Below are 279,347 nucleotides of genomic sequence, written 5' to 3'. Positions count from 1 at the left end.
TCCCCGTTCTCCCATGGCTTCTCAATCTTCCTCTCCCATTCCCTTTCCTAATGTCTCCAATTTTCTCACGATCAAACTTGATCGTACCAACTACCCTCTCTGGCAAGCCCAAATGCTACCTCTCCTCCGCAGTCGAAATCTGGTTTCCTTTGTTGATGGAACTAGTAAGTGTCCCCCAGCATTGCTGACAGATGAGGATGGAAACATCACTGACAAAGTCAACCCTGATTTCGACACTTGGATACAACAGGATGCAACTGTTATGTCATGGATCAACTCCTCCGTCCATCCTACCGTGCTTGCTGCTTTAATTGGGAAAACCAGCTCCCACTCTGCCTGGACAACACTACGTGATCGTTATGCTTCTCAGTCCACCGGTCGCCTTCTCCAGCTTCGTAGTGAGTTGATGAATACTCACCGAGGTGATTCTTCCATTTCTGAATTTTTGGATAAAATTAATTGTCTCGCAGATACCCTCTCTCTCTCTGGTGCTCCCGTTTCCGACTCCGACATCGTTGCCATCATCCTCAACAACGTTGGTCCGGCCTATGAAAGTACCGTTGCTTCCGCTCAAGCCCGTGATGAGGCTATTACCTACAGTGCTTTGGAAGCCCTCCTCCTTGGCGCTGAAAGACGACAGCAAATACATTCCGCGTTTGGTACTGACAGTGGGCTCACTGTCCTTGCCGCCGCTCGCAATGGCAACCGCGCACCTGCATCTTCTCGAGGACGAGGATCCTCTACTGGCTTCCGTGGTCGTAGTAACTTCAATACTGGTCGCGGCTCTACCACTCGCCACTACAGCTCCTCACCCTCTCACCAAGGTTCCTACTATCACCAAGGGTCCAACTCTCACCAAGTATCCCACTCCCGCCCACATGATGGGATTCTTGGCACCTCTCCTTCCCAAGGTACTTTTACTACAAGCCGGATTCAATGCCAAATATGTAATCGTTATGGTCATTCTGCGATTGACTGCTTCAACCGCCTAAATATGTCTTATGAGGGACGTGTCCCTGCACCACGTCTTCAAGCCTTTGCTGCTCGTGCTCCTCCTGCTTCTGCAACAGCACCTGCCATACAGGAATGGCTGTTTGACTCCGGGGCCAATGCTCACATCACCAATAATCTAGCTACTGTTGCGCATCCTCATCCTTATACTGGCATGGACCAAGTCAATGGAGTTGTTGGTGGCACAGGTTTGCAAATTTCACACATAGGCAACACTTCCATTCGTACACCTACCTCTACTTTCACATTACCTAATACACTACTATGCCCTAATGCATCAACCAATATTATTTCTATCCATCGTTTTACTACCGATAATAACTGTTCTCTAACCTTATATCCCAACTCATACTGTGTTCAGGAACTCCACACGGGGAGGATGCTTTTACAAGGCCCGAGTAGAAATGGATTCTACCCTTTTTCTGGTGTTTCATCTTCCATTAAAGGCGTGTCTGCATTTTTAGGAACTAGAGTGTCCAATTCAATTTGGCACTCTAGGTTAGGTCATCCATCTTCTCATATTTTGCAAAATTTGGTTTCTAGGAACAAATTGCCTATTAAGGGCGTTGTAACTAGTGAGTTATGTCACTCATGTCCCATGGGCAAGAGTCACAAGTTACCTTTTCCATTGTCTGTCTCTAGGTCTTCATCTCCTTTACAATTGGTTCATTCCGATGTATGGACTTCACCTTCTTTTTCTATCAATGGTTTTAAATATTATGTCGTGTTTATTGATGATTTTTCTCGCTACTCTTGGCTATATCCCTTAAAATTAAAATCTGATGTTTTTCTCACTTTTGTGTCCTTTAAGAAATTGGTTGAAAACATGTTCCACACTACAATTAAATCCTTTCAAACTGATGGAGGAGGGGAGTACGTAAACAACAAATTCAAAATTTTTTTGACTCAACATGGCATTCTACATCGTTTTACATGTCCACATCATCCTGAACAAAATGGAATTTCCGAACGTAAACACCGTCATATCGTTGAAACTGGTCTCACTCTTCTTGCTCATTCCTCCTTACCAACTTCTTTTTGGGATGATGCTTTCCATACAGCAAACTATTTGATCAATCGTTTACCCACTAAAGTTCTCCATGATGAGTCTCCCTTTCAAAAACTGTTTCAAAAATCTCCTCAATATGATTTTCTTAAAGTTTTTGGGTGTGCATGTTTTCCATTTCTTCGTCCTTATAATACTAACAAGCTGCAATTTCGCTCCAAACGTTGCATTTTCTTAGGTTATTCATTAAATCAACAAGGTTATAGGTGTTTAGATACGTCCACAGGTCGCATTTTTTTGTCACGCCATGTCCTATTTGATGAAACCAATTTTCCATACAAAGAATCCATTTCTACAACGTCCTCATCCTCCCAATCGTCTATGGTACTGAACATTGACCCCTCTTCTTTCCATTATCCCTCTAGGAACCCCATTTTCCCAACTGTACCACCAAACCCGCATCCGTCCAACTTATTCCCCATATTATCTCACCCACCTAACCCTAGTCCTATTCCCTGCCCTTTACCACCACATCCGCACCATCACATGCATCCCACTATACCATCCCCCCAACCTAACCCTATTTCCTCTAATTTCCCACCAAATCCGCACCTCCCTGCCCCTTCTTCCATTCCATCCCCTACGACTGCAATGGGTGTTGCTCCTGTCTCACCTTCCTCTCAGAGACAAATTCAACCTGTTCACTCCATGGTTACACGCTCAAAGGATGGCATTCAGAAGCCAAACCCCAAGTATGCTCTTGTTTCTGATGTGACTAATGAACTTGTTGAGCCCTCTTGTTTTACACAGGCAAATAAGTCTCCCGAATGGCGTATGGCAATGGCAGAAGAGTTCAATGCTCTACAAAGCACAGGAACGTGGTCCCTAGTTCCTTCTCATCCCTCCATGAATGTCCTACCAAATAAATGGGTCTACCGTATTAAACGGAAATCTGACGGTTCCATTGAAAGATTTAAAGCACGTCTTGTTGCCAATGGTTTCCATCAACAAGAAGGGCTTGATTACAGTGAGACGTTTAGTCCCGTCGTCACTCATGCTACCATCAGGATCATTCTCTCCGTGGCTCTTCATTTTAACTGGCCAATTCGCCAACTTGACGTCAAAAATGCGTTCCTTCATGGCTCTTTAAATGAAGAAGTCTACATGCGCCAACCTTCTGGTTTTGTCGATCCGCAGTTTCCGTCACATGTATGCCGTCTTCGCCGGTCCTTATACGGCTTAAAACAGGCTCCACGTGCCTGGTTTCAGTGCTTCTCTCACCATCTGGAGGAGCTCGGCTTTCAAGCCTCCATGGCAGATTCTTCGCTGTTCATTTTCTGCAATGGAACTAATGTCATTTACTTGCTCATTTACGTTGATGACATCCTCGTCACCGGTAATAATCCAGCTCACATCTCCACCTTGATTCATCAATTGGGTCGAAAATTCTCCATGAAGGACCTTGGTCCCTTGCATTATTTTTTGGGAATGGAAATTACGAGAACGCCAACGGCCATGTACTTAACACAGTCAAAATATATCCTGGACCTCCTCAAACGAACTCAGATGGCTGAAGCCAAACCCTTGTCTACTCCAGCCCTCCCTGGCCGCAAGCTTAGTTTGTATGAGGGCGAGCCCTTGGCGGATGGAACAACCTTTCGAAGTATTGTTGGGGCTCTCCAATATCTCTTATTCACACGTCCGGACATTGCTTTCGCTGTGAATCAAGTCTGCCAGTATATGCATTCGCCCACCACTACACATTGGGTTGCCGTCAAACGCATTCTTCGCTATTTGAAAGCCACTCATGATCGCGGTCTCGTTTATAAACCCAGTTTTTTGTCCCTCACAGCATTTGCCGATGCTGACTACGCTGGTGACCCTGATGATCGTCGCTCCACTGGTGGTCATTGCATATTTCTAGGGGATAACTTGGTCTCCTGGAGTTCTAAAAAGCAGCGCGGCGTGTCTCGCTCAAGTACGGAGGCCGAGTATCGCCAAATGGCCTACACAGCTGCCACCTTATCTTGGTTCAGACACATTTTTTGTGATCTTCGTCTTCCTCTCACTCCACCAAAATTGTGGTGTGACAATATCAGTGCACTGGCAGTGGCTTCCAATCCCGTTTATCAGGCTCGTATGCGTCATGTGGAAGTTGATTATCATTATGTTCGAGAGAAAGTCACTAGAAATGAACTTGTTGTGGGATATGTTTCATCTACTGACCAACTTGCCGATCTCTTAACAAAGGGCTTGTCCACCGCACGGTTCAGTTATCTTCTTTCCAAGCTTCCTGTTCGTCCGCGCCCACTCAGCTTGCGGGGGCGTGATAAACCAAATATTCAGTTCAAACTACCTGAGTATAAGCCATGTGCTGCTGACATATAATCCATGTGCTGCTGACATGGTGAAAGGACTATTCTAAATGAAACCCATGAAGTCCTGTCGAAGATGGGCAGAAGAATATTGCATGATCTCACATTATTTATTGCATGCGTGTACTATTGTTTATGGCATGCGGGTGTATGTAAAACTGTATAAAAACCATACTGCAATGATGCAGATGGTAAGAAAGCCAAACCATACTCCTTGATGAGTTTATGCAGTTCACAGTTTTCGAACCCTAGCTTAAACTCTTTCACTCTCAACTCCCACCTTCCTGGCGGAGGTCCTCCTCTGCATCTTCGGCACCCAATCCGGTGGCGCCTCCGAGGTGGAAAACCGAGTGAGGCCGTTTCCCGGTGAGTTAGTCGGGGATGACGGGCGGCTCCCGGGAGTGGAGGAGCCGGACCGGTAATGCAGCAAAGCGGGGTTGGGATAGGCGGAGGAGGAGGTGGTGGGGTCGAGGGGCTGAGCTGAGGTGTGTCCATCTTCTTCTGGTGGGACTGGTTCAATTTGAACTATGTTTACGGACATCGATTTGTGTGCTGTCGGGTCGTCTGGATTTGGACCCTCCTCAACAGAACAGCTGAGACCTGAGGGAGAAACGCGGCGATTTCGGGTCGGAAGCTGCTAAAAATAGATGTCGGAATCTGGCAAAAAGGGAAGGGCGGAGATTGGACTGGAATTTGCGGGACTTGTCCGGGTTACAACGAGGACTTCCCTTTTTTTTATTTTTTTTATTTTGTCTGTATAAAGAAGGATTCTCTGCCGTGGGATTTGGGACGACCGATTGCAATTGGCCAATCAAATCCGTCCATTTTAAAGTTAATTTTGCATCAAAAATTAAAATTACTTATCCAACACGCAACCATTCCTGCCTAATAACAATAACATGTCAACCATAATTTGACAGTGGTTCCGCAATTGATTTGGACCTAAAAAGATCATGCTTTTGCGACCAACAATTTCGCATTTCGCAGACAATTTGACTCTGGAACTTATATGACCGATCCAAAATCAACAAAGCTTCCTGCTCAACGAGAATCCATAAATAAATGTTTACTGTACGCAATCTAACTTTTACTTTACAAAGAAACAGTTTCTACGACTTGAAATTGTAACCATTCGGTTACAAAAAAGCAACATTTCCGTGAGTTTAGAATTTAAATGGCTTCGGAAGCTAAACCAAGGTAAAAATTTAGCTGCCAATTACCAGAATACTTGCATTGCATTTAATTGTTTGACAGTGATCGTAAGGTTTATTATTATGTGCAAATAAAACTTTATGAATCATAATTATATATCTTTTTAATCTAATTTCAGCACAAATCGTTTGTTCGTCTCCGCTTCTATGTGTTCCATCCGAACCTCGCCTCCCCATTTGTATAAGAAAAACTGCAAATATCTTCAACATATGTGCTTCAACAGGAAAAAAGGTACTTGTCTGCGTCGTCTCCTTCCCGAGGCTTGGGTTTGAATCTATCAACTCACACACCATGGAATCTCTCCTAGCAAGAAAAAGAAAAGTGAGAAAAAAGGATGCCGGGGACACTTAAAATGGCATGTCAATTGCTTCGTGATCGGGGGTCCTGTATGCGAAACCAGATTCGTCACTTGAACGTCTGACCACGCTTGCTCTTTGCACTAAGCGGACCAGCGCTTGCACAACTTCGGACATGGGAGGCCGGAATTCAGGCTCCGGCTATGCATAAAAGACAATGTGAATGGTTAGTTTCTAAAAGATGAGAAACGAGATAAAGGTAAAAAAATTAAAGAACTTTGAACTGAACGTTCCCCCCCTCCCTTTACAAGAACCTATTTTATCTTTCCTCGCGGAGATGTGACAAGAAGAAAGAAAAACACGATTATCTTCAATTGTGCGAGCAGCTCGATCTTGTATTTAACCGTTAGTGATGCTCTTAAAGGCCATAAGTGGGCAACTAATTGCTTCTTCTTTATCTAACTACAGTAAAAAAAATCCTGCTAGCATTAGTAAAGAAGTTACCTGAACACAAAGCGCAATGACGTCAGCGAAACGTGAAAGAGACTTCGCAGGATACATGCCATTTAAGGCCGGATCAACCATTTTTGCTAGGGCGTCTATATCATGTAGTTGGGGAGTAGCCCATCTCACAAGTGACTGTTCTGACCTCGACCTTGAACTAAACATTAGACGAATTCGAGGGAAATGGGAATTATTAATCAACACTTAAAGAATCAAGCAATTTTGAGGAAAAGAAAACATAAACCTGACAATTCAATAACGTGGGCCAGACATACCTGTCTAGTGGCTTCCGACCAGTCAACAGCTCGAGCATCACCACCCCAAAGCTGTAGACGTCACTTTTTACAGTGTATACTCCTGACAAGGCGAATTCAGGAGCACTATAACCAAATGAACCCACCATCTGAGGTGAAACCTGTGAATCATGAAGTTAAATTAATCACTCGAGTACACAACAAAAGCATGACGACTGAATACTGACTCGCAATCCATAAGAACAATTTAACTTCATTGGTTTTACCTGTCGCTCTGTGTTTGGCGTTAGAGCAGCTAATCCACAGTCAGATAAGTGGGGATTGAGCTCTTCATCAAGTAAAATATTTGCTGACTTGAAGTTTCTATGTACAACAGAAGGTAAGCAAACTTCATGCAAGTACCTGGCAGGAGAATCTTTAACTTAGGAAGTGTTTTTGAGCAATCATTACGCATGTCCCGCACACACCACACACACACACACACTCACACAAGCAGACTTAAATTTCGAAACATGTAACATACTCTAAAGCTCGAGCTGTGCCAAGTGCTACCCTAACACGGGCATTCCAATTCAGAGTCTTACTGCCATCTTCAGCAAAATGAAGAATGTCATGCAAGCTCCCGTTTCCTATATGCTCATAGACTAGAAGACACTGCCCATGCTCTGCGCAATATCCAGCCAGTGTAACAATGTTTTGATGCCTCAAGCGCGACATATTTGAAATAGCTTCAAGGAAATTATCTTCCTCTTGCAATGATAGTGCTGCATTGTCAATTTTCTTAATTGCCATTATCTACATTACGAAAAAAAGACAGAAAAAATTAGTCAATGTGCCACTAGTATAACAGGTGGTATTACAGGAGAATTCAACCTCAGTAAACCTAGGAGCTCGGGTGCGAGAATATATGTAATCATTAGTCAACAGTACTATGCAAGTGAAGCTAAGTACTACCCAATAGATAAGGCAAGAAGCAGATGGTGGAGATAACTCCATCTAATACTATCAAAGGCCAAAGTCTATATTGCAGGTAACAAACTAAATTTCATCCTAAATTTAGCTTTTTACTTCAGCTGAGATTACATATCTCACTCGCTAAATCGGCAAAAGGTGTGTGTCTATTAAGATTAGTTACACTCCCCACAGCAAGGAAAAATAAAATAAAGATACATCCATCAATATTTGTGCCTGCGTTTGTGTCGTGTATGGAGAGAACTAGCTCAGGATCCCAGCAGTTCAGTTCCCACCACAGAAGCTATAACGATGGCAGCACCATCAACAGCTTATAATGTACATCTTTGTTACAGTATCTAATACAGCTTTCACTTTATACATGTGCATATATTATGTAACAATAAACAAATTTACCTTTCCATTAGGGAACTCTGCTCTGTAAACACGTCCAAGAGAACCTTCACCAATAAGAAATTCTTGACTGAAGCTATTAGTTGCTGATTGGAGAGAGGCTACAGTATAAGGAGTAGCAGTGATAGGTGATTTTATCCTTTTTATCGATCCATTTTTACTATGTAACCTATCAACCACCAAAATTTCTGCGGGTGGAGGCATGAGATCAGTTACAGCAGCCGCACTTTTTACCCTCTGCTCTTGCATCTCAGTATTTACTGCAAAATAGAGCAGGGTGCAGCATGTAAATGGTTACAATACTCAAGAGTACCGTCCAATATTTGTAAGAAATAGCGTTAACCTTTCTGCGTCTATTTGGAAAGGGGAAAATGCTTGTATTTACGCTACTAAAAAACAAATCTTGTTTCAAAGAAACCACGTGCCTCTCAAATCATATTGCCAACATATTAAAAAGCCAAGCTTCAAAAGGAAAAGGGAAAGGAAACGAAGAGGAAAGCGATTCTACCATTATTTGTGCGAGCAGAGACATTTCCCCCAGAAGCTCTTGGAATCCTGTCCTCCCTTTTATTTTTGCGTATGCAAAAGGCAAGAGCAAGTAAGACAATGAGAGCAACAAAAACAGAACCCAGAATTATCCCTACCAAAGCCCCAACGGCCAGCCCATTTTTTGAATCATGTGATTGGCCATCAGATCCCTGTGGGGGTGTTCCAGATCCGGAACGACTGCGATTCTTAGTAGATCTTCCCGGGGGAGGTGGGTTATATGGTGGTGGTGGAGGAGCAGGACCATTATCAAAACCATTTCCATCATAACTATTTCAATTTTAAGAACCAAATCAGACACACTGAAAAAGTTGAGCACTAAATTCAGATATGCATTAAGTAAAGAAGGCACTCACATAAAAGTACGAATTGAACTAAGCTCTTGGGGTATCCATCCACTGAAATGGTTGTTGGCAACATTTCTGCTCAAAAAAATGTGCACAACAACAGTATAAAGGTAGGTAGTCGAATGTTAAACTAAACAAGGAGGGAAAACACCCTTACAAAGTAGTCAAAGGCAAACCCGTCAGAACATTGAGAGTACCAGTCAGTTGATTGTTCTGCATATAGCTGGCACAAATCAAGATGTAATTACAAGTGACTGCAAATAAACAGTAGAATATTCACAAACAGAAATTTCAATAGAAATCAGCACTTTGATAACAAAAACTCACAGGGAAGAAAGATTGGACAATGAACTTAAGGAATTAGGAATATCACTGGTAAAGTTGTTAAGAGATAGATCCCTGCAAGGAAAAGCATTAACGACGTCAAGATGGTAGAATGATTATGCAAAAGAAATGCTAGAGTAAGGTATCTTACAAGGTAGAAAGGCCAGCAAGATGAGCAAAAATGTCACCAATTGACTGGGATAGTGAGTTACGGCTAACATTCCTAAAACCATGGATTTCACAAATACATCAGAACATCCTCATCGTGTGTAACGGAACTGCATGAGAATGTTAATGAAACTTCGTAAAATTCAATACCGGCAACTTACAAATAACTGAGAGAAACCATGTTGGCAATAGAATAAGGTAAATTTCCAGTGAAGTTGTTCCTTGCAAGATTTCTGTACATACATGCACAAAACAAGAAGGAAAAAGAATAACAATTGAGCATCATAGTAGCAAGGAAAACAACTTCTAAGAACAAAAGAATGAATAAATAAATGATTGAGCATTACAGGCTTGTAAGATTTGGCGGTAGCTGATACGGGATTGTATCATGAAAATTGTTGTCGCTCAAATCACCGATGAACACGAAAAACTTAATATTAGTAACTCAGCAAATCAATTGAAACATATAGAATTTATTGCAAAACCCCAAAAACAAATCATAAGAAAAACAGAGCGATAGAATTCTCACAGTTTTAACAATGATAGCAGGTCGGAAAGCAAGTATCCAATAGTTCCACTGAGACCTAACCCGGAAACCTCTCTGGTATAACAACAATATGACACATTAACAAAGTCAATGAACCAACTCAATTAATCGAATAAACTTCAAAACCAGCCACATTTTCGAAACATAGAATCGTACACTGAAACAACAGCTGAGCCCTCACAAGTTACCCCTTTCCATGACTCTCCACACGGATCACCGCCACTACTTTTCCAACCGGTTAGCTGAGAAGGACTGTTTACTGAGGTGTACAGTACCTGAAGTGCTCGAACTGCAAGGCAAAGAACATCACTTTTGAAAAAAGCACACCAATTTCTCACAAAAGCCTAGCTACTTATTTCCTGCCTTCATTTGCTATCTGGTAAGATAAATCCAAAACTTCAAAAATGGGGTAAAGTTTCAAGCCTTGATTCCTCTATTGAATTTGGTGAACTCCTCTAAGCTGAATTTAGCCAAGTTAATGATGAAATTTCTCATTTTCCACTAACCTAATCAACATTATATGGAACAAAAAAAGCAAAAAACAACTGCAGTTTTTTTAATTTCCCTCATTTTTGTTCCTTCTCAGCAGCCAAACAAGGGCTAAGGGGTTCATCTTTGAAGGGAAAAAAAATACATCAACAGATCACAAAATCACAAAACCCCAAAGTCAAAGACTCGAAAGTCCATTTTCCCTCAAAAAATCAATATTTCCACTCAAAACCATAAAACAAAACCAACCCAGAATCGAAGCTCAAAACTTTTATTTAATAAAAAGAATTTTACTGAGAAAATTATTGAAAATAGATAAATAATGAGAAAATACCATCAGAAGCATCGGTGGTGCCACTAACGAGAGGCAGAGCAGCCAAAGTCGAGGCGATTAGCACGAACTCAGTGAGCCAGCGAGTCACAGAGAGCGAGTCAGCAGAAGGGTGATCAGCCATTGCAGTGTTGGAAGCACAGAGAGAGGGGGAGTAGTGTGTTCAGGTGAGGTGGGGCGCATGCAGGAGGACAATGGAGGCGCAGGGGAAGAAGAAGAAGAAGAAGCAGCAGAGAGAAGTATCTGGTAGCAATATTAGTTGGAGTAGCAGATCGCCACCAGCAATGAGCGTCATTGCCATTTAAACAAAAGAGTCAGAGTCTCTCTGGGAGATTCGAAGCTTGAGTAATTAACCCAAAATTATAAATAAATAAATAAAATGTTACTGTGCATGCATTGTGTCGGCGAAAAAAAAAGAAAATATTAAAAAATATGGGAAATGAAGAAAAAAAGATGGAAACAGAGAGGTTTGGTATTTTGGAGTGGGCGAGTAACGTTTGACTCTTTTGTGGGAGGTCTCTTTCTTACTACTTTTATTATTCATTTGGAGTTTCTTCGTTGCTCAGTTGTCACTGGTTTTTTATCATCTGCTTTTTTGCATATCTTTTTGGTCAACTCTGCTTGGCTTTTTCCACGTGTGCAGTGGCGGATGCATTGAATGGCAAAGGGGTCACCCTCTGAACTTCGGTGAACATCTATAGATACCTTGAGTGCGAATTTTTTTAACTTTGGTGAATGTTCATTGATACCCTGGGTGCTGCCCTTTTGAAGATTAGAGTTAATTTCATACATGCCCTTCCACTGACTTCATGCCTACTAATACTCGGTAAATGTCCATAGATACCTTGGATGCTACCCCTTACATTAACAGGTGTGCAATATGTCTTTTCAAATGACTTTAGGCCTACCAAGACTCGATGAAATGGCGATATGCATGCTATTTCTGGTAAAAAAAAAATTATTATTACTGACCCCCCTAATATTATTTCCTAAATCTGCTCATGTGTGATTAATTTGAAGGATAGAAAATGACTTATTTTGACAGTATTGTAAACTAATCACGTAATTGTTATATGCCTAACTTATTTATAGATAATACGTTATTAACTTAACTTACTTTTCTAGTGGCGTTCTATTGCAAGTTTTTTCTGTATTAAGAAAAAGTTTTGATGGGATCATTACGCTCATGTAAAAAGATAAACTTGCATTAGGATAGGATTACCGTGCGGGCTGATGGATTTGAATGAGGAGACAATCATAAATGCATAACAGTATCTTGTGTGTACAGCCATAATATGTAGCCTCGTTCTCAATCAGGTGGGGTTCATGGGTATGGATGAAAGAAAAGATCATTTACATGCTCTCTTTTTGTGTATATAATCACATAACCACGTAATGTAATAGGTGGAGGACATGAATTTACTTCAATATAAGTAAGTCATCTAATAGAAAAAAAAATATCGCATCATGTGTGATTACTCTCACAATAAAAAACACCTGGGTGATGCCAACAACTGCTGCATAAATAACATGATCAAACCATCCCACTTAAAATATGCTTATGAAATTGACTTACATAATACGAGAATATTGTATCGCAACGCCATGCTAATCTTTGATCTTTATAGAATTGGTCTTCGAGGCATTATTTATTATGCGAATCACAAAAAAAGTTAACATTATTTGAAAATAAAGTGGACTTGCTAATCATGAAAGTCCTACTTCAAATGGTATGGGTTTTTTACGTTTTAAAAAGTCCAATTTCTACTGTAGTTTTACTACCCTTTGAAGTGACCCTAAGAAAACGATGCAGCCATAAATTATCATCGAAATTGTTATCGGTATTTTGAAAATTTTCATTTTACAATTCAAACATTTTTATATTTAAAAAATATACTTATAAGAAGTACAAAATAAGATTTTTAAAGTACCAATAATAACAGTTTCTAAAAAATATGTAAAAAAGGATAATGGACCGTTAAAGTCGTTTCTCAATCATAAAAGAAAAGTGAAATTGAATGTTGTGTTGTGAGCCTTGAAGAACTAAAGGGGACTTGTATAGTATAGACCTTCCAAGTTTTATTCCATGAACGGGAAGGCAATGAACTGCCCGTGATCTACCTTTAGATTCCTTCAACAGTTCATGTTAACGGTTCATAACATGGACATGATAATTTGCTGAGTGCGAGAATCATACTCCAATGTAATGCTCTTAGTTTATATGTTATATATAACAGTGAACAACGTTGGTAATATATCAATACTTGTAGTATAATATTGACACATCTGTATATACGTAGATTCAACAACATGTAACGGTGTGATAATTAATTCGAACAAAGGGAAGGAAGAGACAGAGGGAGCAGATTTCCTTGTTGACTGCCTAAAAGTTATGACTTATTTTCATGATTGGTAGGTTAACAGAATAAAGAACTTTTTCTTACTCCTTCCAAATGGAGTAGTGTTATCTCTCCTTCTATTTTCATCATCTTCCCTCCTATGCTCTCACTTATTGTTTTTTATCTTATTGTCTTTATAAAAAAATCAATATAAAATGTTAACGTGGGTAAACCATAAGAGTTCAAATATGAGAAAATGGAAGGGGAGAGAATCCTCCTTCCTGGACGATCCCATTATCTAATTTTCATAATATTTATTCTAAATCAACCACTTTCTGTTAACTAGATTAATATTAATTTCCAACAATTCGTTAACAGTGCTCAATCTTCTACAAAGAAAAGAGAATCACCACAGTGTATTCCATTAATTCCAACATGTCTGATCTGCATTGTTAGTCACGTTGCAGATGTTCCCCACTTAATAATAAAAAGAAAATTAAATTAAGATTATGAGTTCGTTCGGAAGTTTGTTTAAAATGATTAAAAACGTTTTTTTGATAAAATTGATTTTGGATTTCAAAATCATTAAGTATTTTTTTGGTGTTTTTTGTAGAAAACATTTGAAGTACTTTTCCAAGATTCACTTAGATTTTTACCAATAATTACTTTAAAAAACATCTTCATCAACAGAGCGTTCAATCATTTTAAAAGCGCTTACAAGCCCTATAATGTAACACTAATAAGAAATAGGTTGCAACAGCAATTAGTCGAGAAAGCAAGAATAACTTACATGTCACACATTGTTACTTAGCATACGAAAGTGACAATACATGGACCCGGATCTTCTTCGGATCCAAAGAATCTGACCCTATGGATCAAATGATCCGGATCGTTGAAATTGATCCAACGGTTACAAATAGGAGAGCTCTCTAAAAGTTCTAATAATTGTAGCCGTTTGATCAAATTTCAACGGTACAGATCATTTGATTCTTAGATTCATATTTTTTTGAGTTCGAAGAGGATCCGGGTTCCTGCATGACATGAAAGTATTTCCCTGTCCACATCCCATCAACCAAACAAGGCCATTTATGGTACAGAAACTTGCCGCTATATCTGTTCCCAATCAGTATGGCCCGCACTGCATGTGAATTTCATGTAATTTTCTACGTACTATTAAATTATGCACTTGTGTGTACTGATGACGACTAAGAATAAACACAATTTTGAGTTTGGACGATTGTATTTATAGCGTATTTACTAATTCGTAATTAAATTGTGAGGAATTGATTTGAGGAGGAATTTGATTGAGGATGAATTGAAATGAGGTGGAATCAAAATCAGATTCATGTTGAAGTTGTTTACTAAATTTGTCCGGAATCGGAATAGAATTCCATAAAACTGTTTACTAATTTAGCAGAATCGGAATATAAACCAGTATGATTACTAAAATGCCCTTGTCTCAAATCAAATATTATATATATATATATATTTTAATAAAATGTGATATAGTATATAATAGTAAGAAAAAAATTAAATTTCTTTTTTATTTCATAGACATACTAAAATGATTTTGTTTATTTTTTTTATAAATTTAAGTATTGATTTTAATGTCTAAATTTTCTCGCTCAAGTTGTAGTTTTTTCTCTTCGGCATATGTATAGAGTTGTGCATAATGTAAATGAGCATATAATTATGCTTAATGAGTTAGAAGGACATGGGTTGGGTGAAAAGAAATGAGCTGGGTGAAAATAGAAAATAAGCTGGGTCAAAAGAAAAATAAGTCTAGGGTTAAAAGGATAATCTTGGAAATAATGAAAGTAAGTGAGGGCATAAAAGGAAAAAAATTATCATTCCGATTGCTTGGGCAATCTGGAATCCAAATACCTTGTATATAATCCAAATCCTCCAATTTAAGGAATTGGATTCCATTTTTTGTGTGGGCTCACACACTTTTAATTCCTCCCAATTTTAGTAAACACATGTATAATCCGTAATCGAAATCGGATTTCTTATTCTCATTCCGATTACGAGTTAGTAAACGAGCTATTAGTGTTACTTCAAGGACAATCAGGTGAGAATAATCGTTCGAGCGTAAAGTTACTGTTAATTGTTGATGCAAATGATTTTTTTTTTTTGGTACTCGCTTGTGCCGTATGTGTTATTACTGTTAGTCGTGACGCAAGTGAGTTTCCGGTGACAACCTATACAAAGTTGAGAAAAAGCCATAAATAATATTCAACTTATATTCACAATTTAGAAATCGAAGTAAGCAAAGAATAATCCGGCACCAGTTGTCATTGCATCCACTTTGTTTGTCATTTTATTAAGTTCTAAGTAAGATATGCCTTAGATACTAGTCCACTGTCCACGTGACCACCATCATCCACCATTATTCCAAGTTCTGTATACTACACCTGGCTTTATAAATATGTGTGTATATAAGTATGTATGTATGTATGTATGTATGTATGTATATATATGTATATATATACACACACATTTGTGATTTTAAAGTTTTGTCAAGTAAATATAAGACTGCTTATGATAGATGTTTTTTCGACTTTCGTAATGCGGGAAGTCTTATTGGTTTGGAGTCGCCCTTTTGTATGTGCGTGTGATAGACTTTTTTTCGACTTTCGTAATGCAGGAAGTTTTATTGGTCTGGAATTGCCTTTGTGTGTGTGTGTGAGTGTTGCCGACTATACAATAAAGGCACAAATCAAATACTGTGGACTTCCAACTTCATGAGCATTGCATTGTATTGAATACTCAATAAACATGTGTTTATTTTCATACCAAATCGTCAATAAAGTTGTCCTCATTTGCTACAACTAATATGACAGAGATCTACTTTGGATCTCATCATCTAGAGCATAAGGACCAATCAATCCAGACCATTCAAATTGAATATGATGGTCTCCATTAACTAATTCTGCTAGCCCACCTCACACAAAATAAGGACTCCAATTTACAAACCAAGAGCTCATATTTCTTGGTCATTAGGCCCCAGACACTAAGGTTCATAAAGGATCCAAATTCCAACTAATAAACTACAATAATTTTTTTTTTTTTTTGTTGGAGGTAATAAACTACAAGTTAGACAATTGAAACTATAAAAACCAAAGCCATTGGGCTTTATTTTTATAGGGTTGAAGCCCAATTAAGCTTTGGTCCAGTCCAGTGTTATAATCAAGGAGGCCTCTAATTTTCGGTGACCCGGATCCAAAGGACGAGAATTAGCCCAATCCAACGTAAGAGAAGTCTGGCAACTTTTAAGGCCGCGTTTGGATTGCGAAGAAAACTTAAGGGACTTTTACTGGTGATTTTACAACAGAGCGTGGTTAACCAAACGCCGTCTAATTCTGATGGAAGCAATCGAGCGGACGACTGGTTCAGCATGGAAGCGAAAAGCTCAATGCCTCGAGCAATAAGAGGTTTATTATTATTATTATTATTATTTGAATTTATACGGTTTTTTTGTTACTCTAAAAGCTTGAATTTTTATATTTTGAATGCGCTTGTGAAATTCCAAATTTTTTTCTAATGCGACTGTGTGCCAGGTATATTAATACATTGTTGTTAAGTGAAATTAGTGAAATTGGAGTAGCATGTAATTGGCAATGACATAACTTTTTTTTAATTAAAACAATAATGTCACATCTATTTCAGCATTGCGTGTAATTGGCAATGACATAACTAGTTATACAGTCCCTTATGAAACGCTATTAACAACTTTTTGTTTCTTTGACTATAGATTTAATTTTCCTCGCAGGAGGCATTATATTTGTTGTATAATATGATGGATAAAGTGAATCAAATTCACCCGAATGCATGGACATGCAAAGTCTGAGTTTTCTTACTGTGGATTAGATAGTCGAAAGAATCAGCTGGATGGGCGGACAGGTCAGAGAAGGGCCTCCATCAAAGTGGAGGCATTATGGTGAACTATGTTTACAGGCAATGACGGATTCAGGAAATAATATTAGTGGAATTAGTAAGAATAGTGTGCGCAACGCGCAATTTTTTTTAATAAAAATAGCATGCATATTGTCATTTTATCGAGTCTTGGTAGGCATGAAATCATTTGGAAATACATATTGCACACATGTTAATGCCTCATTTGCGTGGGTAATTAACATGTTCCAAGGCTGTTCTCATATGAATGCTTAACAAAGAAACACACTTATCTTGAACACATTAACATTGTTTGATATCATTGCATCTCATTAATATGTTTGTCCAAGAATGATGATGTTTTGTTATTATTTGAGATCACCATTTCATTTACTTTGCATTTTTTGATAATTTTTTACTTGGTTCTTTTTTTCTATGTAATCACAACTAACAAACAAGGCAGAGGTGAATAGTATTAGGACTAGACTGTAAAGGGGCAACATCTCTCTAATGCATTTTATCAAGCAATTGAAGGGCATATATGAAGGGCAACTTCAACCTTTAAAAGGGCAGTACCCAAATCATTCATGGACATTCATCAAAATTCGGAGGGTCAGCACTTAAATTATCCCTAGACATTTACTGAGTTCGAGAGATTAGCTGACCCCCTGCCCCTCAATGAATCCGACCCTGTTTACAGGTAACCAAAACCAACCTTTTCTTTTTTGCTCATAGATTTCAATCTGAGTAGAACATCTCAAATGTTAACATTAAGCAATGATATTACTGATACATGGTTGTAGATTGGGCCAAATTGAAGACTATGCTCAGTCGTATTTTAGTACAGGGCTCATCCGTACTTCTAGTGATCTTGGGGGCTACGTTTAAGCAAAAGTCGTGTACAGAAGTGACACCTTAATAATTTAGTTACCGTAAGAAATGTCTCACATGTTCATGCGAGTGTGAGAAAAGATGCTTTAGACCCAATGCCGTAGTCAGAAATTATTCGGTGGACAGGCTACGTTAAAATTATTACTACGAAATCAAATTTTTAATTCTATGTTGCCTACATAAAGTTATATAATAGTAAAAACTTGAATGTAGTAATTTAAAGCAAGAATTTTATGCTATGTTTTCTAGGTTTCTAGCCTTCAAAACTTTCAACTAAATAAAATAAGGAACAATTTGTGATATGGAAGTTTTAATTTATTACTATTAAATATAATATTGATTAAAGTGATGAATTTATTTAGGGGTGTGCTATCCACACACCCCATTTTACTTTTCACACACCCTTTAATAATTTATGTCCATTGATATTCTTCAATTCATTTGATCCGACGGTTGAAAATTAAAAAAGTGTGTGAGAAGTAAAATGGGGTGTGTGGATATCACACCCCTTTATTTAACTTTTATTATTCTTAAAAACAGTCTTACTAATAAAAAAATTCATTTATTAAGTGAAATATGACAATTAAAAATCATAAACTAACCAAAAAATTAATATTTTTAAGCTTGAAGAACCAAACTCTCCCTATGCTATAGCCTAGGAGAGCCTTGTACTTGGCTCCGTGCTCTTGCTTAGACCCTACATTTCCATGGAAAAATGCTTGTATAATCCATTTTGGTGAAGATTGTAAGACTTGAAGCCCTTTAAATAGGAGTAAGATTCTCTTCCCTCTTTTTTTCCCTCTCATTCCCTCTCATTCCCTCCCCTCCTATTTAAACGGTCATGGTTAAATCACGTCAACATCTTATATTAATTTTTTTATAAAAAGAGAGACAAAATAGAGAATGTGAAATGATAGGATGAAAAGAGGAAATGAGAGAATCCTAGTTCCTCTAAACAAGAGGTCAAAATTACATATTCTGTATATTGTTGCAAGGCTCGAACATCACGTCATATTGTAGATTGTAGTTCAAGATTGCTGGCAGTTAAATATAATACAGAAGTAAATAAGGTACTCCCTGATTTGCATCTGGTAATTTGAAAGCAACTGTAATCGCATACATTTTTTATCGAACGTTAGTAGTAACAAATTAAATACGGCGTTGCTGTAACTGTTGAAACATATACAGAATAGAGTCCCACGTCGGAAACCTGCTTCATCTTTATGTACTGATTCGATCGGGTCAATTCTCACTTCCCCTGTTCACCTTCCACATGACTTATTTCTAGGACATAATCTCTCATGAGCCTCGTATTCGATTCATCCACCATCTACAAAAACAAAAGATTGAGAAATGATCGAGAATCATAAAAAGGGTAACTTTTCTCTTTATCCCTATAGGTTGGATAATTTTTTGCACGGTTCGTTAATCGGACACAAAACGACTCGAAAATAAACAGGTTCGAGTCAACTTATTAACGATATAGGTCGTTCTCGGGTCACCTATTAAGAACCTATTAACGAGTTAGATCGTTTTCAGGTAACTCGTTAAGAATCCGATAATATATTGTTTTCCAGACCTAGGCATTAGACATGACAATTTCTTATCTGACATGTTAATCCAACATTAAAAGACACAACTCGTCAACGAATCAGGTCATTATTGAGATATCAAATAAGAACTTGTTAAGATAACGGTTTTGATATGACATAACTCATTAAAATAATGAATAAAAATGAAAACGACATGAACACGACAACATGATCTTTTTGCTAGACTTACTTTCCCATGACATGGGGGATAAAATAAAATGAAAGGTGATAATTCCTGACCTTGAAGGCTAATCGCTGCAGGTTGTCCCACTCGAAATCATTTTTGCAGTATGCAGATCGAACCTGGACACAAAATATAGCCCCCCATATTCAAATTTGTCATTGTCAACAAGTTGTGGATTATAAAACAAATAAAATAAGCATCCAAATTGACTTAATTCACAAGTCATGGACTGACCTCTAGGATGCGCAAAGCTGCCATGTCGATGCCACATAAATAAAAAATAAACCCACATGGTCAAAAGTCAGATCAGGTTAGTAATCTGCCCATGAAACGAACGTCTGTTTTTCTTATCGTTGTTAACAAAATTCCTCAACCTATTGATAATATTTTCAAAAATATCAATGTGTCTATTTTTAAGAGAATTTTTTTAGTGTGATTGGAACACTAAGTGGTACATCACGTGTTAGTATATAAATGATGAGATATATGTGTTAAAAAGTTAATAATTTAAAAAATAAAATTTCTCACCACTTACATAAAAACACTTGGTGTACCATACCATTGCACTTAAAAATTTATCCATCTCTAACAAAAAGCAGACGTTCTGCATATAATTTACGTAGCAGGAGTTTAGCAGCTGTTGGATATGGACATACCTAGACCCTTATGCCTGGAAGATTCTCTCATCAGATTGGCACAGAATTGGTCTCCATCATTCAACGAGTTCCTACTCAGAAATTCCATCAGCTCTTCGTATGCCTCCGTGTTGTAACTCTGCTCTGAGAAATTTACTGTTAACAAATATATACTACCGAAAATACATATAAAATCGATGAAGAAATTAAGAACAAGGGAAAGGAGGAGGAAAGAACCTCAAGCTGAGCACAGACAATGCTAACTGCAACATAAGTGAAGAAACTGTGGAGGTTGTTGGCCGCCTTTGCTTCCGGCGACGCTTCTCCAAATCCTGCATATGACATGTCGAAAAATTAAAACGCATAACAATATCCAAGTGAATAACGCACTGTCACGTGAAACGACATCGGATACTAAAAGGAATGCCAGCATCCACGTTGCAGGTAACTTCTTGTCAACAAATATAGGTGTGGAGCAAACGTAAATTTACTGAAGTACCCACCAGGGACATACATCTTGTGGCAGTGCATGCGAGGGGGACGAGAGGCTCTTGGTTTGGAATTGGATAGCCAAGAAGGATTGTAAGGTAAATTGCTTCTGTTGGGTTTTTGTGGGAAAACAGAAGGGAGCTGAGAGAGTGGGAGTATTGCCGCAGAGGATTCCATGGATAACTAGGAGCAGAACAGAGCAGAGCAGACAGAACTGGGATTTCTGAATGATCAGATATTTGGGAAAAAAAAAATATCTTCAAGTTCAAGCTACCACAAGTCCAGCTCCACGGTCCAAAATATCTATGAGAGCCTACCTGGCACGCAAGTAGGAGTTTTGATATCCATTTGTGGAGCCCACCTGTTCAAGTTTTTCTATCCTATTTAGCGAATAATTCTGTGATACTGGCATTCCGTATCAATAATTCTATGTTATATAGGTTGTTTGTACCATACTTGATCAATCCCGAAATTACTGAGCACTGATCAACGTTATACCGTCAAGGACCCATAAGAGTTTCCTTCCAACCAGGAGGCCAATCATAGCGTGACACCTGTCGACATCAGAAACCAATCATAGCGTGACACATGTTAACATCAGAAGCCAATCACAACACGACACGTGTCACTGTCAAAATAAAACTAGAAACTCTCTTCTATAAATAAAGATCATTCTCTCACAATATTTCCTAATGTTATTTGTACTAAATCATTCACTAGTACTCACTAAAGGAGTGCTTGAACCTATGTACTTGTGTAAACCCTTCACAATTAATGAGAACTTCTCTACTCCGTGGACGTAGCCAATCTGGGCGAACCACGTACATCTTGTGTTTACTTCCATGTCCCTATCCATTTACTTACTTATCCACACTAATGACTAGAGCAATCTAACGAAGGTCACAAACTTAACACTTTCTGTTATACCAAAATCCTCGCTAATTTTGTGCATCAACATATGTATTTCTCTTTATATAACATTATCTAATTAGCAAGGTACACTATGATGACAGTGTATGCGTGTCATGAAAGTGAAAATTTCTGGTTAATGCTTTTTCTGACTTAAACATACTCGGCAAGAGGTTAACTTGCATTATAATTATTTTATTCATTACTATACTCCTTAGAAACCATAAAAAGTCAACTGAGGGGCGCCCAACCACACCATTTACAGAGAGCCTCACACAAACACACATGATTTTTGTATTTGAGGTCCATTCAATTCTACTCTAGTCCATGCGATGTGAGAACTATCATAATTAGACAGTCTTGTCGAAATTTCTGTCATAGGTTAAAATAGTTTTTAGTATCATAAGCTAAATATAGTTTTTGGTACACTTGCAAGAGATTAGAACTCAGATGAGCCATGATGTATTTAATTCTCCTAATTGTCATTAATAAATCGTATGCATGACAATTGCAGTGACTGGCAATATATTAGACAAATATACCGGATTTGGTTTTATTCCGTCTTTCGCTAGGTCTTTTACTTTCGTTCATAGAAAACAAATGGACGATTTTCAGACGTGCTCAAACAATAATTAGAGAATAATTGAAGAGATTATCTGATAATTTCTGGGAATTAAAAGACAAATAACACAGTTGCATCTGTGGATGCATGTTTTGTCGAAGATACTAGACAAGAGTCTACGTGAATGGAATAGGACAACTGCTAATCAATCATATGGGGGGCTTGATTTAGCTTCCTGGTGAGTAATCCCAGGTCCAAAGATGCTCATTTACACATTATCTTATTTTTGAGGCCATAACGTTGTGTATATTCATTCATTAATCGGGCTATTGAACGGATGTTCGTTCAATATAGCATCAATTTCAATGTCATTGATTTTAACAAAAATTTCAAAGACTGGACGCATTGAGATAATCTCACGTATACTCAATTTTCTTCAACTTTTACTCTATTTATTGACATTATTGATTATTTAGGTATGCTCGATCAATATGGCAATATTTCTACAAATTGTTTACGCCTTTGGTGTCGTTCTTTGTGAACTAATATCTGCCATGGAAGCTGTTGTCAGGACAAATGAATATGTTGCTGAATCAAAGGGGCTTGTTGATTTGGTAGTTTTTCCTCCCCTACTTTCCAATAAGTAAAACCCCAGAAAAAGGTTTTCCATAACCTAAATGACAAGAAAACGTACACTTAATGTGATGCAGTTTGAAAATGTTCTTGATCGGCAGTGAAGGTCTTGGTAAACTTGTTGACCCCAGACTCGGGGATTATTGTCCCCTTGAGCTCAATCTGCAAGGTAAATTTCATGTCGGAATGCAGATTTTATTATGTCTAGACTTAAGCTATAGTAATCTTTTTTCTTATTAGCAATGCAACGCTGGCTTTTCGGGTGCAAAAGGCACAACTTGCGAAAGCTTGCACACAAGAAAACCCTCAACTGAGACCGAGCATGAGATCGATTGTGGTTGCTTTGATGACATTTACATCGTCCAAGGATGATTGGGATGTCCGTTCGTTTTACGAAAGTGAAGCTGATCTAGTTAATCTAATGTCAGGGAGGTAGTACGTAGAACATCAAGCTTATTAGACATGCCTAGACAAAGTGACCTCAGAAGAACAAAAGTCCTAATCCTTCTTCTTTCGGAATGCCGATCCTCCGCAGTATCTTAAGCCGATCATGTCCATAGTGTTAATTATGTTTCCATTTGATGAAAATTTCATGCTCAGCTATACTAATGTACTATTGTGCTTCTTGAACTCATTCTCTTCCTCTCTCGTATGATAGTAAAATTGGAAGGAAAATTCTAAAAATAGGAGACCCTACGAGGGTCTCAATACAATTAGTAGCAGACCACCTACTTTTGGACGGTAGAATATTATTGTACTCATTTGATGTGAGAGTCACGCATCATTATTTTGGCTTGCATATTAAGCCAAACAACATCAAATTATCTAACGATTAATCTCAGTTTGGGAGAAGCCCACCTGCAAATACTGGTGCAGAAACTGCAAACTTCCATATACTCAAAGCATGGCATGCCTGTTACGAGTGAAACATTTTAGACTTCATATGAGCAAACCAAGTTTCTACTTTATTTGTATATTACTGTACGTTGTGTGCACGTTCATGTTACATGCTTCCTACATTTTCAAATGACTCGATTAATATCGTTTTAACGAATTATTTCTGTACACGCGTTATATTATGATATGATTTACAAATCAAACAAATGACGCCACGAAATCAAAGCTTGAAAGCTTGATAATATTCTAAGCTTACTTTCTTGAACTGACCAAAAGAAAAGCACTACTTTCTTGTCAAAAAAGACTCAATCAATGCATTACAATGCTCTCCATTTGTCTAATTATGCTTTGTATAAATTGTCAAGTGGATTACCAAATTAAGCAAAGCAAAGCATATATTCTATTAATATATAAAGGGGATGAATGCATGACATTATTTTTTTTCTTACATAAATTGTGATACAAGTTTTGTGGATTCATTTTTAATGTATTCCAACGATCCGAACCGTTTATTTTTTAAATATTCTTTTAAAGATTATGTTTACCAAAAATACCAAAATCTCAAATTATATGACCGTTGGTTAAGGGTTTAGGGTTTTTTTGTAGAACCGAATTCGTCCGTTTTATTCACTACAAATAAATGTCTTAATAGTTTTGGAATTGTCCAATTTTTTGCAAAAGATAATTTATGAATGATATTCTGAAAGATAGATGATTGTGATCGTTAAGTTACATTATGTGTAATATATGCTGTTACATTTAAATCCAATGCTGTTGCCGACCATTCAGTCCAAAACTTGGAACTACGGAATCAAGGGAAGTAATTATATAGTGCCAAATTAGTGCCGTATCTCCCTTGCTTTGACATGTTAATCTTCGAATGTCACTTTGAATATGACGTGGTCATCAATCTAATTGGCTCATAATAACAAAATAAGGTGCACAAGTCCAAAGGTGTGTGAAAAGTATTCCAATATTTTTACTCTTTCAACGTGACTTGTTTAGTGATTATAAATAAATAAAGTTAAAGTGGATTAAAATTTAAAAAACAATATTTGCTGCATTAGATAAAAGAATTAATTGAAAAATAATTTCTAACTAAAGCTTTGGTCTCTGAATTTAAAATTTGTGATTTTTGGTATTGAGAAGCACGCAAACACTTTCTAAAATGAGGATGTGTTTCCTAACATATGACCACATATTTTCACAGTCCTGTTAATTTTTGTTATTTGATTTGATTTAATTAATTCGATCTGATATTAAAAACGAAATGAAATGTGTGTGTCAGCAAAAGAGTGTGGAAAAGTCTAAAATATCGATATTATCCCGATATTTCCGATATCATCTATATTTTAGACCTTGATAGGAACCCTATGTGGTACTAAGTCACTCATGTATCTTACCATGCAATATTTAAAGTGTAAAATATTGTACTAATTCATTATATATAAATGATTATGGTGTGTTTAAACTTTTTTCATTAATTACTACATATTTTCTACATTCACAATGTTTGCCAGCTCGCTATATAATCAACTTAAATCAATTAAATCCATCATGCAATGCATTTTCTTCCAATTTTTTGTGATAAACTAATAGATAATTAACTAAATAAACATCCTGAAAAGTTTCAGTAAAAATTTCCAAGTTTTTCTTACGATTTCCGTGGTGATTATTCAATTTTTATCGATATCAAGAATATCCCGATATTTCCATCGAAATTTCTGTGTTTTTGGACTACCGATATTTCCGATATCATCTATATTTTATACCTTGGTGGAGAGCACAACTCCTATTCTAAAGATATTACTTGATGTCATTTTAGATTAAGCTCCAAAATCAAATGTCATATTATTGATATTTTAATATACCAACAATTGTTAGTACTACAGTTTAATAATATTTTTCTTCACTTATAAATAAGAAATCTTAGGTTCTGGTTAAAGACGAATTTAAACTATAGTATTACTAGTCCATTACTTGGATAAACATATCCTCCTCCTCTTAATATAGAATATTATTTGTTAAAAAAAAATTATATATATACCAACAACTATGAGCGTGCGTAACCACAACTATCTTTTCTTTCAGGGATTTGGTGTGATTGTGACATTTATTGGGCCCTTGTTGAGAGAATTCATAATCCATTCGTCCATTTCTTGGAATCCTGTCACACTCCAAAAGTCACAACTGCGTAATAGTATCCGATCCGTTGCAGCCGGTCTTAATCCAACGGTGTCCGAGCTGTCTTCAGTACACTTGTCCACACGGCGCAGCAAACGCTCAATTCACGGAGTCGCGACACATCATAACAAATCAATCAAAAACAAAAGTTTACCTTTTCTAAAAACAAAAAGAAATGAATAAAAAATAAAAACAAATCAATAAAAAAACAAAAGGGCCCAAAACAACCGAGGACGCTTTTATCTTGGTGGCAAAATATCATTGTCCTTACGCATGCAGAATTAATTTCTTCTATTTTTTTATAACTATCTATTTGTCATCAAAAAATGAATTTAAACTACATTACTGTTATTTTATTGTGAGATTAAACTCATTCTTTCATTCTTAGTATGAATAATAATATTTGTTAAAAAAATAGTATTTGACACCGATGCTATTAATTTATTAAAAAAATAATAAATAATTAATCATCGTTCATCCCCAAATCCTTTTCTTTTTTTGAATAGAAACATTTATTATTTTCAATGGAAAATAAATTTTTATTAGGTGAACTTTAATATTATTACACAACAAATTTACTCACAATGTCCACTTTTACTCGTATCTAAGTTTTCAACAAAAATAGCTTCCAAAAAAAAAAAGTTTTCAACAAAAATAACCAACAAAACTAACGAAATTCTAACATAGAAAATCCGCTCAAACAACTATAAAGCCTGAACCACGACAATTAAGCAAGATCTTATGCAAAGGTTGTAAAACCCCAAACAATCAAAACAATAAATTAACATGTAACACTAGCTAAATTAGTAACACCCTACCCTAATCTTTCTCCCCCGTAACGATCATTAATCTGCAACCTACTCATTTTTGGTGGGAGTCCAACAGCCCCCAACAAGTTTCCAATCCTATTGGCCCGTGCTTCCACCCTCACCAAACCGCGCGTGAGCACCGCCTTTCGCCATCTACAATCCAGATACACACAAAAAAGTAGCCGTTGGACATCATACTGTGACACACACCCCCTTGCCGACACCGAAAGGCAAGTAAAGCGACGTTATAAGGACAAGTCTCTGACTAAATCCAGAAATCCATACAACAAAAGTAAAACCGAAGCCGACCAAAAACCTTCAAAAACCCACCACCCTCCTCCTCTTCCTCTCTCTCTCTCTCTCTGGATTTTTTCTGTCCACGAATGAAAGCGATTGCTGCAGTTTGATGTCCCACTTATGTGTTAACTTTCTCAGCGGCTGTGATTCAAAGGTGGAGACTTTGCGGTGGAAGCACGTTCAGAGTAGCGTGAGTTCTTTGGGTTTATTGGAAGGAGAGAGAAAAGAAAGAATTATGCTTTCTTTAGTTGAAATTTGAAGCAATTCGATCACGTCCTGATTCGACTTCCCCGATCCATAAAAACCCTGGTTTTTTTTCTTTCCTTCTTATTTCTTCAGATTTAGGGGGTTTTAGCAGCCAAATTGTGAAGTTAAATCTCGAGGTTATTAGCCTTAAGCATGCTTAATTGTTTGTCTGCCTTACTGTATCTGTTGGTAATTGTATGGAATTTTTTTGCAGCTATCGTGTAATTTCACCGTGCTCATCGAATAATTATTTTATTTATTTATTTCGTACTTGTTTGTAGTTGTTTTAAGGCCCACTTTCATGGAAAATATGGGATTGGGGACTGTTTTCCAATTTATGGTGTTTGATACAGAGGCTATATAACGCGAAAGAAAGACGGAAATATTTTGATATAGTAGCCTTTTGTTCGTAGATGCGTTCTTGTTGCATATGCATAGTTGTCTGATTAGAATAAAAGGAAACTACCGAAAAGTCTAAAAAAAGTTTGGTTTTAATGAAAAATGACAAATAAAGGCATAGTGAATAATATAAAAGGTAAAAATGTGGTTTTTCGTTAAAAATGAACAGTATTAAGAGTGTTTCGTTAAAACTTCCTAGAAAAATTGTTATCTTGTTGGCTGGATTGGATTGCTTTGCAATTTCGTAAAGTCCAGTGGTTCCAAGGTTGTGAGAAATTGTGTTCATGGTTTCTTTTTCTCTGTGCCTTTGTGCTTTCATATTGGGTGTGGCATATGATATTCATTTGTGTGGATATGGTTTCGTTAATGTTAATGGTCGTACTCGTTTTACAGGTTATTGCATTGTTGTTTGTGGGAGATATAAATGGCTACACTTGGAGATTTAGGGGTTGGAGCGGGTATCAATATTCTCAGCGCGCTCATTTTCTTTCTAGTGTTTGCCTTTCTTAGGCTTCAACCCCTCAACGACAGGGTCTACTTTCCCAAATGGTATTTTAAGGGATTGAGGGAGAGTCCCACTCCTTCTGGCGCGTTTGTGCGCAAGTTTGTCAATCTGGACTTCAGGTCATACTTAAGGTTCTTGGATTGGATGCCAGCTGCGCTGAGGATGCCGGAACCAGAGCTTATTGATCATGCAGGGTTGGATTCTGCAGTTTACTTGCGGATATACTTGATAGGGTATGCTGCATTAATTCTCCTATTTTATTTTTCGTATTATTTTCTTGTTTTTCGTCGTGTGCTCACTTTCTTCTTATGCTTGCTACTCATAGTCTTTGCTGTGATAGTATGTTAATATTATGTTCCTCTTGTCTTTCTTATATGATTCCTCGCTTCCCAATCACAGAAACTTGTTCTGCTTTAACTAAACACTACCCAAATTTTCCCTTGTAAATATAATTTGTTAGCTGATGTTTGTTGCTCTATTCCCTTTTTTTCTTGCAGGCTTAAAATCTTTGTTCCTATAGCATTCCTTGCATGGGCTGTTTTGGTACCAGTCAACTATACAAATATCACTTTGGATCTAGAAAAGATAAAGAATGTTACTTCAAGTGACATTGATAAGCTCTCAATTTCGAACATCCCAGATAAATCGCCCAGGTTAGAAACCCTCTTTCTTGCTTATCCTTCTTAAATTGTCATTTTTAGATGTGTATGATAATTTTTCCTGCCTTTAGAAGTATGCCATTTCTGTACAACGCATGGTCGTTTTATATATTTGGACAACATAATAAATAATAATGTGATTTGTATTTCACAGATTATTTAGTCATATAGTGATGGCCTATGTCTTTACTGTTTGGACATGCTACGTGCTGCTGAAGGAGTATGAGATAGTTGCCAATATGAGGCTGCATTTTCTTGCAACAGAAGAACGCCGACCAGATCAGTATACGGTGAGATTGACTATGTGCTCGGTTTACTTGTTCAGATTATCGTATTAGACTTTAAAACATATAACTATGAAAATAAAACATACGATGACTTAAACATTGTTGGGAGTTAGTACTGTGGTACCTTCGTGTTTCAAACATTGGAGGTTATGTGGCTGCTTTGATTCCCTTTTTTGGAATATTTTCTGTGATGCAATTGCTTTGTAGTGATGTCAAAAAGAGAGGATAAAACAACTCTGTAAGCCTGTGTTCAGGTACCAAACTTATGGCTTTGTTTTTCCACAGGTCCTTGTTCGAAATGTTCCACCAGATTCCGATGAATCTACAAGTGAGCTTGTGGAGCACTTTTTTCTTGTCAACCATCCAGATCACTATCTTACACATCAGGTTTGTTTCTGAAATAAGAGAACATTATCATGCATTTTAAATTTAGCTTAGTGTTAATGATAGACTTCAACTCCGCCGTGTAAGTTTATCTTACATTGCCGGTCCCAAGCCCGGATAAAGGAGGAGGGGGAGGGCGTCAGGTAGTCGACAGCCGGCACTCCATGATCACGTCGAATCCTTATGAAAATTAGCCGACCCCACTTAGTGGGAAAAGACTTTGTTGTTGTTGTTTGTTAATGATAGACTTCGGAGAGATTTTTACATAAGGAGAGAAAATATTTTCCTTTTATTTTTCTCGTGTTTCTGTGTGGTTTAAATAGTTAGGCCGTGCTTATTTTAATAAAAACTTCATTATCTCTACTTGCCTAGATAGTATAATTTTGTGAAACATCTCCACCTAATTAACCCCATTCTGAATATTACATGCAGGTGGTATATAATGCCAACTCACTTGCGAAATTGGTAAAGAAGAAGAAAAAGATGTTGAACTGGCTTGTCTACTATCAAAATAAGCTTTCTAGAAGTAAAACCGCAACAAGACCCTTAAGGAAGGTACGTCAAATGCGCTCATGTGTTAGAAACTAATATGTTTCCGGTGCTTAGAGCTACTTATTAATTTCTGATTTAACCTGTATATTGTGCATATGTTAATATCAGACTGGTTTTCTTGGGCTCTGGGGAAAAAAAGTTGACGCAATCGAACATTATAAAACTGAGATTGAGAAATTGACAGATCAAGTAAGTACAATTCCTTGAGTTCCTAGTCAAATCTCTACTTCCCCAGGAGGTTGATTCAAATGCATTTTTCTTCTTTTTTCTCAGATAGCTAAAGAAAAAGAGAGGGTTGCTCATGATCCGAAGTCTATCATGCCAGCCGCCTTTGTTTCCTTTAAAACTCAATGGGGTGCCGCTGTTTGTGCACAAACTCAGCAATCCAGAAACCCAACTATTTGGTTAACCGAGTGGGCTCCAGAGCCACGTGATGTATATTGGCCAAACATGGCAGTTCCATATGTACAACTCACAGTCAAGAGGCTTATTATGGGTGTTGCATTCTTTTTTCTCACCTTCTTTTTCATGATCCCCATTGCAATCGTACAGTCTTTTGCAAGCCTCGAGGGAATTGAGAAAGCTGCTCCATTCCTAAAGCCCGTTGTAGAAGCGTGAGTTGTTTCATCCTCGAAGTTTTTAGCCTAGTATCCAGTTTTTGTTATTACGATTACTAATATCACCTTGATTGATATGCAGGAAATTCATTAAGTCAGTCATTGCAGGTTTCCTACCCGGAATTGCGCTGAAGTTATTTCTAATTTTTCTACCAACCATATTGATGATCATGGCAAAATTTGAGGGCTATCCATCTAAGTCTTCTCTTGAAAGGAGAGCAGCATCTAGATACTATCTCTTCTGTCTGGTGAATGTATTCCTTGGGAGCATTATTACTGGAACTGCATTTGAACAGCTAGAATCTTTCATTCACCAATCAGCAACCGAGTACGTAATCCTTGAAGATAATTTTTTTTAATGTGTTGTTCACCGTCTCTTATTTTGGTTCAGATCATGAAAATGAAGTATTTATCGTATTTTTGCAGTATTCCAAAAACAATTGGTGTTGCTATCCCAATGAAAGCAACTTTCTTTATCACGTATATAATGGTTGATGGATGGGCCGGTATTGCTGCAGAGATTTTGATGTTGAAACCGCTGATAATATACCACTTGAAGAACTCCTTCCTGGTGAAGACTGACAAGGATAGGGAGGAGGCCATGGATCCAGGAAGTATTGGTTTCAACACTGGAGAGCCTCGTATTCAGTTATATGTCTTACTCGGCCTTGTGTATGCTACAGTTACACCAACCTTACTTCCGTTCATAATAATTTTCTTTGGCCTGGCTTATGTGGTTTTCCGTCATCAGGTAAAAAGTTGGCTTCAAATTATACTTCCGCTCTAATAGTTATATCTTTTGTTGTAGGATATTTTTAACCTCTATCTTTTTTATGCTCCACATGCAGATCATAAATGTCTACAAGCAGGAGTATGAGAGCGCCGCGGCATTCTGGCCTGATGTCCATGGTCGTATCATCACTGCATTGATCATCTCACAACTCCTCTTGTTTGGGCTGTTGAGTACAAAAAAAGCTGCTCAGTCAACGCCGTTTCTCATTGCGCTTCCAGTACTGACCTTATGGTTCCATAGGTATTGCAAAGGTCGTTTCGAACCTGCATTCAAGACCTTCCCATTACAGGTATGTAGAGATTTCACTTGTTGCCTCTTTCTAATCTGCTCATCAAAATTATCATGGTCATTTAATTCTTTGTTTTTTGGTGTTTAGGAAGCAATGATGAAAGATACACTGGAACAAGCAAGAGACCCGAACTTGAATTTGAAAGGCTATCTTCAGAGCGCGTATATCCATCCGGTTTTCAAGGAGTGTGGCGACGAAGAAGACAATGAATCGTTAGAAAAGAGTGAAACTGAGAGCGTGATTGTGGCCACAAAACGGCAATCCCGGAGGAACACCCCAGCGCCTAGCAGAATGACAGGTGGATCCTCGCCGTCAATGCCTGATGTTGAACTTGCACAGCCGTAAATTCCAAGTTGGAAACGTAGATGTTAGCTGTAAATTTGACCGGTACAGTGTCTGTACGAGTGGAGGATAATGGCGTTGTAAATCAAGAGAGCTGATAACGATGATGCACGGGGAGGGCGGAGAGAGAGAGTCCCGAGTTTTTGTTGCTCGTTGTGCAAACGAAGAAGACGAACGGGAAGACGGTTGGACAATGTAGTTTGGTTTTTGCAGTGTCTTTTTTGTGTTGACAAATTGTGTAGTTTGTGAAATTATGCTTTTTGAAATGGTTTGTACATTGACATATGTTAGTTGAAATATCATGGAAGTGAAAGGAAGCGTTTTCTTTATGTAACAGTGCAGTAAACATGTAAATTATGATTCACCCCTTCTATTTGAACAGTTACGTTAATATTTGGTGTTAATTTTTTAGTAGCAAGAAGAAAATAAAAAACAATATGTGAAAGGAGGGGAGGAAAGGAGATGATAATAGGATGAGAGAAAATTCTACTTATTTTGTAAATGCACCCATGTGTAAGTGATGCAATATGCGAGAATTCTTGTATATTCTAGTTTTTAACTGGTAGAATTAGATTATTGTATTTTTTGTGCAAAGATTTAATGATTAAAAGCGTCAAAGTAAACAATAATAGAAAAATTATAACAGTTTTATGTGATTGGATGTGGAACATACACATCGGTCTGTCATAGAGCTTGTTTGGAAAAGTTCTTAAAATGATTGAAATTGTTTTTGATGAAAATATTTTTGGAATCAATTTTTAGTAAAAAAACAAGTTAATCCTGGAGAAGCACTTCTTAAAAGTAGTGTTTTTTGCACAAAGCATTTTAAGTGCTTTTAGAACCCACAAACATTTTCTCTATAAACATTTTCTAAACAAGCTCATTTTTTATGGTAAGCATAGTATCAAAATGCTATATATGTTAATTAATGTTTTTTTTTTATATATTTCTTTTACAGTTTGTATCTATCCACATCTTAATGCTGTATTGCCTTAACGGTCAAGGTACTTGAAACTTTTTATTTATTTTTTGGTAATCAAGGTACTTGAAAATTTAACAATAAAAAACTTATATGCCTTCTACACAATAACGTATCAATTTTCCTTTTTTTAGATCAGACTAAAATGTCGTTTTCAATAAAAATAAACATTAATTCATACTAGTGTGAATCTCTCATGATTTATACCTTTTATACGAAAAAGTTTTCAGTGTATCGAGAACACGGGTACATTTTTTTTAAGTGTCCAACTAACTATATTATTATATTTAATGTACCGAGCCGTGTTTCCGGCATATTAAAAATTTCTTCAATTAAATGAGAAATTTTTCAATTTACTTGAAAAATGAGTCGGTATACCTAACGTCGTAATATAAAATATGAACATTAAGAAAAAAAATGTGGCGTACGAGTTCGTGTTCCAGCCACATAAAAATCTGTCCAATAGAACAACACATCACAATCACGGAAAGTGGGCCAGAGATATGTACTAAATAAGGCCCAAACCACGCACACAGAGACGAATTAGATACTGTTGGCCGAACGACTTTCCAAATCCAAAGGGACAAATTCTGCTGCCTAGTCGTCCTCGGAAAAAAACGCTCCGTATATATATATACCCTTCGTCCAAATTAACCAGCTTCCGCACCTCTCTGCGACGCTCCCTCCATCTCTTTCTTCACACTTTTCGTTCCTCTGATATCTTCGCTCGCACTCGCGATTCCTTTCGCCCCCAAGATTCCCAGAAACCGTTTCGAACCCAGAATTCAGAAAATTCGATAGCTTCAAGAAATCAATCAACATGCAAGTGCAACAACGCCTCTGAAAAACCAAATTCCCAGCTGGTTATTCGGCTCTCTGGAGTTTTCAATCATTTTTAGGTCAGTCCCATTTGAATTCTCTCGTTTCTATCTGCCATTTTATTCGAATTCTTGTTCTTTTCTGAAAATTTGGTTCTGTTTTATGAATTTTGGCGCTTAAAGCAGAAAAAAAAAGGAAAAAATTGCTCGTTTGGGTGGGACTGGATTATATGGTTGTATGGGAATGGGATTGGATTAAGGGGTTTGTCCATGAAACCGGATTGTGGGTCGGTTGACTGAAGTCAACCGAGCTGCATTGACTCAGAACAGTTTTGGAATGTCAAAACAAATTGGAATTTAATTCAAATACATTGTTGTATTCTTGGTATTAAATATCAATCTGTTTGTTTTCATGGAAAATAAAAATTTTCTAGGAATGATCACAGTCAACAGTGGCGTTTGTTCTGCACTGACTCAGAACAGATTGGAATTGTATTCAAATACAATTTGCAAGGATGATTATTATTTAAATTCAATCTGCTTGTTTTCGCCAAAGAAAATTTCCGGGGAGGATCACTGTTGTATGATGTGTGCAATTGGCATTGTTTATCCATAAAAACAATTCAATTTTTATGATGCACAATTGCACATATTGGTTTTTTTCATCCTAAAAGAAAACAAATGGATTATGTGAACCTGTAACATTGTTGGTTTTGAATGCTACTACGATTCCGATGATTCTGTCCTGTTCTATAGGAATTGAGAATGGAAGTTTTGATAGTAGAACAAGGGCGGCTGGAGCGGTATAACGATAAAGATATTAGGGTGCCTAAGAGAAGACGTTCCGAGTTCCTGCATCATGGAAAGGGCGGCGACAAATCAGAAGAGGATGAAAAGCACAAGGACTTCTCATCATTGACTGGAACAGAGTCTAAAAAGAGACGGCTTGCTCCAGAGAATGGAAAAAGGATTTCAAAAAAGCGACGCTCCTCAAAAGTGGTAGAAAGTTCTGAAGATGAGTTTGATGGGGAAATTCTGTTTCTTAAGGCACAAGCGCGCAAAAGGGGAGGAGTTGACTGTGAAGTGATAGGAAGAAGTTCCTTAAAGGATGAAACAGTAAGATATGAGTCAAAGAATGGAGCTTGCAATACCTCGTCTTCTTCACCACCGACTTCCCCTGGATCATCTTCAAGATATATGAAGGTATTATTCATCTCCCATACAGTTGCCTTTTAATTTTATCTAAGTAAATAAGGGCAGTCTGACTGAAAGTTTTCTGTTTCTTTCTTAAAGCAGGATAATGAAGAAGTTAATTTAAAGTGTCATCAGTGTATGAAAGAGGAGAAGAAGACTATTGTTTCCTGTTCCAAGTGTAAAAAGAACTCCTATTGCATCCGCTGTATCAAGCAATGGTATATATTTAATACAGATGCGGTTTCTTTTTGAATTTGAAACTTTTTTTATTTTATTTTATCATGATTTCCTTCTGTTGTTCATATAGGTATCCTCACATGAAAGTAAAGGAAGTCAAGGAACTTTGCCCATTTTGCCGTAAGAATTGCAACTGTAATGTATGCCTGCACTCAACTGGTGTGATTAAGGTTTGTTTCCCTATTATTACTTTCTAAGTATTGCTCCCTCTAAAGAAAATTGTACTAATATGGGATCCTTTCTTTTTTGGGAACTGCAGATACCAGAGATGGATTTAGATGACTGCAAAAAGGCTCAGCATCTGGAGCATTTACTTTCCAACTTGCTTCCATTTCTAAAGAAAATTTCCCAAGAACAAAATCAGGAGATAGAGATTGAAGCTAATCTTCGAGGTACAATATTATTGGCTTTAGCTTGAGTTTGTTTTTAACTTTACGACACTTCTAACAACAAGTGTCCTTCAGGGCTTTCACCTTCTGCAGTTGAAATACCACAGACTCTCTGTTTTAACGATGAGCGTGTCTATTGGTAAGCATCTCTACTTTACTACAAGGGAATATTATGTGATTTGTTTTGTCGTTGTCTAAATATTACTTTATATGCTTGGAACAGCAACCACTGTGCAACTTCGATCATTGATCTACACCGAAGCTGCTCAAAATGTTCGTATGAACTTTGTCTAAATTGCTGCCGAGAAATTCGCCAGGGATGTCTTTTTGACCGTGGAGACGTGAAATTTCTGTATAGGAGTAGGGGTTATGATTACATCCATGGTGGAGATCCGGCACCTGATTGTTGTCCCTTGAAAGATTCAGAGGACCATATTGAGCCTTTGACTGAGTGGAAGGCAAACGGTGATGCTACTGTTAGTTGTGCTCCGAAAGAAATGGGTGGCTGTGGTGACTGCGTGTTGGATCTCAAGCGCATCCTTCCGGCTGACTGGATCTCAAATTTAGTGGTGAAAGCAAAATATTTATTAGAGACTTTCCAAAAAGAGCGTTCTACATTCAAGCATAATTGTGAAACAAGAAGAGATATGTTACGAAAAGCAGCTTCCAGAGAAGGTTCTTGTGACAACTTCTTGTTTTGCCCTGATTCAAAGGACACTCTGAAAGAAGAAGAGCTTTTGCACTTTAAAGAACATTGGGTGAATGGCGAACCAGTTATTGTTAAAAATGTGCTCGAACAGGCAAATGGTCTGAGCTGGGAACCAATGGTAATGTGGCGTGCTTTAAGTGAAAATATGGATGCAGCTAGTACACAATATTCAGAAGTAAAGACCATCGATTGCCTGGCTGGTTGTGAGGTGTGGTTCTTTTAGCAGCTGTTACTCTATTTGCTCTTTTAACTTCTGGCAAATGATAATTTTTCTTTAATGCATTCATTTGAACAGATCTATAAATATCGTTTCAAATCCCCTTGTTTGGTGTGCTTGACAATCTAATGTCTTATGTCGTTCAATATTTTTTTCCTATACTTCTACAATAATTAATTTAGCACAACAATTTTCCTGCCTGGAACTATGGCTGCTTTAGTAGTATATCACCAATTTTATCTAAAGATCCTCTCTCTCCCCTCTCACGCAGACTTTTTTCTGAAGTTTTTCATTCCTCTTTTCACTTTGTATTTTTCCGCCCATATTGTGCATCTAATGCTGTTTTGTGAACTTCTGCAGGTGGAAATCAACACTCGTCAGTTTTTTCAAGGATACACCGAAGGGAGAATGTACAAAAACTTGTGGCCAGAGATGCTTAAGCTGAAGGATTGGCCCCCTTCTGATAAGTTTGAGGATCTTTTACCGCGTCATTGTGATGAATTTATCAGTGCCTTGCCATTTCTAGAGTACACAGATCCTAGAGCTGGTTTCCTTAACCTTGCTGTTAAGTTGCCGCCAGGTGTCTTGAAACCAGACTTGGGTCCAAAAACATATATTGCTTATGGTTTTATGGAAGAGCTTGGAAGAGGAGACTCCGTAACTAAGCTCCATTGTGACATGTCTGATGCGGTATGACTTAAAACTTGGAACCTGCACAATTTTCACATAGTTGATTGAACATATATTATGCATCCTAATTTTTTATAGCAGGACCTGAAAAACAAGGTTTATGTCAGTATCTTGACATGTTCTTTCAACTTCTGTAGGTGAATATTTTGACACATACCGCTGAAGTGCAGTCAAGTAATGAGCAGCAGTCTGCAATTTCTAGGTTGAAAAAGTTACATAGGGTGCAAGATGAAAGAGAACTTATGGATTGGGAGAATTCTCACAAGGATCGTGCTGGACAGTCTGGTGGACAGACAGAGGACAGAGAAACCCTAGAAAGCAATCGCCCATCTGAAATTAATGGAGAATTGAAAGTTCGGAAAGATGAACTAGATGATCCGTCTTGTTCTTCCTCCAATGAAGCAACCGAGGAAACGGGTGGTGCTTTGTGGGACATCTTCCGCAGGGAGGATGTCCCTAAGTTAGAGGCTTATCTGATGAAGCATTATAAAGAATTTAGGCACACCTATTGCTCACTAGTTGAAAAGGTACTTAATATTTTCTTCAGTTTTTCTTTAGCCAAATTGTGCTCCAAGGGCGCTGATGTTTCCTTTTTCTCTCGTGTTTCTTGGGTTAGGTCATTCATCCAATTCATGACCAATCTTTTTATTTAACGTTGGAGCACAAACGGAGGCTGAAGGAGGAATTTGGTATGTAAGAAGTCAAGAATCTGTTGATGGTTTTCCCTTGGATGTTAACGTTATACCACTTGAATGTTAACTGGCATGATTTTCCCTTTAAGGTGTCGAACCATGGACTTTTGTACAAAGACTCGGAGAGGCGGTATTTATTCCAGCCGGATGCCCACACCAAGTCAGGAATCTCAAGGTCCTATATCATTAGTTGTCAATACACTTCCTCCTTTCAAATATTTTCACTTGGATGACTCTGAAATATTATGTTTTCCAACCTGCAGTCCTGCACGAAAGTAGCAGCGGACTTCGTATCTCCTGAAAATGTCCATGAGTGCCTCCGTTTAACCGAGGAGTTTAGACAACTTCCGAAGAACCATAGAGCCAGAGAAGACAAACTTGAGGTAAACCACTTTGTTTACTCTTTAATCGATTTTCCGCCAACTTATTTCGCTTAATTTCCTCTCCTAAAGTTACTTCGGCCTTGTCTCTTTGGCGCAACAGATAAAGAAAATGATACTCTACGCTGCTGATCAAGCTGTTAAAGATTTTGAATCCTTGGCATCGACTCAAGAGTTGGAAGCCTTGGTATCAACTCGAGGTTTGAAGGCCTTGGAATCAACTGAAGTTTGAGCATTTTGGAGCTACCCGAACCTGTCAACTGTGTGGTTGAATTTTTGTTATAATAATGCTGATATTGGCTTCTGTTAACCATCTGCCGAGCACCATTTTTGTAAGTAGAAACAATTTTTTGGAACGGAGTTCTCTTCGCACTCCAAATAAATTGAAGCCAATGATCCTTTTGTTACAAGCGATATTACTACTCTTTGTATTTAAGACCAAAATGTTTACCTTTGATGAACCCGTGTCATTGCTTCGATATAAAGGTTTCTGATAGATGCTTGAGCTTAAAGACAAAGTACTGGAGCAAGAGCCAGAAAGTAGTGTTAGATATAAGGCTCGTTTGAAAGTGCCTATAAAATGATTGAAAGCACTTAAAAAAAAAAAGAATTATTTTTGGTTTCTAAAGCACTTGAAGTGGTTTTTAGGATCACTTACTTTTTTAGTTTTTACTAATGATTGGTTTCACAAATGTTTTCATCAAAAATGCTTTCTGTCATTTTAAAAACAGTTATAAACAATCCCGTTAATTCTTGGCAAGTATATTGGAATAAATTAAAACCAAGATTAGAATGAAATAAAACTAATCTAAGAAGAAAACGAAATTCTGTTAGTGTTTCATTAGAATCTACCACTCTTTATTTATGACCATTATATTGAATAAAAGAGAATCAACGGTTAGTGTTAAACAGAGTATAAAAAGCTAAAAAAAATGTGTAAAAATCACTTCCCTTTGATCAAAATCACGAGAAAAACTTGGGTCATGAGGTCGAATTCTGTCACTCGTCTGGCCTTTCTGAAGAACCAAAACTCCTTGTAAAAGTTCAGTTGGTCCGGCCCCACCTCAAAAGAAGCGGTTCTCACTCTTTTGTGATATTGGGACGAGTGATGTAATCCAACCCAGGTCCTTCTCCAAAATCACTCTTGAATGTAAGCAACATCTAAGTTAATGGAAATGTTAAATGCATACTAAGTAAACCATTATACATGTTATGAAATGACGACACTTGAGTGTCAAAGTGTTTTCTTGTACTGACATATTATTGGCAAGTGAAAATATGTTAAGCTTATTAGTTTCAAAATATTGAATCTAGAAAGCGCAAAAGCACGAATAAGACAAAATCTGTGACATATTGACCTAGATCTTTAATCAACTAGTAGATCATCAACACAGGGTCCCAATTCATTTGGCGACCACGAAGTCACCGAAAGAATTGCCGATCACTAACGGTACTGGGCAATGTTCACATGCACTTTATACTTAAAGTGACTTACCTGCAAAGTAAAGTTAAAACTCATAACATTATATAACTTTGCATTATTGGTCCGAATCTCTAGGTCTGCTTGCTATGGACTTCAAGATCTAGAGATGTCCTCGATCCATATTTACACTATGGTGGCGGATTTGAGTTAAGCCACACAATTAATCAACCATAATATATTTGTATCTAATTCGTCATCCATAAAAGTAAAAAAGAAAAAGAAAAAAGAGGAATACAACTAAACCGTATACTAATTGGTCTATCACACTTTTAATGGTGTAATAAAATAGGAAATTGTTATTAGCACTCCAAAAATCTCATTCTACAATTCTCACAAGTGTATTTTTCTTTCTAATTATAGAAAGTTTAGTGTGTCAAATGAGATATTTAAAATGCTAATAACAATTCCCATAAAATATTATCGAGTAATAGAGTGAAGAATTTAGTGAAATGCTGAAAAAACTAAAACAAACCCTAAAATACTAGATTGGAAAAGGATAGAAATTCAAGATTTATGAAAAGACAATCATAAGCAATAAAAATAAATTAAAAAAAAAGGACAAAAACAAATCATAAACAAAAAAGACTTATGGAAAGAAAACTATGAATAAAGATTAAACGATTGTGTATTTGCTTCCTTCCTTACCCATAATTACTTGCGATCCATGATCAAGTAGAAACCATGAAACCATCTTTCTAGGCTTTTGAAGATCTCATGCGCTCCATTACAAATTGATCATGTTTCAAGACAGTCCTTGGGCAAACTCTTTTCTTCACCATCTACCGCGAATCAATCGGATCTCAAAATTAATTGCATAACTAAAATTATCCTCCATGAAAACACCAATTATTGAAACCGATTCATATAACTATGAATAAATGATCTTTTAAGGATTCAACATAAAAATGAAGTGCCGACTACCTGAAGTCCTCCCCTTCTTCTCCTCCTCTTGAATCCGACAACATAAGATAAACTTACATACACATAGTTTATGAATAATCTAAAAATACAAATTCTTGAAGCCTTGAAATCCCTATAGCCCAGAATACCCATCTTCCAAGAGAAACCTCACTTCAAAGATTGACCAAAAGAAAAGTTTGGTTAGAAGTTCTTTTTTTATAGTGAGATTTGTGTGGTGTTAGGGTATCTTAACCCTAATGAAATAACCAAATTGCCCTTGCTTAGATTTTAGTATAGGAAGTTGCATGAATCATGGCTATTTAATAGGATTGATCGTTACGTATCAAATTCAGGATTCAAAAAGTCCATGCAATTCTTAAAATTCTAGTAAAACCTTGACTTCTCAATTTTTTTGTTTACTTTTTAACCGTTCGATTTTATTTTTATTTTTTTTAAAACAAAAATCTAATAGTTAAAACGTATAAAATCTTTTGTATTTGAAGACACCATAAAAAGTCTCGAGTTTATATTACATGATACGAATGGACTAAAAGATATGCATATATTTCCTCCTTCCGAAAGAGTCTTATAAGCACTTAAATAAGAATTCAATCATCAACAACCACGTCATATGATTTATACAATTTAGTTTAAATAGAGGGTGATGCTAGAGAGATCAAATTTTTAGAAGATCTTTAATAGTTAGTGAAATTTTTAATAATTTAAAGAAGGAGTTCAACCATCAATCGCTATATCATGTAATTTACAAAATATGGTTTAAAAGTTGATCTCTCTAATATTACCTAGTAAGTGGACAAAAAAAAAAAAGCATTTCCTAATAAGTAATAATTTTGTAATTTCAATAGAAGAGCCTTAATTTAAAGATTGTCAAAGTCTGCGACGTAAGCCGTTTGGCTAGTCCAAAAGTAATTTCAATCAAGGGAGTGAATATATTTGTTCTTGCTGTGTGCATGCATGCATGCATTTCCCAGCAAAACAAGTTAAAATTCTCGAAGCCATCTGAGAAGAAAGAGCTCATTTCCCTTGAGCCTCCTTTTGGTTTTGAGCTCCTCGTGCTTGATCACTGTTTCTCCGGCGAGGGTCTCTCCGAAGAAACAGATCCAATTGCGACAGTTGGATTCGTCGACATGATTCTTAACACTGGTAATGCGATTGAGGAGTCAGTAGTAGAATTTGAGGAACATGCAGGATTAAGGAGAATTGGAGATGAAGGGGTTGTGTAGAAATGAGAATCCTGGAAATTGGGATTGTAGAATAAATGAAAATTTAATTGGGGGTGGGGGCACATACTCATCCATCTAAGGAACGATTTTTCAGTGTGTCGAAACACGGTCTAGTATACTAAGTGTAATAATAAAATTAGTTAGATTTTTTTTTCAAGTTTCCAACAAATTTTATCATTACATTTGATGTAACTAGCCGTGTTCTCAGCACACTGAAAAATTTCTCTCATCTAAGAGAATTGCTACTTAAGAGGTCGCATTTGGTGCGATGACAAGTGCCTTCGCCCATGAGCGGTAGGTCTCGGGTTCGAGACTTGGGAGCAGCCTCTCCATAAATGGGGGTAAGGCTAGCCGACATTCACCTCTCCCAGACCCTGCGTAAAGCGGGAGCCTTGTGCACTGGGTACGACCTAAGAGAATTGCTACTTAACAAAAATAAGAAAAGAAAGGAACCGAAGTTGGGAAAAGGATCGTCAACTAAATCCCCTTGTTAATCTGATTTCTAATCTTTAAATACTTGAATATGAACTTGAGGAGAGAACTTACACTTTTCTCATGCATAAGTAAACGTAAGAGAAAGTTAGTTAATTAATTCTCATATTTTAGTAAACACAAGTAACTCAATAACTCAAGTGATTTTAAGAATAATGCTACACTTATCACATATTTGTATTACTATTTGTATCATTTTTTTAACAGAGGTAGGACCCACCAACGTATTTGACTCTCATCTTTATTATTTTCCAACAAGCCCACACGTAGAAACCCAGCTGGGCCCAAACTTGGGCTAACTTTAAGCCCAAAACCCCAGACCCAACAAACCAAAACGAGCGCCAAACAACGGTCTCACAGCACGTTATCTCATCCACTCTTCCCAGCCACTCTCATTCTTCTTCTTCTTCTTCTTCTTCTTCTTCAGCTCAATGCGAAATGAGTTCGTCTCCTCACGCGCTACTCCATCTCCAACCCCGACCTCCTCCGCAGCCCCCCTTATGCTTCGGCTCGATTCCATTTCCTTCGCAATCACTCACCCAATTCAAGAAATTCAGAAAAAGCAACTTTTCTCTGAAGTTGTACAATAACGGCTCCAAAAGCGGCGTTTTCGGTAGAACTAGCGGCGTAATCAGAAGCTCGGTGGCCGAGGAATCGAATGGTGCGGCGGAGCAGAAGCCGAAGCAGCAAGCCGTGGTGAAGAGGCCCTACCCCTTCCACGAAATCGAGCTCAAATGGCAGTGTTATTGGGAGGAAAACCGGACGTTTCGAACCCCCGATGAAATTGATACCTCCAAGCCCAAATACTATGTTCTTGACATGTTCCCGTATCCCAGGTCTCTCTAACTTTCATAAAAATCTGTTCTTTTTTGTTATATATTTATTTTTAAATTTCAATTGCAAGTGATTGTGAATGTAGAAAATGTGAAGACCCAATTTTAGTAACATGATTTTGTGCTGTTTGATTCATGAAAGTTTAAATTTTTGCAGGTAAAAAGTGATTGCTTGAGCAATTGGGTTAAATGAAAAACTTAAACTTTCAAAATTCATATGCCTTCTGGAAATTGCAGTAATTTGGACGTTTGGATTAATATGCTTTTTCCTGTATGTAGGATTGGATAATTTTTTGTAACTGTAAAATTTTCAGGTTGTTCGGTTTATGTTAACTAAAATCTAAAACTGGTATGCTCATTTGGATGGTTTATTGCAGCGGTGCTGGGTTACATGTTGGCCATCCACTTGGATATACTGCCACAGACATTCTTGCTAGGTTCAAACGTATGCAGGGTTACAATGTGTTACACCCAATGGGATGGGATGCATTCGGATTGCCGGCGGAGCAATATGCAATAGAGGTTCGCCTTTCAGCCCTTTTGTATGGCTTGGAACTGTTTGAATATTGCGGCGGGTTTGAAGGATTAGTTATTAATTTGGTTATGTTGTATGTGTCTGACAGACAGGAACCCACCCGAAGATCACAACCTTGAAGAACATTGATCGCTTTCGCTCCCAGGTCATGTAATATTCGTTTTATTGCTGGATGTGTAACAAGTCAGTAAATGAAGAAACTTGGCAAACTACGACTTGAGATCAACTACAGAATATTGTATACCTGTATTGGGAATGACAGTACAGGTCCTTTAGAAGTTAAATTTGAAAATGAATTTGTTACTTCAATCTAATGGCTCGTAAGCCAGTAAGTCAAGTTATTATTTAGTATTTAGTTGATGATTGAAGGGGTGTTTTGGGACCCATAAATGTTTGCCAATGTTAGGGATGGTAGGCTTGCATTAAAAGTGAAACCCGCTACCCACGTTTGATAATAGATTGTTGAGCTCTTGGTTTGGTGGATTGCATTATTTGTTCCCTATGTATTGACATTTTGTATTTGCTTGCAGCTTAAATCGTTAGGATTCTCATATGACTGGGATCGCGAAATTTCTACAACAGAACCAGAATATTATAGATGGACCCAATGGATCTTTCTTCAGCTATTAAAGAGAGGATTGGCGTATCAGGTATAAATGAGATACTGGCTGTAGATAATTTCTAACGTTTCACCATTACACAGATCTGACAATCTCTACTTTGTTACATTCAGGCTGAAGTGCCAGTCAATTGGTGCCCTGCTCTTGGTACTGTCTTGGCAAATGAAGAGGTGATAGATGGTTTGAGTGAGCGTGGGGGTCATCCAGTTATAAGAAAGGTATATACTGGTTTGATGCATTTTCATTTTACAAACCATCTAAGATAATAAACTTATTGGCTTAATTCCAAGTTCCGGATGGTTTTATAATTTTACAGTGTCATTGTTTATTACCGAGCAGCCAATGAAGCAATGGATGCTCAAGATCACTGCATATGCTGATCGTCTTCTAGACGATTTAGATGACCTTGACTGGCCTGAAAGCATAAAAGAAATGCAAAGAAACTGGATAGGGAGGTCAGAAGGTGCTGAGATGGAATTTCCTATTCTTAGCACCGATGGACTGGAAAGAGGCACAAAGATTACAATCTATACTACCAGGCCTGACACCATATTTGGAGCAACGTAATAATAATCATACACCAAATTCCTATCTTGATAAAAGTTTTACATTTGAGGCACTTGTACAGAAAGCATTTTACATAGTGTCCCTAAATCTATATTTGTTTTTTTTTTTGGCTCCAGCTATTTAGTCGTGGCACCCGAGCATCCCTTGTTGTCAACGTTTGTATCAACAGCTCAGAGAGAAACTGTACGTTCAATTGTTTCTTGCCCAGTTTTCTCAAAGGTTTCTTATGATGGGTAATTAGAGGGCCAACAATATTGAGCACAGGTGGAGGAGTACATAGATCTTGCCTCAAGAAAGAGTGACCTTGAGAGGACTGAGCTTCAGAAGGAGAAAACCGGGGTCTTCAGTGGTTGCTACGCTAAAAATCCAGTTAATGGGGAAGCTGTTCCTATATGGGTTGCGGACTATGTCTTGGGGAGGTCTGTTTGGCTTTATGCTCATTTCCTTCATTCATTACAACTGTTCTTCCCATTAGAAAGATCCAATATTACTGACGTTTTGACAGCTACCTTTGTATGGTGTGTAAAAGGGGAATTTTATCTGTTGATTATTTCTCCTCATGCAAATATGTTTCATCAAGTTGCTATAAAACTTTTACACGGGACTTTGTTACTTTGCAGTTATGGAACAGGGGCCATTATGGCTGTTCCTGCACATGACACTCGTGATTTTGAGTTTGCATCAAAATTTGACATCCCAATTCGTTGGGTTGTGATGCCGGATGATAAAAATATCAGTGGTTCCAAAAAGGCCTATTCAGGTGAAGGTACTGTTATAAATTCTTCAAATTCAACACTGGGGCTGGACATTAATGACTTATCTAGCAAAGAAGCTGCTTCCAAAGTCATTGACTGGGCTGAGAAAACTACACATGGGAAGAAAAAGGTGAGTTTTCAGAGCACGGAAGCTTATGTACTTAGACATTTGGAGTATGCCTACTTGCTCTATGCATATGATATATGATTTGTTCTTTTTGCTCAAACTTGTCTTTCTTCAGGTGAACTTTAAGTTAAGGGATTGGCTTTTTGCTCGGCAACGTTATTGGGGTGAACCTATTCCAGTAGTTTTTTTGGATGATACTGGTGAGACTGTTCCCATACTTGAAACTGAACTGCCCCTTACCCTACCAGAACTGGATGATTTTTCTCCCACTGGGACAGGAGAACCACCACTATCAAAAGCAGTTTCTTGGGTACGGTTTCCCTCTTTTCTTCTGTCTATGTCTTGTTACTGTTTAGTCTGTTTATGGATGTGTTCATGCTGTTCAAGATTTGTAGTTTTGATAGTCTTGGGTAAAATGCAAAACTTTTTCTTGCCAGTGTTCCAGATGATTTTGCTGCCATCTATACTTATATATGTATACTTTGTAACTTATTCTCAGGTTAAAACTAAGGACCCTTTATCTGGAAAACCAGCTAGACGAGAGACAAGCACGATGCCTCAATGGGCTGGTTCTTGCTGGTAAGCTAATTAACTTCAATAGTTGAATTGTGTTAGTTAATGCAAATATGAAATGTTGAAATTCATTTTAGGTTTTGAGATGTTATATATATTTTTTACCGTATCCAGGTACTATTTGAGATTTATGGACCCAAAAAATTCAGAAGAATTGGTGGAAAAGAGGAAAGAAATGTAAGTGAAATATTTCTCTGGGAATTCTTCATATAAAATTCTACTTTCCTTTCAAATAAAAACTGAAAATGGTAATGATTAAATTTGTAATATTATGTGAATTCCTCCTTTTCTTTTTGTCTTTTTTGAAATCCTCTTGATCTGCAGGTACTGGAACCAAGTTGATGTGTATGTTGGGGGTGCAGAACATGCTGTTCTTCATTTACTTTATTCAAGGTTCTGGCACAAGGTGTGTAACTTAAATCTGTCTTGTTCTTCATTTTGGAACATAAATGTGCATAAGATTGACCAATCTGAAATTGCATGACTTTGTACAATAGTTGTATCTATAATTACAGCTGTCGTGGTCATTAATCCTTGATGCTGTTGTATTCAAGTCTTGTGTCATATTTCGTATGAATTGTTTATGCCGCATAATATTATTTCAGGTTCTCTATGACATTGGCGCTGTATCCACCAAAGAACCATTCAAGTGTGTCATAAACCAGGGCATTATTCTTGGCGAAGTAAGTACAGTTGTTTTTGCTCTTTGAAGTAATTGGAAAAGTAATTTTTTTTCCAATACATGTTTCTAATGCTTAGCTTTGCAGGTTCAATATATCGCTTACAAGGACTCTGATGGGAATTTTATCTCTGCCGACTCTGGGACAGCAGTGGAACATCAGCAAGAAATAATACCAGAGGAAAAGGTACTTTTCTTGGATGCCTCAGTATAGTTTGATCCCGTACACAGTCTGTTTTGAAAGGTGCCAAGGGAAGAGTGAGAACCATTTGTTTGGCATTTCATATTCCTTTTTCTCATTTTATTATCTCTGACAATATTATTACTTCTGTAGGTCATGAAATCGGGGGATTCTTTTGTACTGAAAGACAATCCTGACATTTGTCTGATTGCACGCTCTCATAAAATGAGTAAAAGCAGGGGAAATGTAGTCAATCCCGATGATGTTGTCTCTGAGTACGGGGCGGATTCACTTCGCTTATATGAAATGTTCATGGGGCCACTTAGGTAATTTTCTTTTCATTGAATTTTTATCTTATTAGGTACTTGGTTTGGCCTATGTTTTCGCTTATGTGCCTAGGAAATTAGGAATGTCTATGCCTATCTCAAGTACAAGATAATATCGACAAAGATAAACTTTGCTCTTGATTAATCTTTCTTGTCACTGAATCTTGCTTCTAGAGATTCAAAGACCTGGAATACGAGTGGAATTGAAGGTGTCCATCGATTTTTGGGAAGAACATGGAGGCTAGTCGTTGGTTCACCATTGTCTGATGATACATTCAAGGATGGGACAGTAGTGACTGATGGGGAACCTATGTTGGAGCAACTTCGTTCTCTCCATAAGTGCATTGCAAAGGTCAGATCTTAATTTCTGTACTCAATCTTCTAGTTCTTTTTATATCATATTCAAATTTCTCCGTGGTCATTTACTATGAGTTGTGCTCTTAGAAGGTAAATCATGAAAATTACGATAGAATGGCACGTCCAAAAATCAGAAGTATGCACCTTTTAACCAATAAATTTTCCAAATTGCAGGTAACCGAGGAAATAGAAGCAACAAGATTCAACACTGGAATATCTGCGATGATGGAATTCCTCAATGCGGCTTATAAGGTCCTTGAATCCATTTAAAACATACATGGACCATCTTTTTGCGATGGTTAAACATGACAGATTACTGACTTTAACTGTTTCATATCCCTTTTCAGTGGCAAAACCATCCAAGATTGGTTATTGAAGCATTTGTTTTGTTGCTCTCACCGTATGCACCTCATATGGCCGAGGAGCTTTGGTTTCGCTTGGGACACTCCAAATCTCTGGCATATGAGCCTTTTCCGAAGGTGAGATTACAATATCATGTAGGATGTAAAACCACGCAGAGAATGTCGAATGAGAAATGCAGATCACTTGTTGATTTCTTCCTATGTTCTAATAAATGCAGGCGGATCCTGCTTACTTGAAGGAATCTACTATTGTCCTCCCAGTTCAGATCAACGGCAAGACCAGGGGTACGATCCAGGTTGAAGAGACCTGTTCGGAGGAGGATGCTTTCCAACTAGCAACACAAGATGAAAAACTCTCCAAATATCTGGATGGAAAGTCGATTAAAAAGAGAATTTTTGTCCCCGGCAAGATTCTGAATGTTATCCTGGACCGTGAAAACGTCAAGGCAGCTGCCCGATAATCCCTTCAGTCCCATGCCGGCACTGGTGATTGAGTCAGACAACTGCATGAAGAAACAGCTCCCCAAGTTTTCTGCTTTGCAATTGATTGCATGTACCTTCCCGTTTCGGACGCCTTGAAATCTAGGATTCGGTCTAGGACTTTTGGGAAGAAGGAAAGCACAGCTAATCATGCACAATCCATAATATATTCTATTTGCAGTGCGGACCCTGGCTTGTCCTCACAGGACAAGGCCCCATGTTCGAGGGGCCCTAAAATAAACGAAATTTATGTAAATAGGTGGAGTCATTAATTTTTCTCTATTTACATAATAATAAAAAAGAACAACAATTCATAAAAGTAAGATTTTCTTCCTCTTTTCCGCCCTCCGCTTTTCTCCTTGACATACACCATGAAAACCGCCTCTTTCTTTTTTTATGATTGAATTATTACTTAAACGTTGATAAATGTGCTCATTCCTATGGGGTGACACATTACTTAGTGAATGCAGGCCGACTTGAAATGAAATAGGAATTGGATAGCTCCAATTGTATCGGGTTAAATTTTCATTTTGTAAGCTCCAGCGGAGTTGAAGGTCATGCATTTATATTGGTGATCCGTAAAGAATGTGGTTAACAAGTTCAGAAATTTATCATTCAACTCTCGTTGTTAGTGCTCGGTTTCTTCATTCCCTCGCTTAACATTTTCAACATCGACGCGATATCATCAAATTGAGGATTTGTATTGTGATCTGTGTAGAATGTAGTGATCGTCCCGTGCAACTCAATACAACTCCAGCCTGGGAGTTTCTTCAAGCCAAGATACCTCATTTGGCTCCATGCCTCGCCAACGCCATCCCATCTGTTCATCGAAGCGTAGCTATGTGCCAATTGCACGTAGTTTCCAGCATCCCCAGGTCGCAACATCAGAATTTCTCCGGCAATAATATTCCCCAGTTCCTCATTACCCTTCGTTCGACAAGCATCAAGAAGTATGCCCAAGACATCGACTGCCGGCTCTTGAAAAACCCTCTTGTAGAAGTCATATGCCTCTTCCACCCGTCCAGCTCGACTGAGAAGATCAACAATGCAAGCGCGGTGTTCAAGGCTTGGGGCAATGCCAAAGTCTGCAATCATTGACTGGTATATGCTCAAGCCTGTGTCAACAAGCCCATTGTGACTACAAGCAGAAAGAATTGACAGGAAGACGACATGGTTTGGTTTAATTCCAGTGAGCAGAAACTCTGAATACATCCTCAGCGCGGTCTCTGCTTTTCCATGGCAACCATAACCGGAAATAATCGTGCTCCATGAGACCAAATCTGGGTCTGACATCTCAACGAAGCACCTGTGAGCTCTATCTAAGTCACCACATTTTGAGTACATGTCAACCAGAGCTGTGTCTATCAAAATGCATGGTCTAAGGCAACTTCTAATTGTAAAGTTGTGAATCCACTTTCCTTGATGGAGTGCCCCAATGGAAGCACAAGCTTGCAGAAGTGAGACCACAGTTAAAGAATCGGGCTTCTGAAGGGTTGCCCTCATCTCGGAGAAGAGAAGCAGAGCCTCGCGTAAATGGCCGTTTTGAGCATATCCAGCAATCATGGCATTCCAAGAAACCAAATCTCTTTTGCCCATTCTTTCGAAAACAGCACGACTCTGCTCCAAACGAGCGCACTTTGCATACATTGTTACAAGGGAGTTCTGGGCAGGGATATCGAGCCTCATTCCTTGCCTCAGCACATAACCATGAACCGAGGTTCCCATATCAAAAGAACCCAGTTGCGCACAAGCTGCAAGAGCACTAGCTACTGTCGCACTAGACGGCACTGTTTTTGATTCTAACATTTGAGAGAAAACGATTAGTGCGCTGTCTGCAGAATCATTTTGCACAAGCCCTGACATCATGGCCGTCCACAGAACCACATCCTTATTCCTCGTCCCTTCGAAGATATGAAATGCAGTGTCGATGTTCCTGCATTTCAAGTACATAACTACGAGCGCTGTTTCGACATGGGAATCCAATTCATATCCAGTTCTTAAAATCTGTCCGTGCACTGACTTTCCCAATTTCAAACTACTCTGCATGGCAGCCACGGACACAGCGGATGCATACGTCTGTTTATCAGGCTCCATTCCTTCAACCCTCATCGTATACAAAAGCCGGAATACTTCTCCGATATTTCCAGCCTGGGAATAGCTTGAAATCAAGGAATTCCATGAAACTATGTCTCTTGCATTCATATACTCAAACAAGTGCCTAGCATCTTCAACTCTTCCACATTTACCATACACATTCAACATTGAATTCACCAAAGTAATGTCAGACTCAAAACCATATAATACTGCACAACCATGCAAACACTGCAAATAAGGCAGCTCCGAAACTCCGGAGGTCAAGCTTAACAGAGTAACCGAACTGGGCTGAACTCCTTCGCGCCGCATCTCCCTAAACATCTCAAACGCAACTCCAACATTTCCGGCAAGCGAATAACATCCGATAATGGAAGTCCAAGGAACAACATTTCTGTGGGGCATTACGTCGAAAACCTTGCGGGCATTTTGGACGTGTCCAAATTTGGCGTAAAAGTTGATCAGAGAAGATGCAATGTAGGCATCCAAAGATAACCCATTAACGACAATGCATTGGTGGAGCGAGAGGCCACACAGAAAGAGGTTTAAGGAGGTGCAAGCTTTGAGAAGATTAGGCAAGGTGTAGGAGTCTGGAGGTGTGTTGGTTTTGAGCATGGAGGAGTACGTGGCAAGGACTTCTTGGTGAGAGCCTTGGGACGAGAGGCGGTTGATGACGGCGTTGAAAGTTTTGGTGGTGGCAGTCGCGGTGGCTTGCTGTGGTGGTATTAGGGGGTTTAAGAAAGAGCTGTTCAGCTTGTTCATAACTCATGCTAGTGATTACTGAGGAGTCACAGAGGGTGGGTAGGCAATAAGAAAATTACATAATATGTAATGTAACTGTGTATTAGTACAAACAAACACGACAAATATATATATAGATCAAGGAACTTTAACGAAAAATTTTCGGTACAGTTCACTTTAATGAAAAACTACATTTTTACACTAAGAAATCAATCATAATACTATTCACTTTACCATTTATTTTGTTTTTATTGTTAAAACTTAAAGATTTCATGCTATTTTTATTAGTTTTCCTGTATATCAGCGCAACAAGTTCCATTGCCATTTTCCACCAAATTCTGAAAAGACTTTGGTCTGCAAGAGACGAGGATGCAGTTTGCTTGCCGCTTTGGTTAAAATGTGCCCACCTTCTTGCACTCAAAGTTCCAACCTCCATTTTCGTAGATTAGCGTAGTTTACAGTACATAGCGTCTTGTTAAAAGGTCGTACCCAGTGCACAAGGCTCCCGCTTTACGCAGGGTCTGGGAGAGGTGAATGTCAGCTAGCCTTACCCCCATTTATGGAGAGGCTGCTCCCAAGTCTCGAACCCGAGACCTACCGCTCATGGGCGAAGGCACTTGCCATCGCACCAAGTGCGACCTCTTTTACATAGCGTCTTGTTAAAAAAAAAAAAAAAACTATAATGACAAGATACAGTTTGATTTGTATATCCAGCCTTCAAATGGCATAGAACTCTTACTACAACCTGCCAAAATCATGGCACTTACAAGAAAATAAATCAAGTTTGCCCAGCTAATTTGATTGTTTCTTTGGATATTCTCTCGCCCCGAATATTGTAGATCCAATTCTCACGTTTGTACTGCCCATTTCGATCTGCAAAACCAAGTTTTTCCATTAGTGAAGAAACTTCACTGGTGAGTGGTGAAAACATGCTAGGATAGCTAAAGATTAGTCCTTACAGCTAGCTCAAAATCTGAAGACATGCCCATTGAAAGCTCACATTGCTCCTCCGGTATACCAAGTTCCTTGCAAACCTCAGTTCTGCAGTTCGCCAACGTCTGACAACAAAAGAAACTTATTCAATGGTCACCGCTAACCGTCTTTTGTCCCAAATTACAGTTTGATTTGAGAATTGCCAATAAACCTGAGAAACTGAAACTTTGGAGAAAGATTTACATGTGTGTTGGAGCATCACCTTAAAGTTTTCCGGTGTAGAAGTATAATCCAGCATCCCAATCGTCATTAGACCACAAAACTCAAGGTTTGGACAACCCGAAGTTACATGCTTTGCAAGTTCCACACATCCAGAGGGCTCAACGCCAGATTTTGCTACCATTGTATTATACAGAGATCAGATGTTATCTCAAAACTACAGAGAAAAACAACAAATTGACTAAAATACAGAAAGCCATGGATTCTTGACAGCGGATAACAATGCAAGCATAAACTATCCTCGAGCATGCATTTCCTGCAGTATCTATGAAAACGGAGGCTCATATTTAGGAACTTACATTCCTCTCCGCTCGTATTCACTTGGAGCAACACCTTCAGAGGCTTTCTCCCAATGCTACCAACCACGTGATTAAGACGATTTGCAATCTGCAAAACATACGAGCTGAAGTTAACTAAAAACCAACTAAGCAGCTTCGGAACGGCTAAACAGAATTATCCATAAGAAAACACGAGCTTCCCCAATTACAGATAATTAACAATGGTTGCTGCTGCTCTTGAACTGCTCCAATCATAATATACTAGAGCAATATAACATACAGTGCAGAACCCGTAAGGCCATAAATTCAATTTCCATTGGAATCCAAATGGGGCACCACGGATTTAAGTAAGCTTGACAAATTTTTACAAAGAACAACAACACAAAAGGTACAATCTTTACTAGAATTACAAAACTAATACCAAATCCCATTAATTTTTCGAGACCCATCACCCGAAACATAAGAGTAACTCTGCATACAAAGTACAGAAAATGGTGTTACCAGAAAAAGTGTCTACCTTCTCATCATCCACACTCTCTACCATTGAAAGGTTTGGTACACCACCTGCATAATTTCCAAAAAAAACAAAACAAAACATATATGCTTATTGCTTTTGGAGACCAAATGGGTTACTTAGCAAAGGCTTTAAAGTATAATTAGAGAGGAAACTAATGAAAAGAGTTTGAAAACTTTGAGTTTTAAAACAAAATAAAGGGTAAAGTAAATAATATCATGATATTTTGGTGTAAAAATTTGATTTTCCGTTAAAATAAATAGTACGGGCGAGGTTTTGTTAAAGTTCCCTAATTTGAGAGAGAGAATAGTCATACTTAGAAGGGGTTTCACTTTGTTGCTCTGCAAATTTCCAATGAAATGCCACTCAATGTCCTCCGGAAGCTGCAACAATCACTAAATATTCAATTTCTTTCAATATAGAGAGAGAGAGGGAGAGTGAGGCAGGAGTGTACGCCTGTACGGTGTACCTGAGGAGTTTTCTCGACGATTTCTTGGACGTAGTTTTCGCCGAAACAGCGATGGCCGGCGTCGTACACTTGGCGGAGCACGGAGACTGGCTTCGTCTTGCTCACCGCCACCACTCGGATCTCCTGGGATTTACGCGCTGATTTTTCGGCCGCCAGCTGGACACGCTGCAGCACCGAGCGGAGCGCCGTCGCTGCGACACCGTCCACTGCGGCAGAGCTAGCCATGGCCGGTTGCTCCCCTCCTCTGGTTTCGTTCTCTCTCTCCGCCTTCTCCAGATTGTTGGGTTGCGAATCGCGATTACACGGCCATTGCATCTGCTGGCGTGGAGCTTAAAGACTCGCGGTTGCCATTGCTGCCTGGAGCGCCAGAAGGTGCGGATTGAAAACGACGACGTAGGTAGTTTGGACCATCCCATGTTTCAATGAGTTCGGCCCAAGTACACAAGCTAGGTGTGTAGACCCTGGGCTAGAATTTGAGGCTTAGGCCTGCAGTTTATGGCCCAGATTTAATTTGTTGGATTTCTCTTCTCAATAATAGAAGATATTTTAAGTTTAATTCTCGAGGCGAATGTTTTCAAGGTATTGTACGATGAAGATAAAAAAACTCTTATATTAGAATTTGACTATAATACTTATATGTACGTAATATAATTATTTTACGACTATCAGGTGGTGATTGTATATTTAAAATTGTATTCGATTGTTAAATTTGTGAAATAAATATTTCATTGAAAATACTCAAAATGATCAAGGAGAAGTAGTGTACACATTTCTTTTTATTTCCACAGCATCATGCATTATTTTACATTTAATCCATTAGAGCAATTGGAGCGTAGCCTAGAAGATGATGGCATATCTTTACATACTTAATGGACAAACCATCTTGTTCCTTCCTTAGGTCGCCAAAAGATGGCAAGCATCTGAAAAACCATACAAAATTTATCATTAATTCTCATAATTAATTACTACGTACCGGAAAAACCATCTTGTTTCTCCCGTCACCGACACAATTATTAATCATCATATGTAAACTTGAGATATAGGTAACGATACATATTTATTTGGTACAAGCGACCGACCAAAATACTAACTTGATAAATGTTATCTAGTCATCTGTTAATTACACGTGTCTATCTTTTCAATCACATATTTAGTAAAGCAACGTGATATATAATTATATAAAACTATTGACACTTTATCGTTTTGCTTCAGCCTTTTAATCAACTACAAAGAGTTTGAGACTTAGTTGTATGGTGGTATACATCCCAATTGTGCGATGTGTATTTTAACTGTGTCCCTTTGAAGAATGTCCAAGCAACATACCAATAAATCATCCAACTGTGCCTACAACGTATCCACGGGTTTGACACGTTATGTCAACTGAATACCCTTCGTTGCACTTTACTGGATATTTTCTGAAGTACCTTGCAGCCATTGCTCCCATTGGCAGCAACAAAGTCCCCATCCTATCATATTTAGAACCCCATGCGTCTGTCAATAACTTCATCATTAAAATGGGCATCGAAAAATGCCGGCGTGATTAAAAAAATGCGCAAGCAGAGAGGCTAGCTAGTTATAAAAATGAATGACTCCGATGTAAATGAGAATCTTACGTTTCTTAGGTAACGGTGTGTTGTGACTTCAATGTCTGCAGGGCTCTAAGTGCTCCCTTGGTGATTGCATGATGAAGGGAGAGGAAAAATTAAAAAAAACTGAGGATAATCAGGCTTTGATAACTAATCATCGTCACTCTGTCAAGCAATGTTGTTTTGAGGGGTGGTGAATCTGTCAATTTTCTGAAGTGATAACAAAGTCAATGAGAAAAATCCCAAAAAATAAAAAGGAAAATAGCAATTTCATATGCTGGAATTGTAGGAGAATCGTATAGGGCTTCAGATACAAAATTGTTGATCACTAATTTCTCATCCTTTTAAAGTTTCTCTAGCAGTATTTGGCTGTTGAATATATGTGCTTTTCTTTCCAGATTAGGGAATCATATCTGGCTTGTTTTAATGGAAGTAGGAAAAATCAGATTTTATTCCCTTCTTTATTTTCCTTGCTCTCTTTAAGTTTCATCAATAACAACAAAACCTAATCCCACTAAGTGGAGATTGTAAGACATATTCTGAAATCACAACAACAAGACATTAGGATCACGAATAAATCAAAATCAATATGAAATAGAGATCGACTAATTATATTGAACTTATCTGTAGAATTCGGAAGACATGGTTATGAAGGTGAAGCCTTTGATCCTTGCGAAGAAAGTAGAAGTAGTCTTCTACTTCCAGTACCTCTGAATGAACTCTACTATCGAAATAGGCTTATAGTTTTCGTGAGTTTCTATCGGTATGGAAGCAGGGACGGCTCATAGGTTATATAGCTAGGGTTTCAATCAATTCCTCCCTATTATCGGAAAGGATATCAACCCAAATCATATCTCATCAATTATAGTCACATCATGACTCTTATTCCTTGTATTTACTTAATAAAGGCCCTTAATTGATTGCATGTAATTAGGACTCCAATATGTTTATTTCCTTAAGGCACCGAGAGTCCTAGAGATTTTATTAACTTGATTGCCAAGTCAATATTCCCTCAATTATTCTCGGCATAATTCATTGTCATTCACAAAATGATTTTACAGAGATGGCTATATGAATCTTAAAACGCTAATACGCTTCCCCTTAAGTTTCATTATGGGGTGAAATTATCATGGCTGTGAAAGTGAGGAAAAGGATAATTTTTGCATTTTTCTTTATTTGAACTTTTTTATCTTAAACTTTATGATGGGATACAGAATCAGATCGAATCACAGGGAGGACAACTTTTCTTTCTTTGTCAATCAAATGATTTCTGTACATATAAGATATTTAGTAATTTATAAAATACAAGTAGCCTATTGAATTTAGACCATCATCATTTTAAGCCACACAAATAAAGCAAGACTTGTACATGCAGTTTCCAATTGTCAACTCTGTCCTCCCCAGTGTTTCTATAAAACCCACACATTCCATTGACACTCTACAATAAGTCTACACTCTTCTTCTTCAAAAACATCTTTCCTTATAAATATTTCATAACTTTCAGATATTATTTAGTCATGGCCATGAAGTTGATTAACATCTTCTTTACTCTCCTAGCAGCAGTGGCCATTGTTGGAGCTGCAAATTTCCACGACGATCATATCGAAGACGTGGAAATGCAGACTAGTACTGTAGCAGAAGCAACTACATTGCCTGAAACACCAGATGAAGCAGAAGCAACTACTTCTTTAAGAGGAGCGAGCCGTTTTCTTTATAATCGGCATAAAACTATCCCACTGCCCAGTTATACTTGCGACAACTTTCCTAGGATTTGTCGTGCGAAGAACAGCCTGGGGCCAGACTGCTGCAAGAAGAAATGTGTTGACGTGAAGACTGATCGGTACAACTGTGGGATTTGCGGCTACAGATGCAAGTACACTGAGATTTGTTGCAGGGGTAAGTGCGTCAATGCATCGTTTGACAAGAGGCATTGTGGTGGGTGCAATCAGAAGTGCAAGAAGGGAGACTTCTGTGTTTATGGGATGTGCCATTATGCATGATTAGTTCACAGTATACTACTGCTATACATTTATCCTGTCACATTATGACAGCTTACATAACAATCTTATGTAACCAACAAAGAGAAGGGGTTTTATAGTATATGTTAAATATCTACTCTGAAATTTTTAAGCATTAAATAGTTGATAAAAAATGCAATGAACTTGAAGAGTTGTATTATTCTAAGACCATTACCAATTATCTATGTATTTTTCTGCCAAAATTCTGATGTGTGTGTGTCCATGTAATGTTCACTGTCCCATATATATAGATTGGGAATTGTGTTTTACTAGTACTGTTCCGAATTAACGCCAAACAAAATTAATCTGACACGTTTCGTTTCATCATTTGCTAGTCCTCGATCCTTTGGGATTTAGAAATCACTCACCCATAGTACTTTGGAATTTTATCATGTAAGATTTAGTTCAAATTAATCACATATAGGCAAAACTCTAAAAGTGGATTAAGGGAGCAAATTTTTGCAAGTTACATATATTGTAATTTTAGGAAAATAATTAAGGACAACTGCACAAAACAAAGTAAACATTACCCTATCATATAATGAAGACACACACACGTGTATATATATAACTTACCTATGCATTTTAAAGTATTGAACTTAAGAATCTTTTCTGTTACATCGCAGAATCAACTCAAAAGTCACAACATACTTAATTTGCACTTTGTAATTATGTGAACCAATATAGCAAAACCAAACCAATTTGCTCCCACTTAACTGGGCTATACTTAACACAAACAAGTTAAGTATAAGTTAATATCAACTGTATTAACTAATGGTCATTGCAATACACTGAATGTCTTATCAATGTGATCAATTGCCGCAACAAATATGCAAACAAATTCCATGATCACATTCATCCAATTTGTATTTACAACAATGTGATTTTACTTGACTAGAACAAACACACAAATTGATTTGCTCCCACTATATCAAGTTAAGTTTAGTTCCAGCAAATAGCACTAAACTTCTCATTACTTAAACAAATTAAGTAACATAAATAATTACCAATTGCTTCAATAAAACCATAATCTGGTTTTCAAGCATCCAAATGGATTATAATGGCCGGCCTAATTAACCTTATGCTTACATTCTTCTCCCACTTAAGCATAAGCAGAATGTACTGCACAGCCAATAAAGAAACCGGAGATATGAACCAATTGATTCCCGATTCCTTACCAATTGCATAATCTCAGTTTAGTCAAATACACCTAAACCATTATGCAAACAGTCTATGTATCAAAAGATAGTCACAATCCATTCGGAAAAACTTATCTCACATAAACCCAAAATCACTAGTTTCAACAATGATCAAAATCAGAATAGCAAGCACAATATTTTTGCATTCAATTTGATCCTAACTAGTTCAATATCCATCGAGCAAGATCGACCCAATTTTGATAATGTCTGGATATATATCACAACAACATGTCTTGATTAAAACGAGATAATCAAGACCACTATTTCTTCTGGAGAACTCGAAGTTCATCTTCCTCCCTATTTGTGATTTCAACCAAAATATAATAGCGGAAGCATGCATCATGAAATCACAAATATACATATACAATAAGCATGCATCGATATATACATGATAAGATTAGTCGACAATAATCCAAAAAAAAAAAATATTCATGCCTTTAATTCATTGTCAACACCATCATCAATTATATACAGATTCGTAAGCAAGTCCTTGGAGAAAATAACGATAGCCACATATCATTAATCTTATGAATTTCCAATAAGATGACAAAATAATTATTTGCTTTCCGATTCATAATAGAATATATATATATATATATATATATTGTAAATGGCTAAAAGTTTATTGTCACAAGACTCATTATAGGCAGTCAATAAAACATCTACCTTATATATTCATCTGTTCATATATATATATATATATATATATATATATATTTTTTTTTTTTTGGTATGCATGCATGCATCAATATGCAGAGAAACTTATGCAAGTTCCATTTGATATATATAAAAACGCATGCCCATAATTACAACGTCTATGCACGAATGCTATCTCCATATATATACAGATTTCATTCAAATATGCTATTATGTATAAATCACAAAGCAATTTGCATCCACTTTATATATGCATTTATTTTTGTCGCTTTATAATACCTCCTGACTTGCATATGATATGCAGTCAAATCCATTCCAACCCAAACTTGATATAAATCAAACCAATTGAAAATCAAGAATTGACACTAAGATGTGCATGTGTAGCTCCCCGCAATTTAAATGTATCGAGATTCATACATGAAAAAATGCATACACATTGACTCTTTAATGAAAAATAGAAGAGTATATCTAGACATACACTAATTTATTTATGCAGCAAAGGATGATTCCAGACATCTCACATAAATCACAAGTTGGCATCTATAGGGATTTCGAGTTTAATCATGCCTTCACAATATATATAAATAAACAAGCATACTCGAAATAGCAAAAGCCCTAATTCATTATGCTCCAACTCATCGAACTATAATCACGCATATAGGAGAACAATTAATCATGCATGAAACAATGAAGTGAGTTACCTGAATGCATCATTGGACCCGTATTCGTCAACCCGATTGCAATTCCTTGGCTCCAAATCAACGAAATAAATTATCCATCAATGCTTGAGACCCATCCATATGGATTGCCATCACTCCAAATTCCTATGGACCTCGTACCATTGCAGATTATCGAAGTGCATTGCCATTGTTACAGTCGCGATTTCAATTGAAACATCAAAAACCAAAAGAAACAGCATGCGGGTCAATAAAATGCAAATAAAGTCTGTAAATATTTCATAAGCATTGTACGACATCATGGTTTGAAAACCCAGAACATCTCTCTATATTTATGACCATTATTAATACAAGAGAGATCAGAAAAACAGAAAATACCATAAGTTGCAGACATCATTAACAACGCAACGGAAGCAATAGTTACCAGAAATATATAATTATATTTTGGTGAGATTTGATGTTAACAGATCACTTACATGGATCTTCTAGAGACAAACAAGATGAAGATGTCTGCAGACATGATCAAAAGATCGCTGGTTGTTTTCTTCTTTTGAATCGATAATGGTCATAAAACTTTTAAAAATAGTTTAAAGAACCCAGTTTTCTTTTGGGCAGCCAAGAGTCATTTAATAAAAAATTATTCGCACAAAACGACGTCGCATTCCTTGTTCTTCAGAAAACCAAATAGACAGACTTTATATGTTGCAGATTTTAGGAAACGATTTTTGATCGAATTTAGTTGTTAAATTCAATGGCTCTGATACCACATGTAAGAATAAGCATAGCCTTTATAATATACTTAGCCAAGAACACAAGAATTTAGCAACTAAATCACAACCAACGCATCAAATATGTTCTACATATGCAAATACTGAAGTAATATCTGCAACACGTACCTGCAGACTGTTTGACGAAGTTTTTCCCATGTGTGCTGTCAGAAGACAACAGATGGTGCAGCTCTGGATGTCATTGGAAGGCAGTCACATGATAGTTGTATGCGTGTACTGTGGACACATAGACCTTATCATCTTCATCAGTACAAGTTGTCAAGATCTTAAAGAAACTCGACAGATTCTCGTTCTCCATAAGCCTCTCTGGTGAGATTCCATATTTATGGTTTTGCATTACAAGATAATCTGTACTCAACTTCTTAAGCAAGTCCGGAGGAAATCTTTGAAAAACAGTTCCTTCAATAACGGCGTTCTCGGTAAATTGTAAAGTTTGTATGTTGTAGTGTATGTAACAAAGCCTTCCCGTAAGGCCTGAGATATGAAATTGATTTGAAAAGCTGTCGTGTTTCTAAGTTTAACATAGACATGTTCATGGACGAAGAAGCCATGGACGAATCTACACACAAGCTTCTCCTCTCTTGCAAAATCAAAAGTACTCAAACTAACAATAGGTCTTAGTTCAATATTGAGCGTATATTTTGTGAGAGCAGTGGCTTATGTTTTTATACTAAACATAGATTGCCCTATTACAATCCTACAAGGAATACAAGACCAAATCCTTGTATAAGTATGAGTTCTATTCTCGAGCCAACAGTAGAGTTTCAATCCAAACCAAAGTTGAATTAACTCTTATAAACACATTAAGACATCTTTATACCAATCTGAAATAACAATGATTATTACTAAACTGTGAGAATCACACTCATACTCTAACAAGATTTAGTTCAAATTAATCACATATAGGCAAAACTCTAAAAGTGGATTAAGGGAGCAAATTTTTGCAAGTTACATATATTGTAATTTTAGGAAAATAATTAAGGACAACTGCACAAAACAAAGTAAACATTGCCCTATCATATAATGAAGACACACACACACGTGTATATATATAGTCATTAAAAATTTGCATATACTTATATTTTTTGCGAGAGCCAAATCTATGGAAATGAATTGGTTGGTGACTTCTTATTTTGATTGATGCATAATAGTACAATATATACATATATTTATATATATAGTCTATAACAATTTTTTATTTATTGAATCTTATACTAATTACAATTGGTTACTACTTGCTATATACAAGAAGTAGTAACTACAAAAAAAAATTCCAGAGTTAAGAATTCTAATATAACAGGGCCCGATGGTCACCTTCCTTGAAGCTTCTTATGATTTAACCACTAACAACCATGTCATACAATTTACAAGATATAATATAAATAGATGATTTCCCTAACATTACCCGTTACTTATATGATTCCAGAAGTATCAATGGAAAAAAAATATAATAAAAATTAAAAAATTAAAAAAAGTCAATATATAAGGCTCCACAAGTGGAAGTGCTTCTGTAACGGTTTCCCCGTTTGAAGAATGGACTGATTTTGGTTTCTTGGACCCTTGAGAAACCATAAGGCGGGCGCTTTAGCTCGCATGTAATTGCCAACATATTTACATGCATCAATGCATGCATGAGTCTGATGAATTAACCCAAGCAAATTATAAGTCTAATGATTCATCATGAGTGTTATGAATTAACCGTCAGCCTATGAGCAAACTCAGCGACTTAGTTTCCTTCTTCGTTCATGTATAATTTCATACTGACCTAATTTCGAGTATAATGTTTCTTTGGAAGCCTAACTTTGTTTACTTAAAACGTTTTGTTTGTAGCCATTTGAATTAGACCAACGCATTAAGGACGTCATGAATACTCTCAAATTATATAAGTTAATTAACTAATACATGCAACCCTGGTTTTCAAATGCTATCGAACTCGTTGAACTCTATCAACTAGCCCCCCACTGATCAATTTTTCTCTATAAATACTTCTGCAAACCCATATGCTTATATCCATCTAAACAAACATCATATACGTTCCTTCATCAACTTTTCCTTTTGAGATCTCTCCGCTTCACCAACAAATTAAACTTGCATCATGAAAGCCTTCAAGGTTTTGCTTGTTCTTGCCATGCTACTGACTTTAACCATTAGCACTCTATCTGCAATCCCAGGCCAAGAAGAATCATTCTTCGAAGAGGAAAACAATGATCCAAATGATGAAACCAAAAGCCAATTAGAAAAAAGCACTTCTCTGAGGGGAACAGGCCGCTTCCTTGCTTCTCGGGCGGCAGTGATGACATGCGACAAAAAACCTAGTGTTTGTCGGGTCTCGGGCAGCGGAGGCCCAGACTGTTGCAAGAAGAAATGTGTGAACACGAACACAGACAGAGTAAACTGTGGCAAGTGTGGGAAAAAATGCAAGTACGCAGAGATATGCTGCAAAGGCAAGTGTGTGAATCCAAGGTCTGACAGGAAAAACTGTGGCGGCTGCAACAATAAGTGCAAGAAAGGCAGTTCATGTGCGTATGGGATGTGCAGTTATGCGTGATCGAATTAATTACTGATCAGCAGATAATGAACTCATATTCGGTCGACATTGCGAAGATAAAATAAGGCTATATGAATGTATGTATGTGTGCAAGGATAATAAGGGCTAGCTAGTCATCACCTTTTGGTGTGCTAGCTTGGCCAGTTACTTGTTGATTATTTCTTTTATTATTAATGTAAAAATTCTTAAGAATAATGAATAAAATATTATCTTTTATTTTATTTATGTTAAGCTTGCAATTAGATATATTCCGGTTAATCGTATAACGATTACTCAGTCTCTGCCTTTTAAGTCATGTGTGCATTACCGTGCTTGTATACATGATCTAGATCTTTAACATTCAATTAGAAATCTGTTTCCCTCTCCCTGCACACAAATATGTGCATTACCACTCAGACTTTATTGTAATGCTAAAGCACCACCTTTGTTAACTTCCATTCAAACTTCCCTTAAGTACCTATTGTTTTATCTTTTAATTTTAAGCGTACATATTTTATTTAATACCTGCAAAGCTTTTTTTATTAATTGATGAAAAGATCATATTTGTTTTAGTTAAGATTAACCTTCAGTTTGATATATACTGTATGTATAGGGAATTTAGTTTGCAAGAAAAGGCTAATGCTAGAGAGACTAAATTTGGAGATTAAAGGATATGAAATGTTATGATTGGTTTTTTATTACTTAACCGTTGATAAACGTGCTCATTCCTATTGGTGACACATTATTTAGTTTTTAAATTTAATCTCCAAATTTAATCTTTCTAGCATTACCCTTGCAAGAAAACACCATTTGGGCATCTTAAAAATTGAATCATATCATGTCCATATTCGTGCCCCAGATATGGATACGATTAAAAAAAAATTGAAGTTCCAGTTAAATTAATTGGGAGTAGGGTGATTAAAAGAGTTTGCTGAATATAAGTCTCATATTGGGAAACTAAGAAAGTAAAATAACATATAAGTGTATGGTTTCACTTATAACAACATCGAAGTTTTTTGTCATAAAATTCAACACCTAGTAATAATTGGTTAAGTTAGAACAGTATTAATGTGGCAGGAGTGGGTCAGTGACCCGTCTCTCTGTCTGGCATGGTATCATAGCGAGTTTGATTGTAGGTCATGTGGGTTCGTGTTGTGGCCGAGTTAATTATTAATGTAACACTATGTTTCTGCGCTCATGTCTGACGTGGAATTGGTTGCACGTGTGGCCTACTATGTGGTGGTCCCACGTGAGGGGCATGTTGAATATAAGTTTCACATTGTAAAATTGTAAGTGTATGGTTCTACTTCTAATAACACCATAGGATTTTGTGATAAAATCCAACACCTAACAATAGGTGGGTAAGTTAAGACAATATCAGTGTGGTTAGAAGTGGACCAGTGGTCTGCCTCTTTAAATATTTGACGTAGTTGAATTTCACCTATATTAAGTGGCAATAGAGTGGATCCCCAACTCGTTATGGATACATGCATGCAAAATTTCTTAACTAATTTATCGATATTGGATTTACACTTTTAACAGATAGTGCGACGAGTTCATCTATAGTTGCACGGGAACTTTTCTTTGCAAGGAAATGGGCAAAAGGAGCATAGTTCTTCGCAAGGACCAAAGATTTCTTTTTTAAAATGTGTAAGCCATTAACCAGCCTTACATTTCTTAATTAACCTTTTACCGATGTTGAAGCCATGTTCGTAGGTGCACTGTTCTGACTTCAGTGTCTGCTGTGCTTCAATGTATTGAAGTAAGGTTGGGATATTCACACATCCAATTTTACCTCACACGCATTCTAAAAATCCATTAAACAATTGAAATTTGAAGGAGTGAGAAGGAAAATGGGATGTGTAAGAATATATATCCCCTTTTTTTCTCCGGTTGAGCTATTGCAGTGTTTTCAAATAAAACTTGTAGTTATCATGTGTTAAAAAGGTTATTCCCAGAACCAAATCTATGCTAACGAAATCGAATTGGATGCTATTGAAGTCATCGGGTAGTCACCCTCCTCGAAGTTTCTTCACTAATATTTATTGGTCAATGGTCAATTATGTGATTCCAAAAGTATACTAAAGAAGGAAAAAGGTTAACATAAATAGAGGCTCAACAAGTGCTTCTGTAATGGTTTCCCCCTTCGGAAAATGGACTAACTTTGGTTTCTTGGACCCTTGAAATAACAAGAAGGCGGGCTAGAGCTACCGTAAGTACCAACATATATGCAATATTATGCATGCATGAGTATGATTAACCCAAGAAAAAAAGGAGAACACCACAGCCTAATCACAGCCTAACCTGCCTACTTTATCATCAAGTAAATTTGTATCTTCTTATTCATAAGTTCATGTCCACCTAACTAATTTGGAGTACAATATTTCTTTCGAAACCTAACTTTGTTTACTTAAACGCTTCGTAGCCCTTTGATTTAGACAACCCATTAAGTAGATGAATACTCTACAAATTAATACCACACATAACCCCTCTCATTCTTCTCTATAAATATTTCTCCAACCCTATATGCTTCTCCATCCAAAACATTCATACATCTATACTTTGTTTCACCATCTTCTCTCCCTTCAAAAATCTCTCCTTTTATATTTACAATACACCCAACTACGCAACTAAAACATCATGAAAGCCTTCAAGGTTTTGCTTGTTCTTTCCATGGTAATGGCTTTAGCCATTACTCTCTCTGCAACTAAGGACCAAGAAGAATCATTCTTGGATGAGGAAAACAAAGATACAGATGATGCAACCAAAAGCATGCAATCAGATAAAACCACTTCTCTTAGGGGAAGAAGCCGCTTGCTTGCCTCTCGGGCCACTGTGACTACATGCGACAAACACCCTAGGGTTTGTCGGGCATCGGGCAGTGCAGGGCCAGATTGCTGCAAGAAGAAATGTGTGGATACGAACACAGACAGAGTAAACTGTGGCACGTGTGGGAAGAAATGCAAGTACGGGGAGACATGCTGCAAAGGCAAGTGTGTGAACCCTAGGTCTGACAAGAAAAACTGTGGGAGCTGCAACAACAAATGCAAGAAAGGCAGTTCATGTGTCTATGGGATGTGCAGCTATGCATGAAATTCTTTCAGTTACCATTTGAGGGACTTAACCAATTAATTATTGTTTATAATTTGATTTTTCTTTTATTATAATGTACTTAAGGAATAAATCATTTGTAAGAGAAGGAGGATCCATCCTGGATTCTATATTTCCTCTTAGGGTTAGGATTGTTTCCTTGTTCTTGTGTGCAATATAATTCTTATATGTTAAGAAATATTCTAGCTTGTACTCCAAGTTATTGTTTTAAATAAATGGGTTTTTCAAATTTAATCCTTACAGAATATTGAAATTTAATGAAAAACATGGTGTAAGATTACATATTGACTATAGTCCCTTGATGTGTCCTTAATTCAAATTAATTAATATGTATTTTATTTAATGTTTCCCATTAAATATTTAAAATTTTTTTTTTACCCAAAAAAAGTTTTTTAAATTTATTAATTTTATTTAACATTCTTCAAACTTGAAAACTCAATTAATGTACCTAAAATGTATGTACCGAAATGTATTATAATAAATTAATGTACCTAAATGTGTGTACCAAAATGTATGCACTAAAATGTATGTACCGAAATGTATGCACTGAAATGTATGTACCGAAATGTATTATATTGAATTAATGTATGTACCGAAATGTGTGTATCTAAATGTATGCACCTAAAATGTATTATAATGAATTTAATATACCTAAATGAAGAAGACAAAGTATATCGAAATATATTGTATAACAAAAATTAGTTAACTAAATATTTACAACAAAATATATTACGATGAATGAAATGAAAATTATAATTATGATGAAATATAATTAATACATTAAAATGAGGTGATTAATGTTCAAATGGACTAAAATTAGATTTTGATCTTACTCATGGTTTTAATCTAAAAGTCATCTTTACCAAGAATTAGAATGAAGTTTCCTTTAAATAAGTACCTGGTATTAGAGGTTATTATGAAGTGGGTCTCTTTCTCTCTCAATTATGAGGGGAAATATTATCTTCTATTTAATTAGTTAAGTTCTTATGTGGAGATGATCTTCACCGTTCAATTTAATTAGTTTGGTACTGTAAGTATGCTAGAAGGAAATTTTTTTTTTTAACAAATAATATTATCTATACTAAATAGGAGGGGGTGTGTAACATCCCACATCGCCCAAGGGAGTGATCCTTAAATGTATATTCCCACCACGCCCTCACAGTTATGCTAGAAGGAAATTTATTTTTTATTTTTTGAACAAATAATATTATCTATACTAAATAGGAGGGGGTGTGTAACATCCCACATCGCCCAAGGAAGTGATCCTTAGATGTATATTCCCACCACGCCCTCACGGTTTTGTTTCTGGGAACTCACGAGCAACTTCCCAGTGGGTCACCTATCATGGGAGTGCTCTGGCCCCCTTCTCGCTTAACTTCGGAGTTCCTATGGAACCCGAAGCCAGTGAGCTCCCAAAATGCCTTGTGCTAGGTAGGGATGGGAATATACATTTAAGGATCACTCCCCTGGGCGATGTGGGATGTTACAATCCACCCCCCTTAGGGGCCCGACGTCCTCGTCGGCACACTTCCGGCCAGGGATTGGCTCTGATACCATTTGTCACATCTCGGCCCGGGGCGGATCACTTCCCGAGCTCGCTCCACCACCGTAGCACGATATTGTCCGCTTTGGGCCCTGACCACACCCTCACGGAGGGATTGGCTCTGATACCATTTGTCACATCCTGGCCCGGGGCATATCACTTCCCGAGTCTGCTCCACCACCGTAGCATGATATTGTCCGCTTTGGGCCCTGACCACGCCCTCACGGTTTTGTTTCTGGGAACTCACGAGCAACTTCCCAGTGGGTCACCCATCCTGGGAGTGCTCGGCCCCCTTCTCGCTTAACTTTGGAGTTCCTACGAAACCCGAAGCCAGTGAGCTCCCAAAAGGCTTCGTGCTAGGTAGGGATGAGAATATACATTTAAGGATCACTCCCCTACGCGATGTGGGATGTTACAGGGTGGGTTTAGCCTTGAACAAACAATATTTAGTTCAAATTCGCCTTTGGCGAGAATCAAATCTAAGACCTCTCACTTACAAGTGAAGAGGAATATCACTAGACCAATGGTGGAGTCAAAATTTGAAGCTAGGAGGGGCCTCTAAGCCCTACGAAAGAAATTGAAAATAATAATAATATAAATAATGGGAGAAAAAGGCTCATTTTTATAGTGGAAGGAAAAATTTTAATCAAAAGAGAGTATGAAATCACGAATTTTGTTTTTTGAGATAATTGTTTCGTAAGCACCGAATTTGTTTATAAGTTCCTATAATGAAGTTGAACAAAAATTAATAATCATGGCTTAAAACTGCTGCTATGAAAATTATTTTTCAAGATAAATTCTTCCTCTATTCTATTTATGCATAGTTTTATTGTAAATCAACACTCTACCATGCAAAATAGCGAACTAAGGAATGCTAGTTGATTTATGTCTTTAGTTTCATAACAATACTTGTAAAACATATTTTCTTTTGTCAATTAGCGAAATACAATAAGGCTAGTTGGGAGCAAATGCACATAAGTCGAAGAATGCAGAGTATCCAACTAAAAGTATACAAACAAAAACTACAAAATGAAAAATTTTAGGGTAGGCCAGGACCTTGATCTTCAAGTGGCTCCGCTACTGCACTAGACCATAGTACTAAGTGACCTAGAAGGAATTTAATTTGTAAAGAAAAGCCAGCCGGGCATCTAATTGGATGAGATCATGTCTATATCGGCGCCCAAGATACGATCGAACAATAAGACAGTAGCCAGTTGGTGGGACAACTTTTTCTTTGCAAGAAAATTGGAAACCCGAATAAAACTAATTGAAACAGCATATGCCCAAAAAATTAAATTAAAATTAATTAGTTTGGTCAAAATGATATTTAATTGCTAACAACATTCTCTATAGCTATCTAGTTGTTATCGAATATGTATAATGCACTATAACTAAGTGTGGGGTAGAAAATACCATTTGAAGTGTTACAGAATTTTATTTATTTAATTCTTTTTTTTGAAATATACTCAATTAAACAATAATGTCACATTTTTTTTAAATGCTTTATTAAATAATTTCTTAGTCAATATACTAGCGAGATATATCAAGGGTGTTTTGTTTAGATGCACAATCTTGAAGCTTCTCTAATACTGGTATGACTATTATTAAAGAATGTTAATTAGAGTATTAATTGTGTGTGTTTAAATAGTTTATTGATAGAAATTAGATGCATCTCATGGAGCAGCATGGAAGTGACCCCTTCCTTCCAATAAAATCTCGAGATGCTCATAATTGTGTGCACAAGTTTCGTGTTCATATTGACCTAATTAACTTAATTGGAAGCCCATGTCTATTTACTGATCAATTAATTAACGTTTAATTTGGCCTTTGGAATTCGACCAGTCCTGCGATATTCCCAACACATTGACCTTGCCCTTATTTACCCTCATGCGTCAAACTTCATATATATACATACACTTGTTCAATCCTTGCATGATTCTCCATCCACACCATTATATTCATACTAGTTCCACCAATCATATATATACCAAGATCTAAAAGATGCTAGACACTAATCGAATGGTAGACAAAGATTCAGGCCTAGGTGTCTAGGCAAGAGCTTAGGTGGAAATGCAAAAGAGAATAACATATTATAAAGTACTAGAAGATTTTGAAAACATAGGGAACCAAAAATATAAGTAGTATTCATCCAAATATTTAACAACTCTCTTACAATTTATTGAAAAATAAAATACAAAATAAAAGTTATCTATTTTCTGTCTAAGTAAGATTGTGATCTATTAACGGTTTAGGCATAATTTACTCATCCTTTATTATTTTTCACTAAACATGTGTGCAAGATGACTTTTACTAATTGGCGTTGCTAACAACGTTTAAGCCTTTGAGGGTTGGTACAATGTTTCCCTAATTACTCACCATTCTTTACGAAGTAATCATTGAATTGTCACCGTTTTTTTTTAACAAATGACATTATGTAGTATCTATACTAAGGATGGGGAAGTAGGCTAAGAAATAATGTGGTTCAAATTCGCCTTGGTGAGAATCGAACCTAAGACCTCTCACTTGCAAGTAAAAAAAAATATCATTAGATCGTAGTAATTGAATTGTCATGTTTTATAAGTACTTAAACTGTCATGTATTTTCATAAAACTCTTAATCAAAGGATGAAAATCAACATACCCCTAGAGCATGCTGCATAAACCAAACTAGAAATTATACGGCCAATGAAATGAATTAGGAGCTTCGGCAATCTGCCTATATATTATCTGTTTAGTATGCATGTTTCTTGTTCCTATTCACCTAATTAATTTTGAGATAATATATACAAGTTACAATTTATTCTGGAAGCCTACATTTGTTTACTGAATTATGACATTTTGCTAATGGCCTTTTTGAATATTAGACCAACCATGCAATATTCCCCACGTTGATGACTTTTGTATATCAACCCTCATGCACCATCCGATCCCCTACATATATATACATGTTCAAGCCCTGCATGCTTATCCAGCCAAACTATATATCAAATACTCTATATTCTTCTTTTCCAATCACAACTAGATCACATGAAATCCCTCAAGGTTTTGTTTCAGCTAGCGATGCTGATGGCTTTAGTGGCCATTACTCTCTCGGCAACACCAGACCAAGAATTCGAAGAATCATTCTTCGGCGAGGAAGACAACAGTATTAATGTTTCAAACAGTGAAACCTTTAAACAAGAAAAGACTTCTCTAAGAGGCATAAGCCGATTCCTTGCTTCTCGGGGTCGGGCAGTGACTTGCGACAGTAACCCTAAGGTTTGTCGAGGAGGGACTCATTGTTGCCACAAGAAATGTGTGGATTTGAAGACGGACAATCTCCACTGTGGCCAGTGTGGGGTGAAAAGCCATCACTCACAGATATGCTGCCACGGTCATCTTGTGAACCCAATTTCTGATAAGAAACACTGTGGCAGCTGTGACAACCATTGCAAAAAAGGCAGTTCATGTGCGCTTGGGATGTGCAGCTATGCTTAGATATCAGTGAATATACTTCTACTCTCAATCAATAAGGATGATCACAAGTTAATATATATGTGTTAAGCTATTAATTGTTACTTTAACGACGATTTATGTATTTGTGTTGTTACAAGTAATAGAATAGTTTGTGATCATCATTAATTTAAGTTAATATGTGAAATATACTTGAGATAGGTGAAGGTTAAGGATATGGATTTGTGTATTTGTGCAACCAAAATGGTCTACCTACCAAGTCCCCTCTCTTTATCTAACACATAAACCTACGTTGCAAAACCTTAAAAGGTCTCGTTCACATCAATGTTAATAACTAGTACAGAACATGGTTGTTAGACCCGGACAAATGATTAATTAGTTGACGTCGAACTTGTACGATTAGCAGATTTTTGTCACTTCTAGTACAGATAAAGTATGCATGTAGCTATATATATATATATATGCTTTCAACCCTTCTTCCGTTCTTTAAGTCTTTCCTACAGAGACTCTAGATGTCATAATATATGGAAAAGGATCCTCGCTGGATTCTCTTTTTAAGGATCCTGTGATTGTAATCATTCATCGTACATCGTACGGTCAGTTTTTGTTAGGTACTATTTATATTTAATTTTAAATTTTAAATTTTGAAATGATTTCTGACTGCATAATGTACGATAAACAATCACGATTACAGAATCCTTAGGATAAAAAAAAAAAATTCCGATGAGGATCCTTTTCCATAATATATATATAAGCAAAGTACCAAGATACAGAATCACAATAATTCATGCAAAACAAAGAGAAAGTAAAGAATTTGTAAAGCTAGCTTTATATGTAGATTCTGTTTTCCAAGATGGAAATGTGTTTCTGAGTGGTGCCTTCTACCTACAAATGATGACCTAAGATTTGTACTAATACAAATAGAATTCTATTAAAAAGAACATTCATTAATTGAACTGAAGAGGAAATCAATAAGTTTTGGTGATTATAATGTAATTTTACGTTTCTTACAATGGAAAATACAAGTTTGACCTAAAACCCAACATAGTTTAAACTTTGAACTTAACGTAATTAATGTTGTAACAACCTTAACATAAAAGTTGGAGGCACAAAACTGAATAATGATGATTTAGTAATTTAACGATGTGGGACTAAACTTAATGTCATTATTTCATAATGTCCTTATATCAAAATGCCTTTATTTATTATAACAAACAAATTCAGCGGTAAAAGTTAATGTTATTAATGGAGTAACAATTTTATTGTGCAACCTCATCATTATTATATAACGTTGGACGATAAAATTTGATGATTATATGGTATAAAGGGTATCAATACCATTCAAAGAAAAAGAGTCTTATTTATACACCTCTGGCGGAAGGCCTTAAGAAAGAGCTTCTTGATTAGAAATCTAAGTAATCATAGACAAGGAAATCGATCGAAGCCATATGAAATAAGGAATCCATATTATCTAATCATCTAATCTATTACTTCTATCCGCTCAAAATGAAGCAGCCACTACTGTACTACGATAAGGCTAAGCACATAGCTATAGGGATGGCACTGAGATGGTTTTGCAAAATTTGGAGCAGGATTTTCTCTCCTTCAATTTTTATTCTCTTCCCTTTCTTTCTTTGTAATTGACGATTCATTCTCTGCAATACAAAAGTTCATTTAGTCTCTTTCTCTCTCTAAATTCTTCTGCGATAGTTCTTTATTTCATTCTTTCTTAGTTCATAGCTTAGTGTTAATATAAAGAAGTTAATATAAGATGTTGAAATTATGTGGCTTAATCGACCTCTGCATTATGAACGTTTTCGATCTTGGTTCGAGGAACCGCCAGACCTGTTGTCTGACCTTTTTGTGCTAGAATGTAATGGTTGATTGTCTTTGTGAGGGGATGGCCTGTTGTCCCCTATTTGTGTTGAGTTATAATCAGCCACTTTTGGATTAATGAAATTTCTATCGTTACTCCTAAAAAAAAAAAAAAAAAAGAAAAAAAAAAGAGGGGATGGAAGGATTTTTTTTTTTTTTTTTTTATGTACATGGAAGTACACACACATCATATGTTTTTATACAAATGGAGGGACACTTGGGGAAAAAAAAAATTATCTCCACTCATATAATAACATATGATGTATTGTCCCGTATTTCGAATACATTGAAAAATCTATCCCTAGACATAAGGGGCAATTAATGGAACAAGTGCCGCCTGGTGCGGGGAGAACTTTCTTTGCAAAGAAATGAAAATATAACTGTTAGAAAATGAATTAATATATTCGACCAAAAAAAAAGGAGGAATATATATATATATATATATATTAAAAGTCGGTCCAAATAATGCTTCTTCTCTATTAGCTAACAACATTCCTAAGGTAGTCTTTTTAATAATGAATCATTATTATAATCAAGTGTGGAGTGGAAATCGTAATTAGAAGTACATAGCACCAGAATGTATTTTTTTTCAAAAATTGCTCTAAAATAGCACTGTCCAACCATGTTTCTTATGTATATTGTATATTTGTTTACATAAAAAATGTATATTGTATTTTGGTGCATGAAAAAATTTACATAGCCAAATTAGTGTGAATTGATAAAAATTAAGATACATTTCCACAGATGCCACCGCCAAAAAAAACAAAAAGAGAGATTACGAAATTAGTTACAATAGCTTAGAAAAGTTGAAGCCTTAGATATAACCTTATTATAATGCGAACATCAAACGTAAAATTAATTTACAAATGAAGTATAAATCATATCGGAGTAGGATTATTTCCCCTCTTTTTTTCCCTCCCCTTTCCTCTCCTCCTATTTGAACGGTCACGATTAAGTCACGTCAACATCTTATATTAATTTTTTATAGAAAGAGAAAGACAAAATAAAAAATGTAAGAGAAGGGGATGGAAGATGATGAAAAGAGGAGGGAAGAGAATCCTAGTCCAATCACATCACCCATTTTTCATTGCTAGGCATTTGAGTTGTAGACTTTTGTTCTGCAGCCTTGGTAATCACCACAATTATTCTATTCTATTAAGAGAAGAGGGCTTGTCAACTTTTTGCCCCCCTTTCTTCCAACTTTGCCCTCACTTTTGAATACACAATGTTGACATGAGGAGAGCAAAATAGTAATTTTGTATCTTTTGAACTTTCCCCCCATTTTTTTCTTATTTTGCCCTCACTTTTGATACACATATTTACATAAGGAAGGCAAACTAGTAATTTTATATCGAAATATTTACATAAGATAAAAAATATGCATTTATTAAGAGAAATTATATCATCATCATTTTTTCATACATGTAAGTGAAATCATGATTTTTTTTGGATAATTTGAATGAACTGAAGCGGTTGCGCTTGAAGAGAACGTGGAAGGAGGTGGGCGGTTGAAGAGGCTTTAATTTTGTACCTTTTGACAAAATGACAATCATATACCTATTTTATTAACACACGTGTGTGCTCTCTGCTAATATATATTATATAAAAGCATGAGCTTGCCCAAGAAAATTAATAAGCGGCTTGCCCAACCTGCCTACCAATAATGATAAATATGTAATTATATATGTTTTTGCATGCATGTATTTTGTTCATATTCACCTATATGCATTACAACATATTCTCTGGAAGCCTAACTTTGTATGCTGAATTGTCGTATTGTGGCCCCCAAATAAGTAGACCAACCAATCAAAATGGCACAGAACCAATATACACACTCATGCAATATTGTAGACAGCAACAGAAAGAAAAAAAAAACAACTGTAATAAGATTCCCCACGTTGATCAATATCATGAAACCCTAGGGCAGCAGGTTTTCTATATATACTTCCTCTGCCCTGCATGCTTCTCCACATCCACACTAAGTCTTCATATATACTTTGATATATATTCTTTTCAATTTATAAACACACAACACACCAATTCTGATATTACTGAAATGATGAAACATTCTCTCAATGTTTTGTTTATGCTAGCCATGCTGATTATGGCTTTAGCCATTTCTCTCTCTGCAACACCAAATAACCACGAAGAAGCAGCATTCATCAGGAGATCATCAAGAAGCCGGTTCCTTGCCTCGAATACTCCAGCGGGTCGGGGAGGATGTGGCCAAAACCCTCTTGCTTGCAGTGCCACTAAAGGTAGCCGAGGGCCAGATTGTTGCAACAATGTTTGTGCCGATTTGAGGACAGACGCATTCAACTGCGGGGTTTGTGGGAAGAGATGCACCAGTTCAGAGATGTGCTGCAACTCTAATTGTGTCAAACCAATGTCCGACCATCAAAACTGTGGCAAGTGCTCCAACCGTTGCAAGATAGGCACTTCTTGCCACAAAGGGTTTTGCGACTATGCTTAGAAATCACACCACAATATGTATGAATATGTGTCTGTGTGTTCTTCCCTATATGTTACTAATTGAGTTAATGATTTATGTATGTTTTTCTCAAAGTACAACTGTCTGTACTTGGAAAGGGTTAAGATATGGTTATGAGTTTTTGTGTGTTTGCTTGAGCGCGCGGACTCGAATAATGGCTGGCTTGCTAGTGATCATCGACATGAGCTTTTGTCTGTACTTGGAAAGATAACAAACCTAACACTTAAATGTCATATTTTATAATGTTTCTTAGCCCTAGACTTTTAAGAGTCCAAATAGTAAAAGGATCAAACAAATAAAAATACCTAAAGCTTCCCGAAAACTTAAAGCCCTAAATTAAAAAATTTTAAAAATGGATAATTTGGTCGGAAAATCCCATTATTGATCATGGCACTTTTGTGACTTTGATGTGCGAAGTCATTTTTATAGAAACGACGAACTCATGGGCGCAAATCAGATACTGGAGTTCAAATTTGCAAATCTTTATTTGTGTTGCTCTTATTTGTGCATTTCAACAAGATCTTTCATTCACTCTACCATCTGATATACATCACATATCATTCATTCTTATTAAAACATGCAAAATAATACATCACACTAATACCTATAACAAAAATCTCCAACGTAGCCCACTCCAAATGCTAATTAGTTAGGTTCAATTATTCTCTCCTTCAATATAGTATCTATCCGTAGGGAAAGAAAGAATATAGTATCTATCCCCACAATATCCATTCTATATATGTATCCAACTCTTCAATACTACTATCAAATTTTACTTTCCTTGACAGTTTAAGAGATTATTATCCATTTGTTTGGATGTGCTTTTAAAATGACTGAAAGCGCTTTTAGAGAAAATATTTTTGAGTTCCAAAAGCATTTACTTGCATTTTGCCTAAGGATTGTTTTCAAAAATATTTTTACCAAAAGCGCTTTCAGTCATTTTAAAAACACATTCAAACGAGCTCTATATTTCTAATCTTAATAGGCCTCTCTGGTTATTTAATAAATTAATATTACATTTAGTGATAGTCCTCTCACTCGTAAATGGAAGTCTTATGACTTCTGTGAATGACAAATTCAAACTGACCAATTATATTAGTCCAATTTAATTCCCCACTTTTTTTGTATAAATATATCATTCTATCAAGAAATTAAAAAAAAAAAAAAAGGTAGACCTCGCCGAAATTTTTACGTGCCCCTCACCTTTCACTGAAATATAAATCCCTAGCTAAGAGATTTATTTCTTTACATAAACATACGTAGGATATATAAAAGAGAAAGTGAACCAGCGTTAATTAGCGATCGTGCAACCACGTTTTGTGTAGACCCAAAAATCTTACGTACCAAAACATAAGCGAAAGCACTCATAAACTAATCGTGTGCACCATCTTCTCATTCATCATCACTCTATCTAATTATTTCTATATATCCTCCTAATTCAGTTCCTTTTCTTATTCAACTCATAACTAAGCCATGGCCTCCCTAGCCCGTCTCGTATTATTGCTCTTATGTTTCTTAACTTGTATTGCTCCAACATTTCAAGCCTATTCCCCAGACTACTACACCACCGCCAAAATCATTCCCAAAAACATCATGAACGTGGTAGACTCGTGTTGGTGCACAAAGTCCGATTGGGCCACCAACCGCCGCGCGTTGGCCAACTGCGCAGTAGGCTTCGGCAAAGATGCGTTGGGAGGAAAATATGGGGCTACTTATGTAGTCACGACCTCAGATGATGACCCAGTAAACCCTGCACCCGGCTCACTCCGTTACGGGGTGATCCAAACGCAGCCATTATGGATCGTTTTTGCTAAGGACATGGTCATCACGCTCAAAAATGAACTCATTATGAATAGTTTCAAGACCATAGACGGTAGAGGGGCTAAAGTTGAAATTGCGTACGGACCATGCATAACGGTGCAGGGTGTTAGCCACGTTATTATACATGGATTAAGCATTCATGATTGTAAGCCTGGGAAGGGTGGGAATGTTAGGAGCACTCCTACACATGTAGGGCAACGTTTAGGGAGCGACGGAGACGCCATATCTGTCTTTGCTTCTTCGCATGTTTGGATTGACCATTGCTTCCTAGCTCGTAGCACAGATGGCCTCCTTGATGTCACCCATGCTTCCACTGCCGTCACCATCACAAACAACTATTTCTCTCAGCATGACAAAGTAAGCATAAAAGTTAATTATGATGTTATGAATTAATTTTTCATTATTGAGCCTTTTTTTTTCTTTGCTTGAGTTGATTGCATTTGGGTTTGGGTTAATTAATTGCACAATTTATCTAGTGGGTTCATATTTTGTGTACATGAGACCTCGTCCAACGTTCAATGGAGGATATCACTAAATTGAGGCTAGTTATTATGTTTCGAATGTAACCTAACCAGGTTGTGCTTTAATTTCAGGTGATGCTGCTTGGTCACAATGACAATTTTAGGGAAGATAAAAATATGAGAGTCACAATAGCCTTCAACCGTTTTGGGGCTGGCCTTATTGAAAGGATGCCAAGGTGAGCGCAATAACTTACCTGCAATGAGTTGCATACACTCCTCTCCTTGAACAGCGAGAAGTACAGGAGAGTACATTGTTTAATTATCCCTAACAATTGAATGAAGTCTGTATTAATGCAGATTATCTTATGTCATTGTTTTTTTGTGAAAACAATAGGGTTAGGTTTGGGTATGTGGCCAACAATATATATGAGGAGTGGAAGATGTATGCCGTAGGAGGCAGCGCCAATCCAACAATTTTCAGTGAAGGGAACTACTTCATAGCTCCTGAGACTCCTTTTGCCAAACAGGTTACAAAGAGAGAGGCTGGAGGCAGTTGGAATAATTGGAAATGGAGATCTTCAGGGGATGTGTTCAAAAATGGTGCTTTTTTTGTTCAATCTGGATATGGAAGCTGCTATCCACTTTACTTTCCAACGCAATCGTTTAAGGTCTCTCCAGGAGCCATGGTTCCTGCTTTAACCTCAAATGCGGGTCCTCTGGACTGCATTGTTGGCAAAGCATGTTAATTTACTTTGCTATATAGACCCTTTTCCGACCTTTTTTTTTTCCTTTTTTGGTCCTACCCTTTAAGTTTTCTGTAATTGAAGCTCTGTGTGTATATTGGCTTCTTGGATCTCTATTATCAATCTTGACAGACTATTTGTTGTCTGTGTTGGGGGTCTATCCAATTGGTGTTCCTACACAATGTTAGAGATGGCAGTACATCGAGTGAGGAATTAGCGAACTTTTTTATTATTAGGTTGCATGATATGTCTCTGATGCAAGAATTTTTTTTGTAAGACGACTACTAACATTGCTTCAAGAAAATGTGACAATAGCGTTGAAAAGCATTAAGCAGCTATTGTCAATTTTCTTGCAGTGTATAAGGTTTTCTTATCAAGAATTTGAGAGTTATAATGTTAGTGTACGGCATTGTTGATATTTCAATAGTAATACAGATGATACAACACCACTACATTGTTCACACAGAAAAATTACTCACACGGTATCATTGAATGTCTCAATGTTGTATAAACAAGAAAAGAATCAAGAGACAATAGAAAGCATGTCGATGTGCAAAAAGCGATTAAAAAATTAGAGAAAGTAAAGAAAGAAGGTGGATGGTTTTACTTTGGTTAGTGTCTTTAGAAAAGCCTATTCTCATTGCTCTGAACCCCACATGTTACTGGTGCTTTAGCTCTCACTTTCTTCATGTACCAAATTCCAGCTCCAACTCCAAAGGCTCCTGCAACTGTCACTCCACTAATCGTCCCTGCAACATTAACAAAATACAAACCCAACTTATAGTTAAGCAGACAACATCCAAGCTATACTTGAATTTATGAAATCTTATTTGTGCAAAATCTCAGAAGTGAATCACCTGCAAGTACTCCATTCCTCCTATGCTGAGAAAAGCTATGATCTGCATCATTGTAATTAAAAAAAATTTGAGAAGGAAATTAATGTTTGATACAAACTAATGACTCAAAAACTTTTTTAGTTACATAGGAGGGTTTTGAACCTGAACTTAGCCTACTCCTTCCCATCACCCTATTCACTCTAACCACAAGGCTAAATAGATCAAAGACTTACCTTTACAATAAGTAGTGACATTTCCTCTGTCACACAAGCACATGAAGTTATGTGTTTTTGTGTCGAATCCACATGTCCCGCCTCCTTTAGATGTATCCTGACACTGAAGGCAACGGGTGGTCACCGGAATATCGAAATCGACGCGAATTCCATATTCGGGGACTTGATCATCCGGTTCGTTTTCACCAGTGTTTCTCCAATACACACTAGTATAAGTAGGACAATACTTCAACATTAACCTCAGAGACTCAGTGGCTTTGGGATAGTAAGAGCAGCAAGAACTTGTCCTTAACGCCGAGGCACACTCAGGCAAGTGCCTGCAAAGATAACTAGAACTGTCACACGACGAGTCACACCGCTCAGGAAACCTCTCACAAAACACAGGCTTTGGCTCAATGATCACATTTTGTTCACTACAATTAAAGAAAAGGTAGTCGTTTTGAGGGGAGAGAGATAAATGTGTGCTGGTGTCGAGGCTAAAAGGCCTTGTCACTCGGAATGCGTCACCGTCAAGGCAATTCCACATGAAAGGATCGGTGAGAAGAATGTGAGGGTCGGAGTAGCTTATGGATTTAACGGGATATCTTCCTGAAGGTGTTCGGAGTTCGAGTTTAGAGGATTCGGAGCATACGAGGATGTTTTTGTAGTAAGGGCTCCCACAGCCTTCATCGATTCCAAAAGGGTAGTTGATGGGAATGTTGCCGCAAGAAGTTCTGCAGATGCTGGCTTGAGGTGCTGTGTGGCTGAGAAACGGAAGGGTGAGGAAAATGAGCAGGACAAACGGCATAGGAGTTGTTACAGGAGACATGAGAGATGCTAGCTAGCTAGGTTTAGCTTGAGTGATGGTATACATCCCAACAAAAATTTGGCAGTTCAAGCAAAGTAGCAAGGATGAGTAAAGTGAAGTGTGATTACATAGGTAAAAGGAAGAAGGATCTACTGATTATTGGTGTTCACTTTAATGTCTTTTTCTCTTTCCCTTTTACTTTATCTGCTTTTATTTATACTTTGTGACTGGTTTTGCTTACTTGGTGCTTTTGCTTTATGGGAGTTTATTAAGAGAGAATGTACATTTTGGCCAAGCAATTATGATAGAATTAGAATGTAATCTAGGTTTTCTTTTTCTATGGGTATTGTATTTACTTGCGAATTAGAATTTTTTCATCTTACCGGGAATCATATATAATTCTTGAAGCGCAAGACTTGTGATGTATATAGAGTTTTTTGTTTTTATTATTTTTAATATATAGCTTACATACGGATGATCATTTTTTTTTTTTCTGTGCGGTTTGCCCTACCAAAGTTCCCTAACCCTAATGTTTCTAGTCAGCATGCATGCCAGGGAAGACGAATTCTAATAAGTGATCATGTTTCATGGAAGTATTGCAGTAGAAACGAGAGTAGAGTAGCACTACGAGACTTCCCTCCAGCAGCATCTTTGATTCTTAACGAAAGTAAACAGCTTGGGCTTATCCTGTAATTTGATATGGTTAGGGTTTGGGTAGATCATGTTTGAGTTTGGATAAGATCATATCAGGATTCATTATAGAGGCTTATACATACGGTTTAACTCCGGGAAGAGGCCCAAGTCAACTAAAGACCATTACTCTTTTTCTCCTTAACTTATTTTTTGCTATACCCATGAAACTTGATTTTGGTTCACTTTGATGGTATTTCGTCTATTCTGTCAAATAAGTGTCAACTTTGCAGATGTGGCATGGTGAGACCCAATAAATTGCTGATGTGGTATGGGGATATTTTTGTTTCAAGAAGAATTAAAAGTGAGATTAAGTTCAAGTTTGAAAAGGCATAGCAAAATGTAAAGACTTTTTTTTTGTCAGAAAATTACTATTGCCCACTTGAGGACTCCAGAATGTGGTCCTTCATGCATCTTACGAAAATAGTAGTAGCCGACGTAGCTTTTAACATCAACTTAGGTTTCTTATGATAAGATGTTAGGGTTCCTGGCTGGCTACGGAAACTGACATCAAGAGGTAGTGAAATTGAAATAGAAGTATAACCATACACATATATATACGTAAATGAAACGCAGTCCTCATGAATTATATTCCATGAACAAGTGGATCATATTCATTTGTGGCAGCCAGCATTTTTATATGGAATATGATTCTCTTCCCTCTTTTTTTTCTCTCTCCTTTCATCCCCTTTTATTTGAACAGGCACGGTTAAGCCACGTTAACATCTTATATTAATTTTTTATAGCAAGAGAAAGACAAAATAAGAGAATGTGAGAGGAGATGATGAAAAGAGATGAGAAGAGAAGAGAGAATCCTATTCCTTTTTATATATAGCCAAACTGTATATCTTGAGGTTGTTTTATAATATTCACTATTCACAAAACTGGCAAGAAATAAGGCAGTCGGTTATATAGCTGGAGCAAAAGTTGGGTAGGCTTGGGTGCTCGATCACCGTTACTCGTAGGAAAATTTTGACAAATATGAGATATTTTATATTTTTATTTATTCAAATTTGAGAAATACCTTTATCAAACTGTCATACCGAAAATTTTCTCACTTCGTACTTCTATTTCCCGTCACAGCTAAAAATTTCTCTCATGGCCTATCGCTATTTGTTGCGACAGCCATAGTTATTTAATTTCAACGTGAAAAGGTTGGAATGATGGAAACAGAGTGGACTAACTCAAGATGTTAGGCAGACAAGTGGTAATGGCATTGAAAAGTAGTAGTGGTAGTAAAGATATATATAATAAAATATATTATACGTATGGCGTAACCATGCATGCATCCAATCAAGTCTCTAGATTTATAGCGATGGTTGTTTGATTGCTTCTTCTCAAAAAAAAATTGGAATTAAATATTGAGATGAAGTAATCAAACAAGAGTCCTGAAATATTAGGACCAGTGCCAGAAAATTGGCGTGAAAGGCATATATCTTAATTCGTATAGCAAATTGGCACCTCCTTCTCTTGTGATCATGAGAATGTCTGCAAGTAAAGGATTCCACCGTCGTCTGCCCAATTGTCTACCCAAAGTCTACGTGCGGCTGATCCTTTCATTTGAGAGGTCCAAACCTAAGCAAGACCCTTCAATTCTACTAATCTCCGATAGTACTATTCACATATAACGTAAGTTCTCATAGAGACTTGTGGTAGGGTAGCCTCCCCTCCCTTTAAACTTTTCTTAACCGTAAAAAAAGAATAACATATCATCACCGTATAAATTTAATAATAAAAACCGTTCAATTTCTTATCTTCATTTAAAGATCATTCTTACAAAAATCAGTTAAATCAAAGATTGTTTATGAATTCAAATGTATAAAACAAATTGACGGTGTGAGAACTAAATAACATATTCATAAATGAACCATCTATTTATTTAATACTTTTTATTTTCAAACGATACAAAATTTCATTAAATTCGAATGAAAATGATATATGAAAACATTTACATCAAAAGCCAAAATATTTAATAACCAACTTGGCTCAAAACGATTTCATCTTTCCTAAAGCCTAAGAAACACTATAAAATCCATCTAAATCCTTCACTTTTTAAAATAGTTTAAAATTAAAGCCTAATTAAATCTATCAAATTTTACGGAGTTTTATAAAAAATTTAAAAATCTTAATTGAATACACATAGTCTTTCTTTAATTCATTTAAAATCTTGATTGAATATCTCAAAAATTATAAAACTCTTTTAAAAGCCTATAAATTTCTAATTAAATACACCCGTAAACATTGCATAATATAACTCATCCCTCTAATTATAGCCGTCAAATCAGATTAGAGAAATAAAATATTTTTTCTCTCTATTAGGTTTATCATGATAATGCAAAGTCATTTTCGTATTACTGATAATATCATTTGGACCTGAATCCCACCAATCGCAGCCCCGAGCGTTTTATCACTCCATGCAAACCCCGGGCCAAGGGAGCTGAGTTGTTCGAACTACATCTCTATCAAGCGTCTCTCTTTCAAAGTTAAATTTCATGATCAACTTGACCTCTAACTCATTTTAAGTCTAAAATAAAGATGACGGTATATGTATCTTTATTATAGACAGACACATCAAATATAACAAAGAATACTCAACACACAAAAGAGGATGGATAAAAGAAAAAAAAAATGTTAGGGAAATCAAATTTTTATACCATTTTGTATAGATTACATGGTATGACAATTGATGGTTGTACTTCTGTTTTATGATTTAAATGAGGAATCCAATCATCAGCTATCACATTATGTGGTTTACAATAATTTAAAAAAAAATTAACGTCTCTAACATCATCTTAAAAAAATTGTGCGAAAATTATTATTTTTTATTATAGTTTAGTTGGAAAAATAAATCCCAACAACTATCCTTCAAGTTGGACAAGGTCACTTGCATCATCAATTTAATCCAAAGGCATTGCAACATCAAATCAGGAAGCTTTTCCAAATTATTTTCCTTTCGGTGAAATTTCAATTTCTTGCACATGTGACGCTGACAAGTGACGATTAAAATCAGGAGCTGTGGTGCTGCTTAAGTTGACAATGAATGATGGGTTTTCTTCTCATATCACCCTATAAATTAAAAAATTATACAAATTTGATTGTTTCATCACAAATTATTAATAGATGTAGTTGTCACAGATTGTCGGCCAAAAATGGGTTTGAAATTTGAGAGAAATTTGTTTGAACAGCGTTAATAAACAAAGAAAATTAAAACCAAATGAAGGCCACGTTGTTGAAGAAGCCGACTCAAATTACTTGTCAAAACAAAGAAATATCAAGGTAACTGTTGCACAAGAAGCCCATTGGAAAATAAAAAACAACGACAAGCCATATTCTACTAAATAGAGTCTGTATGAATTTTAGAACCTCATTACGCTTTATTTGTACTAAATTTTCTGTTGGCTCCAAGTACACATGTCTTTTCTTAGAGTATCTTTCCAAGTATTCCTATGTCTTCTTTACCCTTTTGCATTGAGCCTCTGTCTCATAATCGAATTTTCTAATCTCAGTATCTGTAGGTGTTTGGTTTACATGTCCATATCACCTTAACTGTCTTTCTCTCTCATCTTATCTTCAATTGGCCACTCCTTTACGTTTGATATCCTCATTGATATCCTCAGTCTTAATCATACCCTTTATCGTGTTCCAACACATATAATGAAGCATTCTCATATCTCCTATAGTCATTCTCATCTAACGAAACATTCCGCCCTATAAAAATTTCTTTCAATTTTATTAGCATACGTCGGTCATACATTACTTCCATTACACTCTTTCTAGCCCGTGAAAAAAAATTAAAAGGAAATCAGATATTTTGTACTTCAACATTGTGTGAAGAGCATCATTGAACGATAGGTGTACATAAGCAAATTTTATTGTTTAAATTGGTGCCGTTTACAGCATCATTCTCTAATAGCCTGCTTTCTTTTCTCTTTTCCCGAAAATCCCTAGCTGTCAAACCTAACCATACAACAAATTCTACTTCATGCAAGTAAGCCACGTGGGAAGAACCGCAAGGATGAAAATCCCATCCGGATTCTAAGGATCATCATATTTTAATCATTTATTGTATATTGTGTGGTTAAAAATTATTTGAATTTTATTATTTAAAATTAATCATAAATGGTATTTGACGAAAACTGACCACACGATATACAATGAACGGTTAAAATGTGAGGATCCCTAAGATCTCTGCCATTTGGATCCGGATAGGATACTCATCCGAACCGCATGGTCAACGCAAATCTTAGTCAACAATGTCTTTTCCTTCTATGTTGATTTCGTTTATTGATCGGCGTGATCATAAACTTCAATTAGTAGTAGGTTTATACTAGTTTAATGTAATCGTAGAGAGCTATTGACATTTGGAATTGCCAGCTATTTTATGAACGTTTTTCATACGATGCAATTGTTTTTCTTTAATATAAGCAATAATACATACGTGATCCTGTAATATCCGATCTTGTGGCTGAAACAGGATGGAGCGGGGTAATAATATCTTTAATGGGTTTTCTTAAATGAACTCGTGATTAGAATTTAGAGAGGATTTTAAAAAAATCAACTTGAATTATGTTTCCCATGTAAGATTATGAGTACGAAACATATGTTAGAACAGTTATAGTGTTTGAGATTGATATGAAAAAGTCTTAATTAAAAGCTATTAGTTATCCCAAGTGTTTTGGGAAAACATAATTAAGAGTGGTTCAATCATTTTGGGATTGAAACTAAGTGCTGGAACTCTACTAAACCCATAATTCATTATGGTTTGTATAGTTTAAATCCTAAACTAATTATGATAGGGAATAGTTAAACAAATACTATATAAAGCTTAAACCACTGCTCTTGCAATCTCTCTGACTTATTATTGTTCCAAGTCCTATTGATTGGAAGAGCTATTGTTTTTGTTAAAGAGAAGAAGGCCTTGAGCACAAGGAACTGCAATGGCTTCATCATCAGAATCGAAAAGAGTTTAAGGTTTTCATTCTTAGGCTTTCTTGTTAATTGTTTGTATGAGTTGTGATTTGATTGGTTGAATCTACATTCTTCGATTAAGAGGCTATAAACTTGTTCTTACATCTGATCCATCTCTTAACATAGAAATTCATCTAGGAGCTCCTAAATATAAGAAGGGAGAAGGGAGCTCTTAAAATAACTTTTAAATAATTTTAGCTAAATTTTTTTTATAAAATAGAGATCATGATTGGAGATGCTCTAAATCTGAAATTTAATTGGTTCATGACTACACCTCATGTTGTTACAATCTTACAAGTTAAACAAGTTAAGCTATGAGTGCGCATACCTGTAATATACATATATCGAAGATAATGTAGCTCTATTTGTAACAAACTTACGTGCTGCGGTCACACCAAAAAATTCATTCACTAACTTATCATCTAATTTTCTTTTTAACGAAAAGAAAGATATCACTACTTCGTATACTTCAAACTTACAAGTTAAATATAGTAGCCTCGCTAAAACTTTACCATCCTAACAAATTTTTTTATTATAAATACTTTCAATCAAAATTACTTTTTTTTTCTTTATAGTTTTCCGAAACTTAATGAGCTTATTTTTTTAACCAGCAGCCCTACTTTTATTTTTAGCCTACAAAATCACATGAGCTAGCTAGCTATTTTCTCAAAGGAAGTTGGATGAAGGAACATTACACATGTTTAATATAAAAGAAAACTAATGAAAATGGTTTGAAAACTTCAAGTTCTAACGATAAGGATAAAATAAATAGTAAAATGAATAGTACCATGATTGCCTTTTTAGTATAAAAATGTGATTTTTTTTGTTAAAGTGAGCAGTATCGAGAGTTTTTCGTTAAAGTTTCATAATTAAACTAGTTTCACAAAAATATCGAATGAAGATGTCAACTTTTAAATTGGAACTAATTAAACACCAAATTTTGCTTGTTAAGACATTGTATTTTGCGCACAGATCCAGAAATTCAGAGAATTAGTATGCAATATTCTTTATTTCTTTCTTTGGGCGCCGTTAGTCTGAACTTGTGTGTACACATCAACCTATTTATTAACCTTTTCTCCGTCTTTCTCTGTGGTCAATCCCTCCAGTTTCTCAATAAGACAAACCTAGCTGCCCATGCATGCAAACCAATTAAAGAGCAATTCTCCACGACTCCATATGGATTCTTAATTTGTCCACCCATGAGTTAGGCAGACTCAAAGAAAAAATGAGACAAATTTTTTTTGCAAAAGATATTTTAAGTACTCTGTTCTACGAAGGATTTTAAGATTTGGTGCATCTTATTCTAGCCGACTAATTTAATCTACGTCTAGAATTTAAACTGAAAAATGTTACAACTAGTAATTAAATATAAATAAAATAAGGTAGTGTTACGAGTTATTTACACACATATTTTTACTTTTACACATTCATTTTTATCTATCATGCATATCTTTTAATTTTTCAATCGTCAAATTAAATGAATTAAAATATCACATGATAAAAATTAATAAATAATATGTCAGAAATAAAAAAAAGTATGTGAATAACATTATTATTAAAATAATCAAACGGTAATATCCATTAATGCAGGGTAACAGTGAAAGTGCATGGAAAGTCTTTGGATGATCAAATGTGCGAAGAAAAAATATTTTAGCGAAGACCACCAACACTTTTCTGCATGCTAAAGCCAAAAAGGAGGTTCAAAAAGTTCGGATGTTGAAGTTTCTTTTTCAAAAGAAAACTCAATTGATAACAGAGTCAAGGTAAACGAAAGGAAGCTGGTCGAGCGTTGGTTTTTCTTTGTTGGGTACACGGTCGATGCAGAAACCTTAGCCATCCTTTCAAAGGAAGCATTTATTAGAATTAAAGCAACAGAACAAGAACGTCACAAGAATTTGAAAATTGGTACACCAAAGACAAAGTAAAGGGATTCGGTGCACGCAAAATAATCAACAGTATGTTTTTTCGACTCAAAAAAATATATATAATAATAGATCACTGTTTTAAAAAGTCATGCTTAGACGTTTGGCGGTTGGTTACGGTCACGATTAATATTTAGACGTTTAAAAAATAAGAAACCACGTTTAGACTTACTTATGCGCCCGCCTAGGTTGCCTAACTCGGTCGCGATTCTCACATTGACAGAAAATAGATAACTTTTATTTTGTATTTTGTTAATAAATTGAAAGAGACTTGTTGGATACTCTTTTTTTTTTGATGAAAAAAAATGCATTAAAAAGAGAAACTTCGCGAACATCCTAAATCGTTACAATGACATAAGTGAGCCGTAATGATCTTAGCAGGGAGTTTCAATCCCAAATAAACATATTAGGAGGATTAAGACCAAAGTTAGTCGTATGCTTCCAAGTTAAGCACTAAAAAGAAGAAGCCGCCAACCATTTAATATTTGCAATTGTATCACGAATTCTCCAAGAGACATTACATTCATTCTCCAGTAAATGTAGTTAGCTTATACAAGCTTTTGATTTTTAATAAGTCTTGATCTAAGTGACAATAAGATATGAATTAGGTACTAATCTTCAAGTCTTATTCAATCACTTGATAATTTTAATAATCGCCGTATGCTAAGATCCATCCATTAATTTATCGAAATTTCAAATGAAAATCAAATGTGTGGACTTTGAATAAAAGGTCATGTACTGCCAAGTAAAACTCTGATTTTTACAGTAAAAAATTCAGGTATTATCTGCGTAAGCCAGAGAAGAATCCAAGGGAGGAAGACAAAATATATGGAATTATCAGACAACCAATGGGAAATTCAAGATTTATTCAACTTAATTAATATGGAGCAGATCCGTGACATACATTTTTCTACACACTTCGTAATGCATTTTAATGATTTGAACCGTCTACATTTAGAACATTATTCATAGAGCATCCTTATAAAAAATTAGATGAATTTAAAACTATCAAGACTTTCAATTGCAATGAAGACAATGAACGAATACGGTTTTATAAATAAACCTAAATTCTTAATCTATTGATCCTATGACTTTATATTTGAATTTTTTTTTTTGGGTAGATATGATGATATTTGAAGGAAGAACTAAAACATAAACGATTCGACTTGTTAAACTACATTACGAAATGAATTTGACAAAATATGTGTCAAAAATTGTATAAATAAAATAGTGCCACTAATCTGGCCCCTAAATATATTAATGTAGTAGTAATTACAATCGATAATAATCGAAAGTAAAAAACAAAATAAAGTCTAAGCAAGTGACCCGGTCCCACAGGTAAACAGTCAACATAGTTCCCGGACAGATCTGATACGTGGAGGAAAATGTCATGGTAGGTGGGGGGAGGTGAGGGGAGACTAAGCCACTGCTTCTCCCGGTCATCAGTCACAGCAAGAAAGAGAGAGAGGCGGGCCGTCAAACTCATTGACTTGGTTTGGGCTAGATGGGCCCCATTTGGCCTTTTTTCTTATTTCGTCACGTGGAAGGCGCCGCACAGCTCGGGGCGGTGCGATTCATCTCTTTTTTCCTCCCTTCCGTTGTGTTTTTACTTTTTCTTTTGATTTATGGGAATGAGTCGAACTCTTTCCTTACGAAATGTGGACGAAACCTCGTCCAATTAAAACACCATTTTGCCTTTCTACACACGTCCACATATAGCAATGTTTCGGTATATTAGTTACGTGATGTTATTAATAAACGTATTTTTATAAATAAATTTGATATAATTCTCGTATTGGCAGACATTATTTTAATTCACTCATACTGCTTCAAGTGATATATCTAACATGTCGTTCAGATAAAATTTGTGTTCAACTAACTATACACATTTCTAAATAGAATCGATTGAGATCTCAAATATGAACTAAAGAAAAGACATACAAGAGGCTTTATTTTTGTATTTATTACCACAACACAAAGTAAATTAGTAACACAAGATACAAGTATAAATTTTAGTATGATTTTATCCCCACACCCTTTTACACCTTTCACATAGCTCTCAACTTCGACCTTCAAATTTAAACAAATTAAAAGTAAATAATTAACATAAATACATAAAATGTAAAAATTAATTTAAGAATAACACCACCTAAACATTAACATAATAACAATACTTACAATATGACCGTCGTACTAAAACCTTTCTCCATCGCACTGTGACTCTTTGTTTATTTGGGTTGCGTCAAAAATTAAAACGAGGTGGCTTGGCGTTGACAGATGGCAGACTGACGCACCATCTGACGCAAGCGATGAAAATTAAAGTAATAAAAAAATGAATAATCCCATGAATTTCTCACAAATCCAATCTAGTTGTTCTAAGTTTGGTCTACGTCCATACCCTTTTTATAGGCGATCACATTGCACCGGTAAAAGACTTCAGAGACTGCACCACCCACACACACCCCTCATCTCTCTCTCTCTTTCTCTCTCTCTCTCTCAAAACCCTCCTCCTTCATTTTCTTAATCTCTCTCTTAATTACCACTTGTTCATATCGGCAAAACATTAATTTATGGACAAAGGATGGGGGCTCACCCTTGATTCTGACTCCTGCGGCTTCCTCCTCAACAAGCCGCCCACCGCGGCGGTTAAGCTGGACCACAACCACAATAACAACAAGAGAAGCAGTTTTTTTAGTGGGGAAAGGATGTTTTCGGGAATGGAATTCCCTGTCAAACTTGGCAGCCGGGAAGAGCAGACTGCATCACAGCCGTCCAATGACAACGATCGGATGGTTGTGGATGAGGTGGACTTCTTTTCTGATCGTAAGAACAAGCTCAAAAGCAATAGTACTGATGATCATCATCAGGATTCGAGATCCAATGATGCAATGAGTGTCAAGAAGGAGAATTGGACTGGTTTGGATGTTAATGTAAGCACCCCTTTTTATTTCTTTATTTTATTCTTTATTTTTTGGTGATTGATTTTTAGTGGTACTTATTTTTCTTTCTTGGATCTAAATAATATGTAGACTGGATTGCACCTTGTTACTGCGAACACCGGAAGTGATCAGTCGATGGTTGATGATGGGACTTCTTCTGATCGTGCGGATGACAAAAGAGCAAAGAATCATGAGGTAAGACTTTAGAATTATATGAACACCTGATGTGATCAATCGCTGTGACGGTATTTTAAGTTATTTACGCATTATCATAAAAAAGTGTAACATATACGTAATTGACTTGAAATATGATGATCAGCTGGCACAGTTGCAAGTGGAGCTCCAACGTATGAATGCTGAAAACCAGAGGCTGAAAGAGATGCTAGGTCAAGTGACCAACAACTACAGTGCATTACAGATGCATCTTGCTGCAGTTGTACAACAACAACATAATCACACTACTGCAGCTCCAGCTGATCAGAGCTCACAATTACACCATGATCAGGTAATTCGTTCATATCCGTAATCATTGCAATCATATTTATAAGATGACAAGAATTTAAACAACCCTAATTTACAGAAAGATAAACTGCCTAGCCAACTAGTTTAATTCACGGCTTTAGTATTATCTAATATATTGACTCTTTTTTGGTAAATTCTTATCAGAATGCTGAGGCAAAGGCTGATCAAGGTAAGAAACAAGGGTTGGTGCCAAGACAATTTCTAAATTTGGGTCCGAGAGCCACAGCCGAGGCGACTGATGACCAAGTTTCCAATAGTTCATCGGAAGCGAGAACCGGATCAGCTTCACCACCTCAAAACATCAGTGAAGTTGCATCACCGAAAAACGGTCAGATTGGTCCGTTGGATCCGGAAAACTCTAATACTTTCCGTGACGGGAAAAGAGTTGGCAGGGATGAGAGTCCTGAATCTGAATCAGAAGGATGGGTGCCCGACAAGGTCCCCAAGCTCAACAATTCTGCGGCTCCTAAGCCAATTGATCAATCAACCGAGGCTACCATGAGGAAAGCCCGCGTCTCCGTTCGAGCCAGATCAGAAGCCTCCATGGTAATTAATCTAATTGATTTTAACTTTCATTAGTAACACTTCAAAACAGTCATCCTTCGCTCATGCTGAATAAATAAATAATAAACTTAGTAGTTTAATAACTCAATTATCAATCTCAAGTTTCATGAAACTAATTAAATTTTGATTAATCACAGATTACTGATGGGTGTCAATGGAGAAAGTATGGACAGAAGATGGCAAAAGGGAACCCATGTCCTCGTGCATATTATAGGTGCACCATGGCTGTAGGCTGTCCTGTTCGCAAACAAGTACGTATACATTTGCAGAAATTTTCTGTGCAAAACGTTCATTGTCTATTGGTTTAGTATGTTAAAAATATATCGATAACATATCACTTATGAATGTACTAATATGTATGTGTTACTATTTTGATAGGTACAACGTTGTGCGGAGGACAGAACCATACTGATCACAACATATGAAGGCAATCACAATCACCCACTGCCCCCCGCTGCAATGGCCATGGCATCAACCACCACGGCAGCTGCCAGCATGTTGCTTTCGGGGTCCATGTCAAGTGCGGACGGGATGAATATGAACCCTAATAATTTGCTAGCCAGAGCAATTCTTCCATGCTCATCAAGTGTTGCCACAATCTCAGCCTCAGCTCCATTTCCAACTGTTACATTGGACCTTACCACATCGCCATCACATGTCCAAAGACCAAACACCCCATTTCAAGTCCCTAATTTCCCAGGGCAACCCCCGAGTTTTGGGGCAGCTTCACATCAACTGCCTCAAGTTTTTGGGCAAGCCCTTTACAACCAGTCTAAGTTTTCAGGACTTCAGCTGTCCCAGGATACAATGGGGTCTACTAGTTCACAACAACAAATGCAGCAAACGCAATCTTCCTCCTTTGCTGACACAGTGAGTGCCATCACGGCTGATCCGAGCTTCACTGCTGCTCTCGCGGCCGCTATAACCTCGATCATTGGCGGAGGAGCTCATCCGAGCAACACCACCACCAACAGCGCCTCCCCCATGTCCAACAACAGCAGCGGTGCCAACAACAACAACAAGATTAGTGGTTTCCCGGGAAATTAATTAGAAATGTGGCATCTATTGTTTTTGTTAATTTATTTTTTGGCTTTAAAGAAAGTTGGTAACCTGTCGATACATTTTGTTTTTTTTTTTTTGTTTTTTTTTGTTTTTGTTTTTTTTGGGGAGGGTTTAGATCGAACCCAACTTCATTCTTTCTTTCTTTTTCATTTGTGTTTTGTTTTGAATAATTTGATTCAAAATTTTCAGTAAATATACACATACAAAAAGGAAAAAGGTTTGGTTTAATGTATTTACTATTCCAATCAGTGCACTACTACATGTTTAATATTTCATATATTATTAGTTGATTTCCTTCTAATCTAATACATGATGATTATGTTCAATTAAAACAACATTGACGATACAGACAGAAATCGTTGTTTAGAAGAAAACCCTAAGTAAAAACCAGAAGATAATAGAGAGAGAGAAAGAATAAAGCGGAATATTCTGATACTATGTGTGAGGGTGAGGCCGCAGTCAACCAAATCGGCCATTTTATTTGACACGTAAGAAAAAACCATGGACTTGGAAGAGACTGCCAGGCAACTACGTTGTGTGTTAAATTAAATGAGTCCTGAATAATTTAGAAAAAATGAGGTCAAATTCATAAAAAATTATAAAGAAAAAAAGAAGACAACGTTCGATGTATGTTGGTTGAAGTTGAGTAGTTTCGTGGCTTGTGGGCTGCTAATTTTCAATTGGATACGTTGTTGACTTTCTGTGCAAGTTGTTTGACATCACGTCATTGCCATTGAATTTTGAATCCAGATCCCAATCAATCATGTGAATTTCTAATTTGGTTATTTATAAATAGTAAAAGAAAAGTTGAAAAATTTATAGTAAAATAGCAAACGTGGAGCATCGTGGCCCGCATCCGTACCTCATCCACCGTACGAAGGGATCTTTTAGTTTTTATGGATATGGACTCTCTGGATCGATGGCTTTCGTCTTCATGCCATGTTCATGGCGGTGGATAGGAAGTGCTGTCTTTTATGATATTCACGTGCATGCATATGGCCAAAAACACCTTGCCTCAACTTATTGAAAAATAGTTCGATGTTATTTATATTAGGAGAAATATTCTCATTAATTAAAATAATAACTTTTACAATATGAGTATTTATACACAACTATCACAACCATCACAGTTGTCATTACAACTAACAGAAAGTGTAACTAAACTAACAGACTAAACATTCCTTAGCCTCTAAGTATTATCCCTTGAAGGTGTAATTACATTTTTATCCTTAATATCCCCCCGCAAACGAAACTGGGGTAATCGCAGTTGGAGTTTGTCACGAAGAAGGATGAACCGAGGTTGTGACAGAGATTTGGTGCAAATATTTGCCACCTGATCCTGGGTACAAATAAACTGCACAGAAATTTGATTGGCTAGAACCTTTTCACGAATATAATGGTAATCAAGCTCGACATGCTTTGTTCGAGCATGAAAAATAGGATTTTTCGCTAAGGAAATGGCAGAGAGATTGTCACACCAGATCGTGGGAGAATGAGGCAGAGAATAAGAGAGGTCCGCAAGAAGTTTACATATCCATGTGATTTCTGCAGCCGTATTTGCAAGAGAGCGATATTCCGCTTCAGTGGAGGAACGAGCAACAGTAGGTTGCTTCTTGGCACTCCAACTAATGAGAGAGTTGCCAAAATAGACACAGTATCCACCTGTAGATCTTCTGTCCAAGGAACAGCCCGCCCAATCGGCATCAGAAAAGGCTTGAATAGATGGAACTTGAGAGGACTTGGAGAACCATAATCCAAGATCAAGAGAACCTTTAAGATAGCGGAGAATACGTTTTACTGCTTGCAGATGGGAAAGGCGGGGACTATGCATAAACTGACATACCAAATTCACAGCAAAACTAAGATCAGGTCGAGTCCAAGTCAAGTACTGAAGAGCTCCAACAAGAGATCGATATTCAGAAGCATTATCGAGCAGTGGAGACAAGTGATCCAGCTTAGTGGTACTGAGAGGGGTGCTGCAGGGCTTGGCACCTTCCATTTTTGCTTTTGCCAATAGATCCAAAATATACTTGGTTTGAGAGATGAAAAGACCAAAAGATGATCGTTTAACTTCAATACCAAGAAAGTAATGAAGAGCACCAAGATCCTTGATGGGAAACAGATCACTGAGTTGAGTTATGACTTGTTGACAAGCTGCAGAAGAGGGCCCGGTGACTAAGATGTCATCGACATAGACGAGGATGAATACCGGAGTAGGAGAACTCTTTATAAACAGAGAATGATCACTTTGGGAGCCTTTAAAACCAAGAGAGTGCAGAGCAGGATGAAGCTTGTCATACCAGGCTCGAGGAGCCTGTTTCAAACCATAAAGGGATCTGTGAAGATGACAAACATTATGCGGGTTGGTTGGATCTTCAAAGCCAGGAGGCTGTTGCATAAACACTGATTCAGTAAGGGTGCCATGGAGAAAGGCATTGCTGACATCTAATTGATTGAGGAACCAATCAAACTGAGCAGCAAGAGTGAGCAGGAGACGAATAGTCACTGGTTTGGCCACGGGACTGAATGTTTAAGTGTAGTCAAGACCCTCTTGTTGCTGAAAACCCTTAGCAACCAAACGGGCTTTGTACCTGTCAATAGAACCATCGGGTTTCCGTTTGATCCGAAACACCCACTTACATCCCACAAGATTATGAGAGGAAGAAGGAGGTACAAGTGACCATGTACCAGTAGAGGCAAGGGCATTGAACTCCTCTTGCATTGCCTTGCACCAATGAGAGTGTTTAGAAGCTTGTAGGTAGGTTGAAGGAACATAATCAACTACAAGATGGGAATGAATAGGGTGTTTGGTTGCAGCTAGGGCTTTGGGTTTGAATATGCCAGATTTTGATCGAGTTTGCATTTGGTGGGTGTTGATAGGTAATATAGGCTGGGAGCAGGGATTGGGGGAAGCTGCAGATGGTTGGAGCAGATTTGAAGATTCTGCAAAGGTGGGAACCGGGGTTGGAGAAGGGACAGAGGGTGTAGGTGGGGTAGAGATAGAATGAAATGTGAGTGATGAGGGAATAGAGGATGGGTATAAGGGAGAGGAGGAGACAGGTTAGGATGAAGAAGAATGTAAGGTATGAAAGGGAAAAGTGGACTCATCAAATATAACATGCCTTGAAATATACAACTGGTTAGTAGATGGATGTAGACATAGATAGCCCTTGTGATTTAAGCTATAACCCAGGAAGACACAGGGTGTGCTTCTAGGATCTAGTTTGGAGGATGTGTATGGTTTCAACCAAGGGAAACAGCGACAACCAAAAACCTTGAGAGATTTATAGTCAGGTTCTTTCTGGAAAAGAGACTGCCAAGGAAAGGATCGAGATATTGTGGGTAGCCGATTGATGAGATAAACAAAGGTAGCAAAAGCCTCAACCCAATAAGCATGAGGCACTTTAGATGCTGCCAAGAGAGTTCGAGAGGTCTCAACAATATGCCGATGCTTACGTTCGGCACACCCATTTTGCTTGGGGGTATGAGGACAAGTGAGCTGATGATGAATGTCATGGCGAGCTAAGAACTGAGAGAATGCAGTGCTAACAAATTCACCACCAGAATCTGAACGTAATGTAATAACTTTTGTACACAGAGAATTCTCAACAAGTGATTTCCATTGCATAAAGGTGGAGAGTACATCAGATTTACACCTTAAAGGATAGAACCAACAATATTTGGTATAGTCATCTATGAAAATGACATAATACCGAAAACCATGATGAGACAGTATGGGTGAGGGTCCCCAAACATCCGTATGGATAAGCTCTAAAGGCTTTCGGGTCGTACAAGTAGTACTAGAAAAATGAAGTTTAGAACATTTTCCTAGTGCACAATCGGAGCAAAAAGCTTTATTTGAAGCATCAAGAACATAAATACAGGATTGAGAAACCAACTTATTCATGATCTTTACAGAAGGATGGCCCAGTCTTTGATGCCAAAGATGCTTTGGAGCTTTGACAGAGGCAGCTAAAGCTTGATGAGAATTCGCAGGAGAGAAGGATGAGTGAAAAGGATAGAAGCCATGTTGAACTGGTCCTTTAAAAAGCATTCTCCCCGAAGAAAGATCATTCACAGTGAAGTGAAAAGGATAAAGATGCATAGAACAAGAATTGTCAAGAAGAAATTGATTAGCAGATAGAAGATTGTGCTTTAAAGCAGGAACATGTAAGACATGATTTAAAGCAAAAGAATCAGTAGAAGTATGCAAAGAGGATGAGCCAGAATGGAGAATAGGCAAACCTTTGCCATCTCCAATATACACTTGCTCAGGACCAGTGTAGGCTTCTGGATTCTGAAGGTTGGCATACGAGTTTGTCATATGAGAACTAGCACCAGAGTCAACAATCCAGGTTGGAGGAGAATGAGAGGTACCAATAACCATTGCAGAATGAGAAGATTTGCCATTGTAGTTTTGATCCATGCGATGAGGACAATCACAAGCCTCATGGTCTGGTTGTCGACAAATCTGACAGAAAAGTTTTCGAGTGGAAGAGTAGTTATTGCGAGCTCCACGATTGAATCGCTGATTAAGACGAGAGTAGGTATTTCTGCCATTGTTGAATCTGGAATTTCCACGATTCTGAAAATTGCCCCGATTTGGACCCGAATAATTGCGATCCACATTGCGACCTTGATTGGAGAACTGAGAAGGATGCTGAGCAGTAAATGCTTGAGAGATAGAGGGAGCAGGAAAGGGAAGAATACCAGCCGAGGAATTATATGCCTGAAATGGTGCAGTTGAGACAGATTTCTTCCGATTGTTGAGTTGAATCTCCTTACTGAGAAGTAATCCGTGTAATTCATCAATAGTCGTGGAACCAAGACGAAACTGAATAGCATCCACAAAGGAGTCAAATTCAGGAGGTAAGCCATGAAGTGTGACTGAGATGAGATCAGAATCTTCAACAGGAGCACCAGCACTTGCTAGGGCATCGGCAATTTCTTCAATTTGCTGGAGATATCGAGCAGCAGTCAAATCACCTTTAACAAGACTGCGAAGACGAGAACGAAGCTCATGGATGTGAGACTGAGATGCAGTGGCGAGACGCGATTCCAATTTCGCCCAAAGTTCGCGAGCAGAAGTGACGCCAACTGTGTAAGGAATCAAAGATTCAGACAGAGTGGAATTGATCCAGATGAGAATGTTCTGATCATTCTCAAACCAAGTAACGTAAGCAGGATTGAGAGTCGCGGTGCGATTGCCAGAAGAATCAAGGAGATATTTGGGCGGCGCCGCCATGGATCCATCAATAAGACCGGTAAGATTGTAGCGACGAAGAATTGGAGCAAATAAGGCACTCCAGGTCAGGTAATTTGTGGTGGTAAGCTTGATCGGAACCATAGATCCAATATTTTGGATTGTAATGGAGGAAGAAATCGCAGAATTAGGGTTAGGATGTGGATCGGTGAACTCGAAGGAAGAAGATGTAGCAGTCACCATAGCTGGATTGAGAGAGAAATCATGACCGAGAAGAACAAAGCACGATCAAGAACAACAAGACACGATCAAGATCAAGAACACGATCAATGGATCGAAGAAGATGAAGCGGTGCAGAGAGAAGCAGGAAAAGAGGATCGAAGAGGAGACGTCGTGAGACTGAGGGCGAGTGATACCATATTAGGAGAAATATTCTCATTAATTAAAATAATAACTTTTACAATATGAGTATTTATACACAACTATCACAACCATCACAGTTGTCATTACAACTAACAGAAAGTGTAACTAAACTAACAGACTAAACATTCCTTAGCCTCTAAGTATTATCCCTTGAAGGTGTAATTACATTTTTATCCTTAATAATTTATCACATTTACACATGATATTGTTAATTTATTCGCAGTTATTGCATTACAAATTTATTTTTTAAATGAAAAATGCTAATGGTTCTCTTTTAAAGTATGACTCACCTCATAATTTAGTGTTAATTTGCGTACTTAATATTATAAACATTATGCTAAAAATGTGAGCACATAGAATCTCTATAAAAATGACATTTTTAAAAGTGTCACATTAGCATTTCTCTTTGTTGATACATAAGTCTTAAGTCATACACATGTGTACGTGATCGCATTGATCAAAAGTTAGAACTGATCTGTTTTCTTCATGTACACGAATTTCAATTCTCCTCTTTATATTTAATGGGGAAAAAAATCATCGTTTTATAAGAAACTCTAGCCAATTCGTGAAATATCAACCATGAATTTCTTCATCTTATCAGATTTTTGAACTCCTTTTTCTTGTAACTCGTGGAGTCTTCTTGTGTATATATATTTAGAATTTACACCCTTCAGCTGAAGACATGCTGCCGAATGCCGATCCATATCGAAAGGGATATCTGAGAAATATTGATTTTTATAATGGATATCGACATGCGAACGTGCAGTTTTGATCTGTACTACAGTTTGACTGATTAGGGTTTTCAAATTAACGACGTACGAGTACTACAGCCCCCGTTCTTTGCATTCTTCAAAGATGTACTCTCATCAACAAACATTAGTAAGATAGATTTTTTTTTAATTTTATTTTTAGATTTTAGATTTTACATTTTCCCATATATATCCATTGAAAGGTAAACGTGCTTGCTCCATATTTGGGATCTTTTGGAACTTGTGGTTTCACACTTTATATTATTTGAGAAGTGACCGTTATGCAAGTTAAGAGGAAATTGTAGTAATGGTACATGAATTTTAACCCAATTGGAGTAATGGTCTCTTAACTAAAAATTTGTGACAATTGGTCCCTTAACTCATCAAAACGTGCAGCTATGGTCATTTTCGTCAACTTCGTTAGAACTTCTATCAAAATGAGTCACGTGTCATGCATGTGAGGCTGAATCAAAGGACAAATATGGAAAACTAAATGAGAAAAAAATGTAGGAAGGGTCCCTAAATTTCCGCCCAATTTGAGAAATTGTCTCTCAACTTAACCCAATTGGAGCAATGGTCTCTCAACTTTAACTCAATTGTAGAAATAGTCCTTCAATTTAAACCTAATTGGAGCAATGGTCTCTTACCTTTAACCTAACTGTAGCAACGGTCATTCCAACATGACTTATTTTGACAAAATTCTGACGGAGTTGACAGAAAGGACCATAGTTGGATATTTGGATGATTTAAGGGACCAATGGTCATGGATTTTTTTGTTGAGGGACTATCGCTCCAATTGGGTTAAAGTTAAGTTGAAGGACCATTGCTACAATTTTCTCACAAATTAATTAGCCATAGTTCTCCTTCCGATGGTGAATCACACAATGATAATCAGGGGAAGACTGAATGTTTTTGTGAGGCTTCTCAACTCTGAAAGGATAAAAAAAATGAAGATAAAGTAAAAAGAAATCCCATGCATGAAAGGTGCCTATTTGGAAAATTTTGTTTCTTCTATTGTGAAGCAAAGGTGAGACAGAGTCTCTAGGTATTGGGCAATGTTGAATTTACATTGTTATTTGTTAATTATATTTGTAAGAAAATTAATAAGCTATAGAAGTATTATAACACGCATAATTGTAATACACGGTCACATGTTCGTTGTATTCAAAATTTTCCGAGAGTGCACTTAAGTATTGTTTTAAATAGTTAAGTCGAGTATTAATAAACTTCATTTATTGATAAATATCGTAAATGCAACTGTACTCATAAATCATAACTATTCTACAAAAAGTATCATAGTTGGTCAAAGTTTTAGAGTTTATTTGTACCATACTTGATCAATCCTAAAACTATCAAATACCAGTCAACGTCATACCTTCAATCATTTGAAACTGATTTAATACGAAACAATTTCAAGGAAATTTCCCTATATATAGTTTTATTAGAAACATGTGGAAAGTTCGAATAAAATCAAGTGCCGCTAAGAAACAGCTAACATGCTTCCCCAGCCAAAACGCTTCCAGTTGAGTTGACACGGATAGCATTTAATTGTTTGTAACAATGTCCATGGAATTGTTGATCATGGATATCGTCCTCCAAGCCCATTTTCTAGTGTTGGGTCATTGATTTCTGCATTTGAAGCCCATTCTATTTCGAATGATGTGAATGGGTAAATTTGTTGAGCCCATCTAGGGTGGGCTTCAAGCCTCTTTGGATCAGAAAAGGAGCAATTATCAACTTTCCACCTTTCCACTTTTAACGTCCTCAAGCTTTTGCATATTGTGAGAGTGAGGGGCAATTAGCAATATTTGCTTGCATATCTTGAGAGTGACGGGCAATTAGAGAAGAGATTACCATTTTCTTTCTTGCACTCAGCAGCAATAGAGTTCTTGACGAGTTACCCGATAATAATCTGATTTGTTAGCAAGTTAATCCGAAACTTGTTATTTTTGTATTATTCTTACAAGAATTTGTTATACCTAACCAGACGTCAATGTATTTTATTAGATACAATGATATATCTACACATTATCTATTTTGTTTTCCACAATTCGTTCCATATCCAAACAAAACACTCGCAACTGCATTTAATTGTAAAACTTCAGTTGATATGGTGTAAGGGGAACGTGAACTAAGTCACACCAAATTCATGTGAAGACCAAAAACAAACAGAAAATCTCATGTGTACACTCCACAATGGAAATTGATCATCTTTGGATTCCTTCTTCTTAATCTACTAAGTTTGGAGATCTGGGTCTTTGAAATTTGATTTAACAATTAAAAATAAGAACTCACTTTAAAAGTTATAATAACTTTAACCGTTGGATCAAATTTCAACGGTCCGGATACCCGGACTTGATGGATTAGGAGGAAGGAATCCGGAGATCCATTTCCCTCCACAATAAGCGCGGTGGGCCCCCAAGAGAGAGGTGTCGCGTGCCAAGGCAACCAGGTGGTTTCTGTGACACGTGAGCGTTCCGTTGCAACTCCCAATTTCTATATTCCCGCGTCGTTTTCCTCGCACCATCCAAAACCCGTCGTTCTCAACCCACGTCACTCGCACCGCCTGATCTTTTTCTTAACCCCTTAATCACCGTCCATTTTTGTAAAGCGTCTCCGGAAAGGAGACCATCCTGCCTTGACACAATATCGACCGTTCAAAGGCTGTAGATGGGACGGCTTAGCTTAAAAGTCTTGTTGAGGCCAACTCAGCTGAGCTGGGGCCCACTGGTAAACGCAAAGAGTGACGGGCAGAAGAAGGTCCTCTGTTTTTCTATATTTTTAAACACTTTCTTCCTTCGAGTTTCTTCACACCAACTTTTCTCTGGCTCTCTTTCTGCTGCAAACAATTCAATCGGTGAGTTTTTCTTATTATTTCTTTAATTTAGTTTTTTTTAACATTATTTGGATAATTTCTTATATATTCTGTACGTTATAGTGAGAAATGGTGGTATGTTTGCATTTGAGTGTTATTTTTTCTGCAGATGTTGCTTTTTTGGTTGCCTGTCTGCATATTTGTGTGTTTTATTTTATTTTTTAGATTTATTGTTTTAATTTTGTTCATTGTTTCACTAATTCTGGGACCAAAATGCATGTTTGAAGGTTTTTGTTAAGAAAAATGAAATTTTATGGTAAAGAAAAGAAATTGAAAGTGAAACTTGAAACTTCTGGGGATTAAAAAATCAAATTAAAAAATTGAAAAAAAAAAGAGAGTTAGTAATCTTTATACAAAATGGTGAGTTTTAGCGCAACGGAAAAGTTGCTCCATTGTGAACGAAGGTCATGAGTTTGATAGACGATAATTGGTTTTATAGTGGAACCTCAATTTCATCATAGTATGGTTATCCTTATGTGAAGCCAAACGGCCACACATGCTCCACGTCACCTAGTTGTTGTCCACGTGTAGGCTTGAAAATCGGCCACACGTGCGGGGTTGTGTTGAGACAACTCTCAACATGCCCCCGCACAAGGTTTGCTATTTGCTTATATGATCTTGAGCTACTCCCTATATTACTAATTGGTTTTATGGTGGAACCTCAATTTCATCGATACAAAACCCAGATGAATTTCTGCTAATTAAGCTAAACTTTTCATTTAAAATGTGGTATTATTCAAGTCATGCATTTGTGATGCCTAATGGTTGTGAACAATTTCAGAGTTAATCTTTTAATTTGTTGTTTTTTGGGTGAAGTTATAGACAATATGGGAACCAGCTTCAGGGCAATTCTGTTCCTTTCAAGCTTGTTGTTTTCTCTTGTATCCTCTGCACCCAATGATGGGTTGTCTAGGATTGGACTCAAAAGGGTGAAATTGGATTCAAATGACCGGGTTGCTGCACAGCTCGAATCCAAGAATAGATTGAGAAAGTACCGTCTCCCTTCGAATCTCGGCGAATCTGAGTCAGGGGATGTCGATATTGTCTCATTAAAGAACTACTTGGATGCTCAGTACTATGGTGAGATTGCTATTGGCACTCCCCCTCAGCCCTTCACTGTGATTTTTGACACTGGTAGCACGAACTTGTGGGTTCCATCATCCAAGTGCTATTTCTCGGTGAGCTTTAACGTTTGTACTATTCTGTAATTTGAAAATTTGAAACTTTTGTATGCGTACAAAGATTGGCTTGAAACATTAGGACCATGGTTTTTTTGCATTTTGGTGCAGTTTGCATGCTACTTCCATGCCAGGTACAAGTCGGGCCAATCAAAAACATACAAGAAGAATGGTTCGTATTCTGCGCTCCATGATAATTTGTTTCTAAATCAATCATGTCTTATCATGTGAATTCTGGAATATGGTTGTGTTCACTGTTTGATGTAATATTTGTTTGCTGCCGTGCAGGGACTTCTGCTTCTATCCAGTATGGTACCGGAGCTATTTCAGGTTTCTTTAGCGAAGACAATGTTAAAGTTGGGGACATCGTTGTTAAAAACCAGGTAATCATAATTCTGAACTCTCCTCCTTTTCCGTCTCGCAGTCTAGTGTTTCAATTTAACTATACTTGTTATTGGTTGTCAACTATCAGGATTTTATCGAAGCAACTAGTGAGCCTGGTCTCACATTCTTGGCTGCCAAGTTTGATGGCTTATTCGGACTTGGATTTCAAGAGATTTCGGTTGGAGGTGCTGTCCCAGTGTGGTATGCATTGATTTTCACTGATCAATTTTTTTTCCTTTTCCGGAAATAAACAAATGAATAATTCAGCATTCGGTGGTTGATATGAGACATCTGAATGTCTTTCAGGTACAACATGATTAAGCAAGGTCTTATCAAGGAACCAGTGTTTTCCTTTTGGCTCAATCGTAATGCACAAGAAGAAGCAGGTGGTGAAATTGTATTTGGCGGAGTTGATCCAAATCACTATAAGGGCAAACACACGTATGTTCCAGTAACGAAGAAAGGCTATTGGCAGGTTGATAGTGAAACATTTATATCCAGTGTAGAACTGTCTGATAACTTTCTTTTTTCTTTTAATATGTTACCTCTTATTTTTCCAATATGATTACTCGTGTCTCTCTTTGGCAGTTTGAGATGGGCGATGTTCTTATTGGTGGTAAACCAAGTGGTATGTACCATCTTGATGCATAAAGTGTGTGCAGTGGACCAGTGGCACTTCTAGTTTTCCCTTGTGTGTGTTTGTGTGCGTGTGTGTGTGCGGGAGGGGCACATATATGAACGTCAAGTGTATTACTCCCATTGTTCTGACTTTACCATATTGCTGTTCAGGATATTGTGCTGGTGGCTGTTACGCAATTGCAGACTCTGGAACTTCTCTTGTGGCAGGTCCAACAGTAAGTAATCCAAATTTTAGTTGTTACTTCAATTTCTCGTTGATTAATTCTTTGGTGGGTGCATGTTCAGTGTATATAATTGTATCCAGCTTGGTTGATTAGCTAGATCCAGTTCACTTCTTAACTTCTCAGGCTGAATACTCTGATTCAACCAGAAAGGGAGAAGTACAAGCATGTTCATGACTGTTTTTGTGTTTATAGATCGCGTGAAGTACTTTTGCCTATTATATTCTTCCAGCTTCTGTTTGTGTTGCAACTGTCTGTTAGTTTGTTGCATAGTTTTGCAACTGCATTAGTAATGATGATTTCCCTATTGATTAATCTCTCGGTGTTTATATGTATATATGCAGACTGTGGTTGCCCTGATAAATCAAGCCATTGGAGCCAGTGGTGTTGTTAGCCAGGAATGCAAGGCAGTTGTTAACCAGTATGGACAAACCATTCTTGATTTGCTCTTAGCTGAGGTAAAATACAAGACTTACGTTATTCTAGTTTACATTTTTTTTCCTTGTTCATGCAACTGGAAGACGATCATAATTCGTTTGGTTTGCATACTTTCTCCAACAGGCCCAACCAAAGCAGGTTTGTTCGCAAATTGGATTGTGCACCTTTGACGGGACTCGTAGTGTAAGGTCAGCATAAAAAGTTGCTATTATTATTCTTGGGCTTGTCTTCATTAGGTAATAAACTTATTGGATTACTGTTGTATTTTTTCAGTATGGGCATTGAAAGCGTGGTGGATGAGAACGGCGGCAAGTCTTCTGGCATTACTCATGATGCTTCATGCTCTGCTTGTGAGATGGCAGTCGTCTGGATGCAAACCCAGCTTAAGCAGAATTTGACTCAAGATCGTATTTTGAACTACGTCAATGAGGTATAGAAATTTCAAGGAACTTGATTCAAATTTCTTACTGGCATCGCTTCTCTTTCTGACTCCACGATATTATACCTCCGCAGCTTTGTGAAAAAATGCCTAACCCATTGGGACAATCAGCTGTGGACTGTGGAAAGCTTTCTTCTATGCCTTCCGTTTCCTTCACCATTGGCGGTAAAGTTTTTGAGCTCACTCCAGAGGAGGTATGGCAACATCCCAATTTATCCTTTAGCTATATGCTTACATATATCCCTTCTGATTGCCTATGTAATGCTCTCTGGTATACTCTCCCTGTGGGTTTACGGGCGAGTTTTGGTGTGAATTTGCGTGATTAAAGTTGCAGTGCAAGCTACCTTTGCGCTTATGATAATTTATCCGTTTGTTTGCGCAGTACATCCTTAAGGTCGGCGAGGGCTCTCAAGCTCAGTGCATAAGCGGGTTCACTAACATGGATATCCCTCCTCCCCGTGGACCTCTCTGGTATGATCACATTATTCGACACTTGAGCTCATCATTTGTCGTGCTTTACAGGGGGTGAAACTTTTGTTTTGATTTCTTACTTTGCGGCTGTGCACTGCAGGATCTTGGGAGATATCTTCATGGGTCGTTACCACACCGTGTTCGATGCTGGCAAAATGAGAGTCGGATTTGCAGAGGCAGCATAAAGAACGGCTCTGGGATTGACCCTTCGTCTCGAAATTAGTTGATGCGCATGCTCATCTTTGTTTACTTAAATTTACCTAATATATATGTGTAACTCTTATGTATGTAAAGGGAAGCCAGTGGTTAAAACTTGAAATAAGTTGTGGTGTCCGTTGGCGTCGGCGTAAGCGTAGTGTTTGTAAGAACAACCGTTTGTAAGCTTCTATATATCATCTGTTACAAGTTTGAGAGCAGTAGTAAATTGTGCAATGTTTTCTAGTAATATATGAAAGTCAAGGGCTTTAGCTGTTAAATTCATGATATGGCAAATCATTCATTTGTTGAATTTAAACGAGCCCCTTGATAAAATTTTCGGTTCTTCAAGATAGCCTCACCTTGAAAGACCTATTGAGACTGACTGCAATACAGACATGTACTCAATACAAAATGTTTGAAAAAAGCTCTTTGAGTGAGATGTTTATCTCATCAAGTACAATACGGACACTTGAATATACTATTATTATGGGACTTGGATTGTCTGCCCTCCCATTTCAGTGCCCTCCTGTTTTGTGTGGTCACGATTAAGCCACGTTAATATTTTATATTATTTTTTTATAAAAATAATAAAACAAAAAGAAATAGTAATATAAAATGTTGACGTGGCTTAACCGTGACCACAAAAACAGGAGGGCACAGAGAGGGCACCACAATTAGAGGGCAGACAATCCAAGTCCATTATTATGGCTCATCGAAAGACATGTACTCAATACAAAATGTTTGAAAAAAGCTCTTTGAGTGAGATGTTTATCCCATCAAGTACAAAAAGGACACTTGAATATACTATTATTATGGATCATCGAAAGATACATCTAGCTGTAAAGAGTGGTATAGCTTCACTTCAAGTGTCTATTATACCGTCTAATGCGTGGTAACATCACTTTAAGTGTTTACTAAACCGTCTAATACATGTGTCAATTTAAGTGTTCGTACTTAATATGTGCAGGGTGTAGCATCACTTCAAGTATCTACTATACCGTCTAATCCATGTATCATTTAAAAGTGTTCGTACTTAAAGGCGTGTTTGTATCTTAGAAAGGCATAACTACTCAGCCATATTAAAAGAGAACAAACCAAGGATGGAGGAATATTCTTAGACTTGGGCATGCCACACAAGTTTAGGAAACGATTTGTTGTTAGCATGCATGATTCACGAAGCACAAAGGTGGGGCTAAAAAGCTTTGCCGAAAGCTGACAAATAAGAGGAGGGCAAAGAAAATAAAGAAGGGTAGCTGGCATGCAGGCATGTGAACAAAATGATAGGGTTGCTTGGAAGCGACGTAAATTACAAGGTATGGTACATACACACACAACAAAAAATTCTTGGATGTTTCGAAATATCAGATACTCTAGATGTTTTAACCGTTAAATTTTAAATTTTTATATTTTTAAATAAAGGTCTAACGGTTGAAATACTTGAGATGGTACGGTAGTACCTAACAACGTCCCCACACAGAGTGATCAAACACACTCGTGATATTTCATGCATGCACATTGACATTGACAGCATATATTTTGCACACGCAAAGCAAAGCAAAGGACAAAGGTTACGTGACAACGTCAACTGCAACTCACTTGTTAGGTGGATTCTAAGTTTCCAACGGACCGACCAGATTGGTTGGTGAAATGGTTTGGTGTTTGGTGTTTGGTGTTTGGTGTGTGAGGAGATGAAGAAATTGAGAGGATGCATGTAAGAAGGTGAGTTGGGGTTTTGGTTTGGCGGCTTTTACAACTAAACTATTATTCATTCCAACCGTCCACCTCCTTTCCTATGCTCTTATGCGTAATCCACTCACCATTCCAAGTCAAACAAAAGCCTCTGCCTTTTACTTTTTATCTTATTCACTTGCATCATTCCATTTTCGTTTGTTTATATGGGTTTTTTTTATTTTTTTTATTTTTTAATTTAAGGATAAAAAACATCATGTTTACTTAGCCATGAACCAATCATTCCAACCAAGTGAATATGCCACTATTAATTGTTCTAGCAATTTTTATTCATGAGATTTGAACTCTAAACGAGGGCGAGTCTTAGCGTAATGGAAATGATGATCCTTTGTGATAAAAAGGGCACGAGTTTGAGTCGTTAAAACAGCATCTTTGCAAAGCAAGAATAAGGTTGTGTATTGTAAACATTTCTCATACTTGGGTGTTTGAAAGTTGTCCAAAAAGTACTCATCTTTTTATCATAATTTGGATTGGGTAGATCGTGCCCAATTTAATTAAAAAAAGTTGTACCATTTAATTAAAGGAGTTTTAATGAAACACTTAAGGTACTGTTCACTTTTAACGAAAAATCACATTTTTATCTTTTCCTGGTACTATTCACTACACCTTTAATTTATTTATCATTTTTCATTAAAACTAAAGTTTTTTTTGAATTTTTCGTTAGTTTTTCTTTTAATTAATTAATCAAGGCTTACCAAACATACCCTAACTCGCCAAATTTATTAATAAATGGGCACAAATTATGCACCCAACTTATGAGAAAAAGAGTTAACTATTGTTAGTGGGCATTGTATTTGAGACTTTTGAAAGACCAAAGTGAGTCGTTAATTAAAGTCAATCCATATTTACTACATAATTAAGCCTTATTACATCCCACCAAACACAAGAATATACCATACATATTCTATTCGTACCCAATGAGCAAGGACTGAGTCAGCACGGTGCTGCCACTTCAATTGCTCGAGACATTTTTAGTGTGCAAGAAATACAATCCGGTATATCAAGTTTTATAATACAAATAATTGGATACGTACCGTGCCGTGTTCTCTACATACCTTCTATCCGTACCCAATGAGTAAGGACTACGTCAGCACGTGCCACTCCACTTAGCTCACCCAAATGCATGTAATTTACTTTAACCGTATTCTATTCGTACCCAAAGCCAAGCTCAAGTAACCGCCGGCCAAAAAGCGCCCCCTTTTGCCACGTGGAGGACTCGGATGAAAGTAGAGATGACGGCAGCCGCCCATTGGTCCGAAAAGCCGAAAGAGTGAGAAAGGTTGTTGAAAATGAGAGATTTTTCAGTATAACTGGTACACGGGATGACACATTTTGTTTTACTATACAAATGATGAGATATATGTGCTAAAAAGTTAATAACTTAAAAAATAAAATTTTTCTCCATTTCTATTAAAACATGTAATGTACCACTTATGTTCCCGTTACAATTAAAAAATTCTCGTTGAGAAGGCATGAGCTTCTCTCACTTGGCCTCAAGCTAAAGCCACCCCCCATAGCAAACCACACCCACAAGACTACTACTCACACTTTTACTCACCACACCCACCACCTTGATCACTCTTATATATCCACCTTGATCAAACATAACACATGCCAAACTTATAACCTCTAAATGTTTGTGTAGTTATGCCCGTCTAATCCTCTATTATCTTCAATGGATTGGACAAGAGGCCGAACCATCGGCCTTGGCTCCTCTGCCACAGTCTCCATCGCCAAGTCACACCGCTCCGGTGAGGTTTTCGCAGTCAAGTCGGCCGAGCTCTCACAATCCCAATTCCTCCAAAAGGAGCAAACAATTTTATCCACGTTGAGCTCTCCCTATATAGTACAGTACAAGGGTCGCAACATCTCAAATGAAAACGGTGCCGTTTTGTACAATCTATTTTTAGAATACGCGCCCGGAGGCATTGTCTCCGACGCAATCCGACGGCAAGGCGGTTGCCTGAACGAGGCGGCGACAAGGTGCTACGCGAGGCAGATTCTACTCGGGCTGCAGCACCTCCATTCCAATCAAATCGCTCACTGCGACGTCAAGTGTCAGAACATTTTGGTCGCGGAAAATGGCGCGAAAGTGAAGCTCGCCGATTTGGGTTGCGCTCGCCGCGTAAATTCTGATCGTGGGTCGCCCATTGGCGGGACCCCTCTGTACATGGCGCCGGAGGTGGCGCGCGGGGAGGAACAGGGGATTGCCGCCGACGTGTGGGCTCTGGGATGCACAATAATCGAAATGGCCACCGGGCGGGCTCCGTGGCCCGACGTTTGCGACCCCGTATCGGCGTTGTACCGAATCGGGTTTTCCGGCGATGCGCCGGGGATACCGAGCTCTCTGTCGAAGCAAGGCAGGGACTTTGTCGCCAAGTGTTTGATCAGGGACCCACTGGAGAGGTGGTCGGCAGTTGAGCTTCTGGAGCATGGATTTTTACTCGAGGCACCCAATGATTTGCTAAGTCCCACCACCGTACTGGATCGTGGTTTGTTGGAGGAGGAATTTGATTTGGACCAGATTCGGGATCCGACATGTGAAAGCGGTTGTTCGGATTATTCAGCTAAGGAGAGGATCCGACACTTGAGCGAAGGCAATACGTCGTCGTTAGAGGTACCTAATTGGGCTTGTGATGAACATAATTGGGTCAATGTGAGGAGCAACAACATTGAAAATCAAGATTTAGCTCAAAAACACACCGCTTTTTCACCTCTTAACCGGCAATTCAAACTCGCGCTACTTTGCCCCCATAATTTTTACTTCGAGCCAACGTATACGTATTCAAATACGAATCCGAATACGAATACGAATCCGAATAAGGATACTAGTAGTGATGCTACTAGCTTTAGCAGTAAACATAGGAAGAGCAAGGCTTGGATGGCCTCTAAATGTAACAAATATGTATCTTTTGCAAATCCAAATTTTGTAAATAAAAATTTTTGGTTGTTTGTGAATGTATTTAAAGATGAAAGAAAAAAGGAAGACTTGACAACATAGATTAACCAATTAGAATGTGAATAATGACATAATTCTTAAATACCATGAAATTAACAACTAAAATGTTAAAAATGAAACTAGCTCTTAACAGCAATGACCAAGCCTTACGCCATTAAGTAGGGTCGGCTGTATGAATCTTAAAACGCCAATTTTTGCGCCAAAACTAGCTCTCAAAACAGAAAGGAAAAAAAAAAAAAAAACTCAATAGGTCTGCAATCCTTCTGAGTGCTTGGCAGTCTCCCACTTCGCTTTGCTTTCTAAGATCTTGTTCTCCTCGAGTAATCGAACGTACTCTTGAAAATAATAATCTGAATCGTTGTTCACAGCCATAATTTTATCGTGTGCAGAGCGAAGATCCTCTGTCTTTGTTGCGATTTCGTATTCAAGTTTTTTTACTGCTGTGAATGATGCCTGCAACCAGCTCTTTAAAGTTCGATTTTTCTCGTGTACCTCATCTTGATCATCAAGTAATCGTCTAAATAGATTCCTCATAAAAGTAACATCATCTTCTGCACCATTAAGCTCAAATTGCAGTTGGTCGAGTTTTGTTTTCAACGATTCCAGTTCTTCCTCTTTATCCGCAAGCATACGGCCGTACTCAGTGAAAGCCTCTTCGGATTGTTTCTCTTGCACCATCGCGCGGTCCTTTGCAGCGCAAATCTCCTTCGTCTTTGTCTCAAGCTCATGTTGTAGATGTTTGAGCTTTGTGTCCGAAGATTGTAGCTCCTTTTGTAAACTTTGGTTTGCCTCGACTGCAACACCTTGCGAGTCAAGTAACTCTCCGAATGCGTTGCTTAAATTCATTAAATCGGCTTCTGCATCATTCAGGTTTTTGGTTGTGGTCTCGAGTTCAGATTCTACTTGGCTGAGGCTAATGAGCTTTGTTTTCAAAATCTTGTTTTCGTCAACCAATTGATCATGTTTCAGTTTGGCGTCTGATGACGACTGCAGCTGCTGCTTTAAACTCTCATTCTCCTCAAGGACAAGACTGTGCTCGTTAAATAGCTGTCCGAACAACTTCTTTAGAACAAGAACATGGGCTTCTGCAACATTAGCATCCTTCGCCTTGGCGTCGCGCTCCAATTCTGCGTTGTTGATCGTTGTTCTCAAGGATCGCAATTGGTCCTCTTTCTCCCCAAGCAAGCGATCAAACTCGACAAACATATCTTCCGATTCCAACCACTCGTGTAGACGTTTGTTTTCTGCAACCACCACACCTTGCTCAACAAGCAATTCCCCAAATGCGTTTCTTAGATCAGAAACATCTCTTCTTTTGGTCTCTAGCTCGGATTCAGCTAGGTCGAGCTTTGCGCTCAACGATTGCAGTTGGTTTTCTTTCTCCTCAAGCAAGCGATTATTGTTTTCTTCAAGTCTGTTGCGCAGTTCCCCCATCAATTTCGTTTGTCTGTGAAGTTTTTTGACATCCTCGCATACTCGGTGTAGAACGAAATCAAGGACTAGGAAGAACCCTGTACACGAGGAACTTAAACGTATTAATATCTAATAAAAACAAATTAAATAGTGCAAAATAACTTGAAAGAAGAGAAAATCGATCCAGTCTAAAAATTTAAATTATGTCAGTTTATACGTATAAAAAACAAAACGAACATTACCGATGAGAGTGAAGTCGAGGAGCAGGCTGTAGTAACTGATGACGCGCTCGAAAGGTGTCTGGATCATCGTGACGTAGTGCACGAAGAAGAGAAACTGGAGCACGCCCAAGTTCAGGCCGAACATGCTAGTGAACGTTAAAAGCTCCATGGGTGATATCCCCAGAAAGCTTCAGCAAAGAGAGAACCCTTAGGATGGATGGGTTTCTCATACAAATAGAGTGGGTATGTAGTGTATATATACACATAGGTTATCATCAACTTAGGCTTTTGGGTAAGTTGGTTTGGAAGTAAGGGATTTTTCATTCCTTTTCCTTTAACTTCCAAGCAGAATCCGAAATATATGTCAAGAATCGAGCTATTGACTGCTTTAATTTGTTTCCTTTTTTTTTCTTCTTAGGTAAAACCCTGGTTTTGCATTTTTCATTCCTTTTCTTTTTTCCTAGCGGAAGCCGGATATTTTTTTTTAAATTTTCTCTCTTATTTCCCCTTGTTAATGAAAGGCTTGGCGGAAAAAACAAAACGCAGTGACGTTCTAGGATTTATATAGCCACACCATTTAGTGAGATAAAAGTTTGGTTGTTATTGTTGTATTTCCCCTTCTCTCGTGGAAGAGAGGTGAGCCGCACAGAGGAGAGGGAGAGAACTAAAGTTGATATTTTAGTTTTTTCCTAGGCAATTTAGTATCCACACTACATAGTTAACGAACTAGTTTTTTTTTTTTTTTTTTTTCAAGAAAAGTAGTGCAAAAATACACTATTTCTAGAACCGAACTATGCTTCAAGGGTAAAAGGTGAATTCATACGACAAGGTGCCCTTGAGTCATGTTGCAAATTTAAACCATTTCGTATAGCTTGCTTTTCTTAAATAAAATAAGTCATTTCGCAATGATCTAGTGGTAGTTTTCTTTTCACTTGTAATGAAAGGTCTTAAAATTGAATTTCATGAATATCGAGTTTGAAAATTACCGCTCAATCTTGGATTCTATTAATATTGGGGACAATTGTTCAAATATGAGGTTGGATTGTCTGGCGAACTTATTTGTTGGGTAGAAGATTTGAAACCTCAAATATGTGTTGGGGCTGGGCAAATTCTAGAAAAAAGGGCCCAATAAGCCCAGCCCAAAGCAGTCAGAAGCAGCTCTTGCCTACCTCTATATGGGTAGAGACAATAAATACTTGATAGAAAACACCCAAAAGAAAGAGAAGCGGAAGAGAGAGGCGGAGAATGGCGAAGAGGAATTTAGGGTTTTTGATGCGGCCGTGCTGGTGTTGGTGTTCTCCTCCACCGTCGTATGCACACTGTTTCCAAGGAAAACTAATAAAAATAATTTGAAAACTTCGAGTTTTGACTATAATGACAAAATAAAAAGTAAAGTAAATAGTATCAGAATTGATTTTTTATTGTAAAAATGTGGTTTTTCGTTAAAATAAACCGTACCGGAGTTTTTCGTTAAAGTTCATTTGTTTCTAATCCTACCCAAACCCTACCCTGTTCATCGATTATTCCATCCTATTCTCTTCATTCTCTCCAACACCGACGATCCCTCCGACGAAAAACAAATATATTCGATTCAAACTGGGGAATCGGATTTGGAATCGTTGCCCAAAAATGAGGAACCAAAAAAAAAAAAGGAAAAAATGATTTGGATTCAGGTCCTCTAGCTGATACAGTACCTCCACGTCCATATCCACCAAACACTGTCCTCTTTAATACTGCATTTGGTTATGAACTTATGACAGGGCACTGTAAAGGTATTAATTTTTTGTTGTAAATATTGGATGTATTTAGTGAGAGTAGGAGGTTTGGTTAGGTAAAGGATTAATAGGTGTAGTAAGTGTGGGAGTAGTAGGTTTGGTTAGGTAAAAGATTAATAAATGTAGTAGGTAAAAACATTAAGTGTGATAGATTTTGATTTAACATCTTATCCATTCATTTGCCTATATATGGAAGATCATAGTGTAAAAGGAAGAACACACATCAAGAAGAGAGGGAATTATGAAACAACATCAAAGAGAGGAAGAAGAGGGAATTATGAAACAACATCAAAGAAAGGAAGAAGAGAGAAAGAAGAGATGAGGAAATAGGAGAGGAAGAAGAGATGAGAGAATGGAGAGAGTTATATTTGTACTCTCATTATTTCAGATTATAAATGAAAACACCACTGATGTTCTGAAAACTTACTCCAGTCACATTGACTATAGAGATAATTCGTAAATATTGTGTCTTATTTCATTTATTCCACTGCACATATCGCCGATTTTACAACATTTTTAAGATTCTCTCTGCACCAAACCTCGTTGAATAATTTGTGGTTTTATTCTATATATATTTTTCTAATTCAATCATTTTTATTATTGAGATAGATGAACGCCTTCCATCGGTTCTCTACTTCACGGCTTGTGGTTGCAAGAAAAGTAAGTCTAAGTCGTGATCCATGAATTTACTTTCATTTTTGTTGTTGCATTTGATCATCATTATATGAATGGTCATTTTTGTTTCTTTTATTTTCCAAGTAATGAATTTACTTACTTGTTGGTCAATGGGCAATGGGCAGTGCAGCCTCTAAATGGATACATCCATTCTTTCCTGAATTGTGTGAGCGGTTTAAACATATAACAATATATGTTTTTCCCCTGCCACCCAAGGTATATATGGTCTTGTGTTAAATTTGATCTTCCTAAGTATTTTCTTTTATTTGAGATTAAGGTTAAACACTGAAGAATGATGCTATTATTTATGTTATGCCTCAAAATCAGTAGATCCGACCGCTAACAGTTATTTTGTCTTTACAAGGCAGAGGGCACCCTTGTCTCAATGCACTTGTTGGGTCTTAAGTCGGTACATGACTCAATCCTTTGTATTTTGTTTGATTGCAAATGTCTACTTGTTACTTCATTTATCACTCAACCCTGATCGTAAGATGTATAGTACCTAAACAAGATAAGACAGTAGCAAGACTGATCGTAAAAACAATAATGCGAAGTACCTAAACAAGATAAGATAGCAACATGGATGCATGCCTATACAGTTAACGGTCTTGGATATTAATTCATACCAGAAAGAAATTTATTTTATCATAATTCAAGAACTTGAGCTAGGATACTTGGCTGACAACAAACTGCTCTTGGATATTAATCCATTTTCAGTTACCAATTGGAATGTATCGTCCATTTTCATGTAGACATGCAAGGCTGATAATAAAATGCATAGTACCTAAACAAGATAAGACAGTAGCAAGATTGATTGTAAAAACAATAATGCAAAGTATCTAAACAAGTATCTAAACAAGATAAGATAGCAACATGGATGCATGCCTATACCTTCACTCTTCCTCACCATACATCAAATCTGGCTTGTATTGGTGCAGTGCCATAAGCATGATATTTTCATGAGCTTCAAAAGCGCATGTCAAATCCCTGTCAATTACGTGTGCCTCAACATCCTGTAAAAACAAACAATTTTCTGAATTGATTACATAAAAATACCGAAAGTAACTTCGCAGTTAAAAAAAAGCATACTAACATGAGTGAAGTGATCTGCTATGTTGCGTGCAGTAATCAAATATTGTACTGCGCATTCAGATTGACGATTCCACATATATGTATCCTTTCTACTTGAACCCATGTAGGCATTCCTTAGCAAGACATTCCACGGCGGAATAGAAGCATTAATTCCATGAGATAGAAAGACTCTATATCCATGAGCAGGTACAACATAGTTAGCAAAAAAAAAGTGATTCCCTAAAATCCTTTTCTCTAGGAGATGCCTAACAAAAAATACCCTTCGTGATATTCTGACATCTGAAGTCATCAGAGAATGGTGGTTTCGCAGCAAATTCTTTATAGATCTATGAAATAAATAAACAATTATGCAAGTATAATTATAAAAAGCAATAAATATCTACTCAAAAGTTAACGCAATAAACAATTCAATTCCCAACTTGCATGTTTGACTCCAAACAAATAAACAAATCATTAAGTATCTGAGAAAATGTTCCTCCAAACAGGGGCTGTAGCGCCTTACGTAAATCATTTATATCATCAGCATCATCATTCGCTATATGAGCATCCTTACGGTGTAAGGTTACCATTCTCCTACTATTCCAGTGGATCATCATTTGAACATTCGCTTAGAAAACTTATTTTGGAATGGTAGGAGAGTTGTAACCTTACACCGTAAGGATGCTCATATAACAGATGATGATGCTAATGATATAAATGATTTACGTAAGGCGTTGAAGCCCCTGTTTAGAGGAACACTTCTTCAGATACTTAATGATTTGTTTATTTGTTTGGAGTCAAACTATAAGTTGGGTTTTGAATTGTTTATGCGTTACCTTTTGAGTCGATATTTATTGCTTCTTAATAATTATACTTGCATACTTGTTTATTTATTTCATAGATTTGCAAAGTATTTGCTGCGAAACCACCATTCTATGATGACTTCAGAAACCATAATATCACGGAAGACATTTTTTGTTAGGCATCTTCTAGAGAAAATGATTCGAGGGAATCACTTTTTTTTGCTCATGGATCTAGAGTCTTTTTATCTCATGGAATTGATGCTTCTATCCCGCCGTGGAAGGCCTTGCTGGGGAATGCCTACATGGGTTCAAGTAAGAAGGATATATATATATGTGGAATTGTCAATCTGAATGGGTAGTGTAGTATCTGATTACTGTGCGGAACATAGCAAAACACTTCACTCATGTTACTATGTTTTTTTATTTACTACAAAGTTACTTTATGTAATCAATTCAGAAAGTTGTTTGTTTTTGCAAGACGTTGGGCACATGTAATTGACTAGGATTTGATGTGCGCTTTTGAAGCTCATGAAAATATAATGCTTATGGCACTGCACCAATACAAGCCGGATTTGATGTATGGAGAGGAAGACTGAAGGCATAGGCATGCATCCTTGCTGCTGTCTTATCTTGTTTAGGTATCAGTCTTGCTTCTGTATTATCTTGTTTAGGTACTATGCATTTTATTATCAGCCTTGCATGTCTATACTGTTAAAGGAACGATGTGGCTCTTCTACATGAAAATGGACGATACATTCCAATTGGTAACTGAAAATGGATTAATATCCAAGAGCAGTTTGTTGTCAGCCAAGTATCCTACCTCAAGTTCTTGAATTATGATAAAATAAATTTCTTTCTGGTATGAAATCCTTTCTACGCTTCCTCTCAAGTCTGCAAACAAGTTATCCCCACGAAGGTAAAAATATCAATAGCCTTAGGCAATTCACAGGATATTTTCAAATCCAATGAAAGTGACTAAATCGGCACCGTGAGTTTATCTAATTAAGTTTGCTTGTTTCTCGTGATTCCTTCATTTGGTAAAATGTCCCCTGAATATTTTAACATAAATAATTGTTTAATCCAATGGATATTTGGAGATACTTCCATGAATTACAGTAGTACAAAAAGAATCAAGTTGCAATGTGAAGTTCAGCGGTTATTTATGAAGTATTCAGAAACCTGTGATCATGAAGCCATGCAAACATGAACAGACAAAGAACGTATATTACTTGTAGTGTTTGTGTATTGCCCAGTTCTGGTTTTTAATGCTCTCTAATATAACAAGAAATGTATCATTCAGATGAAATGTATGGGTGTTATTGTTAATTGTATGAGAATCAGTGTGGCTTAACATGAGGGAATGGGTAATACATACGTTTGTATGCACTCTTAGCCAAAGGTAAATAAGTACTACAGCATGAGAAAGTCTCAATGCACCTTTGTGGCGTGTCGGATATGTGTAAGTCTCTCCAACTGAGTAACATATATTATATGGGATCGGATTCGATATTTACTATAACGTTAAGGCAGGAAATGGATGTTAACTTGCAAATGAATTAGACACAAAGATAACTTATCCCTTCCACCTTGGAAGGTTTAAGGAATTGGGAATAGAAAAATTAGAGAAAAAAAAAAACCATATCATTAATCGATGGCATGAAAATATATCACAGTTTATCAAGACAAAACTGAATAATTTTATCGATTATACTTCAACACTCAACTTTTAGTTACATTAGCCGTACAAAGTGGTGAGCCTCTCTCTCTCACCCCTCAGAATTAGCATATATGACAAATTAAATGTAATTAATAAACCCATCTTAAAACACTCACGAACAACTTCTGTGAAATTAAATAACAAATTAAAAATCTCAAAATGTGGTTAAAATCCTTTATGAATCTTTCTTGCTACCTGAACGTGATATTTTCCAGTCAACTGACTGCAACTGATGCTTTAAGTTTTGGTTTTCTTCAAGTAAACGATCATACTCGAGAAGAAACCCTTCCGATTGTTTCCTTAGAGCAAGGATGCTGGACTCTGCAGTATGGACATCTTTCGTCTTTGTCTCGATTTCAGATTCTAGTTGTTTGAGTCTCGTATGCAATGTAGCCATCTCATTCTCCAAGACTTTCATCTTATCCAAACTGCTAGATTTTCCATCCTCAGATCCTCTGTTCTGTTTCTTAAGGGCTTCCATGCCCTTTCTTCGTATACGAAGTTCTCTAATGTAGTGGTGTAGTCTGTCTATCATAAGAGCAAGAAATAGGGAGCATCCTGCAAGTGGGAGATGCAAATGAGTCAACGACTGACAAGATTATCACTCTCAGTAAGCAATAGGAATTCATGAAACATGAAACTCCCCACCGAAATGAACATCTCGTATACAGAAATTGTAGCAACATAACCACAATGCAATTCACAACATGGGTTATTAAGGACGGTTCAGCTAGGTAATTATCTTTTACTGTCAGCAAGTGAAAGCTACTATAAATATCGGGGAAAAGGGGTAAGGAGCGTGCGAATCCACTTAAAAGTTAATTAAACATGTAGGACATGATTAGATTGATTCTCATTTCATCCTCATCATACCGACGAGGCAGGGGAACAATGGAGTGAACAAAAATCAATTCAAAACTCAATTAACATTAGCTACTCTTTAAGAGTACAAATAAAGGACATCATATCTGTTTTTCACGGGTGTCATTTAATATCTAACCATACACTGATGACTTAATGAAAACTGAAACTTGCATTTAACAAAGAAAAGGAGCAGCAAATAAAATACTGTGCTGATACAACCGATACAAACAAAGTGCAGCTGATATGATCACATTGCTGTCTACAATATCAATGCTATTTCCAGATAGAAGGACCTATTGGTTTCCTCTACAAACTACTTTAGCATTTAACCTGCCAACTTAACTAAACGAAAAAAGAGCTCAGTTTCTTGCTCAAAAGGGCTGTATGGTGGTAAGTAGGCCCATTTCAGACATTAATCATAGACGGCAGCAAGGTGAACAAGACACAGAATTCACCATTACCTCTGAGAATTACATCTCAAGTTACAAAATGTTCCAGGAAAACTAATGGAAAGAGTTTGAAAACTTTGAGTTTTAACAATCAGAACAAAATAAAGGGTAAAGTATCAGGTTTGACTTTTTAGTGTAAAAATGTGATTTTTCGTTAAAATGAACAGTACCGGGAGCTTTTCGTTAAAGTTCCCAAATGTTCCTCACCAACAGTAATAAGTGAAATATTTCTATCAGATCATGGGTAATATCGGGGAATATGAAACTCTTTGTGAGCAATTTGCGCACACAATTTTCGACAGCCTGTGTACATAATTAATCTGAAAGCCACAGAACTCAGAACCAGGCCACTATAACACCATAATGCCTCGAATTTGATTTCTCGAAAACAGGTTCTCAGAACAACTAATTAAGATCTAGAAAACCTAGCTATTTACTTTCCCTTACAAGTTAGTGCCATCAATGAAACAGTGATTTGAATATAGGAAGGCAAAAAGTTGCAATCTTTCATCATCCATCTCATTCCCAAATCCATCAAAGCAACCACATTCCAACCACAATTCACAAAAACCAAAAGTTAAACAATAACAAAAAGAAAATGCACATTCAAGAATTCCACACCAGAATCAAAATTATCAGAGATTATGTCACTAAACCCAAAAAATCAAGAAGTAACCAGATAGCAATTAAGTTCTAGCAATTAACCCACCACAAAAACTGAAAAAAAAAATTTCATAAGATTGAAAATTACCCATGAGAGTGGCGTCGAGAAGGTGCTTGATCATGAGGACCTGGTCAGTGGGACTAAGAACAGCAGCTTTGTCGATCCGGCTCCCTCTGATCTTAACTATGCTGTAAACGTTGGTCATCAGCACCACAAACACCGTCGCCGCCACCGTCTTCACCACGACGGGGCCGCGGCCGCGCTTGATCTGATCCAGCCCCAAAATCACCAGCTTCCTGAAGGGGGTCCTGAACAAAAACGCCAGTATCAGAACCATTTCTGATAAAATCACTACGAACAGCAGCTGAATCATCTTTCTGGAGTTTTTGTTTTGGTGGGTAAGCACAGTGTGGTTAAAGTCGAAAGCTTTGGGAAGAACGTGTCAGTTTGGTTATTGAAGAAGGACGAAAGAGGAGAAATGGTCCTCCTTCGTTACGTGATAATGTTTTGGGTCCAAAATTAAAAATTAAAAAACTACACAGTCCTTCATTTGTAATTCCAACCACATATAGGATGAAATAGTAAATTTGTAAACTATACTATTTACATTGGTTCTCCAATTCGACTGTTTGGAGTCATCATGCAGATCACGTTAGGTTAACAATCGAATCATAGATGCATCGTGCATGTCTCTTTCATTCTCGTAACATTTTTTCAATTTGTCTTTTTGACTTTTAATTTAGTGATGTGTCTTTTGATTATCTTTAAAACGTTACTCTTAAATAATCAAAAGTAATTCTCAGTTTGCTGAAAAGTTGGTACATTTGATCGGAGTGGCTAACTTGGCAAGTTTTATAAGATTATAAGGACATAAACCTAAATTGAAAGTCAAAAGGGCAATTCTAGGGATGCAAAGTTTCAGGCTTTGATGAAATTCTTCCCTCTTGCCAACCACTACATTTTTTTTCAAGCCAAGCAAAGCAACCATAGTTGAAAAGGGAGAACCAAACTCGTAAATATGTTGTAAAAATGAATATTTTTAACCAACCAAGCTACAAACGCTTTGTTATTATATATTTTACACATTATTTGGCTGGTGTGGATATACCAGATTCATCATTAACGGCAGTCGGCCACCAAATAGCTTATTATTGGCTAGCCTTTTACTGATTACCAGTAGCGTGTTTAATTGTTTATAAAGGAATTCATGGTGACAGATTTAAAAATGAGTTGCCACTTGGGGCAAATAAATAAGCGTGGTGTGGTGAGTGGGGAAGCCAACATGGCTACTGCAGCTAGCAGATTTCAAATTAATCATGAGCTGCAATTCCCCTTGCATGCCTTCCCTCTTTTCTCCAACAAAGATATTCACTACCAAGTAACAAGTATGGATTTGAGCCTAAAAGTTTGGAAATTTTGATTTTGGGCTTTGAGGCTAGCTCCATCACTCTCAGTTAGATTTTAGTGAACTACGTTACTCGATTGATTGTTGTATACTTTTTGTTTAATTTAACTATCTTAAAAGCACTAATTCATGCAATTTTTCATTCAAAGACCGTCCTTATAAAAAATTAGAGGAATAAAAAACTCGCTAATACATTTAGTTGTAGCCAAAAGTATAGACAAGTACATTAAGTCAAGAAAACACTAAAATGACCATTATTTAATTGAGTGGGTTTTTATAACAATAATGTTTGAAGAAAAACCTAAAAACTCAAAAGTTCGAATCATTGAAAAGCAATTTGACACTTGATTAATCTTATTCGAGACATGGTGATTATTTGTATGAACAAATTAAAATTAGGCAATAATGTACAAATTACAACACAAAAGTGACAAAAACTAACCGAATTGGTAAAGCCAAAACCAACATATATACAACAACCCTAGAATAGCTTGCTTGCAAACTTTTCAGGGAAAACAGCAAGATTGAGTTCTGATAAGCTCCTTCCAAGCTGCAAAGCCACCTTCAATTCAAACACTCCCCCATTCTCTCTCCTCTCAACTTGTTTCTCTCTCAAATTTGATTCAATACTCTCTTGCATCAGCCTAAAAAAACCAGCATTGCTCCTGTACATTTCAACCACCATCCCAACTTGCCCACCATGCTGCAATGTATTCACAACACTAGCCAAAGCTCCACATATGACCCCTACCATTACTCCCCACACCCCAAGATTGCTACTTGAACCCACAAAATTAGACCCCAAAGCTGCAAGGGCAGTTAAAATAGGACCAGAAATAGCCAAAACTCTGTTGACTTTCAAGGCTATTTCAGTCAATCTCAAGTACTCAGGCACATCCTTGCTCTTCAAAACCCTAGCAACCTCTCTCATCTCCTCTTCCAACTTCTCATTCCACCCATTATTCCCATGTACTAAATCACCTTCAACCCCCCGAACCCTATTTTGATGATTCTGTACTCTTGGCCACCACACTGTGGGCTCCACAGTTTTGGGAAACTTGTCGAGCATTTCACCTAACAAAGGAAGAGGGTAAGCCCTGTCCAATGCCAACACTTTATCTATAGCTTCATTCACATCCACATTATTAATATTATTACTTACACTGTTGTTGTTGAGAGATAGGGTTGTTTGAATCTGTGCATGGAGCTGCTTGAACAGCCTCGCCGCGTTCTGCTGCTCCTCGGCGAGCTGGGACGGTTGGATTTTGTTTGTCACCGCCAGCATGGCGGTGGCGGATACGTAGAGAAAAGTGGAAGAGAGCTTGAGAGCCATAAAGGGTGCTTTTGCAGTAGAAATAGTACTAGCAGCAGCTGCAAGTCCTGCCATGGTTGCAGCAGTGAGAGTTATTGCATTGATGGAGATTAAAAGGAGATGGTTCCAATTGTCACGCTGAGCTCCGATGTTCTTATGCATCTCCACTCTGTCTGCAATGGCTTCCATGATTGCATACAGCTTAGGAATCACCGTTGGATCATCTGACATATTGCCAGTGGTGTTGATTTTGATGGAAGAGTGGAAATAATCGTTTTCCAAGTTCTGGATAAAACTTTTGGTTGGGAGCTTGGGAGGAGGAGAAGTTGGAGGACTCACCTGGAATTTTGGAGTATTATTGGTAGTAGCTTTGATTACTCGTTTTTGAAAACGCATTTGATTAGGTGATCCCATCAAGCAAAAGATGCTTGAAGCTTGAAAAGCTGCCATACTTTCTTTGGCTTGATCGAATTATTATTATATATTTGTATATGAGTTGTATATTGGTTGTGGGTCTGGTGGTTGGAGTTGTGGATTGCCTAGGCATAGAGGATGAAGTAGTGAAATATTTGTACTCGGTATGGTATTTATACAACAACACTGCCTTGCTTAATGCATATAGAATGACTTATCTACACTGGAGAAGTCGTGGTAGAATCTTAAACTAACAATGTATTATAATATGTTTAATTTAAAGAGGCATTTGTTGATTCGTCCCCTGAACTTGTATGCAGCTGTCAATTTCCTTCATGAACTTTAATTTAGCCAATTATGTGTTGTTTCCGTGATCAAGATAGATTAAAATTCTTAATATCTAACGTTGGGGGGAAGGAATTGGCTATTTATAAAAGTTTAGGGGAGCGCTAAAGTTAAAGTTTAAGAAGAAAATTGGCTAATTAGAAAAGTTTAAGGGGGCAATCGGCTAAAATTAAAGTTCAAGGAAGAGATTGACAGCTCCATACAGTCAATTATTTTTCTGATATTGATTAGTTTCTATTCCTTACATATAACATTCATGCAAAACTAATTAAAATGGTATTGTAGGAGAGGCAAATGGTAGACACAAAACAAAGTTTGAATATACTCCTTCATCTCCATGAACACGAGTCATCTAATCTCATGGCTTATTATCTCTTGGGGTTTGAGCATGTGACACAATGGGATACAGATATTGACTTATAAACAGCCCTAGCGAGTAGATCATTGGTACGTCCAATGGCATATCGAGACAAATGTGACTTCTCATGGCTCTTATTTAATTGAATTCAAAGACCAAACCAGTACCATATATAAGTTAATATCACCTCTTTAATAGAGATGAGATCCGTATGTGTTAGTCGGTTCTATAACTTTATTAGAAATGTGATAAGTGTGGTTTTCCTCAATTCAAAATTATCATAAATTATTGGTCTACATTTTCTTAGTTTATCTCTCAATTTTGGTAATGGCCTAGTAGCCTGCTAGTGGCACTGCTTCTCCTCATCCTCTAAAACGAAGGGATCTTTGTAGTGGTTCATTCAACTCCTAATTATTGTGTAGTGGTTTTCTTCATTATTTGGAATAGTGCAAAGATGATGTGTTGTTCACAATAGTGGTGGTTTTCTTCTTTATTTGCAACTCAATATAACCTAGCTCGAATCAGTCAAATTAACCTACATAACCTAAGTTCATGACCTATCTTTGTTAAAGTGTTTAATCTTTGAAAATCCTTCCTAGCTAGCTACTAATTAATTAGTATAAGTCTTAATTGAATTATTTCACAATCTTGTATTACAAGCATCTGACTTGGGGGATGCACAACATGTGTGATTAGTAAGCCATCCCAAAGTTAATTTTATACGTGTTTTTCAATAACAAAAACCAATTTTTTAATATTCCAAGTCGAACAATAACAAAGTTTTATCCCACTAAATGGATCAGTTGTATAAATTATGGAACATCATTGCGCTCAATTTTGCTCCTAGTTCCGTTAGCTTCAAGTACTCCACGTCTTTTCTAAAATATAGGAGAATAAATTGATATCGAATTTGCTATTTACGATATTCAAACCTAACACTTATCATAATATAATGGAAACCCGATTTGACCACGAGCATCACGGTCAGTGACTCGGTGCAACATTCAACCCTTAATTGAAGGTGAGATCGCCAATATGTTAGATTAATATTATTTAAAGAACATTAGAGACTGAGTCATTTGCCCTCCAATCTCCAAGCTTGTTTTATATATTTCTTGTCCCCTCGCTCCGAGAGCTTTGCGCTATCTCATTCACATGCAATGCAATGATGCAAAGTGTGGTCTCCAACACCAACACGGTAAGCAAAATAATGCTTAGATTTGGAATCGTAGGCAGTTTATATGAAACGTGCATCCACTGTGTCACTATCTCAAGCCAATCACAATTTCATGAACGTTTTTATATAACATTGAGTAATTAACTTGAGATATTGTCACAGTTAGAGGTGACAAATCAACCAATTTAATTGTTAATGGGTACCTATTAAAACTCATTTAGTTTGATTTCACCTTACACTCTTCACCACTACCAATCTCACTTCTATATTATGGTGACGTCAAATTAACTGGGTCTTGATGGGTACCTATTAGCAACTCAATGAGTTGATTTGCCACCTCTAATCACACTGTCATTCCAGTTAGACTGTACGACAAACCTCTTTGATTTGTAACATGCCAATTTACACTCGTTTGGCAAAAAATAATGAAAACAGATCACTCGTTTTATTCATTGAGAATATTTTCTACAACATCCAGCATACAAGAAAAAGGGAATCCATGACTTACATCTAGTATTTGGAGTTCATAATTGTTCAAGAGAGATCATCTGTGAGCTAACTAGAATAACTCAATGGGGGCAACAAATCATCTGAGGCCAATCGAAAAATTTCATCGGTTTCACTAGGCTTTTGGTAAGGCCACAGATCTTGCCTGCAAGTTTAGGAAAATTCCCCTGAAAAAAAAAAAAAGGAAAGTACAAGGCAGTTTGTTAACGAATCAAGAAGAATGAATTAAATGTATATCATAGAGCAAAAAGGAGGTTTAAGTTTATAGTATGTACCAGCCAAAAGCGACCAAGCTGTGGAAGATGACACGGAGGTGCAGTGGCACATACTGGTGATTTATCCACCCCAGAACAGGCCAGAACTGCATTTCCAACCATGTAAGGTTTTACGATTATGAATGGTTTTACATTGTCGTATGTCATAGTAATAGTATAAATCATAACAGGAAGAGAACTATACCGTCCACGATGTGTATTGAACCTTTGGGTAGTCCGTCTTGATTTTACTTTTCACTTGCATCCAAGGTCGTCCTGTTTTTAACTTCTCCATTAGACAATTAAGCAACAACGTTCACACCATCTGTCACACTAACTTACGCTAAACACTCGTATCTGCTAGTGTGCCTCTTACAGGCTGCTTTCTTTGAAAATTTAAGAGCTGTTTGATTGACTAATATTTAAATACTACAACTTTAGATCTTAAACAAACAAATCTTAAGGGGCACATAGGTACTGCTGCATTCCAACTGTATTTTTCACATGGCAACATTTAAAACATAAACAAAATGTTGAGATCGAAGGTTTTCACATATACTTACCCTCCACAACCAACCCATAGTAAAGCATGAAAACCAAGTTATTCCAGGGAGAAGCCGTCAGCTGTTCCACCAGCACCTGAAATAATAATTTCATCAGGAATATTAGAATGACCAAAACGTTCTTCCACTTTTTTCGTGGAGGCGGGGGAATGGAAAATGGGAGCATGAAGGAAAGTATAGCCTACCTTCTTTGCTACTGTTTTTGAATCCTTCTTCCCCTTGAAAATCTTATCTAGTATGGTATGCAGGAAATGCCCAAATGGTCCAAGATAAACAGCTCCTAGAAGCTGCATTTAGAAATGTTATACATGTAAAATATATGCCACAGTAGTTATACACATTAAAACATCTTAGCAGATTTACAATTTCATCGAACCAAACTTCTTACAGACAACAACAAACTATATTATCACCTGGAAATAATTGTAATTACGGCTGCAAAATAGATTTTAACCATCATCTCCGACAGTAATGCTGCATATTTTGCATTTTCTCATGTTAAGAGGCTTTAACCATCATGCCCTACTCAAACATTAAATGAGAGGGGAACAAAAATTCCAAACTTTCATCTAAATTTCGGTACCAAACAATATTGTAGTGCTTATGAAATTAGTTTGACAAGGTATCTCAAATAGAATGTATGATCGAACGTCTGTGAGAAAGTGAATCTACAAAACACTTCAATATCATAGCAAATGCTAGAAGACATATTTTTCGACAAAAGCATAAAATTAGGTTCAAATGATCGAACAACGAGTTTAAACCAACTTTGCTACTTTTGAAAATCCCTTTTTCTTTCATATACAGTATGCACAAATACCCAGATCAAAGATACAAACTTTCATAAAATCGGCGATATGGAATCCTAATGGACCTTACCACTTTGAGAAGGAGCCGTCTTATCTGAAGTTTCTGAATGCCGGTGAGCTTCTGCGACACTATGTCACTGATCGCTGACAAAACCCCCGCAGTAATTGCCTGTTCAGATAACAAACAATATGAAGATCACCAAAAATTCCCAATTAACAACTTGTTACACTCATATTATTCAGCTCGAAAAACCAATTAACTACTAATCACAATTAAGGGATATGAGCTGAAAATACAGCATCTTTGATAAAACCCAAATGAGAAAGCAATCTAAACGTACAAAAAAAATTCAGTCTTTGGGGGCTTCCTCAACTTTCTCGGGAGCCAAACAGGGGTTTAAGATAGAAAACAGAGGAAATCAAGATATCCCAGAAAAAAAGTGAGACTGATAATTTGATAAAAGGCATAGAATTTGACCTTGGTTCTGAGCGGATGATGCTGAAGTTGAAGCAAGTACTGCTGCAACCCCTTCTTTGCAATCGACCCCATCAGAATTTCTTCGTTACAAATTTCCAATTTTGAGAGGAATGATTGGGTTTAGTCAATTTTCTGTTGGGTTAGGTCCGTTGATTATTCATATCAATATTTTTTTATTATCTTTTGTTAAATTATAATAAATATAATTCTTTATTTATATATATATGTTACTCAATTTCAAGGTGAAATATTATAATAATTTTTTTTGTTTACTTCGTATTTCAATTTTTTTTAAACTTCTATCATGCGGAAAATTTGTGTGAGACCAGTTGTGTTTGTGTAAAATTATCTTAATGTTTCTTTTTTGATATTTTTATTCATTATGTACATGGGATTAAGTTATGTTTTTTTTTTTTAAAAAAAAAATTTAGTTGGTGGCTTCATCACAGCAGTTTCCCTTTCAGAGACCGAAAAAACTCACAAAGACATTTCAGCCTCTTCTGTTCACCATCGTGCGATTCACCAGTGTCACAGAAATTGAGCCCGAAACGAGATTAAATTATGTTTTCATTCTCTTTTAATTGATAAAAAAAGAGTTCTCTAAATATAATATATAAATTTTAGTAAATTACTTTTGTATATATAGGAGACCGTAATTTGTAGATAAAAACATTCATGAGTTAATAAACTCAAAGCATGAAATGGTAAGTTAAGCCACAGCTCCACTACCGATTCAATTCAAGTGAAGGAAATGAGATTAGCGCAAGTTTTGACCAAAAAATAATAATAATTAAGGAAAAACAGAAGAAGAAAGATTGCGTTTAAAAAATTAGAATCCAATCCGTTGAGGTTTGAAAACTAGTGACTGGGAGACCTCTTCAAATTGCAAGTTTATTAATATTGACCGAGAAAAATCAAGTAACGAAGAGAGATCTCTTCAAATTGCATGTAAAATTCTGAAATTGACCAAAACAAAGGGTAGATAATTATTCAAATATTGCATGAGTGAGAGTGAATCAATTGCAACGGTGGACGGAATGTGAACCAAAAATAAAATAAACAAACATTTTACATTTGAGCTATTAAACTTCTTCATCGCGTAATATTGACGATATTTTGTTTCGTTGAATTTGACATTTTTTTTTGTCAAATATTAATGTAATATTACCTACAAGATGACGGTCATTAACTGTCTTGAAAATGATAGCAAAACGGGTCTAAAAAAGCACAATAATTATCCAAGAAATATGTGCATGAAGTATTAATGAGCTAATATAATAGGGACGTAAATCCAGTTTTCTCTGGAGCATCCAGAGCAAAAGAAACATGCCAAACTCCCACAACAACTACTCTCTCCCTCCGTCGCTATCTCCTTCTCCACACATTACCGTCATCAGATCTGGATTTCTATGAAGCTTCAGGCCTCTACGCATCTCTCTTTTTTCTTTTGAGTAAAATCTAGTTCCCAATATATTGGGACAGTAAATCAGAAAACTTGAAAGATTTTCATGGAGGTTTTCTGAGACAAGGGAAAGAGCACAATAACATCTTACATCGACCAACCAAGAAGGGGTGGTGTGTTTTATATCTACATGTCCACCTTCATATAACACGTGCCTATCCTGGCATTCGAGGAATACCAGATGAGGGACAACCCGCGGCGTGGGTTAGGGACATCATGATGGCGTGGGTGAGGAATTCACTTTGAGCCGCACAGTTTTACGTGAACGGTTTAAGATTATTGGTCCGCGGGTCCGGAGAGGATCTAGTTCCAATATAATAGAGGCCACCACTCCACTATGGATTGTTTAGTGACAAATTAAATAAAGAAAAACAGAAAGAAAAATACGCCAATTATAAAACTAGAATATCCGTAAAATATATAGTTGAGGTTTGAAAACTAGTAGTTGGGAGGGGACACTCGGTCCACCCAAAAAATAGCATGCAGGTGAAGACGGACCACTTCAAATTAGAGGTCAGAAACTTGTACGTTGGACTTTAGATTAATAAAACCAAATTGTTAATTACGTATGCTATCGGTCTATTCAAATATAAATTAATTAGTGGTGAACACAGGTATTGTCGATGTTTTGGTTTACTCCTTTATATTATGTGTTAATCCACATGTTTATTGATATGTAAAATACCATAAAATAAAATAAAATAAAAAACATAATAACACAATGTCATGCTACTCTCTGCTGTTGTAATTGTATTACTTTCTTTCGTGAACTTTCATTTCATATCTCACATGGCACCAATTTATTGAACTTTGTTCATTGATTGTTATTTTTTGTCCTGCAATATAGACATGATATCAATAATACATTATATATTGACGACATACAAGTGTCTTGTACAATAATTTAACAATTGACACAACAATGTTAATCGTGTGATATTAGTATAAATTTTAAGTCGTGTAACGTATCGTGTTTGAAATTCTTACCTATGCTAATACGTACTTACATGTTTGCATGAAATGAGAGAGAGATAACGAGTGAAGGCAATGCAAAATAGTGGACCAAATTTTGACGAGGAAAATTAAAAAATAAGGGAATGGGTCACGCTGCAGCTAACAGGTCAGCCAATAAGCCAAGTCCAGTCAATAATTTCCAAATCTGACCCCTTCTTCGCTTTTCGGCTCTCTCCATATATATACCCACCACATCTCACCCTCTTCCTCCATTCCCAACTCTCTCCTCTCCTCCTCCTCCTCCGAACTGAAAACCCACCTCAGATCATCTGCTCTCAACACTTTAACAAAACACAGCACCCCAACCAATCAAATGGCTTCCCTCCAAACTTCATCTCTCCTCTTCTCTTCTCCCTCATGTTGTTCTTCCTCAAACAGAACCATAAATGCCGCCATTCATGTCCCCAAGCTCCCAAGAGTCCGCTTCACTGTCCCCAAACAAACGACGAAGCTCGTCCTCGAAGGCCTCCAGTTGAAGGAACAAGTTCTGAAACACGAAAACATCGATTTGTATAATAACAATCAGTCTGCAGCAACAGCAACTCCTACAGTTTCCACAGCTCAGCTCTACGCGCTCTTAGAGGCGGTGGCGGACAGAGTGGAGATGCACGCAAACATTGGCGAGCAGCGCAATAACTGGAACGCACTCTTACTTAGCTCTATCAACATGATCACTCTCTCCGCTTCCCTCATGGCCGGAGTTAATGCAGCTGCTGGAACGTCCGTTTTGGCATTGAACATTTCATCGGCTATTTTGTTTTCCGCAGCCACCGGAATGCTGCTTATCATGAACAAGATCCAGCCTTCGCAGCTCGCCGAGGAGCAGCGCAACGCTACGAGGTTGTTCAGGCAGCTCCAGAGTGAAATTGAGACGGTGTTTGCTCTTCGTGATCCTACTGAGAAAGATGTGAAGGAGACAATGGAGAAGGTTTTGGCTCTTGACAAAGCTTACCCTCTTCCGTTACTTGGTGCCATGCTCGAAAAATTCCCCAAAAAATTTGAGCCGGCTGTTTGGTGGCCTAGAAATGTTGTTCAATCCCAAAATCCAAGGAAACTGAAATCCCAGAAGGGAAAGAATATGAATGGATGGAGTGAAGAACTTGAAAGTGAAATGAGAGAAATTATTCAAGTTGTGAAGAGCAAGGACATTGAAGACTATGAGAGATTAGGGAGCTTGGTTCTAAAGATCAACAAGATTTTGGCAGTTTCGGGCCCTGTGCTTACTGGGATTGCGGCTGTTGGATCCGCTTTTGTAGGCCATGGATCAGCCACTGCCGCGGTTGCAGCAGTGGCTGCAGGCTCGTTGGCTAGCATAGTGAATGCTTTTCAGCATGGCGCGCAAGTAGGGATGGTATTTGAGATGTATAGAAACTGCGCCGGCTTCTTTAACAAGTTGGAAGATTCAATTGAAGCAACACTTGGAGAACAAGACTTGGAGAAGAGAGAAAATGGGGGGATTTTCGAAATGAAGGTTGCAATGCAGTTGGGAAGAAGCTTGGAGCAACTCAGAGAACTTGCATCGAAATCAGCTTTGTATCGTTCGAACGGAGAACCAATAGACGAATTCGGTTGCAAGCTTTTCTAAGTAGTTCATCAGATTTTGTACAAACAGAAAGAAAGGAAAAATTCTTTGATTCTTTTAGTTACTTTAGAATTTAGCAATTCATTTGATTCTTTGTACAATGGTGTAACATACAAAATCTAATGTAAACACTCAAATTTTCACACTACAATTTGTTTCTTAATTCGTCTAATTAGGCTTTATTTGGCGTCAAACAACCCAGCTTTGCGCTTAATTAGTGGTATTGACTTTTTAAACATAATTTTCATGCCCTAGTTGGGGGAGGACGTTCTGAGTTCTGATCATGCTTACCAGAAAACTGCCTAGATTAGACGGCTTAGATTGACCTGAAATGTTGACTTTGGGGCACTGCCTTACCTTTGATTGGTTGACTTTGATAAGCGACATTCTGGTCAATATAATCTCACAGTTCATTATGTTATCTTTTGGTCAAAGTAAAAAAATAGTATCTTTACGTTAATTTTTTATGTGCAACATTCAATAACTACAGTAAAAGTTCATCCAAGTCGGCAAGAAGAACCTGAATTCACATCTTCTCCGGACCTCGCAGTCCGGAGCCAACGGACCAAATAATTCGAACCATCCAAGAAAGAGAGTGAGATTCGAATTCTTGGTTTGTGTGAGGTGAGTTAGTAAGATGGCCTAATAGGAGCCTCTGGACTGCGAGATCCAGAGAGGATCTCGATTTGAAGAATCTACCATGTAAATATGTTACCTTGAAGATAAAAATGTATTCCATTTCACTCCAGATTCATAAGCAAGTGGAAAATGGAAATTGGCATTGACAGAAACAGTCAAGTTTTATCAAGAAATCAAAAGGGAAACCGAATAGAAACCCGTTGATGATGTACCACGCTTGAATTATGTTGGCTTGTAGTATTTTGTAGGTACGAAAGGCATTTTCGTGACAGCTCCATCATAAGCCTTTCCTCGGACAATGATCTTAACTTTGGTTCCGGCCTTGTGTGATTCAGACTTCACGTAACCCATCGCTATGTTTTTCTTCAGGCAGGGGCTAAATCCTCCACTTGTGACTTCCCCAATGGTTTCACCTTTCTCGTTCTGAATCTCGCTGTGGCTTCTAGCAGGTGGACCTGATGAGATGAAACCAGCACGCCGGATTTTAGGACCTTCCTCGAGTTGCTTGAGTATTACCTCAGCGCCAAGAAAGCCGCCCTCTGCCCTTCTTCTCTTCCCTATGGCCCATGTGAGTCCAGCCTCCACAGGTGTTGTGTGTTGCTCCATGTCATTGCCATATAAACACAACCCAGCTTCCAGTCGGAGACTGTCACGAGCACCCAGACCTGTCAGCCTCACCTTCCCCTCGGATTTCTCCAAGATTGCCTTCGCAAGATCCACTGCATTCTCATCAGGAACCGAGATTTCAAATCCATCTTCACCGGTGTACCTAAAATTCTCAGTGAAAAGTGCAATCCAATGTCAATCACGCTCACTCCAATAAGGCAGTTGAAATGGCAAATTCTTGTATCACCAAAGAAGAGCACATAACAGAATAAAATTGCTTCACTCATCATCTTCAATCATTTTCTTAACAATTACATGAATGCATACGAGGCAAAGAGAAATGACTAACTAGAGTCTGAGCACCCACAAAAAACCATAAAATGATATAAACCAAGGGTCATCAGCTGAATTCGCAGACGGCAACGTTGCAATAATCCCCACACTGTGCAAAGTAAATTGCTTGCTTTGGAAAAAACCACAAAAGAGATGGGAGGAAACATACCCAGTCCTTGTAAGAAAGCAGTGTGCACCATTGATATCCAAAATTCGGAACTCTCCAAAATATAACTTGCTCAAATCCTCTTTTGTCAAGTGTTGAAGGGTTGGGGCAGCAAGAGGACCCTGCTCGAAAAAAGAGAAAAAAAACTCCTAGTGTTACTCTCAAGTAATATTTTGATCAGCTATTGAATCAAAATCAAACTGTGTCCAATTGTGAGCCTACTTCATTATCGTAACTGCAGCAGTTTTAACTGATCGAATTATTGGTCAAATCAACACAAATAAGTTTCAATTGAACTAAACAACCTATCTTCTAATTGCAGCTTGAATTTCTTTGAAACTGAATTTTTTTTTATGTAGGAGAAAAGGAGCAGTAAATGAATCAGACAATTACAAATTCAAATGCAGTTGAATCAGACAAATTTGCAGTATGCAACACCGCAATCACACACGCCAGTTCTATCAAATGGGCAAGTGAATATCTTGAAAACACGAGTATATGGCAGATTCAGTACAATAACAATATGAATCAACAAAGATGAGTGAATATTTGAATCAAAGGATTGACCTGGAGAGCTAGAAGAGATCTCTCATCATGGATGTGCCACGAGACATCTCCCCCTTTAGCCTTGAATGCCTTCATATGCTCTTCAATGTGAGCAAGATCTTTATCCCTACATCCAGCATTCACCACCAGGTATATGTGGTCGTCAGTAACCTTGGTAATCACAGAGTCATCAATTGCCCCTCCCTTCTCATTTGTAAAGACAGTGAGTGTCCCCGTTCCAGGGGCAAGCGAAGCAACATCAGCAATGACGAGCTTTTCAAGGAAAGATATGGAATCCTTCCCCTTAAGGCTCAGCCCACACATATGGGAGACATCAAACAGACTACCATTCTGCCTGCAGTTTATGGTGGAATCGATGATTGAGTCCTTGTACTGAATAGGCATTCCCCATCCAGCGAAAGGCACCATCTTACCGCCATTTGCAACATGGAAGTCATAGAGGACTGTCTTTTTTAGCTCAGCTTCTGAGGCAAAGTATCGACGAGCTACAGCCTTCTTATCACCCTGAGCAATACGCCGGGTGATTGACTGGCCAAGCTGCCACAAACTTGCTCCTCTCATCTTAGCAGAAATATCTGAGACACATAATCAATCTCAGTGACTTTAGCTTCGTGTTACAAACTCGAGATAGGTCTGCTTTACTAGAAATGATATGCCTCCATAACTTGTCCTGCAAACCGAACATATTCTAAACGGGCACCAAAAGTTCAAGCCAACCCCCATAACTCAAAAACAACAATAATCACCACTCGGTTAGCCTTTGTTGTCATTAGTTGCTGTGACGAAGAAAGTAACCGGAGATAAATCGATCGAAAATGTTGCATTGCATTGCATTTCATACAAGTTTTGTTAGTGTGGTTGCATCGAGACATTACCCTTACGTACCAAATTTTTAAACCTCGAAGTCGAAAGTCATCCAAATGGTATAAAAACACAGAGGAATTGATCAAGCAGGTCTCTTTACAAAACAATTTTTAAACTTTGCATTTGAGAATCCACCAAGGCAACATAACAAGTTTTAAACCACTGAAAAAAATGCTAGAAATCAATCAGATTCTATTACAAGAACAATAAGACAATTGAATCTCACACAGATCTCCTAATCTCACATTATCTAATCTGCAGAGAGAGAGAGAGAGAGGCATCCAATAAAACATTCCCAGAAAAACATACCCAATGAGATGCAATTACAGAACATGAAGAGAGAGAGAGAACAAGAAACTCACATGCTCAGATGGGTTATCTTCTGTGTTATCTGTAGTTCTTCAGAAACAAGCAAATCTGAGACTGAGAGCCCAAAAGAGCATACCAAACTCAGAAAATGGTGGCCTTTTTATATTTCTGAGTGCAAGTACGAGATAGTCACAGACAGAGAAATTAAAATATAAAGGAAAAAAGAAAAAATGAAAAGGGTTGGTGGGAGGGTATGTATGTAGTGGGTGGAGGAGGGTTTTCCCTTCCTAATCGAAATCGAGACAGCACGCCATCGTTAGTGAGTGGTGATAGCACAACTTGACAAAATAAACCCCAATCCCCTTGTATTCTATGATCATATCGCTTTCTTCACTCACTCTGTGGGTCGGATTCGGTTTTGCCCGTTTTGTATTCCTGTTGTGTTCATGTAAACTTAGGATCCATGACCAGTGTTCTAAAAAACGCCCTAGGCGGCTGCCTAGGCACTGAGCGCCTAGCAACCGAGGCGTTTTTGGGCAAATCGCCAGGAAAAATCGGGTTGGGCCTAGGCGGGCTAGGCAGGCTGGGCAGCTAGGCGGGCTAGGCGGGCTAGGCTATCCTAGGCGGCCCTAGGCAGTCCTAGGCGGTCCTAGGAGGTTTTTTTTTTTTAATTTTTTATTAATTGCGTGCTTTTTTCTTTTTTGGTTTCATGATGATATACTTATGGAAATTGTGCATCTAATTTGCAAATGATGGATTTACTACAAGTTCATTCAATACTTATGGAAACTTAATTTAGGGCCGCCTAGGACAGCCTAGGACCGCCTAATTTGTATTTTAGCAGTCCTAGGCGGTCCTAGGGCTAGGCTGTCCTAGGCGGTCCTAGGGCTAGGTTGTCCTAGGCGGCCCTAGTGTACCTAATTTGTATTTTATCATTATTTTATTATCCATACAAATATAGTTTTTTTTTAGGTGTCAATATGCACTTATTTACAAGATATACAAGAAATTTACCTAAATCCGCCTAGGCGGCCTAGGCGCCTGACTAGCGCCTAGCGTTTTTTAGAACCTTGTCCATGACACGCAATGTTGATTTTGGACTAATGCTTTGTTTTAGGAAACTTAATTACAATAAGAATGTAAAAGGTAATAGAAGTGGTCAACTTGTGACTCCTTACGTTTTAGATGATTTTCTAAATGAGAGATTTTACTTTTCTTCAAATGCACCGTGTTTTCAAATCGTATCAATTTATGTTTTCTTTATTTAACCATATGAATCAGCATTTAATTGATGATGTGGTAATTGGGTTACTTGTTTCTAAGAGGCGTAGGTTTCAATGGAGATAGAAATTGATGAATAGTTGTCGTTTTGGGGTGGAGATGAGAAGCCAAAACTCCACAAGTCATTTAGTTTTATGCTATAAGTGTAGCTTCTATGTCAACTCATAAAGAAATTACATGCAATGCTAGTCAGTCATCAATTTTACGACGAATTAGACAATTGTACAACATGTAGATATGAGTTAATATAATTTTGAAAGCTCATGGTGTGATGTGAAAAAAAATTGCAACCTCATTAAACATTGTGATTCTCTAATACAAAGTCTCACATACAATAGCAAGGACTTATATTAAAGAGTGTAAACAAGTGTATGTTTTGTGCAACTCCAAGATCAATCTCATTTAATATTGCCATAACAAAACAAAAATTAAGAACAAAACAGGGAAAATTCAAATTGGGTAACTTAATTAATTATTCCATATCTAGTACACCAACCATGTATACATAGTATACTCAAGGCGATCCACCATCAGCTCCTTGCCCTTCAACCACCCCCGTTCCAGCTCCAGCTCCAGCCCCAGCTCCAGCTCCGGATTCAGCCCCCGATGCAGCTCCGGTACCTACACCAACGCCGTCACCATAGCCTACTCCTACTCCACTTCCGAACCCACCACCAAAACCAAATCCTTTACCATATGGATATCCATAACCAGGAAACTTGTGATGGAAAAATGCATACGTCTTTTCATCATCTAATTTAAATGCACCGCCGACGCCACCCTTGTTGTTCATTGCAACGTCCCTCCCAGCCTCCGTGGTGCTACTAAGTGTAGCTAGAGCACCCAAAAGCACCAACATGATCAAAACCTTAGTAGCAGCCATGATCTCAAGCTATTAGTTCTTAGGTGAGGAGTAATAAGTAAGCTAAAGATTTGTGTGTATTCGATTTGGGACATTCCACTTCAGGTTGGGCGACTGAATTTATAGGTTGAAGAACAAGACTAGAGAAGATGAAGGTTGAAATTAGGGAGATCCACTTCATGTACGTGAGTAACCTATATTTTTGGTTTATCAACAACACAACAACCCCACGTATTGTTTGTGTGTTTGCATGAGAATTGGATGTTTTCTTTCCATTTCTAACGTCTATTATCCCTAATGTAGTTGAGAGAGGTTATTGAATTTGTATCACGCGTGGTTTGAAAGTCAAATGTAAAATCACACCGTTGACATTGCATGTTTTGTGATGTTAATTTGTAATGAAAATTTTCAAGTCATGTTGTTTGCACAGAACTATTTGTGGATCACTACACTACAAAAAAAATTGACACAATAACTACTGATATTAGTTGTACAAAATAAGGTGCATAAAAGCATATAAGTGACTAATTAGGTTATTAGCCACTCATGCCTTTCACTCACTCCATTTCGTACAGTTAAATGTTAGTGCTAGTGTCAATTTAAGGTATCCGGTCATTAATCTAATTGCACATGAAGCATATATTGGAGGAGAATACTGAAAAAGAGGTACTAATTAACTCTAGAGTCACTTTTTTTTCAAGTTTCTACATTGTCTGCATAAAAATGTGCATGATGATTTTAAGTACCAAGAGTGAGCTCAAGAGAGACATCATTCGCATCTGAATTCCCAGCTGCTTTGCTGAACCTCAACAGCTCACGAGAGGCTTTCGATGATGACGCGTTGACTGATAGAGACATTCTTGCATCATATTCGCTTTTGGTACTGCCTAAATCTTCCAATTCTTTATGATTGCTCTCCTGAAAATTCAGACATATATATGGAATGGAATATTAAAGGACTGTTCAGAGCCAGAATGTCATAGGAGGGGGAGAGAGAGAGTACTTGTCCAATATTATCAGTGCATCTTTTGAGCAGATCATTGTCTACGATGAAAGAACTTGGTGCTTGATAGGGTAGTACTAATGGCTTCGTTTCATCCTTCCTGTAAAAATCATGAATATAAATCTCGCATAACTAATAATGTTAATTAGGGAGATAAAACATAATTAATTAATTTACAATTACCATTTCGCCAGAGGACTGGTGTTCCTGTCAAGGCCTTCAATGTAACAAGTTTCATTGCTTTGGCAGGGTCGATGGTTGTACATTTTCTTCATCAAGTCTTTCTTTTGGTGGTAAACAGGTTGAGCAATATCGATTGGCTTTAAGAAGTTTGAGTTGTTTGAGTACTCAGAGACCTGCAACATACCATTCTTCTTTGCTGCCAAAGCAGCTGCTGCAACAAAATGTCAATTCAATTATTGGCTAGAGCTTGAGAATTATAGTATTTTTTATGATTACACATTTTTTTTAAATGAAAAATAGAGAAGGAGAAAAAGACAAGAAACTTATGCTGTAATTAAATCAATTAGGTTTTCTTGAATTTTGAATATTCTTGAAGGTACCAAATTATCATAGAAAAATCTTACACATATTATTCCTAGGAATTACAAATCAAGAGAAATTGTGAGTAAATCGGCTATATATATTTATATATTCACATCTCATACAAAAATACTTTATGTTGCTGTATATAATACATGATGAAGGGAATATATAATACATAATATATATGTATAGATATATATATGTATATATATTGTGCAATAAAATTAAATGACCAAAATAATTATGAAAATTAGTCAAGAGTGAAAAGGAGGGAGGGCATGCATGTATGTACATGTGTACCTTGTATGCCTTGCTCATGCTTCATACTCCTGTACATCTGTCCATAGTCAAAAACCTCAACGTTAGAAAGAATGAAAAAAGAAATTTCAAAGTAATTAAGCTATTCCCTCTCCACAATAAATAAGTAGAAAATACCAAATTAACAAGAGAGATTATTTTTACGCTTAACAAGATGTAGCTATCTAGCTAGATCGCCAATTACCTGAAGATGGCTTTTAACGTGTGATATGTTAAGGCCTTTCACATTCATGATCTGTAAAACCATCTTTGGAGTGGCTCCTGTAATTAATTAAACACCAAAATAACATTTTAATAAAACTTTACTCTATATATAGGCTATGTGTGTGTGTGTATATATATATATATCCGTGTGTGTAGGGAAAGAAGCTAAAATTACTTTGTTCTCCGCCAAGCCTTTCAACTGCATGCACAAAACAGCGGTGAAGATCAGGCGTCCAACGAAGCCGAGGCATTCTGGACCGAACATAAGGTCTCACCGGAGTCGATGACGACGGGGATGATTTCAACAGGCTGCCGATCATCTGACGATGACCGGCGGCGGCCGGAAAATGATGGTGGTAGCCGTGGACTACTAGATGCTTCCCTTGAGCTGTGCTTCTATTAGGAGTAACACCATCACCGTCGTCAAATGATGACGTGTGGGGTTTCTGATCACCATTGTCAACAGAAGAACAGGGAGACCTCTTAAGAAATGAGGAGCTCTGGTGATGGTGATCATCTCCTTCAATCCTCTCCATTGCCTGATCTTTCATGTTGTAGAAAGAGAGAGCTAGCTATATATGAGATGGGGTCTCAGGGAATATATATGAATACAAACATGACCAGTTGGACTCTGTTACTGAAATGTGTCTTCTAGTGGCAGCTTTCTCTGGCTCAAAGGGACACAAAATTTTTAGTCCTTGGAGTCTCAATTGGAAAAAAGGAAAAAAAAATACGCCCACAGAGAATTTCAGACTTTGCAGTCCTGCGCAGGTTGTGGTTTTATGTTTCAAAGCCTTCATGATTGGGTGAAAATGAAAGGTGAAATGTGAAAAACCCATATATAATATAATTCAATCTTAAAGTTCTTGGTGATATAATATTTCTTGATTGAGTAACTACCTAGATAACACATTCTCTGGGTCTTTTTACACATTATAACTTGGTAAAAATACAAGGAAAACCATTATTTATAGGTTTCTGGAGCTGCCCAGCAATATATATTTAAAACAGAAGAAATTTTTCAGTGTGCCAGGAACACGGCTCGATATACAAAGTGTAATAATACAAGTGGTTAAATACTTCAAAAAAAAAAAAACTTCCAAAACACTTGTTGTATCATACTGTATTATCCTAAAACAGAAATGATTAAAAAGTAGAGTCAAGTCAATATATAATATAAATTTGTGAATAGAATACAATATGGTATGGGAATCAACAAAGCAAACGTATGTTATAACAAGAAAAATAAATCGGGGTTGACAAGAAAACAAAGGAATGGCAGACATCCGTTATAACTTACATGTATGAGTCTAATGGGTGACATAAGCAATTGCATCTTCAAAGGGAAACATATACCAAACCACCCAATAAGTTTTCAAACCTCTACTCCGTCCTCAATCCTCACCAGTCAAGTGATAGAAAATTTTGATAAGGTCGTTTAATTTGGGGTAACTTTTATATCGGGCAAGATTAATGTGAAATTGGATAATGCGAGAAAACATTTTACTGAGACTGACTGATTAGAATAACTCATATAACGAATAAGATTAACGTGAAGCTAAATAAAAATTAATAAATAACTCTCACGGTAATAAAATATGTCATACTAATAACGTGGTCAAAATTCCTACCAAGTATACTCTGAGTCAAGCCCCCTCTCCCTAATTCCAGCCGACAAAGACTTTCACTCCTTCACAAAGTCACACTGATATTTGTTCAACTAATTAATTAATGGATGACTCAAAGTCTCTCAATTCTAAAACGCAAGCAAAAGGAAGGAACCTAAACCTCATTCACACACACACAAATGCCAAAGCACGCCATAGAAATAGATGAACACAAAATAAAGAATAAGCTTGAGAGGAGGAAGAGAGAGAGAGAGAGAGAGGGAGAAATAATATTAAAAGTTGAAACGTAGACATGCTTCGCATGTCGGGCATTGCTAGCAGGGGGACACGTTGGGGATGAAAACGTCATTTAATGGGGGTTATGTATGCACATCTGCGTTGCATGCAGAGTGCAGTTAGGGTTAGGGTTGTGAAATTTGGATGGAATTAATTAAAAGATTTCTTTAATTTATTTATTTGAATTTATTTGTTTGGAACACAGACAAAATGGCTGAAACAAAATTCATGACTTGGCTGGAACGTGGCCTCCATGGCCGTACTCGTTCAGTAACAGCATCCAAAAGAAAGAGAAGGCGGTTTCAAATTTGGAAGAATACTCTCTCTCTCTCTCTTTCTCTCTCTCTCATCATAGTGTTTCTGTGGCAGTGTCATGCATTGGCAGAGCCGCAGAAGCATGGACGTTAAGTGTTGTGTGACATTCTAAGCAATTAAAGCCATTTTTTCTTCTTCTTTTTCTTTTTTTTTATTCTTTAAAAATAATAAATAAAGAAATTTTCTTTTGTAAATGTATAAATACAGAACCCTTTTGTAAATGTACAAACATATAGAGGCTGTGTTTCGACAAAAAAAAAAAAAACATATAGAAGCTGTGTGTCGATGCTACTGCATTGCTGCATTTAGGGTTTAGGGTTTACCGTCCATGCTGGTATTTGGTTATCTTTCTTTTCTTTTTCATGGGGAGAATTTTAGTAATAATTATGCCCCTTGAATTCATGATATCCATTCCATTTGCTCTGTCGAATTTGAATCTTGTTATTAGTTCGCATAACTTTTTATAATGTATCAATTTTATTGTGTTGTCTAGCTTTAAAATTAGGATGAAAGTAGAACTCTATACGATGGAAAAATTAGAATATGTAAAGGCAAATTGACACACTCTAACACTAGGAGGGTTCAAGGTCAAATAAAAGTTGAAAAGATAAAACTGAAATAAAAACCTAAGTTTGTAGGGCCTTGCTAAATTCTCTTTAAAAGAATATATAATTAAATTCTGATTTTTAGCTATTTGAAAATAATTTTTTTAGTTTGTGTACCCCTCAACACTATCATTTCTCTCCCCTCATCTTTTGCTTAGGGAAAAAACAAAAACAAAAAGTAACCATTTTAGGGTTTTTACAGATTGTCCATCAAGAGGAATTGCCAGCAACAAGACTTGACCCTAGATCTTGGTCTAGCGAAAAAAAATGATTCTTACCAACTCAACCAACCCTCATTGCTATGAGCCTTTATGTTAAATCTCAATTTAGGATGCATATTGTATATAGCTTTATTACTCTGAGTTATTGAAATAAATAACCCATCTAGTAATGCTAATTATGGAACAAAAAGAAGAAAATTTCTGGAAGCTCAAGAGGAGCTCCCAGTGAAGTGACCTGTTACAACTCACAAGAATACGCTTAGTCCTCGCCTAAATTAGCTTAAAACTATGTCACCCTCTCGTGACCAAAAGGCGACCAGTTTTGGATATTTCAGAATTTCAAAGAGGCCTAGTGTGACGGCCTCTCGCCCTTCCACAAAGAAGGGCATTTCTTGGAATTGGGTATTCATCTCTCCATGAATGTGCAGGAGAATACACTCTCAGATAGAACTGCTGCCCCAGGTACTGCCTCGCCCAATTTTGTGACCTGACGTTCCACATTCCCACATTGTCCAATGCTATGTAGATTGCAGTCCATGCCCTAGGATACACCTGCATCCGAAATACCAATATCTCAGACAAACCCAACAATGTTGGGGTGGATTACATGTATGAAATAATTATGGCGTTTTTACTTATAAGGAATATAGGAAATCAGAAAATGGAAGCAAAAATCGGGAAATTCGAAATAGAGGAAAATAAGGAATGAGAATTAAATCAACTATTTCCCACAGATGATCTCATCCCTGGTTTTGAGAGTGTTTGATTAGTGATTTTAAGGTGGGAATTGCATAATTTTTATTCCTTAAGCATATTAGTAAGCATCGGAGAAGTCAGGAATTGAAATGATTGCCGTTCTCCTCATCCCCAATCTTGGTATAAGCAAACATTAGTATTAACTTCAATTACAATATTTGGTGTAACTTTTCATTGGTACGTAGTAACTTGTGAGATAATCAATAAATTTATGTTATAAAAAATGCATGTTAATTCATACTATATCTTAAAGTATAAAAATCTTCTGGTGCACCCAAATTATAACACGTGAATTTGTAACACCAAGTGATAATGTTCACGTATGATTCAATCTCCAATACTTCTCATACCTGAGTTGTGGAACGTGCAACTGTGTCTCTCAAATTGTAACGAGCTCTACTTGCAGGTGTCCATTGTCCTCCTTCCATCCTGCAGATTCTCCCACCATTCTCAAAATTAGTTAAACATAAAAAATCCAAGATTTAATTTAGGCCTGTTCTTGGAAATGAGGAAATTACAGAAAAATCCAAACTATGTGCATGATCTTACCCCATTACAAAGAATGAATAGCCATCAATGTGCCATGACTGCACAGTGTCTTCCCAATTTTGGAACACAATCTCAACGTATTCCCGGAAATCAGCGTGCATCACGGAGGTCTGGAGGTAGCCGCTTCCGCCTGTGGGGTTGGTCGCAATGCTTCCAACGCTGAAAACTCCCTGAATGTTGAAGTAGTCAGCAAGTTTCAAAGGAGTGTCTGGTTGAACATATGAGACACTGTTGACAGCATATCTCTGCTTGCCATTGATCCAAGGAGCAGAGTTTCCAAGCATGATTGTCCTGGCTGGTTTGATCAATCCATAGTGGTAGGAGCCTTGCGGATTAGGCCTTGGCCCGCTCGCAGTCAAATTCCATCTGGTTGTATCGAAAGAGCACGGAAATGATCAATGTGAGAAAAGATACCACTCTCATATCCAATAAAAATCCCTAACAAATACGAAGAATTTCTTCCATGAAACGGAAATGCCATTTATTGGTATTTTAAACTAATCATTCACTATCATGTAGCAGAGTTAAAACACGTGACAATGCATGATTAGCTTGAAAAGACAAAGTAGCAAAGAATCATAATGTACCTTATAGATCTTGCTTGGCTTACAGACCAAGCAATCTGTGTGGTAGGACCCCAAGGGATAGGACCTGAAACTCCATTACGCGAATTGCTATAGTGAAGAACGGCTGTTGTGGTGAGTACCTGGCGGGTGAAGCGTGAAGACACAACGACGTAGTAGTCCTGCACAGGCTGATTAGCCGTGACCAAAACGGATAAGGACTGTCCGAGATGGATGTCAAGGGAGTCATACGTGTTCTGCAGTGTATGAGATCCTTCCACCTCAACAAGTTTCAGTTTGTGTCCTTGAATTCTGAAGTTAATGGATGTCGTAAGCCCCACGTTTGATATCCTAAACCTATATGTCTTGCCTGCAAAACAAATTGTTCAAACAATGAAGTGCAAATTTGCCTTTATTCATAAGCTCAGCGAGACGGTTACAATACTGTCTTGGTCAACTAGCCTAATTAACGTTAGTGAAGAAGTGAATTTCATTCGAGGATACCTTGATCAACGGTGAATGTGTATCCATTCCACCCACGACCGTTGATGAGAAGCCCGTCAGGGTTGGGAAGAGCTCGACCTCTATCCAAGAAGCCTCGTCTCAGTATCTAACATTTCCAAAACAGAACATTCAAAGTCTGAATTTCAACGTTTTATGTGACAAAAATATGAGTTTAGTAGCTCAATTACATAATGATTAGTCTTGAACCAGTCGCCTGCCAGCACGGTGAAGTCTCCAGCAGGAGTAGGGAAAGGAACGGGAATCTTAGGACGGCTCCAGATTCTGATGCCACCAAACCCTCCGGCGGCTTTGTGGAACTGGAGGGACGGAAAGTAGAAAAAGCTGCCAATCTGATCCTTGACTTGGATATTGTAAGTGAAGTTCCTCCCCGGCGGGATCGGGCAGGTTGTTCCAAAAACTCCGTCCTGCCATGAGTTCCTTCTCTGCTGTATGCCATCCCTACAGAAGAATCACAGGACATGAGAGTCGGATTTAAGCTAAATTGTGTCGCTTCAACGGTTACGATTAAAATGCAACTTGATCGTAGATAAATTTAACATTTGTAAGTTTAAAAGGGGTTACTTTACCGTCCAAAAGTTCGAACAATTCTAGTCTGATACTGAAATACAATTACGTGGTATAATCAATCTGGTATTTAAGTATACGTAGATATTCGTTAACATCATACCTTGTCATCCACTCATATCATAACAGTCAGTTGGTTATACCATGTAATCGTATTCCACTACCACACAATAATTTTTATAGAAACTAACTAGTACATTCAACTAACAGTCCCTTCCCAAGCTTCAGTTTCTTTCTAACACATTGAATGTGAGGCTGAAACCACCTCCACCTCTCTGAATGCAAAGTTAGACATGAATGTTAGTTTGGCTTGGGATTGGGGGTAGCTGGTGGCTTGTGGGGCTCAATAGTAAATGCATTATTTGAATGCCAATGTCTGCACATATTTTTTTCTTGACATGACAAGGCGATACTACAAAGTTACGTACTACTTTAATTTACAAAAAGAACGACTAAACTCGAGCATAAGGGTATTTACGAAAATGATGACCAAACTCGAGTGTATGGAAGGAACACCGGAAATATACACTATCTAGATCTGCGTAAACTTAGATTCCAGCTCTTTGTTCATAGAATATAAATGTAGGTGTGGTCCTGCGGATGAGAGAGATCTAAAGCATGTGAAGGATCAGATCTCACCACACGAGGCCAGTTGCCTCAAATATAATATTTTGATTATTCTCATGTACTTGAGAAGGCAACATGGGATAGATTATGAACGAATTTAAAGCGATATTCTATTTTAAATTATTCTAATTTACGAAAAAAATTATATCAATCTAATTAGCTGGTTTAACTCACATTTTATACGGTTGAGAGGTTAAGAGTGGTTTAATTTGATAACTGAGATTTAAACATTAATCAGCATTCTTAAACAATGGCAGATCCTCAATGAATGTCTGTGCCATAACTTAAACAAAACCAAACCGACAAAAAGATAAAACGTAAAGATGCTTAATTTAATTATTTTTTAACAGTTTTTTTTTTTTCTGTACATAAGCTACCATTTATTGCTGAACTTACTAAAATAACCCCATCTTCACATGCATAATAGACGCGAGATTTCTACTTATTTGGCATGTATGCAAGGAGATATTAGTCATTGTGAAATAATTAAGTGGAAGAATATTCTGATAAGAAAGTTTCGAAGCCATAGATCTGGGCAAAAACTTTCTAAGTTTTGACTTAAAAATGTATTCTTGGTACTCTGTTTGGTAGCTGAGAAAGCGGAGGGAAACAGAAAGGAAATTAGAAATTTGGAATTACATGCTTTATTCAAAAGAACCCATTTGCCAGAACAGAGAAAGGAAAAGAACCCCAGATTCAGAATGATATTCTTTCAGTTTCTCGGGCAGGAATTTTCTCAGGAAACAAACAAAATTAGGGAGATAAGATGACAGAAGCAGAGTATATTTACCAAGAAATGAGGAAGGGTTCACGTAGGTAGTTGAAGACGCTGATGACCAAGTTATCGTTTGTCACAGCATCGATCTGAGGCCCTGGAAATTGCCCATTGATCAAGATCCCCTGCAGAAGCACTTTTTTAATTAAAAATAAAACACTTTTGAAGATAATGGCTTTTCTGCCTCATTTAGTAAAAGAACTGTTGGAAAAAGCTGAAGATGTACCTGTTGCTTAACACCAAGCGGGTAAATGTCACCATAAGTGACTTTCCAAGTGAAAAATCTATAAGGGTCTTCGCCATTGACGCCATTGACGAGAAAAAGAACCAAGAAAATGGAAAAAGAAAGAAGCTTGCAGTCTCTCATTTTTCTCTGCAAAACCAGAACTTATTGAAAGAATGTGGCTTTGTTTATAAAGTAGATCTAGAGAAAGAAAGAGATAGAGAGAGAAAGCATGCAAAGTAGAAATGGTGAAGACCAAATCTAACCGTGAATCTTTCTCAAACAATCTCTTTCTATGTTCACCAATGTGGTGCTGCTTCTGTGGGCAGTGCTTCTGTGAGCAGAGCTTTTAGCTCTGTTTTTGTAAGCGAGCAAGAGAACAGTAGAAGATGGCTTATTGTGAGCTGTCAGTGGTTTTCGGTCCAATGCGTGGAGAGATTTTTTAGTGTTACCGGTACACGAGTTGGTATACCATGTGTTACTATAGTGGAATATGAGTGCTAAAAAATTAATAACTTAAAAAATATAATTTTTCACCACTCCTATTAAAATATGTGGTGTACCACTTGTATTCCCGTCACAAGTAAAAATTATGTCAGTTGGTGAGATGAAGTGGTGCTTGTGAATGTTGAGTTTTTGATGCGCCAATTATGGACCGTTGAATCGAGTGAGCCCTACCTGTCATACCGTTGAAGTTGAGTCCAGTGCCAAATCCTCATGTGGTATTATTCATTCACGTATTATAATATAACAATGTAGATTATATGTCATGAATGATCGAGGATTTGGCGTTAATCAACATATCTCTGTATTATAGCGTGAAAGGATTGATAATACCAATTATCAATGTGAACATCATATCCAAAAACTTATGCATGAAGATAAAAATAAATATAAATATTATAGCCCGAGTGTATTTTTATTGCAAGAGATATTGCATATTAAATCTACAATAAAGTGTGGAGGAGGATTCTAATAGTTTGAAAGTTGAAACCCAAGAAGCAATGAGTTGAAGAAAAAGAATTTACTTATCACAGTCATCCGCCACTTGTATATGACATGAGTATGGTGATAACTCTAGGATTGTCACACTAAAAAAACTTGTCCAAACTTTAGGGCAAACTTTTACTGAATTAGGGTTAAAGAATTTTTTTTTTAAATACATATTTTTACTGAATTAGGGTAAAATAATAGAATTGGATTTATGTGGTTACTCCCTATCACGTGCACCCGTAGTTTATATAGAGTTCTGGACCTGCAGCTTAAAAGACAATGAAATGAGCTGTCATGTTATACCATAATATATTTTCTTTTTTTTTATAGATTTGTTAGATTAGGAAGTCAACAGAGTTCGAACTCATAGCGTGATGCAAAGACAAACCGTTATAATAAAGGGCCACTTGCATAATATATTTTACTTAAATATTATCCTTTTTTAAGTCCCATTTGCAGACAAGAGATAAATTAAAAGGAGGCAGATTCTCTGCCCTCCCACTTCCCACGCCCTCCTGTTTTGTATAATCACAGTTAAGTCATGTCAACATTATATACATATATTTTTATAGAGATAATAAGACAAAAAAAATAATGATATAAAATATTGACGTGACTTAACCGTAACCACACAAACAGAGGCACAGAAGGTGGAAGGGACAGAATCTGCCTCCAAATTAAAATCCCTTGTTTCGATGAGTCAGACAAATCAAATTAAAAACACCAAATGATTAAACACGGTTTCTTTAGCACATTGCGGCATGTGCAACATCATTAATACTTTATTTTGTTTGCAGTGATATTTTAAACTATTTTAATTTTCGAAATTGGTAGTCATGTACATTGTTCTTATTAGACTCATGACCTAATCTACGTCTACATGAACACATAATCATTTAGCATTATTGGCATTATTCTCACATTACTACGTGATGGTTCAACTATGTGGAATTTTCCAATTTGGTGATATAATCTAGAAATGCTTGTTCTTGTTATTAAACATTAATTAAATACCATAGTAACCAACGACTGGCTGTTCTTCAACCATAATCTAGAAATTGATAACCAGTTTCTGTATTACAATCTTATACAATATAAGAAGTTAGAGGAAAAGGGTGAAGAATTTAATCCGTGTCCTGCCATGGCAAAGATGAAACTGAAATTGAGGAACCAAGGTCCCTATGTAAGTTCATGTTCCCATGCACACTGAAATTGTCGGAAAGAAAGCGGATGGGCGTTGGCTATGTGCCACAATCGGATGTAGAGTGGTCACAAGCCGGTCCGCGCTCTCCTATATATATTTATTTATGTTTTTTCTGAATTTGGGTATTTTTCTTATAAGGTTGTAATGGACAGTGGGGTGGTAAAGCTCACAATCTTGAAGCCTCAAGGGTATTTAACTGGCATCAGTTATGGAGGAATGGACAATCTTTTAGATGTCAAGTCAAATGAAACCAGCAGAGGGTAACACCTTTACAAATATCTGATATGTATATTTGAACAATATGATTATCTGATAATATTCGTAAATATCTGTAACGGACATTGCAGAGCTAATCCCGCCTAATCTTCTACTTGCAGATATTGGGATATCAACTGGAGTTTGCCAGGAGGCCAAAACAGATATGAACCGTATGGTTTTGCTCTCCTCTCGTGCGATATATTTTCTTGAGCATTATTTTATCTGCACTTGCCTTTTACCCCAAGAAATAGGCAATTAACAGTCTAAATTTATATTGAACTGGACTGAATCATGTCGATTTTTCAGACTCAAAGGAGCTGAATATAGTGTTGTTCATCATAGCAATGACAGCTTAGAAGTTTCATTCAAGAACACCTTCATTCCATCATCCGCTAACGGCGTCAAATTGCCGCTAAGTGTGGATATAAGGTTGTACTTCATTAACGCAGATCTTTAATTTCGTTCGTTGTATGATGCTGTCAAGGTTTTCGATGTTTATTTTGTTTCCTACTCATAGTCATTAATTTTCTTCAGGTACATTGTAAAGACTGGTGTTTCAGGCTTCTACAATTACGCAATATATGAGCGGTCTTCTGGATGTCCTGCCTTCGATCTTGCTCAGACAAGGATGGCGTTTAAACTGCGAAGAGAGAAGTAAAATCTACCTATTCCTATTTAGAGTTTCCAAGTGCATCGGTTCTTTCTTATGTTATTTTTATTGGAGCGATATTCTAATTTAAATTACAAAGAGGGGATTCGAATTTGAGTTCAAGGAGAGCACACTACTCTAACTAACTTGGCTACGACTAGGTCTGTGGTTCTTGTCCATATGTTTTTACATTCACTGAACTTGTATTAGGTTCCACTACATGGCAATAACAGATGAGAAACAAAGGATAATGCCAATGCCTGAGGATGTGCTTCCACCAAGAGGCAAACAACTAATCGTGCCTGAATCAGTTTTGCTTGTAGATCCCATCAATCCTGATCTCAAAGGCGAGGTGTGTACCTAAAATAAGTCATTGCGTACCAGCGAAAAATGCTTCTATGCCATGTTGAATTCCGTCAGAACTCCAAATTGTGCTGCTATTTGTATGCCTTTGAATGCAGGTTGATGATAAGTATCAGTACTCGATGGACAACAAAGACAGTGGAGTCCATGGATGGATAAGTTCCGGCCCCACTGTAGGGTTTTGGCTCATCTTTCCCAGCCAGGAGTTCCGAAATGGCGGTCCTACGAAACAAAATCTCACTGTCCACACTGGTCCATTCTGCCTTGCTGTAAAAGTCTATCACTCTAATTCAATAATAAGACATTTCCAGTTGAGGATCAGCTAAATTTTATGTCTATCTGGTGCAACAGATGCTTCATGGAACTCATTATATCGGCGAAGATATATTAGCTCATTTCGAAGAAGGGGAGACTTGGACAAAAGTGTTTGGCCCCTTTTTCGTATACCTTAACTCAACCCCAGATGTATCGAAGGCACACGATTTATGGATTGATGCGAAAAAACAGGTACTGAATCATTTCTAGCCAAACCATGCTTAACGTTGCTATTGAAAACCTTAAATGTTGCCTTTTGATAACTGGTTAATGTTGTACTTGGCTCATCCTAGAGGCTGATTGAAGAGACATTGTGGCCTTATGCTTTTGTTCAATCGCCCTACTATGTTGCCGCTAAAGAGCGTGGTTCAGTTTCAGGAAGATTGTTTGTCCAGGATAGGTCAGTACCAACTGTTTGCGACTGCTGTTTAATCAAACCCTTCCATGGTATTGCCAGTTCTATGCTAAATAGTAGCATTTTTTTTTATTGTGTACATGACTCCAGGTATGTTTCGGATTCTCTCATTCCTGCTAAATACGCGTATGTTGGTCTATCAGTTGCAACTACTCCAGGATCCTGGCAAACAGAAAGCAAGGTAAATTACTAACCGATTCAGACTGCCAGAGAGTGTAAACTTGGGACAAAAGTAACCTTCTTAATTCGACATTTCACTTCTACGCAGGACTATCAGTTTTGGATACAAACAGATATCATCGGGAATTTCACCATCAAGAATGTTATCCCTGGAGTATACCGACTCCATGGCTGGATCCCGGGTTTTGTAGGTGATTACCTTGACAACGAACGTATCACAATCTCTGCAGGTATATTTCTGCAGCTAACTTTCTGCAAACGAGGCAGTTCTTTTTCTTTCTCATAGGATTTCATTTCAATGTTAGATCTATCAATACAGTTAGCTAAACACAACAAATTGAAAACATGGCCTATTTTCCACTCAGGATCACAAACACAACTCGGAAACCTGACCTATGTTCCCCTCAGAGACGGTCCAACTTTATGGGAGATTGGCTACCCTGATAGGACGGCCATAGATTACTATGTTCCTGATGTGAACCCAATATACGTGAACAAGCTGTTTCTGAACAGCCCCGAGAAGTAAGTGAATTCATCCTTTCCCGAAAATGAAACTTAATGAACCATCCTTATTTCATGCTTGATGTTTCACATTACAGGTATAGACAGTATGGCTTGTGGGACAGATACACTGATGTGCACCCTGAATTTGATCAGACCTTCACTATAGGCAGCAGTAATCCGAAAACCGACTGGTTTTTTGCTCATGTGGACAGGTGTTTCCCTCATCTTATCATATGCAACACGAAACCAGAAACTTCTCGGATTATTCAACAAAAGCAGCATAAATCTTCGTAGACCTAAATGTTTGTTCCTCAAGTTTTACTCGATGAAAAAAAAAGTGTGTGCATTGATATAAGTAATTTGAATTTTGCAGGAGGGGAGCAGATAATAAATACCTTCCAACAACATGGACAATAAAGTTCAATCTCAAATCTGTAACGACCGGCACACACAAGTTCAGACTGGCCATCGCTTCAGCAACCCGCTCGGACCTGAAGGTATGGATGGCAAAAGTTACAGAAGAGAAAAGTATAAAATGTCTCAGATGACATAAATAAAATGTCTGTGCTGCAGGTTCATGTTAATGCTATGGACATAGAACACCTGGTGATTCAAGTTTTGAACTTGGGGACGGATAACGCAGTTTGTCGACATGGAGTTCATGGACTCTATCGGCTTTTCAGCGGCGATATCCCATCAACGCTCCTGGTAAAGGGAGATAACTCCATATTTCTTTCACAGGCTAGGGGTGGTGATGCACTTTGTGGACTTTTCTATGATTATCTAAGACTGGAGGCTCCGGAAACAGCAAAGAGCTGAATTATCACCCGCGGATTAAGGACAATGCCCGCAATCAAGATGGTCTATGAAATCGTTTTACAGCTTACTAGTGCTTCTCAAATATGTTCTTCATACATATTACTTGTTGGTTGTGACAAGTTAAACAAAAACCTTCTATTGGAAAACAATGTGGCAAGGTTACTTGATTATCATTCAAGTATATACATTTAAACAAATCTTAACCTTATGCTAAATGTAGAGACACAAGATCCTTCTTTTTTCTCGCCATTAATTTACGTTGCGAGCATCTTAAGCTATGAGAGGATGCGAAAAAATCATAGGAGAATTTATAAGAAGGTCATTATCCATAGCAAGAAACTAAAGATACAAAACAAAATACCAGCCATTCAGTTTGGCAGTTGAACCTTCATCCACAGAACTTCATACAAAATGAGAAGGCAACATCCAACTTCCATATCATATTCATACGAGATATATACTCAAAATACCATGCAACGCATACATGGCAGGATTTGCCAGTCCGTCACAAAAGAACGACCGATGCACCTAGGATAACCGCAATCTTTTATGTCAACAGAATGACATCATTGGCTACAGATTGTCAAAAGCAAGCCATAATGGTCACTAGGCAAAACAGGGAGCTCCAGCTTCCTAATCTCCGTCTTCACTTTCTTTTCCTTGATATAAGATACACCCGGTATTGCATCCATCCCAATCATTTCAATTTTACTCACCCTGAAATCATGTAGACTACACAAAAATCGATCTAGTCGCTTCTGCAGTTTCCGATTGCCAGTCAACATCTTGTTGGACTTGGTATCATATGTCCATCCATCTTCCCCAGGTTTTAACTCTTCCCAAGCATCAACCCATCTGTCAGTTAAAGGAAATTTACCATCCAACTTGTCATCCCAGTTCATGTCACCGCAGAAAATCACATTTTGGTTCTTCTTTAGAAAGTTGACAGCCTCCTTTGCCTGTTCCACACGTTCTTTACTGAACATCTGATCCCATGTTGGGGGGCCGGGGCAAGGGCTTTCGAGATGGCTAGTGGCAACAACCAAATGTTTGTCCTTCTCAACTTCAACTTCAGCAACACAAAGTTCTCTCCCCATCACGCTGTTCCCAAAGGGTTTACAGCTGAAGGACTTCACTCGCAATTTGCTTAACTACACAGTAATTCATCTGTCAGATGGTATCATGTTTACTAAAAGATTTATAGATACATTCAACTCATGAAATCAGCAAAACACACTTGAAAAACTCACAGGACAATAATAAGACAAGAAGATACTCATAGAACAGCATATAAAAATTCTTTAGCATTTGAAACAACGCACAATAGAAAATAGAGATCAAACTTTCACCTGCATGCAAAAGTATGGACTTGAATCTGCCGTCTCACTTGAAACTGAGCATTGATACATTTTCCACCAGCTAGATTTTCGAAAGATGTCATATATGCTCGGGGTAACCTCCTGCATGAAAAAAGCATCCATCAGATAGAAGTTGAAAGAAGGCTGAATCAAATGATCATTCAATTTAAAAGGGTGAGGGGACCTGAAGGCAAATGACATCTGGACAATGCTGTTGGATAAGGTCACCAAGAGCTTTCATCCTGTTGTGCATTTCTAGGTCTTCTCGGAACCAAACATTGTAACTCATAATCTTCAACGTATTCAAACCCGCAGCAGAAGACCCAGAACTAGTGCCCTCTGAAAACATTGAACTTATTCATAGTGAGAAACTGCAAGTGGATCACAGAGTACATACCAGGAATAATATAGAAATTACAATAAACAAATAACTTAACTACAGAATCTTCTAAGCCAAGACTCAAGAGAGGCATAAGAAGTAGAACAATAAGAGCATCTCCAATATTTAGCTATTTTGTCTTAAATACCATAGAACGGGTTCGCTGCTAAGAGACTAGCTAAACCTAAATCCAGTATATTTTGAAGTTTTCCGCTACCTTGTGTTCTTATTCCCTCCCACCAAAGGGTCCGTCTTCGTCTTGGTGCTTAAAGCAAAAAACCATTTCTTACATAAAATCAATTGCTCTGTACTGTACTGCCAATGGCTTTTGTGCTGCTTCTGGAATCATGCATTTGAGCTAAGGATTTTGCCTAAGTTGGTGGCTTTGGCAAGAGATATATATACAAATAGTTGTGCAACACATTTAGAAATGATAATTCTCAAGTTTCATTGACATTTTGTTCAAAAAAAAAAAAAAAAGCAAATGGTCAGCATGGCAATAGAATAAGTCTACCCAATTTAGATATCACAAAAGCAATCAATTACAATGAAAAGTTCACATCTTTATCATTTAAACCAAATCAAACCCAATAAAAACCAAGAACTTTCGCCCCTTTGCACCCAAGTTTGAATCCTCCTCCCCACAAATTAGAATAGTTTAGATTATCGCTTGTCAAATGAAAAAATAAAACCAAAAGCTAAGATTGAAGACTGAATACAAACCTTTTACAGTTACCCGCTTATCGGAAGCCTTGAGCCCTGGAGTCACATTGGAATTGGAAGAACCCGATACAGTAATTCCTTTACCGGACGCCTTGGAAACCGATACAGTCATCCAATTATGAGAAGCCTTGACCTCTCGAACCGCATTGGAACTGGAAGAACCCTGTTTAACCTCAATTGGATCGTCTTCAACCCTCTTCCTCTTGCACCGCTGCAAAGGCAAAAAAACAGTGCCCACCGAAGAATCAAGGTCCCCGCCGCCGCCGATCCCCGAATCATCATCCAAATCCTCGAAACTCGAGAGGGAGGAGATCGGAGCCCGAGTGTCGCACACTTCGCAGTTAGAGTTCTTGTAGGAGTTGAGGAAAGTGCAGGCCTTGCACGACCATTTTGCAGTGGAAGAAGACGGCGGCGATTGGGGTGGCGGCGATGATGGAGAGAGGCAGATTTTGCAGGTGGGTTTTTGAGATGGGGTCGGTGGGGGGTTGAGAAAGGTGCATTCTTTGCATGCCCAAGACATTTTTAGGGTCAGAGCAGTAGAGTTGCAGGTTACTCTAGGGTTTACTGTGCCGCGGTGGGGAAGAAGAGGATGATTACTTGGGAAAGTCAGTGACACAGAAGCTGCAAAAATCATGGAGTTTTGGAGAGCATTGTAATTGTTGGAGGCCTTGAACCCTAATTTCCAAATTTGAAAACTGGCGCTCCTTGGAATTTTGGAAAGCATTGTAGCTGCTCGGATTCTAAGAGAATGGCAAGCTGGGTTATGATAGTCAACAACTGTAAATTGTTAATTTCATTTGACTAAAAGACATCTGCGGGGATAGCTCAGTTGGGAGAGCGTCAGACTGAAGATCTGAAGGTCAGGTGTTCGATCCACCTTCACCGCACTTGTCTTTTTGTTTTATTAAATTCCAACTTTTTCTTCTTTGCCCTCCCTCCCCTTTCTTTTCCATTTGTTAGATTTACATACTAATCTACACTCCTTTTTTTTATTTATTGAAAAAGCGATATTAATCTAAACGATTCTATTCTATGGAAAGTGGAAATCAAACTCGGGTTCAAGCGGGCAGCCACACTGCTATAATCAACTAGCTTAATCCACGTTTGTTCAATTATTCGTCACTCCACATTCAATTTTTAAGATGACAGTTTACTTCGTTTTACACGTTCATCTAACAAAAGATCACCGGCAGTAGATTACCAAATACTGAAAAAGAAATATAAAATTTATTCCCCAAAAAATAATTTTATTTCAACCTCAGCATGGAGTCACAAAAGGAATGAATACCAAACTAGAGAAGATTCCAACAAAAAATACAGATAACATCCCGCTGATGGCACTTATTCTGCTGCTGCCGAAGGCAACGAATCTTAATCTGTCTACTCCGCTACTCGAATTCGTCGAGTTCACCACTTGCCTCGTCGTGTTGCTCGCCTTCTTACTGCACTCAAAACAAAACACCCCTCTTTAAGAACATTGAAAAACTTGTATGCTAAATGAAAACCAATTTACTGTATGTAGCAACAACAGAAAGCTTCCTGAGTCTTACCTTCCGGGAAACATACAGCTCCCGTGACCTGCGATATTCCAATGAAAAAAGGAAAAACGAAAAGGGAACGAGGTTATTGTTCATATCTGCATTACATAACCAACAGAAAAGTATACAGATAGAATGGAGCCCCAGTAGAGGAAGTGTATTCTAGTCTAATCTAAACTACGAAGACAGGAATTCGAATTTGGGTGCACAGAGGGCGCATTGCCAACTTGGCCACTCCCTTGTTTGCAATCGTCTATGCTGACAAGTTTGATTCCAGCGTCATCTAACCAAATCGAGTCTCATACTAATTCTAATCAAGGTCTCAAATCTCCCAATCTGCAACTAAGCTATACTATAAACTTTAGAGAGAACTCAGCCCTCAGCATCATTGAATGAAAGGGGAAAATGAGAAATCCACGCAAGCTAGAACGGTAATCGGATAATGTAGAGGGAGTAAAACTTACTTGGGTCAGTGGTGGTAATGGTGGCTACACCTTTGAAGTCACAAGACCCGGCAGCCCTCCCTTGCTTCTGGAAATAGCTATTGAATGCATACGAAGCATGGCTTTTCACATTATTCGGAGAGTAACAATCTTCCCCCGGCTGAATCTCTGAGCAATTTGCCAGCCCCGGTCCACATGCCCAATCCAATGCAGCCTGCAAACTCTTTCCATCAACCCCATCCATGGCAATGCAGTAGGTCTGGTTTGTTGTATCATTTGCCAAAAAAGACCCACTTCCCGATACATGAAGCAAATACACCGCACTCGAATTCCCATAAAACAATCCCCAATTGGCCTCAGACACCGGCGGAGACCTTACATCCTCATTGAACAATTCATAAACGTACACACTTGAAGTGGTCTCGGGGTGCAAAGGGGTTCCGCTACGATCAAGAACATGCTTAATAAGATTGGAATTGTATGTATTCGCATTGTTGATAGTAGCATAAGGCTCCTTAGAATCCGCCTTTGAAGGCCACCCGCTCTCCGAAACAAGAACCGCGACGTCAGTAACATTAAGGTTTTTCATGGAAAAATAAGCAGCATCAATCATAGCATCCAACACATTAGTATAATGTAGCAAAGTATTGGGATCCACCATCTCTTTCGACGGCTTTAAGGGTTTGAACAGCGCATTGTCGAGAGGCACCACACCTTTGTTCTGCATAAACACATAGTAAGGGTAAAGATTCATCATCAGCGGCGACCCGGTTTTCGACAAGAACTGAAGTAATGGGAAAACAATTTGAGTTAAGCTCTGGTTGAAGAACGCCTGAGACGGCGGAAACGGATCGAGAATTATCGAGGCGGCGTGAGGGGTCGAAATTTTCACATGGGTATGCAAATTTGCAGACACTAAAGCGCTGTAAAGGGACTGAATTGCTGGAAGAAGTAGAGGAGCTGAAGAGGGCACGGTGGTTAAGACCTCGTCACCGACCGCAATGCCGGTGATGAGGGTTTGGGGGTAGTAAGCGACGACGTTTCGGCCGACCCAGGAAACGGCGGTGGTGTTGGAGGAGCCGATGGCGAGGAGCTGGTTGTTTGGGACGCTGATGACGACCCGGATCTTGGTTTTAGACAGGGCTTTGAGGATGTCCGGGTCGGCATCGTAGAGGCGGATGTGGTTGATCTGCTGGAGTTGCAGAAACGAAACGAGCTCCGACGGAGACAGAAGATTCGAAACGTCGGTACCGATGTTCACTCCAACGAACGGCTTATTTTCTTGGTCCTGGTTTTGCAGCTTGGTGCTTTCGAATGTCGGCGGAGAAGATGCAGCTGAAAGTGCCGAGCAATTAAGTGTTAGAAACGGTCGAGAAAGTTGCTTGCTTCCTTGGTTTTTGGAGACTGCTGGGTTTAAACTTTGTAATGAAGAAAACCCAGCAACCAAATGTTACAATTAGTGAAAAAGTTGAATGCTTTCTAGATTATTTCGAAATAACGGAGAAAACCCAGAAAGAAAATGCCACAAGCGGGGAAAAAAGTTGCTTGATTTCTTTGATTTTTGAAGTACTATTGGATTTAAACTTTGAATTGAAGAAAACCGAGCAAGAAAATGTTAAAAGTTAGTAGAGAAAGTTGCTTACCTTCGTATGCAAAGAGGAAGAAGAACAGGAGGGTTGAGAGGGAGAGGAGCTTAGTGACCGCCATTGGAGAGGAGCTTGAGCAATGCTGGTTCCTCATCCTCTGTTTCTGGTTCAGCAGCTGCAGATCCTTGCATTATCCTCCAAAAGATTTCTTCTTTTTTCTGGTGTGTTTTTATTTAATTTAATTTCTTTCTTTCTCTGGGTTTTTGGTTGTTGACCCAAATTGATCTACCGTGAATCAGTGAGTTCTTCTGAGGATTTACTGCATTGTTGCAAGGAAATTAAGTGAGTTGCTTCAAGTAATTTACCAAAATGGCCTTGTTTTTGAAGAGGGTTGGTGCACTTTCTTTGATTCTTTTGCCTTCTAGTTGGGTTTGCCTCCAAAAGGCAAATAGTTCTGAAGGGAAATACTTGAAAATTTAAAGCACTTTCTGGAGGTGGTACTGTGCGATTGCCACTTGCCCGTTGCCAGTTGAGAGTTGGGAATTAAAGTAAAAAGAATATAAAACGTGGGGTTACTTCTGCACCTTTGAGATGGTGTTCTTGCATCACAGCCTGGCTTGCTGCTTCTCTCTGAAGGGTGTGGTTCACTTCGGATAAGACATTTTTGGGCTCAAACTACTGTAAAAACTTACGTGCAATTGCAACGTAAATGTGGCGGTATTGTAGGTTTATTATACGCTGTTACATGTTTTAATCTACTCACATGCATCATCTGATTGGTTAGAAATATCTTTACCGGTAATCATGATTGCATGCAAATTTTTTTCCCTATTAAAATTATACAGTGTTATGCTAATGTAGTGATATTTCATAGCAATCACGTTAGCATACATTTTAACTTTTCACATAATAATGTATAATTAATTTGAAACATCGACAAATTAGCATTTCCATTGTAAGAAAGTGCTGCTTGTACTGTGGAGGAGAAACGGGCAAAAGACATTGCCAGCCAAAAACGTGACGAGCATCCAGAGTTTTCTTGGGTAGCATACAATATTACAGAGTCTCTACGGCACCATATTCTGCAGTGAGTCACGAGCACAAGTAGAACGACAGCGTACAGGTGAGGGTGGGTCACCAAAAACAAATGCCTTCTCTTGCTTTGCGCACCAGCAATAGTTTGATAAAACAACACTCTCAGTCCGACAGGTTTCTGCATTTTCATATAATTGCATTCTTCATCAAACAGTATGCCTGCATTCCTCATTTTTCAACATGAATCTGATACCCATTCTTTTATGTAACCGGAAAGATGCCCCCTCTCCTCTCGCTTTGCACGAATGTGGTAAGAGGGGACATACGTCCGGTTACGATAAAGTTTTTCTTAATGCCTACATAAAGGTTTATGTTTTTAAGCTGCAAATGGAATGTAATTAGGTAAATGTTGTTGGACCAACATGTGTAATTTATAGGTTTTCTCAACTGTAACACAGAGAAAGATATGCCCTTTGAATATAATTATGAAAAATGGGTGGGCAGAGGAAAGGTGTTTTACCACTAAACTAGTTTGAGAAAGCACAAGTTGATAAATTTTACCACGAAGAATGCCGCAGTTAAAAATGTGAATGCTACAAGAAAACCAAATCAGAAATCACTCACCGGAGACCAAAATGAAAATTACAAGAGCCCTCTTGTGAGGAACTGTGAACACACTATACCTAAGGACTTGGAGACATTCTTGGAGAAACATAGATACATTTCTAAAAACACAGATTCAACGAAGAATCGATAGCATTTATCGGCGACCGCAGCTGGTTAGCCAACGAATGTTGACTTCACCGTTTAGGTATGGAGATGAATGGGGAGCTTGGACTGTGGTTCTGGAAAACCAGACCAGGACTACCTTCTGCAAACATTTCAAAATTTCGGTTGGTTACCGGAGGGCATTGACGAAAGCCAACAATGAATTAACATCCCTTTTCTCCGTTGGGTACTTGATCGGCTGAGAAGAGTGTTTGGGGAAGAAAAGTATGGTGGGGAAGCTTCCAAGCTGCAGCTCTTTCTGGGCAAACTCCTTTTGCTCGCCATCTGCTCTGAACTTCCCTACTTTCACACCGCTCCCGGCCAACTTGTCAGCCAATTCAACGTATGATGCTTCCATTGCCTGGCAGAACTGGCACCACGGTGCATAGAGCACTACAATCCATGGTTCTTTCCGGTCCTCAAGTTTTGCCAGATTTTCTATTCCGGTTCGGCTTAAGGTGACTAGATTCTGGGAAGTGAATATATCAGTTTCCGTGGCAGCACCATTTGACTGTGCAGCCTTGCCATTCTCGCCTCCTCCTTCCTGTTTAATGTTGCCCTTGTGAAGACCGCATTCCTTAGCCTTGGCATCCTCCCACCACCATCTTCCTTCTCTCTCATGTTGCCCAGGTAGGACTGACCTTGTGCATGGCTCACAACCAATCGAGATGTACCCTTTAGAGTGCAGTGAATTCACAGGTACATTCATGGCATGCAGGAAGTTCCATATGTCATGACCCTCAACATTTGCCACTGGGTTCCACTTCACCAGGCTGCCAGCACCGCCATCCAGTCCCTCGAAAACAGGGTCAACCTGGACAACAGGAATTTCAGACCTAGTCCCTGGAGATTGATCTTTCCGTTGTCCGGTAATCCAGGCACGCAGCCCCTTGAGGGCCCTCCTCAGGGGTCTCACCTTCCTCACACGGCAGCACTCCTGGTGCCCATCCTCGTAAAAAGAGAACAGCCCTTTGGTCCTTACTAATGCCTGAACTTCAACAGCATCTGGAAACATGTATTCAATGCGGATGCCATAGTGCTTCTCGACTGTATCAAAGAATTGATATGTTTCAGGGTTCAGCCTCCCAGTATCCAAGCTGAAAACCCTGTAGGGTCTACCGGTTAAATGCGCATACTCGATCAAAGCAACATCCTCAGCTCCACTGCAAACACAGAGTCGTTTGTTAATATCGAGAATAAAATGGTTGACCATTGAATCCACACATCAGAAGGCATAAACTATACAAAGCTTCTTACAGTTAGCTCAATTCATCGAGAAACCTTAATTTTCGTTAACAACATATTAGAAACACACAAATGCATTTGAAGCCGAGTATTATTACTTTCAAACAATTTCCACCCTCAATGCATAATTCCCTCACCACCTACTTAACTAAAACATTATTTGATAGAGTAGCACATAGTGTGTAACGTTACATTGGAAAAGGAAGTACAAATCGGAGAGGGAGGAGTACCTGAAAGCAATGGCGATATCGTTGCCGAATTTCTCAAGCGCCTTGTCCATAATCTCAAGAGGGGAAGCATTCTCGAGCTCTTTAGCCAATTGGGCATAGTCCTCCACCTCTACTTTCTCAACCACCTCTGCAAAAATCTCAAATTTTCAGTAAAACCCACATAAAAACCCAATAATCTCCAAAAAAATAAAACAAAATTTCAATCTTTACCAGGAGCAAAAACCGTCGCTGCAGAAGGCACAATCGACTCGCTCCGCTTCGGCTGCGCATTCACCGGCTTCACCGAGCTCCGCCGCTGAGAAAACGTCACGGCATTGCTTTGAATTTGACCGTACGATCGATCAAACACCCGAATGCAACCCAATTGCGGAGCTGAAAATTCCAAAATCCGAAACCCCAACTCGTTAATTCACATCCCAAATCAACATTTCCCAGTTTCTCAGTCCAATAAAGAGAAATAAGAAAAAATTAGGAAAAAAATTGTACCTTTGGGTTCTGAGGAGGGAGTGAAGGTGCGACCAGAGATCGAAACAGAAGAAGAAGAAGTAACAGCGAGAGCCATTTTCAAAAACGATTTTCTGAATTGAATCCGAATCCTCTGTTTTTCGCTCTGTAATTTCGAAAATTTATGATTAGCAGGTTAATCTGAGGATGTTTATATAAACAGAGCCATTAACGGGAGGCCATTCAGGTTCTTTGAACCTGGACGTTATTCCGTACCATAGCTACCCCGCATAGGCACCTGCTTACGTGGCGGGCTACGATTCGTGGGCTCGATCAAAATTGTCATCGCATTCGTCAAGTGGTGTGGGCCCGGGCCGAGAAAGTCCCTTGTGGTGGACAAGTACATGGAGACGAGGGAGCAGCCTCTCCCCTTCTGGGTGGTCAAATTTTCCTTTTTCTCAATTTCCAAATTATTTATGACCAAAAGAAAATGGAAAGTGTTATTTGCGCTTCAAAAATCTAATTTTACACTCTTCACATGTATATATTTTTTTCCTAATATAAAAAATTTGAAGTGTAAAATGAGATTTTTGGAATGCTAATAATAATTCCCAAGAAAATCCATATTTTATATTTAATTTGAATATTACAAACGAATTACATGTTATATACGTTTTTGTTTAAACATTACGAGAAAAATATGCATTAGAGAACCTAATAATCCAAACATGTATGTAAAAATTCACAAGTAATTAATAAAATTGCATAAAAAATTGTTAATAGTAACAGCTAAACTCTAACCTTTTCATAATTATTTTATTCTAAAAAACGTTTTTCTCTCTTTGTAAAGATTTTCCCAAATTTCCAGATTTCTTTTATTGTTATTTTAATATTTTAAATTACAAAATCTCAATTATTGCTAAAAAAAAATTTTAAATAATTAATTAAATGTTAGTTTAAATACAAATTATTCATTTAATTCTTGTGGATAACGATCTTGCATGACGATTATACTACAATTACCTTGTACTCTTAACAAGTATTTTAAGTGATTTTAACCCTATTTGCACAAATACTAAAAATCATATCAACAACGTTCAATCTATTTGTCAAGACTTTCGAGATTACCTTATGCGCCATAAAATTGGACGAAACTGAGTCATTTTCGTTGGATTGTCTACCGTCGGTATAAGAACAATATTTATATGATTTAACTCCTTTAGCATCGGAGAGGAGTGAAAGAAGCTCTCCACCATCCGCAATATATCCCACCGACGGTCTCCCCGTGATTCTGGTAAAAAGGTGAAAGAATGAATTTTGTTGACAACCCTTATCACCCAATCTGCATTTTCTCTAATTTTTCTATTCCCAATTCCTTAAACCATCCAAGGTGGAAGGAATAAGTTTTCTTTGTGTCTAATTCATTTGCAAGTTAACATCCATTTCCTGCTTCAATGTTGTAGTTTATTGAACCCAATCCTATATAATCTATGTTACCCAATTAGAGATACTTACATGTACCCGACACACCACAAAAGGTGCATTGAGGCTTTTTCATGTTGTAGGACTTATTTACCATTGACTAAGAGTGCACATAAATGTATGTGTTACCCATTCCCTCATGTTAAGTTAAACTGATTCTTATTGAATTAACAATAACACCCATACATTTCATGTGATACATTTCTAGTTATACTAGAGAGCATTAAAAACCAGAACTGTGCAATACACAAACACTACAAGTAATATACGTTCTTTGGCTGTTCATGTTTGCGTGGCTTCATGATCACAGGTTTCTGAATACTTTATAAATAACCGTTGAACTTCACATTGCAACTTGATTCTTTTTGTACTACCGTAACTTGTCTATATAAATGAAACGAAAACTTATTTGTATATATACAATAGGCTAACACATTAATTCAGGAAGTATCTCCAAATATCCATTGGATTAAACAATTTTTTATGTTAAAATATTCAGGGGACATTTTACCAAATGAAGGAATCATGAGAAACAAACAAACTTAATTAGATAAACTCACGGTGCCAATTTAGTCACTTTCATTATTGGATTTGAAAATATCATGTGAATTGAACTTATTTTCGTGCATATGCTTTGGGAATCCATGTTATAACGTCACTCAGGTTCATTTTCTTTAGTTACAATCAAAATATTAGTAGTAAACTCCATAGCATGGGTGTGCCAAGAAACAAATACGTTTTGCATGTGCTGTTATCAATATCATGCCCAACAAATAAATAAAATCATAGTGGATAACAACACTATATCGGGAACTACAGCAAAATAACCCACATTATTTCTAAAATTGAACCAAAATAGTCCACATATTTATGGAAGTGAACACAATAAACATTATTTCTAGAAATATAGCAAAGTAACCCACAATATTTCTAAAATTGAACCCAAATAACAAATACCACAAAATTACACACTATTTATGGAATGAAAGAAAACACACAATTAACAAACCAATTTTTTTTTATAGAAAAAATAGTGCAAAAACACACTACTTCTAGAACCGGAATATAGTTTAAGATAAAAGGTGAATTCATACGACAAGACACCTTTAAGTCATGTTACAAATTTAAACCATTTCATATAGCTTGCTTTTCTTAAATAAAAAAAGTCAATTCGCAATGATCTAGTGGTAATTTCCTTTTCATAGGTGTCGAGTTCGAGTCAATTTGTTCTCTAAATATACCTTTTCCCAAAAAGAGAGAGAGAAATGAAAGAAGACTACATAAGAAAAAATAAAAAATCTAGCATCTAGAAAGAAAAACCCTAAAGTCTCAAATCGTAGCACATTTGGACTTGGAGTTTCGCGGCGATTATTCTTGATCTGTTCTTTCTCTTTCTCTTTGTCTCTGATAGTAATCGCTCTCTCGATTGGAGAGCCTTTGTCTCTGATATCATTCAGATTCAAGAAACTGCATACTTACTCCCTGATTACATTTTTTCTAAATTATTTAGTTACAAATTACAATATGGTAAAACTAAATTTAAATAACTCATCTTATACATGTACTAAAACCCAAACTCGGGTATACAGTTCACGGACAGTAAAGTGGCGAAAATGCCATCCAAATTTTTTCCCATTAGCGGTATCTTTTAGCTTTTTCTACAGTACAATGACGATTCTGCCCTTGGAAACCACGCGTCTGTCATCGGTGGTTCTTCCGCTCCGTTTCTACTCTGCCTTTTCTTTGGGTTCCCTTCTCTCTCTCACCATTTTCAGCTTTCCTTATTTTGGAGCCTAGGTTTTTTCTCTCTCCCACGCCTTCGTTGTTCTCGCTATCCGTCCTTCGCGTCTTTGTCTCGCCGATTATTCACGGCCGTTTTCTTCTCGGAAAACTAACGATATCTGGTGAGTTTTTTGCGGTTCTTGCCGTGTCTAATTTCAATTTTTTTGTTTCGTTGTTTGGGTGTGGCTTTGCAATGCGGTTTGATTTTTGGTTTCAGGAAAAGTTATCGATGGGATCTAAGGTTTTTTGGTAAGTTTTCTGCTTTTCTGATTGTATGTTGTTTGATTCTTTTTTCGTGCTTTGGGTCTGCCTTTCTGATCTGCTTTCATATTTGGTTTCAGCAAAAGAAGTTGTTTGAATTTTGGCCATTCTGTCTGCAACCTTGCAAGCTGTTTGCGATCAAGGTATTTAACTTTTTTTGTTTTTTTGTTTTTTGGTGTTGGTTCTTTCTCCGATGATGGTTTGTTTGATTGGTCAAAAAATGAAATAAATAAATTATGAGATTTAAACTGAATTATGCTTCATTTAATTAAATCTTTGGTTTTGTTGGGTTGTCATTGTTTGCCCTGTTCTAAACTTATATGTCTTGGGTTGTCAATTTTTTTCGGTTGTCATTGTTTCCTTTTATTTTCTGCTGGAAGCACATTATATTCATGCTAATTTTGATGAAAAGGAAATGTGTGTTTAATTGAAGGATTAAATATGTATGAAGCAGGACATAGTATGCTATAACACATTTTTCCTTTTATTCTCTGTTTCTTCGTTGTCAATTTCATAGGATTTGGGTTTGGGCAGATCAATCCTGCAAACCGCTTCAATAACATGTCTTGGAACTCAATTGGCCATTATCAGCACAGCCTCCATATTCTTGGTAATACACCGGAACCAATCATCTCATGGCTTGAAAAGGATGGAAAGACTAATCCAGGGCAATCACATAGCATTAACTCATCAGACATAATCAACGTTTGGAAATGCACCGCTTCAACCCTCTTCCTCTTGCACCGCTGCAAAGGCATATTCTAGTTATACTAGAGAGCATTAAAAACCAGAACTGTGCAATGCACAAACACTACAAGTAATATGCGTTCTTTGGTTGTTCATGTTTGCGTGGCTTCATGATCACAGGTTTCCGAAGACTTAATAAATAACCGTTGAACTTCACATTGCAACTTGATTCTTTTTGTACTACCGTAACTTGTCTATGGAAATGAAACGAAAACTTATTTGTATATACACAATGGGCTAAAGCATTAATTCATGGAAGTATCTCCAAATATCCATTGGATTAAACAATTTTTTATGTTAAAATATTCAGTCGACATTTTACCAAATGAAGAAATCATGAGAAACAAACAAACTTAATTGGATAAACTCACGGTGCCAATTTAGTCACTTTTATTATTGGATTTGAAAATATAATGTGAATTGAACTTATTTTCGTGCATATGCTTTGGGAATCCATGTTATAATGCGACTCAGATTCATTTTCTTTAGTTACAATCAAAATATTAGTAGTCAACTCTATAGCATGGGTGTGCCAAGAAACAAATAAGTCTTGCATGTGCTGTTATCAATATCATGCCCAACAAATAAATAAAATCATAGTGGATAACAACACCATATCGGGAACTACTGCAAAATAACCCACATTACTTTAGTCTAAAGAAAGCATTGCAATTGGCACTGTTCTTTACTGTTCATTGTTTTTGGACCCCAATTTCACTTTATTTACGAGGCTGCCATTGGCTCTCTCTGCTGCTGATCTTCATGCCACGTGTTATAATCATAGAAAGGCAGGGGTGCGATGGTCATTTTAGTCTGTAGGGTTTCGAACGGGATGGATGGGTTAGAGACTTTCATTTCCTTTCTTTCTGATGAGCTGCAGTGGGACTCGGGGACAGCATGCCGTCGGGAGAGAGAAAGCGAGCGAGCAGAGAGAGAAGAGAGATAGGGAGGGAGAGAGATAGAGATTTGGTGAGAGGAAGGCATGCGGCTTGCAGGCAGACATAGTCACAGGGGTGTACGATTCGAGGGAGAGAAAGGGGGTTGGTTTCGAAAGCTCTACCTAGGGTTGTTTCAAATCTTTTGTGCTTTAGGATTAGGTTTACAAACTCTATTCATATCATGCAGCTTCAGATTCGAAATTGTGATTTTGGTCGGCAAGAATTCTAGGGTTTGTGACGTTTGTGAGGTTTACACATTTCAATCTCCTTTTGTCTTCGAATTCTCTCTAATTTATTGCTATGTGATGTAACTCTTATTCTGTGTATTTTACTGATCAATCAAACATGCAAAGGTAGTGATTGAAGCCTTTTGTTGCTGGTTTCCCTTCGATTCAAAATGTAAGCTTTCTTTCAATTCCTAGATTACTGTTTGAATAAACCTAGGTTTTAACTGTTCATGATTTTTGCTAATAAATTAGGGTTTCTTGCATTGTATTTTTTTGTCGTTCTCTTGGTCTCTTTGCGTCTCGAGAACCTAATTGCAGGTTCCTTTTCCATCTTCAATCTTTGCTTTTTCGTTTTTTTTTATTATGCTGCTTTTCTATTTCCAAGTTCTTATTTGTTTTAATAAGCTTTAATTTCGTTTGATTAGCTTTAATTATATTTGATTTAGAGTATATCTATGCTTTGAAGCTCTGACATTTCTAGGCTGTGATTTGGTTTGACGTTTTGTGCTTGGCTTTCTGTGCATAAAGAAATTTAAGAGTTTTCTCAATTTAAGTGTTTTTCTCAATTTGTTTTGTTCTGTGCATTTAAATTTAATTGTTTTTCTCAATTTTTTTCGTAATTTGTTTTTCTCAGTTTTGGTTATTTGAACACCTAAATCATGTTCTGTTTTTTATCATGTTGATTCAAAGAATGGCCCTTTCTTTTGCCAATCATTTAAACCTAAATGATTAAAAACAGTTCACACATTTGCTTCCATTTCCAAGCTGTCATTTGGTTTAAGGTTTTGTAATTTGCTTTGCTTCTATGCATTTCAATTTCAATGTTTTTGTCAATTTGCATTTTTATTTGCATATTCCAGCAAAGATAGATATTTTTTGGCCAGCCAAAAGTATAAAATGTCAATTTATTGGAGGTGCTTTTCATTTTGTGATTTAGTTTTATTCCAAGATTTGTTAACCCAATTGCCATTTTACATTTAAGTTAAGTTTATTCCAAGGTTTTTCATTTATGCCTCTGTTACTTTAAAGCTTCATGTTTCTTTAAACTTCGTGTTTTACAAGAATCTAGGGCACATATGAAACCGTGCCAAACTTGGCATGTGGTCATTCAAACAATTGAATGAAAGAAGAAAATTATGGCAAAAGTGGTTGTTTGTGAATGATTTGACATAATTTTGTTCTTTCATTCAATTGTTTGAATGACCAAATGCCAAGTTTAGCAAGGTTTCATCTGTGCCCTCGATTCTTATCAGCCAAGCATCCCTGTTAATGAATCTGGATTCATATGGTTGTTGATTTGAAATTGCATTTCACTGTGAGCAGGATGCAAGTGGTTAATTAGTTAATTGTTTTCACTCAAGTTTTGCTGATTGTTCAAATGAGTTTTAATCACCTAAATCACGTTCTGTTTTTAAATAGGGAGGTTAGTGGGATCTGTTTTGATAAGTCCCTTTATCTTTCGATGTGAAGCCCACAAACCAAGTAGTGACGGTTGAAAGCCTCAAACATGGCAGGCGCGAATTGGAGGTACAGTGACGGTCAACAATTGCCTCCGTTGTCGATGAATTTGGCCGTCAGAAAGAATCTTACGGTATGTTGAATTTCTTGAATTTCCATTATTTGGGTTTCCTCTATCCTAATTGCGCTGTATTTCTCATATCGGAGCTGTTACGGGTGGAGGCAAGCTAGAGCTGGTATAGATTATGAATATTAGTTTTGCACATCGCTGTAATTTTGATTGGTGAGATCATCCTAATTTAAAAAAAGAACAGCCATCTTTCAATTCAATAGTAAAGGCCCTCATTCAAATATGAGTTTTGCATAGCACTGTAAATAGTGTGTAGTTGCAGAATTCCTATTTTGATTGGTAGCTTTGTTGTTTTTTTGTTAAGTTGATTTTAATTTATACTTAATTTACTTAATTTTTAGTACAATTATTTGCTTTCTGGTATTTCGAATCTTTGGATGGAGTTAGTCAAGAGGGGATTGTAATTTTTCAAATTTAGGCTCGACAAAATGATTGAAATTTTGAAACTTTACGCAATTGAAGGTGTTTGATTTGAGTTTCCGCATTTGATTCAGTATGTAGTATATGTGACTGATTATGTTTTTGGTTGAGGATTGGGGATTTTGGGTGATTAGGTTTTAGTTTCTAGCTTTTGGGTTATTGGGTATATTTTGTGTGTGTGTGTGTGTGATTGGAGATCCAATCACAGCGACGAATTGAAGAAGATGAAGATCATAGTGATGAACGGAGACGAACAGATCCTCTCCTTAGACATCGATCCTTATGAGATTGTAAAACCCTTACTTTTCACTTCAGTAGAAACCCCCAATTGATTTTATAGTTCTTTCAATTAATTTGGAAGTTCAAGTTCTCCTTTTTTTTTTTACTTGAATTTGATTTTTTTTTTTTTGTGATAGGTTGAGAATGTGAAAGCTCTACTAGAGGTGGAGGTGAGAAATTTAATTTAATTCATGATTTATTGTTGTTTTTATTTTAACCTTATTTTTGTGGGATTGTGCTGTTTTGGGGGAAAGCAATATTAAATTGAGTAAAGTTTAGGTCTTTCTGTAATTGGGATTTAGAGTAAGAGATGAAGAACTCAATATGATTGTAGAATTAAAAGTTCAGAACTTTTTTGGTTTGGAAGCTAATTTTAAATTCAGTTAGCTGATCAGTTAATAGAGAAATGTATAACGAATGAGTGCTCTTGGTGTTAGAGATGAAGACTTGAAAATGATTGTATCCAATGTCGCCTTGAGGTATACTTGATAATGTTGTACTTTATGTGTAATTCACTGTATGATGTTCATGCATTTAATTGAAGGGGGGAGGGGTGATGTCGGTGTCACAAAGAGGTTTGCATGGTTTGCACAGTCACAGGGGTGGGCATAGGATTTCAGGGAAAAAAAGGGGGGGGGACTGAGCGGTGATGCTTGAATTGGGGGGGGGTTGTTTCTGCGTGTGTGGTCTTTAGTGAAATATGGATCCATAACAGCTTTAAATCTTATGCTTTTTACATGCTTTACTACTTTCTAATTGTTCAAGTCTGTCAATCGATTGATGGGTTTTTCTCTCAAATCATGAAAAGAAACCATATCTATGAGAAGGCCATGTTGTGTTGAAACTCTAAATTTCACTCTTTAGGCCCCCTCTTTGACTTGAATTCATAGCCAGTGTGACTGCTTTTGCAAATTGAATTCAATTTTTAGCTCGGCAGAAGGCGTTTAAATTGGTGCAACTTTCCACTTCTCAGTTCTCTAATCCTAGGGTTTTGGTTTTTTTTTCTTTCTCTCTTCCTCTTAGTACTTTGATTTGGGGTGACAATGATGTACCCTGATCCACAACACCACAAACAACAGCACCCGCAACATCAGCAACAACACCCTCAACATCAGCGGCAACACCCTCAACATCAGCAGCACCAACCTCAACATCAGCAGCAACATTTGCAACACCACTAGCGTCAACAGCAGGGCGGAGAATTTCATAGCCCCCCCCGGGCGCAACCGGCCCCAATGATGCATCAGCCGTCGGTATGCCCCCCGGAGTATCACAACCCACCTGTGCTTGCTCATCCTCTTCCTCCTTATGATGGTTTGTACCAAATTATGCCTTTGTCTTTGCTATTTTGTTCTGGTTCTTTTCGGTTTTGGTTGGAAATTAATGGAGAATAAAAGAAAACAATTGAATTGTGGGGAAGTACCTAAACAAGAATTTGGTTGCATTATACTTCTTTTGTTGACTTTCAACTTTAAAGCGCATTAAACCTTTAGAATTGGTTTTGGATCTTGAAGTTATTGAGATTTGCAATTTAAAAGGGTAGGCCAGTGAGGCCAAGGGTGTAAATGATATTTGAAAATAGTGGTTTAATTTTTTTGAGAGGTTTAGTGCAGAATTTAATATAGTTTCCCTTTTTTTTTATAATGAGTGACAAATGGTTTGTTTGTTGCAGCTCATGCTGACACTTTTCTTGGATAAAAGATGAGAAAGCTTACACAGAGGAGAGCAGTTGATTATACGAGCACTGTCGTGCGATATATGCAGGTAAAGTATTCATTTTTTTTTATACTTTTGTTCTCAGCAAGAAGTCATCCTTTAATTTGATTGGCACATGTAGTTTGGGTGTGTATTTATTTGTTCATTTTTCTATGTTATATGAACCCGTATATTTTAAAAGTTGTCATGCGATATGGTCTTATCTCTTCTTAAGGAAGGCACCATCATTTTAACATCTGTTCCGGGCCAATAAACAGTCTAACAGACCTCCCTGGAACAACCCAACCACAACCCCTACAAAGGGCAGATCAGAACAGCAAACACCACATAAAATTAAAAACTCCAGTCCGGATATTAAACTCACAAAAGATCACTATGTTATGTCCTTTGGATATGTCTGTTTCATTTTAGGTGTAAATAACCTTTTTAAGGATTCAGGTTGTCATTGTCTCTTAAACTTGCAAATTTATATTAGTGATCAAGTATCCTAAAATCATTTATTATTGTGTTCAGTTACTGGTATAATTTTTTTTTTTTTTTGTCAAAATGGTGAGTTTCTCAATACAGTTTTAATTTTTGTGCGAATAATGTTTGTAAATAGTGTGTTTTTATTTAGTTCATTGCAGATTCTTAATTCTTTTATTTAGTTCACCATTCATGCTTTTAAAGATAAGAAGTGCAATGCTCTCTCAGATGTTAGTTTTGGGAGGCAAAGTTTTGAGCTTTCTGCATTAAATGTCTTATTTTTCGGACAAAATTTTGTGTTTTAAGATGTAATGAACAAATTGTTGCTGGTTGGGTTTTGTGTTGTTGCAAATTTACTTGAGATCCTCACTTGATATCCCATTTATGCGTCCTATGCTTCCTTCTGCATAAGGACCAACCCTGGACATCCATTACTCATACATTTCCTCTACTTTATAGCAGGCTGTGATACCGAATTTGAGTTAATTTTTGTAACTTTTTTGTTAATTGTTGAATTGGCTTCTAATTATATGTTTTTGCCTTTTTAATTTACCGAGAAATTGATGAAATTAGAATGGAAAGTTGTTTATTTGGTCAAAATAGTTGAAAATTCACATTCCTTAATGCTATTTTATTGGTTGAGGTTGAATTTGATACTTTTCCTTGGGATGCAAAATTTGTACTGTAATATTAACTGGATATACTCTTACTTTGATCTACCTGTTTAATGGGCAATAATCTAACTATCTGCTGAGTTGAAATTAGTCAAATAGGTTCTTTATTGACTGGGCTTAATAGGTTTTTGGTGGCATTTTTTATGAAAGTAATTTTTTGGTGGGTTTTGTGTTTACTGTAGTGAATTTTGGGTGATTATGTTAGTGGCGTTTGTATTTGGGTTTGGGCTTGATGGGGTTTGTTCTTGATGATTGGTTGTTGGTTATGAACTTACTTTCTTGGATTTTTTTATATTTTGTTATTTAAATGTGTTGTTTTTTTTTTTTGGTGAAGAATTAAATGGAATTTTGTGTAATGTACTACACTGATGAGTGCTTTGTTTTCAGTCCATTCTTGGGTACATAATCTGATCTGATATGGGGCATCACCTGAAAAGGTATCACATGATTTGATTTCAGTTCAATGTTTCGTTCATTGTTCGGGGTTGTTATTATCAATGTAGAAGTTTTGTTCTCAGTTTGAGGTTCTGAATTATTTTGATTGAAAGTTTCGAACTTTATGACTTACGATTAAAAGAATAATTTTCAACTATTTTCATATAATGCAATTTCTGTTCTTGCAGTTTGTTAGGAGCAAGGTCGGTTGTTGAAACACCATTTTGTGAGAGTTTGTGCGTCAACTAACATAAAACAAAGAAAGTCTTCACACCAAATGGATGGGAATCGGTAAACCATTCAGAACCTAAAACTCATTTCCTTGGTAATCTCCATTACTTATTGAATTAGTATTGTTATTATTATTATAATTTTTGCCCACAAAGAGAGCTTGATACTAAGAAAATGAGAAGCTTATGAAACCACAATAGGGTATAAATAGTCAATAATTTTATCCATTTGCTCTATAATTACTGCATAAAAAACTAAAAACCTAGACCATCTGCTGAGTTGAAATTAGTCAAGTAGGTTCTTGATTGACTGGGCTTAATAGGTTTGTGGTGGCATTTTTTATGAAGGTAATTTTTGGGTGGGTTTTGATAAACCCTTAACTGATAACAATGTGCGGCAGCACCAACGGTTTTGGACAAGAAACAAGAACCATTTTGCTTCATTGTTCCAAAGTATTATGTAGAGATTGCTTTAATATCTTGGCTTCTTGGCTGTATGTCGGGTGTCTGAGATAGGATTTAGGAGATCTGGTTTAGGTTTTGCAGAGAGAGAGAGGGGGGGTGTTCCGAAAGAAATGTGAAGGGATTTAGGCGAGGGATTTCAGGGATTTGTTTAGGGTTTCTTTTCTGCAATTTGCAGACAGACAGATGGGACAAGGGTGAGAAAGAGAGATGGGAGGATTTTCTGTGAGGGTAAAAGGAACGGGTAAGGGAGGTATGGGTATGGGTAGGGGATGGAAAAGCATTTCATTTTCCATTTCTTCCTGAAACCCGAGGGATTTCTGCGATTGCAGAGAGAGAGATGGGGGTGTCTGTTAGGTGCCCTTTAATTGTCACTTTTGTGATTTGTCCATCCTTGATTGTTGTGTGATTCATTCTCACGAACGTTCTATGCACAAGGTTTCATATTATTCCTTCCTTTTAATTTTGATATTATTGTGCTTAATTTCAGTTCTGTTTTATTGGGTGATTGGATTAACAGACCTTGGATATTTTGGTATAATAATTTCACATCACGTGTTGCTCTTTTGCATCACCTTAATTGTTCGTCAGATGCTAACTTTTAATTATGTTTTCTTTGGGTTAGTCTCCATCTGGTAAATTTGTCCATCCTTATGAAGTGGAGCACTATCTTTCTAACAGCATAAATGCTCTGAGAAACTGCCATGGAGACAAACAGTTGTTTACTCCATTCTAGGTATGTTTTTCTTTAGTATTTTAGAGGGATTCTTAACTCTTCCCCATTGTAATCTTAACCTTTGTATCTATCTCTCTCAAAAGACGATGAGAGTAACAACTGTTGAAAAGCAAATTCTCAGATGTATCTAAGCTTATACATACATTGGACAAAAACTGAATCTTAAATTGGGGCAGTGAGTTCTGCAACATCCTGGTGCTGCATATATTGTCACTTTTAAAAGTTGTTTTATGTCATTTTCGTAGGGCAATTTAGTAGATATTTAGCACATAAAAGAAGATGCGTGAATCAATACATTTAACCTAATAGTGATTTGGTTCAACGTAAAGACTACTGCTAGGGCACTCAAGTCATTTTCTTAATTTATGCGCATATATATTATACGTAACCAATACATGTTTTCAAAGGATGTTAGTGTTCAAGCTCTGCTGATATTTTATTCAGTTCATTTTGATTTTGTTTTTCAGTTGTGGTGATAGGATTGTTTTTTCTCTTTTCTTTTTTCTTTTTTTTCCCCTCTGTACAGCTTTTCTAAAATTCAACTGTTGTTCTCAATTTGGTTATTTGAACCAAGGCCAGTTAGGCTGTGCCTTTGGAAGGTCTCACTGCTTTTAAAGTTGAATGGTGCCAACTAAATATAATGCGTTCATTCTTCAGTGTGTGAGCGTATGTCTATGCACTGTATTTATGGGTTGTACGATTCTAGGGAGATAAAGAGAGGGGATTGAGAGGTCATGCTAAGGCGAGTATATTGCTTGCCACTGAGGAATATACTTCATATAATAGCAATGTGATGATGTGTGGCATATGATGTGTGGCATGCTTTAACTAAGGAATTTTTTTTTTTTTTTTTTTTGGAAATAACTAAGGAATATTTTTGTGTAGTAAGAAAGCCATATAGAGTCACATTTTTGTTTTTTTGGTTTTTTTTGGATTTGGTAACTGAAATTTTGTGTGAACTAATGTTTTTTTTTCTTTTGGAAACCATCTCTTTCTAATCAAAGACGTTCAGTTTTTCCCACAAATCGTACAATGTGTTTATATGTCAGCTCACTTGAATGTATATAAAAAAGACTTTGTTCATAATTATGTTGAATTTATTCAACTTAAACGTGTTTTATTCATCCGATTACACTTGAAACAACAGGTTCCCGCAGCAACGCACGGGCATATTTTCTCGTTATTTCTAAAATTGAATCAAAATAGTCCACATATTTCTGGAAGTGAACACAATAAACATTATTTCTAGAAATACAGCAAAGTAACCCACAATATTTCTAAAATTGAACCAAAATAACGAATACTATTTATGAACTACCACAAAATTACACACTATTTATGGAATGAAAGAAAACACACAATTAACAAACCAATTTTTTTTTTTTTATAGAAAAAATAGTGCAAAAACACACTACTTCTAGAACTGGAATATAGTTTAAGATAAAAGGTGAATTCATACGACAAGACACCTTTAAGTCATGTTACAAATTTAAACCATTTCATATAGCTTGCTTTTCTTAAATAAAAAAAGTCAATTTGCAATGATCTAGTGGTAATTTCTTTTTCATAGGTGTCGAGTTCGAGTCAATTTGTTCTCTCGCTACACTAAATATATCTTTTCTCAAAAAGAAAGGGAGAAATGAAAGAAGACTACATAGGAAAAAATAAAAAACCTAGCATCTAGAAAGAAAAACCCTAAAGTCTCCAATCGTAGGCTCGTAGCACATTTGAACTTGGGGTTTCGCGGCGATTATTCTTGATCTGTTCTTTCTCTTTCTCTTTGTCTCTGATGCAAGAATAAATGCAGCAGTACAAAAATAAAGTTGAAAATATAATGAATTATACGACTCCATTTCCATAAGCATCGAAAGCATATAGCACCAGACAGAGGAGAGAAAGTGAGGTAGTGTGTCAATGGCAGCTGGGGATGACTTTCCCTTGACGGGTGGAGGTGAGTTCGATTTTGTTTGTTTGATTCAATTTAGATTTAACTGGGTTTTTAGTTTGATTAATTTTGTCTTAATTTGGTTTGCATTAGACTTAAATTACAGATTATTTGGTTTCAATCTGCATCTTTTTCCTGGGTTTTGGATGAATACATCACAAATTAGGCTGCTTGGTATTCTTCTTATCCAATTTTTTCTGTTTTTGAAACTAATGAGTATTAAGTAATGTAGTTATATTCGTTCTTTTTAAAAACTATAATGTTTGTTTCACTTGAGGACTATAAAATTAATGTGAAAATGTCACATGCATAGATCTCAATTGTCTCAATTAGCAACTCTTAACAGACCAAACTCAAATATTTAGGTCTATTAAAAGACAGAATTTAGATCTTTGGATAGTGAATGTCACCCAACCATTCAAATTTAAATTTCATGACCTAAAATGTTTTAATTACTGTATAATGGTTTTAACCTTAATTTTTTTTTTCAATAAGTTTTTTTTTTTTTTTTTTTTTTTTTTTTTTTTTTTTTTTGTAACTTTGAGTTAGCTATCTTAATTTAGTTTTACGTATGTTTTAACCTAGAAAAAACCAACAAAATTTTTAAAACCGAACAAATTACATTAACCAGCTAAACTTCAATATACATTAAAATTTTGTATTTTTTTTTTAAATTTATTTTCTTATTTTGACCGTTTTGGATTTAAATTTTAGCCATTAAATGTGTATCTTCAAATTTGAAAAAAAAAATCTGGATCATTAGATCAAAAGGAAAACTAATGAAAATGACTTGAAAACTTTAAGTTTTAATGATAAGGACAAAATAAAGGGTAAAGTGAATAGTATCAGGATTGACTTTTTAGTATAAAAATATGATTTTTCGTTAAAGTGAACAGTACCGGTGCTTTCCGTTGAAGTTCCCTAGATCAAATTCAAAAATTGCCCTAAAAAAACAATTTTGATCTGGACCGTTGGATATGCGGAGCCCAACTTTTGGCCATCACATCAAAGTGCTGTGCGTTTTTTGAAAAAGAGGGTGGGTCCCCCATTGGGTCAAAACCCAAATTCTTTGGGTTTAGGTTTTGTTGTTGCGTGACAATTTTTGGGTTTGGGTCTCCTTGTCGGAGTTGGCCTAAGAAGATATTCAGTGTGGTTACTTAATTTTTGGGTTTGGGTCTCCTACACAAACCCTACCCAAACCCTACACAAACCCTACCCCAAATCCCACACAAACCCTACCCAAACCAAATTTATTCGATTCAGACTGGGAATCGTTGCCCAAAAAAAAAAAGGAACCCAAAAAAAAAGAAAAAAAAGATTCGGATCGAGGTCCTCTACCTCCTCTACCTCCATTTGACAGTTGGTGGTGGCCAGGAGATACAGTACCTCCACCTCCATATCCACCAAACACTGTCCTCTTTAATACCGAATTTGGTTATGATAGGGCACTAAACAAAATTAAAGGTATTAATTTTTGAGGTTCTCTCTGCACCAAACCTCGTTGAATAATTTGTGGTTTTATTCTATATATATTTTTCTAATTCAATCATTTTTATTATTGAAATAGATGAAGGCCTTCCATCGGTTCTCTTCTTCACGGCTTATGGTTGCAAGAAAAGTACGTCTAAGTCGTGAACTCGTGATCCATGAATTTACTCTCATTTTTGTTGTTGCATTTGATCAGCACTATATTAATGGTCATTTTTGTTTCTTTTATTTTCCAAGTAATGAATTTACTTACTTGTTGGGCAACGGGCAATGGCCAACGGGCAGTGCAGCCTTTTATCTGAAAAATATTATGAGTGGCCCACGGGCCACGTGCTCTCCCTCCTCCTTGCTTCTGTCGAATTAGTATATATATCTCTATATCTCTACAGTACATAGTGCATTTCAGAGCATATTAAGTGTCAGAGCGTATGGAATCGTCGTTTCAACCGCGGCTCCTTCTCAATTTGATCCGGTCAATCCAACATTGGAGGCGCAGTTTGATGGTGAATGATGGAAGATACGAATCAGAAGAATTGGAAGCTGCCTTCTCGGGCATGGTTTCAATGGACAAGATCCTTCTCAATCTCCTGACGTGCCTGATATCCGAAGAAGTCAAGAAACGAAATGGAAGCCTGAAGGTGGGGGTCAGCGGAGATTTAAGTTCGGAGGACGATCTTGAAACCTTGTCAGCAATTATCAGTGCTCTTGAGCCAAGCTCTTCCACCGCCGCTCCCGCTCTCGCGCACATGGAATCGTCGTCGTTCCAACCAAGACGCATTCTCAATTCGATCTGTTCCATCCAACAGTGCCGGCGGAGATTGATGGCGGAGAAGGATGATGGAAGATTCGAATCAAAACAATTGAAACCTGCCTTCTCGGCCATGATTTCTGCCTTCTCGGACATGGTTGTAGTGGAAAAAGCCCTTCTCAATGTCTTGAGGCGCCTGATATCCGACGAAGTCAAAAGAAGAGGAAGTCTGAAGGTGGCGGTCAACGGATACATAAATTCGGAGGAGGATCTTGAAATGATGTCAGCTATTATCAGCGCTCTTGAGCACCAGCAGCAGCAGCAGGAGGGAACCTCTTCCTCCTCCGCAGCCGCCGCCGCCGCTCCTCCCACTCCTGCTCCTGTCGCGCCGATTACAAACTGGATTTCACAAAGAGCCGATTACAAACTGGATTTCACAAAGAAGGATGCTGATTCTCAACAGTGGCACGCGTGCCTTGGACAGAATATTGGAGCATGTGGTTTACAGAGCAGTTTCACGGGTCATTGAGGGTCTTTTCTTCAGATGAACGCAGCCAATTGATGGTGATCCTACGGCGAAAAGGCATTAGGTGATCCTTTTTTCTGATATTGTTTTTTGTAAAAATGACTTTTCTGATTGTTGTTGACGAATTGAGGAAAATTGTACAAATATAAAATTTGTAATGGCAACTATTCATTTCTCCTTTCGGGCTTAAATACGTATCGACGATGAACATGAATTTGGAAAACTGTGAAGACGATGAGGAACTTGGAAGCAGGAGGGGCCATAGGAGCCATTGCCTATGCCATTTCCAATTCGAAGCAAAGTCTGTCGTATCATAACCCCATCATTCCTCGCCATGTTTCTCTCGATCTCTCGACACTCGAAGAATCAATTGAAGGGGTGGCGTGGGTGGGTAGTTGTTTACTTGTTTCTGGGGTTTGGCCGGTGGGGAACTTGAAGGTTTTGAGATTTTTCAATGTTTAAAATTAGTTTTAAAAATTGAAAATAATATATTAAATTAACATGTAATTAGGGTTAGAAGGTGGGCGCATGGCAGCTAATTTTTGGTCCAAACAGTCAGTCATTGTTTTCGATACGCCGGAAACTTTAATCTAACATGCTGTATATAAATCTTCCTCGCAAGTTTTGGATCCTTGGGTTCGTATTATATCATTCCATACGAAATGTTCATCGTGCCAAGTACTTGAACGTGCAGCTTTAGAAATTACCCGAGCAATTATAACATGTGATAAAAAACCTCGCATGTATTACATGTGTTTGATTGTACATGTAAATCTTAAGTAGCAATTATGTAGGATTCCTTTTGTATCTAGGAGATTATTTGCTTGTACAACTCCTATTACTTGGGGAAGAAGTAATTCTCTCTCCTACTAATATGAACAAAGGCATTGACATAAAGTAGTTATACGATCACAATTCCTCAAGCCTTTTGTCTCTCACTCTTTGCCGCATCCTCTCTCTTCCTCTCTAAAATATAGGCTACAAAAGAAAGAAAGGTATACACAAAATCAGGTAATAATTCAATGTTTCCCATTCCGATTAGCAAAAGGAGAAGGAAGGCTAACCCTAACCCTAACGATATATAAAAGCCCAACCCTAGCACGGTATATATTAAGCACGTACGGTACCACAAATTCACTCTTGAGTACTCTTGAACAAATCAAATCAAATCAATAATATTCTTGCTGCAAAGCCATGTTTCCGGTGGTGCCGCCGACACAGATGTGTTCCAATACGAGAAACATAAAGCCAAAAACGTTGATGGACCTGCCTATGGATATCCTCGTCGACATCCTTATGAAGCTGCAGCCGGCAATCGAATCACTCAGCCAGTTCCGGTGTGTTTCCAAGACCGCCTTAAATTTCATCGATTCCCCGTTCTTTGCTCAACTGCATACTTCACGTTTGCTTAATTCTGCTGCCTCGTGTGCTGCCACTGTCCAAGTACCCCAACCTATTCTTCTTGCTGAGTTTGATGGTCCCAACCTCAAAACCGAAATAGGCTTGCAGTTGCACCCATTCAAATACACTCCTGACGCTCGTCACGACGACACTAGTGCGATCGTATTCAAGCACGCTCTTCCTAACTGGAAAATTTCCTGCGGGGCCTTTCAGTACGATGTTAGTTTTATTTTCTGCAACTTGATTGGCTTTAAAGCCAAATTCACAAGTTCAAGTTCATGCTACTTGTTTGATGCTCTTAGGGGTGAGGTTCTACAGCTCCCATTGCTCCCACTGGTGTTGAGGAACCCCTCTCCCTTCAACACGAGCTCATACACGTTAACGTGGTACGGCATGGGATTTGACAATATATCTTGCACCTACAAGATTGTTTGTGTTTCCACCTGGAGTATACGTGAGGATCTGGAGGCCCATGTTTATACGTTAGGTGCAAGTGCAACAACCTCATCATGGCGACAAATACACTCAGTTCCTCCTCGCGTTTTAAGTTATAAAAACGTATCTGCATATGGAGACATGCATTGGTTTATTTACCCATCTCAATCACAAAAAAGAAGTCATAGTAACCATGCTGAGTCTTGTATAATTTCTTTCGACTTCAAGAAGGAGGAATTCGTCTGGACATCTCATCCAAATTTACATGGCTTCGTTAGTCTTTTATTTGACATGCATTTGGTTAACTTGAGAGGATCCTTAGCCATTGTGGATTTTTCTGATCATGGGAGTGATTATGGAGACGAAAAGTACGTTGATATATGGGTGTTAAAAGATTATTCGAAGAAAAAGAAAGAGTGGACGATGGATTACAAAATCAAGACCCCAAGGATTCTGACAATTTCGATCTCAGCTATTGGGGAATGGGAGCATGGCATATTTTTCACGTGTTACAACTTTCCTGATTGCTACTTTTTGGATCTCAGAAATAAATCAGCGTTATTGCGGAGCTTCTCAAGTTACAAAGACAATTACTGGGGTGGGAAGAGGAAAACCAGGATGATCATGTACAGTTACACTAAAAGCCTGATCTCCTTAAAAAATTATGGCAATTTGCTTGAAAGAAAAAGAATGTGCAAGTGGGCAGTTTTTGAAGCAGCAAAAACAAGTGCAACCAGATTTTTTGAAGCAGCAAAAACAAGTCCGTGGGGAATTTTTGAAGCAGCAAAAACAAATGCCCAGGCATTTTCTGAAGCAACAAGTATGTGGCACTTTGAAACTTTACGGCAGAATGATTACCAACAAAAGAAAATTATGAAATAAAAAGGTCATAAGCCCAACTGTTCACTCTCTTATATATTGTGAAAAATTTGTTTAATTTGTAGGTTGTTTGGTCATTCACATGTGTTGAACCACAAGTAAAAATGTGACTCTTGTATTCATGAAAGACTCATACTATCTATTGGCTAATGAGGATGTGGTTCATATTTTCGAGGGGACGACAAATAAGGATGTGGTTCTGTGGAGGGCCATGATCTCAGGAGGTTTCGAAAGCAATTGCTTGCTGGTTCAAAATTCTCTTGTGCTGACAATCGAAACACCATTGCCACCTGAACCATGTTAGAGAGTGAAAACAATTCGAATTTCACCCTGACCAAAAATACGAGCATTCTAAAACGAATTACGCAACAATCTCTAATCGAGCATACATCAATCCACATTAAATAAATAAAATCCCAGTAAAGAACTTGCAACGAAAGTGGTTACGAGCATTTGGATTTTTTTCTTTTAATATCGCTTGTGTAGCAATAACTCGTATAATTTAAGAATTATTGCAATTTAGTACTTGCACGTGTATAAAAACTAGTTCATTGTCGTTCCTTGATAAAAATGAAAAATTAGCAATTGATAGGCAGTGAATATTCATTCCATCAGTCATCCACTCAACATCCAATCCACATATATCTGTTTCTTGCCAGCCAAACAGGACAATTTTCTTAGCAGCTAAACAAACAAGATAATGAAAACAGAACAAGGAACCAAACAGGATAATTTTCTTAGCAGCCAAATTAACAAACAAGATAACTAAAACAGAAGGATCCAAACACGATCATTTTCTAACCAGCCAAATTTACAAACAAGATAATTAAAACAGAACGAGGAGCAAAACAAGATAATTTAGAAGATGATCAGAATACATACCAAGAGTCGAGTCGCTGGCCCATGTTCGGAATCGGAGGTTGGACGAGAGATCCGAACCAGATCTGCCGCCGCGGCGCCGCCAACTGAGTAATCGGTGGTTTTGGTCGCAGCACCAGCTGAAACAGAGCCTGCATTAGAAATTAAACTAATTAAACGGTAGTTTTTTCCTAAATATTATTCCAATCCATCCTCCAGGACATGACTGGGTTAATAAGAAAAGAAAATGCAAAAACCGATTTAATTGCTATCTTCCTGATCCAAACAAACAATTTAATCATATTACATACCACAAGTCGTGTCGCACATACAGAAAGTGGTACGTACTCGGAGTTGGAGGTTGGATGCAAGATCCCAACCAGATGCGACGCCGCCATCGGAGTGGTGGTCGGAGCACCAGGTGCAGCCGAGTAATCAGTGGTGCTGGTCACAGCAGTAGCTGCAGCGCCGCCATAGCTCAGGAAGGAGAGCACATATATAACCGAAACCAGTGCCTTCAATTTGAATTCCATGGTCATTTTCTACTTTCTGAGAGACGAGTAGAAATTGATGGACTGGAGTATGTGTGAGCCTAGTTCTGCATGGAATATGTGTGAGCCAGCTTTTCAATTAATAAAAAAAAAAAAGGGCAGCCTTTTAATCCTAGAGAGAGAAAGAAGAGAGAGATTTTTTTTTACTGAAACTTAATTGCTCGACCGACTGACTACGTAAGAGATTTTTTAGTGTGACCATCACACTAGATGGTACACTATGTGTTTGTATATAAATGATGAGTTATGTGTGTTAAAAGGTTAATAACTTAAAAATTAAAATTTTCTACTACTTGTATAAAAATATATGATGTATTATCCATGTTCCTGTCACAACAAAAAACGTACTCCATGGCGGTGTGCGTGCACAAAGGCCTATATCTGAAAATCACCACCACCTTCAAATTTCAGGACTTATTTGGGATGTGGTGCTTTTGAAAAAAAAAAACTTATTAAATAATCTAAAACATCAAATGGATTAGGTAAAATAAAATAAAAAATGTTTATTTAAAAAATTGTTGTCAATACTAGTAGAAAAGTAAAAGCAGGACAACTTCTAAAATAAATATTTTTTTAACGCATAATGAATAATGCCTATTTAATGAAATTTTCAAATAGTAGTTATACTCTTGCATATTTTACAGAATGACAATATTTGATTCATTATTTTTTTTTTGGGTTAAAAGACTGTTTACCACCTTCATGTTTCGTGATTTTCAACATTTAGTACATCAAGTTTTTTTCGTCCCAGAGTCATACCTAAAGTGTAAATTTTGGGACAGTCTCATACATCTGTTAGTCAAACTGTTAGTTCTCCCGTTAAGTGATGACGTGGCGCTCTGATTGGACGCCACGTGTCATTAATTTTTTTAATTTAAATAAAAATAATATTAAAAAATATTTAAATAATAAATTTTTTTTTTCTTCTTCTCTTCTTTTTTTTTTTTTTTTTTTTCTTCTTCTTCTTCTTCTTCTTCTTCTTCTGGGTTCGGTTTCCATTTTTTTTTTTTTTTCCTTCTTCCTCCTCCTCCTCCTTCTTCTTCCTTCTCCCTCCTCCTCCTTCTTCTTCCTTCTCCTTCCTCATCCTTCTTCTTCTTCTGGGTTCGGTTTCTCTCTTTTTTTTTTTCTTCTTCTTCTTCTTCCTCCTCTTTCTTCTTCTTCTTCCTTCTCTTTCCTCCTCCTTCTTCTTCTCCTTCTTCTTCTTCTGGGTTCGGTTTCTCTTTTTTTTTTTTTTTTTTCCTTCTTCCTTCTCCTTCCTCCTCCTTCTTCTTCTCCTTCTTCTTCTTCCTTCTCCTTCCTCCTCATTCTTCTTCTCCTTCTTCTTCCTTCTTCTTTCTCTTCTTTTCTGGGTTCGGTTTTTTTTTTTTTTTTTTTCTGTTTTTTTCCTTCTCCTCCTTCCTTCTTAAGAAGGAAGAAGAAGGAGAAGAAGAATGAGGAGGAAGGAGAAGGAAGAAGAAGAAGGAGGAGGAAGGAGAAGGAAGAAGAAGGAGAAGGAGGAGGAAGAAGAAAAAAAAAAAAAGAAAAGAAGAAGAGAGAACCGAACCCAGAAGAAGAAGAAGAAGAAGAAGAAGAAGAAGAGAAGAAGAAGAAGAAGAAGAGAAGAAGGAAAAAAAAAAATATTTTATTATTTAAATATTATTTAATATTATTTTTATTTAAATAAATTTTTTATTTTTTAATGACACGTGGCGTCCAATCAGGGCGCCACGTCATCACTTAACGGGAGAACTAACAGTTTGACTAACAGATGTATGAGACTGTCCCAAAATTTACACTTTAGGTATGACTCTGGGACGAAAAAAACTTGATGTACTAAATGTTGAAAACCACGAAACATGAGGGTGGTAAACAGTCTTTTATCCTATTTTTTTAATTATTATACCACATTAAATTTCATATCATTTTTAGTCATTTAACATATTTGCAATTTAGCTCATGGCTTTTTATTGTGCAAATTCTATCTCATCCTGAACATTAAAATTTTATAAAACTCCATCACTTTTCAACTCTCTCTCTCTTACCTTTGGAGTTCGGGTTTAGTTTTATAATGAAACGTGAGAGTTGCTTTGAGAACTTGAAAAAAAATAAAAAAAACGTTAAACATAATTTGAGGGTGTATTCATAAAATAATTTTCTATTTTAAAATCTTATAAAGTCTAAATAGTCATTTTATATAACAATTTAAAAATAAAATTCAATAATATGTAGTCTGCTAATAATGAAACTATTATTTTAACTGCACTCTTCACTCTTTATTTTATAATTTTCACAACGAGATGCTCTAACTCATGCTCTACCGCTCTTCGTCGTCCCATTTGCCACGTGTCGTCAAGTCCCACCATATTTCATCTAGATGCTAATGTGGCATCATGGAAGAAAATATCCAAAATATCGTCGATATATCGGCGATATTTTCGTTTTTTTAAGTTACCGATATTTTAATGAGTATCTAATGAGTTTTCGTCAAAATATCGCGATATTAGGCAAAAAATTCCTGAAAATTTTGAAAAGTCACAATTTTGAGCACAGAGGGGTTCGAACCCCTCCCACTTAACTCCTTAACACCTTAACCACTATACCACTTATGGTGTTGTGATAATATGCTACAATATTTATATATATTCTTTTGTTTTGAATTCTTTTTACAAGAAACAAATTTGCACATTTTCCAAATTTTTTGTGGTATTATATTTTAAATTGTGTCAATTAATTACTTAGTCAATGGCATGTGGTTTTTAATTTTTCTATTTTTTATTTGGTCACTTACATGGTAGGGCTGGAAAAAATTCCGGAAAATCCCAAACCAAACCGAAAAAGTCTCAAACCCAAACCGAAAAATCCCAAACCAAAACCATCCTGAAGTTCGGGAATCCCATCTCGAAAAATACCGAAATTTTCGATATGGGATTGGTTTCCAAATCCCATTTGTTTGGTAATCCCGAAAAATACCGAAGTATTCGGTTTCCTATTGACTTTTCGGTTTTGGTTCTTGAAAACCATTGTCATGGTTGCTAACTACTCTTCAAAATACACTCACTCTACACATAGAGATGATGAAGATAGTGAAAATTTTGAACCTCATAGAAACTCTATGTGGTACTAAGTCACTCATGTATCTTACCATACAATGTATAAAGTGTAAAATATTGTACTAATTCATTATATATAAATGATTATGGTGTGTTTAGACTTCTTTCATTAATTTCTACATATTTTCTACACTCACAATGTTTGTCAGCTCCCTATATAATCAACTTGATAATGTTAAATCCATCATGCAATGCATTTTCTTCCAATTTTTTGTGATAAACTAATAGATAATTGACTAAATAAACATCCTGCAAAGTTTCAATAAAAATTTCCAAGTTTTTCTTACAATTTCCGTGGTTTCCATGTAATTTTTATCGATATCGATATTATCCCGATATTTCCATCGATATTTCCGTGTTTTCAGACTACCGATATTTCCGATATTACCGATATTTTCTTCCTTGTGTGGCATGCAAGGAGCGTATTTATTTTCGGATTTGGATCCCATTCGGATCTAAATTATGGGGATTTTAGGAAGAGAAATTTTATTTGAACCTATATAACCTCTTTTTACATCCAACTTACTTTACACTCATATTAAAAATAATTAAACTATCAAAATCTTTTTAAACCCAAATTTACTACATTAACTACCCTTACAAACCCAATTCAAAATATAAATGTATCTTTACACCCATTCAAAACAAAACTAAATTGATTAAATGAAAACCTTTTATACGAAGATTGAGAGTGCAGCATGGAGGATCATGAATGGAGTAGTTATCCCCAGCATTACAGCTATCAAGAAAAATAAAATCGGAGAGAGTGAATACACTTCGTTTCGATCATATGCCCGTTTACGCTATTCTATGCTCTATTCCGTCCATGATTTGTCAAACTTTTCTATTAGTAGCCAATGTGAAGTATATGAGGATAAGTGTACCTATACTGGACCTGATCAAGAAGACGAAACCAAAAATCACTTCATGTGAATTGTTTATTTGATTGATGGAATGAAACCTTAGAAATCCAACGCGGTTGAGCATCCCAAAGTTGCTGGTGCCTTTGAGGAAATTTAGCTAGTGGCCTGATGATTCCTTTCTGAAAGGATTGTCCCAGGGGTGCAGGGCAACTGGGCAGTGATGCAGGTGCATTGAAGGCAAGTAGTACTAGTCACCTTGCTAAAAATTAAACATGTCCACAATGCAAAGAAGATGGCGTAAGAAAAAGTTTATGCTAGTGATGATTTTATATTCCAGCTGTAGATTTATGCACGAATATGATTGAACTTTTTGCAAGCAATACACTTGTAAACCCTAAACAAAAATAATTAAAATCAAACAAAAAAACTCACATAAATGGATTCATACCTTAGTTGAAGGTTCCAAAACTTCAAAATCCTTGTTCATCCGTAAAAAAATAGCTTGGTTTGTCTATGTGATTGTCTTAGGATTTTAGCTATAATAGAACGTATGAGAAAGATTGCGTGATGGTAAGGATTCAATTATTAGTGTGGGTTTATTAACAAATTTTAGTTTTATTGTTAATTTCATTTTGTACTTGATTGTAATTATACAATAGGGCAAAGATGACAATTCACATTTGAAGTTTAAGTTGGGTGTAAAGTGAGGTTACATGGGTTCAAATAAAATTTCCCTTTTATGAATCCTTAAATCTTATTCGTTCATGTATATTATGCGGTCAAAAATTATTTTAAATTTTAAATTTAAAATTAAACACAAATAATCAACTGACCTCACAATTTATAATGAACAGCTAAAATGTGGGCATTCCTAGGATTCCCGAGAATCCGGAGAGGATCCTCATGCTTTGTTTTCTTGTGTGCATGCCACGTCAACCTGTGTGGGCAAAATTTGGCGAGAATAAAGTGGAAATATAATTTAAATTTGGAGGCAAATTGGGCCAAAAATGGCATTCAGGGCCAAAAGTGGAATCAGGATTCAGACCGACGGCGATGGGGGAAGATCGCCGGAGCTGTTACAGCTCCGGCCGACGGCCAACGTGTAAACCAAGCTCCAACTAAACACCAAAATGAAGAGAAAAATACAGCTAAAGTGATAGGAACGAGAGTATAGCATTGTGAGTCTCGACCGTGGTCGAGAATGGCTGGGTTGGTCACGGAACTCGCCGGATTTTCTCGCCGGGTTCTGGAAAACAAAAATATAGTGCATGCACAGATTAGAACCTTCCATTTGGACTGAGAACAACTCAACAAAACAGAATAGGGCAGTGAGCCTCCCCTGTGTTCGAGTTTCAGAGATTTGAAGCTTTCGGCTTCAATGGAAGAACACACAGAGGTGTTCTAATAATGCATGTAGGATTACAGCTGAGTTCCTCAAGCCCCAAGGATTCTAGATATGTGGTTATTTTGTTGGATTTGTTTAAATTTCGAAGAGGAAAGGGGACGAGAGCTCTCGGAGCTCTGGAGAGAGTGAGAGTTTCCGAGAGTTAGAGAGAGAGAGGAGGATTTCAGAAAAATGAAGAGGGAGAGCTCAAGAAGAGAAGAAAGCTAGGGAGCTGCCACTTGACAGTTTAGGAGGAATGAGGTATCTAGATGAAGGGTTGGGATTAAATTACGATAAGGGGTGAAAATTGAAAATAGACCAAGATTTGGGTAGAATAAAATATTTACCTTAAGTTTGGGGGAGGGTTTTAACATGACTAGTCTTAAGCTTTATATATATTGTTCATCATGTTAGTTGACTTGTCAATTAACATGGAGCTAGAACTCGTAACACTCGCTAAGTGAAGGAAGCTCCCCCTCCCCCGCACCCGCCCCCCATCCGGGGGGCCTCAACGACTAAAGAAGTTTTCTGCAAGCATGTTAAGGTATTATCCCCATTCGCCATTAGATAATCTCAATTTTTCATGAATACAAGAGTCACATTTTTATTTATGGTTCAACACATATGAATGACCAAATAGCTTTCAAATTAAACAAATTTTTCATAATAAAAGAGTGAACAGTTGCAATTATGACCTTTTATTTCATAATTTTCTTTTGTTGGTAATCATTCCGCCATAAAGTTTCAACATAAAGTTTCAAAGTGCCACATACTTGTTTTTGCGGCTTAAAAAAATGCCCGAGCATTTGTTTTTGCTGCTTCAAAAATTCCCCACGGACTTGTTTTTGCTGTCTCAAAAAATATGGTTGCACTTGTTTTTGCTGCTTCAAAAACTGCCCACTTGCACGTTTTTTTTCTTTCCAGCAAATTGCCATAATTTCTTAAGGAAATCAGGCTTTTAGTGTAACTGTACATGATCATCTTCGTTTTCTTCTCCCCACTCCAGTAATTATAATTGTAACTAGAGAGGCTCCGGAATAATGCTTCCCATTGGATGCATTCCGTCGATTTATTTCTTAGATCCAAAAAGTAGCAATTAGGCAAGGGGAAGCACGTGTAAAATATGCCATGCTCCCATTCACCAATAGCCGACTTCAAACTTGTCACAATAATTGGAGTCTCGATTTTGTAATCCATCGTCCACTCTTTCTTTTTCTTCGAATAATCTTTTAACACCCATATGTCAACGTACCTTTCGCCTTCATAACCGCCGTAACGGTCATGATCAGAAAAATCCACAATGGCTAAAGGTCCCTCAAGTTAAGCAAATGCATGGCACGGAAATGATTAACGAAGCCAGGTAAATTTGGATGTGGTGTCCAAACGAATTCCTCCTTTTTGAAGTCGAAAGAAATAATATAAGAATCAACATCGTTACTACAACTTCTTTGTGGTTGATATGGATCAATAAACCAATGCATGTCTCCATATGCAGATACGTTTTTAAAACTTAAAACGTGAGGAGGAACTGAGTGTATTTGTCGCCATGATGAGGTTGTTGCACTTGCACCTAACGTATAAACTTGGCTTTGCAGCAAGAATATTATTGATTTGAATTGTTCAAAGAGCACTCAAGAGTGTGAATTTGTGGTACGTGCTTAATATATATGTATATATATTGTGCTAGGGTTGGGTTTTTTTTTTTTTTTTTTTGGTTAGGGTTAACCTTCCTCTTCCTTTTGTTAATCGGATGGGAAACAAATGATTGAATTATTACCTGATTTTGCGTATAATGCTATATGGAATAGGGAACAAGGGAATCTTTGATCCTCTGAGGCCTTTGTTGACTTTGAGTTTGAGTCCTGTTCGAATAGAAATATAAATATAATAATGTGGTTGTATTTCCTTGTTAGTATAGGAGTCATTTACTTTCCTGGACTCAACACTAAGATCACCTCTTTTCTCCATCCCCATGGCTGGAAAACTGTGAGTTTTCACTTGTTTACTTGTCGCTCAACTTTCTATTTAGGTGTTTGATCTTTTATCATATGCATCATTGTTTTATTGTTACATTTTGTATGATATTGGAACATTGAAATGCACAGAAAAAATAGAACGTGTTAATATGCTTCATCCCAGTGGTTGACAATAGTTATAATCTCAATTTAGTTAATTTTATTGGGGACAAGAAAAAATAGAACGTGTTAATATGCTTCATCCCAGAGCGCCGGTTTAACTTTTTCCACTTGTGAACTCCATAGCATGGGTGTGCCAAGAAACAAATAAGTTTTGCATGTCCTGTTATCAATATCATGCCCAACAAATAAATAAAATCATAGTGGATAACAATACTATTTCTGGAACGACAGCAAAATAACTCACATTATTTCTAAAACTAAACCAAAATAGTCCACATATTTTTGGAAGTGATGTAAAGGCCCATATTTTAAATTATATTATATTTGTGATAAGGGAAAAGATTTTGATTTTTATATACTCATGTGCTTCATTTTGTTTAATTCGGTCTTCCATAAGGTTAGATATTTAGGCACTATTAAATATACATAGGAAGTGGATGGAAGCCACGCGAAGGTCTTTCTAAGTTTGAGTTGGATAGGCTTGTGAGTTTGAGGTTCTAATTTAGAATTGGGTAAACACGGGTTGTGATTAATGAAGTGATTAGGAAAAGTAGGATGGGAGCATCCTTATATTGTTGACAGCACCTCCTCTACGTGTACGCACATATCCGTAACAGGTTAATGTTTTATCTCTTGCCGCTAGACCATCCAATCAGAGTAGAGCTATTGCTGCCTTTTAGCTTCCTATAAATAGGGGTTGAGCCAGGGGTGCAGAGATCAGTTTCTTACAAGAAAAAAAAAAGGGAAATTTCAGAGAATGAGAGAGAGAGAGGGGACAGAGAGACGGCCGGCAAAAAGGAGGAAGTGATTAAGACACTAATCCACTACACCCCTGTTAACGTTATGGCACCCACCCAAATTATAGGTAAGGATTTCTTATTCTTTATTCTTTCTTTACAGCTAAAATGAGGAATATAAGGAATTGACCTAAACAGAAGCAGTCAGCTCTTATTAATTTCGTGAAGTTAACTCATCTGTCATGGTCCATGGGTGGTGTTATTCAAGCTAGTTTAATACTCTTATAGAAATCTAGGGTTTAAGTATTTATACAAGCTAATATATATGCATATATGCAAAGGGTTGTGCGATTATGAAGGAAGAGAATGAAGAGTTTTCATATAGGTTGAACTGTAAAATAAGAGGGAATGCATAAATGTATATATGGCTACACGTGTAGATTAAGGAATTAGGAAGAAAGAAAAGGAAAATAAGGAGAGCATGGACTTTAATATGAGAAATATAGGCTATTGAGATTTGTTTGGCACAAAGTGATCTTACCCTTGTTAATTAAGGGTTATGGTTTTGTTCTTGGGTTACTGAATGCAGAAATGAATGTGGAAAATAAAAGGAGAACATCGGATTTCACAAGGTGTGGTCAATGTGATTGCTTCGTGATTGCTTGCTTTGGAATCCAGGTAGGGGAAATATGGCAGACCTTTACGGAGATTGGCTTTATTAAATTTCGTGAAGTGTGATATTAACATTATCGATCTTATTGGTTGATTAATGTTACCTGATGCTCATTGAATAAGTGTTTATCTTGCGTGTTTACTTATTATTGATTATTGAATTGTTGTTGAAATGTTATTCGTTGAGAATATACTGTTAGACATGTGAAAGATGTAATAACGTTACTTGTGCATCACTCATGTGTCAGAAGTGGTTGGAACTTTGTTGGTGAGGAAGGAATTTGGAAAGAGGGTAATGGAAATGATCCTTTGTGTAGTTGAGCCAAACTCTTAGCAGGTACCAGGTCTCAGGCGAGCCCATAGTGCACAGATTCTTTAAGGGTAATTCGGGACTGGCGACGAAGGGTTTTGGCAAGATGACTAACAAAAGTGGAAATTGGGATGATTGAGTTACAGGGTTTTAATTTGTATATTAAAACATTCGAACCACCACTGCAGAGGTAAAATGCACGGTATGGGACGTGCAGGTCCGCGTGTTTTATTATATGAATTAATGGGTAGAGATGAAGAGTATTGTATCGCACTCATGCATTGTTGATGATAATGATTTGGTACTTGATTACATGATTTTATGACACTTAATTTAATATTGTCAATTTACTGTGATAAGGTTATGTCCCTACTGAGCTGTTGAAGCTCACCCCTCTATTGTTATGCAGGTTTACTAACTAAACTGTCAAAAGAGTAGACGGGATGAGATCGAATTAGATGTGAGGCTAGAATTGTATTTATTTATTTTTAGCTTTGTAAATAATTCTGGATTTCTTTTTATAAGAGGAGTTTATCTTTTCAACCCATGTCATTTCTTTTATTTATTTTTCCTTTTACTCGCGTTTCGGGCGCGGGGTCTTATTTTACTACCGACCCCGGGTCCGGGGCGTGACAAGTGAACACAATAAACATTATTTCTAGAAATACAAAATAACCCATATTATTTCTAAAATTGAACCAAAATAACATATACTATTTCTAAACTACCCCAAAATTACACACTATTTCTGGAAGGAAAGAAATCACACAATTAATGAACCAGTTCTTTTTATAGAAAAATACTGCAAGAACACACTATTTCTAGAACCGGAATATAGTTTAAGGACAAAAGGTGAATTCATACGACAAGGCACTCTTGAGTCATGTTACAAATTTAAATCATTTCGTATAGCTTGCTTTTCTTAAATAAAAGAAGTCAATTCGCAATAGTCTAGTGATAATTTCCTTTTCATAAGCGTCGAGTTCGAGTCAATTTGTTCTCTCACTACAATGTCATTAAAGGGGTGTAGTCAAACTCGGATTTGGAATGATTTTAAAAGACTTTAAGAAATAATAAAAAACCTAGCATCTAGAAAGAAAAACCCTAAAGTCTCCGATCGTAGCATTTGGGCTTGGGGTTTAGCGGCAATTATTCTTGATCTGTTCTTTCTCTTTCTCTTTGTCTCTAATAGTAGTCGCTCTCTCGATCGGAGTGCCTTTGTGCCTTTGTGTTTGTTGACGTCGCTCTCTCGTTCGGTCGAGGAGAGCATTTTGTTGCTGATAGAAATCACCCAAAAGAAAGAAGAAGCGGAAGAGAGAGGCAGAGAATGGCGAAGAGGAATTTAGGGTTTTTGATGCTGCAATTGATGGGCAATACCAACAACCCAGGTGCTGGTGTTGGTGTTCTCCTCCACCGTCGTATGTGTTGGAAATTCAAAATAAAAGCCATGTGATGTCTAACTATCTGTCCATGTGATGCTAGCTTTTCTTTCCAGGTTGTATCCAGCAAATATAAACATCATTGCTCCTCCATCTATTAACCGAAAGCTGATTTAAAGACAGCAGAGATGTGGGCTGCTGTGTGCTAGCCGAAAGGTTGTGTTTGCAAGCTGGAAGGATGCAATGCATGTGTGTGCCAACTATCCAAAGTTGCTGCATGTGTTTGAAAGGGTGGAAAGATGGTAAACACCATCATTCATTACATGTTGTTGTATTGTTTATCAATTTCTGTTTTGTATAAATAGGCCTTCTTGCTAGGCTTTAGAACATCAATTCCATTCCAATTCCTTTCTCATTTTCAGCTTGTAAGCTATTGGTTTTGTAAACTCTCTTTTCATATATCAAAGTCCAAGTGTTTTGCCGAAGCTTGTCCCTCATTTCTCTATTTCTTTGTCCAATTTTATTGAGAGTGCAAAGTGAGAGGTGTGATAGAGTTTGTAAACTTATCACCCACATATTTTGGTATTGAGTTAGTAAACTTTTCAATACCAACAATTGGTATCAGAGCCAGAATACCATTCTGGCAGGTGCAGCAGTTATGGCATCCAACTTAGTGCAGCTCCAAGTTCCCACATTGAAGAAAGAAAATTATGAAAGATGGTGCATCCAATTCAAAGCATTATTTGGATCACAAGAGCTATGGGAAGTTGTCAGTAGTGGGTATGTTGTACCCACTATCTAGTAAGAAGCCACATATACTGCAGATCAAAGGAACACTCTCAAGGATTTATGAAAGAAGGACCAGAAGGTGTTGTATCTTCTCTATTAAGGATTAGAAGATTCAACGTTCGAGAAGGTTGCAGAAGCAACAATGAGCTAGCAAGTATGGGACACACTCAGTACAATCTACAAAGGAGTAGATCGAGTCAAGAAAGTGAGGTTACAGTCACTTCGAGCAGATTTTGAAACTGCTCACATGAATGAAGGGGAGAGCATCTCCGACTATCACTCAAGGCTCATTGTGATAGTAAATCAGATGAGGAGAAATGGCGAGAGATTCGATGAAGTACGAGTTGTGGAGAAGATACTCCGGTCACTCACATCTAAGTTTGAGCATGTGGTGACTGCCATTGAGGAATCCAAGGATTTGGAGGCGATGAGCGCAGAGGAGTTACTAGGATCCCTCCTAGTTCACGAGCAACGCATTCAGAAGAATGCAAGCCCCACAACACTAGAGCAAGCTTTGGAGTCAAAATTGAAAATTGACAAACCAAATAAAGGTCGTGGGCAGTGGAACTCACGTCGTGGGAGTTCATCCAACCGTAGCCGAGGACGAGCCCGAGGAAGAGGTCGAGGCTATGAACAAAACCGAGGTCAATCTCAAGAGTGGAGATCTACCCAAGGAAATGCGCATATCCAATGTCACACTTGCAAGCAATATGGACATTTTGCAAATGAATGTTCATATAAAAATGGTGAGCATGCCAACATGGCAGAATCAAATGGAAATGCTAGTGAGGAATTTACAGTCTTACTAGCACACCATGATATCAGTAGCCAACAAGATGTTTGGTATTTAGACTCTGGTGCAAGCAACCACATGTGTGGAAAGAAAGAGTTTTTTGCCGAACTCAAAGATGAGCCTTATGGATCTGTGAGTCTTGGTGACTCCTCAAAGCTGCCAGTTGACGGCAAAGGGATGATCAAGATTATCCAGAAGGATGGTAGAGAAGAATACATCTCCGATACTTACTACATACCAGGTATGAAGAGCAACATTCTGAGCATTGGTCAACTGCTCCAGAAAGGGTATATTATACATATGGAGGATATGTTTCTCACTCTCAGGAATGCAAGGAGAAAACTTATTGCACGTGTTCAAATGTCAAAGAACCGAATGTTCCCGTTGAAGTTGAACACAAAGATTGGGAGTTGCAACATCGGTGTAATGGAAGATGAGTCATGGAAATGGCATCTTCGATTTGGCCATCTTTATTTCAATGGCCTAAAGTTGCTGTCAAGTGGAGGAATGGTTCGTGGTCTACCTCAGATTGAAGTCACACGCCAAGTATGTGAAGGTTGTATGCTTGGGAAGCAAGCACGACTATCATTCCCTGTTGGTGATACATGGAGAGCAAAGGCACCACTGCAGATGGTACACACGGATATATGTGGTCCATTGGATCCTATGTCTTATGGAGGTAATAGGTATTTTATTACTTTCATTGATGATTTTAGTAGGAAGACTTGGGTTTATTTTCTCAAGGAGAAGTCGGCTGCCCTAAGAATCTTCAAGGAGTTCAAGGCACTCACAGAGGCTGAAAGCAACCACAAGCTTGTGGCTGTGAGATCAGATAGAGGTGGAGAGTACACCTCCAATGCTTTCCAAGCATACTGCAAGGAGCAAGGAATTAGGCATTAACTGACTGCTGACTATACCCCACAGCAAAATGGGATAGCCGAAAGAAAGAATCGAACCATCCTTGACATGACAAGGTCCATGCTTAAGGAGAAGAATTTGCCAAAAGAATTGTGGGCAGAAGCTGTAGCTTGTTCGATTTATTTGTTGAATCGATGTCCAACAAAGAGTGTCAAGAGGATGACACCACAAGAGGCTTGGAGTGGATACAAGCCGAGTGTTGCACACCTAAGAGTTTTTGGGTGTGTTGCATATGCTCAAGTTCCAGAAGCCAAGAGAAGGAAGCTTGATGATCGAGGTGAAAAGTGTGTGTTTGTGGGCTATAGTGAAGAGTCCAAGGCATACAAGCTCTACAACCCACTAACTGGCAAACTAGTGGTTAGTAGAGATGTCATCTTCAGTGAGGAAGAGGCATGGAAGTGGAATAACAAAGAAGTCAGTAAAGAGAAGATTGTCTCCACTGATTTTGAAGAACCAGAAGTTATACCACCTGTTGAGCAACAACCTGCTCAAATAAACACAACAACTCCATTGCACAGAACTGCAAGGAGTGGTCCTACATCCGGTGAAGAAAGCAGCTCCTCAACTCCAGTGAGGCTAAGAAGTCTTACCGAGATATATGGACAAGAAGAAGAAGAAGAAACGAACCTTTTCTGCTTGTATGCAGACCACGAGCCTTTCTCATTCAATGAAGCTGTGGAAGAAGATCGTTGTAGAATAGCCATGGAGGAAGAAATCCATGCTATCGAGAAGAATGACACTTGGGAGTTGACAAAGCTCCCACCAAATCAGAAGGCTATTGGTGTCAAGTGGGTTTACAAGATCAAACACACTGCAGATGGGAGTGTGGATCGATACAAATCAAGGCTTGTAGTAAAAGGCTACAAACAAAAGTACGGAGTGGACTATGATGAAGTCTATGCTCCAGTTGCAAGACTTGACACGGTAAGATTGCTAATCTCTCTTGCCGCTCATCATAAATGGAAAATTTATCAACTAGATGTCAAGTCAGCTTTCCTTAATGGAGTTCTTGAGGAAGAAGTGTACGTGGAACAACCAGAAGGCTTTCAAGTACAAGGAAAAGAAGATAAGGTGTATCGTTTGAAGAAGGCTTTGTATGGCCTCAAGCAAGCACCACGAGCTTGGAACTCAAGGATTGACAACTACCTTCACCAAAATGGATTTCAAAAATGTCCATACGAGCATTCAGTTTACATGAAGAATGGTGCAAAATGGGAGTTCTTAATTATTTGTCTCTATGTAGATGACTTGTTGTTTACAGGAAACAATGAAGCAATGTTCTGTGAGTTCAAGCAATCCATGTTCAGTGAATTCGAGATGACTGACAATGGATTAATGTCATACTTTCTTGGCATAGAGGTGAAGCAAGAAAGTGAAGGTATCTACATCTCTCAACAAAAGTACATGAGAGATATATTGGAGAAATTCAATATGGATAAGTGCAATATTGTCAACACTCCAGTTGCAACTGGATTGAAGCTGTCTGAGGAAGGAGAAGGTGAGTTTGTAAACTCAACCGTGTACAAAAGCTTGGTTGGAAGCCTAAGGTACCTTACAATCACAAGACCTGATATAGTTTATGGTGTTGGACTCGTGAGTCGATACATGGAAACACCAAGGGAGTCTCATTGGCTGGCTGCCAAGAGAATTTTGAGGTACATAAGAGGTACTCTAAACTATGGTCTATTTTATAATTTTGGTGAAGATGCAAAATTATTTGGTTATTCAGATAGTGATTGGGGAGGTGACCAAGATGAAAGGAAAAGCACAACTGGCTATGTGTTTTTTCTAGGATCAACAGCTTTCTCATGGACTTCAAATAAGCAATCAATTGTTGCTTTGTCATCATGTGAAGCCGAGTATGTTGATGTAGCCTCAACAGTGTGTGGGGCAATTTGGTTAAGAAATCTATTGAAGTCAGTGTGTCATCCACAAGTGGAATCGACTGTGATTCATGTGGATAACATGTCTGCAATCAAGCTTGCAAAGAATCCTGTTCAACATGGAAGGAGCAAACACATTGATACCAGGTTCCATTTTCTAAGGGACCATGTGAAGCAAAAGACAATTGAGCTTGTCTATTGTCACACGAAGGAACAAGTGGCAGACATCTTCACTAAGCCACTACCAGTTGAATCATTCCGACTACTACGTGAAATGCTAGGCATGAAGGCGTTTTAATTTGAGGGGGCATGTTGGAAATTCAAATTAAAAGCCATGTGATGTCTAACTATCTGTCCTTGTGATGCTAGCTTTTCTTTCCAGGTTGTATCCAGCAAATATAAACATCATTGCTCCTCCATCTGTTAACCGAAAGCTGATTTAAAGACAGCAGAGATGTGGGCTGCTGTGTGCTAGCCGAAAGGTTGTGTTTGCAAGCTGGAAGGATGCAATGCATGTGTGTGCCAACTATCCAAAGTTGCTGCATGTGTTTGAAAGGGTGGAAAGATGGTAAACACCATCATTCATTACATGTTGTTGTATTGTTTATCAATTTCTGTTTTGTATAAATAGGCCTTCTTACTAGGCTTTAGAACATCAATTCCATTCCAATTCCTTTCTCATTTTCAGCTTGTAAGCTATTGGTTTTGTAAACTCTCTTTTCATATATCAAAGTCCAAGTGTTTTGCCGAAGCTTGTCCCTCCTTTCTCTATTTCTTTGTCCAATTTTATTGAGAGTGCAAAGTGAGAGGTGTGATAGAGTTTGTAAACTTATCACCCACATATTTTGGTATTGAGTTAGTAAACTTTTCAATACCAACAGTATGCACCTTGTTCCTAATCCTACCCAAACCCTACCCCAGACCCTACCCTGTTCATTGAATATTCCACCCTACTCTCTTCATTCTCTTCAACACCGACGATCGCGCAGACGAAAACCAAATTTATTCGATTCAGACTGGGAATCAGATTGGGAATCGTTGCCCAAAAAAAGAGGAACCACAAAAAAAGGAAAAAAAGATTCGGATTCAGGTCCTCTACCTCTACCTCCATTTGACAGTTGGTGGTGGCCAGCAGATACAGTACCTCCACCTCCATATCCACCAAACACTGTCCTCTTTAATACTGAATATGGTTATGATAGGGCACTAAACAAAATTAAAGGTATTAATTTTTGAGGTTCTCTCTGCACCAAACCTCGTTGAATAATTTGTGGTTTTATTCTATATTTTTTCTAATTCAATCATTTTTATTATTGAGATAGATGAACGCCTTCCATCGGTTCTCTTCTTCACGGCTTATGGTTGCAAGAAAAGTAAGTCTAAGTCGTGATCCATGAATTTACTTTCATTTTTGTTGTTGCATTTGATCATCATTATATGAATGGTCATTTTTGTTTCTTTTATTTTCCAAGTAATGAATTTACTTACTTGTTTGGCAAATGGGCAGTGCAGCCTCTAAATGGATACATCCATTCTTTCCTGAATTATGTGAGCAGTTTAAACATATAACAATATATGTTTTTCCCCTGCCACCCCAGGTATATATGGTCTTGTGTTAAATTTGATCTTCCTAAGTATTTTCTTTTATTTGAGATTAAGGTCAAACACTGAAGAATGATGCCATTATTTCTGTTATGCCTCAAAATCACTAGAATCGACCGCTAACAGTTATTCTGTCTTCTTTATAGGATGTCTTTTTCTCAATGCACTTGTTGGGTCTTAAGTCGGTAAATGACTCAATCCTTTATTTTGTTTGAATGCAAATGTCTACTTATTACTTAATTTATGTTATTTCATGTTTCTCAAAATGATTTAAATTTGGTTTTACCATATTGTAATTTGTAACTAAATAATTTAGAAAAAATGTTATCAGGGAGTAAGTATGCAGTTTGTTGAATCCGAATGATATTTATATATACCCTCCTCCTTTTATCTGAAACAACGGGTTTATGCTTGGTGCCAATGTGTTTTTCAATGTGCTGCAGCCAACGTTCCAGTTCTATCTAAATGGGGAGAAGGTCGAAGAGATCTCCACTAGATCCATCAAGCGTGTGATAAAGACTTTTGAAAATGTCTACAAGTAATTCTTTTTCTTGCTCTTTTAAGCTTTGCATATAAGATTTTGCGCTTTTGTAACGGTTCAAGTCAAGTTTTCGTTTCTATTTTTTGTGATATATGGATGAATTACATAACATGTTTCTAAATTGACCCTATTGTCATTGTTGGATGTTTCTAAATCACTAAACGTTTGTGAAGTCCATCTGGGATGAAGAAAAGGGGAAGACGACAAGGATCTAAGCAAGTTAAGAATGAAGAAGAAGTTGATCCGTCAAAACTTACAGAGGTACTTCCTAGTAGGTTTCCTGTGTTGGAAATTCAAATCAAAACAGGTTGTAAATGGCAGCTGCTAGCTGTTAGTTGCTTTACAGATTGTATTAACATTTCCAGCAACTACAAACATGCTTGCTGCCATGTGATGGCCAAAGGTGGTGATTGCAAGCTGGAAGGATGCAAAGCATGTGTGTGCCAACTATCCAAAGTTGCTGCATGTGTTTGAAAGGGTGTAAAGATGGTAAACACCATCATTCATTGCATGTTGTTGTATTGTTTATCAATTTCTGTTTTGTATAAATAGGCCTTCTTGCTAGGCTTTAGAACATCAATTCCATTCCAATTCCGTTCTCATTTTCAGCTTGTAAGCTATTGAGTTTGTAAACTCTCTTTCATATATCAAAGTCCAAGTGTTTTGCCAAAGCTTGTAACTTCCCTCCTTTCTTTATTTCTTTGTCCAATTTTATTGAGAGTGCAAAGTGAGAGGTGTGATAGAGTTTGTAAACTTATCACCCACATATTTTGGTATTGAGTTAGTAAACTCTTGTGATTCCCAACAATTGGTATCAGAGCCAGAATACCATTCTGGCAAGTGCAGCAGTTATGGCGTCCAACTTAGTGCAGCTCCAGGTTCCTACATTGAAGAAAGAAAATTACGAAAGATGGTGCATCCAATTCAAAGCATTGTTTGGATCACAGGAGCTATGGGAAATAGTCAGTAGTGGGTATGTTGTACCCACTGCCGAGCAAGAAGCCGCATATACTGCAGAACAAAGGAACGCTCTTAAGGACTTACGAAAGAAGGACCAGAAGGCGCTGTATTTTCTATACCATGGTCTGGAAGATTCAACATTCGAGAAGGTTGCAGAAGCAACAACGAGTAAGCAAGTATAGGACACACTCAGTACAATCTACAAATGAGTAGATCGAGTCAAGAAAGTGAGGTTACAATCACTTCGAGCAGATTTTGAAACTGCTCACATGAATGAAGGGGAGAGCATCTTCGACTATCACTCAAGGCTCATTGTGATAGTAAATCACATGAGGAGAAATGGCGAGAGACTCGATGAAGTACGAGTTGTGGATAAGATAATCCGGTCACTCACATCTAAGTTTGAGCATGTGGTGACTGCCATTGAGGAATCCAAGGATTTGGAGGCGATGAGCGCAGAGGAGTTACTAGGATCCCTCCTAGTTCACGAGCAACGCATTCAGAAGAATGCAAGCCCCACAACGCTAGAGCAAGCTTTGGAGTCAAAGTTGAATATTTACAAACCAAATGGAGGTCGTGGGCAGTGGAACTCACGTCGTGGGAGTTCATCCAACCGTAGCCGAGGACGAGCCCGAGGAAGAGGTCGAGGCTATGCACAAAATTGAGGTCAGTCTCAGGAGTGGAGATCTACTCGAGGAAATGCGCATATCCAGTGTCACAATTGCAAACAATATGGACATTATGCCAATGAATGTTCATATAAAAATGGTGAGCATGTCAACATGGCATAATCAAGTGGAAATGATGGTGAGGAATTTACAGTCTTACTAGCACACCATGATTCCAGTAGCCAACAAGATGTTTGGTATTTGGACTCTGGTGCAAGCAACCATATGTGTGGAAAGAAAGAGTTTTTTGCCGAACTTAAAGATGGGCATTATGGATCTGTGAGTCTTGGTGACTCCTCAAAGTTACCAGTTGAAGGCAAAGGAAAGATCAAAATCATCCAGAAGGATGGTAGAGACGAATACATCTCCGATACCTACTACATACCAGGTATGAAGAGCAACATTCTGAGCATTGGTCAACTGCTCCAGAAAGGGTATATTATACATATGGAGGATATGTTTCTCACTCTCAGGAATGCAAGGAGAAAACTTATTGCACGTGTTCAAATGTCAAAGAACCGAATGTTCCCGTTGAAGTTGAACACAAAGATTGGGAGTTGCAACATCGGTGTAATGGAAGATGAGTCATGGAAATGGCATATTCGGTTTGGTCATCTTCATTTCAATGGCCTAAAGTTGCTGTCAAGTGGAGGAATGGTTCGTGGTCTACCTCAGATTGAAGCCACACGCCAAGTATGTGAAGGTTGTATGCTTGGCAAGCAAGCACGACTATCGTTCCCCGTTGGTGATACATTGAGAGCAAAGGCACCACTGCAGTTGGTGCACACAGATATATGTGGTCCATTGGATCCCATGTCTTATGGAGGTAATAGGTATTTTATTACTTTCATTGATGATTTTAGTAGGAAGACTTGGGTTTATTTTCTCAAGGAGAAGTCGGCTGCCCTAAGAATCTTCAAGGAGTTCAAGGCAATCACAGAGGCTGAAAGCAACCACAAGCTTGTGGCTGTGAGATCAGATAGAGGTGGAGAGTACACCTCCAATGCTTTCCAAGCATACTGCAAGGAGCAAGGAATTAGGCATCAATTGACTGCTGCTTATACCCCACAGCAAAATGGGATAGCCGAAAGAAAGAATCGAACCATACTTGACATGACAAGGTCCATGCTTAAGGAGAAGAATTTGCCAAAAGAATTGTGGGCAGAAGCTGTAGCTTGTTTAATTTATTTGTTGAATCGATGTCCAGCAAAGAGTGTCAAGAGGATGACACCACAAGAAGCTTGAAGTGGATACAAGCCGAGTGTTACACACCTAAGAGTTTTTGGGTGTGTTGCATATGCTCAAGTTCCATAAGCCAAGAGGAGAAAGCTCGATAATCGAGGTGAGAAGTGTGTGTTTGTGGGCTATAGTGAAGAGTCCAAGGCATACAAGCTATACAACCCACTAACTGGCAAACTAGTGGTTAGTAAAGATGTCATTTTCAGTGAGGAAGAGGCATAGAAGTGGAACAACAAAAAAGTCAGTAAAGAGAAGATCGTCTCCACTGATTTTGAAGAACCAGAAGTTGTACCACCTGTTGAGCAACAGCCTGCTCAAACAATCACAACAACTCCATTGCATAGAACTGCAAGGAGTGGTCCTACATCCGGTGAAGAAAGCAGCTCCTCAACTCCAGTGAGGCTAAGAAGTCTCACCGAGATATATGGATAAGAAGAAGAAACCAACTTTTTCTGCTTGTATGCAGAGCACGAGCCTCTCTCATTCAATGAAACTGTGGACGAAGATCATTGGAGAATAGCCATGGAGGAAGAAATCTATGCTATCGAGAAGAATGACACTTGGGAGTTGACAAAGCTCAAACCAAATCAGAAGGCTATTGGTGTCAAGTGGGTGTACAAGATCAAACGCACTGCAGATGGGAGTGTGGATCGGTACAAATCAAGGCTTGTAGCAAAGGGCTACAAACAGAAGTATGGAGTGGATTATGATGAAGTCTATGCTCCAGTTGCAAGACTTGACACGGTAAGATTGCTAATCTCTCTTGCCGCTCATCATAAATGGAAAATTTATCAACTAGATGTCAAGTCAGCCTTCCTTAATAGAGTACTTGAGGAAGAAGTGTACGTGGAACAACCAGAAGACTTCCAAGTACAAGGAGAAGAAGATAAGGTGTATCGTTTGAAGAAGGCTCTATATGGCCTCAAGCAAGCACCATGAGCTTGGAACTCAAGGATTGATAACTACCTTCACCAAAATGGATTTCAGAAATGTCCATATGAGCATTCAGTTTACATGAAGAACGGTGAAAAAAGGGAGTTCTTAATTATTTGTCTCTATGTAGATGACTTGTTGTTTACAGGAAACAATGAAGCAATGTTCTGTGAATTCAAGCAATCTATGTTCAGTGAATTCGAGATGACTGACAATGGATTAATGTCATACTTTCTTGGCATAGAGGTGAAGCAAGAAAGTGACGGTATCTACATCTCTCAACAAAAGTACATGAGAGATATATTGGAGAAATTCAATATGGACAAGTGCAATATTGTCAACACTCCAGTTGCAACTGGATTGAAGCTGTCCAAGGAAGGAAAAGGTGAGTTTGTAAACTCAACCGTGTACAAAAGCTTGGTTGGAAGCCTAAGGTACCTTACAATCACAAGGCCTGATATAGTTTATGGTGTTGGACTCGTGAGTCGATACATGGAAACACCAAGGGAGTCTCATTGGCTGGCCGCCAAGAGAATTTTGAGGTACATAAGAGGTACTCTAAACTATGGTATGTTTTATAATTTTGGTGAAGATGCAAAATTATTTGGTTATTCAGATAGTGATTGGGGAGGTGACCAAGATGAAAGGAAAATCACAACTGGCTATGTGTTTTTTCTAGGATCAACAACTTTCTCATGGACTTCAAAGAAGCAATCAATTGTTGCTTTGTCATCGTGTGAAGCCGAATACATTGATGTAGCCTCAACTGTGTGTGAGGCAATTTGGTTAAGAAATCTGTTGAAGTCAATATGTCATCCACAAGTGGAATCGATTGTGATTCATGTGGATAACATCTCAGCTATCAAGCTTGCTAGGAATCCAGTTCAACATGGAATGAGCAAGCATATTGATACCAGGTTCCATTTTCTGAGGGACCATGTGAAGCAAAAAACAATCGAACTTGTCTATTGTCACACCAAGGAACAAGTGGCTGACATCTTCACAAAGCCTCTGCCAGTTGAGCCATTCAAGTTGCTGCGTGAAATGCTAGGAATGAAGGCGTTTTGATTTGAGGAGGTGTGTTGGAAATTCAAATCGAAACAGGTTGTAAATGGCAGCTGCTAGCTGTTAGTTGCTTTACAGATTGTATTCACATTTCCAGCAACTACAAACATGCTTGCTGCCATGTGATGGCCAAAGGTGGTGATTACAAGCTGGAAGGATGCAAAGCATGTGTGTGCCAACTATCCAAAGTTGCTGCATGTGTTTGAAAGGGTGTAAAGATGGTAAACACCATCATTCATTGCATGTTGTTGTATTGTTTATCAATTTCTGTTTTGTATAAATAGGCCTTCTTGCTAGGCTTTAGAACATCAATTCCATTCCAATTCCTTTCTCATTTTCAGCTTGTAAGCTATTGAGTTTGTAAACTCTCTTTTCATATATCAAAGTCCAAGTGTTTTGCCAAAGCTTGTAGCTTCCCTCCTTTCTTTATTTCTTTGTCCAATTTTATTGAGAGTGCAAAGTGAGAGGTGTGATAGAGTTTGTAAACTTATCACCCACATATTTTGGTATTGAGTTAGTAAACTCTTGTGATTCCCAACATCCTGCATCAGCATTTCCCACAGTGATGGAGGCAATTGAATCTTTACCTGAGGCAGAGCCCTCGAGTGAGTTGTGGTGGTTTGCCAAAGGCCTATTTACATCTGATGAGAAGAGGAAGAGATTCTGTGAGTTGGAAGATGATTGGGCCAAGCTTGAATGGCTCCATCACGAAATGGCCGATTAATATGCGCTTATATTATGTTTGACAATGTCTAGATCATAGATTTGATATGTTGAACTCTTATATATTTGGGGGATTAATTCTACTAGTGTTTGGATTCTGTGTAAGAGTATGAGTAATGAGTATGATTCTTACAAGTCTTGGGATAATTGATATTATAAAGAAGTCTAAATCTGATAAGGAATGCAGACTTGAGAGAAGTTCCAATTGGTTTTGGAAAAGAACTTTGTGTTGGAACTTTATAAGGTCTCATGAATCTTTATGGTTTGTATGTCTTTGAATCCTAGTCCAATTCTGATAGGGAATGGACGGAGGAGCACTACATATTTATGGTTCAAACCACTGCTCTTGCGAGATCAGCTTATGTTGTTCTAAGTCCTATTGATTAGAGAAGCTATTGTGATCGTAAAAGAGGAGAAGGTTTTGAACACAGAGGCTGTTATGGCTTCTCCAAGTTCAAATTCTGCAGGTATGTTCTCGGCAATCCTTGTTCTTGTTCATAAGTTTTGTCACTTGACTTGTTTCAGAACATTGGTAATTCAATTGGCATATCATCGATCTGTGTTAGAGATCTTACATTCTGGGGATCATCTTTCTAGTATACAGAAAGATGCTTCAATTTGAAATGCTCCATCGTTAATTATCAAGCTTAACAACGTTTTGGTGGTCTAAAACAGTTGTACAATGGTTGATTCGTGCAGGGGAGTCTCGTCAATGTCCAATTCACTGTATGTACATTTTTATGTAAATAGTTTCTATATATCTATGCACAATGCTTTTAGTCCTTTATTTTGAAGATCCAACTCTCTTAAAAATTGTAGTGCTTTGACCGCTGAGCAGTTATTGAGCCTCTAACCCATCTCATTTGGAAGAAATCTGGTGAAAGAATGATATATCATTTATATATGTGGAGAAATTTTTGGTGAAATATGGTCAGGTATGAGGCTGTTTGGGTTGTTTTGATTCAACTGGGAGTAGTTGCTGAATTTTTCATGGTGAGAAAGAGTTTGATTTTTCTGTAAATGGAGTTATTTATTTTGAAATTCCAAATTGAATGAAGACTTTATATATTGTTGTATCAGTTGCAAAGAAATGAAATGTAATTAGGTGATTAATTTGTTTGTGTTTATGAAGCGACAGCTTTTATTTGATCTGAGTGTAGACTAGAGTCATTGGATGGAACTTTAGTTGCAGTTATACTTATAAGGTCAAGTGCTTAATGAGGCTTTCTTTTTATTGTAGGTAAGTCAAAGAAAGCTAAGAAAAGAAAAAGAAGTCAGGAGAACAGCTCAAGAGGAATATCAAGTATGATTCTTGAATTTGAAACATTGCTTTGTATCTGAGTTATCACAGTTTCATGGCACAAGAAAGCTTTGAAAAAGACAAAGAGGGATCTTGATTCTTCAAAGTCCACAAAGACAATGGAAACGAAAGTAGAAGCTGATCCAACAACAATGTTTTTAAAAGCACTCTGTATTCATGGTAAGCAATCAAAGCAATTGTACTCCTGTGGTGATATACTTAATGCTAATATCTGGCTCTTTGACCTAATTAATGATTGGGTTTGATTAATGTTAAGACATATCTCGAGTTATGCATGAAAGAAAAATAGTAGAGATATCTTGGACAAAGGGAGTTTGTAACATAATTAATATACAATTTGATCCATGTGTAAAATTGGTGTCTTGCAGTATATTTGAACAAAGAGTCTCAAACTTATTGACATTTAAACTAAATTATCTTGAGACAAGTTCACATTGGGATGTCTGAGATCCAAAAGCTCTCCAGTCACCATCGAGGCAAAATCTTAGGCGCAATCAGTGTATGTCACTTATTAATGCTTGAAGTAAATCTTTCTATTTATTAATACATAAAAATTGTAAATAGGTCATCACCCACTAATCTTTTTCAAATTTCTATGCTTATACTTAGTTGATGAGTCAAATTTCAGGCATAGTATCAGCATGAATTGTTTGGTATTATAACTAGGTGATTTTTATTAAGTACTTTATCTAGCATAAAAAATTTGTATGGTTTTAATGGCTTCCAGAACCTGCAAACATTGTCAGGCATTTTCTACAAATCATGGCATACCGTTCAGGTATTTTTTGGCTGTTGTAAAATTTTCTACTTAGAGGTCGCACTTGGTGCAATGGCAAGTGCCTTCGCCCATGAGCGGTAGGTCTCGGGTTCGAGACTTGGGAGCAGCCTCTCCATAAATGGGGGTAAGGCTAGCCGACATTCACCTCTCCCAGACCCTGCGTAAAGCGGGAGCCTTGTGCACTGGGTACGACCTTTTAGTATGTTCCAAATAATTATGTGGTTTGATATGTGGAATTATCCATTATGTGGATGTGGGATTTTGGAAGTAATACTAACTGGAATTAAACAGGTTGATTAACATACATTGGGCTGTGACAACTGTGGCAATACCTATCTTTCAAGACTATGTGGGGTTTAGTAATTTTCAATATTCTTCGACTCTTTTTAATATGCAAAATCAAATTACCTATGTAATTTATAACATGCAATTAGTTTCTTTTTAGTTGAGTTCAAATAATGTTGATTGCGCTGTTATAAAGCTCTTTTTTATAGTTAGGTTGAAAATTATATCGATATATTCTTTATTTAGTTGGTCCAATTTGTAACAGAAGAGATTGTTTTGTTTGATGTTTGAATCAAAATTTGATTTTTTTTTTTGAGTGAAATTATAATGGAATTGCAAGTCAAGTATTTCTTGGACCTACAGTTACAATGCTTTTTATAATTTCCTAGATCTATCATTTTTGTTTGTTCATGATTATGTTGAATGTTTTTCAGGTTAAATGTGCATTCAAGTCCCGCAGCATCGCGCCGGCACATTACTAGTTATTTCTAAAACTGAAACAAAATAATCCACATATTTTTGGAAGTGAACACAATAAACATTATTTTCAGAAATACAACAAAATAACTCATATTATTTCTTAAATTGAACCAAAATAACGCGTACTATTTTTGAACTACCCCAAAATTACACACTATTTCTAGAAGAAAAGAAATCACACAATTAACGAACCAGTTTTTTTTATAGAAAAATATTGCAAGAACACACTATTTCTAGAACCGGAATATAGTTTAAGGACAAAAGGTGGATTCATACGACAAGGCACTCTTGAGTCATGTTACAAATTTAAACCATTTCGTATAGCTTGCTTTTCTTAAATAAAAGAAGTCAATTCGCAATAGTCTAATTTCCTTTTCATAAGCGTTGGGTTTAAGTCAATTTGTTCTCTCACTACAGTAAGGATGATGTAGTTAAACTCTGGATTTGGAAGGATTTTAAAAGACTTTAAGAAATAATAAAAAACCTAGCATCTAGAAAGAAAAAACCTAACATTATGTTTGGATGAAGAATTTTAAGATTACTAAGGAATTTTAAAATAACGGAAATTGAAATGACGAGATTTTATTCTCTAGAATTTATGAATTTTCTTGTTTGATTAACCTAAAAGAACAATGGAATTGAATACAAAATTTGTTATTTTTAAACTCTCAATTATAGAAATTAGGAAATGATACCTATTTACATGAAATTTAAATTTGGGAATTAGAGGTCCCAAATTCCAAATTTTTTTTTCACGCGGAAATTCTAAATTTCTATGTTTATGAATTCAAACAAGGGAATTGGTAAATATCAATTTATAAATTCTGACTTTTATTCAAATTCCAAGTTTATTTCCTTATCGAACCATAATGTAAAGTCTCCAATCGTAGCTTTTGGGCTTGGGGTTTGGCGGCAATTATTCTTGATCTGTTCTTTCTCTTTGTCTCCGATAGTAGTCGCTCTCTCGATCGGAGATCCTTTGTGCCTTTGTGTTTGTTGACGTCGCTCTCTCGTTCGGTCGAGGAGAGCATTTTGTTGCTGAGAGAAATCATCCAAAAGAAAGAAGAAGCGGAAGCGAGAGGCGGAGAATGGCGAAGAGGAATTTAGGGTTTTTGATGCCGCAGTTGCTGGGCAATACCAACAACCCAGGTGCTGGTGTTGGTGTTCTCCTCCACCGTCGTATGCACTTTGTTTCTAATCCTACACAAACCCTACCCCAAACCCTACCCTGTTCATCGATTATTCCATCCTACTCTCTTCATGTTGAATTATGGCCAATACTTTCGGCTATTAAAAAAAAGCAAAAGAAAAAGAAAGACAAAATGATGAGGAAACATCATGATGAGGAGACATCATGATGATGTTTTTTTTCTTTTGTGGTTTTTTTATTAACCATAATTATTGAGGTTTGTTTCGGATAGAAGAGAAGAGATGCAACGCTCATTTTTCAGTTGAGAGAGCTGAAGAGAGAAGAGAGAGCTGCAGAGAGAAGTTAGAGTTTTTTTTCTGCAGAGAGCCCAAAAGGAAGAAGAAGCTGCTGCTTCATTTGGTTAGTAATCATCCACCAAAATAGGTGTTGTTGTAATAGCTTTGAGCTATATGTATAGAGAAGAAATTATTCATTATATTTCTTCCTCTATTTGTTTCTTTGGTGTGTGAGAGATATTTGGTGTATTGGGTTATTTGGGTTGTGAGATTGCCAACACTTTGTAAACTCCCATTTGGTTGATAGTGGATTATTGGGTGAGCTCCTACTGCTCCGATGACGTACTCCAGTTACACTGACTGTTGAGGAACCTCGTTAAAATCTTGGTGTTCTTTTATATTTTGTTCTTGCATTTTCATTTGATAAATTTCCTGTGGGTTAGCTTGAGTTGGTTCCAACGGTTTTGGTGCTATCCTAGCACAACAATTGGTATCAGAACACTAGTTGCTCTTGGGTACTGTCTAGTTGCCAAAGATGTCAGACGGGCAAGATGAAAATCCTTTTGGAAGCAGCTCCGGGTTTGCAAGAACTACGGTGCAAAATGCAAAGTTCGAAGTGGAAAAGTTTGATGGCACAAACAACTTCGGGATGTGGCAATGTGAGGTCAAAGATGTGTTGGCTCAACAAGATCTACTTGCCGCGTTGGGAGAGAAGCCGGAAACTATGTTGAAGCCGGAATGGGAAAAATTAAATTTGTGGGCTTGCTTTTCAATTCGGTTGTGCCTTGCAAAAACTCAGAAGTATTTTGTGATGCGGGAGACATTAGCAAGTGTGTTGTGGCAAAAATTGGAAGACAAGTATATGACAAAGAGTGCAGAGAACCGGCTACACTTGAAGAAAAAGCTCTACCGCTTCCAATACAAAGAAGGTACAAAAATGATTAGACACCTTGATGCTTTTAATAAGTTGATTGCCGACTTGTTAAATTTAGATGAGGATATTAAGGATGAAGATAAGGCCTTAATATTGTTGAATTCATTGCCGGACTCTTATGAGCATTTTGTTACCACTATTATGCATGGTAAAGAAACTGTGAAATTTGAAGATGTGTCAAATGCCTTGATGAATTATGAAATGAGGCATAGAGATAAAAATCATGATAGTACCTCTGAAGCTTTATTTGTTAGAGGTAGATCATCGGAGAGAAGATCATCTTCTAGCAGGAAAAAATCACAGTCTCGACCTAGAGGAAACTCTAAAGGTAGAAAACCTTTGGAAAGGGATGAATGTGCCTTTTGTCGTAATAAGGGCCATTGGAAGAAAGATTGTCCAAAATTGAAGACCAAAGGAAAAGAAAGTTCTGAAGCTAATGTTGCTGAGGTTGAAACAGATTTTTCTGATTTTGCTTTAACCACTTCCTCATCATTTGATTGTGCTACTAAGTGGGTGTTGGATACGGGTTGTACTCATCATATGACTCCTCACAAGGATTGGTTTTCAAGCTTGAAAGAGTTTGATGGTGGCGTTGTGTTCATGGGAGATGACAATCCTTGCACAACAAAAAAGGATTGGTACAGTTCGTTTGAAGTTGCATGATGGCATGGTTAAAGAGTTGACAGGTGTTCGGTATGTACCGAATTTGAAGAAAAATCTTATTTCTTTGGGTACTTTGGAATCCAAGGGTTTCAGGTTTCATTCAGATGGACAGACATTGAAAGTTACTTATGGTGCACTTGTTGTGATGAAAGCTCCTAGATGTGGCCATTTGTATTTATTGCAGGGAAGCACTGTGACAGGTGAAGCATCTGTAGTCTCAGAAAATATGGGCACATCCGATTCTGATACTACTAGATTGTGGCATATGAGATTAGGCCATGCCAGTGAAAAAGCTCTACAAGGGCTTGTGAAACAAGGTCTTCTAAAAGGTGCCACGACTTGTAAGCTTGATTTCTGCGAGCATTGTGTCTTGGGGAAGCAAACTAGAGTGAAGTTTGGTACTGCTGTACATCAGACGAATGGCATTCTTGATTATGTGCATTCAGATGTTTGGGGTCCTACAAAGACTCCCTCTTTGAGTGGTAGACATTGGTTTGTGACCTTTGTTGATGATTATTCAAGAAGGTCTTGGGTCTACACTATGAAGCACAAGAGTGAGGTGTTAAACATTTTCTTGGGTTGGAAGAAAATGGTTGAGAACCAGACTGGGAGAAAGATTAAGATTTTGAGATCGGATAATGGTGGTGAATACACATCCGATCATTTCTTTAAAGTTTGCAAAGAGGAAGGAATTGTGAGACATTTCAGTGTTCGAGGAACTCCACAACAAAATGGAGTTGCAGAAAGATTGAATCGAACCTTGCTTGAGAAGGTTAGATGTATGTTGTCTCAGTCAGGTTTAAGCAAGTCATTTTGGGCAGAAGCAGTTAATTATGCATGTCACATTATCAACCGGTTACCCTCAGCTGCTATTCAGGGTAAGACACCAATGGAGGTATGGACTGGAAAACCTTCTTCTGATTATGACTATATCCGTATTTTTGGTTCACCTGCATATTTTCATGTGACTGAAAATAAACTTGATCCTAGAGCCAAAAAGGCTATCTTTCTTGGTTTTAGTAGTAGTGTCAAAGGTTACAGGTTGTGGTGCCCAGAGATGAAAAAACTTGTAATCAGCAGAAATGTGACATTTGATGAAGAAAGTATGTTCAAAGACTCTGAGAAGAATGTGAAAGATGTCCAACAGGTGGAGCTTGAGAAAGTTGCCTCTGGTACTTCAAATCCTATTTCCGCTGATGTCGAAGCCACTACAAGTGAAGAAGTTGGAGACCATGAGGATGTTGAAGAAGTTGAACTTGAAGATTCTATTCAAGTTGAAGAACAAGTTTCACTTCAAGAGTCTATTGCTAAGAATAGAGGAAAGAGACAAATTACCAAGTCAGCTCGGTATAGTGATTATGTTGCTTTTGCTCTTCCTATTATCACTGAAGAGATTCCATCCAATTTTGAGGAAGCTATTGAGAGTGAGGAGAAGAATAGGTGGTGCAATGCCATGGGTGATGAGATGAATTCTCTCTTGAAGAACAAGACTTGGGAGTTAGCTAAATTGCCTAAGGGCAAGAAAGCTATTGGTTGCAAATGGGTGTATGCCAAGAAGGAAGATGCTGATGAGAAAAGCAATGTGAGATTTAAAGCAAGATTAGTTGCTAAAGGGTATGCACAAAAGGAGGGCATTGACTACAATGAAATATTTTCTCCAGTTGTGAAGCACTCCTCAATTCGTATTATGTTAGCTCTTGTTGTACAATATGATCTTGAGCTTGTGCAACTCGATGTGAAGACGGCTTTCCTACATGGTGATTTGAATGAAGAGATCTATATGTGTCAACCGGATGAGTATATAGTGCAAGGGAAGGAAAATTTGTTTTGCAAATTGAAGAAATCGCTTTATGGCTTGAAGCAATTTCCAAGGCAATGGTATTTGAGGTTTGATAAATTTATGAGAGGCCAAAATTATTCTAGAAGTCAATATGATCATTGTGTGTACTTCAAGAAGTTGCAAGATGGGTCTTTCATTTATTTATTGATATATGTTGATGATATGTTGATTGCCTCAAAGAATGTTGAGGAGATTGAGAAATTGAAGAAACAAATGAAGAATGAGTTTGAGATGAAGGATCTTGGTGAAGCAAAGAAGATCCTTGGCATGGAGATCACTAGAGATAGAGAGAAGGGTTTGGTCAGTTTGAATCAAAGACAATACCTTGAGAAGTTGATTCGGAAGTTTGGAGTTCATGATTCAACCAAACCGGTTAGTACCCATTTGGCTCCTCATTTTAAATTGAGTTCTCTACAGTGTCCTAAAACTGATAAAGAGAAGCTGCAAATGAAAAATATACCATATGCAAATTTGGTTGGTAGTTTGATGTATGCAATGGTATGCTCTAGACCGGATATTGCTCATGCAGTTGGCATGTTGAGTCGATATATGCATAATCCAGGTAAAGAGCATTGGCAAGCAGCTAAGTGGATATTGAGATATCTCCATGGTACTCGAGATGTTGGTTTATGCTTTGAGAGGGATGACTCTGGTATTGGTCATTTTGCAGTTGGTTATGTTGATTCAGATTATGCAGGTGATCTGGATGGAATGAAGTCTACTACAGGCTATGTGTTTACTATGGCTAAAGGACCAGTTTGTTGGAGGTCCATTTTGCAGTCGTCTGTTGCCTTGTCTACTACAGAGGCTGAATATATGGCAGTTGCTGAAGCTATAAAGGAGGCCATTTGGATACATGGGCTGATTAGGGATTTGGGGGTTGATCAGAAGCAGGTGGAGGTACATTGTGATAGTCAGAGTGCCATTTATTTGGCTAAGTATCAGGTTCATCATGCGAGGACCAAGCACATAGATGTGCGTTATCACTTTGTTCGTGAAATTGTTGGTGAAGGGGAAATCATTCTCCAGAAAATTCCAACTAAAGACAACCCTGCTGATATGTTGACTAAGGTTGTTGGTGTAGCCAAGTTTGTTCATTGTTTGAACTTGGCTCACATTATGCCTATATAAAGAAGGCGTTGAGCAGTAGGAGTTTTGGAGCATTTGGCTCGGCATGAGTTGTTCTCTTGCTAGTGTTTGGGAGTGATTTTTTGTGTTGATTGTGTTGGTGGCTTATCATGGTGTTTTCGAAATTTGGCCAAGGTGGAGATTGTTGAATTATGGCCAATACTTTCGGCTATTAAAAAAAAGCAAAAGAAAAAGAAAGACAAAATGATGAGGAAACATCATGATGAGGAGACATCATGATGATGTTTTTTTTCTTTTGTGGTTTTTTTATTAACCATAATTATTGAGGTTTGTTTCGGATAGAAGAGAAGAGATGCAACGCTCATTTTTCAGTTGAGAGAGCTGAAGAGAGAAGAGAGAGCTGCAGAGAGAAGTTAGAGTTTTTTTTCTGCAGAGAGCCCAAAAGGAAGAAGAAGCTGCTGCTTCATTTGGTTAGTAATCATCCACCAAAATAGGTGTTGTTGTAATAGCTTTGAGCTATATGTATAGAGAAGAAATTATTCATTATATTTCTTCCTCTATTTGTTTCTTTGGTGTGTGAGAGATATTTGGTGTATTGGGTTATTTGGGTTGTGAGATTGCCAACACTTTGTAAACTCCCATTTGGTTGATAGTGGATTATTGGGTGAGCTCCTACTGCTCCGAGGACGTACTCCAGTTACACTGACTGTTGAGGAACCTCGTTAAAATTTTGGTGTTCTTTTATATTTTGTTCTTGCATTTTCATTTGATAAATTTCCTGTGGGTTAGCTTGAGTTGGTTCCAACGGTTTTGGTGCTATCCTAGCACAACACTTCATTCTCTCCAGCGCCGACGATCCCGCAGACGAAATCCAAATTTATTCGATTCAGACTGGGAATCGGATTGGGAATCGTTGCCCAAAAAAAAAAAGGGAACCAAAAAAAAAGGAAAAAAAGATTCGGATCCAGGTCCTCTACCTCTACCTCCATTTGACAGTTGGTGGTGGCCAGCAGATACAGTACCTCCACCTCCATATCCACCAAACACTGTCCTCTTTAATACCGAATATGGTTATGAAATGGCACTAAAAAATATTAAAGGTATTAATTTTTGAGGTTCTCTCTGCACCAAACCTCGTTGAATAATTTGTGGTTTTATTCTATATTTTTTCTAATTCAATCATTTTTATTATTGAGATAGATGAACGCCTTCCATCGGTTCTCTTCTTCACGGCTTATTGTTGCAAGAAAAGTACGTCTTAAGTCGTGATCCACGAATTTACTTTCATTTTTGTTGTTGCATTTGATCAGCATTATACGAATGGTCATTTTTGTTTCTTTTATTTTCCAAGTAATGAATTTACTTACTTGTTTGGCAATGGGCAGTGCAGCCTCTAAATGGATACATCCGTTCTTTCCTGAATTATGTGAGCAGTTTATGTTAGAGTATGAGTGTGATTCTCACAGTTTAGTAATAATCATTGTTATTTCAGATTGGTATAAAGATGTCTTAATGTGTTTATAAGAGTTAATTCAACTTTAGTTTGGATTGAAACTCTATTGTTGGCTCGAAAATAGAACTCATACTTGTACAAGGATTTGATCTTGTATTCCTTGTAGGATTATTATAGGGTAATCCAGATTTTGTAGTATAAAAACCACAAGCCCCTGCTCTCACAGAAATACGCTCTTATTGTTCCAATTACCTATAACTTGGAGAGCATTGAGTTTTGCAGAGAGGAGAAGGTTGTGTGTGGATTCGTCCATGGCTTCTTCATCCATGTATGTGTTAAACTAAGAAACACAGCAGCATTTCAAATCAATTTCATATCCTAGGCCTTACGGGAAGGCTTTGTTATATACACTGCAACATACAACTTTACAATTCAAAATACAAGAGACAGCACGCCACACATGCAGCAGCACCATCTGCTGTCTTCTGACAGCACACATGGGAAAGACTTCGTAAGCAGTCTGCAGGCAGGTATGTGTTGCAGATATTACTTCAGTATTTGCATATGTAGAACATATTTGATGCGTTGGTTGTGATTTAGTTGCTAAATTCTTGTGTTCTTGGCTAAGTATGTTATAAAGGCTATGCTTATTCTTACAGTTTAAACATATAACAATATATGTTTTTCCCCTGCCACCCCAGGTATATATGGTCTTGTGTTAAATTTGATCTTCCTAGGTATTTTCTTTTATGCCTCAAAATCACTAGACTCGACCGCTAACAGTTATTCTAACTTCTTTATAGGACGTCTTTTTCTCAATGCACTTGTTGGGTCTTGAGTCGGTAAATGACTCAATCCTTGTATTTTGTTTGAATGCAAATGTCTACTTATTACTTAATTTATGTTATTTCATGTTTCTCAGAATGATTTAAATTTGGTTTTACCATATTGTAATTTGTAACTGAATAATTTAGAAAAAAATTTAATTGGGGAGTAAGTATGCAGTTTGTTGAATCCGAATGATATTTATATATACCCTCCTCCTTTTATCTGAAACCACGGGTTTATGCTTGGTGCCAATGTGTTTTTCAATATGCTGCAGCCAACGTTCCAGTTCTATCTAAATGGGGAAAAGGTCGAAGGGATTTCCACTAGATCCATCAAGCGTGTGATAAAGACTTTTGAAAATGTCTACAAGTAATTCTATTTCTTGCTCTTTTAAGCTTTGCATATAAGATTTTGCGCTTTTGTAACAGTTCAAGTCAAGTTTTTGTTTCTATTTTTTGTGATATATGGATGAATTACATAACATGTTTGTAAATTGACCCCATTGTTATTGTTGGATGTTTCTAAATCACTAAACGTTTGTGAAGTCCATCTGGGATGAAGAAAAGGGGAAGACGACAAGGATCTAAGCAAGTTAAGAATGAAGAAGAAGTTGATCCGTCAAAACTTACAGAGGTACTTCCTAGTAGGTTTCCTGCATCAGCATTTCCCACAGTGATGGAGGCAGTTGAATCTTTACCTGAGGCAGAGTTGTGGTGGTTTGCCAAAGGCCTATTTACATCTGATGAGAAGAGGAAGAGATTCTGTGAGTTGGAAGATGATTGGGCCAAGCTTGAATGGCTCCATAGCGAAATGGCCGATTAATATGCGCTTATATTATGTTTGACAATGTCTAGATCGTAGATTTGATATGTTGAACTCTTATATATTTGGGGGATTAATTCTACTAGTGTGTGGATTCTGGGGATCATCTTTCTAGTATACAGAAAGATGCTTCAATTTGAAATGCTCCATCGTTAATTATCAAGCTTAACAACGGTTGCTCTATGTTTGGTGGTCTAAAACAGTTGTACAATAGTTGATTCGTGCAGGGGAGTCTCGTTAGACACAACGTGTGGACCACTTGACAAAACTTTGTACTTACAGAGTATCCATCACAATGTACCAACATTTTTGCCTTGTGCCTTGTGAACGATAAGAGTATGATTCTCTCCCCTCCTATTCTCATCCCTTCCCCTCACACATTGTCTTTTGTCTTATTGTCTCTATAAAAAAAACTCAATATAAAATGTTGGCATGATGTAATCGTAACTGAATCACGATGTTCCTAAACAGAAAATATGGATTTCTTGTGCTCATAATTGAATCATGATGTTCCAAAACAGAAAATATGGATTTCGCACCAACAGATAGTAAGAATACTTAATTAAACATATGAAACACAAAGGGGCAAAACATAATCATATGATAAATATCCAGCATTAATCAATCTTAGTCCGAAGATTATTTGATTAGAGTACAACATAAGACCAAATTTAAACAAGCACAATAGTATGACGGTTTTTTTTATAAGAGTACATCGGATCCGGTCCAATCCAAGCCCAACTTAATCCTCGGCCACGTCCCTTAGTAGCCAAGCAACCTTATCATCTCTCGCAACCTTGTCATCTCTGGCAACCTTTAGGAACATTGCTATCTTCTCAGGGTTGGCTTTAAACACCCCTTTTGCATACCACCGCAGACACCCCTTGTAAAGCGGCCCAGGGTAAGATGATGCAACAGCCTCCACTGCTTCATCAAGTGAAGGTGCACTGCTAATACTATCAACCGCTTCACTAGGGCGATCACTAAGTTCTGATGATGTCGCAGCACCTCTCCTCTGTGACAATACCGCATCTCCCACTTTCCCCCCTCCTAAAGAAACTACTTTCTCATTTTCGTTTTTGTCCGTCTTAGCTTGTACGACAAGTTGTTGATGTGTTCTCCTCTTCCTTTTCCCCTTCCCCTTCCCAGATGAGCTCTTATATAAAATTGTTCGCAGAACTTACAATTATAAGACGTCGGCATAGCAAAGTAGAAAACTGCTGCCAATTGTCCATCTATCAAAATTAAGAAAAAACAAATAATAACGATTAAAAACTGCATACATAATATTATAAGTGAGGAAAGAAAAGGAGAAAAACGCTTTGAAAATGAATGCAAGAAAATTTAGGGATGGGTTTGGCATTCGTTTCCTTGGCTGCGTGTTAAACTCGAACCCCACTTGAGTGGACTGTGTGTGCAGCTGGAATCTGCATATTTCCAGATGATGTATTGCGGTTAACCATGACGATTGCTAACTATGGTGATTTCTAGTTTTCTCTGACCAGTAGTTTTGGTGGATTTTTTTTCCTTTTGTTACCCTAGGGAGTGTTGTGATTGGCTCATATTTTGAGCTGTTAACAATTAAGTGACTTTGTGTGTTATGCTTTCGGAATAGTGGCCAAATATGTCCATATCTCATTTTGGCTAATAGTGGAAGACAATGATGATGTTTCATGGGATTCCTTTTGTTTTGGCATTTTTTATTCATTTCCCATTTGCATGCCGAAAGTGGTTTTGGGTTTTGAGAAAAGGGAGCATGATGGATCATCATTGTGTCTATGAAAAAAAGGAGAAGTTAACTCACTTTTCTGTCCATTTAATTGCAAGGAGCCGAAGTGGAGAAGGGAGAGAGAGAGAGCATTCGGCTCTCTCCTGAGAAGGCATCAGAGAGCATCTAAAGGGGGAGAGCATTCGGCTCTCCCATGGGAAAGCATGGGCATGGGTGAGAGAAAATCAAGAGAGCTAGAGTGAAAAATATTCCAGTGAAAGAACTCTTGGGGTAGAGTGAGGCTTTTGGGAAAATTCTATGAGTGGGTGTACAAGGGATTTGGGATTGGGTTATGTCGATTTAACTCATGTGTACTTGTACTGTTATTCTCATAGTGAAGAGCAATATCTCTCCGGGGACGTAGGCAGGTTTTTGCCGAACCTCGTAAATTTCTCGGTGTCTTTATTTCTTGTATTTTATTCTGTTCAACTGTGAGTGTGATTTTGGTGAGGTTGTAATCTGAATCTCGTTTCCGCACTAATGAACGGGCCAAGGCACAACAATTGGTATCAGAGCTCGTTGGAAGCTTGGTTCGTTGGAGGTCCAGATTTGTTGTTCACCATGGAATTTTCAGTTGAGCAGTTTAAAGGGAGAGGCGATTTTACTCATGGTAAAGGAGAGTAATGGAAGCCTGAAGAAATGAAAGCTGTGTTCAGGGATGCTTAGATCAACTGTGAAAGTTGATGTTGAGGAAGAAGACAAAGGCCTCTTTCTTCTAACCTCACTTTCAGATTTGTACGAGAACCTTGTGAAACTTTACTGCATGGAAAGTTACAGTAAGTTTGGAGCAGGAGCAAGCTTCTTTGGTGTGGAATGATACACAAAGGAGACCATGGATGATGGTGGGCACAAGACTGCTTAAATTATTAAAGGTCGGAATCGTGGAAGAAAATTGGAAAGAGGATCTGAGAGAGACAGCAGGTTCAGATCCGGTTCCGGAGGCAAGGGTCCACCTTGCTACGGTGCAAGGCCGGGTTGTAGCAAGTTTGTGGAGGAAGACTTTGAGTATGCCCTCTAGGTACTCGAAGCAACACTTCTCCTAGTGATGTTTAGTCTCAAGTGTTGCAGGGGTTTTGCAGCAGGTGGAGCTATGAGATTCACAGGTGATGAGATGGTCCTGAGGTAGGAGGAAATGTGGGAATTTTGTCTGGCTCGATGGGTTGTTACTGGAAACGGGAGCGCTGACGAGTTTCCAGGTTGCAAACAATGAAGAGGAGGAAAACCTGCTGGAGGAGACGAGGATGTGTCGAGATCCTGTCTGAAGCTAAATTGTAATTTTTAGCTTGCAGCAGCTGCACATGCATTGGCAGTGACTGAATCGGAACAGGACCAATGAGGTGGATTCACAGTGTGCATGCTGGTACGTAAGGCCAATGGACTTTGGTGATGGGTGCAAGGATTTTTGCATGGTGTATTCGCCAAGGTAGAGATTGTTGTGATTGGCTCATATTTTGAGTTGTTAACAATTAAGTGACTTTGTGTGTTATGCTTTCGGAATAGTGGCCAAATATGTCCATATCTCATTTTGGCTAATAGTGGAAGACAATGATGATGTTTCATGGGATTCCTTTTGTTTTGGCATTTTTTATTCATTTCCCATTTGCATGCCGAAAGTGGTTTTGGGTTTTGAGAAAAGGGAGCATGATGGATCATCATTGTGTCTATGAAAAAAAGGAGAAGTTAACTCACTTTTCTGTCCATTTAATTGCAAGGAGCCGAAGTGGAGAAGGGAGAGAGAGAGAGCATTCGGCTCTCTCCTGAGAAGGCATCAGAGAGCATCTAAAGGAGGAGAGCATTCGGCTCTCCCATGGGAAAGCATGGGCATGGGTGAGAGAAAATCAAGAGAGCTAGAGTGAAAAGTATTCTAGTGAAAGAACTCTTGGGGTAGAGTGAGGCTTTTGGGAAAATTCTATGAGTGGGTGTACAAGGGATTTGGGATTGGGTTATGTCGATTTAACTCATGTGTACTTGTACTGTTATTCTCATAGTGAAGAGCAATATCTCTCCGGGGACGTAGGCAGGTTTTTGCCGAACCTCGTAAATTTCTCGGTGTCTTTATTTCTTGTATTTTATTCTGTTCAACTGTGAGTGTGATTTTGGTGAGGTTGTAATCTGAATCTCGTTTCCGTACTAATGAACGGGCCAAGGCACAACAGGGAGAAGCCAAAGCAAAGTTAGGCCTAAATAAGAAGAGCCTGGCTTGGCTATAGGCATGAGGTGCCATCGGCCAAAATGCTTAAAACAGGAGGGGGAGTAGTAATAAAGGACTAATGTCCACGAACAATGTTCTTCTGCCTGTACCATGTGACATGATGATCGCCTTTCTTTTATGTTTCTAATTTGTCTCATAAAGCAAGCAAATAATGAAGGAAAAAAAATGAAGCAATCCACGCAGATAAGGCAGGCTAGTATGAGGTTATGGGCATACAGATGACGATGATGCATCAGAGAAATAATTACCTTTAACTTTTTGTATAGCTCTCTCTACTTCATCCTCTTTCCACTAGACGACGATGTCTGCGGGACTTGGAAATTTAATTGCTATAAAAATACACAGCAGTCTCAGTGGCGACAACAAAACCATCATCAGATGGCAGAAATTGGAAGAGAAAGAGAAGGGGGGTTACCTGGGGCTCGAGACGGGGGCGGGGACGTGGACGGGGCGGGGGCTGAGGACAGCCGTCTTCGGTGTTGCAGAAAATGAAGGGAATCGAGGAAGAGGGGTGATTTGGGTGTGGAAGTAGCATGAATCGACAGGGACAAAGACGGTGTGGTTGGGATCGAAGTTAGGGCTTTTAGGGTTTCGATACAATTTGGAAAACTGTGAAGAAGAGGAAGAACTTGGAAGGAGGGGCCATAGGAGCCATTGCCTATGCCATTTCCAATTCGAAGCAAAGTCTGTCGTATCATAACCCCATCATTCCTCGCCATGTTTCTCTCGATCTCTCGACACTCAAAGAATCAATTGAAGGGGTGGCGTGGGTGGGTAGTTGTTTACTTGTTTCTGGGGTTTGGCCGGTGGGGAACTTGAAGGTTTTGAGATTTTTAAATGTTTAAAATTAGTTTTAAAAATTGAAAATAATATATTAAATTAACAAGTAATTAGGGTTAGAAGGTGGGCGCATGGCAGCTAATTTTTGGTCCAAACAGTCAGTCATTGTTTTCGATACGCCGGAAACTTTAATCCAACATGCTGTATATAAATCTTCCTCGCAAGTTTTCGATCCTTGGGTTCGTATTATATCATTTCATACGAAATGTTCATCGTGACAAGTACTTGAATGTGCAGCTTCAGAAATTGCCCGAGCAATTATAACATGTGATAAAAAAACCTCGCATATATAACATGTGTTTGATTGTACATGTAAATCTTAAGTAGCAATTATGTAGGATTCCTTTTGTATCTAGGAGATTATTTGCTTGTACAACTCCTATTACTTGGGGAAGAAGTAATTCTCTCTCCTACTAATATGAACAAAGGCATTGACATAAAGTAGTTATACGATCACAATTCCCCAAGCCTTTTGTCTCTCACTCTTTGCCGCATCCTCTCTCTTCCTCTCTAAAATATAGGCTACAAAAGAAAGAAAGGTATACACAAAATCAGGTAATAATTCAATGTTTCCCATTCCGATTAGCAAAAGGAGAAGGAAGGCTAACCCTAACCCTAACGATATATAAAAGCCCAACCCTAGCACGGTATATATTAAGCACGTACGGTACCACAAATTCCTACTCTTGAACAAATCAAATCAAATCAATAATATTCTTGCTGCAAAGCCATGTTTCCGGTGGTGCCGCCGACAAAGATGTGTTCCAATACGAGAAACACAAAGCCAAAAACGTTGATGGACCTGCCTATGGATATCCTCGTCGACATCCTTATGAAGCTGCAGCCGGCAATCGAATCACTCAGCCAGTTCCGGTGTGTTTCCAAGACCGCCTTAAATTTCATTGATTCCCCGTTCTTTGCTCAACTGCATACTTCACGTTTGCTTAATTCTGCTGCCTCTTGTGCTGCCACTGTCCAGGTACCCCAACTTATTCTTCTAGCTGAGTTTGATGGTCCCAACCTCAAAACCGAAATAGGCTTGCAGTTGCACCCATTCAAATACACTCCTGACGCTCGTCACGACGACGCTAGTGCGATCGTATTCAAGCACGCTCTTCCTAACTGGAAAATTTCCTGCGGGGCCTTTCTGTACGATGTTAGTTTTGTTTTCTGCAACTTGATTGGCTTTAAACCCAAATTCACAAGTTCAAGTTCATGCTACTTGTTTGATGCTCTTAGGGGTGAGGTTCTACAGCTCCCATTGCTCCCACTGGTGTTGAGGAACCCCTCTCCCTTCAACACGGGGTCATACACGTTCACGTGGTACGGCATGGGATTTGACAATATATCTTGCACCTACAAGATTGTTTGTGTTTCCACATGGAGTATACGCGCGGATCTGTAGGCCCATGTTTATACGTTAAGTGCAAGTGCAACAACCTCATCATGGCGACAAATACACTCCGTTCCTCCTCGCGTTTTAAGTTATAAAAACGTATCTGCATATGGAGACATGCATTGGTTAATTTACCCAAAAAGAAGTCATAGTAACCATGCTGAGTCTTGTATAATTTCTTTCGACTTCAAGAAGGAGGAATTCGTCTGGACACCTCATCCAAATTTACATGGCTTCGTTAATCTTTTATTTGACATGCATTTGCTTAACTTGAGAGGATCCTTAGCCATTGTGGATTTTTCTGATCATGGGAGTGATTATGAAGACGAAAAGTACGTTGATATATGGGTGTTAAAAGATTATTCGAAGAAAAAGAAAGAGTGGACGATGGATTACAAAATCAAGACCCCAAGTATTCTGACAATTTCGATCTCAGCTATTGGTGAATGGGAGCATGGCATATTTTTCACGTGCTACAACTTTCCTGATTGCTACTTTTTGGATCTCAGAAATAAATCCACGAAATGCATCCAAATGACAGCGTTATTGCGGAGCTACTCAAGTTACAAAGACAATTACTGGGGTGGGAAGAGGAAGACGAGGATGATCATGTACAGTTACACTAAAAGCCTGATCTCGTTAAAAAATTATGGCAATTTGCTTGAAAGAAAAAGAATGTGCAAGTGGGCAGTTTTTGAAGCAGCAAAAACAAGTGGAACCAGATTTTTTGAAGCAGCAAAAACAAGTCCGTGGGGAATTTTTGAAGCAGCAAAAACAAATGCCCAGGCATTTTCTGAGGCAACAAGTATGTGGCACTTTGAAACTTTAGGGCAGAATGATTAGCAACAAAAGAAAATTATGAAATAAAAAGGTCATAAGCCCAACTGTTGACTCTCTTATATATTGTGAAAAATTTGTTTAATTTGTAGGTTGTTTGGTCATTCACATGTGTTGAACCACAAGTAAAAATGTGACTCTTGTATTCGTGAAAGACTCATACTATCTATTGGCTAATGAGGATGTGGTTCATATTTTCGAGGGGATGACAAATAAGGATGTGGTTCTGTGGAGGGCCATGATCTCAGGGCAGACAAGGCGCTAATTGTGGTGGTGGAGTGCAGGGACGATGCGGTGGCGCAGTCTCAGGTTTCGAAAGCAATTGCTTGCTGGTTCAAAATTCTCTTGTACTGACAATCGAAACACCATTGCCACCTGAACCATGTTAGAGAGTGAAAACAATTCGAATTTCACCCTGACCAAAAATACGAGCATTCTAAATCGAATTACACAACAATCTGTAATCGAGCATACATCAATCCACATTAAATAAATAAAATCCCAATAAAGAACTTGCAACGAAAGTGGTTACGAGCATTTGGATTTTTTTCTTTTAATATCGCTTGTGTAGCAATAACTCGTATAATTTAAGAATTATTGCAATTTAGTACTTGGACGTGTATAAAAACTAGTTCATTGTCGTTCCTTGATAAAAATGAAAAATTAGCAATTGATAGGCAGTGAATATTCATTCGATCAGTCATCCACTCAACATCCAATCCACATATATCTGTTTCTTGCCAGCCGAACAGGACAATTTTTTTAGCAGCCAAACAAACAAGATAATGAAAACAGAACAAGGAACCAAACAGGATAATTTTCTTAGCAGCCAAATTAACAAACAAGATAACTAAAACAGAAGGATCCAAACACGATAATTTTCTAACCAGCCAAATTAACAAACAAGATAATTAAAACAGAACGAGGAGCAAAACAAGATAATTTAGAAGATAATTTAGAAGATAATTTAAAAGATGATTAGAAAACATGGTATGAATAGCATTACTGGATATCCAGGCACCTTGGAGAATGTAGGTCACCAAGTCAACGGAGGTTAATTGATCCGCCAACATTTTGGCGTTACCCATTACTTTAGTCAAAAGTAAGGGAAAAAGGCACTGTGCAATATTGCCTCAATTTTATTTTATTTACGAGTTTGCCACCGGGCTGATTGAATTTGAATCTCACTTTATTTACGAGGCTGCCATTTACTCTTTCAGCCGCTGATCTTCATGCTGCATGCTGATAATTGTGAAAAGGCATGGGTGCGATGGTCATTTTAGTCTGTAGGGTTTCAAGCGGCTTGGGTGGGTTTCATTTCCTTTCTGAGTTGCAGTGAGACTCAATGAGACCATGCCGTCGGGAGAAAGAGAGCGAGCAAGCAGAGAGAGAAGAGAGACATGGAGGGAGGAAGAGAGAGAGAGATAGGGATTTGGTGATAAGAAGTACGATTCAAGGGAGAGAAAGAAAGGGGATTCAGTGGTGATGGTCAATTAGGAAAGAGAAATGGCATTGAACACATTTAATTGACTGAATGTTGAAATTCTTCCTTAGGCACCAAATTGAATTAGAAAATAGAATCTCACTTTGATGCTCTATTTTCATTCAGTCAACCGGGGAACTGCAATTTCAATGGATATCACTTTTGTTGCTCTTCTATATATTTTAATTGTCTTTTTAATCTGCGATTACAGGACAATGATGTGTTAAACGGATACCTTTCCAGTTTTATATTTTGTATTTTGAAATCAAGTTTCAACGAGCGTAGCTAAAAGTAAGTCTAAAAAAATTGAAGTATCTTAAGGGGATTGTTTCTCTTGGACTATGGAATACTCTTATGTTTGCAATAACGTGGCCAAAAGCTGCTTTTTATTTGTTCAAAGAGTACGAATTCGTAACTCCATAAAACTTGACCATAACTTCAAATTCATTTCTGCTTGTCCCTACGCTTCCGTATCGTCGAGTACATTAGGAATACTCAAAAGGAATATTTAGTATGTCTTACTATACGTTGGTCAACGAAAGTCAAAACCTTCACTTCTAGGGCATTTTCGTAAATTCATACTTTTAAAATTTATAAATTAATAAAATTTGGGACGGATAGTAAGACATACTAAATATTCCTTTTGAGTATTCCTTGTTAAAGCACTAAAATCCATAAGAACCCATCACCCAATCTCTCTAAACACAACAGAAGAAAACCGACTGAAATCCAAACTTCTCTCCCCACAGGCAGCAACTCCTATCAGAGTTTGAAACACTAAAATCCAAAAAAAACCCATCACCCAATCTCTCAAAACACAACAGAAGAAAACCCATTTCACAAACTTACACAAAAATCTACAAAGGAAGATAAAAATGGAAAAAGAAAAATCACGTACCACAGAGTTGTCCAGAGAAGGAAGCAGCTGTGAAGCGAGAAAAGCGGGGCTGAGATGACCAAAACACAAAAGCGAGCGAAAGGGAAGCAGACAGTGGAAGAACAAAAGGAAAAACAAACCGAAAGCGACAGAGAAGACGGAACGGGAATAAGAAAGGAAACGAAGCAAAATAAACCCCAAAAAGAACACAACACGATGACCAACACGTGGCACAGTCAATTCCTCAATTCTTCCTGCAGGAACCACCAAATCCAATCATAAACCGGGCAAATCCGTCAACCAGAAAAATGGCCAAGGGGTGAGACAAATGGTAAGACCGTAAGAAAAGAGAAAAGCCAGGGCATTTCCGTCAGCAGAAGACTCACTCGACTATACAAAGAAGGCAACATCAGGCAAAACAGAGGAAAAATCGAGGGGCAAAAATGTCCAAGCACTGGTCATCCACAGTACCACCGAATTGGGTTTTAGTATATAAAGATATATCTACAGTGCAGTGCATTTCCAAGAGTATCACATACGTGTCGTCCCCTTCCGATATCAAGAAATGGCAAATCCAAACGCTTTCGCACACATGGAATCCTCGTTCCAACCACGGCGCATTCTAAATTTGATCCGGTCCATCCAACATTGCCGCCGCATTTTGATGGCAGAGAAGGATATAGGAAGATTGCCATCTGACGTATCGGGCATGGTTTCAGTGGAAAAAGCCTTTCTCTCTGTCCTTACAAGCCTGATATCCGAAGAAGTGAGCGAAAGAAGAGGAAGTCTGGAGGTTGAGGTCAACGGAGATATAACTTCTGAGGAGTGTCTTGAAATATTGACAGCTATTATCAGCGCTCTTGAGCCAAGTGAGGAGCAGCAGCAGGGAAGCCCTTCCTCCGCTGTCGCCGCCTTCGCCGCTGCCGCTGCCGCTTCCGCTCCTGCTTCTGTCGTAAACTGGATTTCAGAAAAGGGGACGGTGATTCTCAATAAAGGCACGCGAATCTTGGAAAGGCTTCTCGAAGATCTTGTTTTCAAAGCACTGTCGTGGCTCTCATATTCAGAAGATCGCAGCCAAATTGGTGATGACTGATACACCGAGCACCGTACGGGTAAAGGAATTAGGTAATCTGTGATGGAACGCCTTTTTTCTGATTTTTTTTTTGGGTAAAAATGCCTCTTTTCTGATTGTTGTAGACGATTTTAGGGTGTAGAAAAATTGTACAAATCAAAATTTGATACAGTCTTAAATGAATTGAAATTGGAATGGCAACTTTTCCTTTATCCTCGGGCTTCAATGCTTGAAATTGGCCGGAAAATTTGATAGCGCCGCTGTGGACGGCGACAGAGCTGCCTCCGACGAAGGTGCGTGTGCTCCACACGCCGTCTATGACGCGCACCCACTCGCCGACCCACTCGCGGACAATGGAACAGGGATGGGATTCGGGTCTGGGCTTGGGTTAAGGTTAATGATTTGGGCCGGTTACTGGGCTGGGCTGGATCCGGTTAAGGCTGGTTGGGCCTGATACATGGCCTAAACTTTGGGCTGGATTACTAGATCGGGTTTGGTGTAACAACCCACTTTAAAATTTGTGTACCAATTTACAAAATTGCCACTGTGTGGATATTGTTCCGGAGACCACCTTCTTTTTCCCCCACCCGTGACATTTCTCTGCAACTCTTTCCCTCCTTCCCGAGAACCCACACGATCTCTGCCAAACCCCATTGTTTATTTCCCTCCCGTGAAACTCCACTTCCCCGTGTTCTCCCCCTCACATATATCGAACTATCTCCCTCACCTCATTTCATGACAAAGCCTATATGAGGACGAGCAATATTGGACTGGGAAGATTTGTCCTCAGTCGTATACGACCTACGACCTTCGTAAGGAGTTAAGGTTCGACGAGTTCGATTTCAGCCTTTTGCTTTGAAAGCTTGAATACATCCCCACCTGCTATGACCGATGTCAGCTTTGTAATGTTGGGAGGCCCGCCCTTTTTTGAAAAAAAGGGCACGGGACTTTGGATGTGATGGCGGACATTCCATTGATACATAGCCAATTCCAATAGACATATTGGAGGGTCTCATTGGCGTGCATCTAGTAGGAATTGAACCTACGAATTCGCCAATTATGGGTAAAGTCACTTTGTGTTGATTATTTTCTAAATGTAAGTTTTCTTGTTCTGCATGTAAAAAAGGAATAAATAAATTAATCAAATTCCGATTATTACATGGATGAACCTAATTCGGAATATGAACCATAAAAGAAAATACCGATTAAACCGATCACAAGAATACCGGCTACTGTACCTATTATCCAAAGAGGAATCCTTGGCGTATGTCCAATAGTAATCTGGATTAACTATGCGCCATTTGATTTCTGATTCGATGGTTATCAACGAATCCAGATTACAATTCTTTTTTCGACAATCTTTTGAATTTGATCTAATGGTCCAAGTATTGCTTTTCAAATCCAACGGTCAAACTAATAAAATACACTTTTTTAAACAGGTCCATGGTAATAACATTTTCATCGCCAAACTATGTCTCGAATATAAACTACATCTCAAAGCCGTTGAAATAACAAAGTGTATCACTCTAGATACAAGGATGATGTGTTTTATGATTTTGCTAAATTCCCCTTATACAAAGGAAAGGGAGCAAGGACAATTTATTGTTTGGTGATTGTTTAGGTAGTTTTCACTGGTGGATGTTGAAGTTTGGCTGGTGTATGTATTGAAGTTTGGTTGGTTGTTTGTATATTTAAGTTTGGTTGGTGCGTGTATTAAAGTTTGATTGTTGGTTTGTTTATTAAAGTTTGGTTGATGTGTGTATTGAAGTTTGGTTGGTGTGATTTGTTCGGTTTTCTAAATTATCGGAATTTAAATTTATTTATGTTAAAATATTCATAAAATAAAATTAAGATAAGCTAAAGTTAAAAAAAAAATTATTAGCAAAAAAAAAAAATTAAGATAACTCGTGTTTCTCTTTGTCTTAAGTCTATTGTCTATTTTTCTTGACTACAACCTGATAACTATGAGTCTTTTTTCTTCGCTACAACTTGATAATATAATTCAACTACGAAAATTACCTAATTATGTTTGTGCGTAATATTTCATACGTTTTGTGTTTCCAAAATTACCTTCAAATCAATTTTATTTGTTGGCTTCCTAAGATCAAATCACCATGAAAAGGATCATCTACTTGACATGAACTCACCAAACCCACCGCGCCACATTAGTAGTCAAATGGAACTTGAATCCATGACTGGTTCAAGAATATATTGATATCAAGTTCGACATTCACAATATTCGAACCTAAAACCCTAAACACCATCCCTAAACCATAAGAGCATCTCCAATATCACCACCTTCGGAACACATTAAGGAGCTCCACCAACCCTAAACCATAAGATTTCAACTTTTTGCATCCGTTGGATTGATTTTCTTATCTTAATCTCATTCGTTGGATTGTTATCTTTTATTTTTTTATTTTTTTTATTTTTACTTTTTATATTTTCACTATAAAAGTGTCTCTATATCTTTCACATCCATCCTTTGCTTTTTTTGTTATTACATCCTTCAAATTACCCTTCCAAACTGCAATCCTAGAGCATGATAGCTCATCTTCCGTTGACGACAACCAAGCTAGCTATGATGGTTAGGACGGCTGTTTGCGATGAGAAAATCATAGGCAAATTGGTTATCTTTTTGGAATGGGGAGTTTTGGTGATTTGGGTAAGTATTACTTTTAACTGGTTATTTGGATCCGCATCAATTGATCTACTATTTCTTCAATATATTTTAGTTAAATATATGTGGTTTTTGCTTGCTTTTTATACATGAATTTTCTTTTGAACTTATCACGACACTTGTTGAGTTTTTTTATTGTTGTTTATGGACTAATTGCGAGTCCGGTATTCCATACCTTCATCCATACGTCTACTTCAGCCGCACTTATTTCCTGTAGGTTCATACCACGATTGACCTTGAACACGACTGTCACTCTGCATCTTCCCAAACATGCATGGACCTCATTTACAATGTGTCAATGTCAACACTGCTCATGTACTGCCATAACCTCATCATAAGCAATTCCTTTTCTTGAGCATTGGGCCTATCTCGCCTGCACAGCGGAACCCTTCGGTAAGGGCGACGAACTTTGATTTTTCGTTTGAATGTGCACTTCACCTCCACCCCAGCCCCACCGCCTCCTTGGTTTGTACAAAGTCATCATGTGCCTTTTCCCGCCCCAAGAAGACCTCCATCACTGGCTCGGGCTTCACCACCCAAGTCGCATTTGTAGGAGGCCTTCTCTCTGTCCTTACGAGCCTGATATCCGAAGAAGTGAGCGAAAGAAGAGGAAGTCTGGAGGTTGAGGTCAACGAAGATATAACTTCTGAGGATGATCTTGAAATATTGACAGCTATTATCAGCGCTATTGAGCCAAGTGATGAGCAGCAGCAGGGAAGCCCTTCCTCCACCGTCGCCGTCGCTTCCGCTCCCGCTCCCGCTCCTGTCGCAAACTGGATTTCAGAAAAGGGGACGGTGATTCTCAATAAAGGCACGCAAATCTTGGATAGGCTTCTCGAAGATCTTGTTTTCAAAGCACTGTCGCGGCTCTCATATTCAGAAGATCGCAGCCAAATTGGTGATGACTGATGCACCGAGCACCGTATAGGTAAAGGAATTAGGTGATCTGTGATGGAATGCCTTTTTTTTTTTTTTTTTTTTTGGGTAAAAATGCCTTTTTTCTGATTGCTGTAGACGAATTTAGGGTGTAGAAAAATAGTACAAATCAAAATTTGATACAGTCTTAAATGAATTGAAATTGAAATGGCAACTTTTCCTTTATCCTCGGGCTTCAATGCATGAAATTGGCCGGAAAATTTGACGGCGCCGCCGTGGACGACGTCAGAGCTGCCTCCAGCGGAGGTGCGTGTGCTCCACACGCCGTCTATGACGCGCACCCACTCGCTGACAATGGAACATGGATGGGATCCTGGTCTGGGCTTGGGTTAAGGTTAATGATTTGGGCCGGTTACTGGGCTGGGCTGGATCCGGTTAAGGCTGGTTGGGCCTGATACATGGCCCAAACTTTGGGCTGGATTACTAGATCGGGTTTGGTGTAACAACCCACTTTAAAAATTGTGTACCAATTTACAAAATTGCCACTGTGTGGATATTGTTCCGGAGACCACCTTCTTTTTCCCCCACCCGTGACATTTCTCTGCAACTCTTTCCCTCCTTCCCGAGAACCCACACGATCTCTGCCAAACCCCATTGTTTATTTCCCTCCCGTGAAACTCCACTTCCCCGTGTTCTCCCCCTCACATATATCGAACTATCTCCCTCACATCATTTCATGACAAAGCCTATATAAGGACGAGCAATATTGGACTGGGAAGATTTGTCCTCAGTTGTATACAACCTACGACCTTCGCAAGGAGTCAAGGTTCGACGAGTTCGATTTCAGCCTTTTGCTTTGAAGGCTTGAATACATCCCCCACCTGCTATGACCGGTGTTTAGCTTTGTATAGAAAACCCAAAACAAACCACAACCCCACCACCCTCCCAGCAAACACCAACTCAAACAAGGAGACCAAACCCACAAATTGTCGCCCAACAACAAAATCTAAACCAAAAAAATTTGGGTTTCACCCAAATTTGGGTTTTTATTTGCTAGCCCAAATGTTGGGGGGGGGGGGGGGGGGGGGGGGGGCGCCTTTTTTTTATAAAAAAGGCCACGGGACTTTGGATGTGATGCCCGACAGTTAGCTTTGCGTGTCAAGGGAGGCCGTATGTCCAACAGTAATCTGGATTAACTACACGTTATTCGATTTTTAGATCGGTGGTTATCAACGAATCTAATCTAGATTACAATCCTTTTTTCAGCAATCTTTTGAATTCGATCTATGGTCCGGGTGTTGCTTTTCAAATCCAACAATCAAACTAATAAAATAAATATTTTTAAACAGATCCATTGTAATATCATTTTCATCGCCAAACTATGTCTTGAATATAAGCTACATCTCAAAGCTGTTGAAATAACAAAGTGTATCACTCTAGATACGAGGATGATGTGTTTTATGATTTTGTTAAATTCCCCTTTTTCTTAATTTTTATTTAATTTTTCTTATTTTCTTTGCTATTTTTGGCAAGGGTTTTTTGGAGAATAAAGTTGCTTGCACACTTGATTTTCCAGTCATTTCTTGCAGGGATATCAGATTTTGTTTTTCAAACTTGGTCAGCTAAGTTACTGCTTGAATCAGGATTTATCGAACTTGTGATTAATGTAATGGGATTTTATAAAAATTTTCATGATTTTATAGAATTTTTGGTTTGACTTTGTGGGGTTTTTTCATTTAAATTGTGGGGTTTGGAGAATTCTTAGTCAAATTTATGGGTTCTTTTGATGCAAATTTACGTGAGATTATTCAACTGCAATGTCAAATAGGTGGGCATGTTCATATGTTTTCCAATGTTGTTATATACTCTCCTGTCAGCTCTGATTGTTAGTGCTCATTTCTTAAAATCTACTTTAAAAGCACTGTAATATGTGCTATTACCCAATACATGCATAACAGTTCTATTATGCATCTTCGACAGAGATGATTTACTGTGTAGATTCAGTAAATGAGAAGAGGGATTTTCTTCCTTGAGAGAATACAACGATTACTTGGAGGAGGTGGAGGACATGAGTAAGTTTTCAGCTTAAATGTTGCTTATACGGTTATTTCTTTGAGAAAAGTTATTCTGACAAAGAGAAAAATCATTTTGTAGCATTTGACTTGATTGAAGGAATAGATGTTCCTTCTGTTAAAGCAAAAATTGCGAAGTACCATGACATAAATGCCAACAAATAATGATTAACAGAGCTCATAAGGTACCTCAAAATAAGATTACCATGTTTTTACTCTTAGTGGGAAAATGTTTTATTGGTTTTCTGATTTTGTATAATGGGAAAAGAGGATCCTAATGCCGGCAAAGTGGCAATATTGAACTCTTAAATATTTTCTGCTTAGTTTAAGTCATGGTTAAAAAAGGACATAGTATGGGAGGTGGCAACGACAGCAGTAGCAGGGATAGTGGCGGTCATAGTAACAACAATGGTGGGGATTTTTGCTGACTTAATCTAATTTTTCATTAATAAACATGCAGGAAAAACTGTTCTAAGTATTTGTCAGATGTTCATCCACACATTCCATGATATCATTTTTGTTTTCTCAGTTATTCCCAACTGTGATCTCGCATAGTTAAGAACGACTTTCTCACAGGTAATAATCTAGATATCCGTGAAAAATATGCACCGATATACAATATGTATTTATCAAAAGTTTCTATGAGTTTTAATATTCTCACAATGCTAATTGTCAGATTGCAATATGTTTTGGGACACATTATTGCAGCACCAACCTTTGGAAGGAAAAATGGTGGCCAATGAAACAATTGAGACAAATGTGAAATTTATATTGAAAATATCAGGTACAAATGTTAATAAAGCACTTATAAATTTTCAAATTGTTACACCTCTTATTAAAGTATTTTATTTATTTCATATATGGTGATCCCCGAAAGAGGATGTTAGAATCATATTGTGGGATGACATTGCACGTTTTGTTGAAGTGGATGTTATTTCTCTATTGTTAGGAAGATTTTGGGGAGGCAAGTCAGAGGCTTCTTCCCTTTTAATTTTTTTTTTTTTTTGTCTTTTTTTTTTTTTTTTTGCTGAAGAGTCAGAAAGCGCCAGTTTAGGAAATTAGGCCTTCCCAATGTTTCTACTTTTCGTTATGTAAAAATGAATTCAAGTTTTAGATAGAATTTAATGCATGCTCAAGATTGGGATTTGGGAAAGTTTTGCAAATTCATGGTTGGATTGTCAATTGGTGTTAGGATTAGGAGTGGTGCTAAAGCACATTTTATATTATTGCATAAAACTTAGTTTGCAAACTTGGATTTCACTGTTTTTTAATTCATTTATATGTTCTGTTACTTGGAGTTAGAATTAATAAGGATTGAATGAAACATGTATTTTTTACTAGATTGGTATGGCTGACAAAGTTAAGACGTAGTTTAAGATACAGTCTAGGAAATTTCTTTAACTGAACATAGTAGTTATCATGAGGTTGATAAGTTACGATGCGGTGCTTCTATTCCAAGAAGTGATTTTATATGGATACATTGAGTGATGTGTGAAATGGTAAATGTAATTAATCCTTCAACAGAATAAACAGTAAAAGGAGTACCCGTTCCCATCCAGCCTTCTGTTTTCTGCTTATCATACCTTTTCAATTTTGCTTATTTTTCATTAGTCATATGAAAGATAGTGCAATACCTTGGGACCAAACTATCTAACAAACTGGACTGGATATCTATATTATAGAGAGTTTGTATAAGTAATTTAGACATTATTAGTTTGTATTAGTGTTTCACTTCTGTTCATTCACTCTATTTTCTGTGTCGTATGGCTTTGCATATTTCTGAGTATGCATTGCGTTGTTTAAGATAATTTTCATTTTTTCGTGTTGGTATCTTGAAACAGACAATGTGGCTATCTGAAATCTTCAATATTGTAGGGCGGCTCGGTATAGCATCTGCAAAGGTTTTTTCTCTTTCTCATCTCCATATACATATGATGAATGCAATTAAGAAGTCTAATGTGTGGTAACATTTTATAGCAAATTTTCTGGAAATTTTCAACAGGGAAATTCAGTTGATCTTTGTACTAAACGATGGGATGACATTATTAAGAATTGAAAAGTAACATTTCCTTGGTTGTTTTTGTTTTGTTGTTTTCTATTTCTTTCTCCTTGAAATGGTTGTTTTTCTTTTATTGTTTTCTATTTTTTTTCTTCTTCTTCTTCTTCTTTTCCTGCCTGCCTTCTGTTATCTATGTGGTAATTGCAAACAAACTCTGCTGCTGCTTCAAAATTTGTATTAGTTTATAAAATATCCATAGAACACATACATAATGACTAAATTCTTTCTCATAAGCAGGTACCTGTATACATAGCATAAATAACATCTAAGGATCTTAGGGGGAGATTTACTTAAGTTAATCCTGTGAACTCCGAGCTGAAGCAAGTCCTTAATTTTCGTGTGCTTATTTTTTGATGTCTACTAGGCGGTTTACATAGTTTTTAACCATTGGATCACCTAACTTTATGTTTACAATTGTGTTGTTTCTAATTGTTGATAGAAATTCAATTTAAATGCTTTTGGAAAGGTAAAGATAGAACTATGCCTTATAGTTCCTTTAATCCCGCAGCAACGCGCGGACATCAATTTCTAGTTATACACTATGTGCTACTTAATCAAATAATGTTTTAGTTAAGTAGCTGTAGGTGATGAGGGAATTATGCATTGAGGGTGGAAATTGTTTGAAAGTAATAATACAGTGCCGATTAAAACTCCTGCTAAGAATTATTGTTTCTAGATTAAATGAATGCGCGTGGATGTCGTTGTTATATAGATGATTCAGTATCTCATCGAATGTGGATTAACCTATCATAGTATGAATCTGAGAATTTATCGATTCAACTTTCAAAATTACTGTGACGGTATTAATATATCATCTAGAATGAGGTGGGATTACTGATAAAAGTATAGAATTTTAGCTGACAGTAAACAACATCTGGGAATTTGATGTAAGCCGGCTGGCAGATATATTCTAGTAATGTTACTCGGCGTCAAATGTATTTGTGTGTTTCTAATATGTTGTTAACCAAAATTAAGGTTTCTTAGATGAATTAAGCTGACTGTAAGAAGCTTTGTATAGTTGATGCCTTCTGAAATTATGGCTGCTGCATTCAGTACAGCCTTGAAGCCGTCAAAAACCATCTCCAAATTCCCTCCATTCTCTGTTGAAGATCAACACCAGCCCAATTGGTGTTTGTGTTGAAGTGTAATCTTGCCTTGGCCCAAGATGGATTCAGCCCATGGACAAAGAAAGATCCATACACATGCTAGAGAATTCTAGCAAAGTTCAAGTTGGTGGAAAAGTCTAGAAAAATGGTGAGGTTTCTACCAACATGCAAGATTAGTAGTTAGTAGAATTATCTAGATATCTCTAGCAGGATGATTACATGTTTCTCCAAGTTTCCATCCATGCCTATAAAAGGAGAAGGCATCCACACCATTTGTATCAATCAAGCAAGCAAGCAACCAACCAACCAAGTGAGAGTGAGAAGTAAGAGTAGCCTTGTGAGGAGTGTGAGTGATCTAGAGTTTGTCTCTAGAAAGTGAGTGAGTGTCATTGCTTCTAAAGTGTGTTTTGAGTGTTGTAATATTTTGTGTGTGTAATACAAGTAATTTGTTTACTTGTGTACTCTAAGTTCTTCCCAACATTCTCTGCCATCCTGATTCCTAACCTAAGAAAACTACCTAAACAACAAACTTTATCAGTGCCATCGCCCAGAATGCTTAAAACAGGAGGGGGAGTAGTAACAAAGGACTAATGTCCACGAACAATGTTCTTCTGCCTGTATCATGTGACATGATGATCGCCTTTCTTTAATGTTTCTAATTTGTCTCATAAAGCAAGCAAATAATGAAGAAGAAAAAAAAAGGTGAAGACGAGGAAGAACTTGGAAGGAGGAGGGGCATACCAGAAATGTCCAATGTGCCAATTACTTGAATGTGCAGCTTTAGAAATTGCCCAAGTAATTATAATACATGCGATAAAAAAACCTCGCAAATATAACATGTGTTTGATTGTACATGTAAATCTTAAGTAGCAATTATGTAGGAATCCTTTTGTATCGAGGAGATTATTTTCTTGTACAACTCTTGTTACTTGGGGAAGAAGTAATTCTCTCTGCTACTAATATGAACAAAGGCATAGACATAAAGTAATACGATCACAACTCCTCAAGCCTTTTGACTCTCACTATTTGCCGCACCCTCTCTCTTCCTCTCTAAAATATAGGCTACAGAAGAAAGAAATTATACACAAAATCAGGTGATAATTCAATCAATTGTTTTCCATTCCGATTAGCAAAAGGAGAAGGAAGGTTAACCCTAACCCTGACGATATAAAAAAGCCCAACCCTAGCACAGTATATATTAAGCACGTACCACAAATTCACTCTTGAGTACTCTTGAACAGACCAAATCAATATTTTTCTTGCTGCAAATATTAAAGCCATGTTTCCGGTCGTGCCGCCGACAAAGATGTGTTCTAATACGAGAAAAACAAAGCCAAAAACGTTGATGGACCGGCCTATGGATATCCTCGTCGACATCCTTATGAAGCTGCAGCCGGCAATCAAATCACTCAGCCAGTTCCGGTGTGTTTCCAAGACCGCCTTAAATTTCATTGATTCCCCGTTCTTTGCTCAACTGCATACTTCACATTTGCTTAATTCTGCTGCCTCTTGTGCTGCCACTGTCCAAGTACCCCAACTTATTCTTCTTGCTGAGTTTGATGGTCCCAACCTCAAAAGCCAAATAGGCTTGCAGTTGCACCCATTCAAATACACTCCTGACGCTCGTCACGACGACGCTAGTGCGATCGTATTCAAGCACGCTCTCCCTAACTGGAAGATTTTCTGCGGGGCCTTTCTGTACGATGTTAGTTTTGTTTTCTGCAACTTGATTGGCTTTAAAGCCATCAGATTCACAAGTTCATGCTACTTGTTTGAGCTTTTCGTTAAAACTCCCTTAAAATTTAGGAAAACTCCATCACTTTTCAACTCCCTCTCTTACCTTTGTAGTTCAGGTTTAGTTTTATAATGAAATGTGAGAGAGTTGCTTTGAGAGCTTGAAGAAAAATTGAAAAAAAACGTTAAACATAATTTGAGGGTGTATTCATAAAATAATTTTCTATTTTAAAATCTTATAAAGTTTAAATAGTCATTTTATATAAGAATTTAAAAATAAAATTCAATAATATGTAGTCTGCTTATAATGAAACTATTCTTTTAACTGCACTCTTCACTCTCTATTTTTTAATTTGCACTACGAGATGCTCTAACTCATGCTTTACTGCTCTTTATCGTCCCATTTGCCACGTGTCGTCAAGTCCCACCATATTTCATATGGATGCTGATGTGGCATGCAAAGAGCGTATTTATTTTCGGGTTTGGATGATCCCATTTTGATCCAAATTATGGGAAACTTAGGGATCCTTATATTTTAACCGTTTATGTACATCGTGCGGTTAGAAATTATTTTAATAGTACCTAATGAAAACGGACCGTACGATATACGATAAACGGCTAGAATGTGAGGATCACTAAGATTCCCATAAAGAGAATCTGAAAATGATCCTCATCCTTTGTTTTCTTGTGTGTGCATGCCAAGTAGGCTCCACACGTGTAGCAATATAAATAAATAAAGTTTTGAATTTCCAAATACCACGTCAACGTGTGGGCTCAAAATTTGGCAGGAATAAAGCGGAAATATAATTTAAATTTATGGGGCAAATTGGGCCAAAAATGGCATTCAGGGCCGAAAGTGGAATCATGATTCAGGAAGAAAATTGAGCCGAAATGACCTCCTGAAATAAAGTTGCATCACTTTTTTTTTTGAAAAACGAATCACTTTTTCTTTTAGGCTAAGAGAATCTCCACCGGTTGCCTAATTGATAGAACAATTAGGTGAAATTGGCCTAGGCCAAGCGCTCGTTGGACTGCCCTTGCAACAATGCCCGTTCGCAGCAAACAATTGCAGCAGAAACCTCCCCCCCCACAGACCCCCCCCCCCCAAACACCTTCCCCGGGGGGCAATGCTAGTCATTGGATTTCCAACGTTAAAATAAAATTGAAAATTGTATATTATACCACATGGCACGATCTGTACATAAAGAAGAAGACCAAACAACTATCTTGGAGTTGACCCATAACTATGGTGTGACGGAAATACACCAAAGGAAATGCTTATGCACAGCTTGACTTGTTTTGCAACTTATTCCATATTTTTTCCTTTTAAAAACATTTAATTCTCAAACAACTTCTGTTGTCCTGATACGTTTGTGTCTACATATATCGGATTGCTATCAGTACTGATGATGTCTACAAAAGTGCTGAGGCCGTCAATTTGGTTACACAAGAGCTTGGAGGAAAGATAATCGGTACTGTGAGTTTTCGCTTGTTTAGTTGTTGCTCAACTTTATTATTGTTTTATTGTTACATTTCGTATGACATTGGAACATTGAAGCGCAGAGATAAAATAGAACGTGATTACTATGCTTCATCCCCTGTTATTTTGGAGTGGTTAATTATATAAACAAGCGAAAGATTGAAGGTCAAGGAGTGGCATGTAACTAATCTACAGCTGAAAGCTTGAAGGTCCAGCGTCTGTTTGACTTTTTCCACATGTGAATATATTGCATCTAATACATCTAACAATTTAGAGGCGATGCATCATTTACGGTTGAGCTCATTACTTTGGTTCTTGACGTTGTGCTTGTAGGTCCTGGTTGACAACGAGGATTTCCTGAAGGAACTGCAGCAGTAAGCAAGAGTAGTTGCAATGAAGTGAGTACTAAAGATGTGGATAGAGAGTCCATCTCATATGAATAAGATAATCCAGTTTCCGTATTAGTATGGTATGCGTGTTCGTCCGTTGTAATAGGCACTTTGTGTTACTTTGGTTGTAATGGTTAATGGGATTGTGCGACTATTACTCTGTCTGTCTAGTTTTAACATTGTTATTGGACTCACTGCTAGAAATTGTCCCCGCACGAATTTTGTGACCGTTGATATTTTATAGCGCATATTATGGATGTGTGATGGAGTAAATCACTAGTAAGTTGTATTTAAGAAATAGAAAATTTCATTTTAATCCTTAAAAAAGATGAGTTTTAGACTATAACCTTGTGTGAGATTAAAATCTAATTTTAGTCCCTAGTACATTTAATCATATCATTTATTAGTTATATTTTGATGTTTTATTTATCTTTTTATTTTTATTTTAATGTATTAATTACATTTTATTTTTACTTTTATTTCATTCATCATAATATATTTAATGTCTACATTTAGGCAACTAATTTTTTTATAATATATATTCCGATAACAATTTTGTATGTTCATCATTTAAGTACATTAATACATTTGAATATTTCGGTATATCCATCGGTACAAACATATAGGTACATTGATTTAATATATATAATGCATTTCGTTATGTACATTTTGGTACACACATTTGAGTATTGACTTTTAGTTATATTAATTCAATATATTATATTTTGGTACATACATTTAGGTATGTACATTTTGGTACATACATTTCGGTATTGACATTTATGTACATATATTTCGGTGTTGACATTTAGGTACGTACATTTTAGTACATACATTTTGGTATTGACATTTAGGTACATTAATTCAATATAATACATTTCGGTACATATATTTAGGTTCATTATAATATATTTCGGTACAATCATGTAGGTACAAATGACACACCCCGATCCTAGAATCAGGGCGTGCTGGCCGTCACGTGAGTGTGACGTAACCAAAAGTGCGATGCGGAAGCAAAGGGTATGAGAAATACGAAGGAATAAAAACCAACTACTAGCAGTAATATCCAACTAGCATGCTAGAGTGAGTAAAAGTGTGCAGTACACAATTTCAGAGCATAAAACTAGGTGCATTCAAGTAGGACTATAATTAAATTACAATACCCGCAAGTGAGTCCTACATGCAGGAAGTCTGTCAGAACGCTGAAGAAAACCTCGTGAGCCACCAACTGCTAACTAGAACCTGGAGGGGCACAAAAACAAATTTGAGTGGGTTAGTAAAACCAAAGTTTTCCAAAACATTTCATTTAAAACATTTCTAACCCCTCACTGTAAAACATGTATACTTTTCCAGAAAATAACGTAATAGCATATAAAATCTCATACGTCACAAGTCACCAATCTATCACAAATCCAGGAATATGCCATGTCATAAATGTCAATAACAAAACGTGGATGCATTAAAATAACAGGTGACATAACGAATCAACCGGAGACCCTGCAGTTGGTCTTGTACGGTTGATTCCATAGTTCAATATCCAACGCAGTCGGAGTCACCACGGTGACCTGTACGGCACTACTCTGCACATAAGTCGGAACTACCTAAAGTAGTCTGTACGACAAGAATGGTGTAATAATACACTCTAGTGCTTCTCTCATCAATCATCTGCGCACATAATCTAAGGTCACCTACTAGTCGGAACCACCTCTAGTGGTCTGTACGACTAGCATGTCGAAACCCTCTCATGCTCTGTACGACATGCACCTACTTGGATCCAAGGTGAGCGTGCGGTGCGATGAATAATATAAGCACTAACACCAAGGGTGCATATTATGAGTTCTCAATGCAATTCATATTAATAAATCGTATGAATAATGTAAAACTCACCTGATACTCACCTATGCATCCACAGCACCAATTCACATATATATGCATCAATTATCAATTCATATATCTCATAATATGCATGCATGGCAATTGAAAACATACTTTCATATAAATTCAATTTCTGGGAAAATTAATAGTATATAGGTATATACTGAAAACAAAACTGCCCACTCACTGGTAAGTCGATGAGTCGTAACCCCCGAGACGTCCCTGGATGCGCTCGTCCTCGAGATAGGTGTCACCTATATGCGAAACAACTATAAAAATGTTAATTTCATGCACATAACCAACAATTCGAAATAACTTATCATATGGTGCTCAATTTGGGTATATGAATATACCACTTTGACCTACTCGACGTCACGGACGTCGAGAAATATTTAGAATTTTTTTTTAAACGGCACGCGCCCCCACACGCCTGGACATGCACGGGTTCACGCGCTCCCATGCGCGTCTTCTTCCTTGAGCTCACCGGACTGAGTTTTCCGGTGGCCGAAAAACTGGAGATTTTTCAATCTCCTTGTTCTCCGTCGTTTCTCAACCGTTTTCTTCGTATTTTATAACAAAATGAAGCCCTAAGCATGTAGTTTCACGTTATACTACTTTAAGGCTATAAAAACCACAAAATCTCACCGGAGAATTTCCAAGAAAACCGGCCAAATTCGAACCCAATGATCCCGACGTCCAAAACCTTCAAACGAAGCACTCCGAGCTTCCTTGGGACCTCACTAAGCTCACTATAAGCTTAGAATTCCTTGAAAATCGACATATTACGATTGCATGAATAGTGACATAAAATGGGGGTTCGGGTTTCACGTGATATCGAGGGTTCCAAGTTCTAAAAACTACAACAATGAACTCACAAGGTTGCAAGGATCCACAAACTTACCTTTTTGACGTTGATTCGTGAAAATTGGAGGGTTTTGGTGCATCGTCCGTACGAGTCGAGAGGGAGAGAGGAAGAACTAAGAAGGGGAGAGAGATAGAGGGCACGGGGTGAAAAGGGACAGGGTGTCCCGTGTGTGTGTGGTCCCTCAAAACCCTTCCACCCTATTTCCTAACCACAAAAATTACAAACCAATTTAATCTAACTCAAATATTTTTTTTCTTAAAGTTTAGGAATGAATTTAGTCCAATAATAGGCCACACACACATATCTTAATACCCGTCAAGGGTACTTCTGTCATTTCACGTCCCCGATATAAAATCCTAGAACAGGCTGTGACAATCTCCCCTCCTTATAGAATTTCGTCCTCGAAATTCATACGACCAACCAATCCGCTTAGTACCCATACAATAACCTTGGATACATCTCTCATTCGATCTTCTGTTTCCCAAGTAGCTTCTTCTACTGAATGGTTCCTCCACAATACTTTCACCAAGCTCACTGTCTTATTCCTTAGAACCTTGTCTTTCCAATCCAAGATAGTCACTGGTTCCTCATCATACGTCAAATCCGAATTAATCTCCAAAGGTTGAGGAGGAATCACATGTGAAGGATCTGAGACATAATGTCGAAACATCGAGACATGAAACACATTATGTACCTTAGATAACTCCGGAGGCAACTCCAACATGTAAGCAACTTCACCGACCCTCTAAGTGATCTCATAAGGTCATATGTACCTAGGACTTAATTTGCCTTTCTTTCCAAACCTCACTACACCTCTCCAAGGTGACAATTTCAAGAATACCAAATTACCCACATCATAAACTCGATCAGTAGCATGTCTATTTGCTAAACTCTTTTGTCGATCCTGGGCCGCTTTCAGGTTAGACTTAATCACCTAAATATTTTGAGTAATCTCATCCACAATCTCTGGCCTTTCTAACACTCTTTCGCCAACCTCTTACCAACACAATGGCGTACGACAAGCTCTACCATAAAGCGCCTCAAATGGTGACATATCAATGCTCGAATGAAAACTATTATTATAGGTAAATTCCATCAAGTCTAGGCGGTCATGCCAAGAATCACCAAACTGTAATACTGAAGATCTCAACATATCCTCCAACGTCTGAATAGTCCTATCTGATTGTCCATCGGTTTGAGGATGATAAACAGTGCTGTAAAGCAATTTCGTACCAAGAGCTTCCTGAAAAGCCACCAAAAACTTAGAAGTAAATCTTGGATCTCGATCAGAAATAATATTCACTAGAACTCCATGATACTTCACAATCTTCGTGATGAACAACTTAGCTAATTTATTCAGATGATACTTTTCCCTCACTGGAATGAAGTGTGCTGACTTGGTAAGCCGATCTACAATCACCCAAACACCATCAAATCCATTTCGTGTACGAGGGAGCTTATACTCGAAATCCATAGTTTTGTTTTCCCATTTCCACTGAGGAACATGAAGTGGTTGCATTCGCCCAAAAGGCTTCTTTCTTTCAGCTTTAACTTGCTGACAAACAATACACCTACTTACATATTCAGCAATTTCTCTCTTCATACCCGGCCAATAATAAAATGGTCGAATGGTATGGTACATCTTAGTTCCTCCTGGGTGCATCGCATAAGCTGAACAATGTACTTCGTCCAAAATTTCTTTCTTTAATGCCTCATTATTCGGCACATACATTATGTTCTCCTGCATAAGCATGCCATCTGATTCTCAAATCCTGAGGTCTTTCTTTTTCCCTTCATTTCTCAATTGAATCATTTCTTGAATTTCTCCATCAACCATCTGAGCTTTAAGTACACGATCAACCAAAACTAGCCTGACTTGGAAACTAGCAAGAAAAGCTTCTCTTTGATCTTCTAACTCCAACTTTACTCCAATAGCTCTCAGTTCTACAAGAAGAGGAACACGGCAAGCATACAAAGCATTGAGGCGACCATGAGATTTTCTACTCAGTGCATCAGCTACCACATTAGTACGACCCGGATGATACTCAATAGTGCAATCATAATTACTTAGCAATTTCATCCACCTTCGTTGACGAAGATTAAAATCATGCTGAGTAAATAGATACTGAAGACTCTTATGATCTGTGAAGATCTTGCACTTCTCACCATAGAGATAATGCCTCCAAATCTTCAAAGCAAAGAAAATGGCTGTCAATTCAAGATCATGAGTAGGATAATTCTTTTCATGAATCTTCAACTGTCGAGAAGCATAGGCGATCACTCCATTATGCTGCATCAAAACACATCCCAAACCATTCAAAGAGGCATCACTGTAAATCTCAAAGTTACCGCTATCATCAGGAAGTACCAATACTGGAGCATGACTGAGACAATATTTCAATTGCTGGAAACTTTGCTCACAATTTTCATCCCACTCGAACTTAACATCCTTCCTGGTTAACTTCGTTAATGGCAAAGCAATCATAGAAAAATCTTGAACAAACTGTCGATAATAATCTGCTAGACCAAGAAAACTCCGTACCTCAGTGACGGTTCGTGGTTGTTCCCAATTTTCCACTGTTGCTATCTTTTGAGGATCTACTTGAATTCCTTGTGCTGATACTACATGTCCCAAAAATGCCACTTCATTCAACCAAAACTGACATTTACTGAACTTGGCATACAACCGATGATCCCTCAATTTCTTTAATACCAAGTTAAGATGTCGAATATGATCTGCTTTAGACTTAGAGTATACCAGAATATCATCGATAAAAACAATAACAAATTTATCAAGATATTGCTGGAATACCTCATTCATTAACCTCATGAAAGCTGCAGGTGCATTAGTCAATCCAAATGGCATCACCAGAAATTCATAATGTCCATAACGGGTCCTGAAAGCCGTCTTAGGTACATCTTCATCTTTAATCTTCAACTGATAATAACCAGATCTCAAATCGATCTTAGAGAACACGCACCTTTCAGCTGATCAAACAAATCATCGATGCGAGGCAATGAATAACGATTTTTAATTGTTACCCAATTCAATTGCCTATAATCAATACATAATCTCAGTGTTCCATCTTTCTTTCTCACAAATAATACCGGAGCTCCCCAAGGTGACGTACTAGGTTGAATGAAATCTTTATCAATTAATTATTGTAACTGAATTTTCAACTCTCTCAATTCAACTGGAGCCATTCTGTACGGAGTTAAAGATATAGGATCGGTACCTGGAAGCCAATCAATAGAAAATTCCACATCTCTGTCCGGCGGCAATCCCGACAAATCATCTGGAAATACATCAGGATAGTGCCTGATTACTCCAACTTCCTCTACACTGCTAGGAACAACATCATTTAATACCACATGGGCTAAATATCCTTAACAACCCTTCGATAATAACTTCTTTGCTTTCATGGCAGAAATAACACCATGTCTCACCCCACTTCTTTCACCCATAAAAGTAACCTCTGGTAATCCAGGACGATAAAAGGTAACAGATTTCAGGTAACAATCTATATGGGCACGATTATAATGCAACCAATCTGCCCCTAGAATCACATCAAAATCCACAATATCTAACGGGATAAGATTAGCTAGCATAACTACACCCTCTACCATCACTGGACATCCAAGATAAACACTATCAACATAACATTTGTCCCCTCTAGGCATGGCAAACTCTAAATCAAACCCTAGAGGTGAAGGGTGAGGTTGAGTCATTTGAGCAAACATATGAGAAATCACAGAATGTGTCGCACCATAATCAATCAAAACTCTAGCAAAATGACCAAGAATATTTAACGTACCCATGATCAAATCGGGATGGTTCTACGCATCTTGCAGTGATATGTGATTAACACGTCCCTGAGCTTGTTGTCGTCCACCACGACCTCTGTTGCCTTGGTTACCTCGTCCCTGTGAAGTACATCCCTGTCCTGACTGATTAGACTGCCTCGATGATCCTGCCACTAGCAGCAACCTCTCCCTATCGAGGCTGACCTTCCTGATGCCACTGAGATCCACTAGCTGGCATGGAAGAATAAGAAGTATAACCCCCAAGGTCTTGGGAATACTGATACTGTCCGGGAACATAGGGAGCAGCATCACCCTGATAGTGGTAAGCACCACCACGACCTGTCTGACCATAACTACCTGATCCAAAGTTCTGCTGAATCGGCGCTGGAGGTGGCATATCAGACTGCTGAGATTTCTGTTGACTCTGGGGACACTGAGCAGCCCTATGTCCCATCTGTCCACAAGTGTAGCAAGCACCACCACTACTGCTTCTCCTACACTCCCTATGATGTCTAAAGTTACAGCGGTGGCACCACGGAGCACCAGAACCACCAGCACCACTAAAGTCTCTCTGTCTCTGAAATCTGGGCCCGGCATCAAATCTTCCACCTCTCCTCGAACCTGTGACACTAAATCCTCCATTGGATGAACTCGAACTCGCTCCACTTTTCTTGAATTCTGCATCTTACGGGGTCCCGGAGTGGAGATACCCTTGCCCTTATCATCTTTCTTCTGACTATCATTCTTGTACTCATCATCCTCACTGTCACTAGGAAGGTTGTCGGAATTCTCCATCCAAACCAAAATCTCGAAAAACTTATGATAATCGTTGCAAAGAAGCGCACTAGCAAAAGTCCGCCATTTCCTCTTAGTTCCCAGCTTAAAACGGCGAAACATCTCTACCTGATTACCAGCTGTATCAGGATCATAACGAGACAAGTCTGTAAACTTCCTGTAATACTCATGTGCCGACATATTCTTTTGCTTCAATCGAGTGAACTCCTGCTTCTTGCGATCAATGTACTCCGGAGGGACAAATCTTTTCTTAAAATGCTCATTGAATACTTCCCAATCAGCTGCCATCTCAGGGGACATAAACTGAGTTTGATTTCTCCACCAAGCTGCAGGCTCTCGTCCCAAAAACCAAGTAGTGGTCTCAACCCATCTATTAGCAGGAAAATTCCATTGACTCTGCATCACCTGAAAAGTCATCTCAATATGGTCTAGCCACTTTTCTGCCCCTTCATGACCTTCATTACCCATGAAACGATCTAATTTCAGATTATACATAGTCTCCAGGGGTGTCATCTGAAAAGGAGGAGGAGGAGGGCAGATTGCATTCTGAAAGGCCTGGGCCATCGCTTCCCCTAATTGGGTTATATCAGGGAAATTATGCTCAGAAGCACGACGTGACTCCCTACGAGGCAGCATAATTCTGACAGAAAACATCAAAAGATCATTATAGCATTAACAATTATACAGGACTGCAACCTAGGCTCTGATACCAAACTGACACACCCCGATCCTAGAATCAGAGCATGCTGGCTGTCACGTGAGTGCGATGGAACCAAAAGTGCGATGCGGAAGCAAAGGATATGAGAAATACGAAGGAATAAAAACCAACTACTAGCAGTAATATCCAACTAGCATGCTAGAGTGAGTAAAAGTGTGCAGTACACAATTTCAGAGCATAAAACTAGGTGCAGTCAAGTAGGACTATAATTAAATTACAACACCCGCAGGTGAGTCCTACATGCAGGAAGTCTGTCAGAATGCCGAAGAAAACCTCGTGAGCCACCAACTGCTAACTAGAACCTGGAGGGGCGCAAAAACAAAATTGAGTGGGTTAGTAAAACCAAAGTTTTCCAAAACATTTCATTTAAAACATTTTTAACCCCTCACTGTAAAACCTGTATACTTTCCCATAAAATAACGTAATAGCATATAAAATCTCATACGTCACAAGTCACCAATCTATCACAAATCCAGGAATATGCCATGCCATAAATGTCAATAACAAAACGTGGATGCATCAAAATAACAGGTGACATAATGAATCAACCGGAGACCCTGCAGTTGGTCTTGTACGGTTGATTCCATAGTTCAATATCCAACGCAGTCGGAGTCACCACGGTGACCTGTACGGCACTACTCTGCACATAAGTCGGAACTACCTGAAGTAGTCTGTACGACAAGAATAGTGTAATAATACACTCTAGTGCTTCTCTCATCAATCATCTGCGCACATAATCTAAGGTCACCTACTAGTCGGAACCACCTCTAGTGGTCTGTATGACTAGCATGTCGGAACCCTCTCATGGTCTGTACGACATGCACCTACTTGGATACAAGGTGAGCGTGCGGTGCGGTGAATAATATAAGCATTAACACCAAGGGTGCAGATTATGAGTTATCAATGCAATTCACATTAATAAATCGTATGAATAACATAAAACTCACCTGATACTCACCTATGCGTCCACAACACCAATTCACATATATATGCATCAATTATCAATTCATATATCTCATAATATGCATGCATGGCAATTGAAAACATACTTTCATATAAATTCAATTTCTGGGAAAATTAATAGTATATAGGTATATACTGAAAACAAAACTGCCCATTCACTGGTAAGTCGATGGGTCGTAACCCCCGAGACGTCCCTGGATGCGCTCGTCCTCGCGATAGGTATCACCTATATGCGAAACAACTATAAAAACGTTAATTTCATGCACATAACCAACAATTCGAAATAACTTCTCATACGGTGCTCAATTTGGGTATATGAATATACCACATCGACTTACTTGACGTCACGGACGTCGAGAAATTTTTAGAAATTTTTTTTTGAAGCGGCACACGCCCCCACGCGCCTAGACAGGCACAGGTTCACGGGCCCCCATGCGCGTCTTCTTCCTCGAGCTCGCCGAACTGAGTTTTCCGGTGGCCGGAAAACTGGAGATTTTTCAATCTCCTTGTTCTCCGTCGTTTCTCAACCGTTTTCTTCGTATTTTATATCAAAATGAAGCCCTAAGCATGTAGTTTCACGTTATACTACTTTAAGGCTCTAAAAACCACAAAATATCACCGAAGAATTTCCAAGAAAACCAGCCAAATTCGAACCCAATGATCCCGACGCCCAAAACCTTCAAACGAAGCACTCCGAGCTTCCTTGGGACCTCACTAAGCTTACTATAAGCTTATAATTCCCTGAAAATCGACATATTACGATTGTATGAATAGTGACATAAAATGGGGGTTCGGGTTTCACGTGATATCAAGGGTTCCAAGTTCTAAAAACTACACCAATGAACTCACAAGGTTGCAAGGATCCACAAACTTACCTTTTTGACGTCGATCCGTAAAAATTGGAGGGTTTTGGTGCCTCGTCCGTACGAGTCGAGAGGGAGAGAGGAAGAACTGAGAAGGGGAGAAAGATAGAGGGCACCGGGGGAAAAGGGACAGGGTGTCCCGTGTGTGTGTGGTCCCTCAAAACTCTTCCACCCTTATTTCCTAACCACAAAAATTACAAACGAATTTAATCTAACTCAAATATTTTTTTTTCCTAAAGTTTAGGAATGAATTTAGTCCAATAATAGGCCACACACACATACCTTAATACCCGTCAAGGGTACTTCCGTCATTTCACGTCCCCGATATAGAATCCTGGAACGGGCTGTGACAACAAATATTTCGGTACAAAAAAAATCAATTTTATATGTTTCAGAACAGTCATTTATGTACGCTTATGTATTTATATATTTTTGTATCACAAATTTCTTTTCATATTTTCTCATTTACGTTCATTTATAATTAAAAAATAAATATGTGCATAGTAATAAAGTTAAATTTAATGTGGAGAGATTAAATAAAAATACACATTAAATTACAAAAATTGAATGTAAATTTTGATAAAAGTACACTTCAAGGGATTAAATTGAATATGTAATCTAGCATCAGGTTTTTTTTTTATTTTTTTATTTTTATTTTTTATTTTAATCTTTTGTAATGACTAATGTTCAAAAGCCCTTTTAAGAATTTAAGATACTAGAAAATCTTATCCCTCTATGAATGTATTACTTGTAAAAAGATGCAATGATGGTTCATCGACGAGGGAATGTGTGTTGTAACTTAAACCCAAGATTTTATACACATCATCATCTGTCACGTGTGCTTTTACCTGAAGAATGAACATTTATAAAAAAGTTAACTGGGTTAAGTGAAAAGACATGTGACATATGATAATGTGTATAGTGGGAATATATCATAGTTATGATGGCGAGCAAAACTTGTCCTAAAATTAATTGGCTAATCTTGTATTTTGATTTTTTTAATCAAATAATAATTGGAGATTATGGATCTTATCCTCCCTTCTCCCAATTCTACTAGTCTAGCGTTCCCAATCCAAAGAATCAGTTAAGTACATTTTTTGTTATATCCATAGCAGTCATAATATGTCCTAAAATAGCACGATGTAGATTCTTATTTGACCTACTATCACGTGCATGTCTAAATTAGTGGGTTACAATTTGCTTGAAACTCTAAAATGGATACCGATTGCGACTATACAACTCAAGTTTATTTATTCAATTTTAAGTCGACTTTATAAAATTATCCATTTTAATTAAGTTTGGGCTTAGTAAGAATCTAGTAGTATTTTTCTCCTCATACTCTTTAAACAGATAAAAAGTAACTTTTGGCCACGTTATTGCGAATATAACAATAATCCATAGTCCACGAGAAACAGCCCCCTTAAGAAACTTCAAACAAAAAATTAAGACTTAAATTTGCTACTCTTGTTGAAACTCGATTTCGATCCCACTTCGTCCCCTGACACCTAAAAGTCACCTCTTTGCTCAGTAGAATTATTGTGAATATAACAATAATCTATAGTCCACGAGAAACAGTCCCCTTAAGAAACTTCAAAAAAAAAAATTAAGACTTAAATTTGCTACTCTTATTGAAACTCGATTTCGATCCCACTTCGTCCCTTGAAACCCAAAAGTCACCACTTTGCTAAGTAGAACTAGATTTCTATCCACTTTATTCCTTGGAACTCAAAACACGCCACTTTGCTCATTGAAACTTGATTTCGATCTCATTTTATCCCATGAAACTCAAAAATCGGCACTTACTCTTGAAACTCCATATTCACGCCACTTTGGTTTGTTTCTATGTATTATGTTATATAACTGTTATGTTTACTTATGTGACATTATTAGGGCCTCTCTCTCCCCCTTTTCTTTTTAATCGTTGTCCCCAAATTTATCCCTTCTCCCTCAATCTCTAGCCACCTTACTATTAGTTCCATTGATTTCGTTATTTCTTGTGTTCTTAATAGAGGTGGCCGGTGAAGAAATAAGATGATTATTTTTGTCTTTTTCACTATTCAATTATTTCAGGAGAAATTTGACATGCTACCAATTATAAATTCTTTTTTACTATTCAATTATTTCAGGGAAAATTCTTTTGAGATCAAATTGTTTCCTATGTAGTGATACACTGTTTAAATAAGATGATAAACTACGATTGGGGTTGATCCTTGAGAAAGTATGCAGGCAATCTAACTTTAAATTAGATCAAGCCGAAATAAATGTTACGAATGTGTCAAACAAGGAAATTCATCGTGGTTAACTGAACGGTAATTAACCACAGCTTTGTTGGCCTACCAATGTATTTGGCTTCCAAATAAATTTGGATAAATTATCGTTTCAACTCTGAAACCATTTTTGGGGAGTGACATAATAAATGCAACAAATACCACTATCAAAGAAAACACTTTCATAACTAACTAAACTGTTAACTATAAACGAATATAAAAGAAATATAAAGTACACACTGCCTTTAGCGTGTCATGTTGCTCACCTTCTTGCTCACCTAGGAATGACAATTCCAAGTTCTTACCATTAAACTCTGATAATTTGGATAAATTGATTGGATTTGGATATAAAAATTCGCGTATATTTTGGATATGGGGAAAAATCGTGAATATTATTCGGTTATAGTTTTGGATATAGTTATAGGGGTCTTCAATCCATATCCGTACCCAAATTCGAACCGAATAATATATAATATAATTATATGTAATATTAAAGTATTATATAATATAGTATATGTATATGTGTGTGTATATATATATATTCATTATTCACCGTGTCCATTACCTTGAGAATACAAAGATTGCATTGTATGAGTTGCATTTTGTGGCAAAGTTCAAAAGTCTTGATGTGAATCAAAATCTATGAGAATTCAATGGTACTTATGGGAGATATCAAAGATCAATCAACATTATCAATGTTTAGCTTTAATTTTTATGCTCCACAAGATCCATTTTTATTTGATGTTCCCGAAGGGACGATCCACAAGATCCATTAATTAAATCATTTTATACATCAAATATTTAATGACGAGATTAATATTTACTAAATTATCATACGTCAATTGGACGAATATATATATATATATATATATTTTTTTTTTTTTCTATTGACAAAGATGAATATAACCATTAACCGATGAGAAATTCGTTATCCAGTGGGTATGGTTATGGGTAAGACCCGATGATTAATTTGCGGTTATGGATATGATTAATTTTCATGATTATGAGGATGGATATAGCATTTCTGTCCCCAAACTTATCCGTTGACATCCCTATGCTCACCTCTTATCTTGACACTTCCAGTTCGAGAGATTTTTCAGTGTGACCGGAATACGGGTGGTACATCACGTGTCACTATACAAATAGTGGAATATGTGTGTTAAAATGTTAATGACTTAGAAAATACAATTTTCCATCACTTTTATAAAAAAACGCATGATGTATCACCCGTGTTCTGATCATAAAGAAAATTTTATCGTCCTGTTCACCCCGGTAAACTCTACAATAATAGGTTTAATCCATCGGTCTGAGGTATGTGCCCACTGTCCACAAAGTGCGCATTGTAACCTGCTTACGTGGCGGGCTTGATTTATGGGGCTCTATCAAATAGTCTCGCTTTCGTCACGTGGATGGGCCCCGTGTGAACCTTGCCACGCGTATCTTGCATGGCGGAATCGCATTAACTTAAGCACTAAGACAACAAAACTTGGAGTAATTTTCATTATTCATTTTTGTCGGCTCACTTGGTGTTTTAATAAATTTTGAAGTTTCTTAACGGGACTGTTTCTCTTTGGCTATGAATTACTCCTATATTCGCAATAACATGGCTAAAATTTACTTTTTATTTGTTCAAAGAGCATTAAGAGAAAAATAGCACTAAATTGTATTACTAGTTAGGAATCTTCAAGTCCAAACTTAATTAAAATGGATAATTTTATAAGGTTGAGTTAAAATTGAATAACTAAACTTCACTTATATAATCGCAATCGGTATCCATTTTTAGAGTTTTAAGCAAATCGTAACCGACTAAGTTAGACTTGCACATGATAGAAGCTTAAATTAGAATCTGCATTGTAACTATATTAGTACATACTATGACTGCTATGGATATAACAAAATGAAATATTTAACTGATTCCTCTTCACTTATAAGTGAGAGATCTTAAATTTGATTCTCGTCAGATGCGAATTTGAATCACATTATTGCTACTCTATTGTGAGGCTAAGATCACCCTTCATTCTTAATGTAGATCATATCTTTTGTTAAAAGTTGTTAGAAGATGACGTCGTTGTCAGCACTTTGGTTCAATTGGTAGGTTCAATTGGTATAAGATGATGTCGTTGTCAGTACTTGGTTTGGTATAAGATGTAGGTTCAATTGGTATAAGATGATGTCGTTGTCAGTACTTGGTTTGGTATAAGATATGATGTCGTTGTCAGCACTTGGGTTGGTGGTATAAGATGATGTCGTTGTCAGCACTTGGGTTCATTGTTATAAGAAGCAGCACAAAACTCAAAAGCGGGCACATTTTATATTATTAAAGCAAACGCTATATATACATACAGGCGCAGGTAAGCTTGTATCCAATACAAGAATCAATAATCATGTCCGAAGTTCAAACCCATGTAGAACCTGCTCCCCAGTATGAAATCGAAACTGCAGCGGAACCCGGAGTCCGAGCTCGGCGGGTCCTAACTCTCCTCCGATCTATCCAAGATTGCCACCGCAGTTTGATGAGAGAGAAGGAGGCGGGGGCATTGAACCGTGCGGAAATGGAAGAAATCGACGAAGCTATAACGAGGATGGCGTCAGGACAAAGGAGCCTCATGTCTCTCTTGAAGAGGTTGTTGACCCAAGAACTGGAAGGAGGAAGTTTGCACGTTGAACTTGTCGGAAATGTCCAGTCTGAAAAAGACTGGAAGATCTTGGAGGCTGTCGTCGATGTCCTAAACCCACTGCAGCAGCAGCTTGACCAGCAAGGAGCGACCTCCACCGCTGCCGCCTCCGTCGCCGCCACCGCATCCGCCGACGAAAGTCCGGGACCGCTAAGGCGGTGGATTTTGGACAGGGGAAAGGTGATTCTGACGGTATTCACACGGATTTTGGACCTTTGGCTTGAAGATTTTGTTTTTTTAGCAATGTCCAGGCTTAATCCCATCCAATGGCTTGTTCGCAGAAGATGGGATGTAAGACTCACTTATTCTCATGGTTGTTGAATGTGTTAGTGTTGTTATTGTAGCTCGTGTTAATTCTTTGGTTTTTTGTGTCGAAATTCAGGGTGAAACGGAAGGAATTTGAGGGAAATTAGCTTCAAAGAAGGAAACGAAGTAGAGACGGTTGATGGTGATGAGAGTGCAGTACTGTAGAAGAATTGGTTCAGGTGTTGTCTGTTTGCATGGAATGCATGTTTCAGAATAATTGTAGATCTTTCTGTTTTTTATTTTTGATGAAAAATTGTTGGAGTCAAATATCGAAGCTTGGGTCAATAATAAGTATTCTCTTGCCATCGAGTCTGCATGCAACGAAGAAAGATTGTTGATCCCTTGTTGAACAGAAAAATAAAGTAAAATATAAAATAAATAAGAAATAAAATCCATACAAATTGGTTCGAGCTATATGACCACGCGCCAATCACCAATTAGGATGGTCCAATTATGGTGCAAGGCAGCCCAAACTTATGGGCTCTCAGAACCACGCGCCAATCACCAATTGCTATAAAAATTTAAATAAATGAACTTTTGGCTCAATAGTCCAAAAGGAAAATGTGATATAATTCTATTTTATATATGTTAATACCGATACCGTAATTTTCAGAGTTGAATCGATAAATTCTCAGATTAACGGGTACATCCACATTCGATGAGATACATAATCATCTCTTATATATAAAGCCAGAGCAACGATGAGATACATAATCATCTCTTATACATAATCAAAAGCAGCAAAAAAAAAAAAAAAAGGTAGTTTTAACGAAAATTTCGCGATACTGTTTACTTTAACGAAAAATCATATTTTTACACTAAAAAGTCAAACATAGTACTATTCATTTTACCTTTTATTTTGTCCTTATCATTAAAACTCAAAGTTTTCAAGAACTTTTGATTAATTTTCCTAAAAAAAAATGCATAAAATAATTAGTTTTGTAAATTTATTCTTATTTTTTTTAATACTGCCATTGAATCTGCTCTCTCCATTTTTCAACTCTTCCATACCCAAACCCTAGCCGCTCCACCTCTCTCTCTCATCTCCGTTCGTTACCTCGACAAAACACACTTCGCCTTCTGCAAAAGCTCGACAGTTTTCTCTCTCTCTCTGAGAATTAAAAAATGTGAGCTCGCTGATCTCTCTGAGAAACCATGGCTCCATTCATGCCGAAAAATAATCCACTGGCTGTCACTTTCCAGTAATCTCTTTTGCTCTCGCCCAAGTCTATAAGTTGAGCACCGTGGGTGAGCGTTTTCTTTCACCCACCTAAAAAAGACGCTCGCTTTTTCTGTTCGTTTCTTGGGAAAATTCTACACACTCTGTTTTTCTCAACCCGCCGGCTGAATTCACAAATTCCAGGTAAATTCCTTCGCCACTTCTCCCACTTTCGGTTTCGATTTAATGGCCATTGTGAATTTCAGTTAATCCCCGAGTTTTTCCGCAGTCGAAAATGGCGCAGTTTCAGAACGACGAGCTGGAGAACGTCGTGGACGACCTACTTCGACATCGCCGACTTCGAAGACACCGACGCTTTTGCCGGTAACCAGCTCCGGGGAAGCCACGGCGCCGACTCGGACTTTGACGACGACGAGGACTTCGCTGAGTTCGCTGCACTGTTATTTTGTTGGTCGAATTTTGGATTTTTTTTTTTTGTTTTAGAAGAAATCTTAAACAATTTGGGGATTTTTGCAGAGCAAGTCGAAGACTGATACTTCGGCAACTGAGTTTCCACAGTGACTGAGAGTTCTCCAGCCATGTCTCCATTGCAAGGCAAATGGATCAAGGTTTGTTCCCTTTCACTAATTTCCTTTCAACTTCTGTTTAATTTAGATCATCAGCTTAATTTCAAGGATTAATTACTCAAAATTTGATCAAACCCTAATTGCAGGTGTACTATATTTCTTCGTCAAATGTTTATCCAATCTTTGTGTGGTGCATATACATTTAATTTTTTAATTTTATTTCTCACTTCTCCTTTGTAATTTTGTTAAATAATGAAAATTAGTGAAAATTTTTCTAACCGTTAAATTGGATCCCTCAAAATCATCAAGTTTTTTCTAAAGTCCAATTATATCAAATCACAAATTTGAAGCAGTTTCCCTTTTGCCAATTTATGATGCTAATTTGATTTTTGTAGAGAACTAAACTTAATTTCAACAAGTTTTATAGAAAGGAGTAATTTATAAGTGTCGGACTTGAGTTCCTTTTGCACATTGTGGTTAGATCAGGTTGTATTTACATTGACCATCTCTGCTTTATTATGAGCTTGCATCTGTTGTGCTGCAAATGAACATTAGCATACCACAACCACAAAAATTATGCTTTCACAATTGATATATAGATCTTTGCACAAAATTCTCATATTGATGGTTCATAGATCTCTTTGTAATGACTATATATTAACCATGTGTTCTGGAGAAGTTTGTCAAGGGCCGATGGGACAAGGAGGATTGGATTTCATATTGGCAGAAATACAAGGCCTCCCTTTCTGTGCGTTTCCAATCTTTACCCTCCTAAATTTTCATCTAAATCAAAATTTTCATCTAAAGTTCCAAATCGGCCAAATTCAAAAGTGCGTGAACTAAATTGTTGGTGAATGACTGGAAATATTTAAGTCGAAATACAACACACCTACCTATATAGTAAATTCTCGTGCTCATCATCGTTCGGAATGTCGATATTCCACCATCTTTGTCTCAGACGCAATTCCATCCGCTCAATTGCTCATTCCATACGCATTGCCTCCTTCCCTACCCACCTCTTCCACCTCTTCTCCAGTGTGGCCTCTCCTGCCCAAGACGTCAAGGACGCCCAGAAGGTGTTGTTATAAATCCCCAAAGGACTATCCGGATTCCGACTACAACTATAACTTCTGTTAACTCTAGCTCTGTGTATGGTGGTTCTTGGTTTCACTCAGCTGGTTCGTCCAAGACCGACTACTACCGCAATAATCTTTTGCAAAAAACACCCACCTATAGTCTCTTTAATGGTAAGCTCCAAGGCCGCATATCGTTCTTTAAAGAGACTATAGGTGGGTGTTATTTGCAAAAGGTCCTCACGATAGTAGTTAGTCTTGGACGAACCAGCTGAGTGAAACCAAGAACCACCATACACAGAGCTAGAGTTACCAGAAGTTATAGCTGTAGTAGGAATCCGGATAGTCCTTTGGGGATTTATAACAAGCACCTTCTGGGCGTCCTCGACGTCTTAGGAAGGAGAGGCCACAGTGGAGGAGAAGAGGTGGAAGAGGTGGGTAGGGAAGGAGGCAATGCGTATGGAATGAGCGGATGGAATTGCGTCTGAGACCAAGATGGTGGAATATCGACATTCCGAACGATGATGAGCACGAGAATTTACTATACAGGTAGGTGTGTTGTATTTCGGCTTAAATATTTCCAGTCATTCGCCACCAATTTAGTTCACGCACTTTTGAATTTGGCCGATTTGGAACTTTATGTTACCTAATTAAGAGTCACCTTTAATTTTGTTAAATATTTATAAAATCCTAATTTATTTATAAAAAAATCTTTACTTTAATCCCCAAATAAGATTGTTTTTTCAATAATACTAGATGTAAGATTAAAAAATAGTCATCCATGTCAGATTATAGTATTCCATGTCACATTTAATCATTTTTTGTATGGGAGACCATTAATCCAATTTAGCCTAATTAATGGTGTGAGAGAGAAACAAATCGAAAGGCAGAGAAAACATATGGCGAAGGTCAAGTAACACTCATAATATGCGTGATTAAATATCAGCAATCACAAAATTCGTGTAGGTGTAATTTCTAACCATATGAGTCCAACAACAACGTGAAACTAGACAAACATAGTAATAGCCGCGAAATCCCATTAAACATTACAACCAAAGTAACACAAGTGCCTATCTCATGTTCATTCATACGTATTGAAGCCACAGGTGAAAATGAAAAGTTATACTAAGATCCTTGATTTCATTGGTATTGACTGGGAACGATATGACATCACCCACAAAATGTAGTGGCCTCTCATTTTTCCAAAATTCTGATCCAATAGGGTTTTTTAGTTGGTTTTAATTTTGAGGGTATTTAGGTCTATTTAAGTGATTTTTCTACTATATTTAAAAAAATTTATAAAAAAAATGACATTTATAAAATTAGGTATTAAATTTTGACTATTATTAATAAATATTCCTCTCCCTCCCTTCTTTCTCTCTCTAGGATTAAAAGCTAGCATTTTTTATTTTGTGTTAACAAAAAAAAAAAGTGTTCAAAAGTGTTGGCGGTGTATGTATAGTGTAGGCTATCAAATTTCTTCTCCTCCTCACGTCGCAGATCGCCTTCCAAGAATCAAGATCCTGAAGAGGTACTTGATGCTCTTCGTGTTGAAATCAATTCCTATTTTTCTTCCCTGCATATTTACTTATAAATCTAGTGAATGTGATTGTAATTTCTCATAGTATTAGTTTCCGTTCTTCGCATATTTACTTTATGAATTTCTCTTCTTCGTTCTACATAATTCCAGATGTTTCTCGTTTATAATCAATCACTTCACTCACTGACGTTTTCTCAGATTTTAATTTTATATGATGTTAATTGTTTGATTGAAATATAGATGGCTTCAGCCCAACCCGTAGTCCAACCTTCATCCCAACCCCAATTCCAACTTCGTCGTGTCCTCGATAACCTCAAATCTGTCGACGCCTGTCATGGCAAATTGATGGAAGTAAAGGAGGCCGGAGGATTGGACAGTCTGGAGACCATACAAACTAGCGAAGCTCTAACATGATTCAAGTTCAGACGATCAAGCCTCCTTTGTCCTCAATATATTCCTCCCCTACTCTTCAGTTCGTTAGAAGCCTTTCTCTTCAAGAGGCAAATAAGGCCTGATCGTCTGGACTCGAATCCTGTTAGAGCTTCGCTAGTTTGTATGGTCTCCAAACTGTCCAATCCTCATGCCTCCTTTATTTCCGTCAATTTGCCGTGACAGGCGTCGATAGATTTGAGGTTATCGAGGACACTACGAAGTTGGAATTGGGGTTGGGATGAAGGTTGGGGTTGAGGTTGGACTACAGGTTGGGCTGAAGCCATCTATATTTCAATCAAAAAATTAAAATCAGATCAATTAAAATTTGAGAAACCGTCAGTGAGTGAAGTGATAAATTACAAACGAGAAACCTCTGGAATTATGTAGAACGATGAAGAGAAATTCATAAAGTAAATATGCGAAGAACAAAAACTAATACTATGAGAAATTACAGTCACATTCACTAGATTTATAAGCAAAGAAGAAAAATAGGAATTGATTTCAATTCGAAGAGCAACACGTACTTCTTCGGGATCTTGATTCTTGGAAGGCGAGCTGCGATGTGAGGAGGAGAAGAAATTTGATAGCCTGCACCATATATACACCGCCAACACTTTTTTCTATTACTACAAAATAAAAAATGCCAGCTTTTAATCCTAGAGAGAGAAAGAAGATAGGGAGAGGAATATTAATTAATAATAATCAAAATATAATACCTAATTTCATAAATGTTATTTTTTATAAAATCTTTTAAATATAGCAAAAAAATAATTTAAATAGACCTAAATACTCTCAAAATTAAAACTAACTAACAATATCCTCAAAATTAAAATCAACTAACAAACCCTATTGGATCAGAATTTTGGAAAAATGAGAGGCCACTACAGTTTGTGGGTGATGTCATAGGGAAGAGGATCATCTCCTGAGCTCAAGTTTTTTTTCTATTTTTTGTGATATATGGATGAATTACTTAACATGTTTGTAAATTGACCCCATTGTTATTGTCGGATGTTTCTAAATCACTAAACGTTTGTGAAGTCCATCTGGGATGAAGAAAAGGGGAAGACGACAAGGATCTAAGCAAGTTAAGAATGAAGAAGAAGTTGATCCGTCAAAACTTACAGAGGTACTTCCTAGTAGGTTTCCTGCATCAGCATTTCCCACAGTGATGGAGGCAGTTGAATCTTTACCTGAGGCAGAGCCCTCGAGTGAGTTGTGGTGGTTTGCCAAGGGCCTATTTACATCTGATGAGAAGAGGGAGAGATTCTGTGAGTGGGAAGATAATCGGGCCAAGCTTGAATGGCTCCATCGCGAAGTGGCCGATTAATATGCGCTTATATTATGTTTGACAATGTCTAGATCATAGATTTGATATGTTGAACTCTCATATATTGGGGGGATTAATTCTACTAGTATGTGAATTCTGGGGATCATCTTTCTAGTATACAGAAAGATGCTTCAATTTGAAATGCTCCATCGTTAATTATCAAGCTTAACAACGTTTGCTCTGTGTGGTGGTCTAAAACAGTTACAATAGTTGATTCGTGCAGGGGAGTCTCGTTAAACACAACTTGTGGACCACTTGACAAAACTTTGTACTTACAAAGTATCCATCACAATGTACCAACATTTTTGCCTTGTGCCTTGATAAGAGTATGATTCTCTTCCCTCTTATTTTCTTCACCTTCCCTGGCCTCCCCTCACATATTGCCTTTTGTCTTATTGTCTCTATAAAAAAATCAATGTAAAATGTTGGCGTAGCGTAATCATAACCGTTTTAGTAAGAGGGGAGGGAAGAGAAGGGGAGAGAGATTAAGAGGGGAGATAATCCTCCTCCGTGAATGATTTCTTGTGCTCATAATTGAATCACGATGTTCCAAAACAGAAAATATGGATTTCGCACCAACAGATGGTAAGAATACTTAATTAGACATATGAAACACAAAAGGGCAAAACATAATCATATGATAAATATCCAGCATTAATCAATCTTAGTCCGACGATTATTTGATTAGAGTACAACATAAGACCAAATTTTAAGCACAATAGTAGGGACGGTTTTTTTAATCAGAGTACATCGGATCCGGTCCAATCCAAGCCCAACTTAATCCTCGGCCACGTCCCTTAGCAGCCAAGCAACCTTATCATCTCTCGCAACCTTGTCATCTCTCGCAACCTTTAGGAACATTGCTATCTTCTCAGGGTTGGCTTTAAACACCCCTTTTGCATACCACCGCAGACACCCCTTGTAAAGCGGCCCAGGGTAAGATGATGCAACAGCCTCCACTGCTTCATCAAGTGAAGGTGCACTGCTAATACTATCAGCCGCTTCAATAGGGCGATCACTAAGTTCTGATGATGTCGCAGCACCTCTCCTCTGTGACAATAGCGCATCTCCCACCTTCCCCACTCCTAAAGAAACTACTTTGTCATTTTCATTTTTGTCCGTCTTAGCTTGTACGACAAGTTGTTGATGTGTTCTCCTCTTCCTTTTCCCCTTCCCCTTCCCAGGTGAGCTCATAGGTTGAGTGCTTTCAACCCGGATGACATGCCTTCCAGTGAAATAAAAAATCAACACGGGGAGATCGCATTCAAAGAAAAATTCACTTGAACCATCAAAAACAGAAACCTCAACCGGCAGTCACCAATATATGACTCTATTCGCAATTATGCAGCAAAATCATGCAAATGTTAAGTTATTTAGGATACCAATACCTGTACAGTTTTTCACAAGTTTCGATCACGAGTTTGGGAATCTCATCTGCCCTCCTATTTTGATAGGGATTGGCAAAAATCTCATCTACCATTTCCCCATTTTGATAGAAACGGAATGTTGGCTGCAGCAAAATGGACACATAATCATGAACGCAATTTTTCAAAAACAAAGGCTGCGTTACGTACATGAAGACTTATATCAATGAAATAAGCATGCACATTTGCAGGGTTTTCTTTTAGAAAAAAAAAAGAAAAAAGAAGGGGATACAATCATTTACCGTAGTGGTAATATTCATATCCGGCGAGTAGCCCTGTAAATAGACATAAAACGTTACTATTACCATACAGTAATTCATTAACCTTAAGATCCATAACTAGAATTCGAAAAAAGCAAAGACAACACTTTGTTTTCCCCTTAATCTTAAAATGGGATTCAACCATCTACAATACGACTAAAATAGTTTCCAAACAATCCAAGTTAACAGAAGTCCAGATTACAATACCATACCTTAGAAGTAAACACATACTTGTACACTGTTACATGTGGGAATTGCTCCCTCATTTTTCGAACCGTTGGAGATCCAAAATGATTGGCTGCAAAGGAAGAGTCCATGTATAAGTTTGAAGGAGCAGCTTACAACAGATAAATTGATTCATATATAAAATTGTTCGCAGAACTTACAATTATAAGACGTCGGCATAGCAAAGTAGAAAACTGCTGCCAATTGTCCATCTATCAAAATTAAGAAAAAACAAATGATAACGATTAAAAATTGCATACATAATATTATAAGTGAGGAAAGAAAAGGAGAAAAACGCTTTCAAAATGAATGCAAGAAAATTTAGGGATGGGTTTGGCATTCGTTTCCTTGGCTGCGTGTAAAACTCGAACCCCACTTGAGTGGACGTGTATGCAGCTGGAATCTGCATATTTCCAGATGATGTATTGCGGTTAACCACGACGATTGCTAACTATGGTGATTTCTAGTTGTCTCTGACCAGTAGTTTTGGTGGATTTTTTTTCCTTTTGTTACCCTAGGGAGAAGCCGAAGCAAATTTAGGCCTAAATAAGAAGAGCCTGGGCTTGGCTATAGCCTATAGGCACGAGGTGCCATCGCCCAGAATGCTAAAACAGGAGGGGGAGTAGTAACAAAGGACTAATGTCCACGAACAATGTTCTTCTGCCTGTATCATGTGACATGATGATCGCCTTTCTTTTATGTTTCTAATTTGTCTCATAAAGCAAGCAAATAATGAAGGAAAAAAAATGAAGCAATCCACGCAGATAAGGCAGGCTAGTATGAGGTTATGGGCATACAGATGACGATGATGCATCAGAGAAATAATTACCTTTAACTTTTTGTATAGCTCTCTCTACTTCATCCTCTTTCCACAAGACGACGTTGTCTGCGGGACTTGGAAATTTAATTGCTATAAAAATACACAGCGGTCTCAGTGGCAACAACAAAACCATCATCAGATCGCAGAAATTGGAAGAGAAAGAGAAAGGGGTTGCCTGGGGCTCTAGACGGGGACGGGGACTTGGACGGGGCGGGGGCTGAGGACAGCCGTCTTTGGTGTTGCAGAAAATGAGGGGAATCGAGCAAGACGGGTGATTTGGGTGTGGAAGTAGCATGAATCGACAGGGACAAAGACGGTGTGGTTGGGATCAAAGTTAGGGCTTTTAGGGTTTTGATACAATTTGGAAAACTGTGAAGACCATGAAGAACTTGGAAGGAAGAGGGGCCATAGGAGCCATTGCCTATGCCATTTCCAATTCGAAACAAAGTCTGTCGTATCATAACCCCATCATTCCTCGCCATGTTTCTCTCGATCTCTCGACACTCGAAGAATCAATTGAAGGGGGTGGCGTGGGTGGGTAGTTGTTTACTTGTTTGAGGGGTTTGGCTGATGGGGAACTTGAAGGGTTTGAGTTTTTTCAATGTTTAAAATTAGTTTTAAAAATTGAAAATGATATATTAAATTAACAAGTAACTAGGGTTAGAAGGTGGACGCATGGCAGCTAATTTTTGGTCCAAACAGTTAGTCATTGTTTTCGATACGCCGGAAACTTTAATCCAACATGCTGTATATAAATCTTCCTCACAAGTTTTGGATCCTCGGGTACGTATTATATCATTTCATATTGTTTCATGTTCATCCATACGTATTGAAGCTATATGATTGTGGATGATTCAGTGCCAAGTGAGTGATACTAAGTATAGAATATGATAAGTTTTACATATCCGCGCCAGTATATACAAAACAGACAGATCATGATCATGATATGACTCTTAATATGGGTAAGGTCGCTACAAAAATTACATTCTACAGAATTGATTGATCGATCTGTTTTGGCAGGTATTTCAACTAGCTCTTTTACATTGACTTTGACGCTTCTATGGCAGAGCCCCGTGCGCCCAATATGCCTTGGCACATCTGCAGGTCGGTCTCGTATCATTTAGATGCATGTTCTTTATTTTCTCAACTTTCGAAAACATTTATTTTGTGCCGGAGGTTCTGCCACTTGGTGACACACTTAAGCTAGTGATTTAAGGGTGAATTGCTTTCCTTTGCAGGAATTTGCAAGATTTCTTCGTGTCCTTGGTAGCTTCCCAATGGACTCGATTCCATAGAAGGCAGTCGTTTCTTGGGCTCAATTTCGTAATGGTTTTGGATTTCCAGACATGCAAACACAGTTCAACCTTCAATGTAGTATATATCAGGGCGATGAAGCTGCATACACAGATCAAGCTTCAAATGAGGAGACAATTCCTCTCAAAGCTTCATTTTTCTTTCCTTTTCGACTCTATATCATTCTTTATTTCCTCCGAACGGGGGTTTTTACTGTCCCCTCCCGACTACCAAAGTACAATCCGTGAAGTGTAAACAATACCGCGGGATTCATGAAAGACAGAGATTTGTGTGTTAAGACAAAAGACAGTTTGTGATGCTTTTTGCTTTGTGTCTATCATCATTTTACACTTGGTTCTTAGGTGTTCGCCCTGCAGTCTCGTCCTCGGGATTATAGAGTAGAAAATCCGTTCAGAAAATATGAAACTCTGAAGCTCTATGAATTCGATAAGACTATAGAGATATCGTAGTTGATGACGAGATTGCAAATCCGTGAACGTTGGCAGAGGAGGAAAATTAGTCAAGGCAGTGACGAGCATTTCATATGCAGACACCTTGGAGAAGGTAGGTCACCAAGTCAATGGAGGCTAATTGATCCGCCAACATTTTGGCGTGACCCATATATTCTGAAATCGATCCGCTAAACACCACTTGCTATAAAAATATGGGTGTGTAAAATACTTCCAGGGATTCGAACCTGCACAGCCATGATGGAAACTTAGCAAGTTAAGCACTAAGACAACAAAACTTGTTATTTTCAGATTTGGAGTTATTTTTACCAAATAATGTGTGTTTTTATGCCCCTCCACGCAGTTGAGAATTTTTTTAGTTTTCCTCCCAAACTTAGAGTTGTTTTCTTTAATCATAGGGGAACAAACACATGACTATTTTTTTTTTTATCAAGATTCGATGGAAATTGGGTCAAATCCGTGACATTTGGCGATGGTGACACTGACGGATCTTGTGTCGGTTCTCCCATTTCTGAAGCAATTTCTTCCAATTGCCACCACCAATAGACTTCTCTTGAGGCCTAGAACAATGCCCAATCATTGGTTGGAGCGTCGGAATCGAATTGGGGACGAATCAAGAACACCAATTTCTAGGGTTTCTAGCGGATTCGAGGCAAATTGGAGCATTTCCAGGCCAAATTAGAATTGGCCACAGGTATAAAGTTTGCTCTACTCTTTGAGATCTTCATTTCTATAATTTTCGAGAAATTTTATAAATAGTTGAGTTTTCCGGCGAGCCGGGGCGGCCGACCTCCACCCGCGGTGGCTGGTGCAGCGGCGCGTGGCCAGGGGGCCATCGATGTTATTCTTAGGCTAATTAGATGCCTTGAGCTCAGTTTTGGTAATTGTATGACGTAGGTTGATTGTTGGAATCTAAATCCTCTACGTTACTTGGTAAAGATATGAATCAACGATCCGACCGTTAGATCGTCACTAAACTTTAATATGTTATAGTACGTAATATTTGAGGACCGTAAAAACTTACGAATCTGGAATCTGACGTACGGATCTTCCCGAATTGGAGTTGTAAATTCATAAAATAAAATGTTGACTGCCATTTGGTTTTGGCAATTGGCGGAGATCCAACCGTTGGATCGTAATGAAACCTTAGGATGTTGTTCTAGAAGTATAATGTGAATCTTTGGAAGCAACGGATCGGAAATCCGTGATGCAGATCTTCCGAAATGAATTACGTAGTGATGTGTTTTACGTAAATTATGTATTCTATTGGTCAGGACTCTGAGATGTGATTTGATAATTGGTCACATGCGATGATAGTTCATGATGTCTCAATATGCGTGTTAGGGAGTCGTAGCGCGGACTTCAGGTGAGTGGGTTTTTTCCTTTCTATCGTATATTATATATATATATATAATCAAGGTCTAAAATATCGATATTATCGGGGATATTTCGCCGATAATATCGTTTTTTTTTTAGTGGACGATATTTTCACACTTGTCCACTTAATTATCGTCAATATATCGATATTTTTGTCAATATTATCGCGATAATATCGGATACGATATTTTCAGTATTTTAATGCATTATTTGGGTAATATATCGTAATATTATCGATAATATTAATAATATCGCGAGATGAAACCCAAAAAACGGCAGTCTAGGCGGTTTGAATCTCACTGCAAATCCCAAACTTTGCTGCAATTTTAGCTACGGATCTACAACTTCTGATCTCGTACGTAGCAGCAGAGCCCCTGCGAATTTCTGCAGCTCGTCTATGTGAAGTTGAGGGAAGAGCAAGTTAAGCTCAGATTGGGCACTATCATGAATATTTCTCGTAGAAGCTACCTGCAAAAGAGATGCATGCACCATGAAACTTGTATCTAAAAGATCTAGCCAAATCAAATATCAATGCTTACCTTTGCTCTCTGTTCTTTGACTTCTGAAGTTAGGTTGTCAATTTGTGTTCTCAAAGAAGCTAATTGAGTCTCTGAAGATGCAAGTTCCTTTATAGCAGCTTCTTTTTCCATAATAAGCTTCTCTTTTTCATTCTCATGCCCCTAGCAGTGAATAAAATCATGTCACAAAATGAGGGAAAAGAGTCTTAAGAGAAGAGTTTGAGAGAGTGCGAAGAGAGAGAGAGACTTAAAACATTTCTATGTGGTACTGGTAGCAAACCGGGATCTCAAATCCAAGATGGTTTTAACTTTTAATTATGAAATTGAAAACCATGAGATGATTTTAATGATGAAAACCACCTTGGGTATACGGCTGATGGTTTTAATGGTGAGGGGATGGCTGATGGTTTTAATTTTTAATAATGAAAACCACCCATTATATGAGGTTTTTATATTTTTAGAAGTTTGGGATATATATTATATATATATATATATATATTATATAAATGTTATATAAATTATAAATTATTTAAATAATATTTGGTTTTTCTTTTTTCATAGGCAAGCATATTATATATGTATATAAAACATTCACATATGTATGTTCTTCTATAAGAAATAACATATTAATCAAGAATTATTTACATTTGATATAGTAAATTTAATTAATTCATAAAATATGTAAGAAATTTACCTAAATCCGCTTAGGCCGCCTAAGTGCCCACCTAGCCGCTAGGCGTTAGTCCGCCGTCTGACTAGTGCCTAGCGTTTTTTAGAACCTTGGAAAAATGCTGAAAAGTCTCAATCTTGCACATAGAGGGATTCGAACCCCTCCCTTTGTCAACCACGCACCTGGGCCTTATCCAACTCGCTACAGATGTGTTTGTGATTACATATTCATCCTGTAATATTTATATGGTCGTTAAGATGTCTGCAAGGAGCTAATATTTATTATCTATGATAAATTTCTATAAAGTGTAAAATATTGTACTAATTCATTATATATAAATGATTATGGTGTGTTTAAACTTCTTTCATTAATTACTACATATTTTCTACACTCACAATGTTTGCCAGCTCGCTATATAATCAACTTAAATCAGTTAAATCCATCATGCAATGCATTTCCTTCCTATTTTTTTGTGATAAACTAATAGATAATTGACTAAATAAACATCCTGCAAAGTTTCAATAAAAATTTCTAAGTTTTTCTTACAATTTCCGTGGTTTTTATTCAATTTTTATTTATATCGATAATATCCCGATATTTCCATCAAAATTTCCGTGTTTTTGGATTACCGATATTTTCGATATCATCGATATTTTAGACCTTGTATATGATTGACAATTCCACAAATGGTTAGAAATTGATTATTGCATAAATTACTATGAATGCTTTGAAGTACTAATACGAACTACGAATGGCTTGATCCCTGTTAGGGTACGTAGGCAATCTAATAAGACGTTAGACGCAGCCATACCATAAATGAGATTAAATAATTGAGACAATAACCTTGTTTGAGAAATTGAGCAATATGAAGGAATATGGTGAAAATGTGAGATTTAACCTCACGTCTCGGTGATTAAATGTTGATTATAAATCAATGTGTGAAGAAACGAGAAATTGTGGTTTTACGTTTTATAAATGCCATGCCATAATTAGTTTATATTTTAGTATGTAATTTGGTACAAATTCGCATAGTGTTGCACACAATACAGAGGTCAAGGTAAGTTCAGGTGAGTATATAATGTTGGTATGATTGAATAATAATTAGTGATGAACGGATGTGAGTACAGCTCATAAACCTACACCCCGGTGTTAGTGCTCCCGCCCGTGGCCAGGGCATAGTCCTTCACGTGATGTTCACCTCCCGCACCTTATGCTCACCTTGGATTCAAGGTAAGTGCACATGCCTATCGTATAGACCATTATAGGTGGTTCCGACTCGTAGGTGACCTGCGATTATTCGCACAGTCTTCACGTGATCGTAGCACTAGAGCTTATTTATTTACACCCAGTCCTGTCGTACAGACCACTATATGTGGTTCCGACTCGTGTACAGGGATATGTGATGAGCTAGCATATGTGATAAGATATGGATAAGTCGTACAGGTCACAAGAGGTGACTCTCGACTTATGAGCTAGTATATGTGATGAGATATGGATAAGTCGTACATGTCACAAGAGGTGACTCCTGACTTATGAGCTAGCATATGTGATGAGATATGGATAAGTCGTACAGATCACAAGAGGTGACTCCCGACTTATGAGCTAGCATATGTGATGAGATATGGATAAGTTGTACATGTCACAAGAGGTGACTTCGACCTATGAGCTAGCATTGATTGATGAGATATGATTGTAGTCGTACAGGTCACCATAGGTGACTCCGACTAGCGTGCTAGTATGGGTTATTAAGCACTTGATTAATTATATTGCTAGTGAGATGCTGTGATGTGCTATACTTCTGGATTTAATGTTAGTATACTTTTAATTTCATGTTTATCCGTAGTATGATTTCCTGGAAGCTAAACAGGTGTTACGGTGAGGGATTATATCATTTAGAAGGTTTTTATTAAAGCTCTATTTTCTGACCACTCACTCTTGTTTTTATCCCTCCAGGTCTAGTAGTAGAGCTTTTGTATCGACGAGGATTCATGGCAAGTCTTGGTATTGGAGATTACCTTCGATGGTATGATTTTCAATCCACTCTATTGTACTTTACTTATGCTCTGACGTCACGTGTGAAATGAGTCCATTTCCGCTCATGGCGCACTCTTGTATTTAGACACTCTTAGGTTTAAATTTATTCACATTTTTTCCACATCATCATACTTTATGGCTTCATCACCCTCCAGGTGTCGACCAGCACAGCTCGATTCGGAGTCCTAGTGGACATTCCGGTCGGGGTGTGTCAATAACCGTTAACCGATAGGAAATTCATTATCCAGTGGGTATGGTTATGGATAATACCAGATGATTAATTTGCGGTTGTGGATATGATTAATTTTCTTGGTTATGGGAATGGATATAGCATTTCCGTCCCCAAACTGATCCGTTGCCATCCCTATGCTCACCTCTTATCTTGACGTCCAGTTCGAGAGATTTTTTAGTGTGACCGGAATATGGGATGATACACCACGTGCTACTATACAAATAGTGGAATATATGTGTTAAAATGTTAATGACTTAGAAAATACAATTTCCTACCACTTTTATAAAAACAAATGATGAACTACCCGTGTTCTGATCATAAAGAAAAATTTATTGTCCAGTTCACCCCGGTAGACGCCACAATAATAGGTTTAATCGATCGGTATGAGGTCTGTGCCCTCTGTCCGCAAAGTCCGCATGGTAACCTGCTTACGTGGCGGGCTTGATTTGTGGGGGCTCGATCTAATAGTCTCGCTTTCGTCACGTGGGTGGGCCCCGTGTGCGTATCTTGCATGGCAGAATGGCATCAACTTAACCACTAAGACAACAAAACTTGGAGTAATTTTCCTTAATCATTTTTGTTGGCTCACTTGGTGTTTTAACAAATTTTGAAGTTTCTTAACGGGACTGTTTCTCTTTGGCTATGAATTACTCCTATATTCGCAATAACATGGCTAAAATTTACTTTTTATTTGTTCAAAGAGTATTAAGAGAAAAATACCACTAAATTGTATTACTAGTTAGGAATCTCCAAATCCAAACTTAATTAAAATGGATCATTTTATAAGGTTGAGTTAAAATTGAATAAATAAACTTCACTTATATAATCGCAATCGGTATCAATTTTTAGAGTTTCAAGCAATTCGTAACCGACTAAGTTAGACATGCACACGATAGAAGCTTAAATAAGAATCTACATTGTAACTATATTAGTACATACTATGACTGCTATGGATATAACAAAATGAAATATTTAACTGATTTCTCTTCATTTGTAAATGAGGCCTTAGGTTTGATTCTCCTCAAATGCGAGTTTGAACTACATTATTGCTAGCATATTATGAGGCTAAGACCACTCTTCCTCCTTAATGTAGATAGTATCTTTTGTTAAAAAAAAAAAAAGATTCTTAAAGATTCGGAACGCTAGAATTAGGACAATATAGGAAAAGATCCAATAATCCCCAATTATTATTTGATAAAAATAAAAACAAAATACAAGATTCCATTTTAATATCTCACATCACAAGCAACGCACACCCATCTCTCACCCTTCATTCCGTAGGACTCTCACCCAAACAATGCGCACCTCATCTCTCACCCTTCATTCTGTAAGACTCTCATCCAAACAATGCGCGCCTCATCTCTCACGCTTCATTTTGTTTCCAATGCACGCCTCATCATCTCTCACCCTTCATTTTGTTTCCAATGCGCGCCTCATCTCGGAGGCAGATTGTCTACCCTCCTGTTTGGGTGCCAAATTCTTATCCCCTTCTATTTGTACGATCACGGTTAAGCCACATCAATATTTTATAGTCTTATTGATTTTTGTCTTATTATCTCTATAAAAAAAATTGATATAAAATATTGACGTGGCTTAACCGTGACTGCATAAAATAGGAGGGGATGGGAAGGACACCCAAACAGGAGGGCAAACAATCTGCCTCCCCTCATCTCTCAACCTTCATTTTGTTTAGATGCCTCGTCTATCACCCTTACTGGTCATTGTCTTTTAACCTTGTTCAATTCTCATCTCTCACCCTTCATTTTGTTTATGTGCTTCATCTGTCACCCTTACTGGTCATTATCTTGTAACCTTGTTCAATTCTCATCTCTCACCCTTCATTTCCAATGTGCTCCTCATCTCTCACCCTTCATTTTGTTTAGGTGCCTCATCTGTCACCCTCACTGGTCATTGTCTTGTAACCTTGTTCAATTCTCATCTCTCACCCTTCATTTCCAATGTCCTCCTCATCTCTCACCCTTCATTTTGTTTAGGTGCTTCATCTGTCACCCGTACTGGTCATTATCTTGTAACCTTGTTCAATTCTCATCTCTCACCCTTCATTTCCAATGTCCTCCTCATCTCTCACCCTTCATTTTGTTTAGGTGCCTCATCTGTCACCCTCACTGGTCATTGTCTTGTAACCTTGTTCAATTCTCATCTCTCACCCTTCATTTCCAATGCGCTCCTCATCTTTCACCCTTCATATTGTTTAGGTGCCTCATCTGTCTTCCTCACTGGTCATTGTCTTGTAACCTTGTTCAATTCTCATCTCTCATCCTTACTGGTCATTGTCTTGCAACCTTGTTGAATTCTGTTAAATTGTTAGCACAAAAGTCAAAGGCGGCACATTTTATATTATTAAAGCAAACGCTATATATACACTGTGCAGGTACACTCCTCCAATGCAAGAATCAATAATCATGTCCGAAGGGCAAACCCATGTCGAAACTGCAGCGGAACCCGGAGTCCGAGCTCGGCTGCTCCTAACTAGCCTCCGATCTAACCAAGATTGCCACCGCAGTTTGATGAAAGTGAAGGAGGCGGGAGGATTGAACCCTGCGGAAATGGAAAAAATCGACGAAGATACATCGAGGATGGCGTCAGGACAAAGGAGCCTCTTCTCTCTCTTGAAGAGGTTGATGACCCAAGAACTGGCTAACAACGGGGGAGGAAGTTTGCAGGTTGAACTTGTCGGAAATGTCCTGTCTGAAAAAGACTGGGAGATCTTGGAGGCTATCGTCGATGCCCTAAACCCACAGCAGCAGCAGCTGCTTGACCAGCAAGGAGCGACCTCCGCCGCATCCGCCTCCGTCGCCTCCGCGGCCGCCACATCCGCCGACGAAAGTCCGGGACCGCTAAGACGGTGGATTTTGGAAAGGGGAATGGTGATTCTGACGATATTCACAAGGATTTTGGACCTTTGGCTTGAAGATTTTGTTTTTTCAGCAATGTCCAGGCTTAATCCCGTCCAATGGCTTGTTCGCAGAAGATGGGGATGTAAGTAAGACTCACTGATTCTCATGGTTGTTGAATGTGTTAGTGTTGTTATTGTAGCTCGTGTTAATTCTTCGGTTTTTTGTGTGGAAATTCAGGGTGAAACGGAAGGAATTTGAGGGAAAATAGCTTCAAAGAAGGAAACGAAGCAGAGACAGTTGATGGTGATGGGAATGCAGTACGTAGAAGAATTGGTTCAGGTGTTGTCTGTTTGCATGGAATGCATGTTTCAGAATAATTGTAGATCTTTCTGTTTTTTATTTTTGATGAAAGATTGTTGGTGTCAAATATTGAAGCTTGGCTCAATTATAAGTATTCTGTTGCCATCGAGTCTGCATGCAACGAAGAAAGATTGTTGACTTGTTGAACAGAAAAATAAACTAAAATATAAAATAAATAAGAAATAAAGTCCTTACAAATTGGATCAAGTTATATGACTGATGCGCCAATCACCAATTAGGATAGTCCAATTATGGTGCAAGGTAGCCCAAAATTATGGGCTCTCAGAACCACGCGCCGATCACCAATTGCTATGAACATTTGAATATATGAACTTTTGGCCCAATAATCCAAAAGGAAAATGCGATGTAGTCCAAAAGAAAAATGAGATATAATTCCACTTTCTATATATTAATACCGTTACAGTAATTTCGAGAGTTGAATCGATAAATTCTTAGATTGACGGGTACATTCACATTCGATGGGATACATAATCATCTCTTATATACAAAGCCAAAGCCGCAATGAATAGTGCATTTGGGGCCAGGGCTTCGACAAAAAAAGAATATGACCAAAACGCCCTCAGCAAAAAAAAAAAAAAAATCAAAATCAGCAAAAAAAATGCATAAGATAATACAAGGGTAGTTTTGTAAATTTCTTTATTTTTTATGATACTGCCATTGAATCTGCTCTCTCCATTTTTTATCCTACAACTCAAAACCTCGACAAAACACACTTCGCCTTCTGCAAAAGCTCGACAGTTCTCCCTCTCTGAGAATTAAAAAATGTGAGCTCGCTGATCTCTCTGAGAAACCATGGCCTCCATTCATGCCGAAAAATAATCTACTGGCTGTCACTTTCCAGTAATCTCTCTCCCTCTCGCCAAAGTCTATAAGTTGACCACCGTGGGTGAGCGTTTTCTTTCACCCACCTAAAAAAGACGCTCGCTTTTTCTGTTCGTTTCTTGGGAAAATTCTACACACTCTGTTTTTCTCAACCCGCCAGCTGAATTCACAAATTCCAGGTAAATTCCTTCGCCACTTCTCCCACTTTCGGTTTCGATTTAATGGCCATTGTGAATTTCAGTTAATCCCCGAGTTTTTCCGCAGTCGAAAATGGCGCAGTTTCAGAACGACGAGCTGGAGTACGTCGTTGACGACTACTTCGACATCGCCGACTTCGAAGACACCGACGCTTTTGCCGGTAACCAGCTCCGGGAAGCCACGGCGCCGACTCGGACTTCGCTGAGGTCTTTGTTTGTCGAATTTTGGATTTTTTTTTTTTGTTTTAGAAGAAATCTTAAATAATTTGGGGATTTTTGCAGAGCAAGGCGAAGACTGATACTTCGGCAACTGAGTTTCCACAGTGACTGAGGGTTGGAATGCAAGTCATATCTTTTGTTAAAATGCATGCATGAAATAAACATGTTGGATGATTAGTGAAGTTAGGCTAGTCAACATTCTTTGTGTAAATTAGGCAAGTTAGGCAAGTTAGGCTTATCTTCTCTTTCTTTTCCTATATAATGTTTCATCTTGTAATTGTTTTGATATGAAATACACATAAAAAATTCTACATGGTATCAGAGCAGGAACTCGAAATTCCTGGCTCTATTGATCGTTTTCGCTAAGTTTCTTTTACTCTAAGCTAAGATGGCTGGAGAACATTATGAAGCTGAGTGCTCGATAGATGCTCTGTTGATCGTTTCCGCTAAGTTTCTTTTACTCTAAGCCAAGATGGCTGGAGAACATTTACTCTAAGCCAAGATGGATGGAGAACATTATGAAGCTGAGAGCTCGATGGATGCTTTAGCTCTACCTAACGTTGTTCAAGTTTGCGGCACGAAGCCATTTCAAGTTTGTTTGTTTGCGGCACGAAGCCATTACTGTTTGTTTGCGGCACGAAGCCATTTCAAGTGGGAATTTGGTAACATGGCACAACAAGAAGCAAAGCGTTATTTTTACTAAACCTCTTCCTATGGTTCAGTTCATGCGCATTCTGTCCAAGCTTGGCTCAAGGAATCCCCTCGATCCAGCTTGAGGGGGAGTGTTGGAATGCATGCAAGTCATATCTTTTGTTAAAATGCATGCATGAAATAAACATGTTGGATGACTAGTGAAGTTAGGCTAGTCAACATTATTTGTGTAAATTAGGCAAGTTAGGCAAGTTAGGAAATTAGGCAAGTTAGGCAAGTTAGACTTATGTTCTCTTTCTTTTCCTATATAATGTTTCATCTTGTAATTGTTTTGATATGAAATACACATAAAAAATTCTACACTGAGAGTTCTTCAGCCATGTCTCTGGTGCAAGGCAAATGGATCAAGGTTTGTTCCCTTTCACTAATTTCCTTTCAGCTTCTGTTTAATTTAGATCATCAGCTTAATTTCAAGGATTAATTACTCAAAATTTGATGAAATCCTAATTGCGGGTGTACTGTATTTCGTCGTCAAATGTTTATCCAATCTTTGTGTGGTGCATATATATTTTATTTTTTAATTTTATTTCTCACTTCTCCTTTGTAATTTTGTTAAATAATGAAAATTAGTGAAAATTTTTCTAAGCGTTAAATTGGATCCCTCAAAATCATCAAGTTTTTTCTAAAGTCCAATTATATCAAATCACAAATTTGAAGCAGTTTCCCTTTTGCCAATTTATGATGCTAATTTGATTTTTGTAGAGAACTAAACTTAATTTCAACAAGTTTTATAGAAAGGAGTAATTTGTAAGTGTCGGACTTGAGTTCCTTTTGCACAATGTGGTTAGATCAGGTCGTATTTACATTGACCATCTCTGCTTTATTATGAGCTTGCATCTGTTGTGCTGCAAATGAACATTAGCATACCACAACCACAAAAATTATGCTTTCGCAATTGATATATAGATCTTTGTACAAAATTCTCATATTGATGGTTCATAGATCTCTTTGTAATGACCATATATTAACCATGTGTTCTGGATAAGTTTGTCAAGGGCCGATGGGACAAGGAGGATTGCATTTCATATTGGCAGAAAT

At 37.7% G+C, this 279,347-nt stretch overlaps 36 protein-coding genes, 4 long non-coding RNA genes and 1 other non-coding gene across 67 annotated transcripts in view; 21 read left to right on the top strand and 20 right to left on the bottom strand.

The window, feature by feature from the left end:
- LOC103446879 (O-fucosyltransferase 15-like) overlaps positions 1–5,182 on the bottom strand; it is an 8,812-nt gene extending 3,630 nt beyond the window's left edge. Inside the window, exon 1 of the mRNA XM_017334767.3 lies at positions 4,664–5,182. Within this exon, the coding sequence (XP_017190256.2) occupies positions 4,664–4,933 (270 nt within the window). The 5' untranslated portion in view covers positions 4,934–5,182. The remainder of the gene's footprint in view (positions 1–4,663) is intronic.
- A 414-nt stretch (positions 5,183–5,596) lies between these two features.
- LOC103446744 (protein STRUBBELIG-RECEPTOR FAMILY 8) lies at positions 5,597–11,244 on the bottom strand. The gene is made up of 16 exons (XM_008385874.4): positions 10,779–11,244; positions 10,112–10,244; positions 9,938–10,009; positions 9,756–9,821; positions 9,570–9,641; positions 9,392–9,463; positions 9,244–9,315; positions 9,074–9,139; positions 8,926–8,991; positions 8,532–8,839; positions 8,027–8,283; positions 7,182–7,453; positions 6,925–7,060; positions 6,680–6,819; positions 6,405–6,561; positions 5,597–6,101 (listed from the first exon to the last, which is right to left on the bottom strand). Exons 1-16 carry the CDS (start codon positions 10,897–10,899, stop codon positions 5,952–5,954), a joined length of 2,160 nt encoding a protein of 719 aa, XP_008384096.1. The 5' UTR covers positions 10,900–11,244; the 3' UTR covers positions 5,597–5,951.
- A 7,717-nt stretch (positions 11,245–18,961) lies between these two features.
- On the bottom strand, positions 18,962–21,095 carry LOC103446745 (chaperonin-like RBCX protein 1, chloroplastic). Its single transcript, XM_008385875.4, has 6 exons — positions 20,814–21,095; positions 20,548–20,642; positions 20,332–20,449; positions 19,910–19,926; positions 19,732–19,794; positions 18,962–19,229 (listed from the first exon to the last, which is right to left on the bottom strand). Exons 1-6 carry the CDS (start codon positions 20,974–20,976, stop codon positions 19,149–19,151), a joined length of 537 nt encoding a protein of 178 aa, XP_008384097.1. The 5' UTR covers positions 20,977–21,095; the 3' UTR covers positions 18,962–19,148.
- A 5,971-nt stretch (positions 21,096–27,066) lies between these two features.
- On the top strand, positions 27,067–32,492 carry LOC103446746 (calcium permeable stress-gated cation channel 1). Of its 3 annotated transcripts, none has more exons than XM_008385876.4 (12): positions 27,067–27,399; positions 28,129–28,473; positions 28,738–28,893; positions 29,054–29,189; positions 29,472–29,573; positions 30,003–30,125; positions 30,231–30,311; positions 30,396–30,736; positions 30,822–31,067; positions 31,166–31,490; positions 31,588–31,821; positions 31,909–32,492. In XM_008385876.4, the coding sequence occupies exons 2-12, from the start codon at positions 28,160–28,162 to the stop codon at positions 32,164–32,166; spliced, it is 2,316 nt and encodes a 771-aa protein (XP_008384098.3). In that variant the 5' UTR covers positions 27,067–27,399; positions 28,129–28,159; the 3' UTR covers positions 32,167–32,492. The 3 variants fall into 3 exon arrangements, with proteins under 3 accessions (XP_008384098.3, XP_028943457.2, XP_028943456.2); XM_029087624.2 differs by having other exon boundaries at positions 27,140–27,280; XM_029087623.2 differs by having other exon boundaries at positions 27,273–27,473.
- Positions 32,493–33,682: 1,190 nt separating this feature from the next.
- Positions 33,683–38,925, top strand: LOC103446740 (lysine-specific demethylase JMJ26-like). Of its 6 annotated transcripts, none has more exons than XM_070806589.1 (13): positions 33,683–34,041; positions 34,745–35,163; positions 35,257–35,372; positions 35,462–35,561; positions 35,651–35,783; positions 35,856–35,919; positions 36,004–36,697; positions 37,067–37,396; positions 37,534–37,923; positions 38,013–38,085; positions 38,178–38,263; positions 38,352–38,471; positions 38,572–38,925. In XM_070806589.1, the coding sequence occupies exons 2-13, from the start codon at positions 35,158–35,160 to the stop codon at positions 38,698–38,700; spliced, it is 2,241 nt and encodes a 746-aa protein (XP_070662690.1). In that variant the 5' UTR covers positions 33,683–34,041; positions 34,745–35,157; the 3' UTR covers positions 38,701–38,925. The 6 variants fall into 6 exon arrangements, with proteins under 6 accessions (XP_070662690.1, XP_070662686.1, XP_070662687.1 ...); XM_070806585.1 differs by having other exon boundaries at positions 33,692–34,041; positions 34,717–35,163; positions 35,254–35,372; XM_070806586.1 differs by having other exon boundaries at positions 33,714–34,041; positions 34,717–35,163.
- A 4,023-nt stretch (positions 38,926–42,948) lies between these two features.
- LOC103446741 (leucine--tRNA ligase, chloroplastic/mitochondrial-like) lies at positions 42,949–49,301 on the top strand. Its single transcript, XM_008385870.4, has 20 exons — positions 42,949–43,423; positions 43,798–43,942; positions 44,044–44,100; positions 44,486–44,605; positions 44,689–44,793; positions 44,915–45,138; positions 45,259–45,325; positions 45,407–45,561; positions 45,763–46,027; positions 46,140–46,334; positions 46,524–46,603; positions 46,712–46,774; positions 46,922–47,003; positions 47,203–47,280; positions 47,365–47,463; positions 47,611–47,783; positions 47,958–48,135; positions 48,315–48,392; positions 48,488–48,619; positions 48,721–49,301. The coding sequence occupies exons 1-20, from the start codon at positions 43,026–43,028 to the stop codon at positions 48,961–48,963; spliced, it is 2,937 nt and encodes a 978-aa protein (XP_008384092.3). The 5' UTR covers positions 42,949–43,025; the 3' UTR covers positions 48,964–49,301.
- Positions 49,302–49,504: 203 nt separating this feature from the next.
- Positions 49,505–52,008, bottom strand: LOC103446742 (pentatricopeptide repeat-containing protein At4g04370). Its single transcript, XM_008385872.4, has one exon. It carries the CDS (start codon positions 51,833–51,835, stop codon positions 49,598–49,600), a length of 2,238 nt encoding a protein of 745 aa, XP_008384094.3. The 5' UTR covers positions 51,836–52,008; the 3' UTR covers positions 49,505–49,597.
- A 489-nt stretch (positions 52,009–52,497) lies between these two features.
- On the bottom strand, positions 52,498–54,843 carry LOC103446743 (uncharacterized). Its single transcript, XM_008385873.4, has 7 exons — positions 54,288–54,843; positions 54,135–54,201; positions 53,822–53,868; positions 53,326–53,413; positions 53,010–53,143; positions 52,774–52,872; positions 52,498–52,687 (listed from the first exon to the last, which is right to left on the bottom strand). The coding sequence occupies exons 1-7, from the start codon at positions 54,600–54,602 to the stop codon at positions 52,607–52,609; spliced, it is 831 nt and encodes a 276-aa protein (XP_008384095.4). The 5' UTR covers positions 54,603–54,843; the 3' UTR covers positions 52,498–52,606.
- A 2,547-nt stretch (positions 54,844–57,390) lies between these two features.
- Positions 57,391–57,873, top strand: LOC103446877 (stigma-specific STIG1-like protein 1). Its single transcript, XM_008386032.4, has one exon. It carries the CDS (start codon positions 57,391–57,393, stop codon positions 57,871–57,873), a length of 483 nt encoding a protein of 160 aa, XP_008384254.1.
- A 5,434-nt stretch (positions 57,874–63,307) lies between these two features.
- LOC103420580 (stigma-specific STIG1-like protein 1) lies at positions 63,308–63,760 on the top strand. The gene has a single exon (XM_008358640.3). It carries the CDS (start codon positions 63,308–63,310, stop codon positions 63,758–63,760), a length of 453 nt encoding a protein of 150 aa, XP_008356862.3.
- A 2,619-nt stretch (positions 63,761–66,379) lies between these two features.
- Positions 66,380–66,832, top strand: LOC139188734 (stigma-specific STIG1-like protein 1). The gene has a single exon (XM_070806428.1). The coding sequence runs from the start codon at positions 66,380–66,382 to the stop codon at positions 66,830–66,832; it is 453 nt and encodes a 150-aa protein (XP_070662529.1).
- Positions 66,833–77,684: 10,852 nt separating this feature from the next.
- On the top strand, positions 77,685–79,292 carry LOC103434587 (putative pectate lyase 2). The gene is made up of 3 exons (XM_008372944.4): positions 77,685–78,389; positions 78,626–78,729; positions 78,888–79,292. Exons 1-3 carry the CDS (start codon positions 77,685–77,687, stop codon positions 79,237–79,239), a joined length of 1,161 nt encoding a protein of 386 aa, XP_008371166.3. The 3' UTR covers positions 79,240–79,292.
- A 340-nt stretch (positions 79,293–79,632) lies between these two features.
- LOC114823475 (uncharacterized) lies at positions 79,633–81,238 on the bottom strand. Its single transcript, XM_029098950.2, has 3 exons — positions 80,306–81,238; positions 80,094–80,135; positions 79,633–79,985 (listed from the first exon to the last, which is right to left on the bottom strand). Exons 1-3 carry the CDS (start codon positions 81,111–81,113, stop codon positions 79,858–79,860), a joined length of 978 nt encoding a protein of 325 aa, XP_028954783.1. The 5' UTR covers positions 81,114–81,238; the 3' UTR covers positions 79,633–79,857.
- Positions 81,239–86,652: 5,414 nt separating this feature from the next.
- Positions 86,653–88,708, top strand: LOC139188482 (uncharacterized). Its single transcript, XR_011571951.1, has 2 exons — positions 86,653–86,753; positions 88,341–88,708. It is a non-coding gene; the product is annotated as an uncharacterized lncRNA (long non-coding RNA).
- A 1,898-nt stretch (positions 88,709–90,606) lies between these two features.
- LOC114819304 (uncharacterized) lies at positions 90,607–90,966 on the bottom strand. Its single transcript, XR_003766377.2, has 2 exons — positions 90,851–90,966; positions 90,607–90,742 (listed from the first exon to the last, which is right to left on the bottom strand). It is a non-coding gene; the product is annotated as an uncharacterized lncRNA (long non-coding RNA).
- Positions 90,967–91,018: 52 nt separating this feature from the next.
- LOC114819303 (probable WRKY transcription factor 31) lies at positions 91,019–94,007 on the top strand. The gene is made up of 6 exons (XM_029087622.2): positions 91,019–91,602; positions 91,702–91,806; positions 91,931–92,116; positions 92,278–92,679; positions 92,835–92,948; positions 93,076–94,007. Exons 1-6 carry the CDS (start codon positions 91,243–91,245, stop codon positions 93,742–93,744), a joined length of 1,836 nt encoding a protein of 611 aa, XP_028943455.2. The 5' UTR covers positions 91,019–91,242; the 3' UTR covers positions 93,745–94,007.
- An 8,759-nt stretch (positions 94,008–102,766) lies between these two features.
- On the top strand, positions 102,767–107,195 carry LOC103412547 (aspartic proteinase-like). Of its 2 annotated transcripts, none has more exons than XM_029087621.2 (14): positions 102,767–102,991; positions 103,832–104,187; positions 104,299–104,359; positions 104,476–104,570; positions 104,660–104,772; positions 104,878–105,046; positions 105,160–105,199; positions 105,361–105,425; positions 105,776–105,889; positions 105,993–106,057; positions 106,143–106,299; positions 106,383–106,502; positions 106,691–106,779; positions 106,880–107,195. In XM_029087621.2, the coding sequence occupies exons 1-14, from the start codon at positions 102,805–102,807 to the stop codon at positions 106,962–106,964; spliced, it is 1,716 nt and encodes a 571-aa protein (XP_028943454.2). In that variant the 5' UTR covers positions 102,767–102,804; the 3' UTR covers positions 106,965–107,195. The 2 variants fall into 2 exon arrangements, with proteins under 2 accessions (XP_028943454.2, XP_028943452.2); XM_029087619.2 differs by having other exon boundaries at positions 103,826–104,187.
- Positions 107,196–110,331: 3,136 nt separating this feature from the next.
- LOC103412546 (mitogen-activated protein kinase kinase kinase 18-like) lies at positions 110,332–111,727 on the top strand. The gene has a single exon (XM_008351091.4). It carries the CDS (start codon positions 110,402–110,404, stop codon positions 111,725–111,727), a length of 1,326 nt encoding a protein of 441 aa, XP_008349313.4. The 5' UTR covers positions 110,332–110,401.
- A 201-nt stretch (positions 111,728–111,928) lies between these two features.
- LOC114827492 (uncharacterized) lies at positions 111,929–113,407 on the bottom strand. The gene is made up of 2 exons (XM_029109333.2): positions 113,341–113,407; positions 111,929–113,196 (listed from the first exon to the last, which is right to left on the bottom strand). The coding sequence occupies exons 1-2, from the start codon at positions 113,405–113,407 to the stop codon at positions 111,929–111,931; spliced, it is 1,335 nt and encodes a 444-aa protein (XP_028965166.2).
- A 1,919-nt stretch (positions 113,408–115,326) lies between these two features.
- Positions 115,327–116,012, top strand: LOC103412545 (uncharacterized). Its single transcript, XR_011572215.1, has 2 exons — positions 115,327–115,754; positions 115,900–116,012. It is a non-coding gene; the product is annotated as an uncharacterized lncRNA (long non-coding RNA).
- Positions 116,013–119,332: 3,320 nt separating this feature from the next.
- LOC103446736 (uncharacterized) lies at positions 119,333–121,907 on the bottom strand. The gene is made up of 2 exons (XM_008385867.4): positions 121,425–121,907; positions 119,333–119,918 (listed from the first exon to the last, which is right to left on the bottom strand). The coding sequence occupies exons 1-2, from the start codon at positions 121,708–121,710 to the stop codon at positions 119,536–119,538; spliced, it is 669 nt and encodes a 222-aa protein (XP_008384089.3). The 5' UTR covers positions 121,711–121,907; the 3' UTR covers positions 119,333–119,535.
- A 1,263-nt stretch (positions 121,908–123,170) lies between these two features.
- Positions 123,171–124,760, bottom strand: LOC103446873 (probable F-box protein At4g22030). The gene has a single exon (XM_008386028.3). It carries the CDS (start codon positions 124,502–124,504, stop codon positions 123,224–123,226), a length of 1,281 nt encoding a protein of 426 aa, XP_008384250.1. The 5' UTR covers positions 124,505–124,760; the 3' UTR covers positions 123,171–123,223.
- A 2,011-nt stretch (positions 124,761–126,771) lies between these two features.
- Positions 126,772–129,301, bottom strand: LOC103446735 (peroxisomal membrane protein PMP22-like). The gene is made up of 7 exons (XM_008385866.4): positions 128,960–129,301; positions 128,552–128,650; positions 127,858–127,959; positions 127,673–127,748; positions 127,315–127,385; positions 127,131–127,216; positions 126,772–127,022 (listed from the first exon to the last, which is right to left on the bottom strand). Exons 1-7 carry the CDS (start codon positions 129,029–129,031, stop codon positions 126,971–126,973), a joined length of 558 nt encoding a protein of 185 aa, XP_008384088.1. The 5' UTR covers positions 129,032–129,301; the 3' UTR covers positions 126,772–126,970.
- Positions 129,302–131,662: 2,361 nt separating this feature from the next.
- On the top strand, positions 131,663–133,192 carry LOC103446872 (probable F-box protein At4g22030). The gene has a single exon (XM_008386027.4). It carries the CDS (start codon positions 131,749–131,751, stop codon positions 133,018–133,020), a length of 1,272 nt encoding a protein of 423 aa, XP_008384249.3. The 5' UTR covers positions 131,663–131,748; the 3' UTR covers positions 133,021–133,192.
- A 541-nt stretch (positions 133,193–133,733) lies between these two features.
- Positions 133,734–136,907, bottom strand: LOC103446734 (aminomethyltransferase, mitochondrial). The gene is made up of 4 exons (XM_008385863.4): positions 136,555–136,907; positions 135,329–135,903; positions 134,765–134,883; positions 133,734–134,425 (listed from the first exon to the last, which is right to left on the bottom strand). The coding sequence occupies exons 2-4, from the start codon at positions 135,887–135,889 to the stop codon at positions 133,879–133,881; spliced, it is 1,227 nt and encodes a 408-aa protein (XP_008384085.3). The 5' UTR covers positions 135,890–135,903; positions 136,555–136,907; the 3' UTR covers positions 133,734–133,878.
- A 1,389-nt stretch (positions 136,908–138,296) lies between these two features.
- Positions 138,297–138,665, bottom strand: LOC114827491 (putative glycine-rich cell wall structural protein 1). The gene has a single exon (XM_029109332.1). It carries the CDS (start codon positions 138,663–138,665, stop codon positions 138,297–138,299), a length of 369 nt encoding a protein of 122 aa, XP_028965165.1.
- Positions 138,666–139,268: 603 nt separating this feature from the next.
- LOC103446871 (uncharacterized) lies at positions 139,269–141,364 on the bottom strand. Its single transcript, XM_029108979.2, has 6 exons — positions 140,891–141,364; positions 140,696–140,772; positions 140,494–140,530; positions 139,831–140,038; positions 139,648–139,747; positions 139,269–139,562 (listed from the first exon to the last, which is right to left on the bottom strand). Exons 1-6 carry the CDS (start codon positions 141,264–141,266, stop codon positions 139,383–139,385), a joined length of 978 nt encoding a protein of 325 aa, XP_028964812.1. The 5' UTR covers positions 141,267–141,364; the 3' UTR covers positions 139,269–139,382.
- Positions 141,365–143,864: 2,500 nt separating this feature from the next.
- Positions 143,865–148,754, bottom strand: LOC103446733 (L-ascorbate oxidase homolog). Its single transcript, XM_008385862.4, has 8 exons — positions 148,346–148,754; positions 148,135–148,244; positions 146,321–146,591; positions 146,133–146,238; positions 145,653–145,998; positions 145,066–145,431; positions 144,867–144,945; positions 143,865–144,312 (listed from the first exon to the last, which is right to left on the bottom strand). Exons 1-8 carry the CDS (start codon positions 148,484–148,486, stop codon positions 144,100–144,102), a joined length of 1,632 nt encoding a protein of 543 aa, XP_008384084.3. The 5' UTR covers positions 148,487–148,754; the 3' UTR covers positions 143,865–144,099.
- A 2,158-nt stretch (positions 148,755–150,912) lies between these two features.
- Positions 150,913–154,270, top strand: LOC103446870 (uncharacterized). The gene is made up of 13 exons (XM_070806427.1): positions 150,913–150,967; positions 151,104–151,226; positions 151,332–151,451; positions 151,657–151,798; positions 151,908–152,078; positions 152,161–152,316; positions 152,418–152,524; positions 152,630–152,720; positions 152,808–152,949; positions 153,085–153,241; positions 153,319–153,435; positions 153,597–153,720; positions 153,797–154,270. Exons 3-13 carry the CDS (start codon positions 151,426–151,428, stop codon positions 154,040–154,042), a joined length of 1,479 nt encoding a protein of 492 aa, XP_070662528.1. The 5' UTR covers positions 150,913–150,967; positions 151,104–151,226; positions 151,332–151,425; the 3' UTR covers positions 154,043–154,270.
- Positions 154,271–154,328: 58 nt separating this feature from the next.
- LOC103446732 (uncharacterized) lies at positions 154,329–157,269 on the bottom strand. Its single transcript, XM_008385861.4, has 4 exons — positions 156,503–157,269; positions 155,585–155,739; positions 155,392–155,502; positions 154,329–155,193 (listed from the first exon to the last, which is right to left on the bottom strand). The coding sequence occupies exons 1-4, from the start codon at positions 157,224–157,226 to the stop codon at positions 154,609–154,611; spliced, it is 1,575 nt and encodes a 524-aa protein (XP_008384083.2). The 5' UTR covers positions 157,227–157,269; the 3' UTR covers positions 154,329–154,608.
- A 47-nt stretch (positions 157,270–157,316) lies between these two features.
- On the top strand, positions 157,317–157,389 carry TRNAF-GAA (transfer RNA phenylalanine (anticodon GAA)). Its single transcript has one exon. It is a non-coding gene; the product is annotated as a tRNA-Phe (tRNA).
- A 339-nt stretch (positions 157,390–157,728) lies between these two features.
- Positions 157,729–160,631, bottom strand: LOC103446731 (glucan endo-1,3-beta-glucosidase 1). Its single transcript, XM_008385859.4, has 4 exons — positions 160,127–160,631; positions 158,505–159,818; positions 158,053–158,080; positions 157,729–157,944 (listed from the first exon to the last, which is right to left on the bottom strand). The coding sequence occupies exons 1-4, from the start codon at positions 160,221–160,223 to the stop codon at positions 157,761–157,763; spliced, it is 1,623 nt and encodes a 540-aa protein (XP_008384081.3). The 5' UTR covers positions 160,224–160,631; the 3' UTR covers positions 157,729–157,760.
- Positions 160,632–161,635: 1,004 nt separating this feature from the next.
- On the bottom strand, positions 161,636–164,009 carry LOC103409471 (5'-adenylylsulfate reductase 3, chloroplastic-like). Its single transcript, XM_008348290.4, has 4 exons — positions 163,834–164,009; positions 163,558–163,719; positions 163,348–163,474; positions 161,636–163,035 (listed from the first exon to the last, which is right to left on the bottom strand). Exons 1-4 carry the CDS (start codon positions 163,907–163,909, stop codon positions 162,003–162,005), a joined length of 1,398 nt encoding a protein of 465 aa, XP_008346512.3. The 5' UTR covers positions 163,910–164,009; the 3' UTR covers positions 161,636–162,002.
- Positions 164,010–164,067: 58 nt separating this feature from the next.
- Positions 164,068–185,096, bottom strand: LOC114819302 (uncharacterized). Its single transcript, XM_070806612.1, has 3 exons — positions 184,825–185,096; positions 184,538–184,665; positions 164,068–164,224 (listed from the first exon to the last, which is right to left on the bottom strand). Coding segments are annotated over exons 1-3 (357 nt in total). The 5' UTR covers positions 185,053–185,096; the 3' UTR covers positions 164,068–164,223.
- Positions 167,018–176,423, top strand: LOC108171539 (uncharacterized). 14 transcript variants are annotated; one of them, XM_070806611.1, is made up of 11 exons: positions 167,018–167,177; positions 167,273–167,304; positions 167,397–167,459; positions 167,851–169,249; positions 169,355–169,400; positions 170,743–170,819; positions 171,653–171,685; positions 172,539–172,829; positions 173,188–173,279; positions 174,758–174,807; positions 174,994–176,423. In XM_070806611.1, the coding sequence occupies exons 4-8, from the start codon at positions 169,046–169,048 to the stop codon at positions 172,554–172,556; spliced, it is 378 nt and encodes a 125-aa protein (XP_070662712.1). In that variant the 5' UTR covers positions 167,018–167,177; positions 167,273–167,304; positions 167,397–167,459; positions 167,851–169,045; the 3' UTR covers positions 172,557–172,829; positions 173,188–173,279; positions 174,758–174,807; positions 174,994–176,423. The 14 variants fall into 14 exon arrangements, 5 of the variants coding, with proteins under 5 accessions (XP_070662712.1, XP_070662711.1, XP_070662710.1 ...); XM_070806609.1 differs by having other exon boundaries at positions 167,020–167,177; positions 167,834–169,249; XM_070806608.1 differs by having other exon boundaries at positions 167,020–167,304; positions 167,834–169,249; positions 174,994–175,096; positions 176,123–176,423.
- On the top strand, positions 178,926–181,153 carry LOC139188793 (uncharacterized). The gene is made up of 2 exons (XM_070806606.1): positions 178,926–179,796; positions 179,904–181,153. Exon 2 carries the CDS (start codon positions 180,095–180,097, stop codon positions 180,941–180,943), a length of 849 nt encoding a protein of 282 aa, XP_070662707.1. The 5' UTR covers positions 178,926–179,796; positions 179,904–180,094; the 3' UTR covers positions 180,944–181,153.
- A 13,842-nt stretch (positions 185,097–198,938) lies between the features above and the next one.
- On the top strand, positions 198,939–202,833 carry LOC139188792 (uncharacterized). Of its 2 annotated transcripts, XM_070806604.1 has the most exons (6): positions 198,941–201,241; positions 201,342–201,392; positions 201,532–201,617; positions 201,768–201,806; positions 202,065–202,159; positions 202,336–202,833. In XM_070806604.1, exons 1-6 carry the CDS (start codon positions 200,902–200,904, stop codon positions 202,634–202,636), a joined length of 912 nt encoding a protein of 303 aa, XP_070662705.1. In that variant the 5' UTR covers positions 198,941–200,901; the 3' UTR covers positions 202,637–202,833. The 2 variants fall into 2 exon arrangements, with proteins under 2 accessions (XP_070662706.1, XP_070662705.1); XM_070806605.1 differs by lacking the exon at positions 201,768–201,806 and having other exon boundaries at positions 198,939–201,241.
- A 14,937-nt stretch (positions 202,834–217,770) lies between these two features.
- On the top strand, positions 217,771–219,851 carry LOC139188882 (uncharacterized). Its single transcript, XM_070806927.1, has 6 exons — positions 217,771–217,816; positions 217,956–218,003; positions 218,682–218,719; positions 218,822–218,860; positions 219,121–219,215; positions 219,392–219,851. Exons 4-6 carry the CDS (start codon positions 218,837–218,839, stop codon positions 219,666–219,668), a joined length of 396 nt encoding a protein of 131 aa, XP_070663028.1. The 5' UTR covers positions 217,771–217,816; positions 217,956–218,003; positions 218,682–218,719; positions 218,822–218,836; the 3' UTR covers positions 219,669–219,851.
- A 15,641-nt stretch (positions 219,852–235,492) lies between these two features.
- LOC139188794 (uncharacterized) lies at positions 235,493–237,810 on the top strand. 2 transcript variants are annotated; one of them, XR_011572091.1, is made up of 3 exons: positions 235,493–235,781; positions 236,458–236,565; positions 237,623–237,810. It is a non-coding gene; the product is annotated as an uncharacterized lncRNA (long non-coding RNA). The 2 variants fall into 2 exon arrangements; XR_011572092.1 differs by having other exon boundaries at positions 235,493–236,357.
- Positions 237,811–264,418: 26,608 nt separating this feature from the next.
- Positions 264,419–267,451, bottom strand: LOC103446722 (uncharacterized). Of its 4 annotated transcripts, none has more exons than XM_017335074.3 (7): positions 266,703–267,451; positions 266,537–266,617; positions 265,869–265,904; positions 265,695–265,780; positions 265,465–265,497; positions 265,187–265,308; positions 264,419–265,023 (listed from the first exon to the last, which is right to left on the bottom strand). In XM_017335074.3, exons 1-7 carry the CDS (start codon positions 267,007–267,009, stop codon positions 264,576–264,578), a joined length of 1,113 nt encoding a protein of 370 aa, XP_017190563.3. In that variant the 5' UTR covers positions 267,010–267,451; the 3' UTR covers positions 264,419–264,575. The 4 variants fall into 4 exon arrangements, with proteins under 4 accessions (XP_017190563.3, XP_017190564.3, XP_070662704.1 ...); XM_017335075.3 differs by having other exon boundaries at positions 265,869–265,901; XM_070806603.1 differs by having other exon boundaries at positions 265,869–265,919; positions 266,537–266,842.
- Positions 267,452–275,400: 7,949 nt separating this feature from the next.
- Positions 275,401–276,424, top strand: LOC103446724 (uncharacterized). The gene is made up of 2 exons (XM_008385856.4): positions 275,401–276,121; positions 276,217–276,424. The coding sequence occupies exons 1-2, from the start codon at positions 275,527–275,529 to the stop codon at positions 276,219–276,221; spliced, it is 600 nt and encodes a 199-aa protein (XP_008384078.3). The 5' UTR covers positions 275,401–275,526; the 3' UTR covers positions 276,222–276,424.
- Positions 276,425–279,347: the final 2,923 nt, after the last annotated feature.

The sequence above is a fragment of the Malus domestica genome, chromosome 10 (assembly GCF_042453785.1).
Source record: "Malus domestica chromosome 10, GDT2T_hap1".
NCBI classification, from domain to species: Eukaryota; Viridiplantae; Streptophyta; class Magnoliopsida; order Rosales; family Rosaceae; genus Malus; species Malus domestica.
The sequence above is the reverse complement of the archived record's forward strand: the minus strand, read 5'-3'. Positions and strand labels throughout refer to the sequence as shown.

Coding starts and splice junctions, on each gene's coding strand:
- LOC103446744 (XM_008385874.4), bottom strand. CDS start 10,899: ATGGCTGATCACCCTTCTGCTGACTCGCTCTCTGTGACTCGCTGGCTC. Junction 10,010..10,111: donor GGCTCAGCTGTTGTTTCAGT/GTACGATTCTAT, acceptor TTGTTATACCAG/AGAGGTTTCCGGGTTAGGTC. Junction 7,061..7,181: donor GGCACAGCTCGAGCTTTAGA/GTATGTTACATG, acceptor TTCTCCTGCCAG/GTACTTGCATGAAGTTTGCT.
- LOC103446745 (XM_008385875.4), bottom strand. CDS start 20,976: ATGGAATCCTCTGCGGCAATACTCCCACTCTCTCAGCTCCCTTCTGTT. Junction 20,450..20,547: donor TTGTCTGTGCTCAGCTTGAG/GTTCTTTCCTCC, acceptor TTCTCAGAGCAG/AGTTACAACACGGAGGCATA. Junction 19,230..19,731: donor TGCAGCGATTAGCCTTCAAG/GTCAGGAATTAT, acceptor TTGTTTTTGTAG/ATGGTGGATGAATCGAATAC.
- LOC103446746 (XM_008385876.4), top strand. CDS start 28,160: ATGGCTACACTTGGAGATTTAGGGGTTGGAGCGGGTATCAATATTCTC. Junction 31,491..31,587: donor ATGTGGTTTTCCGTCATCAG/GTAAAAAGTTGG, acceptor CTCCACATGCAG/ATCATAAATGTCTACAAGCA. Junction 31,822..31,908: donor TCAAGACCTTCCCATTACAG/GTATGTAGAGAT, acceptor TTTGGTGTTTAG/GAAGCAATGATGAAAGATAC.
- LOC103446740 (XM_070806585.1), top strand. CDS start 34,726: ATGGAAGTTTTGATAGTAGAACAAGGGCGGCTGGAGCGGTATAACGAT. Junction 38,086..38,177: donor GAGGCTGAAGGAGGAATTTG/GTATGTAAGAAG, acceptor TTTCCCTTTAAG/GTGTCGAACCATGGACTTTT. Junction 38,264..38,351: donor ACCAAGTCAGGAATCTCAAG/GTCCTATATCAT, acceptor TCCAACCTGCAG/TCCTGCACGAAAGTAGCAGC.
- LOC103446741 (XM_008385870.4), top strand. CDS start 43,026: ATGAGTTCGTCTCCTCACGCGCTACTCCATCTCCAACCCCGACCTCCT. Junction 44,101..44,485: donor TTGATCGCTTTCGCTCCCAG/GTCATGTAATAT, acceptor ATTTGCTTGCAG/CTTAAATCGTTAGGATTCTC. Junction 46,028..46,139: donor CTACACATGGGAAGAAAAAG/GTGAGTTTTCAG, acceptor GTCTTTCTTCAG/GTGAACTTTAAGTTAAGGGA.
- LOC103446742 (XM_008385872.4), bottom strand. CDS start 51,835: ATGAACAAGCTGAACAGCTCTTTCTTAAACCCCCTAATACCACCACAG.
- LOC103446743 (XM_008385873.4), bottom strand. CDS start 54,602: ATGCAATGGCCGTGTAATCGCGATTCGCAACCCAACAATCTGGAGAAG. Junction 53,414..53,821: donor AGAGTGTGGATGATGAGAAG/GTAGACACTTTT, acceptor TATGTTTTGCAG/ATTGCAAATCGTCTTAATCA. Junction 52,688..52,773: donor CTTCAGATTTTGAGCTAGCT/GTAAGGACTAAT, acceptor TTGGTTTTGCAG/ATCGAAATGGGCAGTACAAA.
- LOC103446877 (XM_008386032.4), top strand. CDS start 57,391: ATGGCCATGAAGTTGATTAACATCTTCTTTACTCTCCTAGCAGCAGTG.
- LOC103420580 (XM_008358640.3), top strand. CDS start 63,308: ATGAAAGCCTTCAAGGTTTTGCTTGTTCTTGCCATGCTACTGACTTTA.
- LOC139188734 (XM_070806428.1), top strand. CDS start 66,380: ATGAAAGCCTTCAAGGTTTTGCTTGTTCTTTCCATGGTAATGGCTTTA.
- LOC103434587 (XM_008372944.4), top strand. CDS start 77,685: ATGGCCTCCCTAGCCCGTCTCGTATTATTGCTCTTATGTTTCTTAACT. Junction 78,390..78,625: donor ATTTCTCTCAGCATGACAAA/GTAAGCATAAAA, acceptor CTTTAATTTCAG/GTGATGCTGCTTGGTCACAA. Junction 78,730..78,887: donor CTTATTGAAAGGATGCCAAG/GTGAGCGCAATA, acceptor TGAAAACAATAG/GGTTAGGTTTGGGTATGTGG.
- LOC114823475 (XM_029098950.2), bottom strand. CDS start 81,113: ATGTCTCCTGTAACAACTCCTATGCCGTTTGTCCTGCTCATTTTCCTC. Junction 80,136..80,305: donor TGTCACTACTTATTGTAAAG/GTAAGTCTTTGA, acceptor ACAATGATGCAG/ATCATAGCTTTTCTCAGCAT. Junction 79,986..80,093: donor GAGGAATGGAGTACTTGCAG/GTGATTCACTTC, acceptor TTAATGTTGCAG/GGACGATTAGTGGAGTGACA.
- LOC114819303 (XM_029087622.2), top strand. CDS start 91,243: ATGGACAAAGGATGGGGGCTCACCCTTGATTCTGACTCCTGCGGCTTC. Junction 91,807..91,930: donor AAAGAGCAAAGAATCATGAG/GTAAGACTTTAG, acceptor TATGATGATCAG/CTGGCACAGTTGCAAGTGGA. Junction 92,949..93,075: donor GCTGTCCTGTTCGCAAACAA/GTACGTATACAT, acceptor CTATTTTGATAG/GTACAACGTTGTGCGGAGGA.
- LOC103412547 (XM_029087619.2), top strand. CDS start 102,805: ATGGGACGGCTTAGCTTAAAAGTCTTGTTGAGGCCAACTCAGCTGAGC. Junction 104,571..104,659: donor ACATCGTTGTTAAAAACCAG/GTAATCATAATT, acceptor GTCAACTATCAG/GATTTTATCGAAGCAACTAG. Junction 105,426..105,775: donor CTCTTGTGGCAGGTCCAACA/GTAAGTAATCCA, acceptor GTATATATGCAG/ACTGTGGTTGCCCTGATAAA.
- LOC103412546 (XM_008351091.4), top strand. CDS start 110,402: ATGGATTGGACAAGAGGCCGAACCATCGGCCTTGGCTCCTCTGCCACA.
- LOC114827492 (XM_029109333.2), bottom strand. CDS start 113,407: ATGATCCAGACACCTTTCGAGCGCGTCATCAGTTACTACAGCCTGCTC. Junction 113,197..113,340: donor CCTCGACTTCACTCTCATCG/GTAATGTTCGTT, acceptor CCTCGTGTACAG/GGTTCTTCCTAGTCCTTGAT.
- LOC103446736 (XM_008385867.4), bottom strand. CDS start 121,710: ATGATTCAGCTGCTGTTCGTAGTGATTTTATCAGAAATGGTTCTGATA. Junction 119,919..121,424: donor TCTCGACGCCACTCTCATGG/GTAATTTTCAAT, acceptor TCCCACTTGCAG/GATGCTCCCTATTTCTTGCT.
- LOC103446873 (XM_008386028.3), bottom strand. CDS start 124,504: ATGGCAGCTTTTCAAGCTTCAAGCATCTTTTGCTTGATGGGATCACCT.
- LOC103446735 (XM_008385866.4), bottom strand. CDS start 129,031: ATGGGGTCGATTGCAAAGAAGGGGTTGCAGCAGTACTTGCTTCAACTT. Junction 127,386..127,672: donor CTATGGGTTGGTTGTGGAGG/GTAAGTATATGT, acceptor AGTTAAAAACAG/GACGACCTTGGATGCAAGTG. Junction 127,023..127,130: donor AGCTTGGTCGCTTTTGGCTG/GTACATACTATA, acceptor TTTTTTTTTCAG/GGGAATTTTCCTAAACTTGC.
- LOC103446872 (XM_008386027.4), top strand. CDS start 131,749: ATGGCTTCCCTCCAAACTTCATCTCTCCTCTTCTCTTCTCCCTCATGT.
- LOC103446734 (XM_008385863.4), bottom strand. CDS start 135,889: ATGAGAGGAGCAAGTTTGTGGCAGCTTGGCCAGTCAATCACCCGGCGT. Junction 134,884..135,328: donor GATCTCTTCTAGCTCTCCAG/GTCAATCCTTTG, acceptor TTTTTCGAGCAG/GGTCCTCTTGCTGCCCCAAC. Junction 134,426..134,764: donor TGCTTTCTTACAAGGACTGG/GTATGTTTCCTC, acceptor TGAGAATTTTAG/GTACACCGGTGAAGATGGAT.
- LOC114827491 (XM_029109332.1), bottom strand. CDS start 138,665: ATGGCTGCTACTAAGGTTTTGATCATGTTGGTGCTTTTGGGTGCTCTA.
- LOC103446871 (XM_029108979.2), bottom strand. CDS start 141,266: ATGAAAGATCAGGCAATGGAGAGGATTGAAGGAGATGATCACCATCAC. Junction 140,773..140,890: donor AAGGCTTGGCGGAGAACAAA/GTAATTTTAGCT, acceptor AATTAATTACAG/GAGCCACTCCAAAGATGGTT. Junction 139,748..139,830: donor ACCAGTCCTCTGGCGAAATG/GTAATTGTAAAT, acceptor TGATTTTTACAG/GAAGGATGAAACGAAGCCAT.
- LOC103446733 (XM_008385862.4), bottom strand. CDS start 148,486: ATGAGAGACTGCAAGCTTCTTTCTTTTTCCATTTTCTTGGTTCTTTTT. Junction 145,999..146,132: donor CACATTCACCGTTGATCAAG/GTATCCTCGAAT, acceptor TTTGTTTTGCAG/GCAAGACATATAGGTTTAGG. Junction 144,946..145,065: donor TATTCATTCTTTGTAATGGG/GTAAGATCATGC, acceptor GAGAATCTGCAG/GATGGAAGGAGGACAATGGA.
- LOC103446870 (XM_070806427.1), top strand. CDS start 151,426: ATGGCGTTTAAACTGCGAAGAGAGAA. Junction 152,079..152,160: donor CTGGTCCATTCTGCCTTGCT/GTAAAAGTCTAT, acceptor CTGGTGCAACAG/ATGCTTCATGGAACTCATTA. Junction 152,721..152,807: donor CCTGGCAAACAGAAAGCAAG/GTAAATTACTAA, acceptor ACTTCTACGCAG/GACTATCAGTTTTGGATACA.
- LOC103446732 (XM_008385861.4), bottom strand. CDS start 157,226: ATGCTTTCCAAAATTCCAAGGAGCGCCAGTTTTCAAATTTGGAAATTA. Junction 155,740..156,502: donor TAAGCGGGTAACTGTAAAAG/GTTTGTATTCAG, acceptor CAATGTTTTCAG/AGGGCACTAGTTCTGGGTCT. Junction 155,194..155,391: donor GTCCATACTTTTGCATGCAG/GTGAAAGTTTGA, acceptor ATTACTGTGTAG/TTAAGCAAATTGCGAGTGAA.
- LOC103446731 (XM_008385859.4), bottom strand. CDS start 160,223: ATGAGGAACCAGCATTGCTCAAGCTCCTCTCCAATGGCGGTCACTAAG. Junction 159,819..160,126: donor CTTCCTCTTTGCATACGAAG/GTAAGCAACTTT, acceptor CGGCACTTTCAG/CTGCATCTTCTCCGCCGACA. Junction 158,081..158,504: donor CATTACCACCACTGACCCAA/GTAAGTTTTACT, acceptor GGAATATCGCAG/GTCACGGGAGCTGTATGTTT.
- LOC103409471 (XM_008348290.4), bottom strand. CDS start 163,909: ATGGCTCTCGCTGTTACTTCTTCTTCTTCTGTTTCGATCTCTGGTCGC. Junction 163,720..163,833: donor TCCCTCCTCAGAACCCAAAG/GTACAATTTTTT, acceptor TGGAATTTTCAG/CTCCGCAATTGGGTTGCATT. Junction 163,036..163,347: donor GATATCGCCATTGCTTTCAG/GTACTCCTCCCT, acceptor CTGTGTTTGCAG/TGGAGCTGAGGATGTTGCTT.
- LOC108171539 (XM_070806611.1), top strand. CDS start 169,046: ATGCGGCTTGCAGGCAGACATAGTCACAGGGGTGTACGATTCGAGGGA. Junction 169,250..169,354: donor GGGTTTGTGACGTTTGTGAG/GTTTACACATTT, acceptor AAACATGCAAAG/GTAGTGATTGAAGCCTTTTG. Junction 169,401..170,742: donor GTTTCCCTTCGATTCAAAAT/GTAAGCTTTCTT, acceptor CAAACATGGCAG/GCGCGAATTGGAGGTACAGT.
- LOC139188793 (XM_070806606.1), top strand. CDS start 180,095: ATGGAATCGTCGTTTCAACCGCGGCTCCTTCTCAATTTGATCCGGTCA.
- LOC114819302 (XM_070806612.1), bottom strand. CDS start 185,052: ATGACCATGGAATTCAAATTGAAGGCACTGGTTTCGGTTATATATGTG. Junction 184,666..184,824: donor TATGTGCGACACGACTTGTG/GTATGTAATATG, acceptor TTTCTAATGCAG/GCTCTGTTTCAGCTGGTGCT.
- LOC139188792 (XM_070806604.1), top strand. CDS start 200,902: ATGCACCTTGTTCCTAATCCTACCCAAACCCTACCCCAGACCCTACCC. Junction 201,242..201,341: donor GGCACTAAACAAAATTAAAG/GTATTAATTTTT, acceptor TTATTGAGATAG/ATGAACGCCTTCCATCGGTT. Junction 202,160..202,335: donor ACTTTTGAAAATGTCTACAA/GTAATTCTTTTT, acceptor ACGTTTGTGAAG/TCCATCTGGGATGAAGAAAA.
- LOC139188882 (XM_070806927.1), top strand. CDS start 218,837: ATGCACTTGTTGGGTCTTGAGTCG. Junction 218,861..219,120: donor ACTTGTTGGGTCTTGAGTCG/GTAAATGACTCA, acceptor AATATGCTGCAG/CCAACGTTCCAGTTCTATCT. Junction 219,216..219,391: donor ACTTTTGAAAATGTCTACAA/GTAATTCTATTT, acceptor ACGTTTGTGAAG/TCCATCTGGGATGAAGAAAA.
- LOC103446722 (XM_017335074.3), bottom strand. CDS start 267,009: ATGGCGAGGAATGATGGGGTTATGATACGACAGACTTTGTTTCGAATT. Junction 265,905..266,536: donor AGCTATACAAAAAGTTAAAG/GTAATTATTTCT, acceptor GACAATTGGCAG/CAGTTTTCTACTTTGCTATG. Junction 265,781..265,868: donor TATGCCGACGTCTTATAATT/GTAAGTTCTGCG, acceptor CTTCCTTTGCAG/CCAATCATTTTGGATCTCCA.
- LOC103446724 (XM_008385856.4), top strand. CDS start 275,527: ATGCAAGAATCAATAATCATGTCCGAAGGGCAAACCCATGTCGAAACT.